This window comes from Pecten maximus, chromosome 19 (assembly GCF_902652985.1).
Source record: "Pecten maximus chromosome 19, xPecMax1.1, whole genome shotgun sequence".
Lineage (NCBI taxonomy): Eukaryota > Metazoa > Mollusca > Bivalvia > Pectinida > Pectinidae > Pecten > Pecten maximus.
In genome coordinates this window covers 17,319,332-17,607,689 of record NC_047033.1, presented here as the reverse complement: position 1 = coordinate 17,607,689, position 288,358 = coordinate 17,319,332, and the positions used below count along the sequence as shown (strand labels likewise).

The 288,358-nt window shown below is 36.7% G+C and overlaps 7 protein-coding genes and 2 long non-coding RNA genes across 10 annotated transcripts in view; 4 read left to right on the top strand and 5 right to left on the bottom strand.

Moving 5' to 3' along the window:
* The first annotated feature begins 30,477 nt into the window (after positions 1-30,477).
* On the top strand, positions 30,478-34,827 carry LOC117317442 (neuronal acetylcholine receptor subunit alpha-2-like). The gene is made up of 6 exons (XM_033872252.1): positions 30,478-30,570; positions 30,866-30,931; positions 31,795-31,904; positions 32,370-32,523; positions 32,845-33,211; positions 34,211-34,827. Exons 1-6 carry the CDS (start codon positions 30,478-30,480, stop codon positions 34,636-34,638), a joined length of 1,218 nt encoding a protein of 405 aa, XP_033728143.1. The 3' UTR covers positions 34,639-34,827.
* Positions 34,828-65,069: 30,242 nt separating this feature from the next.
* LOC117317440 (flavin-containing monooxygenase FMO GS-OX-like 2) lies at positions 65,070-65,618 on the top strand. The gene has a single exon (XM_033872251.1). It carries the CDS (start codon positions 65,070-65,072, stop codon positions 65,616-65,618), a length of 549 nt encoding a protein of 182 aa, XP_033728142.1.
* A 12,464-nt stretch (positions 65,619-78,082) lies between these two features.
* On the top strand, positions 78,083-90,810 carry LOC117318042 (flavin-containing monooxygenase FMO GS-OX-like 2). Its single transcript, XM_033873044.1, has 6 exons — positions 78,083-78,269; positions 86,966-87,182; positions 87,464-87,599; positions 88,186-88,319; positions 88,812-88,989; positions 89,291-90,810. Exons 2-6 carry the CDS (start codon positions 86,974-86,976, stop codon positions 89,915-89,917), a joined length of 1,284 nt encoding a protein of 427 aa, XP_033728935.1. The 5' UTR covers positions 78,083-78,269; positions 86,966-86,973; the 3' UTR covers positions 89,918-90,810.
* An 844-nt stretch (positions 90,811-91,654) lies between these two features.
* Positions 91,655-93,791, bottom strand: LOC117318095. The gene is made up of 2 exons (XR_004530298.1): positions 93,370-93,791; positions 91,655-93,325 (listed from the first exon to the last, which is right to left on the bottom strand). It is a non-coding gene; the product is annotated as an uncharacterized LOC117318095 (long non-coding RNA).
* Positions 93,792-97,476: 3,685 nt separating this feature from the next.
* On the top strand, positions 97,477-104,943 carry LOC117317640. Its single transcript, XR_004530215.1, has 2 exons — positions 97,477-99,226; positions 102,892-104,943. It is a non-coding gene; the product is annotated as an uncharacterized LOC117317640 (long non-coding RNA).
* On the bottom strand, positions 104,548-129,089 carry LOC117317639 (solute carrier organic anion transporter family member 4A1-like). 2 transcript variants are annotated; one of them, XM_033872496.1, is made up of 13 exons: positions 128,967-129,089; positions 124,677-124,794; positions 121,295-121,620; positions 120,746-120,955; positions 120,059-120,161; positions 119,517-119,638; positions 119,249-119,370; positions 115,725-115,863; positions 114,924-115,122; positions 114,291-114,462; positions 113,734-114,005; positions 110,375-110,439; positions 104,548-106,790 (listed from the first exon to the last, which is right to left on the bottom strand). In XM_033872496.1, exons 2-13 carry the CDS (start codon positions 124,784-124,786, stop codon positions 106,507-106,509), a joined length of 2,124 nt encoding a protein of 707 aa, XP_033728387.1. In that variant the 5' UTR covers positions 124,787-124,794; positions 128,967-129,089; the 3' UTR covers positions 104,548-106,506. The 2 variants fall into 2 exon arrangements, with proteins under 2 accessions (XP_033728387.1, XP_033728386.1); XM_033872495.1 differs by having other exon boundaries at positions 124,677-124,799; positions 128,967-129,066.
* A 4,699-nt stretch (positions 129,090-133,788) lies between these two features.
* On the bottom strand, positions 133,789-134,538 carry LOC117317439 (translation initiation factor IF-2-like). Its single transcript, XM_033872250.1, has one exon. The coding sequence runs from the start codon at positions 134,536-134,538 to the stop codon at positions 133,789-133,791; it is 750 nt and encodes a 249-aa protein (XP_033728141.1).
* Positions 134,539-141,423: 6,885 nt separating this feature from the next.
* LOC117317814 (cardioacceleratory peptide receptor-like) lies at positions 141,424-260,239 on the bottom strand. Its single transcript, XM_033872757.1, has 7 exons — positions 259,708-260,239; positions 193,870-194,006; positions 152,095-152,292; positions 150,647-150,792; positions 144,490-144,643; positions 143,055-143,183; positions 141,424-141,960 (listed from the first exon to the last, which is right to left on the bottom strand). Exons 1-7 carry the CDS (start codon positions 259,734-259,736, stop codon positions 141,722-141,724), a joined length of 1,032 nt encoding a protein of 343 aa, XP_033728648.1. The 5' UTR covers positions 259,737-260,239; the 3' UTR covers positions 141,424-141,721.
* Positions 260,240-281,075: 20,836 nt separating this feature from the next.
* Positions 281,076-288,358, bottom strand: part of LOC117317540 (E3 ubiquitin-protein ligase NRDP1-like) — a 16,989-nt gene continuing 9,706 nt past the window's right edge. The window contains exon 8 of the mRNA XM_033872355.1: positions 281,076-287,152. The gene's annotated coding sequence lies outside the window, so the exon portion shown is untranslated. The remainder of the gene's footprint in view (positions 287,153-288,358) is intronic.

Here is a 288,358-nt window from a genome sequence, read left to right as displayed (position 1 = left end):
AAGTAATTGGGATTTGTAAGGTTTCCGTTACAAATCCTCCTCGCTTGGCAAAAGTTATTTCGGGAAAGGGGTTTAAACGGGAAAAATTTAATTTTGGGCCCAAAAAAAGGGGATTTAAAAACTCCCCTTCCCCCAAAGGGGGAATCATTTATGAAAATTAAAAAAAAAAAAATGCTCTGCAGATTTCCATTTACAGAGAGACAGCATACTGAATGCAGATGTCGTTATTGTTGACGAGATTTCTATGTTAAGTGCAAATCCACAATTTATTTTGTGCTGTGGAAGAATCCAGCAAACCTTTCAGAGGTGCATAGTTTATCCTTTCTGGGGACTTTCACCAACTACCACCAGTGCCAAATTATGATTTTAAAGATGATGGGTCCTTCATATTTACACTGAGTTAGTTAACAAATTCCATGTCATCAATCCCAGTACAATTCATCGCCAGGATGAAAGAGACTTGATTAAGTCATTCAAGAATTAGCAAGGTATTGCTTTTTTTTTCTAAAAATTACAAGCGTGTATAAGGGAGATTAAATTTAAGCTGCATCCTACTTGCAAAATTCCACATTTGGTTGTTATATGCTATACACAAATCCTTGCACAATTCCTAATTTGGTTGTTATATGCTATACAAAAATCCTTGCACAATTTCAAACTTGGTTTCTACAGAATATACGCATCCTTGCACTTATCATTCTCTGTATATATCTTCCATATTTGTCGCTTTTTATCAGAGAAAGATAAGTGCTGTAATTTAATGCTCATTAATTGATGCATACATGTACATGTAAGATGTTTCCTTTTTTAGCAGAAAAAAAATCATGATGATTGCTAACTTAGACACAAATACAACCCCATCAGTATTTTGTGTCAGTCATCCGTCTTCCATCCATCTCCATTCATCCATCAATCACTACTACCACAATCATCATCAGACTTGTTCATGGTTATAAATATTATATAGAAATAGAAATTAGAATTCCCATGTTATATATTCCAATGAACAGAGAGTGGGTCCATCCTCAGAAATACATACCGGTTTGGTTTGGTTTATTTTGTTTAACGTCCTATTAACAGCTAAGGTCATTTAAGAACGGCCTCCTGTGCGTGCGACATGTATGAGTGTGGTGAGTGCGTATGTGTGTTTTGGGAAGCTGCGGTATGTTTGTGTGAAGTCTCCTTGTGGTAGGCCGGAACTTTTGCCGATTTATAGTGCTATCACACTGGAGCATACTGCCGAAGACACTCAGCAGCACACCCCACCCGGTCACATTATACTGACAACGGGCCAACCAGTCGTCCCACTCTTAATATGCTGAGCGCTAAGCAGGAGTAGCAACTACCATTTTTAAAGACTCTGGTATGTCTCGGCTAGGGGACAGAACCCAAAACCTTCCTCTCAGCGGCGAACGTTCAACTAAAGGCCAAAAGTGAGGCATTGTCAAGGGAGACATTAGGAAGAAGAAAGTTATCAAGAAAGAAGAGAAAAGACAAGATCCCAAGTTTAGTCGCCTCTTACGATCATGCAATGGGGGCAGCAGGTACAATTCTTACGCCCTACCTGCAGGGCAGGACTTCTGGTAATTGAGCATAAGATGAAACATGTCGTCATTGAGCATCTCCACGGCTAGATTATTGCGCATCTTTTCAGATGAATCAGAATAGAGATGTGATGAGGAAATTTTGTGGTGTATCCTCCTGGAATTGGTATGCTCATCCCACTTGACAGCATTGATCCCTTGGTTTGGTTTATTTAGTTTAACGTCCTACTCACAGCTAAGGTCATTTAAGGACGGCCTCTCGTGCGTGCGACATGCATGCGTGTGGTGAGTGCGTATGTGTTTTGGGAAGCTGCGGTATGTTTGTGTGAAGTCTCCTTGTGGTAGGCCGGGACTTTTGCCGATTTATAGTGCTATCTCACTGGAGCATACTGCCGAAGACACCCAGCAGCACACCCCACCCGGTCACATTGTACTGACAACGGGTGAACCAGTCGTCCCACTCTTAATATGCTGAGCGCTAAGCAGGAGTAGTAACTACCATTTTTAAAGACTCTGGTATGTCTCGGCCAGGGGACAGACCCAAAGCCTTCCTCACAGGGGCGAACGCTCAACTAATGGCTCAACTAATGGCCAAAAGTGAGGCATTGTCAAGGGAGACATTAGGAAGAAGAAAGTTTGTAAGAAAGAAGAGAAAAGATAAGATCCCAAATTCAGTCGCCTCTTACGATCATGCAATGGGGGCAGCAGGTACAATTCTTACGCCCTACCTGCATTTTAAAAAATGAAATAAAAAAGGCAGTTATGGAAAAAAGACTTTATAACTATATATAGCTGTCTTTTTTTGGTATTGATATAATTCTGAAGAAGGAAAAATACACTCAGGTGAAATAATATCTCAAGTTAAGAGGTAATTTCCTAAAATTCACATAAATGGACAAAGCCAAGAACCAGGTAGGACTATAGTTTTGCATTGTATACTTCATTCCTTGTTCAGGCTTTACCCCCTACCCTACTGACCTGAACACACGACAAACAACCATGTTGGATTCCCGCTCAAAGACTGCTTTTAATCAAGGGTCCCATGTACAATGATTCATATGTTTACAAACATACTGGTGACTTGGTTTATACAGCTAAATGCCACCAGGGACATTATAGGATACATTACACTGTACACTGCCACTTCATTCATGGGTCATGGATTCATATAGTGTGGCGTTTCTCAAAGAGTAGGTTGCACTGACCTATATTTTGACATGTATCAACATCAAACTGTCAGGGATTTCTCCTATACTACTTGACACTAGAACTCCTCACTGGTGTCATATATCCACCATATGTGTCATGTGTCAAAAGTAAGTCATTCAATCTGTTCACAATTCACGATGACCTATATTTTGTTCATTTACCTAAATCGAACAAAAGAGGACTGTATCTCACTGAACAAGCTTGTTTGTTATAAAATACATTATCAGGATATTAACATAGCAAGTTATATTTTGTGATGCGTTATCCGTCGTTAGTTTTTTTTAGCTCACCGGTGACGAGTAACCGAGAGCTAATGCTGTCACCCCGGCGTCGGCGTCCCACCAAGAAACTTTTTGGGGTAATTTTTTTGAAAGCTTGTAAGTCCCAAAGTCTACACCTCATGCCCTTCTCATTTTATGTATACATTCACTAGAGGTCTAGGAGTGATGTTATGGCAAAATCATGCAGAAAAAAATGAGATTTTTTCGCATTTTACCATTTTGTGGACTTAACCTTTTTGGCACCAAAACTCACTTTAAAATTTTGGGAGTAAGTCCAAAAGTATACACCTATCACCCTTCTAATTTGGTTTATACATTCATTAGAGATCCGGGAGTGGTGCTGTGGCAAAATCATGCAGAAAAAAATGTGATTCTTTTTTGGCATTTAACCATTTAGTGGACTTACTTTTTTGGACACAAAAACCCACTTCAAAGAGTTTGGGGGTTAGTTTCGGAAAGCTTGTAAGTCCACACCCTTCTTATTTGGTTTATACATCCATTAGAGGTCTAGGAGCGATATTATGTGACATACCATTTCAAAATGACATGCTTATACATACATAAAAAATGAATGCATAGTGTGATTGCTGCCGCCGGTGAGCTTTCGCAATCATTGATTGCACTTGTTTCATTAGAAAAACTTCTTCGTAATGACAATGATCACAGAGACATAATATTTGGCCTGTAGCATGCCGGGGTGGAGGGCTAAATAAGGTCACAGGGGTCAAATAAGCCAGGTAAGCATATGTATAATTTCATGTTCTGTGAGAGGAATGTAATTTGCCAAATATGGTCTTTTTACACCAGAACATTATCAAGTGACAGTGAAAACTTATTGATGAAGGAATCTACCTCAAGGGAAAGATCCCATAAAGCTCTTTGCGCACAACATAGATGTTGACCTTTGCAATGCACAGTCCTTGGTACAAATGCCAGGTAATATACCATATGTATATTTGGTTTGGTTTGGTTTATTTTGTTTAACGTCCTATTAACAGCTAAGGTCATTTAAGGACGGCCTCCCGTGCGTGCGACATGCATGCGTGTGGTGAGTGCGTATGTGTGTTTTGGGAGGCCGCGGTATGTTCGTGTTAAGTCTCCTTATATATAATTATACATGTGAACTTATCGTTACTGTGAATTTGTAATATCACTTCGAGATTTCCTCTTTTTCGGAGGGTTACAAGCAGCAGTCTGAAACCTATACGATCGGCAGTTGGTAATCCCGCATTGGACTTTCGTCCCCTGGAAATGGAAGTTTGGCCTAAAATTACAATATTCATCGATTTTCTATACTGGAAGTAATTGGGATTTGTAAGGTTTCCGTTACAAATCCTCCTCGCTTGGCAAAAGTTATTTTCGATGATATCGGAATTGAATCTGCAAGGATAAACTCCTTCCCCAGGGAATTCATGATTATGAATTAACAAACATGGATGAATGTTGTGAGCATGCTTAGAACATCATGCGGACATTTTTTGCTTGGGACTTCCTTTTCTTTCTCAATGAGGGGTATATCACGTTCTTCCACCTGATCAATCCAACATTAAAACCATGCAATGATTTCATTGAGTGTAGTCAGCCTCTCATCACAAAGGCTGATGAGAGCTCGCTTGTTTCTGAAGACTGAAATGAGTTTCCTGGTATTTTCATGGAATTTTATAGCACCATCTAGCACACTGCCATCTATGAGGAGACTTCTGGTAATTGAGCATAAGATGAAACATGTCGTCATTGAATATCTCCACGGCTAGATTATTGCGCATCTTTTCAGATGAATCAGAATAGAGATGTGATGAGGAAATCTTGTGGTGTATCCTCCTGGAATTGGTATGATCATCCCACTTGACAGCATTGCTTCCTTGGTTCGGTTTATTTAGTTTAACGTCCTATTAACAGCTAAGGTCCTTTAAGGAGGCCTCTCGTGCGTGCGACATGCATGTGTGTGGTGAGTGCGTATGTGTGTTTTGGGAGGCTGCGGGACAGAACCCAAAGCCTTCCTCACAGGGGCGAACGCTCAACTAAAGGCCAAAAGTGAGGCATTGTCAAGGGAGACATTAGGAAGAAGGAAGAATTAAGTTGTTAAGAAAGAGAAAAGATAAGATCCCAAATTTAGTCGCCTCTTACGATCATGCAATGGGGGCAGCAGGTACAATTCTTTAATACGCCCTATTGATCCCAGAAGATAGGCTTTCCATTATATTTGATTTGTCTTGTGTTGCCTTTATGAATGCCACTACTTAGAATAGCGGTGAGTAATTTCTTCACATTATGTGAGAAATCCTGATCATGGCAAATTTTTCTTCTTGGATTACCAGATTTTCACACACGGAACCTCTCTCCACAGCATCCATGTCTGTTTCAAAGTGCATTTTGACAAACTCCCTATTTTGGTTCCCACCGTTCTGTAAATATGTAATCAACTGTAAACCCCAATGACTGGAGCTGGGAAACAATAACCCAGATGATGATATACAATTCGAATGCAGTTACTCCACCTGTTGGGTAGTGTGCAAAAGGAAATCTGAACCATGTATATCCAAGAAATGAGACTTGTAACACTGAAGTTGCAAGTGTTTCAGCCTTCTCTTTCAAAACGCGTACAGATGCAGCCTCCTCACAAGTGTCTATCCAGTCAACTAGTTTGTTTTCTTTGCCTTTTACATCTAGTACTAGATCCTCTTGGATTTTTGCATCATCATGAACGAGTCCTCCACAGTAACCAGATGATGGGAATCCAAGCTTCTCAGTTGTATTTCTCATCCATTTTAGAATTTGCACTTACATGAAATTAAACTTTGATGCTATGCTTCATCTTTTCGATACATATGTTGGAAGTATTTTAAGCTATTGCTGCAAGATATGGGCAAAATCATAATATAATATACAAAGGCAAATGAAATTGAAAAAGTTCATACTCAACTTTAATACGAATACTTTATGTAAAATACTATAGTATATTGTGAACTAGGTCGTTTTCCCACTGCAATATTACAGAAAAGTATGAATGATTATGTTTTAAGTGTTTGGTTTGGTTTGGTTTATTTTGTTTAACGTCCTATTAACAGCTAAGGTCATTCAAGGACGGCACTCCTGTGCGTGCGACATGCATGCGTGTTGCGAGTGCGTATGTGTGTTTTGGGAGGCTGCGGTATGTTCGTGTTAAGTCTCCTTGTGATAGGCCGGATTTTTTGCCAATTTAGAGTGCTACCTCAATGAAGCATACTGCCGAAGACACCCAGCAGCACACCCCACCCGTTAACAAAAGAACAAGAAGTCATACTAGTCTACCAATAGAGAAAGGAACATATAAATTAAACGTAAGGAAATATGCATTTAAAGAAAGAGTGGTCAACCATTGGAACTATCTGCCAAATGATGTCGGCACATCACTGACACTGAAAACATTTGAAGCGCGGCTGGATGAGTACAGGGGACAACCAGAATGCTTTTTCAACCATGGAATAGACAATGATGAACTTATCCACAGTTGAGAGAACATTTGATCTGGATATATAGGAATTTTGCCTGCGTCCAGTATTATATTATATTCTATAAAGTTTGAGGAGAAAGTACATCGAACGTTATTACTGGAACAATACATCTGTATTAGAATATAATTCGGCTACTCGGAGTACAAAATGTAAAGGTATACATAAGGCTTTTAAAGTAAGAAATAATTACTAAACCAATCATTGATTTTATGGTGTCTATATATATGTTATGTGCTGTTTATACACCTTACTGTACTTTATGTACAATATTTTCTCTTCTGATAGGCCGTACCGTCGAACGTAATAAAAAAAAACGTGTAATAAATAGCGTTAAGACTTTACATGGTCTGAAATTACGTCATCTACCGATTATAATTGAGTTAATGTGATACAGATTAATCCTCTACTCACAGGCTAATTACTAGCTGTGCAGATACCATCAAAGAAATTTGCTCATCTGCCGTTTACACCCCTGCGCTGCAGGTATGGCGTAAGAATTGTACCTGCTGCTCCCATTGCATGATCGTAAGAGGCGTCTAAATTTGGGATCTTCTCTTTTTCTCTTCTTTCTTAACATCTTTCTTCTTCCTAATGTCTCCCTTGACAATGCCTCACTTTTGGCCTTTAGTTGAGCGTTCACCCCTGTGAGGAAGGCTTTGGGTTCTGTCCCCTAGCCGAGACATACCAGAGTCTTTAAAAATGGTAGTTGCTGCTCCTGCTTAGCGCTCAGCATATTAAGAGTGGGACAACTGGTTGGCCCGTTGTCAGTATAATGTGACCGGGTGGAGTGTGCTGATCGGTGTCTTCGGCAGTATGCTTCAGTGAGGCAGCACTATAAATCGACAAAAGTTCCGGCCTATCACAAGGAGACTTAACACGAACATACCGCAGCCTCCCAACACACACATACACACTCACCACACGCATGCATGTCGCACGCACAGGAGGCCGTCCTTAAATGACCTTAGCTGTTAATAGGACGTTAAACAAAATAAACCAAACCAAATCACAGATCTCAATAACATTTGAGAGTATACCTGTCTCGCCGTGAGACAGTTGTTCCAGAAGGATTTTAGCCTGTGGTCGCTGTTTACTAGTCTACCTATATTTATCATCTTATATGCTGTAGGTCTTTTAGAATAAGGCACAAGCTGTTTTCCTGTAAATTCTGTTTGCGATGTAACGGATTTTATTAACAATTCTTAAATAATGTATATATTTCAGATTTTGATACGTAATTTGTATTGTGAATCCACACATGCATAATATTTAGGTACAGGTTTGATATTTGTAAATTGCCCTGTCATCCCATAACAAAAAATACACTAGATAACAACTAGAATAAAAAAAACCATTCTTTACAATATTCGACATAGAAATGCTTGATGTGTAAACTTAATATTCTAAAATGACAACCTAAAGTTTTGGGCAATGTTTTTACACGTCCTAGCGTAAGATTGTTGTACAACCAACTTATTGATACAGGTTTATTGGAGGCCTCACCTAAATGTGTTTAATATCAGCACTTGGTAAAACAACATACCTTACTATGACAAAGTTTGTTCCTTTGAAATACCGAATCTGTTTATCAATGCTTCGTCTTTCTGCAAACAATTTAGCTATTGAAACTGGTAGATACAGTAATACAACGACAGAACAAGACTGTATGAGCTGCAATTTAGATGTGGAAGACGAATATCTGTTTATTTTGAGATGCTGGAATTATCATAATCTGAGATTAAAATACATAAAACCATATCACTGGCGAAATCCACCCGTGTACAAACTTAAAGAGTTAAAGTGTTGAAAACATTTGTGATCTTCGTAAACTCGCTAGATATATATTTGAGGCTAATAATAGTGATGTGAAATATTTGCATTGTATAACGACATAATATATGTAAATTATTGATGATGATGATTATTGTTTCTTCCCATGCAATATTTTGTGACAAAATCACGTTTAAAAACATATCCGATCTTTGTTGATCATTGTTTGTGAAGGATAAGGAGTAATTTCTCTAATTAACATTTTTGTTTATACAGATAGTTGTTGGTTTGTTGTGCATACTTATTCATATTATAACATTTAAAATGAATAATGTCCCGGTAATTCATTTTATTATTTCTAATATCACCTGATAACAAAAAGACATTAATTACTTCAAGGTGTGATTAACGCACAACATACAAAATTTATAACTGAAAAAAATATATACATGTATAATGACATATACAACTGTACAGATGATAACAGTTTTTTACCATTTGACTATACGAGTTGTTTCCCTTTATAGGTATTGTCGCTTATTTGAAGTTATCATATGGCGTCAATGAAATTCGGTTTCTGATTGGATGAGGTAGTCATCCCTTAGTTTGAGGAATTGTTGCACAGGCACCATGTTGGCTATAAAAAATCAGCAACATTTACTCAAAATTAAAAGAAATTTTCAAAAATCAACCATTTAAATTTACTTCTTCCTAATGTCTTCCTTGACAATGCCTCACTTTTGGCCTTTAGTTGAGCGTTCGCCCCTGTGAGGAAGGCTTTGGGTTCTGTCCCCTGGCCGAGACATACCAGAGTCTTTAAAAATGGTAGTTGCTGCTCCTGCTTAGCGCTCAGCAAATTAGGAGTGGGACGACTGGTTCGCCCGTTGTCAGTATAATGTGACCGGGTGGGGTGTGCTGCTGGGTGTCTCCGGCAGTATGCTTCAGTGAGGTAGCACTCTAAATCGGCAAAAGATCCGGCCTATCACAAGGAGACTTAACACAAACATACCGCAGCCTCCCAAAACACACATACACACTCATCACACGCATACATGTCGCACGGACGGGAGGCCGTCCTTAAATGACCTAAGCTGTTAATAGGACGTTAAATAAAATAAGCCAAACCAAATACTCTGAGTAGCCGAATTATATTCTGATACAGATGTATTGTTCCAGTAATAACGTTCGATGTACTTTCTCCTTAGATTTCTTCATCTATTACATTCAAGAATAAAATGTATTCATCTTCTATTAGTTGTCTGGTATTGCACATATTACAAAAGCATCTTAATCTTGGAGTATTATCATATATGCCAGCTAAACAATGCGCAGATAAAGATATAGTATCTTACTAAGACAAATTCTAGTTCTTTCCGGAATAAATATAGCAAGATAAAAAGGTAGTGTAACATTGTCCACAAGATGTTTATATGTATGACATTTTGAGGATAACTCTGATTAATGATGTAGGTGTTGTTGGGCCTGGTAAAAAAATCACTGCTTTATAACTGGCAAAAAATTGTTGATATATCTTTCATACATTTACTGGTTTTCCCACAAATCAAGCGAAAAAATATCATTTTTAACTAAGGTTCCCCAGACGAAACAATTCCTTGTGTTGCAATTTCTTGAAAATCCATATTCATGATTTAAAATACAACTTCGTGTAGTTATTCACTTAAAACTTCATCATTCCTACTTTTCTGTAATAATGAAGAGGAAAACGACCAAACAAGATCAACAATGGGCCTGTACCACTCACCTGGTGCTACAGCAACATTGAAGTTGATCTAGGTCATTTCAGCAGAAACTATGCTGATGACCATTTTATTCAAATATCAGAGTAGACAAGGTATATTTATGTCAATAAGTTTTAGTCTTTCATCCCAGCATGCTTAAGACCTACAACCAGGCCTCGTGGCTATGGGGAATCATTCTTTAAGATTTAAGTATATTTGACCCCTTTGACATTGACTATAGGTCCAGGTCTTTCATTTGATAAAAACACTTGTACATTTGTATGTACATGTATAGCCATTCAAACCATTATGCTACAAGCCCAATATCAAGTTCATGGGCCTCCTGGTTATTGAGAAGTCATTTAAATTTGTAGCCTATTTGACCACTGTCAAATTGAATGTAGGTCAGGGTCTTTCCTTTGAACAAATTTGGTAGCCCTTCAGCCAAGCATGCTACAGGATCAACATCAGGTCAGATATTGAGAGGAAATTGTTTAAATGGAAAAATTGACGCCAGACTGACGCGGAACGCCGCATTAAGGCAAACGCTCATTTGCCCTTGCAGGTGAGATAAAAACATAATATTCATCGAATTAAATGTTTAGAAACTGAAACATTTTCTCAAACAGACATGTTGCTAATTAATATTGTGTAACTTAACCCACATATTTGAGCTAGACCAATTAATCGATCACTTAATTGATATTCACAGGAATATTCAACCGTGTGTTCTTTGTTAGTTCAACTAATTATAGGTCTATATGTTAGGACACTTATTTCCTTCAATTTTTTATGGATCGATATTTGTCTGCTCCTTCTGCCTAGCCTGCCCTAATATCACCCTGTCTTCCTTATTTCCACCGTTTCTATTTTGTCAATTGCTCTCGAGTTTTACGTCTTTTTGTATAACTCTGCAGTTCCCTTTGGTGGCTGTTACCTTACACGCCGAGATGAAATTGGGACTAGCAGCACCGGTTAACATTATACACACGTATCCCATTAATCATGTATGGGCGTTTACCCGTTCAAAATACACATACGTATCTCATTAATCAGGTTTGGGCTTTTCATTGTTATGTTGATAACAACTAGTGTGAACGATCGTCTCTAATGATGGCATGTCATCTTGACTTTTGTTGAATATTTACATCACAATTTCATAACGAGGTGCTAGAGAGGGTCTGATTGATGGGCCCACGTTTATATGTCCAAGATACACACACGTATCTTATTAATCATGTATGGGCGTTTATCCGTTCAAAATACAAAAGTTCCGGCCTATTACAAGGAGACGTAACACTAACATGCCGCAGCTCCCAAAACACAGATACGCACTCACCACACGCATGCATTTCGCACGCACGGGATGCCGTCCTTAAATGACCTTAGCTGTTAATAGGACGTTAAACAAAATAAACCAAACCAAACCAAATACACACACGTATCTTATAAATCATGTATGGGCGTTTATCCGTTCAAATACAATCATCTCGGCACCGGTTCACAATACGCACACGTTTTTCCTTCATTTATGTATGTACCCTACATCATCATAACATATCCCTAGAATCTATCTGCTGCCCCCATTGCATGATCATAAGAGGCGACTAAATTTGAGATCTTTTCTTTTCTCTTCCTTCTTTACATATATATTTCCTTCTTAATATCTCCCTTGACAATGCCTCACGTTTGGCCTTCAGTTGAGTGTTTTAAAAAATGGTAGTCGCTACACCTGCTTAGCGCTCAGCATTTTGGAAGTGGGTCGACTGGTTCGCCCCTTGTCAGAATAATGTGACAGTGAAGGCTGTTATGTTGGGTATGTTCACCAGTATGCTTCAATGAATAAGCATTATAATCGGCAAAAGTTCCGGACTATCACAAGGAGACTACACACGAACATTCCGCAGCCTCCCAAAACACACACGCACTCACCACACCCATGCAAGTCGCATACACTGTCCTTAAATGGCCGTAGTTGTTGGTATGACATTAATAAACAAAACAGTCATGTACGTTGATACAATTAAACTGAATATGATTCGTCTATAGGGGGTTATCTACCGTGTGTGTTTTAAAGCCATCGCTTTATTGAATTGATATCGATTGTAATTGATTGCTGTAGACTATACCTTTTGCTGTTGTTTCGTACTATTTATAGGACCCGCGGGTAGGTCAGGTTCTAATGAAATATATTCAGATGCTCGATGCAAGATAATACTAAGCCTCAATAACTTTCAAATGATCTATATTACCATGACGGCTTTGCTTTATTAAGCCCTAGCGGGGTTCGTATCCATGATGGCAATCATTAATTTTAATGACATATACCATTCTCAACCTAAAATGAACACATTGATTTCCACCCTTCAGTGTATAAGGGTGGATGCCATCGTAATACTTGTACATGGCGTTATTGACATAGATAATGAGAGTAATGTGTTTATATTGAATCTCCAACATCAATCAGGATCCACGTCACGCGACCAAAAACATTGGTATTGTTTATTCTGTATAATTGAAAGGCACATTGATCGGGAGTTATTACTTTTCAATACGTCATTGTCTAGCTATTTAACGGCGCCATCATTACGGCGTAGACAAAATGAGTTGATATTGGACTACATTCTGCTTTCAATAGGATAGGGAATCGTCTGGCTTTATTTCAGCAATTCTTTCCAGGATTCAACCTTATTAATTCGATTATACCAGCGAAAGTTTGAATGACAAGGATCTTGTTTCATCTTTATCTTTGTACGATTGTACCATTACATTACATTCTCCGGAGGAGTATTCCAACGTTTGGCAAGACTAAGTCATCTTGTATTTTGAGTTGAACGGATACTTGTACAATGGATACACTAAAATATGCTTATAAATCTTTAATTATGATGCTATGGAATTTACAAATGACTACTTTTTATGGTAAGTGTGCATTTTCATATTTCCTTATTATTTATTTGGCCACCAAATCACCAATGGTGTATCGAAAACATTGTCTTACTGACATTTTTTTTTTATTTATCTCTTCATTTTTTTTCTGACGTAATATTAATGTCCAATATTTCTTTAGTTAAACGGAAAATTCCGCCGAAGCAACCCCTCTTACATTATTTTTGATCTATATCAAGTTAAATATTTGGATTAAAACTGAGCTGTTAACGATTTTCATTTTCTATATAGCATTGCTTCCATATTTAACGTGCATATTACGATATCGTGTTACTTACTGGTTTGTTGTGTCGTTGTTAAAGACAAGGAACTGTTGATTGTGAAATAACCTTCGCCAGAGAGAATATTAGTGTCATGAGAACATAGATAAGAGCCTGCCGGTTAACTTGCGTTTCCTTATTTCGATCAACATCGTGTAACAATATTTCTAAATGCACACATGTTGCAATATTGTATAAACGGAGAATTGTATTCATGCTAAAAGCATCTTACGCAAAGTACGTAACTTATGTTGTTTTTTTTAATATATTTTTTAAGACATGCCTATGAACGTGTTTTACCGAGTCAAACAGATAACAATAATAATGCTTACACGGAGGAATTGGAGTCTCCAATCACACCTTGTTGACAATGTTGGCTTTTGTTTGGGGGGGGGGGGGGGGGGTCTTGTTTTTTCGATTTTGATGACATGGTCGTGATATACATGTGAGGTAAATCATGTGACAGGTGCGCTTTGGCCGTCACATCGCATGTACTTTCAGCACCAGACGTTATGTTCCCAAACCCTAAAGGTATCTTAAAACACATGCACACAATTTCGAAACGTGATTAAAATTCTATTTTTGTATGCAGGACAACGTCTTGTCTTGTACCGTGTTATTTCACATCAGTTACATCATTAAATAAATCTTTTTTTGTTATTATAGCAATAAATCATATTCATATGTGATTTCTTTCAAACATCTCAAAAGGCAACATATAAAAAAAAGAAGACTGGAAAAGTCGCAGTGGAATGATAAAAGTAAATATTTGTCTTGAACTAATGCGGTTTGCGAATGTTATTAAAATACATCGTGTATCAGGGCGAAAGTATTTATTTGTTTCTTCATTACCAGTTTGACAGGCAAAATCGCCAAAAATCTCCCCTTCAAAAGCCAGCAATGTCGCGGTCCCTAAGGTTTGCGTGTACCAGGTGAAACAGACAGCTACTCTTACAGAAAAAAGAGCAGTTATCGTGATACCCTCTGTAAGCTAAGTTGTGATTTATATTTCAGCTTGTCCCGTTTCCTGTTTCAACGTGTCGGACGGTAGTGCATTACACACATACGTACTGAATGGCTATAATAGATATGTCCGACCGTCAACTACTGTAGATATACGAGTGGATTTTCATCTCCTAACAATCAATCAACTGGTATGTATAGATCTGTAGATATAATGTCCTAACCAAATAGACATTTTAAATCATAAACAAGACAACCAATTACGCTTGGAGTCAGATGTTGTGGCGGTGAATATATAATGAGTGTTGGTTATATAAAACGTCCTTTATTTGTGATCCGTCCTCCGTATCAAAAAAGTTCGTGTCCTCCCTATTTTGTGTGTAGTATACAAAATTCGCACATTGAAGTTGGTGGGGTTAGGTTCTTTTGCTTCCAGTTATGAAAACAATGGATGTCAGATTCTATGACATTTATTATCGCAAAATCTGGGATTTGAAACCCATGCAATAAGAATGATATTAACACAAACTTCACAAACGAACTCGACTGTCCTCTAGGCAATGTGTATACATAGATACACACAAGACACTTTCACACGGACTTCCAACATGACTAGAACATTAACACGAATACGCCAGACGTCTATATAAGGTTGGGTTTCCAGGGATACAAATTTCCCATAGGGGTCGACCTAACGCATGTTTTACCCGTAGAGACCACCCATCGATACTTTGGTTTTTGCCATCAAAGTTATTTCCCCTGGCTATACATTCAATTAAGGGGTATCTAATAAGCAATCCAAGTGATATCTGTGATATTATTTAGTAGACCTCACATCCCTAATAATGTGTGATTTAACATAAATAACTTTATCAATTTTGATTAGGTATCATGGACCTTAGGCGACTAAATTTGGGGTCTTATCTTTTCTCTTCTTTCTGAACAACTTTCTTCTTCCTTATGTCTCCCTATGAGGAAGGTTTTAGCGCTCAGCATATTAGTAATGGGACGACTGGTTCACCCGTTGTTAGTATAATGTGACCGGGTTGGGTGTCCTGCAAGATGTCTTCGGCAGTATGTCTCAGCAAACGTTCCGGCCTATAATAAGGAGACTTCACACAAACATACTTCAGCCACCCAAAACACACATTGCACGCACAGGAGGGCGCCCCTAAATGACCTTAGCTGTTGATAGGACGTTAAACAGTGCAAACCAAACCAAACAAAGGTCATGTCATTTTGTTAAACAAGTGTCAATATCACACAATTTTAGCATGGGTTTGGCCAGATTTGACTTTATAATATGTATAAATACTGATCCCATTTTGACCTTGGAATTCAAAAGTCGGTTGTGAATAATATCACACAAATATGGCATATAGGAGGCATTTGAAACATAAAAAGTGCGCTTATTAGACAATATCAATTAAACATATGTTCTACCGCTGAGTTTGGGATAAAAGATACATATTCAAGAAAAGGCCCCAAACACTCTAGGTTAACAATTTGTCTTTAGAACGTTCTACTTAGTATGACCGCCTAAAGGTATGATATAGGAACGATTTTAATGAGTATAATGCCCCTTAAATGCCATATTTATGTAATATTATTCATAGCCACCATTTGCATCTCAAAGTTAAAACAAAATGAGTGTTTATACGTATATCAGATTAAATCCTATCTTCAGACATAGAGACTTGTAAGCATAAAAGCATGGCTGTTTTCAGGTTTGCTTAATCGGCAAAAGTTCCGGCCTATCACAAGGAGACTTAACACGAACATACCGCAGCCTCCCAAAACAAACATACGCACTCAACACACGCATGTATGTCGCACGCACGGGAGGCCGTCCTTAGATGTTAATAGGACGTTAAACAAACTAAACCAAACCAAACCGTTATTCGTGTGACTTAGACTTGTTCCCTTTTATACATCCGCGTCCACAAAGTAACTCTTTAGAAGAAACTGTTTGCATCTACAGCAAATTGGTGATGATCTTAAAGAAAATGCATACCAAAATCGTGTATATAATTCAACCGTATTGTATCTAGATGACCCTTAATCAATGATGCACTTGCCTATTTAACTACAGTAATTACGTAATTAAATTTCTTAACTAAGAACGTAGATTGCACAAAACCGCTTCAAGCATAATTTCTTTTCATTTAAACGAAAAAACGAATCAGATCATATTCTCTTTTAAGCATTTTGTTAAAAAGAGAAAAAAAAATTTCTGAGCAAATGATCTATCGTTGTCCCTTTATCCGGGGTGACCCGTTATTTTGTAACATGCAGAAAACACTTTATCTCGCGTCAGTAAGTTTTTATTCTTCTCTTCCGGAAGTCAGAGTCCCGATCTCAATTACAAAATCGACTGCTGTCCGGAATTTATAAACAAAGTACATAATTGAAGTTTAAACGGATTGGATAACTTTCCGGAATGAATAATTAATTATTTCGGTATTCCCAACCAGTGATATCATTTTATATAACACTATCAAATGTTCATATCCCACCTAATCAAAATTATTGAGCGTATAGAGAGCTTTATCACACATCCATAACCCTTCCCAAAGATCAAAACTTTACCATTTGCGCAAAAAGTGTTGTTTTTTGACTTTGATTTGTTTCGCTCCAATGACTTGTTGAACAGTATTGGCATAACACACCGTCCTGTTACACTCCAAATATAAATGTACACATGTATCTGGTGAGTCAACATAACGACTTACAGGCTAACCTTGATAGATCCGTACTTAAATCCAGATCGGTAGTGGAGTCATATCACGGACGATTCAAGTAATGGTTATTTTTCAAAATACAGGTTTCCTCGAACTGTTTCATTGATGTGATCAAGGTACTTGTTAAAATAGTATCATCCTGTCTTAAAGGAATCGGAGAACCCATATATATTAGAACAACAGAAAGCCGCAAATGATAGGGCTTTGGCCGACAAAATGAAGGCACGCTGAAGTGTTCACAACATCTTACCTCAGGGTGTGAAAGATGAGGCCGGTCATACCAGAAGGGCCAAGTCACTACTTAAGGCATTTTGAACCTATATCTAGAGTCGGCCCAGACAAAATTAACTGTTAAGACTATTTAGAAAACCTACAGTAATAATAAACAATTTAGCCGTATTTCATATAAGATACATACATGTGTGTATTCAGTATAGAATCTGATAAATGAAGAATAGCTAACATTACTCAGGAGTGCTTAACCTGTATGTGATGCCGGTGACCCGGTTCAAAATTGCAATACGAATCGGATGTTAGCAATGATGCGAACAGCTCTACGACAAGCTTTGAAGGGAGAGAGAATAAAGAAAGAAAGAACGTGGGAAAAGAAAGCCGCTTAAAGCATGTCGCACGAAGTGTCTGTGGTTAGTTAGTCCATTCAGCAAAGGAACGTGATTGACAGATATGCAAAACACATTACATCACACATATTCACAAGTAAAACGAAACAGACACACGTTTTCATAGGAAAGGGGCACCTTTCTAAAATTTGGGATTCATCCAGCGCCAATGTCAACTGTGCGACGTTTATTGGAGGGTTCGCCTTACGTCTTATCCTTCTGTCCAACTCAACCTATGAATGTTATAACGGATGGGGTCAGATAAACCAGAAATTTGACGAGGATTGAAGGCACTAAATTTGGATGAATTTTCACAGAAGACATATCTTTCCATTAAAACATTATTACAGTGTATAACATTTTTGATTTCCTGTAAATCGGGAAATTTCTAACTTTTTCATTTCAGTATATTTTCCTAAAATTCATATAGATATGTAGGTTCCCTTAGTTCCTGCTTAGCGCTGAGAATGTTTTAGCAGGGACCACTGGTTATCATGTGACCAGGTGAGGTGTCGGCCACAGCTATACAGTGGTTCGTCCTACTTCCAAAATGCTGGTATTTAAGCAAGAGAAGCAACAATCATTTGAGATATTTTTATGTCTCATGAGGAAGGTTATTAGCTCCGTCACATGGATGAAAATGTCTTCAAATTGGCCGTGTTAATGCAAATATTCTATTTTCTTATATATGAAGTCAGGTGTATCCGATATTCATTGATATGCCGGAAAATTCCATTGGAACAATCAAACTTATCTTTTTGAGAATTTGACTTGACCAGTATTGGAATAAGAGATAACATGTTCTGGTTAATTGCCGGTTGTCCGTCAGTAGCCCTATCATCAAAAGATACCATCCTTACCTAATTGTGTTGGCAATCAATACCAAACCCTATCGTATTGTTTTCTATTAAACACTTTTTTCAAAGTAATTTAAATCTATATCATATTCAAGATTTCTTTATCGCCTTTTATCAAGTTCTATGATGTAATTGAATTAATGTCATTGGTCCGAATTATAACATTTTTTTACCCGCACACATATTTTGAGCCCTTGGATCAGCCCTAAGCTCAAAGGCGTCCTCACACAGAAAGATTATCTTTTGAATTAGAACATATGTGATCATTATCACTAATTTACCGGCAAAACCAAAATAATCAATGGAAAAATTCAGACGCCATTACGATCTCCTTGTGTTCATTAATAACCGGAATGTAAATATTAATCCAGACCGATGTGTATATTATGTTTACCAGTTCTTCACTTTCCGACTTTATATAAATGGATAAGTGATGCCTGTCTGGTTTAATTAGATGACGAATATTTACCTATACTCTCGTGGTTATATTTGTGATGCATCATCCATGAAATGGAAATCATTCAGTCCCATTTCTCTGTGTGCTGTCTGTACAGTAATTAAATACCATCAAGCAGATTTTAACGCGCACCTGTGTAAAAAACGATTATGACAAAAAAGCGATATTAATTAATCATGAAGTATAAACAGATACATAGTTTGTTGCTAGCACTGTATCTATGTAATGAAATTGATAATGAGAGTAGGGAAGGGCACATTATCAAATAATTCATTACTACTTTGGTAAGAGGAGCCTATTAGTTCTGGCGTGTATTGGGAGATCGACTATATTAAACGATTATATATATAGACTGCTCCTGTAAATCTACAAAATATGATAAGCAAATATGTGATATTCATAGTAATCAACGAAAATGGACAAATTGGACTTTGAAAAATCACTAATATTCCTGTTTAAAGCAGACACTAGGGACAGTGTGATTCCCAATGCCTTAAAATGTGTAAAGCTTTATACAGAAAGCTGTAACGTGACAATATAGATTTGATAAGACACATCAAATTGCTGAAACGAAAAGAATTCGGTATAATTAATGTTTATTAACGCAAATACTTCATTCAGTTAAAACGTCAACATTCAGGCCAGAAACCTCCGATTTAAAGACCGAAATCCCATTAAATTAATCGCAAAGCTCCCTTACTGGACCCCGATAAATGAAGTATTTATATGTTAACGTGTTCCCGTCAGAGTTGTCGTAGGTACGGTGTTACATTTGGTTTTCCTTGTTTTTTTAGCATTGTTATATTACGATGATTAACTGTGTATGACATACGTTTTTAATGGTCTTTCCTTTACAGGATGTCCGCTCACAAAAGCTGTCCACATCAGGTTGGTTTACATTGGTAAGTTATTGTGTTGTTCTATTTTGTCACGCCTTTAGGTTAACCCTTTACTGCCATGTTAGTTAGTTAGTTAAAATGCTTAACGGCCCATCAGCACTATAAAGGTCATAGGGCCAAAACCTTGATTAAAAATACGAGCAAAAAGGGGAAGAGACAAAATGACAAAACAACGAAACATGTAAAAATGTAGATATATATTGGTACATTCACGATAAGTTTAAAATGTTTGATGATACAGGTCTATCTAATGGTTATTTGTTGTTTTGTTTACTCGTGACCGTTCTTGATGTAACAACATGTTTTAAACGAACTTTTTCAAGTACATAGATGGCTTAACACTGTAGCCTGATAAAACACAATGTACATCACCCAGAAGTTTATAGCCGGTTGTAAGGGAGAATACTTTGTAACCATTTTGGTTCGAAAGTGGACCAAACTCGACAGGCTATTTAAAAACATTTAAAACTAACAGAAATTCAAATTTAAAAAAGTCTTTCGTCATTTACATTTACTAAATACTAGTAGCATCATTCTGTTGAATGTTAAATTTAATTATAATATACTGAAACGAAAAAGAAACGCAACATGGAAAATTGTGATTAATTTTGTATTAAATATACATATCTGTATAAAAATCGCGGAAATAAACATGCACCCTGCCTAACACCCATACCAATCTTCAAAATCACCCAACTGTGACTAGAGACCTATGCACTTCCGGCGCGGTAAAAACATCAAAAACCGTGCCTGTACAAACATATGCGTTCTTTTTTCATTCAAACCAGTATCAATTCATCACTAACATTGAGCCACATCATCGCCAATACTTTTGCAAACAATAATTCCTTTTACAATTATGCCACGGTTATCAAAGGTTGATAGAGGACGTGCTATAGCGATGCTTCTGGCAGGGAACACGCAACTTCACGTCGCTCGACAATTCAGAGTTCACAAATCGACTATTAGTCGATTAGTTTCACGTCTTAACGCAACAGGAAGAGTCGATGACCAGCCGAGATCAGGACGTCCACGCGTAACGTCGCGACGTCAAGACCGGGTTCTTAGGTTGGCACACCTGCGTAACAGGAGATTAACGGCCGCTGAAACGGCAAGGAATACGATTGGTAATCATAACCGTCGAATTCATCCCCAAACAGTGATCAACAGACTGCGTGAGGCTAATTTGCGTGCAAGGCGACAGTACGTTGGTTTACCACTAACACCGCAACGTCGAGCACGTCGTATGCAATGGGCAACGGCACATATGCCCAGACGTTTTCCTATGAGACGTTGGAGGTCTATGCTCTTCACCGATGAATCTCGATTCACGTTATTTCGAGCAGATGGCCGTCAACGTGTGTACCGGCGTCGAGGCGAACGTTTTGCTGACGCCTGTGCTTTGGAACACGACCGATTTGGGGGTGGATCAGTTATGGTTTGGGCGGGAATCTCCCATGGTTTGAAGACGCCTTTGGTGATAGTCAATGGGAATTTAACGGCCGTACGCTATCGGGATGAGATCCTTAGGCCCCACGTTGTGCCGTTTGTTAGGCAGCATCATCTAACCTTTCAGCAAGATAACGCGAGACCACACGTTGCAAGAGTCTGTAGAGACTTTCTTGCGACACAGAATATTGTTCCTATAGATTGGCCTCCATATAGCCCCGACCTGTCCCCAATCGAGCATTTGTGGGATGAATTAGACAGAAGAATTCGAAATCGCCGTAACCCCCCAAATACCCTCCCTCAGTTAGCAAATGCACTCGTCCAAGAATGGAATAACATTCCAATACGGAAAGTCAATGAGCAAATATGAAAGCAAACAATCCACCCATTTGCGTTGGTATAACCACTTGTTATCCGTATCGATATGATTTGTATTCTATGAAAAGAATAACGGATGTGTGGTATGTTTGTGTCCGTATCCTGATTGATGTCTGCTGTTTATATACACTGTTTACGTTAAAAATCTGAAAAATAAAAGATAAAAATGAATCAGTATCTAACATTTCATACCATATTTTATAATCGATTTTGGGGAACTCCGAAGAACTAACTTGATAATATTGCAATGAGGTACATGTATATGCATTATATAGCATGAACGTAACTTAATTTATAATTTGTTAAAGTAAATTCACCAGAGTCTCCCTTGACAATGCCTCACTTTTGGCCTTTAGTTGAGCGTTCGCCCCTGTGAGGAAGGCTTTGGGTTCTGCCCCCTGGCCGAGACATACCAGAGTCTTTAAAAATGGTAGTTGCTACTCCTGCTTAGCGCTCAGCATATTGGGAGTGGGACGACTGGTTGGCCCGTTGTCAGTATAATGTGACCGGGTGAGGTGTGCTACTAGGTGTCTTCGGCAGTATGCTTCAGTGAGGTAGCACTATAAATCGGCAAAAGTTCCGGCCTATCACAAGGAGACTTAACACGAACATACCGCAGCCTCCCAAAACACACATACGCACTCACCACACGCATGCATGTCGCACGCACGGGAGGCCGTCCTTAAATGACCTTAGCTGTTAATAGGACGTCAAACAAAATAAACCAAACCAAACCGAGATGATAAAAAAATTAAACAGCAATGGCGATATTAAAGCGCTATGAAGCTTTAAACTTTATGCGATTATACAATTTTACATGTAAATGTAGTCTGGCGTAACAATGAAAGCACTCCTCAAGAGCACACTTTTGTGTTTGATGTCAGATCAGTCGACGAATCGTTGTGACCTATGTCAATGGCCTTTTGTTCGCCGTCGTGCGTTTTGCGTCGAGCGCTTACTTTCAATTTTGAACAAGATAACGTATGTACAACTGAACGGATTCTCTGGAAACTTGGTATGCAGCCTTATATTGAAAAGATCTCCGAGGAGTTCCAACAAATGTTACATACAGTTTCGTTTGGTTTATTTTGTTTAACGTCCTATTCACAGCTAATGTCATTTAAGGACGGCCTACCGTGCGTGCGACATGCATGCGTGTGGTGAGTGCGTATGTGTGTTTTGGGTCTCCTTGTGTCTCATTTTGATTGGCCGGAACTTTTGCCGATTTATAGTGCTACATCACTGAAGCATACTGCCGAAGACACCCAGCAGGACACCCCACCCGGTCACATTATACTGACAACGGTCCAACCAGTCGTCCCACTCCTAATATGCTGAGCGCTAAGGAGGAGTAGCAGCTACCATTTTTAAAGACTCTGGTATATCTCCGCCAGGGGACAGAACCCAAAGCCTTCCTCACAGCGGCGAACTAAAGGCCAAAAGTGAGGCATTGTCAAGGGAGACATTAGGAAGAAGAAAGTTGTTCTGAAAGAATAGAAAAGATAAGATTCCAAATTTAGTCGCCTCTTACGATCATGCAATGGGGACAGCAGGTACAATTAAAACGCCTTACCTGCAGGGCAGGTCACATACAGGTATACGGCCCTTTACTAGCATTGATCATTGTGAACAAGATCACTTGAGTAAATATGAAAATATCTGTTATGTAGCCGTGTGCTTAAAAAAAAGTTTCGGATCGTGACTGACAGTAAAATGGTAATTTTCAGTTTTATTACCATAGGGCTTTGTGAGCATAGCTTGCAATTTTGAATGCTGTGAGCTTCATGTCAATAAGAACGTTACAGTTAAGCCTTTTCCAGTTTGGGTCAAGGGTCATGATATTGAACCAATTTTATAAGATATTGGGATGAATTTACCTCCCCGTCTATATGTTGAATTTGTTAACGTTCTTTTTATCACTCCCTTCCTTCTGGACACGTGTCAACCCTAAAACGACTATGACAGCTTTATACTCAGCACTTGGCATTGCTATTATTCAATCATCACCTCAAGGCCTTTTGTATGTTTTAAAGTAGGTGAGTATATATGACCATTAAGAATATTGCATAAATCTAAATCAAATAAAATATTATGGTGTACATTATCATTCAGTTACATCAAATTTGAAGTTTATGATGCGTCAGCAGGTACGGTATTGCAAAAACAAGTAATTTGATATTAATTTTACCTAGTTTGAACGCAAACAAAAAACTGTTCTGAGCGTACAAACAGGTCCGTCAACAATTGTGAATACAAAAGAAAACGACGCACGCGCCATGAATATTGCTATAAGAATGTCGTACAACAAAAGCAACGCTACTGAGTGGTAACGTAACTTATGATACCTAGAGGCATAACATGTCCTGTGATACCTTTTTTATACCAGGTATTTCGGGATTTTTTTTTGGCAGGTATGTATTTCTTTTTACGTCTGTCTGAGTTTGATTTGACCTCCATTACTAACTGCCTGTTGGCAGTATTGTTCAGGGTTTTTGTTTTTGTTATTTTTATTATTTGCAAATTGGAATGAACTAAGAACAAATAGTCAGAATTGGATGATTAGAGAACTATTTTTTATTGTTACCATAGGACCATTGTTTCTCAACAAAGCTATTTATATTTCGTATCGAGGCCAAGGCTATGTAATATGAGTATAATCTGCCGACAAAAGCATGTGGAGTCTACGATCACGCTAGTGAAGTTACATAAAGGTGCAAACTATGCCGATTGTGGTCACGCACGACCGAACATCACGGTACAAGCTAACACAAACACCTCGCTTAGAGAAGTTACCTCGCCACGTCCATTAACAAACAATATGCGTTTAAATTGTATTCATTTAAGAATACCTTACAATCATATATCCACGATATAAAGTCATATTCCATTAGCCACTGCATCACTTCTCATAGGAAAAACTCAACTCTTGTATAAATAAATTTGCTTATATTTATTGGTAACTAGTGATAGGTATACGCCGACATATTTTACGAATACTCGAACTCAAACTCTCATTCACACATTACAACATCATGTATTTACTATAGACCTTAAATTCACCCACTATGAAAATCATAAAAATTATGAAATGCAATACATATATTTTACCAATTAATCCTGTATACATGTATACCATCTTATAAAAAAAATATAAAAATAAGCAATTACTTCGATCTCGGGATATTATGTACGTATACACGTGTGTCGCCTCTGATCTACCCTCGCTGAATGACACACGTTATACCTAACACTGTCAACTGCACGTGCAAATACCATGGCGCCACCTATGAGAAAACTCGCAAACTAAGGGAAACTAATTTCCGTCTAATTCGCTCCGCTCAAACCACGGAAATTGTATTTCCCTTAGCAACTGCATCACTTCTCATAGGAAAAACTCAACTCTTGTATAAATAAATTTGCTTATATTTATTGGTAACTAGCGATAGGTATACGCCGATGAATCCAAAAGAACGGGAAACGCGAAAAATATGTATAACATTATCAACCTTAACTTTTAGAAACAAGCAGTTCTCTCACAAAAGGAATCTTTAACATAACCAGTTTTAGCGTTTTCACTTGTGTCGTTTAAAAAGTATATCTCCTATTCCTCGATTGGCAGCTGCAGTAGCTCCCCCAGAACGCAAAGAATGTAGACAATATTTGGATATATCGTTTACGTGGGGCCTGAAAGCTTCTATGAACAATTCACGTAAAAGTAGTATAAGACATCACTTTTTTTTATCATTCCTTAACTTATAACCATCTTTCAAAGCACTCAAATTACACAAATGCACATCATCACTCTCATCCACACCAAGCCATTCAAAATAACGTTCAATATTTACAACTGGACACAACTTGGTCCCTGTCCGTGAAATCACAATCCAAGCACCATCTCGGTACTTATCAGTCTTACTAGATTCTATAAACACGCGCATATGGGTGGAATCCGTTACAATGTCAGACCGTTTAATTTTCAATAACTCTTCACTTCGTAGGAATCCCGCGTATCACAATAAACAAGCACATATGATACGTTGATTTTTAATGTTGCCCTCCATGTAGAGAAAATCAAACATATCACTCAACATACGAATGGTTACAGGTTCCATGTTAATCACAGGACGAGCCAATTTCCGTTTGCCAGCCTCCAAAATATTTAGTTTAAACAATATTTTATTCAATATCTACATGTCATATATATGATACATAATAATAAAAGGATTCAGAAAAAAGTATGAAAATACTTATTTAAATCTGTCTCCTTAAATAACAGATTGGCGGGTGACAACACTGTATAGCCATTTATCAGTCAAATAGTATAACTTAAAAACAAAACTATTTTTGAGAGAGGGAGAGAGAGAGAGAGAGATGTAATGGGACCTAGTGATACTATAGGTACTACAATAATCATAATGACATAATAAAACATAGTAATATAATGTAAATATACAGCACTAGTGACCTCTTGGGACTCGTTAAATGGCACTATTAATTTAAAAAACGTTTGGTTTTTAAAATATAAAGTTGGATGCAATGGAAAATATTTTCATTCTCTGTAATCGATAGATTTGGATCTCCGTATAGGAGCATATCAAAAGTGTAGTCTATTGGTAGATCTACAAAACATTCGTTTCTTACAATGGTATAGTTTGGACAAGACAATATAAAGTGTTCAGTGGTTTCATACGCTTGTCTACATGAACATACAGGGCTATCAATAAGATTACGACTAAATAGATGGGCATTTAGAGAGCTGCAATTCATCCTCAATCTAGCATGATGAACCTGATCAGAACGTTTCCCATAACTATAATAAGGTAGCACACCACAGTAAGACAGCCTGGCCATGGGCAATTTTTTTGTTAAGCAAATAACTCCTGTATTATGATATGTATAAAAAATGAAAAAATAAATGTACACTATAATTGGTATATCCAGTATGAAGTAGTACATACAGGCTTCACATTTATTAAAACAAAAATCAATAAATTGGTTCCGGATTTTAAATATCCGGATTTTCCGAACGTGTGTTTACACAGGAAATTTAGTTTCGCCTACAGCGCAAAATGGAAGCCCACAGAAAAGGTAAGATAGCGGAAAAACTTAATTTACAACATATGTCCAAACAAGATTAATTCTGTCTTTGGGATAGAGATATTTAACTTTAAATAGGTTTCAGAAAAAAAATTGTGTAGAGAATTGTGCCATTTTGGGTCAAATATCATAATATTTTGCAATTTTTGAGAATTTTTTAAGCTGTTACCATGGTATTCACAGCTCTAAAAATCACAGAAAATATCAGTTTACTTATCCTTCAGAGCTCTATTAAAATTGCAAATGTTGTACAGATTTCAAATATATATACTTTATTAGAGGTTATATGTAAGGTTAACTGGCAATGTTTACATATCTAAAGCATGTGCCATATTTTTCAGAATTTGGCATTTTTACTGTACACTGCTACCTTATAAGGGCTGAAAAATGTTATTTTTTGGAAATTGTGCTTAATTATGCTTGATTAAGCTTCATTTTAGTTCATTATTGCTCAAAAATGCATAAAAACAATTTAAAACTTGTTTATTATCTGGCTTGTCATATTAGAGGAATCAAGGGAGGTAACTCGCATATTTACCCATTTTAAGGGTGGGTTAATTAAGCATAATGTTAATGAGTCAGTGTAAATTGAAAAGATATTCTATGTTTTATAACAAACCCAAAATAACTTATTGGGTATCTAACAAACCATATAGACTGAATTCTGGTTTGTTTTACCTGATTTATTACCCCGTATCCATGGAAACTATTACAGTAAGTGTTATTTTTTGAAATATTTGGTGAAACCATTATTTTCAATTTATTTATACATTGGTAAGCATGTAATTTCAATTGATGGAGTGTACGGTTGATACAATATTGTCAATTATTGTCACTTCCTTCGGTAAAGCAGAAAAAAATAGCATTTTCCGCATAAAATGGGATCAGCGGACACTTTCATATGATCATTGGTACATATCTGAATTACCGGGGTAGAAACAGATGACTGTGATGTCATAGGCATGACATTTTGAAATCTTGGATGTCATGTCATGATTTATCAGTTAGAATATTGCATGTGTTGCTAAGCTGAGGTTTGGAAAGGAATTTGGTTATTTATTATGACACCATTGAGTATTTATGACGTCATAGATACCATCTGATGACATCATAGTTACTGATGACGTCATGGTAACTATGACGTCATATTACAAGGCAAAATTTGATAGTTGTATAGTATTTTTTGCTTGATTACATGCACAGAGACTCAAAGTACCACATTCAACTCAAAACACAACTTTATTCAAGAGATATACAGAATTATGGGAGTTTTCATCTTTAAAATTACCTCCCCTTATTACTGGATTGGGAGAAAAAGTTGTCAAAATACACCTCTCAGGGAAATCAGCAATACTCGGTGATGATTAAAGATACACAGAAACCCGATATGTCATTTTGTTCGTCGGAACATATTCTAGACATTCATGGGGTTTTTAGTAAAATTAGAATTAACAAAAGTGATGTATAAGGTAGCACACCACAGTAAGACAGCCTGGCCATGGGCAATTTTTTTGTTAAGCAAATAACTCCTGTATTATGATATGTATAAAAAATGAAAAAATAAATGTACACTATAATTGGTATATCCAGTATGAAGTAGTACATACAGGCTTCACATTTATTAAAACAAAAATCAATAAATTGGTTCCGGATTTTAAATATCCGGATTTTCCGAACGTGTGTTTACACAGGAAATTTAGTTTCGCCTACAGCGCAAAATGGAAGCCCACAGAAAAGGTAAGATAGCGGAAAAACTTAATTTACAACATATGTCCAAACAAGATTAATTCTGTCTTTGGGATAGAGATATTTAACTTTAAATAGGTTTCAGAAAAAAAATTGTGTAGAGAATTGTGCCATTTTGGGTCAAATATCATAATATTTTGCAATTTTTGAGAATTTTTTAAGCTGTTACCATGGTATTCACAGCTCTAAAAATCACAGAAAATATCAGTTTACTTATCCTTCAGAGCTCTATTAAAATTGCAAATGTTGTACAGATTTCAAATATATATACTTTATTAGAGGTTATATGTAAGGTTAACTGGCAATGTTTACATATCTAAAGCATGTGCCATATTTTTCAGAATTTGGCATTTTTACTGTACACTGCTACCTAAGGAGGGACTGTCGGTGAGTGTCTGTGTAGGTATATTTTCAGGCTACTAAGGGAGGGGCTATTTTTAATATCTGGGGGTAGTGAGTTCCACAGGTCAATAGAAGAAGGGAGAAAAGAGTTTTTATAGAAGTTCGTTTTACAGAATGCATTATTTTAAGTTATCAGCATCGCGCGTGTTATATTGATCAACGTCCATTCTGCGTTGAGGGAGTAAATTAGAAAGGTATGGGGGAGTGAGGTAAAAAATCATTTTGTGTACCTGAACAATTTTCTTCACTTTACGGCGATATTGTAGAGTGTCTACAGTTCTTCAAATAATTTAGCATGGCTTGTAAGTTTCGTCCCACCCGTTATAATTCTTGCAGCTTCCAGTTGAATATTTTCTAGAGATTGAGACTGTTGAATAGTAATATTATCCCAGACGATATCCCCATATTCTAGTATGGGCCTGATAAAGGAGAAGTATAAGGTTTGAAGTGAATTCCTATCTATTTTAAATCTGAAACGTCTCAATATGGCTAGTTTATTTGATGCTTTTTTAATCATATAATTTATATGTTCAGACCAAGTACCGTCATGGGAGAGGAATAGCCCTATATGTTTATGATGTTTGACCTCACTAACAGGAACGTTATTCATGAATAATGTGGGGTGACGGGGTTTATTAATTTTCCTTCTCACTAAAAGAGATTCGGTTTTTTCTGGGTTAAACTTAACCAACCACTGTTCAGACCATTCATGTATTTTCCTTAAACAGTCATTCAACATATCAGCACAGTGAGTGGGAGTATCTACTATAGCATACAGAGAAGTGTCGTCTGCAAATAATTTTATTGTGGTGTTGATGCCTTCAACGATATCATTAATACAAATCAAAAACAATAGAGGGCCTAATATTGACCCCTGGGGAACCCCAGCACTAATTTCCATCCATTCGGAAGTCTTACTATTAACAACAACTCTTTGCTTCCTATTATTTAAATAACTTTGAAACCATGATAAAAATCTTCCACCGATGCCTATTTTGCGTAATTTGGAAAGTAAACCCGTATGCCAAACTCGATCCAATGCCTTACTAATATCACAAAAGATCATTCGAATTTCTTTACCTTTGTCTAGTGCTGAATAAATGTCATTAGTAATTGCAATTAACTGATTTACTGTAGAGTCCCCAGCTCTGAATCCAGACTGAGACGGTGATAATAGAGAATTTTCAGTAATAAACTTATAAAGGTACTTAAAAACACATCTCTCCATTACTTTACCTACTATTGAAATTAAAGATATTGGTCGATAGTTTTGAGAAGAGAAGGATCGTCTTTTTTAAACGCAGGGGTAACATTTGCTTATTTCCATGTACTAGGAAAAGATGAAGTGCATATCTGTCAGCCTGATCGAAAGACACATATACATGAACAGGATATTTATTAACCATATCCATCAGAAGATTTTCTCGTAAGTTTGATAAGACAGACTCCCTACAGTCTAGTAGGCAATGGGCGACTGCATCTTCATACGTGCCATTGCACCGAGCACACACTAGCTCACATAAAGGCGGGGTTATCCACATTTTACCCACGGTTTTGCAAATACTATTGAATTTTTGGTGATGTTTTGGAAATGACCAGATGGCAGATGGTACTAAGTCATGATGAAGTTTCCTAAATCTATCAAACTCCGAGGAACCAACAAGCCGAGATTGCCAAGCATGCAATTCCTGACACAGCAGAGTATATTTAACAATGTATTTCCACCGGAACTTAGAAGGAAATTTACCAGAATACAGGAAATTAAATAAAAACTCTTGAATGTCATACTTGTGTAGAATATCCCAAGCATCATTAATAAAACCATAATCGGCTTTGTATACACCGAGGCGTTTTTGATGTAGTCGCAAAAAAAAACCCCAGTTGCTTAGAAGCAAAGTTTCCCTTGGTTCTACACAATGCCCCCAAAAAACGAAGCTTACTTTGATCTACATACAAACGGAGAGACGTCAAGCCTAGCATACCTAGAGCCATATCTGATCTGGTCCTCAGGGGAAAATTCTGAATGAGTTTAGCACAAAGGTGATGAACTGCTTCCAAGCGTCGCTTGCCCTGCAGGTAGGGCGTAAGAATTGTACCTGCTGCCCCCATTGCATGATCGTAAGAGGCGACTAAATTTGGGATCTTATCTTTTCTCTTCTTTCTTAACAACTTTCTTCTTCCTAATGTCTCCCTTGACAATGCCTCACTTTTGGCCTTTAGTTGAGCGTTCGCCCCTGTGAAGAAGGCTTTGGGCCCTGTCCCCTAGCCGAGACATACCAGAGTCTTTAAAAATGGTAGTTGCTGCTCCTTGCTTAGCGCTCAGCATATTAGGAGTGGGAGGACTGGTTGGCCCGTTGTCAGTATAATATGACCGGGTGAGGTGTGCTGCTGGGTGTCTCCGGCAGTATGCTTCAGTGAGGTAGCACTATAAATCGGCAAAAGTTCCGGCCTATCAAAAGGAGACTTAACACTAACATACTGCAGCCTTCCAAAACATACATACGCACTCACCACACGCATGCATGTCGCACGCACGGGAGGCCGTCATTAAATGACATGAGCTATTAATATGATGTTAAACAAAATAAACCTAAGCAAGCCTCTAGGGGCCCGACTCAGCGTTTATACAAAATTAATCTCCCTTCAGCCAAGGGCAACATAGCCAAATTACTCCCTTTTGACCTCGCCACTCGGCGGGTTTTGGTCAGTCCCTTCATTTGAACCATTTAGAATCATCACCAACTAAGGAGACCTTCATTCTGAATTATATCAACAGTGATAAAAAGAATCAATTGTTGACGTACTGCGGACGCCGCGGTAAAATAACCTTGAAAACATTTAGTTAATTATTGGTATATACTAAAACAAATGAGTTGTACTATTTCAATCTATATCTCCTACTTGTGAATATGAAAACACCGTTTGATAATTGTTTTCAGACCTGGACTGACCAACGTTTCAACTGGTCAAACACGACGTATGCCAACATTTCAGACATGTACGTCCACGAAGATAATATATGGCTTCCACAGATTGTCGTTGACAACACGTACGTATTTCTCAATGACCCAGATTTGTTCGGCGGATGTCGACGACAACGCAGAACACGTTTACTCTGCCAGAGAACATGGTCTTATTTTCCTTGTACCCTTTCAATGGTATGCTTTGTTAAAGAACGTAAATTCGTATAAAAGAATTATCTCTATCGGCAAAATCTTCGTTCATTCACTGTTGTCATCTGTTGAAAATAATTTGATTTGGCTTTATTTTGTGTAACACCTAATCAACATTAACTGCCATTTATGTTTAGGTTTGACATTTCAGTATGTTGACACTATAAATGCGTACTACATCAAAAAGTAAAATGATCTGATAGTGTTAACATCATGTTAAAGTAAAAGTCCTAACAATTGTTTGTGTGAATTGATGTATTGAACCACAGGTTACCGTTGATAGTAAGGCAAATGCTCAGCCTCTATGATAAAATGTCCATATGATAAATACTACATTTCAGATTTGACCGAATAATCTCAATGTCTGGATCAAATCTTTTGCTGCATGTGACGTCAGAAGGACTTGTGACATGGCAGCCTCCCGGTCTGTATAATACTCACTGTGCCGTCGACACAACGTGGTTCCCCTTCGATGTTCAGACATGTTCAATATCGGTATGTCATTTACTAATCTTAGCAAATCAGATATATAGGAAACGTGCCATATGACCGCTGTGGATATTTCTGATGGGATGGATCTACATACAGTTATGTCTTCATAAAAAAATATCCGAGACGTGGATTGATCAATATACTTGTATATATTTATTCGAGATATCCGAGGTATATAATTAAATAAAACATTGTTGAAAATGATTTTGGTCTGTGTACAACAAGTAATAGAATCGTTACAAAATGGATTTAGATTACCAAAATATATTACACAGGATTTTCAAAACGATGTAAATAATCCATTGAATGTTGTTTGTAACACAGGTGTCCGGCTGGCCGTACGATGTGGAGGATATTACGATAACAAACAATGTGTCAAAGTTTTTAACCAGTGACTATCGTTTGAACGGAGAATGGCAGCTTTATTGGACGTTTGTATCACCCATGGCAACTGGCGATCGCACACGTCTCAACTTTGTCCTGAAGCTGGAAAGACGATATGCATTCTACGTCATGAATGTTATCGTTCCGGTTCTGCTGACGTCACTCTTGACACCTATGGTTTTCAAGCTGCCTTCGGAGTCTGGAGAACGTGTATCCTTCATTCTGACGGTTGTTCTTGCTCTGGAGGTCCTGCTGACTGTTGTGTCTGCCCACATGCCAGCAACATCGCTCCATACGTCAGTCATGGGTAGGTTATCAGACCCTTAAGGAGGTAAAGCATACCGCTATTGTCCATATCTTCACAAAGATGCGATGAACATATATAATATAAACAAAGAGGAAAAAGCGATTTTACTAAATCATGTATTCTCTACAGTTCTGTTTGGTAGTAATTGGGAAGCTTTATAAGTCTCATTGCAAAACACACGTCTTTGTGTAATATGAAGTTATCCAACGCTGATTGATATGTCTAACTGCTCCGTTTTCACTTATCCCTATTCTGAATTTGTGAACGTGATACCGCTACGTTAGTCGTTATTATTCTTGTACTTTTTCAGGGGTATTCGTATCAATATACTCTGCCCTCATTTCGAGTACTAATTACATCTTAGTTGACACATTATTAACAAAACCTCTGTTTTTTTTATATGCTTGTTATATTTATGCATGTTGTCTATCAATTAGATTTGTTTTCCCGTCACTAGAGGTATCCCATAACTAATCAGGCAAATAGATTCTGTTTCTCTCCTGAACAAAGTTCCCGGAGAAAATGTGTTTCTTAGGTTTGTAGCTGTTTTTCTGAGAAAAGAGAATATGAATTGGAACTTTCGATATACGAGAATAAAGAATAGGATCTTGAGAGTTAAAATATAAATCCTACTAAAAATAAGATGACGTAGGATTCCAGGTGTAAAAAGGTAGAAATTCCCCAGATGTTTTTTTCCCACTCCACTTTTATTATTAGGGTTACTGTCTTTCAAGTACTTGTGTGCTCTTTATATGCTATTAAACACACCCGATAACATCAGGTTTCAGCTAGTGAAATCGTAAAACTTTTAAATTTGATACATATTTCGCATCATTTGAACTTCAAATGAGCGTTTGAGGGATGGAGTCGCTGGTAAAAACATAATTTTGCAAAATAATTAGTTGTGTGAGACCTACAGTTCTTCCAGATGCCATCTTTTCTTTATTCATAACCGATATGCACAGCTTTTAATATTCAAATCTTATCTATCTATTGTAGAAGTGTACTTAGTGATGGTACTAAGTATATCTGGATTAGCTGTAATACTGACAGCACTACTGCTCAAACTTTACCACAAAGGGGACGACGCAGCACTACCAAAAGGCACCCGGTTGGTGCTAGAATTTCACAAACTCATAACTAGACGAACAGCGACTAAAACAACTAAGAGAAAGCCTAGTCTGGCTATAGACAACGCTGACTCCAAACCGTGCAATGAAACCACAGAAGAATCCTTGCCAGGAAAACTAACGAATAATTATGTAATGGAAGAATTTGATAAGGTCGACGCCGTTAAGACTCATGAAAGGATTACATGTCGAGAATTTAGCAATATTCTTGACGATATCTTGTTCTGGGCTTTTTTCTGCCTAACGTTGTTATGTACCTTCGTTTTTATGCTGGCAATGGGGTTTGGAGGATCTTAATTGCGGTTGACAACTTCCTTTTTGTAAAATGTAATAGCAAGATAATTCTTTTGATAAATCATCAAAGACGAAAACAACAATATGAAGTAATTTGATATAACAGTTTCTGTTCCGGAATGTTTTGTAGGATATTTAAAGGATTTTTCGTATTTAAAAAGAATCACATCGGTGTTACTTGCGTCAGAAATACAAATATTACATATGAATGATATAAGATAAAAGTCAGAAATGATATTAATTTACATATATAATAATAGTATTTCTTGTATCAAGACTGTCTACCGGCTGCATGGTTATTTGCACAAAACACCAGTTATTGTGACATGTATACTCTAGATACAACACCAGTTACTGTGGCCCTATATGTACACAGTAGACACAACACGATCTACTGTAGCTTATATATGTACACAGTTGACGAAACACCAGATACCGTGGCCCTGTATGTACACAGTAGACACAACACGATCTACTGTAGCTTATATATGTACACAGTTGACGAAACACCAGATACCGTGGCCCTGTATGTACACAGTAGACACAACACGATCTACTGTAGCTTATATATGTACACAGTTGACGAAACACCAGATACCGTGGCCCTATATGTACGCAGTTGACGCTGTACACAGTAGACACATCACGATCTACTGTAGGCCTATATGTACACAGTAGACACATCACGATCTACTGTAGGCCTATATGTACACAGTAGACACATCACGATCTACTGTAGCTTATATATGTACACAGTGGACACAACACCAGTTACTGTGACCCTATATGTACACAGTAGACAGACACAAAACGATCTACTGTAGCCTATATACTGTGGCCCTATATATGTACTTAAGGATTAACATCAATTATTTTTTCTGTTATACAGTCATAACAGAACAAACTGGAGTGTACTCTAAATAAACCGCGAAGCGGTTTATTAAGAGAGTACACTCCAGTTTTTTATGTTATGACTGTATAACAGAAAAAATAATTAATGTTAATTCTTATAATTTAATTTCGTCTTATACACACCAAGATATTTCACTTTCTTTGGCGAATTCTTTTCTGTGATAAATTATTACGCAACGTCATCAGCCAATCAAAAATGACGTTACATTTCGCAACGTCAAAAATTTTGTTATGGAGGTATAACAAAATTATTTCAGCCAATGAAAATGCGTGTTTCATACAAAATTAAATTATACAGCAGACAGACACAACACGATCTACTGTAGCTTATATATGTACACAGTTGACACAACACCAGATACCGTGGCCCTATATGTACACAGTTGACGCTGTACACAGTAGACACATCACGATCTACTGTAGGCCTATATGTACACAGTAGACACATCACGATCTACTGTAGGCCTATATATGTACACAGTAGACAGACACAACACGATCTACTGTAGGCCTATATGTACACAGTAGACACATCACGATCTACTGTAGGCCTATATGTACACAGTAGACACATCACGATCTACTGTAGGCCTATATGTACACAGTAGACACATCACGATCTACTGTAGGCCTATATGTACACAGTGGACACATCACGATCTACTGTAGGCCTATATGTACACAGTAGACACATCACGATCTACTGTAGGCCTATATGTACACAGTGGACACAACACCAGTTACTGCGGCCCTACATATGTACACAGTAGACAGACACAACACGATCTACTGTAGCTTATATATGTACACTGTAGACATCACCAGCTACTGTGGCCCGATATATATATATATATAATAGACATAATACTAGCTCCTGCTAGCCTATATGTGCATAATAGACACCATGCTGTCCGAGGGCACTCTGCACTATGGGGTACCAGGCCAGCTAGCTGCCAACAAATCAAACAAGCACCGGGGCATAACGGCACGGTCACCTATATCAGAGCTGAACACATTCGAAGATGATTAAATTCGGTGCAAAATTCGCATCGACCCAGTAACAAAAGCTAGCATATGGTATACATATACAATTCAATGTGAGAATTGAAAAGTGTACATTAACATCAATGCGATAATCAAGGCACTTGCATATCAATATCATTACAATAACTGTCCATGTCTGACCAGACATTTAGCTACTTTCAAAAGAAATCAACAGAGTGCAGTTTTCAATATTTGATTGAGTTGAGTACGGTAGGATATTTATTTTTAAGTTTTAAAAACATTAGCAGTAAGACACCATCGACGTACACAATGTCGACAAACAGAAATATACATGTATATCGGAGAGGTCACACCACTCGTCGTACAAATGTATAATAATTTGACACCATCCCTATTTACATTGCCGCCCATATACATATCAGGATATTTTAGTAGTGCTGTAACGATACATCGATACGTATCGATATATGTTCGTTTTGTGCCGCGATACGATACATCGATACAATCATCCCTGTATCGTAATATCGCCGGCATGGGTGCGGGTTCATGTAACACATTTGATACAGTGAATCGAGCGCGCCAAAGCGCACCGTCAGTAAAACGCTTGTAACCGGATTGTATGAAGTCGCCAATGCAGAGCGCCTTGATGATTGCGAACAAATGTGGACAATGGCTAACGCTGACAGCCATGTGTAATTTCGTTTAACTTTATCTCTTTATCTATATCTATATATTAGTACTAAACCTCCTCCGACTTGTAAATCAAAGATATTCGTTGACTTGAAACAGGTCAAGGGTCCACGGCACATATGGAACTTACCTATCGAAGTAGAGTATTCAGTATTGCCGTATACACAGAATGGGAGGCGGAGTTAACGTATTCCGGGAACACAATAACTTGAATTCGCATTTAATCGGCATCACCCTCATTTGACAATTTTACACCACCAGCAAGACAAATATTGAAGACCGTGGACAGGTTTAACACAAATAAAGCCGAAAACCACTATGTTTAAAAGCTGATAGCAAACATGCTACATGAATCATGATGTATCGATAACTAGTTTATAATAAATGATCTGCGCCCTTTTCGGTAGTGGAAATGAATGTTTCCGTGAGTTGTAACTTGTTGCACGTTGTTGACCCAAGGTATAACATTCAGAGTCGACTCAAGAGTCCTGTTTATATTTTACATTTATTTAGATCTGTTTAATTCTACTGTTTTTGTTAAAAATGTGTTCAATGAGTGTCATTAAAACTTCAGATTGAACGTTAAATATTGTTTGATTTGTTTCAATTTATGACAATTTCACGTATACGCGATACGTATCGTATCGTGATGTCTGTATCGCAATACGTATCGTATCGTGACATTGTTGCCGATACACAGCACTAATTTTTAGCTCTCTGGACGGAGTCCAGGAGAGCTTACGCAGTCATTCTCATGTTTTTGCCGGAAGTAGAATTATTAAAATTTTGTGGACAGAGGATATCAGAAACAGTGGGACTGTCAGAATGGATTTCAAGACACATGATTGGGATCGACACGAACTAGATTTGACATGAAATTTGAGTTGTTAAATGTTTTCATTTTCGAGTAATCGTCAATTTACGGTGTCATTTTGGACATACTCGGTGTCACAGGGACATGCCGAACGTTATTCTGAGGAGTTCCTATATCAACCCACTGTAATGTGTATATAGTAATGTGCTGCAACACACGTATCCCTATGCCGCTGCAAAAAATTGCTGCTATGCGTGTTACTTTATACACATTATGTCGTCTGCTACAGTGTACAGAGTGTCTCGTGAGGTATACGTATACGTCCCTGGCAAACACTGATATGAAACATTACTATGTGAACGGATTTTGACAATATTTCGTCATGTTATGAAGAAATGTCCATAGTTTCTTCTCATAATATTTATTTATTTTTCCGTTGAGTATTTATGGAGCAATACAGAATTGTCTACACTGATAATTTCCGTGTGACGCCATTTCTCTATATGACGTTACTAAAATAACGTCAAAATGGCGTTCAAAAAATTAGGTATTGTAAAAAAAAAAAAGATTTCTCTAGTCATATACATCGAAAAACAGTGAAAATATTATGAGATGAAACAGGAAACAATTCTCTATAAGAGTACATTTCATTTAAAACGATCAATACACAATTCAGGAAAATTTATTGAAAAAGTTGAAAATACAAAGAATATATAGCAAAATTTAAAAAAAAATTGAAAGACTAAAATTGGCACGTAACTGTATCAACGTCCAGAGAGCTACGAGGCCGTTGGCCTCGAGTTTCTCTAGTATTTGATGTAGTGTGATAAATGGGGCTGTCTTGCACTGTTACGCCTGATTACAATTTTTAAACGTAATTCGATATCAAATTCTAAATCATATATGCATTGCATGTATTTCAGTGTTCTTCCCGTTTTTCTCCGCTGCGTTTTGCTCCATCATAATGATGACTCATGGATCCCGATGCCATTTGTGTTTGTCTGATATATATCAGTATTGACATATACTATCATCAACCGATAACTTCAGACCCTATTATGTGCGTTAGGACAAAGTAGATTTGTGGAATATGCATTGTTTATCTGTATAGGTATATGCACATAAATAAAAACCATTTTTTATCATTTAATACGACACGGACTTAGATTTAATTCACAATTAAGTTTAAATATGTATATATACGTCCTTGATACGACACGTATCTGCGATAAGTCCTACATCGCATGTCTGCACGATGCATGCACGATGTCTTTGGTGAGTTGTACGATTCCACAACTGTATGTATATGTATCTGCTTATAGTGTGGGTATATGTGTTGGTGTGCATGTGGTGGCGGGTGTGTATTGCAATTAATGAAATCAATGCTATATCTGTATTCCCGTAAGCTTAGTTATTTGTTATAATGAGAAAGTACAGTTAAGGCACTCTGACCCAATACCGTCGATGTGCATTGACTAGGAAAATCAACTTGACCGCTTGTTTTTAGGTACAGTCAATGTGGACGGCCATACCGCAAAGTCATATTATATATGTATCCCATTTAATTGCCAGTTGGTTAGAACTTAGAATTTAATACCTGGAATAAAGTTTATATTTAAAATATATTTGGACGAAATATTGAAGAATTAAGGTTTTTGTAGCCCCTATCAGCGGGCTCATATTCGTAGCTTTATGGACCATCAATGGTAAGTATAATATTGAGATTTCAGTTCCCGGCTCATATACACTCGGACCATCGCTCGGGGAAAAACATCCCGGTTAAGTTATACTGCTACAGAAATATCATTTATAATAATAAAAAAATAGAGGATATTGAATGGTTTAACATATATTTCACTCGTATGACAAAATATCGAAATATTCGAAAAACTTATAGTGTTAAAAGTGCGAGAATTTAATACGTCATCTCTTTGTGATGTAACTCCATTTCAACTTGACGGCGCCATTTTTAAAAGACTAATCAACGCAATGTTAGCGTTTTCTGTTGCTATCGAAGAATCTGTGCATGGATAGCTGACGTCAAGCTTGTATTTTGTCAACGACAAGCCTGAATAGTTCAGAAATACAGCAAAATAACCAATTTATCTATCTTCTCTTCGATTGGAAAAATCGGCAAGTCTCGAAAGTTCGCCCTGATTTGTCAAAAACGACTACAAAAAGTATATTTTTACTGGAAAATCTTATATTTTCACTGCAAAATCTGCGGTGAAAATATAACTTTTATTAGTTTGTTAAATTTCAATATTTCACTTCCAAAAATGTAATAAAGGTTAATGGTGGTACCAACAGCATATGACGCTACTCACATTTATATCACCATTATCCCTTACGTTATCATTTAGTTACCGATTTGCACTCAAATTGGCAGTGGATTATCCAAGTAATTAAATGTTCAATGTTAATAATAATTCAATGCGAAAAGTGTAGAGTAATTATTAACAACGAAGCAATTACAAATATATATATATAAATAACTGTCGATGGTCGAACATACATTTACCTACTTTCCTATAATACATGCATTGTACAGATTGACAGGTGTCTAGACTGAAAATTGATCGATATTGATTCAGTTCAGGAAGGTAGGTTCAAACAATAGGACAGTATCGACGTACGCAATGTTGACAGATAATCATGTGTATAAAAGAGTTCCCACCGCTCTACTTATAACAATCCTATACCTGTCCTATTTACATTGCCGCACCATATACATCCCAGGATATTCCTTTCGTACTCTCGTAATAAGAGCAGGATGATGAATGGTCATGCGCCTTTTTACCATTTTTAAACGTAATTATATATCAATTTCTTCATTATGCTTGCATTATATACGTCTAAGTATCCTTTCATTCCTATCCGCTTCGTTTCATTTCCAAAATCATTACGTGAGCCTCTGGATCGAGATGACATTTATTTTTGTTTGATATATAACAACAACAAAAAATGTCGTAAGTTGATAACTCAAGGCCAAATGATAGTGCGACATCGCAGAAAAAAAAACATTATTACACACCGACATTTAACAAGAACTAATTGAAACACTAAATGACTGTTTATAACCTGAAATGACATGTTCATACCAAAACGTATCACTAACCCTAGAACGTAAACCAAACACTGGCAGTTGTGGCCCTATATGTAATAAGTAGACATACCAACAACTACTTTGGCCCTTTAGGTAGACAGTAGACATATCATAGTTTGTTTTTGTTTAACATCCTATTAACAGCCAGGGTCATTTAAGGACGTGGCAGGTTAAGGAGGCTGAGGAAAGCCGGAGTACCCGAAGAAAACCCACCGGCCTACGGTCAGTACAAGTTACTGTGGCCCTTTATGTACAAAGTAGACACAACATCGGTTACTGTGGCCCTTTATGTACACAGTGGACACAACATCGGTTACTGTGGCCCTTTATCTACACAGTGGACAAAACACCAGCTACTGTGGCCCTTTATGTACACAGTGGACACAACATCGGTTACTGTGGCCCTTTATCTACACAGTGGACAAAACACCAGCTACTGCGGCCCTTTATGTACACAGTGGACACAACATCGGTTACTGTGGCCCTATATGTAAACATTTGACACAACTCCAGCTACTGCGGCCCTTTATGTACACAGTAGACACAACATCGGTTACTGTGGCCCTTTATGTACACAGTGGACACAACATCGGTTACTGTGGTCATATAGGTAAACATTTGACACAACTCCAGCTACTGCGGCCCTTTATGTACACAGTGGACACAACATCGGTTACTGTGGCCCTATATGTAAACATTTGACACAACATCGGTTATTGTGGCCCTAAATGTAAACATTTGACACAACTCCAGCTACTGCGGCCCTTTATGTACACAGTGGAAAAAACATCGGTTACTGTGGCCCTATATGTAAACATTTGACACAACATCGGTTACTGTGGCCCTATATGTACACAGGGGACACAACACCAGCTACTGCGGCCCTTTATGTACACAGTGGACACAACATCGGTTACTGTGGCCCTATATGTAAACATTTGACACAACATCGGTTACTGTGGCCCTATATGTAAACATTTGACACAACTCCAGCTACTGCGGCCCTTTATGTACACAGTGGACACAACATCGGTTACTGTGGCCCTATATGTAAACATTTGACACAACATCGGTTACTGTGGCCCTATATGTAAACATTTGACACAACACCAGCTACTGCGGCCCTTTATGTACACAGTGGACACAACATCGGTTACTGTGGCCCTATATGTAAACATTTGACACAACATCGGTTATTGTGGCCCTATATGTAAACATTTGACACAACTCCAGCTACTGCGGCCCTTTATGTACACAGTGGACACAACATCGGTTACTGTGGTCCTTTATGTACACAGACACAACATCGGCTACTGTGGCCCTATTGTATCTACAGTGTCCATATAGGGCCAATGTTGTGTCAAATGTTTACATATATGACCACAGTAACCGATGTTGTGTCCACTGTGTACATAAAGGGCCGCAGTAGCTGGAGTTGTGTCAAATGTTTACATATAGGGCCACAGTAACCGATGTTGTGTCCACTGTGTACATAAAGGGCCGCAGTAGCTGGAGTTGTGTCAAATGTTTACATATAGGGCCACAGTAACCGATGTTGTGTCAATAGACACATCACCTGCTACTGTGGCCCGATATATATACAATAGACACATCACCAGCTACTGTGGACCGATATATATACAATAGACACATCACCAGCTACTGTGGCCCGATATATATACAATAGACACATCACCAGTTACTGTGGCCCGATATATATACAAAAGACACATCACCAGCTACTGTGGCCCGATATATATACAATAGACACATCACCAGCTACTGTGGCCCGATGTATATACAATAGACACATCACCAGCTACTGTGGTCCGATATATATACAATAGACACATCACCAGCTACTGTGGTCCGATATATATACAATAGACACATCACCAGCTACTGTGGCCCGATATATATACAATAGACACATCACCAGCTACTGTGGCCCGATATATATACAATAGACACATCACCAGCTACTGTGGCCCGATATATATACAATAGACACATCACCAGCTACTGCTAGCCTCTATGTACATTATAGACAACATGGTTTCCGAGGGCAATCTAATTAAAATCTAGATGGTCATTCACACGACGTTATATGAAACGTAGTGAGAATGGCCATCTATGTTTTAATACGATTGGTCCGAGGGCACCCCGCGCTGTGGTACCAGGCCAGTTAACTGCCACCAAATCAAAAGAGCACAACGGCTATGGCTCTATACCGTATAGCGGGAAAGTTTAGCGGGGCTTTAATTTGGCGATTTGACGGGTCCATATATAGATCGCCAAGAGAGTAACTGCTGGTGCGTAACGTTGGTTGTTGCCTAGCAACTGTCGGCCAAAATGCCGATAGGTACGAATAGCTAGTGAACAACAACGATACATGTAAAGCAATACAAGTAAGACATATACCGCATTTTGTGAAAACAATGCCATCTACTCATACCATTTAATGATCTGATGGTAACACTTTACTTTATTAACCGATTTTGGTAATATTTTCCGGTTTCGAGACAGAGGATCGATCATACATAACACACTTAATCAACATGGATATGATGTATGGACATAACATACTTATCTATATATACCGGTATGTAATACATATGCTCAACACAGTATCTAAACAGTATCTAAACAGTAGACATAACCTAATTTACTGCGGCCCTTTATGGACACAGTAGACACAACACCAGCTACTGCGGCCCTTTATGTACACAGACACAACATCGGTTACTGTGGCCCTTTATGTACACAGTGGACACAACATCGGTTACTGTGGCCCTATATGTAAACATTTGACACAACTCCAGCTACTGCGGGCCTTTATGTACACAGTGGACAAAACATCGGTTACTGTGGCCCTATATGTACACAGGGGACACAACACCAGCTACTGCGGCCCTTTATGTACACAGTGGACACAATATCGGTTACTGTGGCCCTATATGTAAACATTTGACACAACATCGGTTACTGTGGCCCTATATGTAAACATTTGACACAACACCAGCTACTGCGGCCCTTTATGTAAACATTTGACACAACATCGGTTACTGTGGCCCTATATGTAAACATTTGACACAACATCGGTTAATGTGGCCCTATATGTAAACATTTGACACAACTCCAGCTACTGCGGCCCTTTATGTACACAGTGGACACAACATCGGTTACTGCGGCCCTTTATGTACACAGACACAACATCGGTTACTGTGGTCATATAGGTAAACATTTGACACAACATCGGTTAATGTGGCCCTATATGTAAACATTTGACACAACTCCAGCTACTGCGGCCCTTTATGTACACAGTGGACACAACATCGGTTACTGTGGCCCTATATGTAAACATTTGACACAACATCGGTTACTGTGGCCCTATATGTACACAGGGGACACAACACCAGCTACTGCGGCCCTTTATGTACACAGTGGACACAACATCGGTTACTCTGGCCCTATTTGTAAACATTTGACACAACATCGGTTACTGTGGCCCTATATGTAAACATTTGACACAACTCCAGCTACTGCGGCCCTTTATGTACACAGACACAACATCGGCTACTGTGGCCCTATTGTATCTACAGTGTCCATATAGGGCCAATGTTGTGTCAAATGTTTACATAAAGGGCCACAGTAACCGATGTTGTGTCCACTGTGTACATAAAGGGCCGCAGTAGCTGGGGTTGTGTCAAATATTTACATATAGGGCCACAGTAACCGATGTTGTGTCAAATGTTTACCTATATGATCACAGTAACCGATGTTGTGTCCACTGTGTACATAAAGGGCCGCAGTAGCTGGAGTTGTGTCAAATGTTTACATATAGGGCCACAGTAACCGATGTTGTGTCCACTGTGTACATAAAGGGCCGCAGTAGCTGGAGTTGTGTCAAATGTTTACATATAGGGCCACAGTAACCGATGTTGTGTCAAATGTTTACATATAGAGCCGCAGTAACCGATGTTGTGTCCACTGTGTACATATAGGGCCACAGTAACCGATGTTGTTTCCACTGTGTACATATAGGGCCACAGTAACCGATGTTGTTTCCACTGTGTACATAAAGCGCCACAGTAACCGATGTTGTGTCCACTGTGTACATAAAGGGCCACAGTAACCGATGTTGTGTCTACTGTGTACATAAAGGGCCACAGTAACCGATGTTGTGTCAATAGACACATCACCAGCTACTGTGGCCCGATATATATACAATAGACACATCACCAGCTACTGTGGCCCGATATATATACAATAGACACATCACCAGCTACTGTGGCCCGATATATATACAATAGACACATCACCAGCTACTGTGGCCGGATATATATACAATAGACACATCACCAGCTACTGTGGCCCGATATATATACAATAGACACCTCACCAGCTACTGTGGCCCGATATATATACAATAGACACATCACCAGCTACTGTGGCCCGATATATATACAATAGACACATCACCAGCTACTGTGGCCCGATATATATACAATAGACACATCACCAGCTACTGTGGCCGGATATATATACAATAGACACATCACCAGCAACTGTGGCCCGATATATATATACAATAGACACATCACCAGCTTCTGTGGCCCGATATATATACAATAGACACATCACCAGTTACTGTGGCCCGATATATATACAATAGACACATCACCAGCTACTGTGGCCCGATATATATACAATAGACACATCACCAGCTACTGTGGCCCGATATATATACAATAGACACATCACCAGCTACTGTGGCCGGATATATATACAATAGACACATCACCAGCTACTGTGGCCCGATATATATACAATAGACACATCACCAGCTTCTGTGGCCCGATATATATACAATAGACACATCACCAGTTACTGTGGCCCGATATATATACAATAGACACATCACCAGCTACTGTGGCCCGATATATATACAATAGACACATCACCAGCTACTGTGGCCCGATATATATACAATAGACACATCACCAGCTACTGTGGCCCGATATATATACAATAGACACATCACCAGCTACTGTGGCCCGATATATATACAATAGACACATCACCAGCTACTGTGGCCCGATATATATACAATAGACACATCACCAGCTACTGTGGCCCGATATATATACAATAGACACATCACCAGCTACTGTGGCCCGATATATATACAATAGACACATCACCAGCTACTGTGGCCCGATATATATATACAATAGACACATCACCAGCTACTGTGGCCCGATATATATACAATAGACACATCACCAGCTACTGCTAGCCTCTATGTACATTATAGACAACATGGTTTCCGAGGGCAATCTAATTAAAATCTAGATGGTCATTCACACGACGTTATATGAAACGTAGTGAGAATGGCCATCTATGTTTTAATACGATTGGTCCGAGGGCACCCCACGCTGTGGTACCAGGCCAGTTAACTGCCACCAAATCAAAAGAGCACAACGGCACAGTCAGGACTGACGAAATTCGATGTTACTTAAATTTGGTGCAAGATTCTCAACTACACAGCAACAAGAGCTAGTTGTTAGACTATGTAGCGCTAGCATACATTGAGATTAACACCAATGCGATAATCAAGACACTTGAATATCAAAATTGATACAATAACTGTCAATGGCTGAACAGACATTTAACATTTAGTGCAGTTTTCAATATCTGATTGAGTTTAGGACGGTAGGATAAATATGTTTTAAAGTTCCTAAAAAACAAGCAGTAAGAAAACATCGACGTACCCAATGTCGACAAACAGTAATATCCATGTATATCGGAGAGGTCACACCACTCGTCGTATAATAATTTGACACCTTCCCTATTCCCTGCCGCCCATATACATATCAGGATATTTTTTCTCTAGTATTTGATGTAGTGTGATAAATGGGACTGTCTTGCACTGTTACGACTGATTCCCATTTTAAACGTAATTCGATATAAAAAATCCATAATCATGAATGCTTTGCATATGTCTAAGTGTTCTTTCCGTTTTCGTCCGCCGTGTTTAGTCCACATCATTATGCTAGCTCACGGATCCCGATGCCATTTATTGTTGTTTGGTATGTGTCAATATGGAAACAATCATCATAAACCGATAACATCGGACCCAAATATGTATGTTAAGATAAATTGAATTCGTGGAATATGCATTGTTAATCTAGAGGTAATAATAGAGGTATATGCAGATAAATAAAACCATTTTTTTATTATTTAATACGAACATGGACTTAGATTTAATCCATAATTTAGTTAAAATATGTAGATATACGTTCTTGATACGATATATTTCGTATTTTAGGATTTTTTGGTCGTCCACTCTTTGGAAACGACAGAGCTGTGCAATAAATCCCACATCGCATATCTTTAGATGAATGGAAGATGTTTTTAGTGCATTGTGCAAGTCCACACCCGTATGTATAGGTGTTTACTTATACTAGTGAGGATATGTGTGTGGGTCTGCATGTGGTGGAGGGTGTGTATTCCAATTAATGAAATCAATGTTATTACTGTATATGATATATCTGTATTCCCGTAAACTTAATTATTTGTAATGATGAGAGGGTACAGTAAAAGCACCCTGACCAAATACCGTCGATGTGTATTGACTCGGTAAGCTTACATTACCACTTGTTTTTAAATACAGTAAATGTGGACGGCAACCTTAAAGTCATATTATATATGTGTCCTATTTAATTGCCATCAGAATTTAGTACCTGGAATTTCGGACCTTGTAAGATGTATGACGCAGGACAGGTCAGATGTCCAAATAAGTTGTCATTTTACCTGATACGTCAATGATTGTGTAAATTAGATGTTAACGGGCCACGTTGGGCGAGTGGTTAAGGTGTCCCGACACTTCATCAGTAGCCCTCCACCATTGCGTTCCGAGTTTGAAACCCACGTTTTGAAGTTGTCTGGTACTGGTCCTAGGTCGGTAGTCTTAGCCTTGTAAAACACGTGTAATATATCTTTGAAGGAATACCTTGTGTAAAGTAAATGTTGGGAGCTCAATATATGTCTTCAAAGGAGTATACAATAAAACTATTAGCGAAACCCTAGCAGCGGATTCATTCAGAAGGTCATTAAATTCTTTGGGAGGGAAGTGGTTGGGAAATTAGTCGCCTCTAAAAATGACGACAGGCAGTGGAATTGGCCTTACGTTTAGCGTTCGCCCCCGCGAAAAAAGCGATGGTTTCTGACCCTGTCCTAGACAAACCTTAAATGACCTTAGCGGCGACCTAAAATAACATTGCTTTTTATAGGACGTTAAGAAACACTAAACCAAACCAAAAATCACATAAATGGCTAAGTGACGTTTATAAATCGGTCAGGCACTTATTCTTTCAGATCCTGGTTTTTTTACCCACCTATAGATGCAAATAACTACACAGAAGTCTTCTTTGAGGTAGCCTTTAACCACAAGGGGAACATACAGAACTGGCAATTGTCTGGGCATTCATCCGAATTCTTGTTTTCTTTCATGTATTGCATATACGTGTCGAGAAAGGAGTTGGAAAAGGGAAAATAACTAGTACAAGTCGCATAGCCATTATGGTGATATCATGTTACAAAATTGATGCCGTGACTACAAATGTAAAAGATTTTACGAGTCCGAAAAATATAAACACTTTATCTATCCTTGCTTAGTATCCGTATCAATTTTCAACCCAATAGCGACACTGGAACTGGAGAAGAGTTTAAATAGGTTCTTGGATTTCTGACCGACCTTAAAAAAACAAGACTTTGTCAGGAATGTACCAGGATTATTTCAGTCAAGACTCGCCGGTGGAGGTTTAAGAAGTTTAAAATATGTTTTTCAAGATGGCGACCATCTTTGATGTTTGGCCGACCCGAAAATAACAGCACTTGGTAAGGACTTTCGCAGGATCATTTCAGGCAAGTCTGAGCTAAATTGTACTGGTGGTACTCGAGAAGCAGACAAAGAATATGCCTGCTGTACATGTACGACACAGTAAGAGGCTACTAATTGTTGGGCCTTCTGACGAATCGGGGATTTGATTACATGATCTTTTACATAGAATAGTCCAGAATGAATTCTCTGAATATTTCTGTTAGGCTTTCATTTCATTATTTTTGCGTGATAGAAATAAACAACAAAATGAAATGTTCTTTCTTTCTTTATTTTTGCAACCATTTGATACGTTTATTGTTGAGATTATTTTTAATTATTCACATTCTTTGTTAGAGTAAGATATGTTTCCTTTATGTGGATGTCCTTTTAATCTGGTGTTGTTTTGCAATAAATGACCCAAATGTTCAATGAACCGTAAAACAACAATGTAATTTGGAACATATCCATCAAGCAAGTGATAGATACAAAGAACATTACCTGAAGCTTATATTCCCACAGACGCTAGCGGCACCTGTGTAGATCCTACCTAACCGTGTGAGGGTCAAGGCCGGCTTCTGTATTGTCACATCAGTTATCGGATACACAGACCAGATGGTCTGAGATAGAGTTAGATCCATTTGCTATGCATTGTGCATTACAGAAGTCATTATTATAACAAACTCAGCATTACAAATTGCTGAATCTGCAATAATCTGCAATAATCTGCAATAAAACATATGTATTATGTTACGTCCTATCAACATGTTACTTCTAAGGTCATTAAAGGAGGGCTTCCCCTTTAGGGAGATGCAGGCATGTATTGAATGTTTGTCCCCTTGTGATAGCTCGAAGTTGATAACAACTCTTTAGTGTTAAGCAGCTACATCACTTAAACACACTGCCGAAGACATCCAGCAAATTACATTATACTGATAACGGTTGAGCCAGTCCTACTTCCGCAATGCTGAGTTTGGTTTGGTTTGTTTTTGTTTAACGTCCTATTAACAGCCAGGGTCATTTAAGGACGTGCCAGGTTTTGGCGGTGGAGGAAAGCCGGAGTACCCGGAGAAAAACAACCGGCCTACGGTCAGTACCTGGCAACTGTCCCACGTAGGTTTCGAACTCGCAACCCAGAGGTGGAGGGCTAGTGTTAAAGTGTCGGGACAACTTAACCGCTCGGCCACCGCGGCCCATGCAATGCTGAGCATTAGGCAGTAGATATCCCGGTATGATTAATAAGGAAGGTCTTTGGTTACGTCGCATGGATGAAAATGAAGTCTATATATATTTAAGCTTGAAATGGCGTTTAGAGGTATCTTATATAGAGACAAATATAATTTACCAGGGTCTTTTCCAAGGACAAGGATATCCCAACCTCTTACATGAGGGATCAGATTTCCTTGTTCGATATTTGTTCAGATACTTGCAAGCTGATGTAAGTTTTCATCAAAGTTTTTCATCTTGCAATCTACAATGCTCCTTGAATAGGCGTCAAAAGTGAACTGTTTTACGTTTTCAAGGAAGGGGGTAACAAATCATTCAGAAATACATTCCTATCACTTCCTCAGTCAAATAAGAAATTTAAACAGTCATGTACATGAACTGACAAACAAAACGTGAATCTGAAACTTCAAAGTCGCTACACTCTCCATCATTAATATGATTATTACTTTAGCTAGTACACTCAATGTTAGTGATAACTGGACGTTCCGGAGACGGACTGCGATGACTGCATCTGGACACTATTTTACTAGTTTACTATTTGCCTATCAAGCGACCTTGATTGCCTCTCTTGGTATACACGTTTCCCGACTGTGTCGAATGACTATCCATATACACATTAGGGGTTAGGATATAGGAGTCTGGTACCGAGGGTTGGTAGAAAGTCCATCAGCGGAAGACTGCCACTCAGTGTACTGCTTACATGTGGTAACATCGCCATCGGAGAACTATGGCCGTAATGATCACATACTTGACATTTTCCTGTTGTAGCGCGTTTGAAGTGGGCGTTTGAATTACAATTCATCCTTCTGCTAAATCTTCTAGGCCATCCTTTCTCTGAACTGCTGATGTGCTGGTTCCTTTTCTCTCCTCCCGGATGTTTCGACCAGCTGTGCTTGTGTTAGAGCTACCATAACGTCTTTTGGTTCACTAGTCCCAAGAAATACGCTTAGTTTAGTTGGTATTATGAATTTTCCCGGGTTTTCGGGATATCGTGAATGCCGCCCCTTTAAAATACAGTAGAGTGAAAATCTTCGATTGGCTGGTCTTTCAATATTGATTTCTTGTTTAAAATGGAGATTTTTTTCGTCGCAAGTATATAATCCCAATACTTTTCCAAAAGGGTACGGAACCAAGAATACCCTAAATGCTGATGTCACTTTTGGCATCGATTGTTTTCCTGCCCTGTAGGTAGGACGTAAGAATTGTACCTGCTGCCCCCATTGCATGATCGTAAAAGGCAACTAAATTTGGGATCTTATCTTTTCTCTTCTTTCTTAACAACGTTATTCTTCCTAACGTCTCCCTTGGCAATGCCTCACTTTTGGCCTTTAGTTGAGCGTTCGCTCCTGTGAGGAAGGCTTCGGGTTCTGTCCCCTAGCCGAGACATACCAGAGTCTTTAAAAATGGTAGTTGCTACTCCTGCTTACCGCTCAGCATATTTGGAGTGGGACGACTGGTTCGCCCCTTGTCAGTATAATGTGACCGGGTGGGGTGTCCTGCTGGGTGTCTTCGGCAGTATGCTTCAGTGAGGTAGCACAAAAGTTCCGGCCTATCACATGGAGACTGAACACAAACATACCGCAGCCTCCCAAAACACACATACGCACTCACCACACGCATGTATGTCGCACGCACGGGAGGCCGTCCTTAAATGACATTAGCTGTTAATAGGACGTTAAACAAAATAAACCAAACCAAACCAATCGATCGTTTTCAAGCTGCCATCTGAATCTGGAGGAGTATCCTACATTCTGACGGATGTCCCTGCTCTGGGCGTCATGTTGACTGCTGTGTCTGCACACATGCCAGCAACATTGCTTCATACGTACCCAATAGGTACAATATAGGTTATCCAAACTTTCAGGAAGCAAATGCTGTGTTAATGTAGTTTGTTTAGATACAAAGATGAAATGGTAACTTTTTGCCAAATAGCTGTTTGGCTGTAATTGGAAAGTTAAGTTATAATTGAGTATTTTTGCATTTTTATCCTATCAAAAAAATTAAAAAAAAACAAACAAACAAACAAAAAACACCATAAAAGTCAGCTTAATATGTTAAGAAAGGGGAAACATTTATACACTTTTGGCCTTTTTATGAAATTCAGCGTAGTTAGTGCTGTAATGCTTACTTCGTAAACCTGTAAATGACCCAACGTTAATTGTAACTAAGTTGCTTATTTTGGTAGGCTTTACATTTCTGTAAGTGGATCATTTTATAATTAAAGAAAACAATATCATTGAGTCGGCTTTGTGTTCTCATGATCAAGCACCTGTCTAGAGAGGTATTTGGTTATATTGGTTTGAGAACTTCTTCACTTTGATACTACTCTAGGTCGTGTGCATTCAAAATTGTACATATGATGGGTCGGGCGCATGTAGTCACCTATGGTGTATTTCAACAATCACAGACGTCATACCAAAACCATATAAGAATGCAGGTAATATTAAACCATCAAATACTAACAATGCTAAAAAATATCCACTGATATAATCTTCAAATGCACTACACTATATATGGACCTGGATGACTTTTCTCTGCCTGGTGAAAAGTATTTGAATCGCTAAATATCGAAGTGAGCGGTACAGAGGGCCCGAGCCTTTTCTTTTCTCTTACCTTTTATTCCTAGTCTGACAGATGTTGCAATTTAATCGTCGTTTTCCATAATTTTACTTGATGCGGTGAACAAGCGCCAGGATATAAGGTTAGTTTGTCAAAGAAGGCATTGTCGAATTTGACTGGATAGTTTGATCACGTGGTGATCAACTGCTGACCGGGTCTTTAATCCGTGGTGTCTATTTTTGTTAAATCATCCCAGATGTTCGCTGGGGAAGGGCTCTGAAGAAATCTTAACAGAAATCCTTTTATTTTTAAAGGTAGGTGATTTTTGTATTGCTTATAAGTGTCAACAATCTCCCACAAGTATACGTATTTCAATATCGTTGATTTAGCAGTAGTACTACCTTTGTTAGGTCACCGATTAATAACATACACAGACATCGCCTTGTAACTGGTATATGTGTGGTTTGTTATGTAATGTTATAAACACATGAAACATAGTCTACATATAACACTTGTATTCACTTAAAGTGTACATTCAAACTAACAATTTTACCCATTAATCACGGTAAATCTAAATTAAAAGTTGCATACCTCTAATGTTTCTTTCTGAATCTGTTTACTGTAAACATTCAAATACAGTATTTTACGGAGGTATAACAAAATAATCAATTTTCATTTCAGAGCCCATACTTTTTCACTTGTCTTGCTTTACCTTTCACGTCTTTGTGTTGAAACTACATTTAATCACTTTATTGCTGGAAATAAAAAAAACAATTGGTCATTGTTTATCACACCTTGTTATACTAAACGCATTTTTGTTATAATGTAATCTTATTTCTAACTTATACTGTATTTCGCTGTCAATGATGAATATGATCGAATGAATTGCATGTACCGTATTTACTTGAAATGGCAGTGAACATATTTTTATTGAGTGTGCACCAAGGCCCATCAATTTTATCTAATTGTATGCCCGTTAGCCTGGCGATATTCGAAGGTTTTTTGTATGTTTTCTTTTTGGTCTATTTTAAGTGAACTGGTCCTCACTGTCTAGATCCAATCATTGTTACCTTTAGGGGTTATTCCCAGCCGCGTCGGGTGAGCTAAGCGAGTTCGCCGGCATTCGAATTTATTTGGTTACATGTTGAGTTTCTTTTCCCATCCAACATTCCCGGTCAAAAATAGTGCACTTATTGTATTGTGTACATGTACGTAAGTGTCTCACTTTGTAGTTGTTGTTTTTTTGCTATCGCCCATTGTAGAACCTTAATTGTGTAGCAGTGGAGTAGCGACTGACGCGTTGAAATTCGTCGGAGTATGTAATACTTAAGGTATTATTCTCATCGACAAAGTAGGTTGGGCATAGTGTTATTTGATTTTGTACTAAAGTGTAGGTTGGTTGCTATATAGAGCTATCATATTGCACCGTAATGTGGTGCATTTACTATTTTTGTGTAGTAAATAGACTATGTCGGGCAATTTACTCAGATATTTTAGACAGTTTGAAATGTTATTCTAATTTGAATTCAGCTTCATTCTGGTCCAGGTGCAGCTCGGGTTTTACCAACGCCCAGCGGCAGGATAGAGGTACAGGTAGATTATCAATTGACCCTGCATTGTCGGCCAAAAACCTTCACTCATTTCACGTATAAGTTCACTTTCAATAGCTATTATTTTACATGTTTCTTTGATGATATGTTCGTGGTGTGGGTTCTCGATGATCTCATCATTACTGAATACATTTTCAGGATTTCTCCTATCACAGACGGTGTTTGTATGAATACCGAGACAAGATAATCATACGCCGTTTTCTGACCCATATTAGTAGCATGTGTCCCACTCCTTGCATCGATCGCTGCTCTTTCTCTCCGTAACATTAATCCAACCAAAGTGTTAATGCCCGTTTAGTATTCAAGTACTGAATATGGGCCTGCATGAGTCGAGCGACTTTATAAAGGACGTTGACGCGCTTCCTTACCCCCTGTCTAACTCGTCCCACAAATGCTCGATTTGAGACATATCTCGACTGTTTAGTGTCCAATAAAGAGCTTGAACGTTCTTTTGAGCCAGAAAGCCCAAAAAAACCTAGCTACAAAGGACCTCGCGTTATCCTGCTCAGGCAGGCCCATATTCAGGAGTGGAATAATACATTGATAGATAAGATGAAGACCATCACATGATCCCGATATCTTACTACTATAAGATTACCATGGATAACCGCGAAAGGTATTTTCACGTCTTGAGATATCCTTCCTTGAGCGGTCACCCAATCTCCATATAACTCTTACACGCACAACTAAAAGGGATATTGTTGTCTCATGTACACAATATTGCTTGGCTACATGACGTTGCTGATGCCCCTGCATTATCAAAGCAATAGCCCTACCAATCCAGACTTCACTCAATCACTGCATTTCGTGTACAATCGCTTTGCGAAGAAATGTGTACTGTTCCAATGTTCGATCTGTAATGATTGTCTAGCACATATAGTGCAAGAGTACCCTGAATCAAGCTTTCATGAAAAATCTGCTGAAATCATGCATCGTCGAGCAGAGTCACGGTCGACTTAATGTCATATGTGCACGGAGGTAGCTCAGTGTGATTTTTTTTAAATTTGAATTTGAATTGAGACCACCTATCTGAAAGTTTAGACCACCTATCTGAAAGTTATGTTAGAAAAACAGAATTAGGGTTCTTTTTCTGCTAGTATATAATTATGTATTAATGCGGCCTTGTTAAAATATATACGTAATTGTCATTACAAACTGCCAAAATATCTAAGCAAGACTTCCTCTTGAGGGCCCAACGATTGTAGAGTACCCGGATGAGGAAAAAGAAGATCATGATATCTAGCCAAAGGTATCAATAACTCCACTGCTACCGATATAGAAGATAAACTTAAAATTGGTATTACTTTCGAATGGGAAATAAAACTTCTTGACAATAGCCGATCAGTTTATCATCGAAACGGAAAATGAAACTGGGATGAGCTGGATTAAAGAAAAATGTTATCTACCTCATTTGTGTGAATTGAAAAAGGATGACAAAGGACGAAGGCCATTGAGATGAAGACGAACTCTGTTCAAAAGAAAAACCTTTTCAAACTGTCGGAATTGTCCAATATAATTATCTGTGACGAATGTTATAGCCATGTTAAAATTAGAATTCATGTACCCATTTTCCATTATAAAATAAAAATTGTTTCACAGATACAACTTCATTGTACCTGCAATGATATAAAAGCAGACTCTCTACAATCCGAAAACTCTCTACAAACCTGCGAAATTATATAGCCCCCATGGCGTCCGGTTTAGACAAAGTCCACTGTATATTCTAGGGTGCTTCGATTACTATAGATACTTGAATTCAGGCTATGCATATATATATACTGAGTTAGCTCTCAGTACCATAGAATTTTGTTTAAATATTGATATCGATAGACTATTATATGAATAGAATAATCGAACGGGGTTGGCTATTTTGAGCAGATTTACCATTCTAGATTTTGTTTTATGTTGATATTTGGATGTTTTCAATTGGATTTTATAACAATTGTTATTGTTACTCGTGGATTGTATTTGCCATATCTATGTGTAAACGCCTTGATATAAACCATGTACGAAAAGAGTGGAGAGGGTCAGGAAGCGTGACCAAAAAAGGGTCCGGAAAGGAGTAACAAAAGTCGGTTGCTTGAGTTCTTACATGTTTGAAACTCCAAATACAGGCAGATATTGAAACAGCTAGACAAAAGGCAGAGCAGAGAGAAGATGAATGGCAAGGCGTTACTCAGAGGAGTCAAGGTCAAAGTTATTATATAGTTTGATGACAACCGGATGACATGGGCGCTTTTAGAGCGATTTGAAAAGTCTGTTATCGCGCAAAATTGGAGTACGAACCTATAGGCTGTAAGGGACTAGAAGTTTATTCAAACATGCCATCAACACAGATTAGTGATTATGCTGAGTTGCAGAAGGCACCCATAAGAAGATTTGGGCAATACATGGAAGCTCGTGGAGGAAGTATCGCAAAGTCTGGCAAGGTCGTCGGTTATACAGTACCTCAAATAAAGCATACTAGTCATCAGTCATTACCGCAAAAGGCGAATGATAAGACAGTAGAAAAACTATTATAAGAAGACATAACTTGTTTATTTTGTGGAGGTGAAGGTCATCTATCCTGGTAGCATGCAGATGGAGGCGGGTTTTGTTCAACAACACACAAGGAAAATAAGAAGGTGACCGGCAGCACTTTGTTAGTTTCTGCAGAAGAAGAAAATGGAGGTAATGGGGGAGTGTTTTATGGGTAAGTCGAGCAGTAAAAAGGATTCAAGTACAGCGATAATGGATGTATACGGATGAAAGTTGGATACCTAATCAGCTTTGATAATTGAAATATCACCCGGTTCATGTTTTGAGCGACACAGGATGTAGCTGTTAGAGAAGCGCTTGTAAATCCTGACCAGATCATCGACATGGAACTCTCATGCACACACTGATTGATGTAGAAACACTGGAAGAAGGAATAGTTAAGAAGGAGTGTGGGGAGAATTAGGGATACACGACAGCTGAAGACGAAAAACTAAGTGTGAGCTTTTCTCGGTGTTGCCGTTTACTACCAGATGTTTGTGCAAAATTCGGCGAGATATCGCTAACCACTCACAGACTCAAAAACATGACAACCAGATCATGTAGGCTGGGGACTGATTGATGTGAATTCAGAACAGTAGAGTAGAATATGTAGAAATATGTGATTGGCTCTGTTTCTGTAAAACCACAAGTTCTGCATCAAAGCGCGGACATGATGTTGAACGACCTTTTGTAATAAGTACGGGCGCAGTTGTCGCTTTCATTTCAGCTTCTAGATAGATAACAGACAAAAGATTGCAGGCAGATTAGGGGCGTTGTTAACAGACGGTCGGAATGTCGACAATGAAAATGTGAATGTTATGAAACAAAGACATTTCAGGGACTTTAAAGCTTTCTGTCTACTAAGAATTTTAGTACTATTGCCGCTTAGCTCCTAACTGCATATGTTATAAAGAAAAAATAACGTACTATTGCCGCTTAGCTTTTAACTTCATATGTGATAGTGCTAAAATCTGTCGTGTTCGTTTTTGTCATATGAATAGAGAACTTTGACAAATATATTTCACCTATCTTTGTTGATTTATCATTATATTTACCGACCATTTTTTTGCCCTAACGACCTTTCGTTGGGTAAATGGATCGTGAATAAGATACTAGGAAAATAATGGGGCTACACGAGAATCACAAGGACGAACGGAAGATACACTGTTGTTTTTTTAGCTCACCTGGACCGAAGGTCCGGTGAGCTTATGTCATAGCGCAGCGTCCGTCGTCCGTCCGTCCGTCCGTCAACATTTGCTTCAAATCGCTACTAGTCAAAAAGTTCTTATTGGATTTGAACCAAATTTGACCAGAAACATCCTTGGCAGAAGAGGATCAGATTTTGCATAAATGGTGACTCTGCCCCCAAGGGGCCAAAGAGGCAGGGCCCAATAGGGGAAATAGAGGTAATTCGTTTAAATCGCTACTAGTCTTAAGTTATGAATGGATTTGAACCCAATTTTGTCAGGAACATCATGTGGGGAAGGGAACAGATTTTGCATAAATGGTGACTCTGACCCCCAAGGGGCCAATGGGGCGGGGCCCAATAGGGGAAATAAAGGTAATTCCTTTAAATCGCTACTAGTCATAAAGTTATGAATGGATTTGAACCCAATTTAGTCAGGAACATCCTTGGAGGAAGGGAAACAGATTTTGCATAAATGGTGACTCTGACCCCGAGGGGCCAATGGGGCGGGGCCCAATAGGAGAAATATAGGTTATGCCTTTAAATCGCTACTAGTCATAAAGTTATGAATGGATTTGATCCCAATTTGGTCAGAACCATCCTTGGGGGAAGGGGAACAGATTTTGCATCAATGGTGACTCTGACCCCAAGGGGCCAAAGAGGCGGGGCCAAATAGGGGAAATAGAGGTTATGCCTTTAAATCGCTACTAGTCATAAAGTTATGAATGGATTTGATCCCAATTTGGTCAGAACCATCCTTGGGGGAAGGGGAACAGATTTTGCATCAATGGTGACTCTGACCCCCAAGGGGCCAAAGAGGCGGGGCCAAATAGGGGAAATAGAGGTAATTCCTTTCAAATCGCTACTAGTCCTGAAGTTATGAATGAATTTCAACCCAATTTTGTCAGAAAAATCATTGGGGGAAGGGAAACTTATTTTGCATAAATGGTGACTCTGACCCTCGATGGGCCAATGGGGCTGGGCCCAATAGGGGAAATAGTGGTTATGCCTTTAAATCGCTACTAGTCATAGAGTTATGAATGGATTTGATCCCAATTTGGTCAGAAACATCCTTGGGGGAAGGGGAACAGATTTTGCATCAATGGTGACTCTGACCCCCAAGGGACTATTTGGTTTATTTTTTGTTTAACGTCCTATTAACATCTAAGGTCATTTAAGGACGGCCTCCCGTGCGTGCGACATGCATGTGTGTGGTGAGTGCGCATGTGTGTTTTGGGAGGCTGCGGTATGTTCGTGTAAAGTCTCCTTGTGATAGGCCGGAACTTTTGCCGATTTAAAGTGCTACCTCACTGAAGCATACTTCCGAAGACACCCAGCAGCACATCCCACCCGGTCACATTATACTGACAACGGGCAAACCAGTCGTCCCACTCCAAATATGCCGAGCGCTAAGCAGGAGTAGCAACTACCATTTTTAAAGACTCTGGTATGTCCCGGCTAGGGGACAGAACCCAAAACCTTCCTCACAGCGGCGAACGCTCAACTAAAGGCCAAAAGTGAGGCATTGTCAAGGGAGACATTAGGAAAAAGAAAGTTGTTAGGAAAGAAGAGAAAAGATAAGATTCCAAGTTTAGTCGCCTCTTACGATCATGCAATGGGGGCAGCAGGTACAATTCTTACGCCCTACCTGCAGGGCAACCCAAGGGACCAAACGGGCGGGGCCCAATAGGGGAAATAGAGGTAATTCCTTTCAAATTTCTACCAGTCATAAAGTTATGAATGGATTTGAACTTAATTTAGTCAGGAACATCCTTGGGGAAGAGGAACAGATATTGCATAAATGGTGACTCTGACCCAGGAGGGGCCAAAGGGGCGGGGCCAAATAGGGGAAATAGAGGTAATTGGTTTAAATCGCTACTAGTCATAAAGTTATGAATGGATTTGAACCGAATTAGGTCAGGAACATCATTGGGGGAAGGGGAACAGATTGTGCATAAATGGTGAATCTGACCCTAGGGGCCAAAGGGGCGGGGCCCAATAGGGGAAATAGAGGTAATGCCTTTAAATCACTGCAAATCATAAAGTTATGAATGGATTTGAACTTAATGTAGTCAGGAACATCCTTGGGGGAAGGGAAACAGATTTTGCATAAATGGCGACTCTGACCCCGAGGGGCCAAATGGGAAAGGCCAATAGGAGAAATAGAGGTTATTACTTTAAATTGCTACTAGTCATTAAGTTATGATTGGATTTGAACCCAATTTGGTCAGAAACAACCTTGTGGAAAGCGAAACAGGTTTTGCATTTAATGATGACTTTGAGTTGTAGGGCCCCATAGGGGAAATAAAGGTAATTCCTTTAAATCGATACTAGTCATAGAGTTAAGAATGCATGTTGTAAACGTAGGGAGTCTGGACTTTGTTATTTCTTCAAAGCAGTTGGGATCACCATACTTTAAGCATATAAAGCATTGTTTGAGGTTGAGAAATAAAACGAATTGAAAATGAATACTATTTTGACATTTGGTCAAATCCAACCAGGTAAGCGATACAGGCTCCATGGGCCTCTTGTTTTATCCACAACGACGTTTCGTATTTTGGACCAAAGTTACAGATGCCACAAAATCTTTTTTATAAGAAAATTTGACAAACAATATTGCTTGTGATCACCAGTTTACAATTACACATTTTCTGATAAAATTTATGGATTTTAAACAAATAGATATATGCGTATTACAATCCAACTAGAGATTGCTGGATTACAAGCTCATAAGAAAGACCTCAATGTTTGTCGCTACCAGAAATATACCTTATTACAATATATATACGCGCATCATTTCAACGCAAAAGCGGGTTTCAACCAAAATTGGTCTGAAATATACTTTGGGAACGTAATCATAACTTACATAAACGACGCTGGTCCAACCCCTTTCAACAGTGGTGCGAGTCCCAAGATGGTCGGGCCGCGGTGGCCGAGTGGTTAAGGTGTCCCGACACTTTAACACTAGCCCTCTACCTCTGGGTTGCGAGTTCGAAACCTACGTGGGGCAGTTGCCAGGTACTGACCGTAGGCCGGTGGTTTTTCTCCGGGTACTCCGGCTTTCCTCCACCTCCAAAACCTGGCACGTCCTTAAATGACCCTGGCTGTTAATAGGACGTTAAACAAAAAACAAACAAACCCAAGATGGTCTAATTGGCTGGAATTTTGCTTTAAAATGCAATGCTAATATTCTTTAATGTCTTCATGGATTACATCCAAATTTGGTCTACACCATCATTGCGGAAGGGCAGTCTTTTTTAATCAATGAGACTTATTCGACCGCTGGGGACAGGGGAACCCGAGCCCCGAAATCAATCCACATGATAATTAGAATATTCTATTTTTTAAAGTGAATTATGTCGGAACATCCAAAGCGTATAGCGGTTATTGGAGCAGGAGTTGCTGGACTTAGCGCACTCAGAAATCTACTCAATTCAAAGAAGGACTATGTCCCGACATGCTTTGAAAGAGGAAGTGACGTTGGTGGACTTTGGTTGTATGACAAGAACACGCATATCGATGACAACGGAATGCCTGTCTTCACAAGTATCTACCGGGATTTAATGTAATTATGTACACACAAAAAAATGAAAAATAATGTTAAGTATTAATATTTAAACATTAAACATTAGCTCAATATCGACACAACGACATTGGGTCATTTTAGACTGTATCTGATAAAGATGCAAAAGATGTAGCTGTGCTCCATCCTTTTAACTGAAACATCAAACTAACTGCGACTTAAGCTATGGTGTCGTACTTAGATCGTCATGCGTAATGTGTTTTCTAAAATAATAATGATTTTCATATTAATTTGATGTTCATATAATAATTTATCCTGATCGAGTGTTAATCAAACGTTTTATTTTCAGTGCCAATATTCCAAAACATCTGATGGCATTTCCTGATTTTCCGCATAAACCTGGACCGTCATACCTTTCTAGACCCGAAGTCTGCGACTATTTGCAAAGATATGCCGATTTATATGACCTCAGAAAATACATCAAGGTACAATTTAAATCATGCGGGTCAGTCTCATTGCGTTGCGTGTAATGATGCATATACTGGTACACACATGTTATTGATTTGTAATAATCTACAACCTGTTAGGGTATATATAACAGTATAAACCCTAAAACCTCTTTTCGAAATAGTTAACACATACATAATTTTGAAATGTTAAAAGTTCTCGGTCTGAACCACACGGTACTGTTTGGTCGTTTTATCTATTATCATTCGTCTACCAATATATTTCACAGAATATGTTTTAAATGTTTCGTCTCATTCCCTATTTTACTCAGCATTTTGTTACCAGAATTGCCTTTTCAGTTTTGGTGGGCCGTTTAAATGTGATTACTAACTAACTAGCAGGTAATATTATATATGCTATTATTAATAACATAGGGATATTGCCCTGAGAATATGGATTATATTGCAATTTACCACAGAAAAACAAATTACAAAATATATAAAAAAAAAAATCTGATGAAAAAGGGACTGTAAAATGTTTCCATTTCTTTAATTTTGCATAGATGAACACGTTTGTTAAGGATGTTCGCCAAAATAGCAAAGACTGTCATACTAAATGGACATTGAGCTATGTCGATGTGAGGAACAAAGACGACGTCCTCACTGAAGTATTTGATGCCGTGATCGTATGTAATGGGTAGGTAGTTGACTTATATTCTATTAATTTGAAGGATTTGGTTTGTTTTTGTTTAACGTCCTATTAACAGCCAGGGTCATTTAAGGACGTGCCAGGTTTTGGAGGTGGAGGAAAGCCGGAATACCCGGAGAAAAACCACCGGCCTACGGTCAGTACCTAGCAACTGCCCCACGTGATAAAGTGTCGGTACACCTTAACCACCGCGGCCCTATAATTTGAAGGAAAGACGAACATATCTCCGTACAGGTTCATGGAATATATTAAAAATTACCTACCCTATGCCATCAAGTATTAACAATAGTTACTGGGAAACTACTTGTATTACTTTAGTAGGTTACTGTTTTCATTACCGAAACGCCAATGACACTGGAAAAACGAGAAATATCTTAACACTTATTACTTATAAAAAAAAATCTAGTTTCGTAACAGTTCACTTCTAATCAGAAATAATGATATAATGTTTAAGCACATACTTTAGAAAAGGCCGGTCAGTTAAAGTCCGTGAGAATGCGTGAATGCCGATTGATAATCACACAATAACCCGACAAAACAAGTGTTTCCAGCATGAAAAATGGTTAAAGATGGATTTGAGCATGTGCATAAAATAATTTGTACGTATGGCTGAAGCATTTTCAAGAAAGGGTTAACGTTTGATAATATATTTTGAATTATTTTTACTAACATTTCCAAGGTTTAATTTTCACGCGACTGCAAATGTATTACAATGTAACATTAATAACGACCAATTTGATTTGTTTAGGTACCGTTAAATGTCATATTTACAAAAAAAGTTCATGAAAGAATTGAATCTTGTAGAACTTGAAATCAAGGGACACTGCAGACTCTTCAACATCCGTGGATTACCCCGATATAAACGTACATGTAACCAGCAGGATTAAATTTTTATTTGCCCAATCAAAAAGAATCCATTTGCAGATAACATTACCATTTTTCAACTACGATTGTTTCGAAAGAGAAAGATGCAGGTTGGTGAAAACCATGGACAAGTTTTATGGTCCATATCGTTATCGCATTTAGAAATAATCACTTCCCTCATGCGATATGTATTTAGATGTGTTCGATGCTTGTTGGAATGTCCAGTGGTTGAATAGTCACCACTGTAGTTATCATATGTAGAATGTGGCTTCACCTAGATTTGACCTTGACTTGTATTACGGATGTCGTCGACAAGCAAAATACGTTTACCCTTCCGGAACACTTGGTCTGATTCTCCTTGTAACTTCTGCAATGGTCTCAATGCAAATCTAGATTTTTTTTCATATTTTGCCCTTGAATATTTTAAAACTGAAAAAAAATGTGAAGAGGTCTACTAATGATCGGGTAAATGGCGGCCGCTTTTAATGTAATATACATAGACATAGACATATTATTGACAATGGTTGACCAAGTTCTTAAAATATTACAATAGAAAATTTAAAAGAAAATAAAATCAAACTTGAAATTAAATAGGAATAATTGATCAGTATTTTAAGGATTAGCATGATGTGTATCAACATTTTATTCGAAATTTCTTATTTATATACTATCAATTATTATAAAATATCTTACACGCTCAGGGTTATATATCAATGATAAGGTTTTGTTTTGATCTATTTACTTTGCATTTGTAACACACATTAAATGCATTTATATTTATCACAAGTCATCACGAGAAGATGAATTCTCCAGAAATCGAAGGCATTGAGGAATTCCAAGGTGAAGTATTCCATAGTCACCATTACAGGACTCCGGAGAACTTCAAGGGCAAGAATGTTGTTGTCCTAGGGGCGTCCTTTTCTGGACAGGATATAGCTGTCGGGATGTCCGCGTATGCAAAACAGGTATAAACATTTGGAAAACTCCATGAATGTTCTCGTTCATAAATGAAGTTAAATAAATACAATCAACTTGTTTCTGTAGTGCATTGTCTGTATACTAGGGAAGAGTATAAAATAAAGATTCTACTCTTAAAAAAAAGCATTATTTATGATTTTTTCGGGATTAATATGATGATAAAGTATTCATAATGAAGGTAAACGATCTATCGATTTATTTTGTAATCAGAATTGCCGCCTTTATCTACTGAAAGTAAAAGTATATATGTGTATCATATATGTTTCAGCAAAAATCTATATTTCTGGTCAATTCCCGTAATAGAATAATATATAATCGTTTTATTAAGGTTTTCCTAAGCCATCTGAAGGATACACTAAACACTGCGTTGCCAGCAAATGTCGTACAAAAAACCGGTATCAAAAGGATGACGAAAAGCAGAGTCGTGTTTCTCGATGACACGGAGGCAGAGGTCGACGTTCTTGTGTTCTGCACTGGTTTTCTAACCCACTTCCCATTTCTATCCGAGGACATCGTCAAGGTAAAGTCTGAACGTATCACCCCACTGTACAAGCACATCGTACACATTAAATTCAGCACTCTGCTCTTTGTGGGTATTCCTCGACTACTATCCTATTTTCCACAAAATTTCGAGATAGCAAAAGTAGTAGTTGCCATTTTGGACGGTACTGTCGCGTTACCTCCAGAGGATAAGATGATAGAAGATGCTGAAAATGATTTCGCTGACAGAAAACGAGAGGGACTTGATGACACCAAAGCTCATTTTATGGGAGATGGGGATCGCCAATGGCGTTTCAATAAGGATATAGCTAAAATGGCTGGACTTGATCCACTCCCTACTGCCTTTCAACGTATCTGGGACTATGTTACGATTCAAAGACAGACAAAGTTCCTCACTTTCCGTAAACAAAACTTTGAAATTACTGATACCGAGACATTTGTAACAATAAACTGATGCGGACACTGACTTCAGAGAAATGGTTGAGCTAAACTCTTGTTCCATTTAAATCGGATCTTGTTATATTCCCAAATCATATTATATAAGCTAAAGCATAGACAGAGACATAAAGGATATACTTCTATTAATGTTGCGTAATCTGGAAGTAATTGTAAATGTAATAGGTATACACTATATAGGAGCAGCAGTAGTTAATATGTCTACACTCTAGTTTCTATGTCTGTATTGTGCATATTTTGTGAAACAAGAAAAAAGTTGATGCAATGTAGCTCTTCCAGCATCCGAATGGGACTTTTAGTCTCTTTTTGCTTCGGGTTCCGGCTAAAACAAATAAATTTGAAAATATGCAATGGGACATTTATACACTATCCATACCTCTTTACTGAAAGGGATTCAGTGTATATAGAGTGTGAAGAGTCATATAATTGTTAAAACTGTTATTTCATTGAATAGAGAATTAGTCAGAAATTTGATTTAACAAGAGATATATTTCAGATATCTGATATAACTCGTTTAAACCGTTGATACATTTTAAAGCATGAAAGCTGTAAGTGTGTGTGTGTGTGTGTGTTGTGTGATCAACAAGGCACGGTAAGCCATTGCCTATTAATTGTCGGAATACCTTGACATAATTTGCCTTTTATCTTTTAATTGCTATGATGTCATTGCCTGAACAATATTGTTCCAATTGTTCACAGATCTTAATTACCTCTTTGTATGTTGGTAGGTCGTTATATATGGAAAACAAAACTGTACACGATAAAAGGTGATGCAGATATAGTTCTAACAAGACGGTATATAGCGCAATACAGAGTAACTCATATGCTGAATATACCATACGATATTTTTGAAGTATCTTTATTTTGTTGGTAAGCTCAACAGGACAAATTGTACAATGTTTCAGCAAGATATACCTTTTTTGTATGGACGAAATAAAGGGTATGAGCTTGGAGGTAGTTCTTACTTGGACATGACAGAATATTTAATTATGCACTATTTTTTGTAATAAAATTTAACACTTCAAATATGATTATTTTGTCATTAATTGAATATTGAATAACTTGATTGAAGTGATTATACAACAAACAATTACCTTTCTGGTCTACAAATTAAAAACAAATGTTCAAATGATCTGTACACGCACAAGGCATGTACGTTCCATGTTTTCTACTGGCAACATTGAACTCCGTTGCTATGGAGTTCGAATTTCCATATTAACTGTTAACAAGCTCGCTCGAGTGCAAAAGTTGTGGTCTTTGCTACTGGTAGGATATCAGTTTAATATTTTCTCTGCTTCATTTTATTGTAAAATGTTTCAATTAAATGAAAAGTGCTTTTCAACCTTGCATATAACGAGGATTTTCGCCTTAAACTATACAGAAATACACATATTTACTTGTCCACAAGAAAGCAGATATTTTCGCGTACACATACATAGACTTTCATATCATCTGATGAGGAATTCGATGTTTTATGATTGGATCGATTAAGTCCAGTAGTGTCGGTCGTATTATATGTCAGTGAGGATAGAGCTTTTGTTTCGCTTTTGGTATTATTTAACGCCCTATCAACAGCTATGATAATTGAAGGGCGGCCTCCACTACGTGCGGAACTATCTACTCTGTCAAACAGATATGTAAGATCATGTTATCATCTACATGTGAATGACTCAAAAAATATTTAATCCTTGCTTTTCTTTTTTCCCTTTGCTATACGACTTTGCCTGCATCCTATATATGTTAGCGAAAAGCATGATGCAGTGGAGATCCAAATTTTCCCATAACAAGACCCGGTGCAACTCTTGACTTTTTCTTACGAATATTAATAAAAGTAAAGATCCTAGGAATGGAAAAATAATATTTTTAGACTGTTTTCGAGTTCTTAATGCATTTATCAACCTGCCAAATCGAATTGTACACAGTCAATTATTACCAGACTAAATGGTTCATCAAACGCAGATATGAGGTATAATAGGGCACGAGGTATCTTTTGAATAGTCTTCCGCACTATTTGAGAACTATGACATGACCTCAGTATTTGCCACATCATTCCTTAGGTTTTGCCAATAAAAATGAGCTAGTATCCTGTAAAAGGTTTTGTTTATCCCTATATGGCCAGCTATTGGAGTGTCAAGTCCAAGAGACAATAACTTCCCCTGTATCCTTTTGGAACTAATATCTGATTCACAACCTTCCACTCCTCAACACGGACATACCGCAGTCTCCCAAAACACACATACGAACTCACCATACGCATGCATGTCGCACGCACGGGAGGCCGTCCTTAAATGACATTAGCTGTTAATAGGACGTTAAACAAAATAAAGCAAACCAAACCAAATCACTCCTCTGTCACACTAGCATCTAGGGTATCCACGTTCTCATTTATACTCCATTTCTATCAAAATAATATATTGGCACACAACAGTCCTACATGATACGAACCCATTTATGACATTACCTACACGATGGTGAGTATTTTTGTGCATTAACACTTTGCTTTCTAATTTGGAGTGTGCCTAATGATAATATTTTGTATTATTGACACTAAGTGTGTGTGTCAATGCAAAGTCATCAGCCATAGGAGCAGTTTGCTGTAGCGTGTCAAGCTCGTGCTCATCTTAATGTGTTTAATTACCGGGTGAATACATCTCTTAATCTCTCCAAGTTACACAATTTCCTGGAGTTTATCAAAACTAACCTTTGTCCCCTTAGACTACAGTCATATATCAAACAGTATTTCCTTCTCGAAGGCGAACTCAACATGGGTCTATTCACGTTTTTTTCTTATATTATCTGAGCCTTTGCATATAGGCCTCGGGTCCCAATTTGTAACTTTTCAATATTTTCCCTTTAACGTAGCGATATTCATTACTTTGATCTAATGACATTAGTGATAACGTTTTCGAGCAATTACTACAAGAACACTCTTCAATAACATTGTAAAGACGTAGGCCAAAATTCAAGAGTGTGGCTATTTTCACAAAGTGCATAAAGTACCTATTCACATCTCTCTCTCTCTCTCTCTCTCTCTCTCTCTCTCTCTCTCTCTCTCTCTCTATAAGGAATAGATAATCCTTTTTAAGACTATCTGATTCCTCTAGGGTGGTGTCTTTGAGGAATTCATCCGACTCAAATGCCATATTGAACGTCTTGCTTATTTACAGACTTGGCACAATAGCTTCTGAAATATGTATATAAACGAAATAAATAATTCCTACCCCCCACCCAAGTTAGACCAACAGTACAGTCAGCAAACTTAATTTACTATGAAACATCAGTTATACACTATGCAATATATATGCAATAATAAACATCACTATATACACAGAAAAATTAACGTACCCTACGGATATATATGGTGTAAACACAATACTCACAGGTTTCCCAACAGCTTGAAACAAGGGCAAATAACGATTATTCTCAAGAAAGGAGACAAGAAAACACCTGTAAACTTTAGACCAGTTGGTCTCATCAGTGTCAAATTCAATAACTAAGGGGAAAATATACGAAAACGAATAATGAATCACCTGGAGAGAAACAACTTGTTGTTAAGTAAACACCAATTCGGGTTCATCAAAGGGCGATCGAAAAAATATAACTTCTTTAGGTCATTGACAACTTGACAGAAATTCTTGACGAAAGAGAATCAATTCGAACTGTGCTAAACGTCTTGGAAATAACTTGCGGTGTGAAAAGCATGTACATTTTAGAAATAGCTTGTATTATAAAATTTGAGCAACTAAAATGCAATTTCACACATTCATTTTATTTTCTTGTATTTTAAAAATGAATAAAAGAAGTCCAGAAGAGGAACTATACGTTTGATGATCGAAAATATAGTAGTTTGAACTGCTTTGCTCCAAGATATCATGATAGTGATGTACCGTTAGTTCTTAATCTTGCCATTTGATCCAACAACTACTAAATATAGGTAAGCTTTCTTATACAGTGATAATCTATTATAACATCGTATTTTGTATGTTGTAACAAATACTTAAACCACACAAGTACAACCCGCCTACCGCCATCATATTACCAGAACGAATGGTTAGAATAACATCATCTTGACCTCATTAATATCAAAGAATTCAGTCCAGAAGGACGTGTGTTTAGAGGCTATTTCACCTTTTTGATTACCGACTGACAGGTTCATATCATGAGTGCGTATACACACATAAAATTAATGAACCATGGCTAATTGAGGGCTTAGTTTGATAAATGACGTTATGGCAATTTATAGATTTTAACAAAGATTTAGCAACAAGTAAAGTTGATTTGATGACAATAGGTAAAGCAAAGATGGCAAATGACATCGTTGTCGGATTTCTAGAACAGGAGCATTCCACAACTGAATCAGGCATTTAGAAATGTTTATCTCTTCAATAGTTTGTTTTGTCAGTTGGTCAGTCAAGGGCAAAACTAATAACAATTAAAACATTTTTTCGGGGTACTATAGAACGTGCAAACAGTTAAACGGTCAATTGGTCAGTCAAGGGCAAAACTAATAACAATTTAAAACATTTTTTTGCGCACTATAGAACGTGCAAACAGTTAAACGAGGTCACATTGAAAATCGTGTTACGATTTATGTACATCAATGTAATGAAATAACGAGGATATTCTAGGGAAATAACTTAATTTAATTTAATATCATTTGTTATCAAAGGATAACTATTTAAAATTCGATTCAATATTCTAAAATGGGTAAAAATCTTTTATATTCGATTTTCAAAACAGCAGCTATAGTCTTTGGACAGCAAACTCAGGAAAAGACAAAAACTGTGACTTATTTGTATTGTATATTAATGCCGCATTATGCAATTTGACAGTGTTTTATATGTACATGATACATAGCATTGTTGTTATAGTAATCTTCACACATTACATATTAACTGAACCAACGGTAAATATTAAAATACCTCTTACAGGTCTGAATGATATATTTTACTGTTTTATTCCTATTTAAAAATATCTGGTTTATTATGAATATTTCTTCTTTCCAATAACAATCGTACCCTATATTTCGTGTATAAAAAAAAATATATAGGATTTTGAAAATGTGTGTAATGTGCAAAGTCGATGAAACTATTATATTACTGGCGAAAATTGAAGAAAATATTCGATAAAGGAAAACATATGTAATACCCTTGTATTGGTGTCAACCTTTTCTAGATATTCGAAACCTTCTTTATTCAATTCATATATTTACATAACCTTGATTTAAAAAATTTATATCGAGAAAACGAGAAATTTCATTAAAAAGAAAAAATTGTCATGTATACGACGAAACGCCAAATTATTAGAACAGCCGGGAGATCCCGTCGTTCCGCATTTTCCGGTCTTTTTTGTTTAATTTTGTATCAAACAAAAAGAAAGAAGTATTAAAGTAAAGATAATATTAAATACAATCATTCGATTCAAATCATATTTATTTTCGTACCAACGTTATCGATCCAAGGGAAGCTACTCTTCCTGTCTTACTGTTGATGGCGTATTAATATGACCCGATTAATCAGGTGATTTGCACGATAGACAATGTTTTCATACGGTTTTCATAGTGTATTCATGGTCATATGTTTGTTGTTTTCACTTGGTATGTTCATATCAGCAAACCACATTAGGAATGTAAATATACACGTATATCAATGTCATCTTTGTCATGATACTGAATGCATACCAACCATTGCACACCCCTAGTGAAGTTTCTAAAACTAAGTGAAAACAGTATAAAATATATGTATTTAAAATTTATAGATTCAAGCTTTTATGATATATATATTTTAGAAAAAATCAGATATGACACATTAATTTTCAATTAATATGGTCATCCATCATCCTTGTAGGGAAAGTAATTCTGAATTGGAAAACCGCTCTCGGTATCCTGTTTTTTTCATAGTACACTTTTATGTTCCTTCAGATAAAAATATTATGATGCTTATTTCTAAAACATTTTAAAATGCCCATTTTTATGTTTGCATTATTATGTATTAAATTAAGTGGAATACAATATATTTGGTTAACTTAGTCAGCAAAAGGTAACTGCGTCATTTGTTTGGTTTAAATTCATTATCATTATTTTAAAAGTTTCAACACTGCACTTTAATTCTATTTGAAAATAATGATTTAGCTAGGCCTGTTTCAACAAATACCATATTGTTGGGAAGCCGTATTTACTGTAATATAGTTTAATTTTGGTTCAAATATTAATATATTATATTTTGTTCTGGGTGTTGGATTAACTAAGCATGAATAAAGACAAATGAATTTAACAATAACTGCCATTGCATTGTTTATTTTGTTGTTAATATTGCGCTAAGGACATTCCTTTCCTAAGAATCCTACGAATAAGAGAAAATAATCCCCGACATATTTTTCTTTATTATTTCAATAATATTATTGAATAATTGAATTTCCTGTGAATAAAAATGACCACGCATTTTAAAGATGACCTACGAAAAACAAGCGCACGAAAATATAGATTTTATTTCATTTTTCTGTTTGTCATAAATGCTTCTTTCAGAAAAATCATAAGAGACAAGAAAATGTTGACCGCTCACTAGAAAACATCCTTAACCCAATTAAAAATGTACAACGCATATCAACAAAACAGATACATTGATGGAATTAAGTAAGGAGAACAGATTAAGGAAACATAAGTTACCCACCCTGAAGCACATAAGGTTATGTAGGGACATGATACAGATATATATACAATGACACTCTAATATTGACGGATTCCTCAGTATCAATCAAACGTAAGGATAAACGTATTTAAAGGGAGTTGTCAACCATTGAAACTTTCTGTCAAACGATGTCATCACACCAACGAAAGCATTTAAAGCCCGGCTTGATTTAGACATTGATGAACGTGTCCCTTGTCGGAGAACAATTGACCTGAATATATAGGCTTTTGCCTTTGTACAGTATTATTATGATAATTATGATATATTTGAGATCGCACTCTTCAATCACTATAACTGACAACGCGATATTAATGAAATTTCCCGTACCGCTACACATTATGGGGCTATTTATAGAGGTTATCTTACAGGTGTTTTATATCTTGATAACCGCAAGGATTTTGACCTGGTCATCCACATTTTATAAAGAAAAGGACAGCAATATGGGTGCTATGAAAATCCATTTACTTTTTTTTCAAATCTTTCCATCTTGATCGTTTTCAGACTGTTAGTATTAATATAAGTTTGAAAGACATTCAGCAGCTGTTGATGTGCCCTGGGGATCATACTTGGCTCTCTAATTTTGTAAATTTTGTATTTTTTTTATGAAAATTTACATTTTCTTTAAAAAAAAAAAACTAACTCCAACATGTACGCTGGTGATATCACAGTTGTGTATTATGTCAAATATATTGTAAACAATTGATAAACCGGTAACTTCCGAATGGTGTAGGTCGAGCAAAATGTCTATAATTGCAATTAAAAACAAAATCGCTGTTGATTGGTATTATGACCAATTTATTAAAGATTTTTAATGGCTGTGATAATGATGGAAATGATGTAATGCATCTGATGTGACACGTCTGTGTTAAAACTCGTGGTGAATAACAGGATGTGATAATCCGGATATGGATATGGCTTCACCGGATGTTGACGATCGGAACGTGATGTAGCGGATGTGACGTCCCTAGATGGGTCAGTTTGTTTTTTATGAGGGCATAGGAGCACAACTGTGAATTGTGTGGATTCAAAATTATACAGATGTGCCTGCCACATGGTATCACTCATGATTCATTACAGATGCCATACCAAAATCCTATCAGAATACAGACACTGATAAATATTTTAACACTTAATAAGATTCACTGATGGCATATAAAATACACTACACTATACATTTGAACCCGAGTGACGTTCCTCTAGCTTAAAACAAGAGGCCCAATGGGTCTGTATCGCTCACCTGGCTCTACAGCAAATTTGCAGTTGATTGAGGTCATTTCTACAGATACTATGCTGATAACCAATTTATTCAAATATCAGAGTAAGCTTGGTTTATTCATGTCAATAAATATTCTAGTCCTTCATTCCAGCATACTATTGGCCTAATATCAGGTCTTGGTGACTCTTGGCTATGGCAAGATTTAAAAATATTTCACCCCTGTGACCTTGAATGAAGGTCAAGGTCATTTATTTGAACAAACTTTATAGCCCTTCTCCCCAGCATGCTACAGGCCCAATATCAAGTTCCTTGGCCTCTTGGTTATTGAGAAGAAGTCGTTTGAAGATTATAGCCTATTTGACCCATGTGACCTTGAATGAAGGTCAAGGTCATTTATTTGAACAAACTTTGTAGCCCTTCACCCCAGCATGCTACAGGCCCAATATCAAGTCCCTGGGCCTCTTGGTTCGTGAGAAGAAGTTGTTTGAAGATTATAGCCTATTTGACCCATGTGACCTTGAATGAATGTCAAGGTCATTTATTTGAACAAACTTTGTAGCCCTTCACCCCAGCATGCTGCAGGCCCAATATCAAGTCCCTGGGCCTCTAGGTTATTGAGAAGAAGTCGTTTGAAGATTATAGCCTATTTGACCCATGCGACCTTGAATGAAGGTCAAGGTCATTTATTTGAACAAACTTTGTAGCCCTTCTCCCCAGCATGCTACAGGCCCAATATCAAGTCCCTGGACCTCTTGATTAGTGAAAAGAAGTCGTTTGAAGATTATATCCTATTTGACCCATGTGACCTTGAATGAAGGTCAATGTCATTTATTTGAACAAACTCTGTAGCGCTTCACCCCAGCATGCTACAGGCCCAATATCAAGTCCCTGGGCCTCTTGGTTATTGAGAAGAAGTCGTTTGAAGATTATAGCCTATTTGACCTATGTGACCTTGAATGAAGGTCAAGGTCATTTATTTGAACAAACTTTGTAGCCCTTCACCCCAGCATGCTACAGGCCTAATATCAAGTCCCTGGGCCTCTTGGTTCGTGAGAAGAAGTTGTTTGAAGATTATAGCCTATTTGACCCATGTGACCTTGAATGAAGGTCAAGGTCATTTATTTGAACAAACTTTGTAGCCCTTCACCCCAGCATGCTACAGGCCCAATATCAAGTCCCTGGGCCTCTTGGTTCGTGAGAAGAAGTTGTTTGAAGATTATAGCCTATTTGACCCATGTGACCTTGAATGAAGGTCAAGGTCATTTATTTGAACAAACTTTGTAGCCCTTCACCCCAGCATGCTACAGGCCCAATATCAAGTCCCTGGGCCTCTTGGTTAGTGAGAAGAAGTCGTTTGAAGATTATAGCCTATTTGACCCATGTGACCTTGAATGAAGGTCAAGGTCATTTATTTGAACAAACTTTGTAGCCCTTCACCCCAGCATGCTACAGGCCCAATATCAAGTCCCTGGGCCTCTTGGTTAGTGAGAAGAAGTTCGTTTGAAGATTATAGCCTATTTGACCCATGTGACCTTGAATGAAGGTCAAGGTCATTTATTTGAACAAACTTTGTAGCCCTTCTACCCCAGCATGCTACAGGCCCAATATCAAGTCCCTGGGCCTCTTGGTTATTGAGAAGAAGTCGTTTGAAGATTATAGCCTATTTGACCCATGTGACCTTGAATGAAGGTCAAGGTCATTTATTTGAACAAACTTTGTAGCCCTTCTCCCCAGCATGCTACAGGCCCAATATCAAGTCCCTGGACCTCTTGATTAGTGAGAAGAAGTCGTTTGAAGATTATAGCCTATTTGACCCATGTGACCTTGAATGAAGGTCAATGTCATTTATTTGAACAAACTTTGTAGCCCTTCACCCCAGCATGCTACAGGCCCAATATCAAGTCCCTGGGCCTCTTGGTTAGTGAGAAGAAGTCGTTTGAAGATTATAGCCTATTTGACCCATGTGACCTTGAATGAAGGTCAAGGTCATTTATTTGAACAAACTTTGTAGCCCTTCACCCCAGCATGCTACAGGCCCAATATCAAGTCCCTGGGCCTCTTGGTTCGTGAGAAGAAGTTGTTTGAAGATTATAGCCTATTTGACCCATGTGACCTTGAATGAATGTCAAGGTCATTTATTTGAACAAACTTTGTAGCCCTTCACCCCAGCATGCTGCAGGCCCAATATCAAGTCCCTGGGCCTCTTGGTTATTGAGAAGAAGTCGTTTGAAGATTATAGCCTATTTGACCCATGCGACCTTGAATGAAGGTCAAGGTCATTTATTTGAACAAACTTTGTAGCCCTTCTCCCCAGCATGCTACAGGCCCAATATCAAGTCCCTGGACCTCTTGATTAGTGAAAAGAAGTCGTTTGAAGATTATAGCCTATTTGACCCATGTGACCTTGAATGAAGGTCAAGGTCATTTATTTGAACAAACTTTGTAGCCCTTCACCCCAGCATGCTACAGGCCCAATATCAAGTCCCTGGGCCTCTTGGTTCGTGAGAAGAAGTTGTTTGAAGATTATAGCCTATTTGACCCATGTGACCTTGAATGAAGGTCAAGGTCATTTATTTGAACAAACTTTGTAGCCCTTCACCCCAGCATGCTACAGGCCCAATATCAAGTCCCTGGGCCTCTTGGTTATTGAGAAGAAGTCGTTTGAAGATTATAGCCTATTTGACCCATGTGACCATCATTGAAGGTCAAGGTCATTTATTTGAGCATACTTTGTAGCCCTTCACCGCAGCATGCTACAGGCCCAATATCAAGTCCCTTGGCCTCTTGGTTCGTGAGAAGAAGTTGTTTGAAGATTATAGCCTATTTGACCCATGTGACCTTGAATGAAGGTCAAGGTCATTTATTTGAACAAACTTTGTAGCCCTTCACCCCAGCATGCTACAGGCCCAATATCAAGTCCCTGGGCCTCTTGGTTATTGAGAAGAAGTCGTTTGAAGATTATAGCCTATTTGACCCATGTGACCTTGAATGAAGGTCAAGGTCATTTATTTGAACAAACTTTGTAGCCCTTCTCCCCAGCATGCTACAGGCCCAATATCAAGTCCCTGGACCTCTTGATTAGTGAAAAGAAGTTGTTTGAAGATTATATCCTATTTGACCCATGTGACCTTGAATGAAGGTCAATGTCATTTATTTGAACAAACTCTGTAGCCCTTCACCCCAGCATGCTACAGGCCTAATATCAAGTCCCTGGGCCTCTTGGTTATTGAGAAGAAGTCGTTTGAAGATTATAGCCTATTTGACCCTATGTGACCTTGAATGAAGGTCAAGGTCATTTATTTGAACAAACTTTGTAGCCCTTCACCCCAGCATGCTACAGGCCCAATATCAAGTCCCTGGGCCTCTTGGTTCGTGAGAAGAAGTTGTTTGAAGATTATAGCCTATTTGACCCATGTGACCTTGAATGAATGTCAAGGTCATTTATTTGAACAAACTTTGTAGCCCTTCACCCCAGCATGCTACAGGCCCAATATCAAGTCCCTGGGCCTCTTGGTTATTGAGAAGAAGTCGTTTGAAGATTATAGCCTATTTGACCCATGCGACCTTGAATGAAGGTCAAGGTCATTTATTTGAACAAACTTTGTAGCCCTTCTCCCCAGCATGCTACAGGCCCAATATCAAGTCCCTGGACCTCTTGATTAGTGAAAAGAAGTTGTTTGAAGATTATATCCTATTTGACCCATGTGACCTCGAATGAAGGTCAATGTCATTTATTTCAACAAACTCTGTAGCCCTTCACCCCAGCATGCTACAGGCCCAATATCAAGTCCCTGGGCCTCTTGGTTATTGAGAAGAAGTCGTTTGAAGATTTGCCCTGCAGGTAGGGCGTAAGAATTGTACCTGCTGCCCCCATTGCATGATCGTAAGAGGCGACTAAATTTGGGATCTTATCTTTTCTCTTCTTTCTTAACAACTTTTTTCTTCCTAATGTCTCCCTTGACAATGCCTCACTTTTGGCCTTTAGTTGAACGTTCGCCCAAGTGAGGAAGGCTTTGGGTTCTGTCCCCTAGCCGAGACATACCAGAGTCTTTAAAAATGGTAGTTGCTACTCCTGCTTAGCGCTCAGCATATCTGGAGTGGGACGACTGGTTCGCCCGTTGTCAGTATAATGTGACCGGGTGGGGTGTGCTGCTGGGTGTCTTCGGCAGTATGCTTCAGTGAGGTAGCACTATAAATCGGCAAAAGTTCCGGCCTATCACAAGGAGACTTAACACGAACATACCGCAGCCTCCCAAAACACACATACGCACTCACCACACGCATACATGTCGCACGCACGGGAGGCCGTCCTTAAATGACCTTAGCTGTTAATAGGACGTTAAACAAAATAAACCAAACCAAACCAAACGTTTGAAGATTATAGCCTATTTGACCTTTAAAGAGGTGTTTTTAAATCACTAAATACCAAAGTGAGCGGCGCAGACACTCTTAGCCTTTTCTTTTTTTGAAGTGTTAGTCCAAATTTTAGTCCTAGTCCAAATGATGATGAGATTTAATCGGTGTTTCCTATGTTCTACTTCAATATTAGATGCACGACGGGGAAGCGCGACGCTTTCAGTTTTATTTGTCGGTGAACAAATTGTCGAATTTGATATTTGCGTCACGTGGTGAATAATTACTGGCCCGGTCGGTAAACTAAGGTATTTAGAGTTAGTGTATAATCCTAGGTGTTCACCAGGGAAGTGCTCTATAAGGAAACTTAACTGAAATCTTACATTTGTAATAGGTAAGTGATTTTCTTTGCTAATACCTGTAAACAATCTCCAACGATTGCACGTATTTATCGTAATATCGTTAATTTAGCAGTAGTACTACCTTTTGTTGGTAACCGTTTGATAACACACACAGACATCGCCTTGTAACTGGTATATGTTTGTTATTTCATGCTATAAACACATTAAATACTTCACAAATGCCAAATGTTTTCACATAAAATTTGTATTTAAAATTACCTTTTTTTAAGTAAATCACGTTTAATCTCGATAAATAAGTTGAAAGTAGCATATCTCTAATGTTAATTTCTAAATAATTTTACTGTAACCATACATATATAGTATTTACACGCTAGATAGTCGCATGTTCTATGTGTTCAAATATGATTTTTTTGTTTTGTTTGTTTGTGTTTTGTGTATATGTTAGATGTATTTAATGATTTGATCAGTGTGGGGCGTGGTCAATCGTGTCAATGACTCAGTTGACGTGGCTAGAGTTGATATGACCAACACAGAAACTGAGCCCTTGACAGGATTGATCGGGCTACCAGGGAACTGAATATTTGTGTGTGTGGGGGTTTGGTTTGGGTGGATGGGGGTGTCTATGTGTGTGTGTGAAGATAAATGTTTTAAAGGAATATACACATATAAGAGTAGATATAATATGTTTTGATGATAATGATGTGTCTGTAGAACAAGAGCGAAATGAGATACCAGTAGTAAGACGATGTTTCTGTTTCTTTCTGGGTATATGGTAGTTGATGTATGTTTATATGTCTATTTTTTAAATATAATATAGATATCTTCAAAAATAGAAAAACAAATTAAATATAAAAATAAATTACACGCTAACATCGGAAATCATCGTAGCCAATACCCGATATATACATTACAAACATACATCTAAATAACATATAAATAAGGATTGTTGGAATTATACATGTATATATTTATTTTTAAAACTTTATGTGGTCTAGCAGGCCATGCTGAACGACACGTAGAACGAATATTCATACCCTGCCTACACTGCTCTCCGGCAGGGTATGAAGTCCCTCCCATTACCGATAGTGTAGCAAGCCCCGGGCAGTATTAGCAGTGGTAAAAATTTTCTCGGATAAAAAAAACACATGTAAATTGATGATTCTGGTATCTATTATGAATATTCAAGCAACAAACCTGCACATTACTTCAAATGTTTGACAATAAATAGTAAAATCCAAAACGAGCAAGACACACGGAGATATCAGTTCAAACATACCGCCCTCTTTGATACAAGTGTAAAGGTCAATTTCCTTATAAGGAAATCAAAATAAATTGATGCTAATGAGGTTTCCCGCGAGATTTCAACAGAAAAACTTATTCGGAGTAATATATCTCGGTAAGGAAAGTCAATTCATTCTGAAATTATTTAATTACGCAAAGTAAGATTCGCTTTCTTCACAAGAGTTACAAAAGAGTGGTTTAATATCTCTGATTATGTATTTATTTATCGTAGTAGCGTCATCCATATATGGATCACGGGTTCCATATTTGGGTTAGAATCCTCGCGAGAGTTCTTCGAGAAGTATCATGGCGGATCACGGAGACAACTACGAGCAGTATGATATCAGAATATGCGAATTAAAGATTTCTAGATTAGACGGTAGGCTAATACATTGCAAAATTGTATTAGAAATGTTTAATTATACGAACTATTACTCCAAAGTTAAACGATATCCGCTATTTGTAGCATTTTCGAGCTTCACTGTTTTGCTAAACGACATGTGGCGCACATTTCTTTTTAGAATTTATAGTTACTAATTTGGTATTAGGTTGTATATGTTTTTAATAGACAGCATACATATGCAAAATATAACAACACTTACCTACATATATACGACAAAAATATCTTTTAACTCCATAATCGCAGAAAACACGATCGCGAGCAAAACACATTGCCATCACACTGCAGCGGAAACACATGGCCGGTGATAAACAATGAACCGACCGGACTCACCCAAGACGGATATTTGTAGTTTAAATAATAATAAAAATAGTACATGTAAAAAAAAAATTCTAAATATATATTTATATATTTCCATTTTTTCCAAATCAATATCAGTGAACAAATTGTGTTGTGCTCCATGCAATTGAATTTCTCAAATGGACTTTAGGAATAGATCTATATGTTCTTCATCAAAATGCAAAACAAAATGTACATTAAAAAGTCTCGAACACAATATCAAGTTAAATAAGAAATTAATATCAGCTATGTCAGATTGTTTTTTCTTCTTATTGCAATGTTAACAAAAAATACTGCAGCTAGCAAAACTCTAGTAAAGAAACAGTATTATGAAAAATCCATATCTAACAAAACTCAAACTATCTCATTCTTTAATTTCATGTCAAATTAGTGAATTTTATACAAACTCATTCGAAAAATGGAATCAAAAGTTGTATTTCATGGAAATATGTCGTAAGTATGCCTTAATTACTATAATAGATTTTACTCAAATTTAGGTAAAATATTTGATAATTGTTTAATAAGTTGCTATTGTATGTTCAATAACAATTAAAGTTGATTGTATTAAAAAAGGTATATTTTTTTAGAAAAACTTTGGCTAGTTATCATTTATTTGAATAGTTTGTGTTTTTGTCATGTGGTAATTTGAGTGTGAGAAAATGAGATGTGTATCATATGTCAGTTGCGTGGCGAGTGAGAGCCCCCCTGTGCGGGGACTTGTTTATATTTTGAAGGCTGACCTCAAGGCCCCAACCTTGGCAGCCTTCCAATTTTTACATGTTCTGGGAGATTAAATGTTTGTGTGAAAAAAAAACACACACACAATATATTCATTTCAGAGCCCATACTTTTCGTCACTTGTCATGTTTTACCTTTCACGTCTTTGTGTTGAATCTACGCTTGATCACTTTATTACTGGAAATGATAAAAACAATATAAATGACAAATAAATCCGCCGAGTGTCTTGTTTTAGCCAATGTTAATATGTTATATACATCAGAATGGACAGTCAATAGTTAACCATGAATGTCCTATATTTATTTTACAGGTATTCATTGATACAACATTGATTGTTCATGTTGTACTTTAATCACACCTGGTTATACAAAATGTATTTTTGTTATCATGTATTCTTATTTCTTACCAACACTGTACAATGTATTTTGCTATCAATGATAAATATGATTAAAATCATTTCATGAACAGTTTTCATTTCATATATCTTTAATATGAGGGCACTCACGCCGATCAAACCTGACGTCGGTCTATGTATAAGCTGGTAAATTATACGATTTAATAATAAAAAAAAACATTTGTAGACAAGAAAAGCTCCTTGTCATCTTCGTGACAGTCGAGACAGGTAACTCTTGAAAAGATGATTTTTTACAACACTTATTATACAATTGATACTGGTAAAATATTTATTGTACAAGAAAATCTTATTTAATGTCCGTTAGTCTGCCGCTATTTAAATGTTAGTCAAGCTCGCAGGCATTCCAATAGGTTTTTGTCACCTGTTAATTTCTTTCCGACGCACCATTCCCGGTCAAAATATAGGGCTCTTCTTGGGGTTGTTTGTATTCATGTCTTGGTGTTTAATTTGGAGTTAGTTTTGCTAACTTGCTATTTTTGTCTTGTTGATATTTGGGATATTTTAAACTTGTAATCGTCAATAAGTATAGTTGTGATATGTGTTAAGAAGCGAACATCAATATCCATAATCAAGATATCCAAATAATTAAGACCTGATTCTGTCTATTATGTTATCCGGCAATAATTTCAAGTCCCGTTCCTTTACACAAGTAAATCTACTCTGTGTAAACTGGCATCGGCTTCGTTCTGGTTCAGTGTGCTTCTGTGGTTTTGTAGACGCCCGGTTGGTGTTTACATATTGTCGATACATTGACTACATGTCTGCATTGTCAGCCAAACACCTGAACTCCTTTCATGTGCACCAACGGAAAAAGGAAACACAAGGTCATTTTCGATTTGGGTTGTTATTTTACATGATGTTTTGATGATATGGTCATTGTGGCGGTTTCTCAATTATTTCATCGTTCCTGAATACATGTTTAGGAATTTTGTTGTCTGGTCATAGACGGTGTTTGCGTGAATAGCGTTAAATCAGGGGTACACTACGCCGTTTCCTGATCCAAATCAGTAGCGTGTGTGCCCTGCTCTTGCATTGCATCAGTCGCTGATCTTACTCTCCTTAACATTAAACCCACGTAGGTTTTTATTGCCATTATTGCCATGGATACCATTACACTCCAGAATAAACTCCAGAATGGCGCGCTTCCAAACTGTATTGTCTAGCCTGTCCCACAAATGGGGACATATCTGGACAGTAAAGAGGCCAATTAAAGACATGGAATGTCGTTTTGAGCAAGAAAGTCAGAAAAAAACCCTGGAAACCTACGGCCTCGTGTTGTCCTGCAGCAACGTAATGATGGGTTGATGGGTAAAAGGAAGAATGTATGGTCTCAAGACCTGATCCTGATATCTTACTGCTGTAATATTAAAACGGATACCGACGAGAGGTGTTTTCTCGCCTTGAGATATCCCTGCCCATACCATTTTCGTTACACAAGCCGTCCGAAATCGGTTACGGATGTGCGAGAGACGTATGCCACTATATTTACGTCGCTACGTAATACTTATAAAATTGGGAGTATTTCTTTGAATGGGAATTTACACTTCTTGACAATGTGCGACCAGTTTATCATAGCACGGACACAGCTTGACTACAGCGACGTATATGCGACATTACAAAAATCACTGCTACCTACCTCATTTGGATACATTGAAAAAGGATGACAGATGACTCGTGCATTAATTCTTTCAGTACCGTTGTCGACTATAGTCGACATAAAAATGTGCTCCCTTCCCCGTTGTCGACTATAGTCGACATAAAAATGTGCTCCGTCCTCCCCGCTGTCGACTTTAGTCGACAGACTAAGTTGACGTTTTTAAAGTGTTGATTTGTTGACAGCATCAACCGATAAATACAATTACCAAATGCAATGATTTATAAAATGTGTTCAAAGCTTTTGAAACAAACACTTTGGTTGTTAAATAATTTTTATTTCGATTGTTTTACGTGTTTTTTCGGTAGAGTAATAGTTGATTTTTTCTCAATATGTTCTTAATGTAAACAATATGGCGGCTTGCTACATTTGCATTTTAGATATCAGTCTAGGACGTTTCAGAGTGATAAATCTGATCTAGATATTATTTTGTTAAATATTTCTTAATCATGTACAAAGATAACACTAACCTTTCTGTTTCTATATGAAAATAACAACACACCAAAAATGCACATGTAGTCTGTCATTTTGTTTAAACTTCCGGGGGCGAGCCTAATAACTACTTCCGGTACGAAATCCGGAAAGAACACAAAGTACGGAAAGAGTTAAGACGGAGGCGAGTTTTGTTAAAAAGAGAGACCTTTCAAACAAATGTCGTAATAAAAATGGTTAATTGTCGATATTGTCACAGTTGATAATAGAATGATGTGTGCGAAAGTTATAGCCATGTTAACATTAACATTTTGAACCTATCTTTTCCATTATAAAATTAACATTGCTGCACAGTACGAATGGATAAAACAAAGATAAAATGTGGTTTTGTGTTTTGTTTGTATACATTGATTACATGTAAACAACACAACTATATTATAATTTCATTCTACCTTCAATGATAAAGCAGACCCTCTACACTCCGAAACTCCCTACGAACCGGCGAAATTGTAATCTCCATGGTGTCCGGTTTGGACAAAGTCCACTGTATATTATAAGGTGCTTCGATTACAGTATTTACTTGAATTCAGGCTATACACACATATATATACTGAGTTATCTCAGTACCATAGAGTTTTGTTATATTTTTATATAGACTATTATGTAAATAGAATAAACACACGAGGCTGGCTATTTTTATACCATTATTATACCATTCCAGTATGTGTTTATGTTCAGATTTGAATATATTATTGTAATTCATGGATTATATCGGCCATATCGGTAAGTAACTGGATATAAACCATGTACAAAAATTGATCTCGGGTAGAGACTGGGTATTACGGATAATAAGTTACAAATGTACGTGGCAGCAAATGAATGGAAGTACTTGGACAGAGTGGAGAGGGCAAGGACATGTGACCAAGAGAAGGAGGATAGAGAGGAGGCGTAACGATAGCGTGACATAGAGGACTCTAGTCATCTGTTAGACTTAAGGTGTAGCAGGAAAAAAGACAATGTCAAGATCAAACTCCGAGGAGTCAAGGTCAACGTTACTTCGACCCAAACTACCCAAGATTGATGATCCAATGGATGACATGTGCGCTTTTAGAGCGATTTGAAAAGTTTGCTATCGCGTTCAGACATACGAGCCGTGCGCCTCAGTTCACTGGTAAAGAATTACACGTCTATTCAAACATGCCATCAACACAGAATAATGATAATGATTTATTGCAGAAAAACTACTCGTAGACATGAACAATATATGGAAGCTTGTGGAGGAAGTATCACAAAATCTGGCAAGGTCATCGGTTATACCTCAATAAGGCATATCAGTCATCATCTCTTCATATCCGCAGCAGCAACATGAGCGAATGATAAGACAACAAAATATGTGAAAGATATATCGCCTTATATTATGTAGATGGAGACTGGATCGGATCGGAAACACAGAATGGAAGGTAAAAGGAGACCGGCAGCACTTTGTTAGTCTCTGTAGAAGAAGAAAAGGGCGGTAATAGTGGAGTGTTTATGGAAAAGGCAAGCAGTAAGAAGGAATCAGATACAGCGGTAAAGGAATTATAACGAGTAGAAGACAATTGAATGCCTGCTCAGCTTGGATATATGGTATATATCCCGGTGCGTGTTTTGAAGGACACCGGATGTAGCTGTCAGGGAAGCGCTTGTAAATCCTGACCAACTTACCGACAGGGAATTTTCATGCATATATTGGTGTATTTATGTGGAAATGTTATGGTTGAAGGAATCATCACCATGATGGATGACAATTTGTGGAGAATAAGGCATGCACAACAACTAAAGAGGAAAAGCAAGTGTGGGGTTTTTTTCTGCGTTGTCGGTTATTACTGTACCGAAAGTTTGTGCAAAATTTCGCGGATGTCGATAGACTTCAAAAAACAGTACAACCAAATCAAGTAGACTGGGAACCAGTAGAGGCAGAAGCGTTTAGTGGTCTGAAGGACCTCTAGTATATATGGATCATAGTCTATTGATGTAAATTCAGAAAAGTCAATAAGAAAACAGTAGAATTAATTGATTGACTTTGTTTCTGTAGAACTACAAATTCTGCATCAAAACCAATAAATGATAAGAAAATCTACCTGCCGATTATTCCAGTAGGCTGATTCATATTTTAGAATCTGTGCCAGCAACAGGATTAATTCAATAGTTTAGAAAACGTGTTATTTGTGTATTTTCTTAAGTGGAGGATAGGCAGCATAAAAAGCAATAGGTTGTATGTAGTGCATGTAGTATATGTTGTGTATCTTATGTAAAATCCTTTTTTGAAATATATGGACATGGTGTTTAAAGACGATTTGAATAAGTACGGGCGCATTTGTCGCCCTTATTTAGGCTTCTAGATAGATAACGGACGAAAGATTCCATGAAGATTGGAGCGTAGTTAACAGACGGCGGGAATATCGACATTTAAAATGTGAATGTTATGGAAAAAAGGAACTTTTCACGGACTATGAAGACAGAATTACGTTCTAATGCCGTTTTGCTTTTAACTTCTTGTGATAGTTCTGAATCCTGTAGTAACCGGGTTTTTTTTATTTTGATAGCGTACTTTAACAGATACAGTTCACTTGTCTTTGTTGATTTTATGTTATTGATTTTAACTTTTAAAATCTTTACCTTTGTTTCCCCTTACGACCATACAATTTATATGCTGCAACACATGATCACAACGACGAACAGAAATTGTCCCTGTTGCATTTCGGTCCACACCTTTGTGTGTGGAAGATATCCTGTCGTATTTTGGACCCACGTTACAGATCCTGTACAAGCTTGTTTTTATAAAACAAATTAGGACAAACTACATATGTATATAACAAATACACATTATGTGATAGAATATACGAATTATAAATAAATAGATGACATGCGTATCACAATCCCACTAGAGATTCCTTGATTATAAGCCTTGTAGACAGACTGTTAGACCTCATTGTTTGCCGTTACCAGGCATGCCACTTTGATATCCCTGTGAATATTGGAACCCTTCTAGATTATACACACGTATATCATTAACGCAAAAGAGAATTTCAACCAAATCTGGTCGGATATATACGTGGGGGAGCGCAATCATAATTTATATAAATGAGGCTGGTCAAACCTTTCAGGACAGAGTGGCGCAGCCCCAGATCGGGAACTTTACTAGAATTTTGCTTTTAAATGCTTATCTCCTTTAATGTCTTAATGGATTACAACCAAATTTGGTCTGAATCGTCAGTGCGGGAGAACAGTCATAACTTCCATAAATTAGGCTGGTTCGACCGGAGGGGACTGAAATTTTCACTTATATGCCACTGTTTGAGATATAAAACCTGCGTCATCTTCATGTAATTCTTTTAGATAAATAGTTGTACAAATATTTATTGGTTTGTTTAAACAGCAGCTGTTCAAGAATGTACCAAAATGATGATAATAGACAATATTTATTTAGAGTAAATTATGGCGGAACCTCCAAAGCGTGTAGCGGTTATTGGAGCAGGAGTTGCAGGACTTAGCGCACTCAAAAATCTACTCAATTCAAAGAAGGATTATGTCCCGACATGCTTTGAAAGAGGAAGTGACGTTGGTGGACTTTGGTTGTATGACAAGAACACACATATCGATGACAACGGAATGCCTGTCTTCACAAGTATCTACCGGGATTTAATGTAATTATGAACAAAACAATAAAATGTAAAGTCAATGATTAATCAATAACACAACAAATTTTCACAAAATATCGAACCAACGACTTTGACGATTTTATACTGTATGTGATGAAGATGTTTAAGTTGTGCAAATCTTCAAAACTAAATGAGGATATATGATGTCGTATTCAGATCGTCATACGTATTGTATTTCCTAAAATGACATTGTTTTCCTTATCAGTTTTATGTCCATATAATAAGTAATCCTGATCAAGTGTGAATCACAAATGTTTTATTTTCAGTACCAATATTCCAAAACATTTGATGGCATTTCCTGATTTCCCCCATAAACCTGGACCGTCATTCCTTTCTAGGCCTGAAGTTTGCGATTATCTGCAAAGATATGCCGATTTATATGACCTCAGAAAGTACATCAAGGTACAGTTTAGAGTATGTGGAGCCAGTCTCATTGCATTGCATGTAATGATGCATTTACTGTTTAACACATTTTGTTGAATATATTTAATATTCTGCCTAACGAAAATCTATACTAGACTATCAACACATAAACTTATTTTCAAAATAGTTAACACGTACACAATTTTGAAATTTTTAAAGCTGTAGGTATGTCCCACATGATATGATAACCAAAAACGCATTAATCTGTTTAATGTTTGGTCTGATTCTCATTTGTCAGGCTTTTGTTACCCGAATGACCTTTCAGTGTTTGTGGGCCGTTAAGAATGCTATTACTAACTACCTAGCATGCAATATTACATAATCAACCAGTAATAACAAAAGTTGTATTGCCTTAAGTATTGCAATTTTTTACCATTTTTAAATAAAAATAGTTAAGGATTCAAATAGGGGTTGCTGCAGGTCTGTAAGTTTATCGAATATGAATAATATAGATTTATAAATCAAATAATAAACAAAGAAAGTCGGTTTATCATTATTATTATTTCCTTTTTACCGTACAAATTGAGAATGTGTAAAATGCTACTATTTCTTTAATTTTGCATAGATGAACACGTTTGTTCAGGATGTTCGCCCAAATAGCAAAGATTGTCATACTAAATGGACATTGAGCTATGTCGATGTGAGGAACAAAGACGACGTCCTCACTGAAGTATTTGATGCCGTGATCGTATGTAATGGGTAGGTTGTGAACTTGACATGAGATAAAGATAACCTTTTTTCCGTACAGGGCACAAAGAACATGACAAATTTAATCAAATTCGATTTTTTGATGCATGATCAAGTATGGGTTTATTTATGTAAGATATTAATAGTTACCAACTAAATCGATATATTTGAGGCTATTATAGATATATATGTTGGCTACATTATGTAAATGTAACATATCTATCATTTTGCAGATGAATAGTTACTTGGAATAACTTTATTTATCATTTTAGTAAATTACAGTTCTCATTACGAAAATGCCAAGCACGCCCAAAAAATGAGATATTTTAACTCTGCATATCTAAGGAAAAATAACAAAAACAAAAAAACATTTTTTTCTTGTAATAAAGCATAGGGATGTAATTCACATATATATGTTATCATGTCACAAATACTCGATACTTATGTAAATCAGTGTTATATGTCAAAGGTAATTTTTTGTTATCTATTTACTTGTGTCGCAAGTCATCACGAGAAGATGAATTCTCCAGAAATCGAAGGCATTGAGGAATTCCAAGGTGAAGTATTCCATAGTCACCATTACAGGACTCCGGAGAACTTCAAGGGCAAGAATGTTGTTGTCCTAGGGGCGTCCTTTTCTGGACAGGATATAGCTGTCGGGATGTCCGCGTATGCAAAACAGGTATAAACATTTGGAAAACTACATGGATATTCAAATAAATACAATCATTTTGCTTTTGTAATGCATTGTCTGTATACTGAGAAGAGAATATAATCAATAAACTGCTCTTAAAACATTTTTTTAGGAATTGTTTTGGATTAAAATGGTGATTAAATATTCATAATGAAGGAAAATGATCTATCGATTGATTGTATCGTCATAAATTGTCTCCTATGCCCAAAAAGTATATATGTATATCATGTATGTTTATTTTTTTTTAGTTAATTCTTGTAACAGTATCATATTTAATCGTTTTATTCAGGTTTTCCTCAGCCATCTGAAAGATACTCTCCAAACGTCGTTGCCAGCAAATGTCGTTCAAAAAACCGGTATAAAAAGGATGAAGAAAAGCAGAGTTGTGTTTCTCGATGACACAGAGGCAGAGGTCGACGTTCTTGTGTTCTGCACTGGTTTTCTAACCAACTTCCCATTTCTATCCGAGGACATCGTCCAGGTAAATTCTGAACGTGTCACCCCAGTGTACAAGCACATCGTACACATTAAATTCAACACTCTGCTGTTCGTGGGTATCCCTCGACTACTGTCCTATTTTCCACAAAATTTCGAGATAGCGAAAGTAGTAGTTGCCATTTTGGACGGTACCGTCGCGTTACCTCCAGAGGATCAGATGATAGAGGATGCTGAAAATGATTTCGCTGACAGAAAACGAGAGGGACTTGATGACACCAAAGCTCATTTTATGGGAGATGGGGATCGCCAATGGCGCTTCAACAAGGATATAGCTAAAATGGCTGGACTTGATCCACTCCCTACGGCCTTTCAACGTCTCTGGGACTATGTTACGATTCAAAGAGATACAAAGTTCCTCACTTTCCGCAAACAAAATTTTGAAATAACTGATACTGAGACATTTGTAGAAATAAACTGACACTGACCCCGGAGACATGGTTATGAGTTTAACTATTGTTCCATGTAAATAGGATCGTGTTATAATCCGAAATTATATCATATAACCTAAAGCATAGACAGAGGCATATAGGATATACTTATATTTATGTTGCTTAATCTAGAAGTAATTGTAACTGTTATAGGTAAACACCCTATGTGTACACTTTTGTTTCTGTATATGTATTGTACATATTTTGTGAAACAAAAAAGAAGGCCAGGCAAGTTAGCTCTTACAGCGTCCGAATTGGTCTGTTGATTTGATTTTGTTTCGGATTCGGGCTTAAACAAACAAAATAGAAAAAACTACAATGTGTCATTTCCCTTTTTACAATATTGTAAGTTCTCAATAAGCATTTAAAATGAACGTATGCATTGTATAACGACTGCCCTTCAGGTCTGCACATGTTGATAGGTGATTATCAAAAAAATAATTTAAATGATATACAAGGATATTTCTTATCAGATGACATAGCGTGATGCAGAGAAACTCGTATGCTTAATATATCATATCATGTTTTTGATTTTTTTGAAGTACGTACATTTTGTTGGAAAGGTCAACAGGAAACATTGTGCAAATTTTGAACAATTATCTTTGATGTGGGAACGAAATGTAAAGTATGAACTTGCAGGTAAATCTAAATTGAACAGCACAGATTATTTAACCATGTCTAATTTTTGCAATAAAATGTAACATTTCAAATATAATTAATTTTGTCATTTATTGAATAACTCGATTGTAATGATTTTACAACAAACAATGACTTTTCCGGGCTACATTGGGTTTGGTTTGGTTTATTTTGTTTAACGTCCTATTAACAGCTAAGGTCATTTAAGGACGGCCTCCCGTGCGTGCGACATGCATGCGAGTGCGGATGTATGTTTTGGGAGGCTGCAGTATGTTCGTGGTAAGTCTCCCTGTGATAGGCCGGAACTTTTGCCGATTTATAGTGCTACCTCACTGAAGCATACTGCCGAAGACACCCAGCAGGACACCCCATCCGGTCACATTATACTGACAACGGGCGAACCAGTCGTCCCACTCCTAATATGCTGAGCGCTAAGCAGGAGCAGCAACTACCATTTTTAAAGACTCTGGTATGTCTCGGCTAGGGGACAGAACCCAAAGCCTTCCTCACAGCGGCGAACGCTCAACTAAAGGCCAAAAGTGAGGCATCGTCAAGGGAGACATTAGGAAGAAGAAAGTTGTTAAGAAAGAAGAGAAAAGATAAGATCCCAAATTAAGTCGCCTCTTACGATCATGCAATGGGGGCAGCAGGTACAATTCTTACGCCCTACCTGCAGGGCAGTTCTGGGCTACAACTTGAAAACAAATATTAAAACGATCTGTACACGCATAAAGCACGTATGTTTGTAATAAAATTTAACATTTCAAATCTAATTAATTTTGTCATCTATTGAATAACTCGATGGAAACATTACATGCCTGCTTGCTTTTTTCAATTTTTTTTTCAAGTTTCATTTTATTTCAGTATCAAAGGCCTCCAGCCCACTTTACATGTAAATGCAAATATAAGTATAAGTAGTTCCAACTGTAAAGCAGTTATCATTATTTAACTAATTATAAATACACTAATTAATAAGCATAAGAGAAAGTAACATGATTTGAGTCATTTAATTCATATACATTGCACCTTACAGCATAATTTACACAATACATCAAATAATTAATCATACAAAGAAGTAAACTCACAAATAGTGCCTTTAGATATATTTAATGAGATTAGATGGATCTCTCGTAATATAATTAGAGAGTAAGTAGCATAAATATCATAAATGCATACAACACAATTGTATATAATAAATGTATTGGATTTGGGACATAGTCTTCACGAGCTTTAAATGCTCGTATCAAAAAAGTACAAAAAGATCTACAACACCGTACATCACTCACTAAGATAGCAAACTTCTCAAGTACATCCAAGTGACTCATACTTACAGGTAATTTAAAAAACAACTCATTTCTGAGCTCATCATACCAAGAACAAAAGCACACAAAATGTATATCATCTTCAAGTACCAATCTCCTGCAAACATTGAGACAGTATATACAAAGTCTGTCATATCTGGGAGTACCATTCCATCTACCTGTTTCAACCGCAAGATGATGATTACCACTTCTGAAACGCGCTAATACAGTACGTATATACCTGTTCATGTTTTGAATAAGATAATCTTCTTGACAAAACATACTTTTTAACTGCCTATATGTACATAATTTGACCATTGTTGTTCAATATATCATACTATGATTGCAAAAAGGTATCTACCAACCTCGTTTAAACAGTTTGGAGAAAAACAGAAATGTCTCCAACACCCTGATTTAGCCAAGCTTCATTAAAGCCCAGACTTTATTATACTATAGTATTTGTCTCACATAAGTGGCCCAAGTTATTCTACCTGCAAGATCTAATCTATACAACATTTCATAGCAGGCTTTTGGATACCTTATAGCTGGCATAGACATTACTTTCAGCCAGTATCTTACTAGTCTCAATGTATATATACCATGTAGGGGGTATCTCCCAAGCTCACCGTACAAAACATTTCTGCTGGTACTTGAATTGACGCCTAAAACTCGTCTACAAAACTTCAAATGTACAGATTATATTGCATCACTCCGGGCAAAACCCCATACTTCAGTACTTTGGTTTGGTTTCGTTTTTTTTTTTTTTTTAACGTCCTATTAGCAGCCAGGGTTATTTAAGGACGTGTCAGGTTTTGGAGGTGAAGGATAGCCGGGATACCCGGAGAAAAACCACCGGCCTATGGTCTGGACATTAACAAAGTATAGGAGTTATCATATGATCAAAAAGGTAAAATGCTGTATAAACTTCTGAATAACAAATGAAGCTTTTTCAGCTTGCTGTGCAAGAGTTTTACAACACAGACCCCATGACATTTTTGGAGTAAGTTCACAATTTCAATCTGTTCTCCTTTGTAAAACCATTTTTCATTACCTTTTACAATTTCACCTCTTCTAAATACAACAATCGTGGTCTTATCCAGGTTTACTTTCATACCATATTCGTCACAAAAAGTAGATACACAATCAATTTGTTTCTGTAACTATCGCACTGTATCTGCTAAACTTGCGATATCATCAGCATACAAGGATGTAATGTTGTGAACATTTTCATTAATAAACACACCTCTGCATCCATGGCTGTCCATTAATTCAAGCAGTTCATTTGGAAACAAAACAAAATGCAGTGGACTGCCCGTACAACCCGGCATTGTGCCCACTGAGCAATTGACAAATTCAGATAAAACAAGTTTGTCTACCTTCACACAGGATTTTAAGAGAGTACATAGATGATATGATACAAGAAAAAATCTACCTTTGACATTATTTTTCAAAAGAACATATCTAAGTAATGTATGCTGAATACTGTCAAAAGCTTTTGAAAATACAATATAAACTACCCTTGTGTTTAGTGATGTACATTTGTACAATAGCAATTGCTTTTATATAGATCAATTCTTTCTGAATTCCACTTAAGGTAGACCGACCCTTCGGGTTTCCTCTGATAGATCTCCTTAATTTTATTTTCATTTCAATGTTAATTATGCTCTTATCACAAAAAGCACATAAAAAACATATCTCACCACGTTCGTTTTACTACCAGGGCCACATAAAGATACGTATTAATTAATAGCTGAACCATATTTTTAAGGACTTTGATAGATTTTATCTTTCCCCGATAATATTCACCTCAAGCATAAAAAGAAGTTTATATCTTATTTATATCATCAGTATGAGCAATATCATTCATAATTATTAAAAAAAGAGAAGATTCTTTGGGTGGTTAACAAAATATGGCTATTTTTATACGAAAAACATGTTATTTTTAGTGAAAAATTGATTTGAAAAAATACACGTTTATTTTTTTCCTGAAAAAATGAACAGAAAAATGACCCCCTTTTTTTTGCTTAATTAAAAATTTCAGATGTATGCTTTAAGAAAATAAAATAAAAATAACACCTCACCATATTACTTTTCACACTATGGCCGTTTACTTTGCTGGTACCCCAAAACTTTTGCTTCAAGTATTGCTCAAATTACCAAATTAGAGCAGTTATTTTGGAATCTGAGATTGATGATTTTTTTTTGTTAAATCTTTACCATTTTCTTTCATAAATTATATTGTAATCTATGTTACTGGTGCTTTTTTTTTTGCTTTTTTTTTTAAAGAATTTTATTTGTTTGATTTCCCAAACGCAATTAACATTTTCCGGATATTTTCCTCTTTTCTTGATGAAAATTAGAACATTACACTAACGGTCCTTCAGACGCTTGCTTCTAATACGCCATGTCAAACGAAGCGTATCGGTGATACAGAATGCCAGAACATGCACAATATATGAGCTTCATTTGCAGCGCTAAACAATGTTACTCGAGTGTCGAGTGTCGAGCGTTCCAACCTATGCGATAATGCAATTTGAATGAAGGCAAAGCCTTAGAAGAGCGCAGCTATGACAGTAATCACTCACCGTAACATGTATATACTACCACATTTTCAGATTTTAGAATTTAGGGGGGGGGGGGGGGGGGGGGGGGTTAATTTAATTTAATTTAATTTAAAAGAATTTAAAAGAATGACACACAAAAAATAGGCCAAAATATAATAGGTGATTATACCACTTTTTAAAAAAAATCTAAATCTAAACATGTAAACACATTGTAACATAAACTATGTATTACATCTAAACATCTATACATGAAAGTATATATGAAAATTCCTTAGCCAGTATGTAAATCCCATAGCCCAAGTCATTTTTCCATAGACCCATTTTGTAAACATATTGTTGAAATGTAGCATTACTGTCACGCAAACGCTTGCATCATCCAGTAATAACACGCTATTATGGGTTAAAAAACCTCTATTTTAAGCTCTGATTACATATCATCATTTGTCAGAAAAAATGGAATGTTGTTTACATGGATTGTAATGTATGTCAGGACTCAAACTTTTCATAGCCATTGGGGCCAACACTAAGAAATTTTACATAGACCGACCAGGTTTTCTATAGCCTCTGGCCATCGGACCACCTTTACTTTCGAACACTGCTGTAACAGAATTGTTTATTGTTTGTCCTGATGTGAATTTCATTGTCTTTACTTTGCATTGTTGGATTCCAAATGATCGTGCACTTAATAATGGCATCAGTATTCTACTGCCATATTTCTTTGCTTCTAACAACGTAAAAGGGCAGACGATACAACAATATTTTCATGATATATATAACATGAAAGCGAATTTAGTGCCTCCGCAAGGGGTTGAACCCGCGACCCTCTGCTTACTGCTCCGTCGCTCTACCGACTGACTTAATGGAAATTCCCCCACCTGAAATCACTATGTACCCTATTTTCAATTAAAACCTGCCTCACTATTCCTCACTTTTCAAACGAGTTCGCCCCGAACACACATTAACCCAGGTTTTATCCCCAACGAAGCCTCTCATTTTCATATAGCTTGCACTTGGAATGGTCAACCGATGTAACAGAAAAGCAAGTAGTGTGCCTCCACCGTCATCGAACCGCGACCCCAGGCTTTACTCACCGGGTTCAATCGTACTGACCGGGCGCCGGTGCTTACACCTGGGCATCGATGAATTTTACACCCTTTTGAAGTTCAAAAATAGCAGGTAAATGCAAAATCCTGCATTCTAGTGTATTTCACGATAGATTCATACCTGGTGTGTTTTATAAAAACGAGATGTTTTTTAATGATTTTATATTATTATTTCGCTGATTGATACGGGAATTCGTTTTTTAAGATACCCTTACTTTGACAGTTTTAGGGGGGGGGGGGGGGGGTAATACTCATTATCCATTTAATCATTTATTCCACTTTACATCGCTCGCATATATAAAATTTAAGTTATTGATGAATTACCTGATTAATTGAGTGTGTAAGCATCAAACGCTACTCTAATAATAATCAAGCTGGCTGAAGTGCTTACAGAATTATGAAACTGAGTTAAAATGAGAACGAAAAGAGAATACTTGAGGGGGAAGTAGTGGTTATTTTGTGTCAACGCCAGACTTTTATAGTATTTTAGGGCTAACGCCAGAATACCCAGAACAACCTCATATTCTTATCGGTATTGTGTGTGGTATATACATTTTTAACTAGTCATGTAGGGGTCCATTTTTAAAAAATTGAAGATTGGCATAGCCCTAAATAGATGGCAAGTACAATAAAAAATCAAAATATCAAACAACTATCAGCTATTACCCCATCAAAATTTTAACTTCGAAAACTTCCAACTGATACTGCTTGTTCATGGTATACGTATAATGTCCCGGCCCTGTCTTGAACAAGTTATTGAGCACCATTATATGCAATCTTTTTGATTGAAAACGAAGTTCAACAACTACCGAAATGTTGCAGTTGAAGAAAAGGAAAGGACGATCTCATCACTGCATGGCATTAAAACATGCTATCTTATTAGTCCGTGATATCGCAAACGACGTCCTGTGCATGCACCTGTTAAATAAAGTATGCCGAGATGACCCCAAAAAGTGCACCTGGTGACAGTCGATTATATAATCGCATGACCTTTGAACCCCGTATGTAAATTAAGAATCTGGACAGGCTCAGGGAGCCGTTTGAGAAATGGCGTTCTGAGCGAGGAATTCGGCGATGTTTTTACGGATTATTGTGTTTTGGATGTAACAATTCGTATTGAGTGGCACGGTAGGTTAAAGATGCATGTTTTCTGATGACGGTCGCATATAGTGTGCGCCGTGTTAGTTTGAATAAATGTGTTATTTAGTCGGTTGAAGTGAGATGGGGTGCCGTTTCGCTCGTGGCGTTGTTGCCAACCTTCAGCTTAACAGATTACACAAACCACTGTTAAAAAAAAAAAATTAAAATAACATTTACTATGCAAGCGCCTGTGGCCTAGACCGATCACAAGAAATGTGTTTTATAGGCCTACAGTTAATTAAATACAATATTTATAATATATCCAGAATATGAGTGAAAAAGGCACTTAACATCTACATCAATTTCACGGGTTTAAGGTTTTTGAAAAATTGTCGAATGTCAACGTAAATTTCGTGAGAATTTATATAGATCTTTTATTGTGTTTACTACCCATGCGTTTCCTCCTTTTTCTGATCTGTATCTACCCGCGGTTGGAATATGGTTGACTACCTCGCATTCTGAATAACAATATATCAAATGTAAAGTGCGCAAGGCCGAACTACGTTCCCCTAACAATATACAATCTGACAGATGGAGTACATACTGAAGTAATTGTTGGTTGCCGCAAAGTGCACATGCTTTTAGAGCATCGGTCAAAGTCCCCAACTCCACTATGCGTCGGCCCGTGCGCCATGAAGTGTCCTCTTGTTCTACATTGCCATAAATTGGAGATGTGCTAACCTCTTCCTGACTTGATATAAATTGTCTCCGCCGAGACTGTAACTAACGTTATATGGTCGTCACACATTGGCACATTACATGTATGTGATACATCGGCGCTGTCCTTGTTTTCAATGAACCATCTTTAATTTATGTTCTCACTTCATTGAAAGCATAAGCCTTACCTAGTCTTTTAGTTTTACAAAACTGACCCCTTTACCTCTTGACCGCATCGTGCTGTAGGCCTAAACATTTATCTCCCAGCTGACTTGAAAATTAAACCAGATGTAACTACATTTTTTGTATTCGTGAATATAATCAAGGGCCCGGATCGCCGGACTCACGTCTGTGACGTCACAGAAGGGTCGGTCTACCTTAAGTCAAACCATGTTGTAGTGTGTGACTGGTCCTCATTAATGACTGTCTGCACAACACCACACGGTATATAAATAGAACACTCTAATGGAAAGTGTTCAGAACTGTCTTCACGTAATATATTAAATTGTGAAACATTGTAAAAATAAACTAGATGAGACAAGTAAATAGTCATTACCACTGCTGCCAAGATGAATGCTTGCTTTTAATTCGTTGCTATGCAGTTCGAATTGTCATATTAACAAGCTGGTTTTATTGCCGATGTTGTGCCTTTGGCTACTGCTCATATACCAGTTTCACTCTTTTCTCTGTACCTTGTCAACCGTAAAACTGTAACAACTGTATTAAGTTTTAATTGGATGAGAAACGCGTTTCGACCTTGCATACAGTAATATGCACACACGATGATTTTTGCCTTAAAATATACAAATATCACATACAAATGAAAAGTCTTTTGCATCCATTAGGTCAACCAAATAACAAAAAAAAAAACTTTTTCGCAGGTCTTGTCAAAAGTTGCAAACAGCTTAACTACATATCAACAGCACAAGACCCATGTTTATCCATCATATATTACAATAATTGAAGTGATTTTCGCAATTAAATTGTACATATTTACAGGTTTGTAAAATATAACTTACAAAAATGTTTATCACTGGGTTTGCCCTGTATATGACCCTTAATGATGGACTCCCCAGTGTGCGAGATGCCTGAGTGTGTATATGTTTCAGGACTTACATTTACATTTGACTGAAGTACTGATGCGTGTACGCTTTTGAATATGAAGACGATTTAATCATTTGCTGTACAATAAATGTTCAGTTAATGTCAAGTGTTAAATCATATACTTCAGATGAGTATGAAAAATATTTTATCGAATCATGTTCAGGTACTGTGAGAACAGCAGGCAGGGGGGCAGTCAAGACTTAATGGCAGGGAAAATACCATACACCAATACTATAAAACTCTTTCATATGTAGGTATACATAATATATATGGAGATTCAGTCCAAAAAGCCGTTAAACCTGATGCATCCAAAGAGAGCCATTTTGTTGACGTCATGGCGTCACGTTGTCATTATTCTTCATTTTGACGCCATAGTCAAATCAAGAGGTTTTATTAGATAGATTGTCAAGGACGTAATTGATACAGTCAGTCAGCCACTCTTCATCTCTACGTCAGCAATTTATTCAACCAATGATTAGAATTTAAATGGATTTGTCTTAGAGCATCCCTGTACTATACGGGTCTTATATTGTGCTAATGATAGAGCTTAACCCTTCGGTGCTCAGGGCTGATAAACCGTCTAATACTAACAAGTCTTAACATAATTCACTGTATAACAAAATATCGATCGCCATTCGTTCCAACTTTTTATAGAGCGTATACAGTGTATTGTTGAAGACGTTACGTTCTTTTGCGATGACATTTTACTTCTTTTTGTGTCGTATCTGACCAGAGATATTGATGGAATATTTAATCAAGCAATCAATCAAGCCAGCAATTTATCGCTATTCGAGGTACTGATAGGCATATCGCACGCACGAGAGGACGTCCTTTAATGACCTTAGCTTTTGATAAAACATTCAAAAAACAAAACCAAACCAAACCAACTTTTTAAAGTACACATACAAAGACAAGGTTTATGGAATGTTAATTAGGGCCCGTATCGAGGATACAGTGCCCAATGGTATTACATTTGTCTGTCTCTCTGTCCGTTCCCTATTTTAACTAATAACTGTAACTTTGACATGTATTGACTGATTCACATGAAACTTGGTCCAGATGTGAAATCATGAAAATACACATACAGCAAAACAGTCATGTTCAGTGGTCAAAACAAACCTCAGTGGTCAAAGTCATCACGTTCATAGTTCTGGTCCAATCTTTTTACTGATAAACTGATAAATTTCTCATATCTTTACTAAGAAATATTTTATTATAACATAATAAAGGTTCGGGTCAAAGATCAAGGTGACATTTTGCATGTTTTCAATGATAACATTTTTGTTAAGATATGATGAAAAAGAGTCTACTGATCAAAAGCAAAGGTCATCGGGTTCAAGGTCAAGGTAAAGAGGAAATTTTCTAGAATTTCAATGATGATGTTTTTTTGTTATGACACTTTGAAGAAATGTTTTAAACCAGGAGTCTAATGACCAAAGTTCACGGTCAAAATTCAGTGTCAAATTTTGCATCTCTCAACTGATAAACATTTTATCATGATATTAAGAATCAATGTTTGTTAGAATTAAACAAAGAGTCAAAGGACAAGGTAATAGGTTCAAAGGTGTTCGAGTCAAAGGTCAAGGTGAAATTTTGCATGTTTTCACAGATGAACATTTTCTTGTGACACTATGAAGCCATGTTGGTTGGGTTGTAAGAAGAAGTCAACTGACTTAAGATCAAGGCCAATGGTTTTAAAAAAGTACAATTTGTGATGATATTATGAAGTAAGATTAGTCGGGCTTTTAAAAATATGAAATCAACTGATTTAAAGTCGAGGTATCTGGATGAATGTCATGGATTTTTTTTTATCCTTTTAGTTATAAGAAATTTGTTTTGACAGTATGAAGCAAAACTGGTCTGAATTAAGAATAAGTGAACTGATAAAAGATAAAAAAAATCACTGAATCATAGCTTGTTAGTTAGGCTTACCACCTCGTGAACTTCTTGTGTAATGATGCGGCAAGGACTCCTTGTAGTGGGTAATGGCCAACTCCTTTCGTCGTCGTTGTATTGAGTTTCATTTTTACGGCATTGATAATCTGTTGTTTACATAAGAACCCACAGTCATGGGTGAACCATGAACTCCCTGCGTTTATCTTACGGACATGCATTGATGCAACAATTGTCCAGGGGTCCGATTTTGTAAGGTAGGCCTTTGACATCAGTAGATAACCACAAAACTAATATCCCGTTTGCATGCACAACCGGAAATAATGTCGATGCTCTCGATTTTGTACAATATTTTTTTTTATTAATACTGGACTTTTAATGTTCAATGTTGTCGTGTATTGTATTTCTGAAAAATCAGAAACGAGCCCCTGTGAGTGTGACGACATTGACAATTTCGTAAAGATCAAGAATGGCGCTTATAATAATTTAGTGTTGACTGCATTTTTTATCATAAAATATATACATGAAATATAAATCTCATAACTTGTGAAGTTGCTTTCCTGCAACGCCTGAGACTGTATTCCTACACTGACCGAATCACTGTAAATTGTAGTATACAGTCGCATGAATACATTTTGGTTTATTAATGACATATAGGCAAATGCAACACAGAATGTAAATATAATATATATCAATATATATATGAACCTTGGGTTGGGAATTTGAATCTAGCCCCTGTGGCTACAACATAACAATAAGAAATGTCCTCTGACTTATCTCTATTATTCATTTTCGGGCATGAGATACTGTCGGATAAATAAGAAATATCTTCGTAACTGATAACCGGCAAAGTTGATATTATTGTACATTTTGAAAATATAAAATCGTATCCCTTTGAAAAAATTCAAAGGTTCATATTCATGTAGATATATATAAGTATCACTTTTTAACTCACAAGAAGAAAAAGCCGAAAAAGCGTTTTAAAAATTTACTTTTACTGGTTGATAAAAGCGTATATATAACCACGGATAATAAATTGTGAACCTCTTTGAGACGACTATGTTGCTGTGATAAAGCGATATTTAAAACACCAATTAATACGATACCGTGTCAATAAAACAGAGATTGTCCCTGACCGTGAACGTTAAAGGTTTCCGTCTCCCTCAGTCTATTACCATTGACCAAACAGCGTATAGAGGATCAAACTTAACAAACTATATTATATCGTTGAATATTTCTCGTGATTGTGAGCTGTATAAGTATATACAACAAAAGCAAAACAAAACAAACAAACAAAAAATGGATGTTATTACATGGTACATTGTGTCATATATTTCATATATTTGTTTCTATTTGTTGAATGCGGACATGTAAAAAAAGCTGAAAAAAATACAATTCTGATATATGCCTAGTGAAACACAGGTAAATATCATGTGACTGTACAGGTAAAAAAGGACATCTTATGTGAAAGAGTATATAATAGCATCCCCATTGTTTCCTGAAACAACACCTATCTATTGTTAAAAAAATGTTGGCGTTCAGAGAACACCCCCTTTACACTAGGACTACCTCATAATGGGGAACGTCAAATAGTACGTGACGGGGTTTAATTGCGATAATTGAAGTGATTATCGCAATTAAATTGTACATATTTACAGGTTTGTAAAATATAACTTACAAAAATGTATATCACTGGGTTTGCCCTGTATATGACCCTTAATGATGGACTCCCCAGTGTGCGAGATGCCTGCGTGTGTATATGTTTCAGGACTTACATTTACATTTGACTGAAGTACTGATGCGTGTACGCTTTTGAATATGAAGACGATTTTAATCATTTGCTGTACAATAAATGTTCAGTTAATGTCAAGTGTTAAATCGTAAACTTCAGATGAGTACGAAAAATATTTTATCGAATCATGTTCAGGTTCTGTGAGAACAGCAGGCAGGGGGGCAGTCAAGACTTAATGGCAGGGAAAATACCATACACCAATACTATAAAACTCTTTCATATGTAGGTATACATAATATATATGGAGATTCAGTCCAAAAAGCCGTTAAACCTGATGCATCCAAAGAGAGCCATTTTGTTGACGTCATGGCGTCACGTTGTCATTATTCTTCATTTTGACGCCATAGTCAAATCAAGAGGTTTTATTAGATAGATTGTCAAGGACGTAATTGATACAGTCAGTCTGCCACTCTTCATCTCTACGTCAGCAATTTATTCAACCAATGATTGGAATTTAAATGGATTTGTCTTAGAGCATCCCTGTACTATACGGGTCTTATATTGTGCTAATGATAGAGCTTAACCCTTCGGTCCTCAGGGCTGATAAACCGTCTAATACTAACAAGTCTTAACATAATTCACTGTATAAAAAAATATCGATCGCCATTCGTTCCAACTTTTTATAGAGCGTATACAGTGTATTGTTGAAGACGTTACGTTCTTTTGCGATGACATTTTACTTCTTTTTGTGCCGTATCTGACCAGAGATATTGATGGAATATTTAATCAAGCAATCAATCAAGCCAGCAATTTATCGCTACAGTTTTATTCGAGGTACTGATAGGCATATCGCACGCACGAGAGGACGTCCTTAAATGACCTTAGCTTTTGATAAAACATTCAAAAAATAAAACCAAACCAAACCAACTTTTTAAAGTACACATACAAAGACAAGGTTTATGGAACGTTTATTAGGGCCCGTATCGAGGATACAGTGCCCAATGGTATTACATTTGTCTGTCTCTCTGTCCGTTCCCTATTTTAACTAATAACTGTAACTTTGACATGTATTGACTGATTCACATGAAACTTGGTCCAGATGTGAAATCATGAAAATACACATACAGCAAAACAGTCATGTTCAGTGGTCAAAACAAACCTCAGTGGTCAAAGTCATCACGTTCATAGTTCTGGTCCAATCTTTTTACTGATAAACTGATAAATTTCTCATATCTTTACTAAGAAATATTTTATTATAACATGATAAAGCTTCGGGTCAAAGATCAAGGTGACATTTTGCATGTTTTCAATGATAAAATTTTTGTTAAGATATGATGAAAAAGAGTCTACTGATCAAAAGCAAAGGTCATCGGGTTCAAGGTCAAGGTAAAGAGGAAATTTTCTAGAATTTCAATGATGATGTTTTTTTGTTATGACACTTTGAAGAAATGTTTTAAACCAGGAGTCTAATGACCAAAGTTCACGGTCAAAATTCAGTGTCAAATTTTGCATCTCTCAACTGATAAACATTTTATCATGATATTAAGAATCAATGTTTGTTAGAATTAAACAAGGAGTCAAAGGACAAGGTAATAGGTTCAAAGGTGTTCGGGTCAAAGGTCAAGGTGAAATTTTGCATGTTTTCACAGATGAACATTTTCTTGTGACACTATGAAGCCATGTTGGTTGGGTTGTAAGAAGAAGTCAACTGACTTAAGATCAAGGCCAATGGTTTTAAAAAAAGTACAATTTTGTGATGATATTATGAAATAAGATTAGTCGGGCTTTTTAAAAATATGAAATCAACTGATTTAAAGTCAAGGTATCTGGGTGAATGTCATGGATTTTTTTTTATCCTTTTAGTTATAAGAAATTTGTTTTGACAGTATGAAGCAAAACTGGTCTGAATTAAGAATAAGTGAACTGATAAAAGATAAAAAAAAAAATCACTGAATCATAGCTTGTTAGTTAGGCTTACCACCTCGTGAACTTCTTGTGTAATGATGCGGGAAGGACTCCTTGTAGTGGGTAATGGCCAACTCCTTTCGTCGTCGTTGTATTGAGTTTCATTTTTACGGCATTGATAATCTGTTGTTTACATAATAACCCACAGTCATGGGTGAACCATGAACTCCCTGTGTTTATCTTACGGACATGCATTGATGCAACAATTGTCCAGGGGTCCGATTTTGTAAGGTAGGCCTTTGACATCAGTAGATAACCACAAAACTAATATCCCGTTTGCATGCACAACCGGAAATAATGTCGATGCTCTCGATTTTGTACAATATCTATTTTTATTAATACTGGACTTTTAATGTTCAATGTTGTCGTGTATTGTATTTCTGAAAAATCAGAAACGAGCCCCTCTGAGTGTGACGACATTGACAATTTGATAATTTCGTAAAGATCAAGAATGGCGCTTATAATAATTTAGTGTTGACTGCATTTTTTTATCATAAAATATATACATGAAATATAAATCTCATAACTTGTGAAGTTGCTTTATTTTTAGGTGGTTAAGTAAACAAATGCTAGCATTCGAAATCTCTCCAGGCCGAAAGTAACTAGCGGCCAATGTTTTAACCTGCAACGCCTGAGACTGTATTCCTACACTGACCGAATCACTTTAAATTGTAGTATACAGTCGCATGAATACATTTTGGTTTATTAATGACATATAGGCAAATGCAACACAGAATGTAAATATATTATATATCAATATATATATGAACCTTGGGTTGGGAATTTGAATCAAGCCCCTGTGGCTACAACATAACAATAAGAAATGTCCTCTGACTTATCTCTATTATCCATTTTCGGACATAAGATACTGTCGGATAAATAAGAAATATCTTCGTAACTGATAACCGGCAAAGTTGATATTATTGTACATTTTGAAAATATAAAATCGTATCCCTTTGAAAAAATTCAAAGGTTCATATGCATGTAGATATATATAAGTATCACTTTTTAACTCACAAGAAGAAAAAGCCGAAAAAGCGTTTTAAAAATTTACTTTTACTGGTTGATAAAAGCGTATATATAACCACGGATAATAAATTGTGAACCTCTTTGAGACGACTATGTTGCTGTGATAAAGCGATATTTAAAACACCACTTCATACGATACCGTGTCAATAAAACAGAGATTGTCCCTGACCGTGAACGTTAAAGGTTTCCGTCTCCCTCAGTCTATTACCATTGACCAAACAGCGTATAGAGGATCAAACTTAACAAACTATATTATATCGTTGAATATTTCTCGTGATTGTGAGCTGTATAAGTATATACAACAAAAGCAAAACAAAACAAACAAACAAAAAATGGATGTTATTACATGGTACATTGTGTCATATATTTCATATATTTGTTTCTATTTGTTGAATGCGGACATGTAAAAAAATTCAGTGTCAAATTTTGCATCTCTCAACCGATAAACATTTTATCATGACATTAAGAATCAATGTTTGTTAGAATTAAACAAGGAGTCAAAGGACAAGGTAATAGGTTCAAAGGTGTTCGGGTCAAAGGTCAAGGTGAAATTTTGCATGTTTTCACAGATGAACATTTTCTTGTGACACTATGAAGCCATGTTGGTTGGGTTGTAAGAAGAAGTCAACTGACTTAAGATCAAGGCCAATAGTTTAAAAAAAAGTACAATTTTTTGATGATATTATGAAGTAAGATTAGTCGGGCTTTTTAAATATATGAAATCAACTGATTTAAAGTCGAGGTATCTGGGTGAATGTCATGGATTTTTTTTATCCTTTTAGTTATAAGAAATTTGTTTTGACAGTATGAAGCAAAACTGGTCTGAATTAAGAATAAGTGAACTGATGAAAGATAAAAAATCACTCAATCATAGCTTGTTAGTTAGGCTTATCACCCCGTGAACAGCTTGTGTAATGATGCGGCAAGGACTCCTTGTAGAACACCCCATTTACACAAGGAATACCTCATAACGAGGAACGTCAAATAGAACGTGACGGGGTTTCTGTCCGGTCAATCGATAGCCTGATTTCAACAGAATCACTCCACCGCTGCGCAACAGAGGAAATCTATCTTGCGAAAGGATTTAAATAAAAACAAATCTACTTTACATAACTAGAATTTCTTACAAGTGCAGATTGTATCTTTAAAGGTGTTTTTCCCATCATCAGTACAATTCAAATCAGTTTTGTTTTAGTATCATGTAATTATGTCTCATTTATCGGCTGTACTTGAGAACATATAAACCTTTTAAGTAGTGTACATTCATATCGCATGGGAAGAAGCAACTTTTAATCTTAGTATACTGATACGGCTAAATATCTTTGTATAAAACTTAATAAAGAGACATCATGGTTGAGTAAGTCAATGGATTTCGATATTTTACAATGAATGATCAGCAAAATATAAGATATAACATAAAAGACACATATGAAATTAATCACATCATGTTACATATCAAATAATACTTTCTCTTGTATCAAGGCATTCTATTGGCTGCATGACTTGTTCCTCCTCTGCCAACTCGTCTGTTTTATCTGTTGGCGGTCTGTAGAAATACTGGGCCAGAAAATAACATATGATACTACATGACTTCACTAAACACCACCAAATGAAAATCCGGATACCCATATTCGACTTTTCGTATATCCAACAACTTCCGGTTTCGCCGCATATATCTTGCCAAACTTTGCATGCGCTGTCAATTATAGATCCGAGCATAAGCGGACCTGGAGTTGTCCCTGAAAAAAAAGACAATACACAGTATACCATATGAAAGCCTAGTAGTGCCAATACGATAAGAAATACTTAATTGATACCGCGAACAACACGTTGCTACCCAATTTAAGCCATGTATTTGCATAAAAAACACAGAAAAAACACGTAATAACGTTAATCGAAACGCGTTATAAAGCCAACTAAAACACGTGATAAGGCAACTCATAATACATTCAAACGAAATTAAACATGATTTATCGCAAATCTTAAAACATTCTTACGCAAATTAAAACACGCTTTAACACAAAACGAAACACTTTATAACGCAAATCGAAACACGTTTTAACGGAAATCGAAACACGTTTTAACGCAAATCGAAACACGTTTTAACGCAAATCGAAACACTTTATAACGCAAATTAAAACAAGTAATAACGCACATTGAAACGCGTTTTAACGCAAATTGAACAAGTTTTAATGGCGTTTGATTTTGATAATCGTCAGAATTCATGGCATAAGCTAGATGAGGGAACTGACGGGAACATGCTAAAAATTATACGATTTTTTTACATTAAATAGTGTGTTAAACAAAAACGTAACAAGTTAAACTTGTTTAAATGTGGCAATGGATTATTTCAAGGGAAAGTTTGCCCTCCCCTCATTCTTTTTTGTATGCAAATGATTGTGATATGCAATTTCAAACAGATGATGTATCTCAATATGGATTCAATTTATTAATTTATTTTATAAGTTTATGCGGACGATTTAGTCATTCTAGCAAAAACACCCGAAGGGCTACAAAAATGCTCGATTCTCTGGAAAATACAAAAATAATTGGGTCTTTTCTGTTAACACCTATAAAACAAATAAGTTAATGTAAGACTGATAACTGTACCTATTTCATTTACAGGTGTGTAGAATGATAACTGTACCTATTTCATTTACAGGTGTGTATAATGATAACTGTACCTATTTCATTTACAGGTGTTTAGAATGATAATTGTACCTATTTCATTTACAGGTGTTTAGAATGATAACTGTACCTATTTAATTTACAGGTGTTTAGAATGATAACTGTACCTATTTCATTTACATGTGTGTAGAATGATAACTGTACCTATTTCATTTACAAGTGTGTAGAATGATACTTGTTCTGATTTAAAGGTATCAAGACTGGTATCTGTACGTATTTACAGGTATCTAGACTGATAAATGTACAGATTTACAGGTGTGTAGACTGAACATTGTACGGATTTACAGGTGTGTAGACTGAACATTGTACGGATTTACAGGTGTGTAGACTGAACATTGTACGGATTTACAGGTGTGTAGACTGAACATTGTACGGATTTACAGGTGTGTAGACTGAACATTATACGGATTTACTGGTGTGTAGACAGAACATTGTACGGATTTCCTGGTGTGTAGACTGAACATTGTACGGATTTACAGGTGTGTATATTGAACATTGTACAAATTTACAGGTGTGTAGATTGCACATTGTACGGATTTACAGTTGAGTAGACTGAACATTGTACGGATTTACAGGTGTGTATATTGAACATTGTACGGATTTACAGGTGTGTAGACTGAACATTGTACGGATTTACAGGTGTGTAGACTGAACATTATACGGATTTACAGGTGTGTATTGAACATTGTACGGATTTATAGGTGTGTAGACTGGACATTGTACGGATTTACAGGTGTGTATATTGAACATTGTACGGATTTACAGGTGTGTAGACTGAACATTGTACGGATTTACAGGTGTGTAGACTGAACATTATACGGATTTACAGGTGTGTATATTGAACATTGTACGGATTTACAGGTGTGTAGACTGAACATTGTACGGATTTACAAGGGTGTAGACTGAACATTGTACGGATTTACAGGTGTGTAAATTGAACAGTTTACGGATTCACAGGAATACTGAAAATTGTTTTTATTTACATTTATTTGGACTGGTAATCTGTACAGTTCATAATCTCGTCGTCACCTGTTGTACGGATTTACAGGTGACGAGATTATGAACTGTACATATTTACAAGTTATAGACTGATTATTTTACATGTTTCTAGGCCAATAATTACAGATTTACAGCTGTCTATACTGATAACTGTTGATTTTTTTTGTTTCAGTTGAATACTGCAGGATCGAATGGTTTTAAAATATGTAACATACAAATCATCGGACAATATCGATGTACATTGTACAACTAAACGAATACCTCAAACATATAAACATGTACTTGTGTGTTGATACGAAGACCGTAATGATGTAGCACATTCCGCGCATATTTTTCTCGCGTATTCTAAACAACATGATCAACTTGAATGTCGAGCACTGTAAGGGGTTAATAGTGTTAGGTGTAATTCGATATTAACGTTCAAGTCAGATATCAATGACATACGGATATTTGTTCGTTCTTTCCTCTCCACTGTGTTGTCTTCCTCACACCATAATGTTAACTCTAGGACCCTGATGTCATTTATCTTTGTTTCATATATACCACTAATGAAAACTGAGCTGATAGCAAGCTCTCATTATGACGAAAGTGTGACATCGCAATCAAAGTGACACATTTCCAATAAAACTTATCCGTGTATGGTAAACTAATTGAAGAGTTAGGTTGCTGTTTTTATCATGAAACGACGAGCCGGTAGCAAAAATATCACTTCTGTCATAAACATTCTCAGCGGACACAACACTACCAACTGTGGCCCTATATGGACAGAGTAGATATATGCTGTGCAATACCTGTTAGCGGTACCCCATATGTACACAGTAGATACAATACCGGTTACTGGTACCCTTTATGTACACAGTAGATACAATACCGGTTACTGGCACCCTATATGTACACAGTAGATACAATATCGGTTACTGGTATCCTATATGTACACAGTAGATACAATACCGGTTACTGGTACCCTATATATACACAGTAGATACAATACCGGTTACTGGTACCCTATATATACACAGTAGATACAATACCGGTTACTGGTACCCTATATATACACAGTAGATACAATACCGGTTACTGGTATCCTATATATACATAGTAGATACAATACCGGTTACTGGTACCCTATATGTACACAGTATATACAATACCGGTTACTGGTACCCTATATATACACAGTAGATACAATACCGCTTACTGGTACCCTATATATACACAGTAGATACAATACCGGTTACTTGTACGCTATATATACACAGTAGATACAATACCGGTTACTGGTACCCTATATATACACAGTAGATACAATACCGGTTACTGGTACCCTATATATACACAGTAGATACAATACCTGTTACCGGTACCCTATATATACACAGTAGATACAATACCGGTTACTGGTACCCTATATATACACAGTAGATACAATACCGGTTACTGGTACACTATATATACACAGTAGATACAATACCGGTTACTGGTACCCTTTATATACACAATAGATACAATACCGGTTACTGGTACCCTATATATACACAGCCAGTTACTGGTATCCTATATGTTCACAGTATACGTAATATAAGATAGTTTGGTCATATTCAACAGACAAAACACATACATGTATCTATATACATACCCAACAGTCTCAACAGTAGCCACTGTGTTCCAATGGCTAGCGCCTTTTGTGATTCGGAAACGCATCTAAAATAGAAGAATGTAATATAGAGCTTACGTACATTTTTAAACTCAGGCTTGAATTAAGTTCATGCAATGTGAGTGCTTGAATAACATTTGATTTAAAAACTGACAAATTAATTGTCTGGTTTGTAAAATAAGGGTTAAGCAACAGGAAGTGGTGTACAATACGAAATCAGGATATCGAAGGAAAGTCAGCTTGATCATTTACTTGATTTTTTTTTTCGTATAGAAAAATGGGTCTTATAAATATTTGTCTTGTTATACATATAGTAAGAAAGGAAGAGTTATCGCCCCTGAAATAACCAATATATAAATATTTGTAACGGCACAATATTCCGTTCTGTAATCCTTAATTGTATCAATACCATCAATAGATACATAAAAAAATGCCTCATTTTCAAACGAATCAGTGTCCTTCTGACAACGTAAATTAGTTTAATACATCGCCCCGTTGTCGAAGAGAAACATTTTCACATCAACATGCTACAACTGTAGCTATATATTGTTTTGACCTTATCAACTGAATTATGTCAGCATCGGCGATCGTTTGCTGCAAGAGACGGCCATATTCCTGATACTTAAATAAAAAGTTTTTCTTCCAAAATCACATTCCATTTAGAAACACGGGTTTCATGAGACCAACATCAACACTCGTTCCCGCCCCGTCATATTGTTGTAAAACGAGTGGTATGATATGACCAAAATGAGTTATCATATCTGTATAACGATACAGAAACGACAGGAATATACATCTGTATTACGATAATATCAGACAGAACAGCAACGACAGGAATATACATATGTTTTGCTCTGAGAATAACTAACCGGAATCTTCGGAACAATACTATGCTGTTTCATAACAACATTGGTGAATGGAAATTAAGTTTTACCTTAACGTGTCTGTCCTACCTTAACGTGTCTGTCCTACCTTAACGTGTCTGTCCTACCTTAATGTGTCTGTCCTACCTTAATGTGTCTGTGTTACCTTAATGTGTCTGTGTTACCTTAATAAAATCTATTACCTGTAAGTGATCGAGATCGGGTTATCTCAGTCGAGGGCTAAGATTCTGTAACATAATCCCAACCGAGGCGTTAGCCGAGGTTGTGATGTTACAGAATCTTAGCCCGAGACTGAGATAACCCGATCTCGATCACTTACAGGTAATAGATTTTTTTTTCTCGCACCTCTTACATACATCTAGTTGTGTATTTATATATGCGTTTAGAGTGTAAGAGTATCCCGCCTGCGGCCTCCCGGTTCAAAGCCGATTAACCACTTCATCTGCGCTTCGAATTCAGTCCTTTCGCGTAAAAATATAGTTCGGTTATATCAAAGAAGAAAAACAGTGATCAATCGGTACATATTATTTTAATAATAAACAACAACCAACCAAACAATGCATAGTAATTAAATACATGACAAAAACAGTTTGAATGCACATATCGAGAGTATTACGTCACTTGCGCGGATGAATACATGAATTGGTTAAAATTCCGCCAAAACTCACGTAAAGGTACCAGACAGATCGGACGAGATAGAGAAATCTAGCACTGGGTATCACGTGAGATTTCCCTGTCCGAGGTGCGAGAATAACGTGTCTGTGCTACCTTAACGTGTCTGTGCTACCTTAACGTGTCTGTGCTACCTTAACGTGTCTGTGTTACCTTAACGTGTCTGTGTTACCTTAACGTGTCTGTCCTACCTTAACGTGTCTGTCCTACCTTAACGTGTCTGTGTTACCTTAACGTGTCTGTGTTACCTTAACGTGTCTGTGTTACCTTAACGTGTCTGTGTTACCTTAACGTGTCTGTGTTACCTTAACGTGTCTGTGTTACCTTAACGTGTCTGTGTTACCTTAACGTGTCTGTGTTACCTTAACGTGTCTGTGTTACCTTAACGTGTCTGCCCTACCTTAACGTGTCTGTCCTACCTTAACGTGTCTGTGTTACCTTAACGTGTTTGTGTTACCGTAACGTATCTGTGTTACATTAACGTGTCTATGTTATCTTAACGTGTCTGTGTTACCTTAACGTGGTTTTCTTACCTTAACGTGTCAGTGTTACCTTAACGTGTCTGTTACCTTAACGTATCTGTGTTACCTTAACGTATCTGTGTTACCTTAACGTGTCTGTGTTACCTTAACGTGGTTTTCTTACCTTAACGTGTCTGTGTTACCTTAACGTGTCTGTGTTACCTTAACGTATCTGTGTTACCTTAATGTGTCTGTGTTACCTTAACGTGGTTTTCTTACCTTAACGTGTCTGTGTTACCTTAACGTGTCTGTGTTACCTTAACGTGTCTGTGTTACCTTAACGTGTTTGTGTTACCTTAACGTGTCTGTCCTACCTTAACGTGTCTGTGTTACCTTAACGTGTCTGTCCTACCTTAACGTGTCTGTGTTACCTTAACGTGTCTGTCCTACCTTAACGTGTCTGTGTTACCTTAACGTGCATGTGTTACCTTAACGTGTCTGTCCTACCTTAACGTGTCTGTGTTACCTTAACGTGTCTGTCCTACCTTAACGTGTCTGTGTTACCTTAACGTGTCTGTCCTACCTTAACGTGTCTGTGTTACCTTAACGTGTCTGTCCTACCTTAACGTGTCTGTGTTACCTTAACGTGTCTGTGTTACCTTAACGTGTCTGTCCTACCTTAACGTGTCTGTGTTACCTTAACGTGTCTGTCCTACCTTAACGTGTCTGTGTTACCTTAACGTGTCTGTCCTACCTTAACGTGTCTGTCCTACCTTAACGTGTCTGTCCTACCTTAACGTGTCTGTCCTACCTTAACGTGTCTGTCCTACCTTAACGTGTCTGTCCTACCTTAACGTGTCTGTGTTACCTTAACGTGTCTGTCCTACGTTAACGTGTCTGTGTTACCTTAACGTGTCTGTCCTACCTTAACGTGTCTGTCCTACCTTAACGTGTCTGTCCTACCTTAACGTGTCTGTCCTACCTTAACGTGTCTGTGTTACCTTAACGTGTCTGTGTTACCTTAACATGTCTGTGTTACCTTAACGTGTCTGTCCTACCTTAACGTGTCTGTGTTACCTTAATGTGTCTGTCTTACCTTAACGTGTCTGTCCTACCTTAACGTGTCTGTGTTACCTTAATGTGTCTGTCCTATCTTAACATGTCTGTCCTACCTTAACGTGTCTGTGTTACCTTAACGTGTCTGTGTTACCTTAACGTGTCTGTGTTACCTTAATGTGTCTGTGTTACCTTAACGTGTCTGTGTTACCTTAATGTGTCTGTCCTACCTTAGCGTGTCTGTGTTACCTTAACGTGTCTGTCCTACCTTAACGTGGCTGTCTGGTTTGGTGACACAGTCATAAACGTTAACAGCATGCCCAGGAAAAGCAAGGGAGCAACCAAGTAGAACAGTTTACAGTCAGACATGCAAATTCCCTGGAACGCACCAATGGGAGGACTCGTTACATTCATGAAATTCGCTGGAGTTGTGTTTTCAGGTGTTGTCTGCATTTGTGACGTTACCTCCGTTTGTGATAATAATGTGACGTTCATTGATGCCTGCATGGACGCAGTCACGCAAGAACAGTTACTGTAAAACTGTAAAATGTAAAATAAGATCCATATACAATTTATAAATAGAGGCGGCCCGGAATGAAGTGATAGCTTACAATTATGTTTACTGATTGGTCTAACACATGCTCATCAATACAAGTCTTGAAAATGCAGAGTGTTTGAGATATACGCATTATGGAAGGAGAAGTGGTAATAAGTGAAAAAGAAATTCGAACATGCATTTTCTATAAGTATTGTGAAGTTAACACAGATTTGCTTACCTGAATTCCTATTCTAACAATCCTGGATATCCAAATTAACTTCACTAACCTTAAACGGACCCATGGGTCCTTCTAGCCATTCAAAATCAAGGTTACATCCAGCATGGCAAGGTGTGAAATAAATCGACCCATCCGTCCCACAAACAGGTTCGTACAACATGGCGGAACATCCACATCCGGTATTACACTGGCTTCGTAGTCTTGGATGACCCGAAAGCTGCCTTCGTGTTATATGAATTATGTCAATAGCATCAATATCGACGTGTAGCAGACGAGAACATATCGGTAAATAATACAAAGTCTATCTTTTTAATGTTTCATTGAAAGATGTTTTCTAATAAATATGTAGATAATATATCTATATAGGTTAACTTTAATTACACTCTACTTCCTATGTTGAATTCATAGTCGAGCAGATGATCCCCTTCTTTTTCACGTCCGATCGACGTAATAAACCAAGCTTTTAATATCGCTAAATTGAAATAGAAAAAAACCGCTTGACAAAAAATTATGAAATTCTGTAATTATTAATTCTCTTCCAACTGGCATAATTTAAAGATGATATACTCAAGGGTTTCGCAACAAATTAGAAATACAATTTTCACTAATCAAGTGATAAAGCTAATCACTATTTGAACAACTGGGCCCTAGTAATTTTGTTACACAAACTATCTTGGCTTACCCACGAGTGGTGTACTCTGTCGTAACGCCCGCAATCTCCTGGGTAGGACACCCGATCAGAAACAGACAGCCCATAACAGCGGCGGATAGCGCAGATATCAGATTCAGCCTAATAATTCCTTTACACTTGAGTTTTAACTTTTTGACGAGGTAGCCTCCGAGAAACATTCCCCCTCCTGCGCCCGGCACCGTGATTATACCTGTATGGAGTTGACAAAATTGTTTATTGCATTTTTATTTCCAATTGGCCAATGATGACGAAATACTCCAAAAACTGCCATTGTCTCATAGCATGACATAGTTACTCTGTTTTACAGATACGAATTGTTCTATCTTGGTTAAAAAGCATTGTAAATGGAAAAAAAAGGATCAGACACGAGTTATAACATCTCACGATGCCATCACCATAAAGAATGCATAGTGTTATAAATGACAATTTCTCACGTGATAACAACATTATGACAATGATTAATGTAACAAATTGAATACAGGAAGTTCAATGTAAGATAAGTTTTGCGTTGTTGTGGCTCATGTGTAGCGAAACGTGAAGGTTAACGAGATAGACAGCTGCCGATGCCCTGGACATGTTTTATGAGGGAGGGAAACGCTGTCAAGGTATCCAGCTCCTTTCTACTTCCCTTGTCCAATAAAGAATAGACACATATATATATAAGTGTTTCGGAAAGGTTGATTTTAGAATGAAAATGGCACGGGAATGACCTTTTGAACTATTGGCTTTTGGTTTGGTTCTGTATCTATTGTATCTATGGTAATTTAAGGACGACATCATATTATCACTTACCCATGATGAAACTAGCTAAAGCTGTCGGTAGATTAAATTTTTCCTGCATAAATTTTGGACCAAATGCAGCCACACCACTAACTATGAGTCCCTCTGTGCACGTGCCAATCGAGAGGAAGAAAAATGTCGGATTCGTGATCTGTAATGTAGACATATAAAATACTTTCTTTTTAATACGGTCAGTTATTGGCTCTGTAATTTATTATTGATTACTACTTTACCTTTTTATGTCCACAGTGTTTCCCTGACTTTTTGAAACTGATTTTGTGTTTTCTATCTAATCATGATACACACTAATTGGTAATCTCCGGGAACCGGAAGGAGGCGTGTAGGATTGGGTTACCAATCGATAGGTGTGATAACTATGATGATACCATCATACAGACACCTGTAACTGTCACTATGGTGATTCCAGTCTACTAGAACCTCAGTGATACCATCATACAGACACCTGTAACGGTCACTATGGTGATTCAACTCTTCTAGAACCTCAGTGATACCATCATACAGACACCTGTAACGGTCACTATGGTGATTCATGTCTACTAGAACCTCAGTGATACCATCATACAGACACCGGTAACGGTCACTATGGTGATTCCGGTCTACTAGAACCTCAGTGATACTATCATACAGACACCTGTAACGGTCACTATGGTGATTCCGGTCTACTAGAACCTCAGTGATACCATCATACAGCCACCTGTAACGGTCACTATGGTGATTCCAGTCTACTAGAACCTCAGTGATACCATCATACAGACACCTGTAACGGTCACTATGGTGATTCCGGTCTACTAGAACCTCAGTGATACCATCATACAGACACCGGTAACGGTCACTATGGTGATTCCGGTCTACTAGAACCTCAGTGATACCATCATACAGACACCTGTAACGGTCACTATGGTGATTCCAGTCTACTAGAACCTCAGTGATACCATCATACAGACACCGGAACGGTCACTATGGTGATTCCAGTCTACTAGAACCTCAGTGATACCATCATACAGACACCGGAACGGTCACTATGGTGATTCCAGTCTACTAGAACCTCAGTGATACCATCATACAGACACCTGTAACGGTCACTATGGTGATTCTACTCTACTAGAACCTCAGTGATACCATCATACAGACACCGGAACGGTCACTATGGTGATTCCAGTCTACTAGAAACTCAGTGATACCATCATACAGACACCGGAACGGTCACTATGGTGGTTCCGGTCTACTAGAACCTCAGTGATACCATCCAAGACGCATGCTTTTACTAAGGTGAGACGATATGTCGTGTACGAAAAGTAAATCACTTTGGCCTACATCAAAGAAAACGTTTTCTTTGCACTTTCTCTGACATCACTTGTCTCTAGAACTTCACATTGGGCGTACGGTTTGACCTATGTGAGGTTCAGTGTCATGTGCCCATTGCCCTTCGACCTACGTAAAGAAATTATTTTCCCTGGCTAATTTTCCCTGTATTGCAACACTAGTCAACCTCGGTTGGATGGGTATGACATGCATCAAAAGTTGATCTCACTTACTAAAAAAAAAGATGGCCATGCTGTATCGCCTTCATTACTTATCATAGAAATTACATACTTGGAACATCGGTTCACATTGGTGAGGCAGTGTTTGATGTACTAAACGGGTAGAAATTGCATGTAAGATGAAAAGAATGATTGTCTGGACGGAATACAGCTATACAATGACATGGTGTTCGTCTGAATGATCAGCTCAAATTAATTAACTATTCCTTTCTAAATAAATAAATACCTTCTTGAAATTTGATTTCGTTTGAATTACTTTTTTTGGCGTATTCGAATTAGAATAGAAGAACATAACTATACCAAAGCTAAATGAATAAAATATTCTGAACTTCTGAAACTTGTTTCGCATACCTGGTACCTCTTCAAAAAATTGAAAAAATAAATTGATATAATATGCATAACAGTCTTCTTAATAAAAAAATAATGCTTTAAAAATTGTAATTACCCGTAAGTTCTAATTGTAAATTATAGAATGTGCCTTAGTGTGTTACATTGATTATGGTTTCGTATAATCATCTTTTGAAAAGTATATGTTCATCATATCTTTAAGTGTTGGCGCTAAAAGAATTGACATGAATGTATAGTTGCTGCACTGGTCTTGTGACGTTTTCAGGTCATATTTACATTTTGTGTTTCAATTGTCTATATGTCGTTAGTAAACCAAAATGTATTCATGAGCCTGTATACTACAATTTACAGTCCCGGGTGTTGTAGGTTAAACAATGGCCACCAGTTACTTTCGGCCGGGAGAGATTTCGAATGCTAGCATGTGTGTGTTTACTTAACCAACACAAATAATAAAGCAACTTCACAAGTTATGATAGGTAATATTTGATAATTGAAAAAAAAATGTAGTCAACACAAAATTACTAAAAGCGCCATTCTTGATCTATACGAAATTATAAAATTGTCAATGTCGTCACACTCACAGGGGCTCGTGTCCGAATTTTCAGAAATGCAAGACACGACAACAACCCGAGATAATCTTGAACAAAATCGGGATTATCGACATGGTTTCCGGTTGTGTATGTATACTGGATTTCCATCTGGTGGTTATCCACTGATGTCAAAGGCCTACATTACAAAATTGAGCCCCTGTGGAGTTAAATATCGTCTGCTAAGTTAGCGACACTGATGTGACCGGGTAGCCTGCAATCTGTTTCGAACGAAATATCCCTGGAATCGACTTTCATTTAGAATTTAAGAGCTGGTATTCTTCTGAAAATCCAGTCGATAGAAACAAAAGTGTTTCCGAGGAATCGAATCTGTCCTGTGCAATACTGTCAAGCAATACTTGTATTACAGTGTATCGTAGAGGAACAGGGATTACAAGTCTAATTTTGATTAGATTGTATTGTACATGTGGTGTATCGTAGAGGAACGGAAATTATAAGTCTAATTTTAATTAGATTGTATCGACTTAATACTACTATTTGGTAACAGTTCAATGCTTAAATAAACATCAATATGACTTCTATCGACGTTTCTGAACTGACTATCTGTTTTTAGTAGACTTGATTGCAAGTTGTCATAGTTGGAAGTTATTCATTTGCTGATATGACAATGTGATATAGCTTATTATAATCATTAAAATGTTATTGCTGTTGCCGTTTTAACCTTGTCCAACACCAAACATGGGTTTCACAGGCTCTATCTGTATTGTTTGTCACTAACACAGAAACTTCTTACCTGGGGCATGGGTTTACTCTCATTGAAATTCAGAGGTCACCAACTAAAATTAGTGATCCGTTCACGTTATGCAAACAAATGCAATTAAATAATTATTCAATACGCTGGCTCTGCCAAACATGCTTTGCAAAAAATTAATTCAAACACGAAATAATCCTCTGTGTATTCTTGGCATATAAGTTCGTATCCGGTGGGGACTGTAATTAGGACTGTCATACTAGGAAGAAATCAAAGAATATCAAATCAGTAATATCACTCTTACGCTATGAAATATAATTAACTAACCAGATTTTTCATTGCCATCGGGAAAGACTTCCAGTCTCTTCCAAATTTGTCGTCAACCGTCTTGTCATTGTTTCCTCTCTTATAGGCTTCTGACTTACGCTCAGCTTGGATCTTTGCACTGCCTGAAAAAGACAGGATAAGTAATACGACAGATACAGGCTAACCGTTTTTATGGGGGGTGGGGGTAGATGATGACTTGTATTGTCACCAAGTATTTGTATACTCAACACATTTGCGGAGGATTACACGCCTTGTGATAATATTATACCTGGTAACCGTTTTGGGTAAGCACATATCGGCAGGACAACGATACACATGACTGCGCCACTGACGAGGAAACTCAACCACCACGCACCGACCCACCGGGGGTCTACAGGGGAGAGGCCAATACTAGGAACACGAAAAGTACAGCTTTTAACATAGGCATCATACAGTAAACAGTTTCTAAAATTAATTGCGTGAATTCAAACCGGTAGGAAAATCCAAAGTGTAATTAGAAAACGTCATTAGCAGGGATATGTCTCAACAGACAAACACCTGCACTTTATTTATATAAGGCACCTTCTGACATCTTGAAGTTCTAGAATTATGTCAATTTATCTGTAATCATTCAAAACCATTAATGATGTTATTGTTAAAGTATTTATAAAGCGAAGTTAAGTCAAACCACTATTATTTCAGCTCAGTCAAAAATACAGAACAACTGACATTTCCATTGAGTTGAGTTAAACACAATGCTTTACCATAAATTCATAAAGTATGCTAAAAGTCTTGAATAGAACGAGTTGAAAAAGGATATGTTTGGCTTACTTTTTCGGATCAACAATATGGAAATCCGTAAATAGATTTAACGTCTGACCCCCAAGCATGTACCCTGCCGCTACTCCTATAGAGGCCGAGGCGTATACGATTCCTGGAAAATTTCGTCCAAATGTCCTCCAATGCCACCATGAAGATTTAATCAGATAGATGTTGAAATAGACAAAATGGTATCACCATTTATTCAATATTAAAAGACACATTATGAACACAAACAAACGAATCTAGTATATATGCATTGTATATCTAGTATTGCACTTTCATCTTATTCAGTCATGTACAAAATAGCTCTTATTTAATTTTGTTTCATACATTTATGTAAAATATTTCAATATTTAGATTATTTGAATTCAGTTTTGCTAGAAAAACAAGAATATCGAGTATTGTGTATTGATGAAGCAATACTATAAAACTATCCTCTACAGGTCACCGCCACCTATTACACTGTAATGATTTTATTTTATAGAAACTAGGATTTTCTAAAAATAGTAACGGTGACTTTGACTTGACCTGAAAGTCGAATTTGTTTAAGATATCATGGCCCTTTTTACCGTATTAAGTTTGATAATCAAACTTTAGGTAACGTGCATACATACGTTTACATATAAAACACCCGGTTTCTCCGAAATGAGACTAATAAACCCGTATTACTGTCTTAAAGACTTGTACAGAACTTACCCAAATATAATGACGTCATCTTCGCCTTAGCGTTTTCGTCAATGAACGTCGTTCCTAGGGTGAACATCGGCGTTGAGCCAGCTCCGTGAAGAGCATTCCCGAGCATAAACAACCATAAATAATTTTGAAGGTGTGAAGACTTTTCTATATTACAAGTACTGGAAGAAGTGCCATTTTGATACCGACAAACATTTTCGAAACTGTCTATATCTGAAAAAAAGATAGGTCATTATTCTTATATATATGAACAATAATACATACTAGAATTAAAATTAAAAGTATACACACTGTCATATCATGATAGTTTATAAAAGTGGTCCTACTACAATAGTAGGGTGTTCAATACAACTGATGAATAACATTAGGTTTATACCACACGTGGAATAATTTGACAACGTAAGTCACAGGAAAATAGAAGGAAACGATCTCTCAGGCAAATTGTATCGGGGATGGTTGCTGAGAATAGGCTGTATGGTTACACTGAGGTCACTGATCTCGGTACTGGTGTATTTATATATTTATAAACAGCAGTAATTATTTCACACATACCTTGTGTACCGACGTTGTACATTTCAGTCATGAAATGGGGCAACGAGAACACGAATGACCCCACTCCTAGGGTCAATATTCCAACTCCAATAATTCGTGGTTTGTGACGTTGACTACCATAATAACTTATGGCAAGCACCAAAAAGCAGGCAAAAAAGTCATTCGAGCTGACAATAAGCCCTGATTTGGAGCTTGGGAGCTCAAAACGTTTCTCCAAAGTGCTTACAATGGCATTAATCACTCCGTTCACGATAAACCCTTGGAAAAAGCTGAATACGCATACCCAGAACACAAACCAACGGATCGTGTTAAACCCCTGCAACCATCTATGGACAAGAAAAAAAAACAACAAAATAGTGATCATTATTTTTGAGTGGATAGATCTTCTTCTTTTAGATACTCACTGTCTCATCTCTTTTCTATTATACTATACTGCCAACCTATAGATCATATACTGCCAACCTATATATACTATACTGCCAACCTATTAGAACTATACTACATACCTATATATACTATACTACGACTTACATATACTATACTACATACCTATATATACTATACTACATACCTATATATACTATACTACCGACCTATATATACTATACTACATACCTATATATACTATACTACCAACCTATATCTACTATACTACATACCTATATATACTATACTACCAACCTATATATACTATACTACATACCTATATATACTATACTACCAACCTATATATACTATACTACATACCTATATATACTATACTACATACCTATATATACTATACTACCAACCTATATATACTATACTACCGACCTATATATACTATACTACATACCTATATATACTATACTACATACCTATATATACTATACTACATACCTATATATACTATACTACATACCTATATATACTATACTACCGACCTATATATACTATACTACATACCTATATATACTATACTACCGACCTATATATACTATACTACCGACCTATATATACTATACTACATACCTATATATACTATACTACATACCTATATATACTATACTACATACCTATATATACTATACTACCGACCTATATATACTATACTACATACCTATATATACTATACTACATACCTATATATACTATACTACCGACCTATATATACTATACTACCGACCTATATACTATACTACCGACCTATATATACTATACTACAGACCTATATATACTATACTACATACCTATATATACTATACTACATACCTATATATACTATACTACATACCTATATATACTATACTACATACCTATATATACTATACTAACACTCACCTATATATAACTATCTACCGACCTATATAACTATACTACATACCTATATATACTATACTAACTACCATATATATACTATACTACATACCTATATATACTATAACTACCAGTACCTATATATACTATACTACATACCTATATATACTATACTACTACCTATATATACTATACTACCGACCTATATAATCTATAACTACCGACCTATATACTATACTACCGACCTATATATACTATACTACATACCTATATATACTATACTACATACCTATATACTATCATAATACTACCTACTATATACTATACCTACCAATAACTACCCTATATATACCTATACTAATACCACTATATATACTATACTACTAACCTAATATACATACTACACCTATATACATAACAACATATCTACTATAACCTAGACCTACTACTATAACTATACTACAACTATATATAATATACTACACAACCTATATATAACTATACTACACCTATATATACTATACTACCAATATACCTACACCTATATAACTATACTACATACCTATATATATACCTATAAACTACAACGACCATATATACTATACTACTACCTATTATACTATAACACATATATATATACTATACTACTGACCTATATATACTATAACTACATACCTATATATACTAAACTATACATACTACGACCTATATATACTATAACTACATACTATATATACTATACTACCGACCTATATTACTACTACTAATACAACTACCTATATATACTATACTACCGATACCTATATATACTATACTACAACTACACCTACATATATATAACTATACTACCGACCTATATATACTATACTACATACCTATATATACTAGATACTAATCAACTACACAATATATATACAGATAACCACAACCTTATATACATAACTACATACCTATATAAAACTAATACTACCGAACCTATATCTACTATACTACATACCTATATATACTATACTACCAACCTATATCTACTATACTACATACCTATATATACTATACTACCAACCTATATATACTATACTACATACCTATATATACTATACTACCAACCTATATATACTATACTACATACCTATACATACTATACTACATACCTATATATACTATACTACCAACCTATATATACTATACTACCGACCTATATATACTATACTACATACCTATATATACTATACTACATACCTATATATACTATACTACATACCTATATATACTATACTACCGACCTATATATACTATACTACATACCTATATATACTATACTACCGACCTATATATACTATACTACCGACCTATATATACTATACTACATACCTATATATACTATACTACATACCTATATATACTATACTACATACCTATATATACTATACTACCGACCTATATATACTATACTACATACCTATATATACTATACTACATACCTATATATACAATACTACCGACCTATATATACTATACTGCCGACCTATACATACTAAACAATCCCATCTCTTTTCTATATATACTATACTACCATCATATATAAACTATACAACTACATATCTTACCTATAGATACTACACAATCATCAAACTAATCCCTTTCCACTAGATATCATACGACCACATCTCTTTCATCTAGAGACTAAACAAACTAATCTCTTTCCTGTAGAGACTTTATAACCACAACACTTTCATCTAGAGACTAAACAATAATAAAATCTTTTGCTCCATTTCCCTATTCTGCTTCCCTTCCTTCCCTAAAGCTTGACAGCCAACGGTGACCAGTAATGCATCTTCGCAATTGTCTACTAGTCGCGATGTCATGTTATCTAGATGTTGATTATTTGAAAACTGCAGACAATACATATATTTATTTGTTTATTTGCCAGGTGACACGCAAGTGTTGTTATAGTACACATTATTTCTACTTTTCCAACTTTCGAAATTCTTGCAGAAGCTTGAAAACAATGTGTCTGATGTATCTAACTGCATGTTGTAAGAGACGACATATTGTAGGATTTTATCTCCGTCGGGTATTAACTTACCTGGGTGTCCAGTTTCCAAAGCCAAATCGAAGATGTTCTCTTTCCCACTTTTCATCGGTGATATCATCGCCATCATCCTTCTCCTGTTTATAACTCGTGTCTTCTGCCATACTCGCAACTGTTCTAATTAATAAATTGTATTTACCCGAGATTTTTTTGTCATGACCAATTTGTGTCTTTTTGCTAGTTTACTAAATTGGTGAATAATGCTAGCTATTTCTGTTTAGCTAAGTATATGATGCCCATTTGGAGAGCGAAAGTCGCTTGTTCGAACCCTACTCCATCACTGTTGGGGGATCGCATGACGTGAAACGTAGGACAAGCTCTGTATACCCCTATCTTTTCAAAGACGATTTATACCACGCAGACTGTCCTTTTCCCCCAACTTGGATTTTTCATGTTATTAAATATTGTAATGATACTTCAATGTTGAACATTTTACTGCCTTCAGTTTCATAAATCCATTATTTAATTCACAGTAAGTGATAAAGGCACAGAATAAGGTTATTTACTTCTCGATGCATAAATCAGAATAGCCACCCTGTGTATACAAAAACAGACGGAATGATATTTACAATTATATATGATTGACTTTTCCCTCTCAAACCTCACATCAGAACGGGGCTAAGTGTCATATAGGAACCAAATGTAAATGGTCGGTTCCCATCATTGCGTAAACGTAGTGCAAGCCAAAGTGTGGGTTTCTTGATAACTCCTTTCCATTACAGACATGAATTATAATGTATTTTATCAAAGGGATCCGATACTCTGAGCCAGGGTCATTTAAGGACGTGCCAGGTTTTGGAGGTGGAGGAAAGCCGGAGTACCCGGAGAAAAACCACCGGCCTACGGTCAGTACCTGGCAACTGCCCCACGTAAGTTTCGAACTCTCAACCTAGAGGTGGAAGGCTAGTGTTAAAGTGTCGGGACACCTTAACCACTCGGCCACCGCGGCCCCCTACTGGGCGGGGGGGGGGGGGGGGGGGGGGGGGGGGGGGGGGGGGGGTCACTTCATGTCAAACAAGACCCCACCGTTAACCACAGGCGTCTGCTTCTGGTTAATATTTACAGGGAAAACATACTTAGACGATCTCCCTCACAATTTCCATCTGTTAACAGTGGGGTCTTGGTTGACTTTAGATGATTTCCTGGGTAGGGAGATCACATAAAGTCAACCATTACTCCCTCTGTTCACAGACGGTACTTGACGTGATCTCCCTACCCAGTACCGTCTGTTAACACTGGGAGTATTGGTTGACTTAAATTATCTCATTTCCCAGTACATATACAGTTATATACCCCCACCCATATTAACAAGATGGGGAGATCATCTAAAGTCAACCAAAACTGTGCTTGGGAGTGAGATAAATTAAAGTTAACCAATATTCCCACTGTTAAAAACGGTACTGGAGAAGGGAAATCACCTTAAGTCAACTTATACCCCAATGCTAACAGACAGAATTGGTGAGGGAAATCAATCTACGTTAACTGATACCCCTAATGTTAGCAGACGGTACTTGGGAGGGAGATCACCAAAGCCAGTCAATACTCCTCCCACCATGAGCAGCCGGTACTGCCTCAACCAATACCTCACAGTTAACAGACAGTACTGGGGAGGCAGAATACCTAAAGCCAGCCAAAATTCCCACCAGTGTTAACAGATGGTTATTGGAATGGAGAACACATAAAGTCAACCAATACCCCCACTGTTAACAGACGGTACTGGGGAGGCAGAATACCTAAAGCCAGCCAAAATTCCCACCAGTGTTAACAGATGGTTATTGGAATGGAGAACACATAAAGTCAACCAATACCCCCACTGTTAACAGACGGTACTGGGGAGGCAGAATACCTAAAGCCAGCCAAAATTCCCACCAGTGTTAACAGATGGTTATTGGAATGGAGAACACATAAAGTCAACCAATACCCCCACTGTTAACAGACGGTACTGGGGAGGCAGAATACCTAAAGCCAGCCAAAATTCCCACCAGTGTTAACAGATGGTTATTGGAATGGAGAACACATAAAGTCAACCAATACCCCCACTGTTAACAGACAGTACTGGGGAGGCAGAATACCTAAAGCCAGCCAAAATTCCCACCAGTGTTAACAGATGGTTATTGGAATGGAGAACACATAAAGTCAACCAATACCCCCACTGTTAACAGACGGTACTGGGGAGGCAGAATACCTAAAGTCAACCAATACCCCCACTGTTAACAGACGGTACTGGGGAGGCAGAATAATTAAAGTCAACCAATACCCCACTGCTAACAGACGGTACTGGGGAGGCAGAATACCTAAAGTCAACCAATACCCCCACTGTTAACAGACGGTACTGGGGAGGCAGAATACCTAAAGTCAACCAATACCCCCACTGTTAACAGACGGTACTGGGGAGGCAGAATACCTAAAGTCAACCAATACCCCCACTGTTAACAGACGGAACTGGGGAGAGTGAACACCTAAAGTCAACCAATACCCCCACTGTTAACAGACGGTACTGGGGAGGCAGAATACCTAAAGTCAACCAATACCCCACTGTTAACAGACGGAACTGGGGAGAGAGAACACCTTAAGTCAACCAATACCCCCACTGTTAACAGACGGTACTGGGGACAGAGAACACCTAAAGTCAACCAATACCCCCACTGTTAACAGACGGTACTGGGGAGGCAGAATACCTAAAGTCAACCAATACCCCCACTGTTAACAGACGGTACTGAGGAGGCAGAATACCTAAAGCCAGCCAAAATTCCCACCACTGTTAACAGACGGTAATCGGGAGGGAGATCACACGAAGCCAACCAATACCCCATTGTTTACAGACGGTACTGAGGAGGTATATCACCTAAAGGCAGCGTTAACAGACAATTCATGGGATAGATATCACATCAAGTCAACCAAGACCCCACTTTTAACAGACGGTTCTGGAAAAGGAGATCATTTAAAGTCAACAACACTCTTACTGTTACAGAAATAAACACAACACTGATTGACCTATATCTTTAGAGATAGCACATGTCAAAGAGGCCACGTAATTCATATAAGTGATAAGACAGTTTACTACACATAGACACTGTAAGTGAATGAAATTGTCAGGTAAATATTAACAAGATGTCTTAAGGAACAGTCGTAATTATTAGTATACCCTTTATAGTACACATGCACCCTCTACAATACCCACACGCACACACTCATATTAAGATATATAAGATAAGCAGTATCATGATCTCTATATACGTAAAATAACTACTATTTTGTTTAAAAACATCAACAGAAAGCACAGAAACTTAATTTTGTTGAGATGATAGGGTAACACCAAAGGTATGAAGTGGTAATCATTTGTTTGTTTTGAAGAATAAATACCGTGTATTATTATGAAAGCGAATAATATAAACTGATTACAGGTGCTTTTCGGAAAGGTTATACAAGCTTTTTTTTTTTTTTTTTATTTGAACTAAAAATGAACGCCCAGTTAAAAATTATACTTTAATACGTATTTAAACTGTTTCAAACGTATGTGTCTATTGACTCCGGCAATTAAAACCATCCCAATTTAAACGTTTACCTCAATCCCAACTTCTTATTCGAGTACTTCCGAATTGTTGCTGTGAGGAATCGAGACAATGTAGGAAAATTCTAAACAAATATGTTGTATCAAATAATAATTCGTGTTTCTCAACTGTTTAAATCGCGTGTGTCGAGGACGTGTTGGCATGATATCATCAATGAACGGTTGGTCTCCAAATACACACGTTTCGATTATTTCGAAAACGAATCATAACATACGTGATATGTTATATGCTACAACTTAAAGGATTGCTGTTTACGGCTTCTGTAATTCAAAAACTACCTATCTGCAATCCTCCAACCATAATTACGCATAAAGCTATCAAACATTGAACCACAAATATATTATCATATACACATTGTATCAAATTCACTTACGGCCTTCCACAATTAAACAGCTTGTTTATATATTCTAACACCAATCCTGTTAGAAACCAATACTCATCGTGGTTTACTTAGGAAGCTTTACGTTTACGATTCCATTAACGTTGATATTTACCAGTTAATTAAAAAGTATATAAATGTTACATATTCAGCAGTGATCATATTATAGTTATTTTAGTTAATGAAACCAATTTAAGTAAATGTGCTGAATGATACTTAATGCGCAGAATAATCAAATGACGTAACAAAATAAAATAAATGCACCGAATCATGATATGACTTAATTAAAACAGAAGCAATTTTGTATACCTTGTTGGGAAACAATGTGCTTACCTTACAGGTGACAAACCGGACACTGACACATTGCGGTCATCACGGTCAAGCCGGGGCTGACAGATAGGTGATATGGGCATGCTTCGGGTTTAGCAGGATAACTGAAGGTATAACTGACCAGTTTTATCAGACAGGTGTAGGAAAGGTTACATAATCATACACATCACGCCAGGCTGTAGCTTAACGTGAAGCTCCAGCGTATCACCATGTTCAATTGGGAACAAATAAAGTGTCGGTTTTCAGCACTATCTAAAGGGAACAACCAACCAATTGTTTACCCATGGACTTTAATATTAACCTTCTTGAGTATATCATTAAAATTCTTGAATTCAATATGGCAATTATGGTTTATAAGAAAAGTTTAGGGTCTCATATAACACTTAACCAAAAAAAAGTTTTGTCCTACAGCTCAAATTTTTCCAGAGTAGCCATTTAAAAAAAAAATCGCAGTAAAAATTCTCAAAAATCTTAAATGTTTACCTGTTAATCATTATGACCAGAACTTTTGAAAAAAAAATCAACCGTACTTTATATCAATATTTCTTATATTACGACAATATTTCAGTGGCTGCCAGATATTTTATTCCTGTCTTAACTTTCTATACACAGGTTATGTTTCAAAAGTCTATTTTTTCAATCGGTTGGTTGTTCCCTAAAAGCGTTTTCGGTGAAAATTTGGTATTTTCTTTATAATCTCGGTTTATTTCATAGATTGCATCTTCTTTTAAGTGTTTACAAGTTTATTGTAAGAATAATTTTGACAGATATCCGATTAAAATCAAAGTCCAATCAAAGGTAGAATAACGCATAGTAGTAGTATTTAGGGTATCCGACGGTCCATCTAGGTCACACTATCATGAAAGGTCCCTCTAGGTCCATATAGATCCCCCTAACATGCATGGTCCCTCTAGGTTCCACTATCATGAACGGTCCCTATATGCTCCCCCCCCCCCCCCCCCCCCCATGATAATATTATGGGAGGTTCTTATAGGTCCCTCTATCATGGAAGGTCCTTCTATATTGAAAGGTCCCTACTATGTATGTGAAGTCCGTAACAGTCCTTGCGTATTAAAAGGTCCCTAGGGATCCCCGTTTTAGATGGATATATCTAGATGGACTGAGGTTTATGTTCGTCGCATTCGATTGCTAAGTTCTCATCCTACCAGATCAAGAAAGAAGACATAAGTGTAATAGACATTTCAATAGACAGTCTTAAGACAGGAAGTCAGTTAAAGGGGAACTTAAGATCTATTTGATTAAAGAGGGAAATAAAACGAAAGACGTCTTCCATCATAATTCATATTTTGTGATCGTTTATATGTTGGTCTAAACACTATCATCATTCCCTACTTTAAGTTGCAAATAAGGTTTATTTTTCTATACTTACTTTGAGGATCGTGTAACTTGTTTCTTGTGTTGTGTGTTACCTTAAAGAGTTGAAACCATTTTGACGATATCAAAACGGATCACGCAAGGTGGTCAAAGGATTGTCTGTTTCACTTGATGTTTGTAATGTAAAAATGGGGATATTTACGTTTTAGTTTCCCGACAGCTATAGAAGTTGCAGTTGTAAGGAGTGTGAAGTGTGGGTACTCCCAAGCAGTATTGAATCATTCATAGAGAAAGCTTGGTCGTACGATAATGGAAAATAAAAGAGGATTACATAATAGAGTTATTTAAGTTATTATTAAAACTAGTGGAAGAAAACGGATATATCAACGACGAATACATTGGATTTATTTTTGTATTCAATGAACACAAGTGCTGAAGTAATGGATACGGACTTGTTCGATAAAAGACTACATGTCTATATGTTAGAAAAAAACTGAAGTGAAGGCCTATCAGAGAATATTGAAAAATCCATTGTATTTATTATATTTTGAAGAAGCACAGGTCTGTGGTATTCATTTAGAAATGAAAACGGCCAGAATACACTCGTGTTTTCGTCCTAGATTGCTACATAATGTCATATAGAATGAAATTTTACGAGACGAGGATCACGTAAAACAACATTATTGTGATAAAATAAAGAAGTATGGGAGGAAAATCGATGACACTGAAACACATCTATATATTTGACTGTTAACAGTTGTAGATAGTAGACGTATGCTGCATTATAGGCGGAGATCAGTATGTAGACAATGACATTGTTGGTGATCAGATTACCGCTATAGGGAACAACCAACCAATTGAAAAAATATATTTTTGAAACAGCCCCTGTGTATAGAACGTTGAGCCAATTGTAGAATATCAGAGATGTCGCAGGTACAGTTGTTTCAAACAATTTAAACAGAATGACGGTATCAGGTTCCCACTCGTGGTCATATATAAATTCATTCACTTCCTGTTGGTGGAACCTTCGAAAACGATAAACGACAAAACACATATTAGATGCTTTTAGAAAGATCATAGATAGGAGTAAAAAGCCAAAACGATTATTTACAGAAAAAGGTCAGGAATGTCTGTTAAATTATTGCGACGGTTCTGTAAAGACAATGACATTAAATACTTCACATGTCAAAATGATACAATGTATAGATATTTCACGAAATTAAGGAGTTATTTCAATTGTAATTTCTTAAAACATAAAGCAACGATTAAACTTTAAAAAAATATCCTTATCTATAATGAATACTTAAAAGGATTTACGTACCCTGTGTTTGGAAATAGACGAAATGTTACCAGGAGGAGGTACGTGGAAATGAAAACGCTCATGTCAACAATACCAAACGAAACGTGAAGCAATCTGGCGGAGGATTGTCACACAATTCGAACAAATTCATGATTCCCATAGAAAAAAAAACGACAGAGAAAGAGGAGATTCCTTACAATCGACGGGGAAATGGCTCAACGATGCCGGTTCTGACATAGAGAGGGACGACAATGCAAAAGGATATGCACTATATACCCTTGAATAGTAACCTGCCTTCTAAATCAATCAATATCTTACCTTAATAAAAAGAAATGACATCGTCTGATAGGAGGTCATCTTTGTGACGTCACTGACTGCAGTGGTATTCTTCATTATTTATTGTGAAGTTCCAGGTTATTTCGAAATCAACACTGCCAGATACATAGTACTACCACGAACACCTCACATTTTTTATTTGTCGTCGAGTGGACTCTGTAATGAGAAAAAAATGTCATAGGGGATTACGCTAGGGACGACGTCCTGGGTAGTCCTGGGAATTAGTGGTTATCTTTTTTCTGTGAATCTAAGCATCATAATAAAATCCTTTGAGAGTTATGGAAATTCACACTGACACTTACAACAAAAGACGATTCCATGGTACAACCCCGGGAGTGTGTGGACAATATTGGTTGCACTAATTATTGAATAGTTGTAGAGGTGGTCGAAGGAATCCACCATAAGGCCATTTGGTAACGGTTTTTAAAGAAATGATAATTATGTAAAATAATTCACCCATAACTCAATTCCTTTCTGCTATAAGAGATCCTAAACTTCAGGTGTTTGACGACTGTATTGCAGAAGGAGCAGACATTCCATACTTTGTGGAAACATATCAACAGCTCAAGTTAATGATAGGACTTATTCATAGCGTTGGACCAGATAACATTTCAATATCTGACGAGGATAAAAATATGCTACCACTTAGCACAAAGTGGCCATACATAAGGTATTAACAGAAGGGGTCAGTAGTCGTCAGAGAGGACAGAAACTACTTGCACTGAGTAAAATATTTCCCGTATTCTGTAGATATTACCTGACATGGTAGAGCAATGATTTTAGTGCCAAAGGCAAAATGTGAGGATATCATTAGACACAAGACGTTTGAGGATCCACCGACAACCCCACCCGAAAAGAAGCTCTTATAATAAGTCGAAGGATGACATTATCCACTTCAGTAAAATTAATGCAGATAAGTCTACTCTTACAAACCAAGCATTATCAATTTATACTGAAAAGCCGCTCAGAAGAAAGACGGTCCGGAGTACGGTCATCGCTGTGAATAAGGCTTTGGGTTCTGTGTCCCCTAGCCTAGAGTCTTTAAAAATTGTAGTTGCTACTCCAATCTAATTAAAATCTAGATGGTCATTATCACTACGTTACAGGAACATCTAACAACATCCCATAAGGGGTCAGCCAATCAAATGAGTACTTCCAGAATCTTGGAAGTGAATTTTATGTGTCCGAATTAGCATGACTAGAGTGCAAAGCTTGTATAATCTGTCAATTTGTTTCAAGTCATTTCGTCCTATATAGCATATAGCTATACACTGTGCCGAAATGGTTTGCTTCAGATGCATGCAGTGACGAAATGTTTTGCTTCGATGATATCGACAAAATGCCAATTCGCCCTGAAACAGAAATATACACATCTCAGAGGTCATCAGAACGTGACCCCTTATGGGATGTTGTTACGATGTTCATGTAACGTAGTGAGAATTACCATCTAGATATTAATTAGATTGTTGCTACTCCTGCTTAGCGCTCAGCATATTAGGAGTGGGACGACTGGTTCGCCCGTTGTCAGTATAATGTGACCGTGTGGGGTGTGCTGCTGGGTGTCTGCGGCCGTATACTTCAGTGAGGTAGCACTATAAATCGGCAAAAGTTCCGACCTATCACAAGGAGACTTAACACGAACATACCGCAGCCTCCCAAAACACACATACGCACTCGCCACACACATGCATGTCACACGCACGGGAGGCCGTCCTTAAATGACCTTAGCTGTTAATAGGACGTTAAACAAAATAAACCAATCCAAACCAATCTGCCCGGACCGTCCGGAGTACAGTCACCGCCACCCGTGCCGTCAAGGGTACAATCACCGCAACTGGGGTCGTCCGGTGCACATCAACATCTTCCCCATCCATCCAGAGTACAGTCTGCCTGGACCGTCCGGAGTAGGGTCACCGCTGCCCGACCGTCCGGAGTAAGGTCACCGCTGCCTGGACCGTCCGGAGTAGAGTCACCGCTGCCTGGACCGTCCGGAGTAGGGTCACCGCTGCCTGGACCGTCCGGAGTAGGGTCACCGCTGCCTGGACCGTCCGGAGTAGGGTCACCGCTGCCCGGACCGTCCGGCGTAGGGTCACTGCTGCCTGGACCGTCCGGAGTAGGGTCACCGCTGCCTGGACCGTCCGGAGTAGGGTCACCGCTGTGGAGAGCGTCCGGAGTAGGGTCACCGCTGCCTGGACCGCCCGGAGTAGGGTCACCGCTGCCTGGACCGTCCGGAGTAGGGTCACCGCTGTGGAGAGCGTCCGGAGTAGGGTCACCGCTGCCTGGACCGTCCGGAGTAGGGTCACCGCTGCCTTGACCGTCCGGAGTAGGGTCACCGCTGCCCGGACCGTCCGGCGTAGGGTCACCGCTGCCTGGACCGTCCGGAGTAGGGTCACCGCTGCCTGGACCGTCCGGAGTAGGGTCACCGCTGTGGAGAGCGTCCGGAGTAGGGTCACCGCTGCCTGGACCGTCCGGAGTAGGGTCACCGCTGCCTTGACCGTCCGGAGTAGGGTCACCGCTGCCTGGACCGTCCGGAGTAGAGTCACCGCTGTGGAGAGCGTCCGGAGTAGAATCATCGCTGATACAGATAGAAAATTTCACCGTCATTTGGAACTAAAAAATTGTATTTGAGAGAAAAACAAATAGTAAAGGGCAGAAAACGACCATCAGACGCAATCTTAAGCAAAACGTGTTATAGAGAGTGTTTATTCGAAAACAAAATAAAAACGTGTAAAATGAACTCGATTAGAAGTGACAAACATCAACTCTACGTTTACACCGTTAACAAGTCGGGTCTGCGAGCTTTCGATGACAAGCGTTAGATCTTACTCGTTTACGGTCACTACATAAGTTCCACCATGGATTGGTTTTTAAAAACTGAAGCAGAAATGTAATGTTACAAATATTCATTTTGAATATCGGACAGAAGTTGTCATGGAAAATATTGCAAAAGGATGTACTTTGGATATGCTGTATAAAGATTTACATGTTGTAAATATGTTGTATTTTTTTGTTTAAGAAAAAGTTGAATATATACATTCATTTTTATGTTTGCATTTTAATTCTAAGCAAAGTAATATAAGAAATATTTTGATGGTATCAAAACTAAAGCAAGAATAAGCTGAAGAACTAAACAAATACATATTTTCAGGTAAAACTAGAAAAGTTGAAGAACAAATCTAAAAAAAAAAAGAAATGGAATAAAAACAAAAATATACAGTGTAATGTAAATCTAGAATTCAATTCAAGTAGTACACAAAGGCTAGAAAGTTGTAAAATGAAACTCAGCTGTAATATAAATCTTTAAAAAAAATAAAAGTAGAAAATAATGTTGAATAGTAGAACCGACCTAGAAAAAATAAGATGTAAAAAATAAAAATAGAAAAAGAAGTGTTAATACAAAGCCAGAAAAAAAAATTAAGATTGAGTTGCAAAACAAATCTTTCAAGTATGAGAGACATCATTTGAAGGTTACATAGTTGATATATAGATAACATTGTATGTTTGACGTATAAGAGACTTCAATAAAATGTTACAACGTGTATTAGTTTTACTATTGTATCAATGAAACCGTTTCAGATTGTTCTTCAACAAGATGTCTTATCCGTTTTGAATTCAATAATCTATATAATAGTGTTTTATGAGATTTAAACATAATCATGTTTTATAAGAATGTATAATGTATTCACTTGTCTATAGAAATGATAATATTATTATTATGTAGCAAATAAGTCGCTTGTTCTTATTCAATTCTCTCTACATTCCATTCCAATACAATCCACCATTGACTCTTCATACGTATAAGAATTAATTCTTCTTTACAATAGTATCTTAAATTTCTTAATATCGATTTTAAATTTGCCTCTCGGGCTTTTGTCAATCAGTTGACGGAAAAAACATCCCCCCCCCCCCCCCCCCCCCCCCCCAGTATAGTACATTTATTACTATCAATTCTTCAACATATAAAACAATGGACTCAGCATTATTAGTTAAATTTCTTTTACATCAACGATTACATTGCAATAATAATTTCGGTAAGCACAAAATATGTCCATCAAAGTGAACACTTTCTGCATCAATCCCATTTAAATAACACTTCAAATCCTGATATTTCAATTCCTTTGTAGGGTTTTTTCGGTATGATCCTAATTACGCGTAAATCAAATGTATTTATTGGTGAGATGTTTTCAGACATACCTAGCTAACATATCGCTAAATACAATTTTGTGGTTACGTTCGGGATATGGTGAATACCAGTGTTCATGTGATTTAATACCCGTTGTCGGTTCGGTTCGTGCCGAGTGGATCAATTAATACCGTGATACGACCTAGTGTTGGCCTCATCGTTGCGAGTCAGCTGGTACGTGGTACCAGCTGACCGTCCAGTTAGGCAGTCTTTTCATTCGGTGACAGTTGGGTCCTGCTTAAAGGGTTTAAGACACAAAAAGGTTAAAGTTGTCTATAGGTTGGTTTTCTGAAAAGCCAGTCAAATTACCCTAACACTCCTGGGGTTGTGTATATACATTTTGTACACGCTGAGATACAGGGCACTGCATGGGCCCATCTATATGCAAAATTTCATTCTGATAACAAAGGTCGGTCAGCCTCCTACGTCACAGGTTCACTGCTGCCGAGATGATAGTATAACTAACACCCAAATGTGTGTCGCATTAAATCACTATTTACACACTACTGTATCTACCAAAGGTTTTTTGATGTGGGAATACTTTACATTAATATATTGGGTTACAACAGTGAATTGGTTACATGTACTCCAGTGATGATCCCGTTATTCATTAAACAACTGTATTAAATTCAACTTTATTCCATAAGTTTTACAGCTTATTGGATAAAATAGTATATAACATTAATGGACAAAGGCATCCACTCTTATATGATTTATAATTCAATAAGCTAATTTGTCAGATTTGTTATAGGGAAACAGAGAAATAATCAGTAAAAATGAATATATTCTAATTCAAATCTTATGAAAAATCTTTCCTTTAGTTTATTTGCTAGTGATAAATATTTTCCTGAATTGTTAAGCTCTTTTATATTTTCTACTTTGAGTAACTGAATACGTTTAAATATACTAGAGTATTTAAAATGATATGTTTTAATCAAATCAATTACGAATGTCTGCGTAACATTTTCACCATATCAAATACATTTCCTTCATAACCTTCATAAAACATTCTTTAAGGAAATTGTCAATAAAGGACGTTGTTTGAATACATTACTGTAAAATTGATCAGAACAGTAACTGATTTCTTCAAACATTTACCCAAGACTGACAGTTCAAAGTTCCTGATTTAAATAAAGAATGCAAGGATCTTTATTTTCCAACATGTCATCATAACATGCTTTGAGTACAAAATATCTGGACGCTTTAATTTCAACCAATATTTAAAAATTCTTGATTTAATATGTACAAAGGAAATCCTCAAAGTTCAATGTACAAAAAAACACATGTATCGTCTTAGATAAAAAAATCAGTTCTGTGATTACGTACTGTCTAATTAAATTACATCAGGATGAGACAACTGTATTTCAAACTACTGCATTTTTATCAAATCTTTATCTTGCAAAATTATGAAATGGATATTTTTATGTTAATATTAGGTCAGGAAAGGTAAAACATGTTCTTAAAAGTGTACAAAATCTTATCAAATTATGCAAAAAAATAAAATGGTTAACAAGGCTAGGAAAATTAATCACCGTAAAAAGACTGCACAAGTGAGATCATTTTGTCACCTCACTGTATAGTAGACCAGAGATGTATATATCACATACATTGTATGTGATATTTACATCTCTGAGTAGACCTATAGTGTATATGCCATTGTTTGAGTGTTTAAAATGGAAAAAAAGGTGACATGTGATATTAGTAAATTACCAAGGTAATGATATTGTCCGCTGGTCTACTATTTTGATTATAAATTTACAGACATGAGGTGTGGAAAGAAAATCTAGACATGTAAGATGATAAAATCAGGTCATTCACTGTCATTGCTTTCAATGTTTACAAAATAATATGGGGCTTTTTGAAGTTTCCCTCTATAAATGCATATAACAAGGCAGATTCTAGCCTAGTGATACTGGTGAGGTGAACCAAATGACGCGTTGGACCATCTGACCACCTAGCTCATTAAATTTTTTCAGCAAGCAGCAATATCCCCCTACTAAAATAAATAAACAGCTTTGTAAGGCGAGGTGAAACCTGTGTCAGCCAACATTTATGGGGTCAGGCTAACAGAAAATGGAAAAATATCCTATTTGTCCAAAACCCTTTAATGTCACGACTGGTAATTGTATACCGATGCCCGTACTACTAAACACTACTCTATTACATTTATTTTCCAGTTTCATTATGAAGATAATGATTGGTGTCGGATCGTACCATCGTGCTGTTAAGGTGGAATTACTATACCGTGGCTTCGTCTTTCCACTTCATGCCACCTTTTCCGACAACATTTAAAAAATACTGATATCGTCTTTCTTGATATTGTCGGTGTGTAGGAATCTCCCATGATAGGGGGTGGGGTGTGGGGTGGGTGTGGGGGGTGGGTGGGGCTGGTGGGTGTGTGTGGGGGGGGGGGGGGGGGGGGGAGGGGTATGTGTGTGCTAGAGAGACCTAAAGGGACCTGGAGGGATCTTCGGATACCCGAACATACTACTACTCATACTATCACAGATCATTTTGGTTTCCGTCCCGCGACAGAGACAAAAAAAGTCTATGAAATGGGTTTTGACATTTGGAACATGACAATTTACTTGTAAATATTTCATCAAAATTGATTTATATAATGTGATCGAAATTAGCGATGAAAGAATATTTAGTATTAATTAGCAATAGCTTCTGTATTCAAACTTGATGATTCGTACTATATGATTAGACATGTGATAGTCATTTTTTATATCTCACAAAGTACATAGAGGATTCCTAACATTGTCTTCAGTAATGCTAAATATATTTCACGAGTGAGGCTGTAAAAATATTAAAATATTAACAACACGTGTGAAATATATTTGATATTATAGAATATATTGTTAGATATTCTGTTGAATCGCACCCTAAATTGATTGGGGTCCCCGTCAACGACTCAGAAATTTACGTGATATTTTGTATTATTACTTGCGTTATGACGTCCTATAAAAGTGTTCGGACTGGACAAATCAGAAAAAGTGAGATTTTACGCTGGTGAATAATATCAGAAAAGGTAATATTTTTCATTAGTAAAAAAATATCACTTTTATAGAATGAATAATTTCCGATATTCACTGGAACAAATGTAATAAATATATGTTTAGAATTGAACGCCTTGTATGTCTTATGGTGATTCAAATCGTAAAGAACTTTACTAATCGAACAAAATAAACGATATTTGACTTAATTTGATAAAATTTATTATTCCCAGTTTTCAAAGTATATCAAATATTACGAAAAAAGGAGTCGTTAGTATACTTTATATTCCAGTGTCATTTTGTGTAAAGCTTTGTGTACTTGTGATTTTGTGTGAATTTGTATACACATGTACATTGTAAATTATTTTGATTTTGATTTTGAGTGCTGTTTATACTTTTACACTACAGTGCTAGTATGTGTGCAGTTTTTCATACTGTTATGCTTAGTGTTGTTTTGAGTGAAGATTTGTATAATTTCATATCAGTGTTATTTTCGTGTGAAATTTTGTATTATTTTATATTACAATATTATTTTGTATGAAGTATAATTTTATATTACAGTGCCATTTTATGTGAAGTTTTGTATAATTTTGTGTTAAAATATTAGTTTTTGTAAAGTATAATTTTATAATACATTTCTATTTCGTTTGAGGTTTAATATAATTTTGAAGTACATCATTTTTTATATGTGATGTTTTGCATAATTTTAAATTACAATATTATTTTTTTGTGAAATACAACTTTATATTACAATGTCATTTTGTTCGAGATTTTGTATAATTTTGTAATACAATGGTACTTTTCTGTGAGGTTTGTATACCTCCTCGCATTGTCATCCTTATCATTTTGTCCCATATAGTAGGTCATTCATACTTCTATCAATATAAAGTAAATATCACTCTTATCATAGCAGAGGGCGCGATACAGACGTAAAATTTATTTACTTATAACAGATAAACGATTACACCACTCTCATGTTATCATCTCTCTGAATACACTTTGACGTCTTATGTCAGGTGAACTGGACAACAATATCTCGGTCATACACACCTGTTATTTGTCATATATCAAAGGTATCGATTGATTGTAATAAGAAAATATTTATTTGAACAAAGTGGCCCAGAGATCCTGCATCACCGGATATATTACAAATAATTCCATATAATTTGATGCCACTTCTCTACACCTTAAATTTAGTCACCATTTTCTTTCAAATTATATTTATCTTTCTAGTTAAAAACAATATTAAATGCATATTCAGTAGGTGAAACATAACCATAATAACCAGCTATGACTTCCTCTTTTGAAAATTACCAAAGGAATTAAATGATGCAATAAAGCCTGTGATGCACAGTTTGTAACTTTTCACATGTTTAACGTTATGATAACAAATAAATTGAGTTCGACATGGCCGGACTTTATAGTAAACATGGAAACAACGCCTTACACTAAACACAAGCACATCGCTGGCGGCGACCGTTGGTTAGATAATTGTCAAAATTTCTATATCCGATTCCAAATCATTTTTTGAATTTCGATTAAAAGTGGTTTTATTCTCACATTTTGCCTTAGAAAGGAGACAACATTTCTTTATTCACATGACAATATAAATTATTATAAGAATTTGTGGTTTAAGTCCAAGGTCATATCAGAACGGGTATCGAGAAGACAGTAAGAAGACAAAGAACAGAAGATAGAACGGAAAGATTTAAGATCGTAGTGTGGCAATAGTGCGGTACGTGTTGCAATTTCACATATATTACTTAAATTATATTAACACATCATATCGCCAAGGTTAGTCATATAATATAAGACTTCGAAGATTCATATCGTAATTGTTTTACGTTTATTATCGGATATTCACATTTTTATTATTTTTCGAACCTCGAAGTCTTATCGATAGTTGCAAAAAAACGCGGAGCAAACCTCAATATTACTAACCGGTATCATACGATGGTTCATTCTGTTTATTTAACGTAAAAAAATTGCGTTTCGTATAAAAAATATCTTCGGATTTTAAACTGTTCCTTTTGGAACACTATGCTCTCTCGGGAATGACCTAGTAATAGACTTGTGAAGTAAGGTACATTTGAAAAATAAACAACACTCAAAATGATGTATACTTTACACTATACTCCAATTGTTGAATATTCCCTGGCGGATTTGCTCCGCGTTTTTTTACAAATATCGATCGATCGAGAGTGATGACTATGATGTCGGACATTTTTGACCCTAAATTATCATGATGATGAAACAAAATACACTCGTTATCTCCCTTCTCGATAAATGATCACTATACAAATTTATGTTTCGTTCGTGTTTAATATCCACCAATAATTTTAATGATATCACATGTACATAGTTCTTTAAAAATAACTATGATCTATGATCTACCGTCACATGACGACTGCGCATGCTTAACCTATCATATGTAATGCACTTAATGTAAAGTTCTCCATATGCATTGTATAACATAGTTCGTGTAAAGTTGTCCCTCAATATATGCTGATACAGAGCTGCTGATAGTTTCAGCAATTAAGCTGAACACAAATAGCAAACGAAAATGGAAAAGTTCACCGCAACAGATAGCTCATGATTTATGACCTCATAACTGGCTCCGTGTCGCGCTCGTAATTGGGGAACTGTTATGTTTTTTGTTTTTAAAGAACTTTTTGTACATCTTGCTGTTGAACAACATATATATGATTGGATTGGCAGCACTGTTGAGAGGGGCAAGACTTTGAATGAATGTGCTGACTGCAATCATCGTATTTGTCCTCGGTATATGGCCGTACACATCAAGTAGATCATATACAAAGTACGGACTCCAACACAACACGAACGCTGAAAGGAAAAAAGGTGTACATTCAGACAAAATATGACTAATAAACTTTTTAACTGATGGAAATCATGAAATCGCAACAAGAAATTTGGTCGGCGTTTGTATCATACTATTAAAAACAAAATAACCTCCATACAAACAGAATATTTGTGATAATTTCGCTGAACACGGGTATATACATATATATTAAAACAACACTTGTCGTATTACACTTTCGTTTTAAAATATCAAGAGCAACAACGAAAATGACAAGATAGTTGATTGCTTTGTAGGCTTGGGTCATTGATATTTAGAAATGGGACAGGTTGCGAAAAAGATGTGACAACGGAAAACGCCCTGGTCTCTGTTATGAAATAAAACATATCCATTTTAACGGCACGTGCACATCATATTTATTATAAATCACTCAGATTTGTGAATTTACCACTTCTGACATATTCGCGAAAACATGATTTCGCGAACTCTTATTTACATATGATTTCAATTTGCAAATTATGAGCTATTAGAGACTTCAATAGGATAGACTTGTGTTTGATGATTGTTATGCTTAGCAAAAAGTGTTATGCTATCAAGCCCCGCTTAAAATAGTAACGATTAACATGACCTAAAACCCTGATACTAAAACAACTGAGTGGATGAATTGACAGACGGACAGACATACCGACGGATGGAGATGAAACATATAGTCCCCCTTTTTCTCCGATAGGGGACTAATAACTTCATGTGCACAGTAGCCGTCTCTGCGGAAACGAAGGGTTTCTTACAGCTTAATTATAATTCAAATTATTATACAACGTGCTAAATATTATCCAAACACATATCATTATCAGGTTTTCCCAACGCTTTTGTGGCACAGGTGGTTGTCTAGACCTTATATGCGTTCTTTGTAAAGACGTTTCCATATTGCTGATGGTAGAGATAAAAGGTAATGTGTTGTATGTAGCATGTCCCTGTATTATTTTCGTACAAATCACCGTGAGGGATAAAAAGCAGGATAGACTCTTCTTCCGTTTTAACGCAAAAAATGAAACCCAAATACGTGATTCACAGTAGTGTTTAACACACAGATATGCTGTATATTCTAAATTGGACTCACCTAAGACAATAACAAAGGTCATTTTGATAGTTTTGATTTTAGCTTTCGGAATAAGACCCCGAGAGCTGACGTTACACTCCGTCCAATGTACTCGCTTCCTCTGGTCAGACGGTGAGCTTGAAGCAGCATCTATAATTGAATATGATTTATAATGAACATGAACCACGGCGGTAAAATACTGATGCTTTAAAACATATTAATCCATAACTCAAAATTCAATTAACATCTGAATGGATTTTTCCAGAAATGGAAGGAATTATTTTGAACAAGCACAATATATTAACATTTATATATAGAGATTAGGAATTATATCAGAGCCAAACTTAATTAAGCTTCACCATACAGCTGTTGTGTGCTTCTGGGAATCGGTAGTAATACTAAGGGTTTAATAGACTTCTAGCAATATACAGCGATTAAATTTATTCGATATATAATCATACTATGGCAAGAGATTAGAAATAATGCCTGCAACATATCTATATTTTACATGAATATGTGTAATTCACTAAAAGATGGTCCTTTTTATGTAAACTAATATGCATCATTAATCTAACATTGTAGCAAGTTTAAACTGCTTCAACCAATTTGGATTGTTTTGGCTTAACAACCTATTAACAGCCAGGGTCATTTAAGGACGTGCCTGGTTTTGAGCATTCTGTGATCAATTATAACCTATATATAGGCTGTATAAGCTATAACAGCGGTGGAGTGGGATATATGGCTATATCGCAGTTACAACTAATTGATGTTGTCTATAGATAGTCATGCTGTACAAATGTATTGTACAGTACGAAGGGAGACAACTGCTGTTTATTACGCGGAGAAGCCGCAAAGGGAACATCATTTTGGTTATATCCGATCAGCTTTTGCAAATGTAGCTAATGCACTTTACATGTTCATATCCTTGGTTTATTTTTTCGTTAATTTTATCTTAACATTATCCAATACCCTAGTTAACCAAGTTGACAAATTAAGGGTACATATTTTCCTCTATATTTTAACATTTGTTTTAGTCTTTGACAATTTTTCAAACCTCTTTAATGTATTTCATTTATCTCCCGTAACTTTTTCCCCATCGAATATTTGTACTTCACCTTATCATGTGATATTGTCCAAAGTGAATCATTTATACACCAATCCTAACTTACTCTGTAATTAATCTAATAACGATAACATACCCTATTGACGGTATACAATGTACCTGATTAACCAAAGTATAGAATCAGTAAAAATTATAACAGGTTGTTATCACATTATAAGCATGTTATTGTATTTAATATATTTTACCGTATATAGCCCACGTGATAACTGCAAAATAGAATCATGTAAAGAAAATAGTAAATTTTATAAATTTTTTAGGAAATGTAGAATTGATTTCCTTGTGAATTTGAGTACAGTGATCATTATAATATCACAGTCGTGTACATGTGCTTACCTTTTGACACAATACGCGTGTGTTCTCCGCCATTGACGGCGTTTAGTGAGAGACTTGACCTCCTCCAGATGACGATGACGATGAAGATGTAGCAGAAGGCGATGATAAGAGCAGGTATAATGAGGAGGAGAATTGCAATCAGCGTAATATATACCTGGTAATAGAAAGCAAAGTGTCTAATAATAATATATAACCTTTAGAATAAAAAGGAATTAGAACTTGTCAGCGTGACTAATTTATATGAAATGTTGAAAATTAAAAATGAATTCATAAAATTATGATTATACAAACACCTGGCACTATCCATTAACAAATGTCTTCAAGAAAACGAATGTGATGAATCAGTTTGAGTGGAGTGCATTAGTATACAGTTTAAAATTTCAAAACCAACGCTTTGTATGAATTCCACGTTTAGCATATAGAATATTGATTATTGATATGTTCGTCACCTTGAACTTATTTAAATGACAAAGAAAACTATTAGGGTTTGATAAGATTATGAAACATGATTTAAATCTAGCCGATTAATCTAAGGAGTTCCCTGTGAGGTCTGTCAATTTTAAGTTTACCCCACGCCCCCTTAAAAGGAGAAAAAGGGCGTTAAAACATATTCGGTATTGTGATTTAAACGGAAACCTATACTTTTTTGTCCCCTCTGTTATTCTACTTCTATCTTTTTCGCACACCAGGACAAATCTTAAGTGTGGGGTTGCTTTAAGATACAACCATACGAATAATCACGATGTTTCTGTGATTGTTTTTACATCGGATTGTTTGAGAGCGATAGTCCAAATGGAATCAAACCACTCATGTATCTAATACAGCGCGTTTAGTTCTGACGACTCTTTCTAGTACATATCCATCAGGAAGCCATTCGTTTCCCCAGGTACACACAACATTAGACTGCGGGGGTCTTGATGTTGTGGCCGAGTGCAATAGAACATCGGTCGATCACCAATACCGATGATCACATATTCTGGACTATTGCACAGACACCCATGATACATTTGTTTTATTATACAATCACTAAAACACACCTATAATCACTGAAATCTGGACTTTCATGTAGGACTAGAAGTCCTGACTTTCGTCTGCCAGTGTTGACATCTGAGTGACTAAGACGCTTGAAAGGGTATAACTAAATTCCGAAAGGTTCAGGTGTTCAATAGTTCGCACGTGACCGTGCAATAGTGATTTTTTCCATGCAATAGTTCAAGCTATAGCTTATGCATATAGTTAAGGCAAATCACACGTATTGTGTAATAATGACACTTGCATGTCGTTACAGGAGTATGACGAAAGAAAATGATTGTAAGATCAGTTGGTACATTGTTTGCATCCTTATACGAAACGTTCGTTCGAGGTTGTGAGGAGTAAATACACTACAGCTAATAATGCCATTAACCAAGCGTACCACAAAAAGTAAACGTCATATACAGACATAAAACCGCCAATTGAATCAGCCATACAGGATTATGTGAAACAATAGTCTCTTGAAACAAACAATAAACTATTCCAAATCAAGTCAGATATTGGGGTACGCCCTCCAAAGCGAAAACATCAGAGGAAGGAGGTTGTCTTTACTCATTTATACCCTTTAAAGCGGGAAGACCCACCTGTACGCTAAGCATGCGTCACCCAATTCACTGTTGAACATTTAATGATAAAATGCTCAGATTTCAAATATATTCGTGACAAATACTTCCTGGATACAAATATAAGAAGTTTGTTATCTAATTTTTTTGATCGATCTTGTTATGGAAACATAACTCCGTGTCTTATTTTTCGCACACCATTGTCATCATTCGACAATTTTCAATTAACAATTGTTCTTTTTGTAACGGTATTTGATCTGCAATATTTAAACCTCCTTTGTATATGCTCATAGTGGGCTTGACCACGTGGTTTTAAATGTTTTAAAACTCCATATAGACCAGCTTAATAATTTTGACCCAACATGACCATAACTGCCGACCGACCGTTAGACATAATCAATCAATCTGTAAGGAGCAAAAGATGGAGAAACAAGATAAATTTAAAAACAATAACAGATAAAAGAATGAATATTGAAGAATCCGAACGGCTAATGCATGTTTAATATACCAAGGCCCATTTGTGGAAATGGTGATTAGTTAACTCACAAGATTACATAAAATCTCATTTCTACTTTACATCAATGTGTATATAACAGACATGTATTAATAGATAAAGAGTTTCATAATGTCGTGTCAGGTTAGTTTTTCGAGATGTTTTTAAGATTTTAAAACTATTGCTAAATTTTGATGAGGTAAATCATTGCTTGAACACCTCAACTCGGGTTTCTGATAGAGATACAACATTTAGATATAATATATTGCTTTGCGTAGGTGAACATTGTTAACCCTACTGGGAGACAATTTGAGCTTTAACCTCACAAACAATTGTTATAAACACAAATGTCAACGTAGGTTAATTGATTACCGTAATTCATTTGGGGAAAAAAAACAAAATAAGCTAAAATCAATACGCTCGACACTTCTGAGTTAGTCATTTATATTTTTTCTGCTATTGTCAAAAATCTAAGTAATTAATGAATTGTACCAACGTGTCTCAAACATGTTGCATCCTTTATGTCTTTAAATTAAGTTTTTGCCGTAAATAGCAATTACAGTAATTGCAATCGTATATTTCGAGTGATGACATTTAAAAACCCTGTCTCATATTGCTTGATTACTATATAAACAATTTGCATTAGTCATCCTCAAACATTAAACTAATTAGGCACATGTATGCCGTTATAGCATTTCCGGACTGTGAAAGGCATGTTATTGCTATATATTTTTCTCAATGCACGTCATTCTACGCCATCAACGAACACTCCATTTCAAATAACATTGCCATGAACCGAAATGCGTTTGGTTTTGATTAGTATTGTCAAACGTCTCGTCGACAGCTAAGGTCATTGAAGAATAGCCTCCTCTGATTGCGTGTAGTGAATATTTGTGTGTTTTCGGAGACTACGGTATATTCGTGTTTGTCTCCCTGTGATTGCTCGGAACTGATGCCGCCTTTATAGTTTGACCTCACTGAAATACAGCAGGACACCCCATCCGGTCAAATTATTTAAACAACGGGCAAACCAGTCGTCTCAAATTGCTGAGCGCTAAGTAGGAGCAGCATCTACCATATTATAAAAATACGGTTTTTGCTCGGCCAGGGGACAGAACTAAGAGCCTTCTTGGCAGGGATGAACGTTTACCTAAAGTCCAGAAGTGAGTCAGAGTCAAGGGAGACATTAGGAAAAAGAAAATTATGCAGGAAAAAGATAGGTTCCCAAATTTTACTCGCAATTTACAATCATGCATAGGGGGCAGCAGGTGCAATTATTGCACCCTAGGTGCAGGACAGATTATTAAAAGATTATTAGTTGAACAAAACTGTACCTCTTGTTCGGACAGGAAGCTTTAAAGATGACGATACTGCAGTCATAAACGAGTATCAACATTTTCAAAATTAAATTGAATGATTAAAAGCTATATGATGACTTATCATGCTTTTCGTGATAACAGGTTTTCTCAAATGGAATTTTAAAGTCTCATTTCCAGTAGAAAGCGTGTTAATGTTTTCGTCACTAAAAGAGCGCACTATTGGCTATCAACCCATATCAGCATTTCTGAAGCTCTTGTCGATTTAATTAATATTCTTTATTAGAGTTGATTGGTTCGTAACGGTTATGGTTAATTGTCAATGTTAGTATTGAACTGTTTGATGCAATCTATTGGCAAAATGAACGTAAACTGCGTTACAATTGTATTCCCCTGTTATATTGTTTACGTCATTAATTTGAAGAATGACAATTTTTATTTTAACAATAGGAAGCCCATCACGGATGATATTTTATTATATCATTGTTTATTCTTACAAATGCAATCGGTGTAAAATCTTTCAAATACGATTCGATAGTTAAATATTCAGGCAAGCGATTTTTACCATTTTAATCATTTACAAGTTATCACGCTTTGGTTCAAATTTATGGTCTAAAATAGAAATTTGTAAAAACAACACCCCTTGAGTGCTATACGAGAATACAATCTGAAGAAAACATTTTTGACAAACATCATTATTAAGAGTCAGTGCATAGCTTAATTCATTAACTTTGATACTGATTGATAGAGTATGATACTTTTGATTTTTGTTTGTTAAATACCGACACGGGAAAGTAATATTAACACCGCGCGGTAAATCATGGTCTCTTCGTTTTATCGCAAAGCGTTTCAGGTGAATGGGTTCCTCGCTAGTGTGTCGTTCACTTTATTAACTGTTCCTGTGAATCCAAGTTTAACGATCGCGCCCCAACAACATCATTCCTCACTCACGTAGTTGTCAATAATGTTGATAAAAACACCGACCAAAATAAAGCTTCAGTGCGAGAAAGATAACAATGTTGAAATGAACAAATCCAAATTGGATGCTCCCTAATAGCCAGTGCCTTCTAATGACAGACGTCGTAGAGATCAAATATTTTGATGGCTTGTCATGCACTGCCAAGACGCTTCGGGGAAATGCCAAAGCTCTTATGTCTCTTCATAAAAAACTTTCAATTACCTAGAATATTGTACAGCCGAAATCGGGCCAGGATGTCAACACGGCCGTAGCATATTGCGATTGTCCACATTTAATTGAATTTAGAACTTCTTTTGGCTAATGTACTGCTAGAACAATCGTACTGTTCAATAAAACATTTTCACAAAAAAATGCTTTTAGTGTTATTTTATGCTTCAATGAGTATACACTGTAACAAAGATAAATGCTCACCACTCGCAATAAACAGCTTGCGACCCTATTCTAAGACATTATAACATAATTAAAGCAAACGCACAAATTTACCAGTATGATTATATATCTTAAAATACCTGTACATATAACATACATACAATGCTGTCTTGATGAATAATTAAATAAACATCGGACGTGTATGTATGCAACATTGTTACGTATTGTTATTTAGCTAGAGTGGTCGAATAATCAATTTCACGCGATTAAATTTTGTCGTAGTAAGCGTAAAATGCAAGAATTGCACCTGCTGCCCCTTTTGCATGTCTTTCTCCGTCTTCATGTCGCCATAGATTCTGCATTAGACTTGGCCGCTTTGAAGAAAACCGCAGATAAGGCCAAGCCGTACCATAATCTAGTTGATTTCTAATACTGCTAAAAGCCCAATATTGTTTTTATATTGAGAAGAATGGTTTGGCCCTTAAATACATTCCGTGTGTGTCCAGCAGGGTTGTCCTGCTGGGTGTCTCCAGTACTTTCTTTCACAGAGCGAACATGCCGCAGCCTTCCAAAAATGCAAATATGTATCTTTCACTCACTGGACGACATCATCAAAGGAATACAGCTATTGATAAGACTTAAGAACAAACACTATTGTTCTTTCCGCATTGACCAATAATGTAAGTGAGTGTATATCCCGGTAATGTCAGATATCAAGTTATCACAGGGAAGCCATTACCAACATCTATCATATCTAAAATCTACATCTGTTATATGCTGATAACTGTGGTATTCTAAAACATGCGACTCGAGCATCAGCTTGATATTTCTAAGCATACCTTTCTATAGGATTGACAGTTAAACACTGGTTGGATATATGTAATAAGTCAATGTGAGACACAGTTGTTAATCAGTTTAGAGCATTGAAGACTTAAAACAAGGTTTTAAACAAAATTAAACTTTGTCATGTCATTTTAACCGCATGTTCTTACAGAATAGCGTGTTGAACTTAATTAATTTTGTCACGTGAATATCCGATAGAAGGAACGGGATGTATATACTTACTACCGATGACGGTACAATGAGAAAGAGGGGGTATCAGCTGTGTTGATTAAGGTAGAATTATTTATTTAATTGTATTTATGCTTACCCAAAAGCTCCCTAAATACTTCCTAACATAACCTTTTCCTGTCCTCGGGGCCGTCGGGCCTGTTTTTGAACGAATAACCACAAGGGGATATATTTTTGCTGGGTTGACATTTCTCAACGCCACACTGTGTCAAGCTTCGTACAACGTCCATTCAACACCTCAACACCTTTGTGTTAGCTAATTCATAAAGAACGACGGCAAAATGAGGATATGTAAACAAACAAAAGATATATTTCTACTTTGAAACGTGTTTACCTTCCACATCCACGGCTCAGGAAGTTGCATCCAGCACTGAGGCATATGTCCATCCACGAGTTGGAGGTTGTAAGACAGTAACATCGGAATGGAGAAAATTATCGCACAGGACCAATTCAACCCGATCAGTATACGACATCGCCGGGCTATAGTGAATAAAATGATAAAAGAATATTTCAATTGTACAAAGATGCTACCTTTCAACTTTCGCAGGTAACCTGAATGATACGCTCTCTACGATACGAAAACAGGAACATTGTTAAATAATAAAAACAAAGGGCAGATTACCGTGTGAAAATCAATATACATATATTGTTTAATATTATTTCATGGATGTTTGGTTAAGTCTTGGTTAAATCATCGGTTTTGCCACACATGAGACCAATCAGTATTCAATGTTCGCTACTACAAGCATCCTGACTTAATACTAGCGGTCCCTGATTATCTGCATATAGATTCGACATCTGTGTTTGAAACAAAAAAATAGACAATCTGAAAGCTGTCGATCTCTTCAATTAGCAAGTTTTACAATAGCCACTCAAGATTTAAATCTGCATACCATCCATTTGGGTGGGCTTGTTTATTATCATTCATACTAATTTTTAATGTACATACATGTATAACTATGTTTAAACTTAATGAATAGTACCAGGGCCCATAAAATATCGCACGTTTGGAACAAATTGATTGAATAATCATGAGAATACAAACGGCACGTGTTCCTTAACGGTTATCGGACTCCAACAACCTCAGTTCTATTGCGTTACACTCATTAGCCAGAATAGTGGTACTGTTGACCATGACGGCCATCTTGGATTTCCGATTAACCCGGAAAGTAACAACATTTGATCTATATCATCAATGGAACATTTATAAAAAATTTGACCTGAATCCCACAAGTTGAACTAGAAAAGTTCAAAATGTGAAAAGTTTACGCACGAAAGACGACGGCAGATGACGGACGAAGCATGATGGTTATATGTCATCCCGACCCTTCGGTTCTGATGACCTAATAGCTATGTTAGATATGTTGTTTTTATTATATAATTGTGTCACCCAGACATTGACCTACACACTTGATATAATAATTGTGTCACCCTGACATTGACCTACATACTTGATATAATAATTGTGTCACCCAGACATTGACCTACACACTTGATATAATAATTGTGTCACCCAGACATTGACCTACATACTTGATATCTAATTGTGTCACTTATACATTGACCTATACACTTCACATAATAATTGTGTCACCCAGACATTGGCCTACACACTTGATATAATATTTGTGTCATCCAGACATTGACCTACATACTTGATGTCTAATTGTGTCACCCAGACATTGACCTACATTTGTACATACTTGATATAATAATTGTCAACCGGATATTGACCTACACACTTGATATATAATTGTGTCACCCAGACATTGACCTACATACTTTTGCCTCTCATGCTCATTGGTCTTGCTATTGCATCTAGACGGTCAATACTGAGGGCGACCAGCGCATATGTAGAACCGTAGGTACCAACTGCCTGGATAAACTTGATAAGTTTACATCCAATGTTCCCAGCATACCACTGAATAGTTAACTTCCAGATAATGTCAGTCAGCACAAAGAAGAACGCCACCAGTAAATCTGCAAAAGAATGAAAACACTCTGATTATGCGCGTTTTTATAGTTCAATAAAATAAAGAATATAAACAAGATAATCATCCAGTTTAATTAACCATACACAATCCCTGACGAAATCAAGTTGTATTTGACGAACTCTTCTCTAGGTTTGGTTTGGTTTGGTTTATTTTGTTTAACGTCCTATTAACAGCTAAGGTCATTTAAGGACGGCCTCCCGTGCGTGCGACATGCATGCGTGTGGTGAGTGCGTATGTGTGTTTTGGGAGGCTGCGGTATGTTCGTGTTAAGTCTCCTTGTGATAGGCCGGAACTTGCTTCTCTAGGAAATCATTTCGCCTCAGTATTAGACAATCAGAAGCTTATACAATATTTTAAAGGCAATGGAAATGTTTGTTAGAACCAATATAATTTGGAAGGGTAGTCGGCCTTTGCTTCATCGACGACACCACCAAAGTAACTCTGTGATTTCTCACTTATGATTGAGGTTTAATTTGCCTTAAAAAATGTTGGATAATATAACAACATCGGCGAGATAAATAAGGACGAAACAGCTGTATACTCTGATTTGATATCATATCCACATGTCATCTTTACGTCATTCGAATACATTAATACATGCTCCACTGGAAATGACATCGTTATGCCCACATACCATCCCTGAGGTATTAATTGCACCAGCAGCAAGCGTGTGCAATATCTGAATAGAACAACACACAGATAAATAGTTAATTCATATGTTTATTGGAAGTTTATGCTCACTTGCAATTTTGACTTTATCATTTCATAGTAATAAAAGTGACGAATTGATTATAAAATGTTAAAACATTAATTCAGTTTGAAAGATCGAGAAGTGGCGTCTCAAGAGGAAGAATGTAGGCGACTATCTAAGCTGATTTGTTGAAATGGATTTATATTTGTCAAAAGTCGCACTGAGGAAATGTTAGTTTTTACGTGGGATTTCGAGTGATTGGAGTGTTGGCGACAATCATATATTGGAAGGCATATAGCAAATGCGTGGAGTTGATGTAAATGTTCTGCCCGCTGATTGATCAAATTTTAGTTTCCGGTAGAGGACGACTAGGCTACATCCAGATGTGAGGCGTAGTCTTGTGGGAGATCAAACGTAGGATGTATAAAACAGCGAGATGATAATTAGACAAGTCGTTCGTGGTAAGAATTCGAAGACGAAAAGCAAACATTCTTAGATATTAATCATTTCTTTATCAAAATAATCGTGAATAGGCAAAACATACAATTAAATTGAATCGCTTATCTAATTATAAGCAAACCACTTATCTTACTATGACCATAGTTAGAATGCAATATGAATCATCACTACAGCATGGCCATGACAGGTCACTTGTTTCCTGCTGGTCACGTTTCAATCAATTTGAATAACGTCAGGTTTCAGAACATACACATGTAGGTACAGAAATTCTCATTTTGAATGCAATATTTAAAATAATGAAATTCATTGAAAGTATTATATTTGATTAATTGTATTTTGCCATTTCTTTGATATATACTTTGTTTCAAGTTTCGGTTTTGGTCGTCTCATATCATCACTTCAGGCCTTGGACCCTTTGCATCGACTACTAGAATACCGTGTAGGTATGGCGTAAGAACTTTACCTGCTGCCCCTATTGCATGATCATAAGGGGTGACTTTTGGATCTTATTTTGTCGCTTCTTCCTACACCATTTTCTTCTTCCCAATGACATTGCATCATTTTTTGCCTTTAGTTGAGCGTTTGCACCAGTGAGGAAGGCGTTGTGTTCTGTTCCCTAACCGAGACATACCAAATTCTATAAGAATGGTAGTCACTACTAATACTCAGCTCCTAGGCTTATCGTAGACGGACGACTGGATTGCCGTTGTCGGTATGATGTGACAGGGTCCTACTTGGTGTCTTCAGCAGTACGTTTCAGTGAGGTAGTACCATAAAGTCGGCATCAGTTCTCAAACATGCAGCAGCCTCAAAAAATACACCTCACGCATGAATCTTGCACAAAGGGGATACTGTCCTCCGGTGACCTTAGCTGTTGATAGGACGTTAAATAATACTAAAATAAGCCAAACCAAACGTCCAAGAATGACGCAATAGTTGTATAGTACAGTATGATTTATTTTGCTACATTTTTTCTTAACTGTCAATTTGTTTATAAAGGTGATCATATTCTGTGTGTCTTCTGAACAATCGAGTACGTCAGCATCGCAGATACTTTTCTTGTGTTTTTCCGTTTGCAAAACTTCATAAATTCGTCTGTAAAAGTAATGTGTATACAGGAGATGCGGTACCATTTGAAACCATGTTGTTGGAAGCAGTCGTCATGCCAACAAATACACATCATAGAATGAGGAAAATGTGCCCATATTGATTTCGTGGCCATAAATGCTGAGGGGAGTCTTGACTTTGTTGAGCTTCCACTCCCCCTTAAGTGTATTAAAGGTAAATAGAGAGGTTTAGTTAAAAATGAAGTAAGTATTAATTAATCACACGTCCCAATCTGGAGATACTATACCAAAAATGACACATAGTCCTATTAGTTTCCACAACAATGCACATATCAAAATAATGAGATTGCGTTGGGATGCGGTAGGGAACCGGTGATTCCTTGCCTATTGATGTTTAATACATAGATTAATTTATTATATAACTTGAGTATAGCGTAATTCAGCAAACATAAAGTCAATCATTCAAAGCTTTTTACAAGGTACTTAAAGTAACGTGCATTACGAAGACAAAGTAGCACAAAGTTTACTTTTAGGCAACAGCAAAGGTTATATGAGAACAGATGAAAGGGAGACACATAAAGAGGAAAACCAATCATAGAAGGAAAGAGCAGTAAAGAAAGAAAGAACATATCTCTTATCAAAAGTATGGAGAAGATCAGTTTGGTCTGGTTAAGGTTCCCTAAATAAAAGCCACGGGAAAACAATTCAATTATTCAGTGGGCACACTTTAAGTAACTTGCTATGGTAAGCATGCGGTGGGATACAGCAGGCCTTATTCTATGGCTCTTCCCTATACAGAAGACAATGGCGGATTGGCTGTTTACCAAATGTAGTCTTGAAACTTTAGATCGTCAAACGATCAAGTAAATATACAATGTCTGGTTGACCTGCGGAAGTCCGACGTCTTCAATCGTTTACTACAAAGAATATCCGGGCTCAGTATTCAGAAAGCTTAGACTTATTTTAGGTAAACGAAATTGACGTGAAACCATGTGTAACATCCCAAAATAGTGGTAACTAGTGGCGATAACTCTACCAATATTGATAGCAACGAGACGGCTGGAATCTATTATTGATCAAGTCATTCCTTACTGAGGAGTTAATGGTTACAAATTGTTTCCTGGTAGCTCCCCAGTGACCCTCTGGCGACACTAGATCTGTTATCATGCCTTTAAATGCTGACTATTGTGAAATAAATAAAGATTAATTTTATAATCTTTTTTTTTTCAAATGCGTACAGCGATTTAATACTCTCTTATCATGATGTGGGTAGCGGTTAACAGAAGATGTTCTCACTTACTGTGATATATAATTGTGTTTCGTGTTTGGTTAAGGAAATAATGTTATTTTTTTATACTGGGGTGTAAACGGCATTTTACAAGTATGTTAACCTGACACGAGTTAAAAACCAGAAACCAACAAAAAGTACATCTTTTTTTCTTTCTTTTTATGCTACTTTACAAAACCAGTAATCTTCACTCATTAGACGCTATACAAATTGACGAAACAGTCCACAACTAAAATGATTTCATTTCGGCGGGAATGTTGTCATTAAGGGCCTAAAAGAAGTAAACAGAAAATTTTTCCACAAAACATCATCTTTTATTCCATGTTCTTGACACGTTTTCAAGATTTGCATCTTCAAAACACCCATTGCTTTGACTGATATCATGGTTTAGAAAAACCACACAGAATATAAAAAATAGAACAACACGCAATCACGTCTGTGCCGAACATTGTGCATTGCAGATTTACGTAACAGACCGACGCTTACCGAGATTTAAATGTCAATTTCGTTGGCAAGCTAAATAGAGAATACATAACGGAGATATCAATATATATAATCGACAGACAATATAACTCATGAAATTAAATTATTACCTAACATGTTGATTCAAACTATTCAGCCTTGTATCTAAATGAATAAGAAACAACATATCTGCTTTTAGGCTATATAAATATAATATCGATGCATTTACATATCAAAACAATCTAATTAAAATCTAGATGGTCATTATCACTACGTTACAGGAACATCTAACAACATCCCATAAGGGGTCACATCAGGGTGACCTTTTGGATTAGCCAATCAAATGACTACTTCCAGAATCTTGGAAGTGAATTTTATATGTCCGAAGTAGCATGACTAGAATGCATAGCTTGTATAATCTGTCAATTTGTTTTGAGTCATTTCGTCCCATAAAGCATATAACTATATACTGTGTCGAAATGGTTTGCTTCAGATGCATGCTGTGACAAAATATTTTGCTTCGATAATATCGACAAAATGCCAATTCGCCCTGAAAAAGAAATCTCGGAGGTCATCAGAACGTGACCCCTTGTGGGATGTTGTTAGATGTTCATGTAACGTAGTGAGAATTACCATCTAGATTTTAATTAGATTGATATCAAAATAAAGATGTGTTCATTTGTGTCTACTTTGTATATTGAATAAACCATAAGCTATGTCAACACTCACTTTGTATTGTCTAGTGTCAAACGTTATGTCAGTTTCAATCTAAGACCATTTAAATTGGACAGTATATTATCTTAATGATTAGGGTATTATTCGGTGCTCTCAATATTTTACTATATTTTTCATTATTTTGTTTAACCCTATTTATAAGAAAAATATAAGCCTTTTACTGGTCTGAACGCGCAATCTTGGTCCTCCCTATGACGGGTTTATCTTACATGGTCATAAGAAATTGTATCTTACCTCGGTCTTTGAAAAACATAAACTTACAGTTCGTTTCATATAAAAAAAGGAACAGAAAAACATCGACACGAGAAAATCTTCAAAAGGTATATTAAAACTTTAATAATCATATAGTATAATGACGTTTTCCTACAAGTTTATGAATCCGAAAAGACAATCGTATTCTTTTCTTTTTATTGACATCCCTTTATTCAGCATTCTGTAAAACTGATAAATCCCTGCTCACTTGTTTTATTTATGAATATCGTGCGATCTTTGACTATTCCATTATCCCCGTGATGATGACGTTTGAACTATTCCGCTCGGAAACGACTGATTTATGATAGAATGTAAACATTAATCGTTATTTCTGTTGTTTATCGGGCGTTATTAAAACCTGTGTGAGTTACGTGGAATGATTTGCCTGCCTTTTGCAGTGCTCTAGGAAATCAAAATGTATTCATCCGAGAGAAATATGGCGCAGCCAGTGACGTTGATCTAAAACCTTTTGATTTTTGCTATTGAATTCTATACAATCATTAACACCAAAAATGTCTAAGGGAGATTGTTCATTACAATTTAAACCCAAGTGTTTATTCAAAATAAACAGGAAAGTATGGCCTTTCATCGAAGGCTAAGATTTATAACAATACGTGCAATTTAAAGATGTCCTTATGCAGAAAGTAATGCTCTCTATGTAATTGAGTATGGATACGAGTAGTCTATAAAATGAAGCGTTCGTTTGGTGGTTGCAAATAAACCACGAATAGAAAAAATAAACAAAAGAATATTTGTATATGTGTTACATATTGTTGCATGGGCTAACAAGGATGGTTTGTATCCATCGACGGTGTAAACATGTATGATTTATACAGTCTGAACATTGTGTTAATCAGACGTTTCTTTTCTGAAATTAAATTACATTTTTTACTTTTGAGAAAGTCAATATTTTATGTTGTCGTCTGCAGAACGAATTTTTTAACGCCGACGGTTGAGTTTCAGAGTCGGATTTATTTCAAAATTCTACAATATTCATCCTTTGACCAAGCAAGACGTGTTAAAAGCCAATACTCTGTAGTGCCAGTTTAATCTCCGATGATCATTAAGAACCATGAGTCTCTTGTGTAATGGTGATTACAGTCCTGAAAGGCCTGATATGCCGAACATGTTTATGGTAAAATCCTTACAATTTTATTTTATTATTATTTTTTAAGATAATTTTTGTTCGACCGTGACTGAATTTCCCTAACATAATTTGATTGGTTTGGTTAACTACATATTGACAAGGGGCAACTTAATCTTTACCGGTAACTTAAACACTGAACGTCAAGCAGAGAGATGATATCTCGGTGAGGGTACAGACAACAGAAGCTTCCTCAAAAAGGGCAAATGTTCCACTTAACATCATTAGTAAGGCATTGCCAGGGGGAGGGAAATGACAACATCTACAATTCAGTAAAATACTTTTATTAACCCCCTTAAGGAATGGTTTAAACTCGCCCGTAAGTGAAATATGTATAAGACATTGCATTAAACAAAAAAGACCATCGCATATCTAGATGAGCGACATATTTTTGTCAGAGAGCCTGAGAAAATACGGTTGCCATATATAAAAATATCGCATCCTATTAGAGCTATTGTTTAAAGCGAATTATCAAATCAGAAAATTCGAGAACGTTTATGGTTCGGGTTGTGGTTTGGTGATTGGAACAAAATACTCCTTTCCCTAATCTATCGCAGCCTCAAAAAAAAGACACATTCACCACGAACACGAATATCGCACACCACGGAGGTCGCCCTTAAACGTAATTTATTTATGTTCGATTATGTCATTTCAGAGATTATCAGAGTAGATGATACAAAAGTCAATGATCATTCATCGATAACTGGGCTCACGAAAACTACAAAGGATTCAATCAAGACTGCGATCAGACACAGAATCCTGCTCTTCACTCTTAATTAAACGCTTAATGACAGTTCATGTCGGTAGTTGTCTAAGAAGCGTCCGGATGACTCGGAATTGGGATGGAGGTCGTCAGACGCGAAGTACTGTGTAGACAACGAGGAAACTTGTTATGAAGTGATTATGATAGGAGATCGAACTTAAGGTTCAATGACCGACATTTCTCTTAACAAGGATTATATTTAAACAATAACTCGCATATGCATATAACGGAGGTGTTGGTATGTATATCTTGCTAGGTGATTAGGTGCCGTATATTGTGAGTTTGAGGCCCAGTCTGGGCACGAGTCATACAATTATCTTTCTTCTCCATGTGTTACTATGTTATATAATAACAAGAACTGTCGCCAGGATGGCTGACTAACACCCCCGCAATCCGCACGAGTCAATGGTGAATTAGAACTGTTAATTAGAGGCTAACTAAGATAACCCAGTAATATAGTGACCAGTTGCCATAACGACCATAATTTTGAGAAATCGGCCCTTCGGTTTAGGAGGAGTTGTCCGGACAAACTTAAAGTTATGGTTCTTATCGAAAAACCTGTTTATAGCGACCAGTTGTCATAGCAACCATAATTTTGAAAAAAAGTGGCATGCACATCTACACATGGTCCTCTATATTTGTGTTAAGTTTCATTGAAATCGGCCCTTCGGTTTCAGAGGAGTTGTCCGGACAAACTTAAATGTATGTTTTTGATCAAAAAACCTGTTTATAGTAACCAGTTGCCATAGCAACCATAATTTTGAGAAAAAAAGCGGCATGCACATCTACACATGATCATTAATATGTGTGTGAAGTTTCATTGGAATTGGCCCATCGGTTTAGGAGGAGTTGTCCGGAACAAATGCGTCTACAGACAGACGGACGGCCGGACGGACAGACAACCTGATTCCAGTATACCCCCCTAACTTCGTTGCGGGGGATATAATTATTTATACACTGCATCGTCTATGACATGCTGATCTGAAGGTTAAATGTTTTACTTACCTGTACTGTGCTTAATAAATATGTATATATAATATACAAGTATGTGCAATTCGCATCGACGTGTGTATATACATTGCGATCCCGGTATAAATTAATACAATAGTCGATAAGGAACTCTGATGATATCAGGGTATCAGTCCGAACCCCACCCCCCTCTGTGCCAATAATAGAACATGCGATACATTCATATAATTGATGACATATTATGTTGATAAATAAACAAATTAATTGATAAATGATAATGCTATAAACAGTAATAAAATGGCAGTCTATTTCAAATGAATTTACCTGTATGTAAGGAATTGACTATAACTATTTTGTCATGTATATCAAACGCAATTCTTTGTGTTCCGGAAACGGGGAAGCACAACCCCGCCGCTATCCGTATTGTATACAGTATGTGTAAGACCATACAGACATTAAATGAAGACTGATTATAACTGTTTTATTATGTACTTTAAAAAGTAGATTTGTGGATGAAGGTATTATCTATTTGTATAAGGGTCTATTCAGATAATTAAATTATCTTTTTCATTTGAGCACGGGTTTAAACTAGTTATATTGTGATTGTGATCTATAGGAACGTCCTTGATTAACACATTTCATATTTTTGTTATTTTGAAATATGTATTGCCCAATCATACTATATCGCGAATTTGTGTGCACGATGTTTTTATTTTTATTTATTTATTTTATTTTTTACATTGTACGATAAAACAACTGTAATTCAGAACAATACAAATCGAAGATTTATGGTTATCAAGAATCGCTGTCATTTTCTGTTCTTCCATATAAATATCTAAATCCTATTTTGTTGATATCGAAAATTGTGCGTGAACTGTAAAAAGCATGTCATGTACCACATGCCGCGCTCCAATTTCCGGTATGAAAGCCTGTTGTACTTTGTATTTTATATAGTGTCAAATAGAAACACATTCTAGCCAACATAAATATATCGTGGGGTGTTAGATAGCAGTGGTGTGTATAATTAAATCTTGTCAGTAATACAACTGTGTTCAGGAATCGTAACGATAATGGGACGCCAGCAAGAGACGTTTTCAAGAACGGTTCACAACATGTTTGTCCAGCTATACCGGAAGTTTAATTAACTAGGCATTGAACTTTAGATTATCATTGAATCATACATAGTACATCTTAAAGACTTTTGTTTAAGGTTTCGAGCCACGACTGTTGTATAAATCTGAATATTTACATTTGTCTGGCATTGTCACTATATAGTCTGTTTGAGAGCTCTGGCACGCGGTGCACTTATCAGGTATTAATACAACACAAACCGGAACTATAATATCAAGGATAATTAAGTTTAACAACTAATTATTTTGTCTACATTATTTGTTATAAAAATATGCCATAAAAATATGTCATTTCCGCATTTCGTTGATAATAAAATGATTAACAAAATTGAGTTTAAAAAAAAAAAAATTGTCCATGTACTATTTTGTTTGGCAAAAAGCACGCGACCATGATCTGGCTGTTCCAATGACGGACAAAAATCTGCTGACTGTCGGTAAGGCGGGAATTATGAAGTTAACATAACATTTAAAAAATAAAAAAAAGTAAAAGGAATGTAAATATAAGCGTTTTACTGTTTTTGTATGGTATTTATGATCTATTTGAATGCCAGAGCTTTGCAAGCAAACAAATCATAATGTGCGTCAATAATGTGCTAACTGTGTTGTTTGCTTTCAAAGCTCTGGCATTCAAATATATCATAAATACCATACAAAAACAGTTCAATGCTTAATTAAAGAATTGTTTAAAATAAAAACGGGTACAGCATAATTGTGTAAAAAAAACCCATTTAAAACACCCAACTAAACGTAACAGTGGAAATAATAGTCAATAATTTGATATAATACAGTGAGGACGGTCACACTTTTTACTCTTTATTGTATGATAATTAATTTCAAATAGAAGAAAAGAAATCAACAAGTCCCATTTTAGACATGTTTGTTTCTGTATCATTTCAATAGTGATTTGCCTCGAATAATCCCTATTCTATCGGCACAATACTTTATCTTCTAGTGCAGTCTCACTGAAATGCAATAATTTTTTTATATCGACATATGCAGGAGCTGATTTCTATAGACGTCAGTGTGTATCCTGTCAGAGAACAGAGCCAATGGCATCCTTCACACTGTTGCTGTCATATCTAAAGAGTAAGACCGTTCAGCGCAGTTAATTTTACTTCCTTTGGTTGTATGAATGGCGGTATATTCGAGTAACTACATGGAAAGTAACATTTTCTCTATCAAGCAGGTTATATTCTATTTGGGATGTGATCAAGCCAGTATCAAATTCATTTTGATCGTGCTATCGATCTATTTATCATTACACAATAACAGCCTTTCATTTATTTAGATAAAATGATTTGTTGTATCTAGTCACTTTTAGATGGAAGCCATATTTTTGTTATGTAATCCAAACATTGTTCTGAAAGATTTTTAAAACGTATGAACCTGCGGGATATTCAGTTGGACTATTCATTCTATAGTTTACACTATCTCGACGTGGCCTTCACAAAAATGTAATTCGGAAAACAAAACTGATATAAGTTAATTTGCCAAATGAAAAACATGGACTTTGCACATTGCTGAGGTCTCCTTTGGAAAGGGCTTTCGTCAAAACGTGTAATTTGGTTTGGTTTATTTTGTTTAACGTCCTATTAACAGCTAAGGTCATTTAAGGACGGCCTCCCGTGCGTGCGACATGCATGCACGTGGTGAGTGCGTATGTGTGTTTTCGGAGGCTGCGGTATGTTCGTGGTAAGTCTCCTTGTGATAGGCCGGAACTTTTGCCGATTTATAGTGCTACCTCACTGAAGCATACTGCCGAAGACACCCAGCAGTACAACCCACCCGGTCACATTATACTGACAACGGGCGAACCAGTCGTCCCACTCCAAATATGCTGAGCGCTAAGCAGGAGTAGCAACTACCATTTTTAAAGACTATGGTATGTCTCGGCTAGGGGACAGAACCCCAAGCCTTCCTCACAGGGGCGAACGCTCAACTAAAGGCCAAAAGTGAGGCATTGTCAAGGGAGACATTAGGAAGAAGAAAGTTGTTCAGAAAGAAGAGAAAAGATAAGATCCCAAATTTAGTCGCCTCTTACGATCATGCAATGGGGGCAGCAGGTACAATTCTTACGCCCTACCTGCAGGGCAGTCAAAACGTGTAAATACGGCACAATGATTGGTCGGCATGACATACAGGTATTCGAGGTAATTTGCCAAAATTCATTTCGAACTTCGTTTTAGATAGAACATTTCAACGGAACGGAACGAAACTTTCCGGTGTCTATGAACAGGAAATGGTTATACTTGCGGAAAATATTCTCTCTGCTACACTTTTTGGGCTGAAATAAAACTTCAAAAAGGGGGGAAACATGAATGTTATTGAAAACAAAAATTACAGAAATGTTTGAATAGACACTTTAGGCAGGTGAAAACGGCTTCAAGTTTTCAAAATCTAAATCAATGTGTACTCATTTTTGTCAGCTATGCAATACAAACGACGATCAAATTTTCTTTCTCGATAGCAAAAACATTCTTGTAGCTGAAAAAAAAACTGAGCGTGATATTTGACAGAAAAATCCCACTTCTTCCGCATGTAAGACACCCTAAAGCTAAATGCCTTAAAGCAATTAATATTCTAAAGGTATGGTGCTGATAGGAAAAGTATGCTTGCTAAGGCTTAGCAGAGCACTTATTAGATCAAAATTGGACTACGGGTCCATTGTCTCTTGTTGCCCCTAAAACACATATCTAAAATATTAGATACTGTAATGATTAGGCTCCGAGTCTCGCTTTCCCAGCCCCTAAACCCACACCACCTGCGATTCTCTACGCAGAAGCAAACTAACCATCGCTATATAATCGTCGCAACAAACTGTCATTGCAATAGGCACATCAAATAAAATCGAATTATTTAAACCTTGCCTATTCACTTGTATTCGATCCAAATCAAATATTTTTCTTCAAAATAGACCAAAATGTATTCCAATCTCTTGAATACTCGAATGTCTTCACTTTTTAGAACTGCCCAAATTAATATCGACACAATCACATTCTTAGGACCATTGTTTTTTTTTTTAAATAATCAAAACTACATGGATTTTTCTCTTCATCACACAGTTAAATCTGCCATTGCCCTTATATCTTTAGTTCATCTTTCTTCGACCTACAATCAAAATACAGTGGTTTTCAATTATTCTAAACTACTGGTTCTTAGAAGGTTATTAGGAAGCGGCATCTATGGTTACGACAAATAGCCTTGGATGTCAGCCTCCAAATGAGGTGTTAATATATTATGCAGAAATCCATGCTATCTACCTCACCCTTGACCACAGCAAACCTAACAACGTAAAGAGAGCCAGAATCTATCTGTCCTACAGAGTTTTAGCAAAGAAAATCTGAATACTATCTTAACTTTTCAGTTTCCTGGTCATATCAGAGTACCAGGCAATGCAAAAACAGATCGCCCTGCAAAAGCGGCATTATCACTTCCACTACCTGATTTTAAACCTCATTTTACCTATTGTAAACCATTTGTAACTATTTTTTATCATCATGCTTGAAAAATAAACGAATTCAATATGTAGACAATAAATTGCCCTCGATTAAAGAAAATATCCATACATTGCATTTATATCAAACTTACAAGAGATAGCTTTTACGACGGCATAGCAAGTCTTGTGGTTCTTTTTCAAAACTTATTATGTATACTCAATTGAAATATCTGAGTCATTTGTCTGTATGACAAGATTTGAGTAAACATAGCCAATTTTTCCATTTTAAAATAAAAGGGAGTGTACCGATATATATTAACATGTTCGATGTCGTTTTGTATTTTACCCATTTTACTCATGACTTTTACTCACCACTTCTGACCATAATAGTGTTGATTGGCAGTAAATAATATGAAGTTAATCATTACTGAAAACACCACCAGTTACTCGTAGAAAATCAACATTAAAATACGGAGTGTACTATTACACATTTTAACAATAATGTTTCATCCAAACAGAGTAAAGGGTAACACTATTAACTACATACATAAACTGTCGGCCTGTCTCCCTGTAGGTGTGTACGGATTAAGGTTACTATAAACCTTCAGTTAGAGCAATGGAAAAACCTGTCGGGATTGGTAGATCTTACCCAGTAATCTGGATGTCTGTGACAATGACAGACCTATTTACTTTGCAGTCTGATGAATTACTCCGCGTAAACTACACAATCCTTTGATGCCAGTTTATGTGTGCTTGCTAATAATAGGGTATCGAAAGGCTGAGCGTTAAAATATAGCAATGATTCATCCGGTGCCTTTTAAATGCTCTCCTTAGATTTAAAAATAACTAACCGCATGATTGCCATGTAGAATGTTATTCTAAATTAAAGTGTAGAGTAAATCAATAACAATAGGTTATATTATTATACTTATCTGACTGAATGAGATAGAACACATTTTTTGTCAGGAGAAATTGGGAATCATTTGACGTACAAGCATGCATGATGTCTACGCCAGGTACGTCCTTATCAAGAAAAGATATTGACCAGGGTTCTCCCTCAAGGACCTTTTTAAAATACATATTAAATTACAAGTGTCCTGGATTTTGTCTAGAATAAATGTAACGGGTCCTGAATATGAGCAAGAATTATGTAAGTATCGCAACATTAGTTTCTTATCACAAAACATGGGAATACGATTTGTCTGCTGAATGTATTCTCTTGTCCCACGAGACGTCTGGCCCATATATCATTGGTCATCTGTCAATGTTTCAAGGTCATGCTTTTTTCGGGAAATAGTGTCAGGTTCACCGATTAGGGGATATTTATAAGCTTATCTTACTGAAATGTCACAATCAATCTATCCAATCCGTGCTTGGACCTTCAGCAACAGTTATTATCTTCTTACAACACTATTTTTGTTTATTATTGTTTTGTTATGTTTAATATTCGATTCGATTCGATTCGAGCTTTTAGATCTTAACATGCAAATGCAAAAGCTGATGTTAATACTGATGAGAGTCAATTACAAGTAGAATTCAACTGATATGTATGTTTTATTTAAAAAAAACAATATTTGGTTGCCCATTAAGATTCTCTGTTACAATTATACTGTAACAAAATTTATTCAAAATCCGTTGACGGTATACAATAATATGAACTTGTATTATTATATATCTGATGCCTAAAATGACGTGATTTAATGTGTAATTTCACATAACATCGTCAACGACTGGGTATTTATTATTTTCATTTGATGTTGCGTTACCTAAAACCGTATGGACAATAATATCATGTTTAGCAAAACATAAGCAGAAGCATTAAACATATCTAAATTACAAGAATAAAATTGTTAATTCTCACAAACCTCACAGGGTGATCCCGTGGTTACTAGGGATGGGATAATCGATCCGACACGGGGTAGGGAAATACATCTGTAGCATATACGTATTCCGTGAATCCGCGATCCGATCCGTAAACCAATCCGTGATCCGTTTCGGTGTATTTATGATCACCTGATGTACCTTCGTTTTTACCTTTGTATACGTGTGTGTGACGTGGTGTATTGTGTTTGTCCATCATGTGTTGACTGTACTTGACTTATCATGACTGACCACGGACAGCTCGTGGGACTCGCTTTGTTTTCCCGCGCTCTTTCCTTCTTTCTTTCCTTTCTGCTCTCTCCCGGCACTTCCCAGCTGGCCGTGGAGCGAACCACATCTGACGGGTCCATGATACATAATTACTATATATTTTATACTGGGTCCCCCAGCACCACATGCAGGGTGAGTAAATAGTTTTAGCTTTATGATTATTGCTTATATCCTATAAATTATTGGAGTATCATGTCTAATTTATATTATCCAGTCTAATCATCTTTATTTCCGTCCGGGTCAGAACGTTTTGTTGTTAGTTCTTGCTGCTAAGATGTGTGGTGCATTCGTTTGTATAATGTTTTATTAGTTTTATCCATGTCTTATTACAGGGGATTTATTCTACCCCAGAAACTTCGCAATACCAAATAAAGTATTGAAACTCTGACAATGTGTTGGGTCTTGGCAATTTGGATGACGGAAGGAACCCGATAAAACCCTCATACCTTCACATTGGCGCCCATGTTTGCTTCTGTCATCGAACGCACCCGTTGTGATATTCACCCGGAAAGTCTTGGGAATCTTCCTAATGTATGATGGTACAGACGGGATTGTGTGTACGTAAACAAGAAACACGTGTGATTTATATCTTTTCATGGACCGGATTATTCCCAGGACTGTGCCCCCAGGACTGGCATGGATTCTCGTAATGGTGAGCGATACTAGTACTAGAGACATTGACAATTTATTTGCGTGTTGCCGTTCCCAGGCGAAGATCTATGTGCTGTGATAATTGACATTTTATATTTGTTTATTGTGTGGAATTGATATAACTTTACTACCTTAGTCTACCTTGTGATTGGTTATACCATTTTTGCTGAATTTTTAGGTTTTTGTTTGCATGATTGACCTTGACCTTGCTCGTTTTTTTCGATTTCCGGTTTTGTACTTCCGGGAAATATTTCAATTTTTTTGATTGATCAATTTTTTTTTGCGTAAACGTTGTTGTATTTTGATATTTTCAACCCTAGGATTATTTTTTTGTATTATTTATTAGTGTTAAATACGTTTGTCTAGGCCCGATTAAGTTGTGGTACTATTTACATGGTATTTTTGTTTATTTATTTATTATTATTATTTTTTTTTTGCTGTTTCGCTGTAATTCTTATTAGGTTTTGGGCAGGGAATATTACTTAGTTGTTTTTCCCCACACAAAGGCCACCTTGTTTCTTTTTCATTGCTCATCTGTTTTCTCTAGTAGTAATCATCAGTACCTATCATTTCAATTCTATTTTCTTAGACATTGATATACTGACATTTGACTTGTGACTTTATTACTTTATTATTTGTTTGGATTGACTAAATGTTCTTGTGTGATTTGTGTTCACCGTTTTTTTACTTGATTCGTGATTGATTATAGTTTGCGCAAATTGATTCGTGTGCGTTTATCAACATATATTGGCCAATCTCGCGTTATTTTGGGTTGCTGAGACTACACATACCGCTACTCCGTTCATAAGAATATGATATAACAAATTGTGTTGTCTTGTTTCTTAAAACTTGTACTTATTTATAATCTTCAACCTAGCATATTTCAGGGTTTTTGTTTTTTGTTTTTTTCATATTTCAGGATTGTACAGTGTCATTATAGAGGTACGGTACAATACATGGTGGTGGTAAGTAACCTGTGTGTACTCTTTGTTTATTTTTATTACTTCACCTTGAACATTATGGAACTCAGCCCCGAGGAAACTGCAGAGGCTACTGCTTTGTTTAGGGCATTTCAGAACCTAGCTGCTAGGCCTAGTGATCCAGACTCTATTAGGGATTGGATACTTGAGTACGCCTCCCAGCAGAAGGAACCTGAGACAGAGGAAAAGGTTGACACTAAGGCCTTAGATATGGCGGTGATGGCCGCATCATTATCCTCGTCCAGGCCTAGGCTCTCTACATTTTCTGGCGACCCACCACTGTCCAAAAGTGATGTTACCTATGAACAGTGGAGATACGAAGTTAAATGCCACATGACAGAGTCACGTCATTCCATGCAGAGCATTTGTGAAGCAATGCAGATTTCCCTTAAAGGTGAGCCTAAAAATATTTTGATGAGACTGAAGCCAGATGCCAGTTTGTATACTATTCTGGAGAAGATGGAGTCAGTGTATGACAGGAATGAGACGACAGAGACGCTACTCGGAACCTTTTACAGCTCTAAGCAGAAGGAAGGCGAGTCTGTCAGCGCTTGGGGACTCCGGTTGGAAGACATGTTATGCAAGGCTGCAGAGAAAACTGGGTATACAGACGCGAAGATAAACTCTATGCTCCGTTCTGTATTTTACGAGGGATTATTACCTTCCCTGAAGGATGTCAGTGGTCATAAGTTTGATTCTATTTCCGATTTTGATCAACTCCGACAAGCCATTAGACGGATTGAATTCAGTAGAGGTTTTGAAGCTAAGGAACAGGTTGACAAGCCGAAAGACCCTAAGCAGGCCCAGGTTAGGATGATGTCAGGGAACTCTGATATTGAAGAGTTGAAGGAGATGGTAGCACAACTCACCACAAGGTTTGAGAAGTCGGAGCAGGACCGTAAGGGTAAAAATGGAAATGGTAAACATGGACGTGGACGAGGACGAGGGAGGGGCAATGGCAAGACTCACTTCTACGGTAATGGACCACCTAACGGAAATGGGAGACCAGCTCATAGTGATGGACAGCAACGACCATTTGTACCTGAACCACCTGTCCAGTATCAGGAATACCAACAGCGGGATGAGCCCCAGTGTTTTAGATGTGGGCAGTATGGCCATCTACAGCTTGGATGCCGTGTTCGTGTGGATCATCAGCGTGGACATTTAAACTAGACAGGACCTGTAGGAGGAGGTTGTCTGCAGGTCTGGATATACAACCTCAAAATATGGAATCCAGGGGGATTCCAGATGAGGGACCACCTGGTCTTACAGGGAGGTGCAACATAGCAGATCTTTTTATTGAAGGAAAACCTGCCAAGGCACTCTTGGACACAGGGGTTACGGTATCGAGTGTCGCTGAGGAATTCTACAAAACCCATCTTGGTCATCTACCTCTTCATGAACTGAAGGATGACGCACTCAAGATTGAGGTGGCTGGGGGAGAACTTTTACCATATCTAGGCTATATAGAGGTAGACATCCAGGTCGATCGGTTGAAGAGAGAGGATGGGACCAAATGCTTGCTGTTGGTTATACCTGATTACGACTTCAATCGTAAAGTACCTGTATTACTTGGAACCAACATACTCACGCATTTTATGGAGCGGTGTGAAGAATGGATCGGACCAAGGTATCTGCAGGAGGCACCTCTCACCACGCCTTGGTACCTGTCATTTAGATGCATATCATTGCAGGAGAAGCAACTTAGGCATAACAGCTACTGCTTAGCTGTTTTGAAAAGCTCGGAGAGGGGGAACGTAGTGATACCACCAAACCGACAGGTTGATATTAGCTGCCGTGTTGATAAGGAGATGCCTTATCCAGAGGTGTGTGCAGTGATACACGCCGCACCCAACTCAGTCCTTACAGATGATTTGGATATCTCTCCAGGAGTATTCACATACAAGTACAGGAGAAATGGAGTCGTTAACGTCAACATATCCAATATCACGACCCGGACAGTTGTTGTGCCACCACGCGCATTAGTTTGCCAGCTGCAACCCGTTACCGTGTGCAGTTTGTTGACCCCAAAGGACGCGGATAGAGAAGGGAGCCAAACACCAGATGTACTGGAGCAAGTTACTTTCTCTCCGATCCTGGATGACGCTTACCTACGCCAAGGCAAGGAGGTAATCGGGGAATACCTAGATGTTTTCTCTCAAGGAGAATTGGACTTGGGGCACACCAAGGCGTTTAAACACCGTATAGAGTTAGACGATGACCGCCCTTTCAAACAGCGCCATCGAAGGATACCACCTGGGATGGTACAGGAGGTTAGGGACCACCTCCAACAGCTTTTAGCTTGCGGGGTTATCAGAAAGTCGTACTCCCCTTGGGCGTCCGGAGTGGTGTTGGCACGCAAGAAGGATGGGAAGCTGCGGATGTGCATTGATTACCGGCAATTGAACAATAGGACTATTAAGGACTCGTACGCCCTACCAAGGATTGAGGAAATCCTGGACTCCTTGTCCGGTGCCAAGTACTTCTCCGTGCTAGATATGAAGAGCGGGTACCATCAAGTTGAAGTCGAGGAAGAACACAAAGAGAGAACCGCCTTTACCGTTGGACCCCTAGGGTTCTACGAGTACAATAGGTTGCCGTTTGGATTAGCCAACGCACCCGCAACGTACCAACGGTTGATGGAACAGTGTCTGGGGGAACTTCATATGGTTGACTGCTTCATATATTTAGATGACGTAATAATTTTCGCAAAGACTTTTGAAGAACACTTGGAGAAGCTGACCAGAGTGTTGGATAGGCTACGTCTTCACGGGATTAAGCTATCACCGAAGAAATGCAACTTCTTTCAGCAGCGGGTGAAATATCTCGGTTTTATTGTGAGCGAGAAGGGGATAGAGGCTGACCCCGAGAAAATTTCTAGGGTGATGTCGTGGAAAACACCAACCTGCCCGGAGGATGTACGCCGCTTTTTAGGGTTCGCAGGGTATTATCGAAAATTCATCAAGGATTTCGCGAAGATCGCCAGACCTCTTACTGACCTTATGCCCGCCCCAAAGAAAGCTAAAAAGGGGGCCGATAAGAAGACTTGGGACTGGGGAGAGAAACAGGAGATTGCTTTTACCCTGCTTAAAGACGCCCTTTCTTCACCACCAGTACTGGCTTATCCTGATTATAGGAAACCTTTTGAGCTTCATACCGACGCAAGTCAACAGGGGCTTGGTGCCGTTTTGTATCAACAGCATGAAGATGGACACAAGGTCCTTGCCTATGCCAGCAGGGGTTTGTCTCACTCAGAGAGGAATTACCCAGCCCATAAACTGGAGTTCCTGGCGCTGAAGTGGGCGGTAACGGAGAAATTTCGGGATTACTTGTATCAACATAAGTTCACGGTACTTACGGACAACAATCCCTTGACCTACGTGCTAACCAGTGCTAAATTGGATGCCACCGGACATAGGTGGTTGGCAGCCCTGTCGGCGTACGATTTCACTATCAGGTACAGGCCTGGGAAGTCCAACATCGATGCCGATATCCTGTCAAGGCTACCCACAAAGGAGGATTTTGAGCGGTTATCTGTACCGAGGGAGTCCGTTGTAGCTGTATGCCAGATGACGCAGGCACAGCCCCACGCCAACAGTTTGCAGCTGAACGCTACTCCGGCGCCCGTCACGCCCGATCTGGATGACATAATTCAACAAGATCTGAAGACTGCCCAGGAAAGGGATCCAGTATTGGGACCATGTCTGGAGGCCATATCCAGTGGCCGTAAGCCCACGAAGGAGACCATGCCTTTTGCAGCTTGGGACCCGCAACTATACCGTCAGTATAGTTCGTTGAAAGTCGAGCAGGGAATCTTGTACAGAGAGGTTAAAAGTGACGAGGGACAGAAGAAACAACTGGTTCTACCACGTGAGTTAGTCAACTTCGTCCTCCACAGCTTGCACAACCAGATGGGACATCTTGGGATTAGCCGTACCACCTCGCTATGCAGAGATAGATTCTACTGGCCGTCCATGAGGGCGGATATCGAGCAATGGGTCGCCGGTTGTCCAAGATGTCTTCGAAGGAAAACTCCTACCAACGAGCGAGCCCCTATGGTATCCATATCAACTACCCAACCTTTGGAACTAGTCAGTATGGATTTCCTGACATTGGAACCATCAAAAGGGAATTACCAGCACATCTTAGTGATGACAGACCACTTCACCAGGTATGCTGTAGCGGTGCCGACTAAGAATCAAACATCCAAAACCACAGCCGATGCCTTCTTCAATCACTTTATTGTCCATTATGGGATGCCGCAAAGGATACACTCCGATCAGGGTGCTAACTTCCAAAGTAACCTCATGAAGGACTTGTACAAGCTTGCTGGGATCGACCAATCGAGGACCACCCCGTATCACCCTCAAGGGAATGGCCAATGCGAGCGATTTAATAGAACTCTGTTGAGCATGCTCGGTACCCTGGAGAAGGATCAGAAGAAAGACTGGAAGGCGTACGTCGCATCACTAGTGCATGCCTACAATGCCACCAGGAACGACGTTACAGGGTTTTCACCCTTCTACCTGATGTTCGGGAGGGAGCCCCGCCTACCCATAGATCTGGCCTTTAACATCGGGAGGGATATCGGAGAATCGGTCTCCTCCACCAAGTATGTTGAAGATCTGAGGAAGAGGCTCCATTCATCGTACGATATAGCCATATCCAACATCACTCCAGCGCAACAACGTCAGAAGGGTGGTTATGACCGCCGGGTGCGTGGAGCGTGTCTCAGCATTGGAGATCGCGTCCTCGTGAAAATTGTAGCTTTTGAGGGCAAGCACAAGCTAGCCGATAAATGGGAGGAGGAGGTGTATACTGTGCTCGAACAGCCGAATGCGGATATGCCAGTCTATGTGGTGAGGAAGGAGAATGGGGAATTCAAGGGAATGGCCAATGCGAGCGATTTAATAGAACTCTGTTGAGCATGCTCGGTACCCTGGAGAAGGATCAGAAGAAAGACTGGAAGGCGTACGTCGCATCACTAGTGCATGCCTACAATGCCACCAGGAACGACGTTACAGGGTTTTCACCCTTCTACCTGATGTTCGGGAGGGAGCCCCGCCTACCCATAGATCTGGCCTTTAACATCGGGAGGGATATCGGAGAATCGGTCTCCTCCACCAAGTATGTTGAAGATCTGAGGAAGAGGCTCCATTCATCGTACGATATAGCCATATCCAACATCACTCCAGCGCAACAACGTCAGAAGGGTGGTTATGACCGCCGGGTGCGTGGAGCGTGTCTCAGCATTGGAGATCGCGTCCTCGTGAAAATTGTAGCTTTTGAGGGCAAGCACAAGCTAGCCGATAAATGGGAGGAGGAGGTGTATACTGTGCTCGAACAGCCGAATGCGGATATGCCAGTCTATGTGGTGAGGAAGGAGAATGGGGAAGGCAGGAAAAGGACACTTCACCGGAACCTCCTTTTACCCGTGGGATTCCTTGACAGCTCTTCTAACCCCGACAACGTGACACAACCGAAACCGAAGCCAAGACCGGTACCCAAACCCCGTCTCAGGCGCCAGCTTCCACCGCCACAGAGCCCATCTGTGGATGACCGGACTGAGAGCGAGGCCAGTGATAGCGATGGAGAAGGTGGTTACTGGGTGACGGTACCTCCAATGATACAGGATCCACCCGACACTCCTGAGAGTGTTGATGAAGGGGATGCTGAGGATACCGACCGCGAGTCGACAACGGTCGGAGCCACTGTAGGATCTGAAGCCGACGAAATTGGAGTCGAGGCTGAAGAATCTGAAGCCAGTGGAGGGGAGGTGGACGACCATCGGACCGCAGTTCAAGATGACCAGTCAGCAGACGAGCCCTCTGTTAGAAGGTCAAATCGAGAGCGACGTAAACCAGAGCGGTTCCGGGATTTCGTTATGGCAACGGAGGGAAATTGGAAACTAAAGGCTGACTACCTAAGATCCCTCGCCCCAGAGGGGTTGTTTGTCCCTGGTGCGGAAACGCTCCTGGCTGCCGTTATCAAATTAGTAGTAGAGTAATTTTCTTTTATGTACCCAATAGGTTTGTTAAGTTAGTTTTTTGGGTTCAATCTTCATTTTTAGGTTTACATTTAGCCTGTTATACTTAACATGTTGAGGGCAACATATCTCTCAACAGGGGGGTGTGTGTAGCATATACGTATTCCGTGAATCCGCGATCCGATCCGTAAACCAATCCGTGATCCGTTTCGGTGTATTTATGATCACCTGATGTACCTTCGTTTTTACCTTTGTATACGTGTGTGTGACGTGGTGTATTGTGTTTGTCCATCATGTGTTGACTGTACTTGACTAATCATGACTGACCACGGACAGCTCGTGGGACTCGCTTTGTTTTCCCGCGCTCTTTCCTTCTTTCTTTCCTTTCTGCTCTCTCCCGGCACTTCCCAGCTGGCCGTGGAGCGAACCACATCTGACGGGTCCATGATACATAATTACTATATATTTTATACTGGGTCCCCCAGCACCACATGCAGGGTGAGTAAATAGTTTTAGCTTTATGATTATTGCTTATATCCTATAAATTATTGGAGTATCATGTCTAATTTATATTATCCAGTCTAATTATCTTTATTTCCGTCCGGGTCAGAACGTTTTGTTGTTAGTTCTTGCTGCTAAGATGTGTGGTGCATTCGTTTGTATAATGTTTTATTAGTTTTATCCATGTCTTATTACAGGGGATTTATTCTACCCCAGAAACTTCGCAATACCAAATAAAGTATTGAAACTCTGACAATGTGTTGGGTCTTGGCAATTTGGATGACGGAAGGAACCCGATAAAACCCTCATACCTTCACACATCTGGCAAACGCTAAGATGCTAGTCACAATAGTGTAGCGTCATCTTTAACCACCTTACAAATTGATAACGTCATCAATTTCGACGCACATTTTATGGGACTTTGATGATGGCACATGAACAATTTTCATAAAAAACCTTACCTTTGTTGTTTTGTTTAAGTATGTAATAAATATATTCTCATACGCCAGAAGGGAAAATCCAGGAGGTAGCTGGTGTGAGATCGATTTTTCTCTTACCCTGGAAAAGGATATCATCATTTTTTTTTACCGGGGTGAACTTTTCGTATCTCATTCTAGGGAAAAAAACAAGCTACACCAACTCTTAGAGTGACGTCACGTCAACATTACCTTCCACCAATGTAACGTCAATATTAGATACACGAGAATGTGTTTTGCACTGCTTGCTTCATGCGTTGTACAGCAATAATATTAGCAATCAATCTTCTGTGTATCAACTACATCAAAAGATCTGTATCCGGCAGATCACTCCGACGGCAACTCACATCGTAAAATAAACTTGTGGGAAGGACATGTATGTTGATAATACATCGATTTACTTATATGGCAAGCTACACATAATATGTCCATTAAGGTCTGAATAACTGCCCGTGAAAGATAACCAATCGACTTCTGTAGATCATCTGTAGCCAGATTTCTGTTTCGGATACTTTGGCCGTGTTGATTTGGCGTTGGAGTAAATGGACAGTGCTGTGTTTTTCTGATAATTGGATGGTATCTCCCTAGACGTATACTAATCTATGAAGTGTCATGATTTGTACATAATCAACACGCATAAAAGCTGTTATCCATCTTAAATCGAGATTCTCACGAGCTTAGACCACATGCGCATGCGCAAAACACATTGAATGAATTGGACGTGTTTCTGGTTTATATTTCCTCTGGTTCCACTGGGAGTTTATATCATTTATACGGAATCTTACTGATTCTGAAATGGCTTTCGGATTGTCTCGATGAATTACTATCTGAGTCAGAAGAATGCTTGAGAAATCACTATAGCTATTAAAAGTCAAGAATAACAAAATAGTCAATAATCGGCCATATCCGTCATTGGAAAGAATAACGAGAAATTGAGCGTCTTTCAATAGACACATTGCATGCTGTACACAACGGAGTAGATCATGAGTCCACTCCGTATTCCACTTCCTTCCTACACTCTCATTACCATGAGTTTTATTTGCATATTCAACAATCCAAGTGAACATTCCTATTCTTTCTGACGGTTAGGCGATTTGTAAACCGCTGACGGAAGGAAGTAATATCCAATAAAAAGTGTCACGAACTGTATTATTTACGTCTGGTGTAGCCTAGATGTGTCGACCTTGAGTAAACTCTTATATCATTTTTGCAAACTATATATTCAATATCTTCTGTTGTCCTGATTTCACAACTGTACGTCAACTCATATTATTTCAAATGAACTGTCACATCTATATCTTATATTGTCCTCATTAGTCGACCAATATTTTTTTTTTCATTTTCTTCTGTCTTGATTTAACAACTGTATATAAACTCTAATATCATTTCCAGTAACTGTATCATTGATATCTCATGTTTTATTGACATATCGAACCTGGTTGGAAATAACGAATATCGCCAATTTTCTGTGGGTCATCTAATCACAGTAAATAAATATTGAGGAGACCACATTAATAGCAATTCAATGGTATTAAATAAAACAAATCGTCATATCTACGTATTCCCCTAGACTGTCGGGACGAGAAATCCTTTGTCATGTATGTCTTAGTAAAGTCGAAACACTATAACACAGACAAGAAATATCTAAATCGACCACTTCCATTCCCTTGTTTGTCTTTATACCGGCAAAGCAATTTAGACGCAATATAGATAACAGAGAGTTATTTAGTTTTGCAGACAATCAATGTCAGTCACCCCTTGTTAACGTTTTGGTATTGCCGTATTTCTTTCGAACTGGATAGATTATTAATGATTATATTTCCAAAATCACGGAGCTTGAAAATTTCCACTCTCTTCTCATTTTTGTTCGTTGAAACAAGCAAAGCAGTAGCTATATGTGTCTATTGTTTTGACGGATAAAAGCTACAAACAATCTTATTTTCATATTATTTTGCACTATATAACATAAATCGGACACAGAATTAATCTTTATTAACTGTAGCATACTCTTGCCATCATAGTAAATATAGGCAAAAACTATCTCCTCAATATAAGAACTGGAGTAGTAGCATTGACAACATGATGCATTTCATCTTTCCGTCACGGAGAGTCGGTATATAAGGATAATGTGCAATCAACGTTAGTATCTATATATATATCTTGAACTGAAATTGAAAGAACTAATCATACCTAATTTGTTGGTTGCCGTTCTGCTGTCATCACCGTATAGTTCTACCTTTGCGTATGTGACGTTTGACCTAGATTTGTATAGCGGGTGTCGTCGATGAAGTCGGAGACGCCTACTAAAGGGTCTTATGGCAAATGTAGATTTTTTGCTATCATTTTGCCCTTTTTGCTATCATGTCGGTATTCTCTGTTGTTGTCGTCGTCGTGTATTGAGATATCCCAACAAATTCAACAATCACTTGTATCAGTCCTTTAAAACCCGAATACGTAAATATTAAAGTATTCTTTCTCGGTATAATGTGTTTTTGGCAGGGTACCCGTGAAAAGTGAGCATTAGTTACGCATTAACGCGATGACAAGATGACAACATGATCCCAACATATCCTCCCATAGATCACACGCAGGGAAGACGGTCTTGTGAGTGACTCGTTACAACGCAGTTTCCCGGCTGACTACTTAACATCTATATTCGTATCTGTAGGAACGTAATATGCAGAAGTTCTTCATTCATTAAGTTCTATCATGCAACGGTATCGAAGAAATAAATATATTTGCCGTTTCGTTCTTGTGATATAGTTGAGCTATCGTTTTACCGACTTGGCGTAACTATCGGAAGATTATTAGAATATGTCAACCCCGTGTCAATGAGTCAGAAGATTACCAAATGGGGGGTAGGCGTCTTAAGCTGACATAAACACAAATATCATCGTGATGTATAACTCACAAGAAAAAGTGTTTTAAACAGCAAAGCAAGTCTAAAGATTCTTTTGAAAACCGTAAGCATTTAAAAAATTGTTAACTGGTCTAAACACTGTTGGTCTGTATCACAAGCTTTGAGTAACCATGGACACTTTTCAGTTTAAACTGTAAATGAGTGAACCAATACCTATATTATTATTATTTTTTTTTTTACATATTTCGTTTGTTTGATGCACATTTTATTCGCCATTCTCTTTGGCCTTGATGGATATTACACTGTTGACGGGCCGCTAAGAATATATAAATAACTAACTATCTAACAAAGATTTTTCCCTTCTTTGGCCATTTCAGAAATCTTAACCCGATGGTTGAGGTTCCTCCGATTCACTCCCGGCAGGGGGAATGATCATTGTTCTCTCACCTTGTTTACCTTCTTATGCATGTATAGGCCAATTACATCAATACAAGACGTTGATGTGATGTGATTCAATTTTCGACGTGACACTATTGTGTTGTTACCGTGACATTCAGGTTTTGTTTCCATGACGTTGTACAATTGTTGAGAACTTATAGCTTGTCTCAACCCTAGGGTTATGCTAATCTTTAATCCTCTTGGGAGTGAGACAGGGATATCTCAATCCGAGGTTTGCCGAGTGTTTGGCAGCTTATTCCGATGGGCGAGACCCCCTGTCCCACTCTCGATTTGGTTGATGATAACCCTGTTAACCGTCCTATGTGTCTAATATCGACGCAACATCAATGCAAGACAATGTTGACGTGAAGTGATTTACTTCTCGACTTGGTACCATTGTGTGGTTGACGTGGTGTCCTTGACGTGACATTGTTCTATTGGTGAGAATGCGCAAAGAGCTTGTGTATTTTGGTTCAACACTGAGATTAATTGAGAAATCAAAACGTTTGCGGAAATCTCACACCGGTTACGTCAAAAAAGGAAGGGAAAAAACTCGTATAATTCCGGTTTTTTCACCATCCAATTCATATTTAAAACCAGACCAGCAACCGTTCCGTAAACAGGGGAGATACTGATCGAACTATTCCTCATCCAATGCAAATTTAAACAAAGCATAGCCATGGAGTTCATAGATTCAATGATTGATCATGCAAGCAGTTTAAAACCCAATAGCATTGTAAATAACCAGTGATAACCAGTTGGTAATTTTGTTTTTTACTCGCGTCAACCTTCGTGATTCTTTAAATGTTAAATTGAAATTTGTTGCTGGAAGTTTATCGACACAGACACTGCCAATTTTATGATTCAGGTTTACGGAATAAGACAGCCACAAAGTGGTCGATTATCTGGTCAGTTTCTTCGTTCCTTTTTAAGCAGTAAATAGTTTTCAGTCGCATATTTAGTTTCCATTGTATTGGAAACGTGCCAAGGTTTAATCCTGCTTCAGCAGTTTTGTACACAATGTATAATGTATATACACACACAGCAGTTTCTATTTCTTGTTGGTTCTTTCAGCGTCTCAATTAATGTATTCATACATTTTGCAAAATATGATGTTTTAAAGTATAGATCAAACGTTACTCAAGAGGATTAGTTATGCAACACAGATAATAAATCAAATACAATATTAATTCCCTCGCCCAATTACAACACCTTTGAATAATGAATGGGCTGTCACCTGACTACTTACAGAATGTCCTAATTCCTTTTATTAACAATCAAAATAACAATCCTCACAATCTCAGACAAACAAGACTCTTTAATCCACCAATCTGCAGGACTAACAACTATTTTGACAGTTTCTTTCCTCTAATGTGTCGCACTGCAAACACTGAAAATGATCTATTTAACTCCCCCTCTATTACAACCTTCAAACACAAACTAAACAACAATACTGTTACTGATAGTGAATCAGCTTTAATTTTTAAGTCTGATGGTGATAGAAGAGCAAATATTATCTTATGCCAACTTAGAAATTTTTGCAGTTATTTAAATTTTGATCTGTTTAAAGACCACTTAACTAACAACCCTTATTGTACTTGTTCCTTTGAATATGAATCAGTTCATCATTATTTTCTTGAGTGTCCAAAATATATCGATCTTAGACGTACACTTTTAAATTCTGTCAATACTTATGGAAATCATAATCATACTGATGTAAATATCTTTCTCAGAGGTTGTCCTGGTTGTGATGGAGTTACAAACAAGCAGATACTAAAGGATGTATATTTATTTATTGGTAAATCCAGGCGTTTTAATCTTTACATAATCTAACTACATAAATATAGTCTTGACTTATATTGCATTTTGCATTTTGCACCTGTTCTCCCTGTTTCTTATATGACTAAGACATTGCATGTCTCTGGCTGAGCATGTTTGGTTTTGTCTAGATGTCTTTTGTCTGTCTTTGTTTTCTGTGTTTGTTTTGTTTACCAGTCTGTCTTGTCTTGTTCTCACAGTGTAAATACATATATGCAAACTATCATATTTATATATTGGTACCAGCTATTGGTAACACTACCCTGTGCATAAAAGCACATGGACTTTTGGGTCAGTGTTTACTTTATGGCTTATAGTACATAATAAACTTCCTTGTATATTTATGTATATATGAAATATGAATATCATTATCTTAATGTGTCCTGAATGTGTGTGAAGTGTGGATGAATATTTATGTTATTCCTTTTAATTAAACACTGAGTTGCCTCCCTTTATTCATATAATAATGTATATATGTTATGTTCTTTCTTTTTCTTTCCTTGTAATTTTTCATTTCAAATATACCGGTAAATATAAAATAATTAACATATATAATTGATATCTTTAAATTTCACATAATTACATTGTCCATTTATCCTGCCATCTACATTATGGAGAGAATTTACATAGGCATAGCCTGTTATTCAATCCAATTGACTATATTCCATCATTTTTGTCAATAAAATTTGTTGAAATGGAAATTACAACACCTTTGGTATATTCAATTATTCTTGTGTATTAAGAACAAAAACATTTCATTTCGAAAATTATATTCTGAAATAATCAAATTAGACAAATATTTAAATTAACGTACAACAGATAAAAATCTGTATAATGTTATATACAAGAAAGGGACAGAATATGGTTGCTGTATTACATAGCATGTGGTAAAAGAAGACTAATTGTGGGGCCGTATGCAGGATCGCAAACCCCAGAATAAGGCCCGCACTATCTCGCTACATGTAAATCGTAGAAAGCGATATCTAACTAAATATTCTGTCCCCGATCCGAAATATTTTCTTTCTTTTCTCACTATATTGTACTTTGTTTTTCTGTTCTAAGTTGGCTTATGTTATGCCTCTTCTTGAAACCCGCACTGATATGATCCCGGCTGTTACATTCGAAATATGTACACAAACACTGTTTCTAGGTTTTATGCGTCTTTGTCGGTTGTTATTGTTTAACGTCCTATCAAAAGCTATACTCCTTTAAAGTTGTCATCACCTGTGTAAGAGATGCAAGCGTGTAGTGTGCGTGTTATAGGATGCTATGACTTTTTGTGTATGTTTGTCTCCTTGTGATAGCGCTGAACTAATGCCGACTTTATAGTGTTACATCGCTGAAGTATACTTCAACCAAGCAGGATACCACACTCATTCACACTATACTGATAACCGGTGAACCAATCATCCCCCATTCCGAAATAATAAGAGCTATTCGGGGTAGTTACTTCCATTTTATATACTCTGATATGTCTCGGCCGGGCAACGGAAACCAAAGAATTCCTGACGGGTCAACATTAAGTTAAAGTCCAATTGTAAACGGGGATTCTTGTAGGCAAATCATATTGCTATAACATCATTGTAAACAGGGACTCTTGTAGGCAAATCATATTGCTATAACATCATTGTAAACAGGGACTCTTGTAGGCAAATCATATTGCTATAACATCATTGTAAACAGGGATTCTTGTAGGCAAATCATATTGCTATAACATCATTGTAAACAGGGATTCTTGTAGGCAAATCATATTGCTATAACATCATTGTAAACAGGGATTCTTGTAGACAAATCATATTGCTATAACATCATTGTAAACCAAAGATAAATATATAGTTTGCAAACAAATTCAAATCAAAATGGAAATTAAAACGAATAGAAAAATATCACTGCCTTTAATATAGTAACTTAAGATAGATTTTATCTAGAATGACGGGAATCGTCGGGTGGAAATAGTACAAATGAAAACATTGTATATGAAATGAAAATCAATATTAAAATATCGTATGTACAATTTATGAAAATATTCAGCAATCAAAACCGTCATTAAACAACACATTCTTTGCGTGTAGTTCGACATTTTGATTTACCTAAATTATTGTATATGATACTAAGGCCTTATAATGTGATATCAACACACACTACAAGGCTGTAGTAATAAAATGTTGCGACTTTCACATTTTCCTTAAAACGCATATTTTAACATGGTAAGTTGCCTTTTGTACATCTATACATTAATTATCAGCTGTCAGAAGATAACTGCCTACGTATTGAAAAATAGCATTTCATGAAAATGCCTTTCACAGATGATCAATGCATATGTATAATCCACGGAGCCTTCCAATTCTGTATCTCACAAAACCAATATTAGCCCGTTATCAAACAGGCCGTATAAACATATATATCAACAGAATTCAGCGTCAATCGTGTTCTTACTGACATGTTTTCTGTCAAGTGATTGTAAAAGCACTCCAACTCAATTATTGTTTCGATATTGTATTGATCGACGATATGGTGGGCATTCTAATAACTTGCTGTATTATTGTAGCAAACACAATTGTTTACAAATATTAAGCTTTTTGAAGTGTGAAATTTGCATCAGGGGAAATCCAAATAAAAAATATTTTATTGATAAGTGCATAATGACTGTAGCCGACGATTAATGTACGTATACTACGAAAATACGCCATGCTTACAAAATAAGGTTGTAGTTATATATGTTCATATTTCATGATTCTAAAAGTGAATCGTTGTTCTTATTGAATTTTGAAGCGATGGGCAGTGAAAATATAAGATTTTGCAGTGAAAATATAAGTTTTTCGTTTTTGATCAATCAGAGCGGACCTTTGTATTCACCTCGGAGATAGATAAATTGATTATTTTGCTGTATTTCTGAAATGTTCAGACTATTGTTTGACAAAATACTCACTTAAAGTTAGCTATTCATACACAGATTCTCCTATAACAGCAGAAAACGCTTAAATTGCGTTGATCAGTCCTTTATAAATGGCGCCGTCAAGTTGACGTGGACTAACGTCACAAAGAGATGACGTCATTACTGATTCCCACACTTTTTGACGCAATTAATTTTTCGATGTTTTTAATTTTGTTTTTAAGTTGATGAAATGCAATAAAAAGAAGATTAAATGCTTTCCCGTTAAATATAATATATATTTCACTCGTATGACAGAATATATCTATATTCTATCATACTCGTGAAATATATGTTATATTAAACGGGAAACCATTCAATATCCTCTATTTATCATAAAGCTCTACATTTCTATGAATATATACCATAACAAATACACAAAATGGTATATTTAACTCGTCAACGAAACATGGAAAAAGGTCAGAAATACATGTGGCAATTAAAGGGTAAAAAAGAACAAGCTGTCTATAGGTGACACAGGGCGCATGCTTTATAAAACTAAGTAGTTCATGCAGTAAAGCATTTCATTATTTGTTTAACCTACATCTTCCGAGAGCTATGTAGTAGATATTTTTCAACCTTAGCAATAGTCAGATATTACAGAAATAATGATTTTGAATGGGAACAATTCCTTGAATGACATCATGATATTGGAAGGAGACCTTGAATACTTAATCAATTGCGACTAGACAACATAATATTGGACACGATCACTTGAATACCTAATCAATTGCAATATGACATCGTGATATTGGACATGAGGCCTTAAATACCTAGTCAATCGCAATATGCAAACACTTTAGCGGGCAAGCAGGGATGCTGCGAAGCATGTTCTTAAGCCGGTTAAATCTAATTATATTTAGCAATTATTTGGTCTCAAGTCGGTTAAGAAGGACAACATTTTGAAGTTCTCCTTATTCTTGCTGCTGAACAGAATCGGTGTTATAAAAATGGTTCCTGGTACAGAAGCGGGGAAAACTCCGTTGTTATAATCAATCGTTTTGTGAAGTGTCTTAGTCAATGGACTTACATCGTTTTGTGGATTGTGTTAGTCAATGGTCTTGCAACATATTATGAAGAACTAATTCATTCTTGGAAATGAGTAGAAAACTGTACTTGAATTATCATAACTTTAATCATATAAAATGCAAGACTTCCTAAATGGAGAGTAATACGATTTTCGCATGTCAGATGTTCACGCTTTAATTTTTGTCAATGCTCAATGTTTCTGAATTTTCCATTGGTACTGAATCCGACACACAACCTATTACAGTCTATATCGTATTGGCTTTTCGCAGAATATAAAAGATTATTGATCAAAAGACGTAACAGAAAAAAAACATTTGATTAACGTAGGTATTTACTACATTATCTTATTGGAATAAATATTCTTTGGCTTAGTTAAGTATTGTTAAACGTCCAATAAACAGTTAATTTAAGGACGATTACCCTCTGGGTGCAAGATCCATGCGTGTGTATTTTGGGAGACTGTGGTATGTTTGCGTTTATCTCCTTGTGATAGTGCATAACAGATGCCGACTTTGTAGTGTTAGCTCACCGGAACGTTCTGTCGAAGACATCAAGCAGGTCCCTTCATCCAGTCACGTTATACTGACAACGGGCAAACCAGTCTTCCCACTACCATAAGGCTTGGCAGCAACTTCCATTTTTACAGACTCTGGTACGTCTCACAGGGCGATAGATTTCAAAGCGAAAGGCCAAAAAAAATGAGGCGGTGCCAAGAGAGAAATTATGAAGAAAAAAAATTGTTAAGAAAAAAGACAAAACATAACATCCTATATTTGATCGCCTCTCACGATCATATGATTCATAGAGGCAGCAGGTATAATTCTACCGCCCTACCTGCATTGAATATCGGAATAGAGACATCGTTGTAATATCGAATAAATCGATTATACAATGTAAGAACTACGGTACTTTTTATTGTCTAAATGTATATTGAATTTCCTGTCTCAGTCACACATTTGACACTTTTCCTTAGGTATTGGTTCAAAACTTGATGGGATATATATTGTGATCCCACATGTCAGTGTGCTTTCAATATTATGTGGATATGTTATCATACAGCATGTGTCGTCTACTGACTTGAGAAATAGACAACACAAGCTTTTTAGATTTGGTTTGGTTTGGTTTATTTTGTTTAACGTCCTATTAACAGCTAAGGTAATTTCAGGACGGCCTCCCGTGCGCGCGACATGCATGCGTGTAGTGAGTGCGTATGTGTGTTTTGGGAGGCTGCGGTATGTTCGTGTTAAGTCTCCTTGTGATAGGCCGATTCGTAGTGCTAACTCACTGAAGCATACTGCCGAAGACACCCAGCAGCACACCCCACCCGGTCACATTATACTGACAACGGGCGAACCAGTCGTCCCACTCTCAATATGGATCACGTTGATGAAGACTATGAGGAAGATTGTATGGTGGCCATTATGCGATATGAAGTCAGGCGTGTTCGATGCTTGTTGATCAACCTGTTTTGTTGTTGTTTTTTTTATTAACTTTCGTTTATTGTTTAGCGTCCTATCAACAGGCTATTTATAAGGTTTGCCCATGGCCAATCCCCAGCTGTATCATATGCTCTATCTACACGATAGATTATCCCATAACTATATGCTTACTTGATCACGGTTTTAACAGTGACCTGTATGTCGTGTGGAAGGGCATGTGGGAACATTGGGGACTACGTAAATTCATACTTAATCAATTAGAATGTGTTTTGACTTTGTAAGGCACATATTGGTAATATTATGGGCATGTATTATTATAAATTACATGTTCAATCACATTAAAAAAGTCCTACCGTTTATTAATTATTATTAAAGTTATAAGTATGCTATTAATCGTTAGTGATGATATAGAACTAAACCCTTGTCTTCTGCATAACCTAGAAATATCGTATCTTAATATAAGATAATTAAGAATTAAAATAGATAATTAAAAAATAAAATAGAATTGTGGAAACAGAATTAAATGAAAGTGACATTATTTGTCTAACTGAAACACACCTCACATACCTGATTCGGAACTGATAAATCCATGCTACTCTGAAACTGATCATATGCTTGATAGGAAAACTGGACCTAGTGGTGGTGCTTTGATATATCACAAAGAAAATATTTTTTACGAAAAGACGACAATATCTGAAACATAATGATGATGTGATGGTATGGGTGGAAGTTCAAATTGAGTCCCATAAGTTTCTATAAGCTTGTTTATATAGACCAGAATCACCAGTTAGATACTGGGAAACATAAGATTCGATTATTGAAAGAGCCATTAACACTCATTTGGATGTAGCGATTACTGGTGATATTAATTTCAACATGCTTAATCTTCAACCTCTCTCTCATCTTGATAGACTGATGACAAAATTCATCACTGACCCTACTCGCATTACTCTAACCACAACAACTTCCATTGATATTGTCTTCTCAAATAAAAGAAATCTAATTAAAAATGCCTCTGTGCTTCCTCCTATATGCAGTGACCATTCCTTAATCCAGTTCAGTTTATTATACTCAGTATTTAAAAAAACAAAACTATCGTAAAAAAAACTTTAGTTATCAAGATGCGGCTTATGATAAGATGATCAGATGTATAGCAGTAAAATATTCTGTTAATCTTAGCAATACTCATGATACTAATGAGTTCAGCAGTATTTTATGTGATACAATAAATAACTTAATAAATGCATGTATACCAAGTAGATATGTTACAATTAGACCAAATGATAAGAAATGGATGACTAACAATATCAGACTGTATATAAGACAAAGGAATAGAGCAGATAAAAATATGCACTGAATGTCCTAAATATAAATATTAAATCTATCCCCCAATAGCACACAGTAAAAGTCTTGCCCAACATCCATTTGACAAAGCTGAGTGTCTCAATAAATATTTTGTTTCCATATCAACTACATCACCTGACACTGAACAAGTACCTGGAGTTTTTAACAATTTCCCTCATTCCATTAACAATACCATAATAACACAACAAGATGTAAAAGATCAACTATTCCTCTTGAATGGAAACAAACCTGCTGGATCAGATATGATCCCTAAAATAATAATAAAAAAAAACTTCATCTCTGTATATTCTTCCCTCTCACTCTTTTATCTAATAAAACACTGGAAACTGGTACAATTCCACATAACTGGAAAACGGCTAACATCAATGTCATATATAAAGGAAAAGATTACATTAATGAGGTCGCAAGTTACAGACCCATCTCGGTCACATCATGTTTTAGTAAAATTTTAGAAAAAATCATATTCAAATACCTATTTAATTACCTCACAACTTATAGAATTACTACTGAACACCAATCTGGATTCACACCCAAAGACTCTACTGTTAACCAATTATTGTTTATCTATCATATCATTGGTAACTGCTTGGATCAAAATAAAGAAATTAGATTCTTTTTCTGCAACATTAGTTAGGCTTTTGACAGTGTTTGGCATGACGGCCTGCTTTACAAATTAGAAACATATGGTGTTAAAGGAAATCTTCTAAACTGGTTTAAAAACGTTCTATGAGACAGAAATCAGAGGGTACTAACAGAAGCTTATGCTTCTACATTTGATCCTGTTAAAGCAGGAGTCCACAAGGTGCAGGCCTCAGATCATTAATGTTTTTAATATATATGTTAATGATATTGTTGATTGTGTCACTAACAAAATTAAGCTATTTGCAGATGATACTTCTCTTTATGGTATAAGTGATAATAACCCCATTGAACTAGCTCCAAATTTATCTGACGATTTCAATAATATCAAAACTATTTATACTGCCTATATAATACCAATCATTGAGTACGCAGATGTTGTTTGGGATAATTGTCTAAAAGACCAAAAACCTTTATCAGAATCAATTCAAATAGAGACAGCTCGACTAATTACAGGATAACGTAAAGCTACATCCCATGCTAAACTTCAGGAAGAATTAGGACGGGAAACATTGAGTGATAGAAGATATAAACATAAACTTACTCTAATGTACAAGATAGTGAATAGTGAAACCCTAGATTACCTAAGAGAAGTTATTGAACCATATATTCACGATGAAACTCTTGATCGTTATCCTCTTCGTACAAACAGATTATTTGACACCCCCCCCCCCCCCCCCCCCCCCCCCCTTATGCCGTACATTAAGCTATTTCGATCAATCTATGATAAATGAAATGAATAAACTTGCCCCTCAACCATAAATATTAACTCTTACAGCACAGTTCAAAAAAATATAAAACACAAACCAGCATAATAAAGCTGAAACAACTTATGTATTTAAATATTTTGGTACTCGTTATATAAACATTATTCTTTGTCAATTACGAAATAAGGCATGCAATCTTAATTATGATCGTTATAAGGATCATCTTATTGAATCCCCAAACGGCTTTGGATCTTAAACAATACGAAAATCTGCAATTTTGAATAATTTGTCGATATCTTCTAACGTATATGAAAGAGAAAATAAAGCCAAATTTTTGCAAAACCATTTTTTGTGTTTGCTATTAATAACGACACGAGGGACTATATTATTCCTTCTGGAAATGTCGGCTGTTCCGGTATTTGAACTTGATGACGTCAGTGGTAGTGTCAGCGGCAAATTTAAACGCGTCATAACATACAGTAAATAAAAAAAATCTTTATGAATGTAAATATAAGCATTGAACTGTTACCAAATGGTAGTATACAGTTGATATGAATACAATTCGGGTGACAGATAAATATTTCATGTTGCCTATTTGGTAACAGTTCAATGCTTAAATGAATAAAATGTATATGCATAAAATTCTTGTTGTGTGTTCAATGTATTGTTTGATTTCTGATGAAAAAAATGAACATTTTATAGCAAAAAATATTTCTGATAAAGGATCATGAACATTTTCCATTAATCATATATACAAAATGTATATAAATCGTATTTTGAGTATAAGATAATTGCCCGAATTTGTGCTTGTCAATATAATCCGTCGTCCGTTTTTGTTCGAACCTGGTAGAGAGCTCCCCATGGAGTGAGATCTCCAGCCTAGATTTAGTTAACCGATCACATGAAACTTGTTTTATAGGCCTACAGTTAAATACAATATTTATAATGTATCCAGAATATGAATAAATAGGCATTTAACATCTACATCAATTTCACGGGTTTTAGTTTTTGAAAAATTGTCGAATGTCAACGTAAATTTCGTGAGAGTTTATATCTATTATACCATCCATGCATGTTGCAAGTTTTGTGTTTACATCCCATGCGTTTCCTCGTTTTTCTGATCTGTGTCTACCCGCGGTTGGTATGTGGTTGACTACCTCGCATTCTGAATAACAACATCTCACATGTAAAGTGCGCAAGGCCGAACTTACGTTCCTCTATACAATCTGACAGATGGAGTACATACTTGTTAGTTGCCGCAAAGTGCACATGCTTTTCCAAAGCATCGGCCAAAGTCCCCAACTCCACTCCATGAAGTGTCGTCTTGTTCTACATTGCCATAAATTGAAGATGTACTAACCTCTTCCTCACTTGATATAAATTGTCTCCGCCGAGGCTGTAACTATATGCTCGTCACACATTGGCACATTATGTGATACATCGGCGCTGTCCTTGTTTTCAATGGACCATTTTTTATGTTCTCACTTAATTGAAAGCATAAGCCTTACCTAGTCTTTTAGTTTTACAAAACTGACCCCTTTACCTCTTGACCGCATCCTGTTGTAGGCCTAAACATTTATCTCCCAGCTGACTTGAAAATTAAACCAGATGTAACTATTCGTGAATATAATCAAGGGCCCGGATCGCCGGACGCCGGATCGCCGGACTCCTGTCTGTGACGTCACAGAAGGGTCGGTCTACTTTAAGACCTGAATCTGTTGGGGGAATAAACTCAATTTGACCAAATAGATACACAATTCAAAAAATCAAAACCAAATTTAAGAGAGTTACTTTATCTTTGAATAATGAAACAATTTCTTCCTATTGAGGAGTTATCCCCCTTTTTTGTTGCATCATCTTCACCTTCATGTATGTATATATGTTCATGTTTGTTTACCATCTGTTATATAAGGAGTGGACTAATATAGGCAATGCTGAAAAATCAACAGGCTACGGTTATTTAAAAATGGCATTCCCTCTGTGCGAGGTCATGCGTATGGTGAATATGTGTGTGTGTTTGGATGCTGCAGCATATTGATGTTTGTCTCCTTCTGAGAGTGCTACCTCACTGAAGTATAGAGATCAATCAGGATCTACTATTAAAAAAATCCCTCCTCACAAAGGCTTGGTTGAGCTAAATCCCCCATAAAAGAGGCAGTGTAAGGGAGACATCAGACCTAAAAGATCCTGAATTTAGTCGCCTCTTATATTATAAATGATACAAAAAGTGTTTACATTATATTGGTTATTCTGGCTAAATAACACCGCTCTGTGGACTATGTTTTCGATCGAATGTTAAAATAATAACAGAGGGGGAAATTATGGTATGTGTGATTTAAAGGTCATAATCATACTCGCAATTTATGTATGTAACTTCAATTATGTAAAAATGTCTTTAAATAGGAACATAAATTATATATTACTACAATGTGGATTAAATGGGTTTTTTTTACATCACATTCGTGAATGGGTCGTTAAATAAGACATTCCCAAGGGCAAATGCGTTCCTTAACAAATATGTATGGCCAGAACATGTCTATTATTTCAGCACATTAAAGACATCCAAATGGTCTTTAGTAGAACAAATGACCTTTTTAATGAGGACTTAAAATCAGCTTTTCATGATAAAATTGTACTACGCTACTTCACAAGACATCGCAATTACGACAAAAGCGTCCAATGAAGTCGCACAACAGCGAAGCATTGCCTTCAAAGCACGTACCAATTTGGGAATTACTGAAAGACACGCCGTGTTTCTCTGATAGTTATGGAAACTGAGCGAAAAGGCTGAAGTTCAGTTCAAATCCCAACTGTCCTTTTACTTGCTTGTAGAAAAGAAAGTGAGATGAATTAATTTAGCTGTAGGAGATGATACTGGGTAACGATTCGACAAAATGTGTTAAATTATACTTTCTTTATATCATCTGTAATTACAGGGTAAAATTCATAAACACATGTCCTCGAGTCTCGAACGTGTTGAAACGTCAGAGTGAATACGTGTACCCATCTCGACAATAAGACAGTTTGGAAATAGTTTGAGTGAAATTCGGCAAAGACAATTACAGAATGGATTTTCTCAATTATCTCAAAACGTGGAATGTATATTAAATTTTAGGGACAGATAAATATTTCGCAGCTGAATTGTAGGCTATATATACACACATGATAGGTGTCAGCACAGAGGTTTTAAAAAAAAATGGAGTTGATTACAGTAGAGCCAGAAAAAATAAATATGCAGTATTCGGTAAGTTTGTGCTTTTAAGACTCGTCAATGGTGTAATATGGCCTTAAGTGATCACAGGAAGCAAGCAAAATTGAAAATAGATCAGAATATTGATAAGAATGTGCAAAAGATTAAAAAATAAGTAAATTTGAATTATTATCATAATTTTCGAAATTGAATTTCTTAAGAACGTTAAGTGCATATGTATATCATAAACCGTTTGTGTATATTCTGAATCGTTTCACTAAGAGTGTGGTAATCTGTATAAACCTTGAGGACTAACAAAATCTAACAACAATGGCTACCACCTGCAATCTTTATAATTGTACAACGGACAAACAAGTTATTAGCGATATTCAAATCAAATCAAAGGTAAGCCATTTTAGAGATACGTTCAGTAGTGTTAATGTTAATGTCAGTATAAAGATATAACGGATTTGAAATAAAAATGTTTCTTACTTCAACAATTTATCTATGGATAACACTGTATATCAGGTCATAGTATCCCTTACTGATGGTGAGAGAATGCTTACTAAATAAAAGTAATGATATATTTACGTCAAGACAATACACGGGAACATATGACACTGGCCTAATGAAAGTGAACGTAAAAAGAGGAATACAGGTAAGTCTCTAATACTAACGTTAGAAAGTATAGTTGCAGCATAACCTTGAGACTGCAAGTGGACAAGTACCATAAATATGTTACTGATAGTCTAGACCTACTGCGGAGGAGTAAAATATAGCACGCCGAGGAGTGTCAATAAATCCGTGGGGTGTAATATATATCTCCAGAGTGTGATACAGACTCCAATTAGAGGTGAATGGTAACCAAGGGCAAATGAGAATGGAGAGGATGCCCACGGATTCTGCCCAGGTCGTTAAGACCTAGACACACAAAGCCATGGTAGGACAGGGATATTAATCATCACCATTTATTAGCGATCGCTGTCTATAAAATAAAGGCATCATTTACATAACGGATATCGGAACTGATATCAATTAAAAGATCAATCGAGAAGCTTCTCCCTAAAGTAGTAGTTATAAAAAATTATTACCGAACTAATTATGTCGTCACTTATGATCGTTATATACGTTATCACGATGTTACGTTATTCATTTCCATTAGTAATTGTCTTGTGTCATACTGTGCTTTCTAGCCGTATTATCAATCGAGGATTTACATTGGTTAGGACACTATTATCCGCTCCTTATATATATCACATATATCCTAGATTAATGGGCACTTTTCCATTTAACTGTCGGGCTCCATCATTTCATTCGCCCACCAAATTCCATTGATTCTAGTTATGTTATTTTCCAATAGGGTCTCAATACATGTTTTTTAAAGACAGGTGGTCGACTCATTGCTTGGATTATTTCAGTTTTCTTCGAGAGTACATTTGACCAAAATAAATTATGCGTGTTTGTGACAGTCTGAATGTCTGAACGCCATTGCAACACCTGCTTTTGAGAGCAGTAGACTGATGAAGAATCAAGGAAATGGTGTTGAGGCCCTCAAATCTTATTTGATATTATTTCGTTAAATCGTTTGTGTTTCCTCAAAAAAAAAAAAAAATATCAACGTCATTGAGAAGTTCAAATGACATTAAGACAGGCTGCTAAATTTAATGACCAAAACAGTTCTGAGTTGAGATATAAGCAAGGGTGTCTGTTCATGTCCGTATTAAGGCATTGATGCTTTTCAAATGGAACATTTGTACTAGTTTAACTTTTCATATAGACTATTAAAGACAGAACTATAGTTACCACTCTTCTCTTTAATCACGCAATATACTTATCCTACTTGTAGAAAAAGTAAGAGTGTAAACTATGTACCTTATGACAAGAATCCACCCGAGCGTAATCGAATGTATACAAAGATCGACATGATATAACTTGGTGTGCTATCTATGTGATGGGATTCCAGTAATGGCCAATGATATGACTCCTGCGTGGCCACAATACGTACCTGCACATGCAAGATTTGCGATGAACATATTCATACGCGACTTCAACTTCCTGGAGAGATATATTAGAGTAAGGACGATGCAGTTAGCGGTCACTGTCAGTGTGAATAGAACGCACAGGAAACGCCACCTGTTGAGTCTGAAACAAAGCCATATCAGTATTATAGAAGTATCATAGACAAGATAAAAAAAGTCATAGACAAATAAAACAATACTATAGACAAGATCAAACAAAGTGTCATAGACAAATAAAACAATACTATAGACAAAATAAAACAAAGTGTCATAGACAAATAAAACAATACTATAGGCAATATAAAACAATACTATAGCCAAGATAAAACAATACTATAGACAAGATAAAACAAAGTGTCATAGACAAATAAAACAATACTATAGACAAGATAAAACAAAGCTATAGACAAGATAAAACAATACTATAGACAAGATAAAAAAATACTATAGCCAAGATAAAACAATACTATTGACTAGATAAAACAATACTATAGACTAGATAAAACAATACTAGACAAGATAAAACAATATTATAGACAAGATAAAACAATACTATAGACAAGATAAAACAAAGTGTCATATACAAATAAAACAATACTATAGACAAGATAAAACAATACTATAGACTAGATAAAACAATGCTATAGCCAATATAAAACAATACTATAGACTAGATAAAACAATACTATAGACAAGATAAAACAAAGTGTCATATACAAATAAAACAATACTATAGACAAGATAAAACAATACTATAGACTAGATAAAACAATGCTATAGCCAATATAAAACAATACTATAGACTAGATAAAACAATACAATAGCCAAGATAAAACAATACTATAGACAAGATACAACAATACTTTAGACAAGATAAAACAATACTATAGACAAGATAAAACAATACTATAGCCAAGATAAAACAATACTATAGACAAGATAAAACAATACTATAGCCAAGATAAAACAATACTACAGACAAGATAAAACAATACTATAGACAAGATAAAACAATACTATAGACAAGATAAAACAATACTATAGACAATATAAAACAATACTATAGACAATATTAAACAATACTAGACAAGATAAAACATACTATAGACAAGATAAAACAATACTATAGCCAAGATAAAACAATACTATAGACAAGATAAAACAATACTATAGACAAGATAAAACAATAATATAGACCAGATAAAACAATACTATAGACAAGATAAAACAATACTATAGACAAGATACAACAATACTTTAGACAAGATAAAACAATACTATAGACAAGATAAAACAATACTATAGCCAAGATAAAACAATACTACAGACAAGATAAAACAATGCTATAGACAAGATAAAACAATGCATTATATACAAGATAAAACAATGTATTATAGATAATTTAGAACAATACAGGGACAATTTATATCAATATCGATATTACAGGCGAGATAAAACAATTAAAAGAAACATTTAATACCAACGCTGATATTTTGGCAATTGTGTCATTATGTGTGTGAGCGTGCGTGTGTGTAATCTAATCATTTAAGGATTTATGAAATGTATTTGAAGAAACTGATTATTAATTTTGAGTGATAATACAGAAACATTGGATTGAAAAACGCTCAAAAATTTTAACATATTGCTTTCTGAATCTGAACGTCTTTGTAATTAAACGAAATGAATATTTCCGAAAATAATTCACTTTGACAAAACGTAAATACCGTCAAATACACGCCCTACAGGGAGACTTCGTTACGCTCATTGGAAAGGCATTTATCATTGTTACAAGTAAAATACTCTCAACTAGTCAGAAGAACTGATGGTACTTCAAGAACAGCGGTAAAAATAGACAAGGAAGACACTTCTAAACATTGCTGATGTCTCACTGTTAAATTACAATTTTTGCCCGAATACAAAGTAGATTTTTCGTGAACGTGAGTGAAATTTTAGTGAAAGGATGTTCTTTTAATGTTATGTCAACGAATAGAGCAATTCCAACGAATGACACGTTGAAATATTTCTGTCATTTATGTTATCGTATAAGATAACTCGCCACTTTGCAACAGCTGAAACGCCTGACCATCCATCGATCCCAATGTTTAACTTTATGTAAATCGGCCAAACCAGACAGGACGTGTGGCATTTAAGTACGATTTGACATGATTTACGTGACGGGCGGTTATTCATAGGGTGACAGACACTCTCTTCGTGATTCCTATACGTAACCATACTACTATGCGAGGACTTATGGTTTAATAAAGTTACCCTAGGCTAGACCCTGTGTCAGAGAAACCTAGAAAAGAGACGTATAAACCTTACAAAAGCCTGTCGAGATAATCAGGCGAGACTATCGGTGCGTCTGTCTGTGATATTGGCAGGGTTCTTGCAAAGCTCACAAGCATGTACCTGCAAAATTCCTGTCAGATGGATAAAAACGCAGAAAATTCGTTAAACTAAAAAAACATATTAAAAATCCTGATATAGATAATTGGATTATATGTTAATGATAAATAGAAATACCATTTTTTCTTAACATATGTTCCCTGTGTATATACGTTATACGTTGACAGTCTAGCAGTAATTAATGTTTTTGTTCGGTCTAGAACTCAACAAAGTCACTTATTAGTGCTTAGAGAATAAAGATTTCATGTCAAAACATTAAAGATTCTTCCATGAAGAGATTCGGATTGGAGGTGGTCAAGTAAAGTAGTAGCTAGGAGATAATCCATCTGTTGTACTTTTTACCGCAGAATTGTTTGTTTTCTATTGATAATATACCATGACGGAAAGACGAAAGAACGCATACCTAAATACAACGTTTTAGATATAGCTTTTAGATACTAAGTATGCCGGGTAATGAATTTGTAGCTGCATCACACATCTGTATACTATATTAAGATTAAAATTTGCTTCCATAATTGAATGTGTAATTTGAGCATTTTGTAATAAATGTGTTAAATGATTTATTGCGAAATATTTTATTGTATTGTGTTGCATTGTTTTACGAGCCACAGAAAGAAAACACATCAAACTCTTACTAACATGTTAAAAGGTAAACTTCATGAACAAAAAATACTCGAAATCAATTGGTTGCAAAATTCGTTTTAATTTATGGTATACATAAATGGTATCAAATAAACATTTCATGGTCGTAACGATAAAAAAGTCTTTTTGAAATCGGAGTTTCCGATTAGAAAATGCTTTATAGTGAACCGTCGATCGCAGGCAAGAATATTCAGTTTTTCAGCAAGGTTCTTAACACGTTTTATGATTAATTACACATGCACGTTTGTTTGCTTATTATGTTTTTGTTACACAAAATATCTATCGTATAGCGGAATAACAAGACAACCTAGCCGTCTGTAAACTGTAGGAAATGGTTTGGTTTGGTTTAGTTTAACGTCCTATTAACAGCTAAGGTCATTTAAGGACGGCCTCCCATGCTTGCGACATGCATGCGTAGGAAATGCCAAATACCGTATGAATCTGCTAAAATTCTAAGTAACAAATCGAATATGCAATCGAAGAAACAAGAGATTCTTCTATGGGTAATATCCTGTAGGCTACCCATAAGATTAAGTGAAATTGGTAACAAGTTGACTGATGACCACGAAGAATTACCATGAAATGAATTGATATCAGCGGCGCGGAAAAATGTCTCGTCCCGTTATTGAAAAGTACACAGCTCATTTGCAACCACACTAGTATTTTAAGGATTTAGTCTTTGAAGCTAACGTACATCAAGTGAAAAATATATGGCGTCCCGTTATATATATCTGTCAAATTAGATCAGAAGGGGTGGGATAAATATCGGTGTGTAATGAGGAGGATGATTACATGACAAGACGATGAATATGAGACGAGTCTAGCAAATTAGACCGGGTTTGTTACAATGTACGGAACACCGTTATAGAAGTCATTTTGTCAATAGTTATTTTCCATTGGAGAAATGTGTTCGGTAACGATTATTTGCCCATTTTAACCCAGAGTTCCGGCGAGGATTCAATTAAGAGTACCGTATCAGTTAAATCTGATGGTTTTGGAGGTATATCATCATAAAACATGCTTTTACGACTTTCTTATTTAATTATAACATTGGCTTGAAAAAGAATATTACACACGATATATTGGTTTGATATTGGTACACAACTGTTCGTGAATATTCGCGATTTTATGAAGCGACAAACAATTTTAACAAAAATATTTTCACATATTTGCAGTGTTGAATGTATTTAAACTCTGTTAAATGATTTGATATATTACTCGCCTAAATGCTTGTGACAATTTGAATTATTAAACTCGTTAAAGCGCATTTGACGCTGGCACTTTTTTTTGCACCACACATATTAGGTATTAACTTTTGTTTCATCTCGGTGATTCATTATCAATATCAGCATGTCCATTTTGCCAAAATATGTTTGAATCTAAAGGAATGACTTTTGCCATAAAACAAGGCAGATTGATATTTACATCTGTATTGAATGATTAAAGATGTATTCCAGAAAACTAATAAATGCTTCATTTCTAAACTTTCACATAACTAGCCAAAATAAATTGAACGCTCGTGGAGGAAAAATGGATTCGTGTGGGAATTACAGTCGGGTTGTCGGTGGGCCAAGGTGTTATGTAAACGGACTGGCGCCCTTCACAACAAGAACGTTATTTAAGCGTGTTTGACCATCTTTAGGAGTGTGAAATATGTAGATACGTATATCGATGTCTGTTGTTATGTTTGGCTTTATCATTCCGACTTATCAGTGGCAGAACCGGCTTATCATTAGGGTCAGTCCAGAATTCTTATCATGCTGCATTTTGTGAACATTCCTCTGTCGTTAATGAGGAATATCAGACGCCATGAAGACTTGTGTTTGACCTATTTTCTATAATGATTTCAAGGAGTGACCTATGATAATATATTTGTATTACTGTCCTGCAATCGATTGCTCACGCATGTGGGTTTATGTTGCATTTATAATTAGAACAAACATAGCTATGTTTAAAATAAAATCATTATTTGATAATTTCCCCGTCAGTTCTGTTTGTTTTCTCGACCGGATTTTAATGTTAGGTGTCCAACGTCCTTATCGGGATGTTTTCGTCGGTCCTCGTGTTTTCGTGTGGTCACGTGACTTGCACGAAGGACTATATAAACACTTGGTCAATAAATATGGCCAGAGCACCCGACTTTTGCAGTACAAATAAATGAGATACACGTGGTCATCGTCCTTAGAAACCGAGGAAAAGTGTTGTACATTATTCTATTTATTCACGCACAGTTACATAACGGCGTTATAAACTGGTATTAATTGACGAAGGGTCGATTAATTGATTACTTTTTTCAATAATTTTGACGTTGTTTTCGTTTTCGTAAAAATGTACAGCACTTTTCGTTGTTTTCTTACAATTACCTTCACGCACTCTGTTTCATTAGTATTAATTTTGGGTAGTCGGGTGCTCTATGACGATTTATAGAGCAAGTGTTAATGTTCATGCTTCATTTTTGAAACTCTTCAGTGTTTTAAGTATCGAAATCGGCATATAGAAACGAACAAACGTTGATAGATGAATGCAAAGGATCGTAATTGATTAAATTAATTATTTACAGATTATTTCGAAAGACATAATTTAATGTATAGTTAGACATTTCCGGTTGTACATACAAGTTTGTAGATTCAACACTGTGGTAAAACCACCGTCTTCGTCGTTTCCACGACAGCCGATCCAAACTGCGATCACGAATGCAATGACAAAGTGAAAGTTGAAGTATTTGGCGCAACATGCCTTTTTTTCTCAAAACTACATTCACACCTCATATTGATTGAGGTTGTTTTACCATACCTGATTAATTGAAAGATAAGAAAACTAACAAAAACACTAAAAACACAGAATGAAGCCTTCGAGTCAGGCAGTGCAGACAACGCGGGATCTGTAAACAATGTGACGCCATCGAAATGTACAAGTTGCAACAATGTACAACAATGTATATTTCACATGAATACAATAATTAACAACAAAATAGGACGCAGCATCAACCCTCATGCGCATTGCGTGATTAGTAAATGCGACTAGATCTAATTTTGACACTCATTTCTGACTTTTTTTCCCTTCATCTTGATTATGTCTCCTTTGACACTACCTCATTTTGTCTGCTTAAGTTAAGAAGGCTGTGGGTCTGTCCCCTTGGGTAGCAGTGTACAGTAAAAATGCCAAATTCTGAAAAATATGGCACATGCTTTAGATATGTAAACATTGCCAGTTAACCTTACATATAACCTCTAATAAAGTATATATATTTGAAATCTGTACAACATTTGCAATTTTAATAGAGCTCTGAAGGATAAGTAAACTGATATTTTCTGTGATTTTTAGAGCTGTGAATACCATGGAAACAGCTTAAAAAATTCTCAAAAATTGCAAAATATTATGATATTTGACCCAAAATGGCACAATTCTCTACACAATTTTTTTTCTGAAACCTATTTAAAATTAAATATCTCTATCCCAAAGACAGAATTAATCTTGTTTGGACATATGTTGTAAATTAAGTTTTTCCGCTATCTTACCTTTTCTGTGGGCTTCCATTTTGCGCTGTAGGCGAAACTAAATTTCCTGTGTAAACACACGTTCGGAAAATCCGGATATTTAAAATCCGGAACCAATTTATTGATTTTTGTTTTAATAAATGTGAAGCCTGTATGTACTACTTCATACTGGATATACCAATTATAGTGTACATTTATTTTTTCATTTTTTATACATATCATAATACAGGAGTTATTTGCTTAACAAAAAAATTGCCCATGGCCAGGCTGTCTTACTGCGGTGTGCTACCTTATACATCACTTTCGTTAATTCTAATTTTACTAAAAACCCCATGAATGTCTAGAATATGTTCCGACGAACAAAATGACATATCGGGTTACTGTGTATCTTTAATAGTCACCGAGTATTGCTGATTTCCCTGAGAGGTGTATTTTGACAACTTTTTCTCCCAATCCAGTAATAAGGGGAGGTAATTTTAAAGATGAAAACTCCCATAATTCTGTATATCTCTCGAATAAAGTTGTGTTTTGAGTTGAATGTGGTACTTTGAGTCTCTGTGCATGTAATCAAGCAAAAAATACTATACAACTATCAAATTTAGCCTTGTAATATGACGTCATAGTTACCATGACGTCATCATTAACTATGACGTCATCAGATGGTATCTATGACGTCATAAATACTCAATGGTGTCATAATAAATAACAAAATTCCTTTCCAAACCTCAGCTTAGCAACACATGCAATATTCTAACTGATAAATCATGACATGACATCCAAGATTTCAAAATGTCATGCCTATGACATCACAGTCATCTGTTTCCACCCCGGTAATTCAGATATGTACCAATGATCATATGAAAGTGTCCGCTGATCCCATTTTATGCGGAAAATGCTATTTTTTCTGCTTTACCGAAGGAAGTGACAATAATTGACAATATTGTATCAACCGTACACTCCATCAATTGAAATTACATGCTTACCAATGTATAAATAAATTGAAAATAATGGTTTCACCAAATATTTCAAAAAATAACACTTACTGTAATAGTTTCCATGGATACGGGGTAATAAATCAGGTAAAACAAACCAGAATTCGGTCTATATGGTTTGTTAGATACCCAATAAGTTATTTTGGGTTTGTTATAAAACATAGAATATCTTTTCAATTTACACTGACTCATTAACATTATGCTTAATTAACCCACCCTTAAAATGGGTAAATATGCGAGTTACCTCCCTTGATTCCTCTAATATGACAAGCCTGATAATAAACAAGTTTTAAATTGTTTTTATGCATTTTTGAGCAATAATGAACTAAAATGAAGCTTAATCAAGCATAATTAAGCACAATTTCCAAAAAATAACATTTTTCAGCCCTTATAAGGTAGCAGTGTACAGTAAAAATGCCAAATTCTGAAAAATATGGCACATGCTTTAGATATGTAAACATTGCCAGTTAACCTTACATATAACCTCTAATAAAGTATATATATTTGAAATCTGTACAACATTTGCAATTTTAATAGAGCTCTGAAGGATAAGTAAACTGATATTTTCTGTGATTTTTAGAGCTGTGAATACCATGGAAACAGCTTAAAAAATTCTCAAAAATTGCAAAATATTATGATATTTGACCCAAAATGGCACAATTCTCTACACAATTTTTTTTCTGAAACCTATTTAAAATTAAATATCTCTATCCCAAAGACAGAATTAATCTTGTTTGGACATATGTTGTAAATTAAGTTTTTCCGCTATCTTACCTTTTCTGTGGGCTTCCATTTTGCGCTGTAGGCGAAACTAAATTTCCTGTGTAAACACACGTTCGGAAAATCCGGATATTTAAAATCCGGAACCAATTTATTGATTTTTGTTTTAATAAATGTGAAGCCTGTATGTACTACTTCATACTGGATATACCAATTATAGTGTACATTTATTTTTTCATTTTTTATACATATCATAATACAGGAGTTATTTGCTTAACAAAAAAATTGCCCATGGCCAGGCTGTCTTACTGTGGTGTGCTACCTTGGTCGGAATTTATAAGAGTCTGTAAAAATGTTTTTTCATGAGGAAAACGACTGGTTAGCCAGTTTTCTGCATTATGAGACCTGGTGTTGTGTTCTGTTGGGTGTCAAATGCAGTATTGTTTTTTATTCAGGTTGCTCTATACACTCGTTATAATCGGTTCCGCGCTAACACAAGAGACAAGCAAAAACATATCGCCGTCACCCAAAATATACACACTAAACACATGAATGCATATCCCACACTATGGAGACAATCCTAAAATGAACATAGTTGCTGATATTACGTTAAACAATGCAAACATGGAAATAATAAACATTACTTAGGCCTTTAACTTAATGAATGTTCGCCACCTGTGAAAAACATGCTTTGGGCTCTATCCCCTTGGCTACGACATAACAAAGCTTCGATGTAAAAGTGATATATTCTCCTTGAAAAATGTCTGAAAAATAACCTTTTACATTCAACATTCAAAATTGCCACTTTCGGGTCATATTGTTTTCTTGAAATTTCCATATTCACATTCAAAATTCAAAATTGCTACGTTTCGGTCATGTGCACATCGGTCATTTTGTATGCTTGTATGAAGTTTGCTAATTATGATTCTAGTATATGTCACTGTAACAACGATAACAGTCTTCAACTGTTAAGGATGACCACCAGTCGGTCATGTTGTTTTCTAGATCAGACTCAAAATGTAATGGCACAACTAGGGGTAAAGGGGAACATATATCTGGTGATGTTTGGGGTAAAAATGGTAGTTTTTACTCAAATATAATACTCGTCATTTCAGAAGCGGAGCGACTGGTTCGTTCATCGGTAGCATCGCGTCAGTGTGAGGTGTCCTGCTGGACTGCCCTGCAGGTAGGGCGCAAGAAATCCTAAGAGGCGACTGAATTTGGGATCTTATTTTTTCTTTCTTACCATCTTTCTTCTTCCTAATGTCTCCCTTGACAATGTCTCACTTTTTGCCTTTAAGTGAGCGTTCGCCCCTGTGAGGAAGGCTTTGGGTTCTGTCCCTTGGCCGAGACATACCAGAGTCTTTAAAAATGGTAGTTGCTACTCGAGCTTAGCGCTCAGCATATTTGGAGTGGGACCACTCGTTCGCCCGTTGTCAGTATAATGTGACCGGGTGGGGTGTCCTGCTGGGTGTCTTCGGCAGTATGTTTCAGTGAGGTAGCACTATAAATCGGCAAAAGTTCCGGCCTATCACAAGGAGACTTAACAAGAACATATGTATTCTTCAGTGAGATAGCACTATAAAATTGCCATCGGTTTCGCTATATCACAAGGAGACAAAAAATTACCACAGCCTCCGAAAGCATACTCTTCAAACGTTTATGCTGATTTTCAATTAAATGTAAAAACTTTGATGTGTTGTTCATTTTATTTATGTAGCTTCTCACTTAGATTGCTGCAACTTCTGTCCCTTTCATCGAGGAAGGCGGAAACAACTGTAGGGAACAGTTTTATATTAATTATTCGACATTTACATTTTAAATAAATGTGCTCTTTTTCTGAACATTCCTTAACCTAAACATTTGATGACAGGCGCGAAGACCATTTTTATGCAATAGAAAAAAGTTAAAATTGTAAAATATATATCTGTTTCAAAAAGACGTATATATAGTCCTGGCCGTATCATGACGGGGGGGGTGGGGGGGGGGGGGGAAGAAATACGGTGTAACTAAAGCTGTCGGGAATAATAATATCAGTAAAACACAGAAAGGGTCACATATACTCACCATTATAAGCTGACAATATATACTCACGGCATGAATTTCTTAATGGAAAAAGGACACTTTTACAGATATCGAATATGAAATAATTATATTCAAATATATCCTCCTGCTATCATGTGTTTTCATGTATCAATTGCTTTACGGATGTAGTGCATATTTTCATTAAATGTTCCATATTTTGCTTGCATATATGACTTATTTCGTCAGTTTTTTTGCAAAGAAAACAAGGATGATTACATTTGTATACCACAATATCGGGAAATATAACAGATATGTGATCGATATATAATTAGTATTATTATTGGATCCGAAACGGTCCCTAAACACTGAACAGGTCATAAGGGCCAACAAATGGCGAGCAAAAAGTATTAAACTAAAAAAAAGGAAATAAATTCAAATAAAAGAAATATACATACTTTAAAAAGATAAATGTGGCTTTTGAACCGGTATATTAATATCTTGTGGAATAGACCACAGCTTTCAGATAGTTCATATTTTGTTCATGTTAACAGTTTTGAACCGCTGTTTTAGACATGTTATACTGTTGTATCATCGTAGTTTATATGGCGATACAAATACATAACCCACACAAAAACTCTGCTTTGTGCTTTGGTAATAGAACAACCAACAGATTGTTTGTCTAAAAATGAGCATTTATTAGTTCACACTACAAAAAAGATAGGGTTTGCTTACTAACAAAACGCCGCCATTTTTTATTCGCAAAACTATTGATTTTCAGTAACCTTGCGAAAACCCGGGCTTTATATATGATATCTACAGGAATATCAATTCCACGTCAAAAATCTAATTGCATGCAGTATATATGGTAATCACTTATCAATGGATTCTTCCCAGTAGCTGGATGATAAAAGTACTGTCAGTTGAATGACTTGATGTCTGTAATTAAAGAAAGTAAACGTTCTTCTTAAATGCGTTTTTACAGAAGATATTACGAATAGATGGACATTTTGGTTTTTATATAAATGATATAGTGTACCCTCCACTAATAAAAACAAAACTCGTCAACATGTTTGTTTTGTGAAGTTGACTAGGCATTTAATAACCTGAAACATTGAACAATTTCCGATTGAGTTTATATTATCACTATTCCGTATATCGCTACTCACACAGCATGATACACAAAGGATTATCTGTCTAATAAATTCATCACCACTTCCTGCGTAGAAAGGTGATCCATTGCATACGCAGATATAATTTAGTTAAAGAAGATAGAGAACCTTTGATAAACAACATATCGTAATTTGTTCCTTCAGACTTCTGCGTCCTTATGAAACATTGTGCTGGAAATACTTCCAGTTTCCACATATGCCAACATTTCCCAAAAAATAACACAAAAGGTTTCCTTGTGCCTAGCTAGATTCTTAAACTCGGTTGACATATTCCGGTCCAGGAATCCCTGCAGGTAGAGCGTAAGGACTGTACCTGCTGTCCCCATTACGTGATCGTAAGATGCGACTAAATTTGGGATATTATCTTTTCTCTTCTCTCTTAACAAATTCCTTCTTCCTAATGTCTCCCTTAACATTGCCTCACTTTTGGCCTTTGGTTGAGCGTTCTCCCGTGTGAGGAAGGCTCTGGGTTCTGTTCCCATGCCGGGACATACCAGAGTCTTTGAAAATTATAGTCGCTACTCCTGCTTAGCGCTCCGCATTTTGGGAGTGGTACGACTGGTTTGCCCGATGTCAGTATAACGTGACCGGGTGGAGTGTCCCTCTGGTTTTTTTTGGCAGTATTCTTCTGTGATGTAGCACTATACATCGGCAAAAATTCCAAAATATAACAAGGAGACATAACACTGCAGCTGCCCAAAACACACATACGCACTCACCACACGCATGCATGTCGCACACACAGGAGACCGTCCTTAAATGACCTTAGCTGTTGATAGGACGTTAAACAAATAAAACAAAACCTGTTCAGAAACGGGTGTGTTCGATTATCTTTCTCACATACTTGGAAAAACAGTTACGCATTGAAAGTTTTTGTCCAATGATTTTTTGTGTCAAAATTAATGACGCTATTAATTTGTGCCAGGAAATGATGTCATGTGGGATAGAATTAGCTGTGAGCCACATATTGGTAAACGTGTGGGAGAAAGTTATGTCTTCTAGAACAAGTTGAAGACCTCAGATACCCACGAACTATGCATATGTTTATGATTTTAAAATAATAGAGGTTAAGATTGGCAATGCTATCATATGTTTTACTGAAGAGGATAAGACTTGTTAGGGTATATATGATCCGTGGAATATAGCTTGAGGCTAGCTCCTTTGCTTTTCTTGTACCAAGATTGTGCTGAACTATATACAATAAAATGCCGGCAATTTCAACAGTAAGCAATGGTAAACTGTTAAGCAAACCTAGGTACACTTGCAAATACATATAAGCAACGAGCACGTCTGGCTTTATCCCCGAGAGAGAACTCGTTTTCTCTTATAGCTATTCGTCAACTATCGTCAGATACCCACGGTTGATTGATCATACTTAGACGTTTATAACATATGAAAGTTCATATTCTATAAACTTTGTAAAACACATACAAATACAACTCTATCGGAAATGCATTCTCAAATAATATCTATCAATATCAATCTATCTTGACCTTTTTAGATTTTGTTACTTTTTGTCTCTTTTGAGATATTGCATTCATCGCGATCTATCAAGCCTATATTCAATTTGCTTAAGGTTGTTTTACACAAACACTTATGTAATAATGATGGATTATAAAACAACATTAGCAGTTGCAGTTACTGGCCATACATGCATTTCTGATTTGACGTTTTCAAAATGGGTTTGATTGTTGATCAGTTTAACATCCCAACTGTCATTCTTATTAGATCTAACTAATCTAATCCTGAATATAACCTTATGTTGCATTGCGTTAGTCTATTCCCAGGCGTGTACAGTTTATGTTTGATAAGCCGCTGGTTTCTTGCTTTCTCACTGATGCAGCTAGAACTCTTCATGTTGTAAGTTCTACAAATGCTACATTTTCTGTTTGAAGAAGGGGAATAGTATCAATCACCTACAGAAAGATACCCGTCCAGAGTGTCAGATTCGTCAACAGAATCATCATTGTCTACGTAAACTTTTTTCCGTTCCGGTTCTTGGCATTCTCCGATGCAGGACGTTTCTTGAGGTATCTGAGAAAGCATTTTGGACACATCTTTGCTTCTGTTGATTCAGAAAGTATGACCCCTCAGAAAGGAGAACATCTTTCATCCAGTCCTGAATTTTTCGCGGATTTTTACCATCGCCAACCTGGTTGTACTTGAACTTAACTTTACATCCCAACCCAACGCAGCGCTCCATTTTCCTATTTGTGACAAAGACATATTTACTACAGAATAACTGAACTAAATAGAATTGTAAAACGTAACAGCAATTATAACCACACGCCGAGCACCATTCGCGGTGAGTAGTCAAAAGACCACGTGGCAAAGGGAACTTTTGTGTGGCACACCCCAACGGAGGAGAAGCTATGAAGAAGTACTGAAGACGAAGATGGTCAAGTGAGAAAAATGATGAATCATACGTAATACGGAACTACCGTAAGTATGTTAAACATAGTAGAACATAATACATTGCCATGGACATTGTATCAAATCATTTTCATAATAAATCAATACGTTGTATTATTGTGTACGACAAGGACCACTTGTATCGCCCGTGCATTTTTTCCCACATACATTTTTCAACATTGAATTACTGCCCTTATCCAGTGATTCGGCACGACTTTCTTTTGCTGGTATACAGAGGGATAGTCAAATATGTTTTTAAAACACTAACATCGATAGTACTCGCATATTATCGTGCCGAATTTGCCGCTTGATTTTAAAAATGGTATTTTGAATTTGATGAAAATTTTCGAATTTTGGTTTTCTACGTCATCTTGTACTAAACTCGTTTGTTTTTTCATGGTCAACTGTTTAGCATTTTAAACTACAATGTATGTACAATACCTAGTCGTGAGAAAACCTCTCAGTGACAAACAGAAATACCACTTATGGGTCTGTGAAAAACACAGGTATGCTTGTAAACGAAAAAGTGAAGTAGATGGCGCTATGGGCGCGCTTATGGGTCAAGTGGAAAATAACATCTTGTTCCATATGTATTTTTCATAGCTTTACTGGAAAATATAGTCGATTTCAAGAAATCGCTGTGTGCAGGGCAACAGCACCTAAGCGGTACAAAACTATGTATACATATTAAATAGCGCCCTAGTATGTCTCAGTTAAAGCATTGGCAGTCAATCCAATGAATTTCTCGGTTACAACATTTGTAGTCAGGAATACAAAAATTCTTTTTGCAAGCAGTTTTGTATCCCTCCCTTCCAATGGTGTAACCGAGACATTCACTAATTTAAATACTGAATTTCTCTTTGGAAACCGTTCATATCAGACTATTGGTCAGTATTATATGTTTAAGGTCATTATAGTGATAGAGATACTCAGTTTCTCGAAAGTTACATCTTATTTTGACCGCTTTATGATGGCGTTATACTAGTGCATCATCAAAATATGGATGGAAAACAATTCAAATTCAAATGTAAATAACTCCTCATAGAGTAATGAATCAGATGTTGTGATATATATCTTTGCAGTACAGTTTACAAGTTATCTTTTTTTTTACGAAATTTCTTACGACATTCATTTTTTGTTTATTTCAGATGTTTAGGGGTTGCTTTTTTTTTTAAGAATATCACACCAAAATGGTATCGGATTAATGATGGCGCCACTTTATAGCATCATTTTAACGAGATGCCAAATCAAAGACATCCTAATCCGAAAGTTTAAGTTTTTGGTGATACATTGTAGGTAGGTTTATCCAGATTTTAACTGCGAGTCTTCCTCTCAGAACTCACATCCGAACTTGAATAAAAAAACAAAAGCCTTTAAGCTCCCTACTGGAACGAAGATAAACACAATTAGCTATATCCCAGTTTTGATAGTATGAATTAATATCGTTATTAGATACGTAGATAGTACTTACATTTTTTCTCATTAAGGACATGCTATACATTTCGGTCGTTAATATTCTGAATGGGTTATTCTGGTCTCGGAAAAACATCATCAGACCAGTATACATCAATGATTTGTGTTGAGAATTATCAGGATACATGATACGGTATTGTGATACGGTCTTGTAAGCGTTCGTTGAAATGAATATCTCATTCTGATCGGAGCGGATCCAATTTGGAGTATAATGTACTACAGAGTGCGTTTGTCTCTTTGAAACAAATCCTATATCGGGCGAAGTAATCACTACGTATAGTAACTTCATTGAGAAGAAGAATAATAGTTCCTCTAAATCGAAGCGTAAGTCCACAGGAAATCTAAAACCGTCGCTATCTTAGTTAATGAACTTCTTTTGAAACTAGAAAACACAACGGGTAATAATTATCAATAATTATCAACAGTATCTCTTTTCTCCTTTCTACGGTGGCTGGGAACGGATATCATATAAAAAATATTATTGCGTGGGAACGAAATAGCATTGCGATCGAAAGAAATATTGTTAGTTCGAACTAGATATTATTGAATATCGTTTTGTTTCATGGTTGTAATAACTTTCAAATCTAATATATATATATATTTAAGTTTTAGGTATGAACACTGTTACCGTACTGTGTCTTTCTGACATCATAAATCCCATACCCTTTAATAACAACACCAATTCCCTTTGTTTGAAGTCCATTTCAAATTATAGCAAAAGTTGTATTACCAAAATAATATGGATCAGCTTTGCGGTACCATGTATAAAAGCAGCGTTTGTCGTTACCCAACACTTTGCTTTCTGCTTCCATAGTCGATTGAAATAAAATGAAATTGATTAGCACTCAAATTTTGACTTCTTATACTATACAACGACCATCTACATGTACTTCATGTTTGGCTAGGCCATATTCATTTTCTTTGCCTTTAAATATTGCAGACCAATATTTATCGAAATATATTCAGCCGTTTATTAGAGGTGACGATTTAAGCCGACGGATGCTGCCGCATGGACCAGATAAGATTATCATATGGCGGTCATCTTATATCATTATATCTCCTTTATCTTAATGAATTATTGATCTTTCGAAAATCATTACCTAACTACATGGGAGTGTTAAATGCACTATCTCGGGAATTATAAGTACTTATCGGTTATAAATCTAAAACATCTTTTTTAAGTTTTAATTAAAGTATCATTGTAAAATTTTGCATTAATGGCAACAAGGATATTTATAAATATTATGAAAATTACCATTATATTGTCTGACATTTTATATTCAATTTAATTTAAATTTTATTCAGATTTTGTCTAATATATTATTCAATATTGGGTATACGTATACAGGTATGTTTAAAATATCAATACGCCACTATTAACATACAGTACGCGTCAGGTGGTATGGTCCCCAATCACCGCCACAGTGGCGAGGTCTAATCCCTTCCACTCACTCGGTCGGTTGCATGTCGGTTGAAACACCGGTTGACACAGGCTCAAAACCTGAGTGGTCACCTGTTTACTGACACCGCGCGACACGGTGTGGAAGAGTGTTGGGGATTAGTGGAACAAAGGTCCTGATTCATGATTGACAGGTACACTGCCTGATACCGTGATGTGTTTGTTGGAACATACCTTGTCGTACAGTACAGGTACTCTGTAGCTGGACTCACATTTTGTACTTACAGTATCCAGAAACGTGATATATCTGATATAAGTTTTACAAGTTTTTATTTCATCCAAATGCAAAACAAGCATATAGGGAACAGTACAAACATTTTCATAATTATCATGACATAGACAAGCATAAGATGGCGGAGGACCATATTACCATCAATACTACTGTAATGAGATGTACAAGACATGTTGTAACTACATTGTGTTATCAATATACACTGTAAACTCACCAGTTTCAACTTATTGAATTAATATGACAAAACCGTGACGTCATACATAGTAACGACACGTCATAACGGATGACGTCATACTATATAAAAAGCTACAGAAGCAACAGTGACACTGATGAAAAATGATGAATCAATAATAGCAACAAACTAAGATCAATTTAATTACTTGCAAGCAGGGCTTTTCTTTTCGCTGTAGCACGAAACAAATACTTACCCAACATATTCAAAATTTTAACACTTTTACTCGATAATAATTCAATATACACGTCTCTGCAGTATCCCAGCCCGGTGTTGAGAAAACGGAGATATTTTTTTATGTAATGAAATCACGATCGATACTAGCGATACTACAGATGTTTGTGTTGTAAATGTACGGTACATATACACTCCAAATTATGTACGTTTTTAGTTTTTAAATCCTAGCTAGATGAGTACCACAAATGTTTACCGGGAAATCGAGAAAACAAAACACTGTAACATTTAACGATATTTTGCCGCCTTGGTGTTTGTGTTATTTATAGCAATATTGTGATTGGAGCGCGAGCTCGGCTTTCGATTGACTTTGAAGTAAGTCTTGAATGATTAATATAATAATAACTTAACTAAAAAAAAAAAAAAAAAGCATCTGACACTTCTGTCTGTTTATGTCCCCATTGAACACTATACACCTGGCCTATCGTAACACTACCATCACAAAGAATCCTGGATCTCGTAACAACTAAACTAGTATCATGAAATCTGATACGTATATATCCTGATATACACAAGTCTCTGATGAAATGCAACTAAACAGTTTGAACATCCTTTCGTAATATTCCGAGGTGGCATATTGAACAGAAAATATGTTATCGGTACTAGTGTATCGAGTGTGCTGACTTCACGTACATGTACACTTATAATATGTATAAGAGCCACGATATAATTATTACAATTTGACAGTTTGAGTATGAGTAGAGTTTTAAAGTAATATTTTTCCGAATGTTAAATAAACAAAGAGTTGTCATGGTATCATTATGAAAACTTGATGAAGCCATATATGCTCATGACCGCATTTTTACTACCGGACGCTAATTATATAATTAGTATATTAACCCATGAATCCAGACACGACCGCGGCTCTATCACACGCCTCGGTTACTTCAATGTACAGGCAGATACAATGTACGTATATTGTATATTTACATAGATTCATATTAATTTCTGGTAAACTAAAAAAAAATATTTGGACGCATTACCAGAAACGCGTATTAGGGATAAATAAAATCGCTATTTACCCGTACAACTGGTGCATGGCTACTTTTATTCGTGACCAGTCAAGCATATCCCTTATCGAGAAGGCCTTGTCCCCTATCACACACGCGAGCACAGGTAAATCGGTCTTTGCTCATGAGGGTATCACTTCGGGGCAAATAGAGAGCTACTTATCTCTGTTATATATGTTTCTGGTATTACAAATTGTAGCACCTTTTCATTAAAATTTTTGATTTGTTCACAAGTTAAGGGAAATGTGTGCAATTAAAAAAAATTAAGAACACAAACGATACATTTTTGTTAGCGCGGCATGCATCAATAACTAGTTAAATATCGTCAGCGATCAAATGTTTAAAACATAATTATGGTTACACAATTCAAATCAATACCATTTGCTCATCCTTGAATCGATATACAAATTCTTTATTACATTTACATGTACATGTGTATAAAGGATTAGAGTTTGTACTGCAAGACGAGGTTCGGGCGCTTTGTGTGGCGTGATGCGATGGAGACGGGTACGAAAACTCTATGAGTTAGTGCTTGTTTGGAAAACACAAGAAATATTTTGTCTAAATTGATAATCATCCCACGTACTGATGCCTTACCAGGTATACTTGTGATAATTGACGTCCGTGAGAGTAATAGCAGCTAGGACACGAGTTCGTTGCCAATTAAGAAAAATTACGTATGACTTCATGATCATTCAGCCAATCTACGGCTATACTGTATTTTACGTTTTCTCAAAATCCGAAGGAGCATGTAAATGAATTGTTACATGGTAAAACAATCAGTACAGGTAAAGGTGAAAGGTCGCAAAACTCTGACCACGACCACGTCTCCAGCTGTGAGTCTTCACACCTTTCCTACGATCTTAATCCCCAACACTCGCCAGGCCCCGGCCGGTGGTGGCCGGTGGAAACACCCGAGTTGAAACACGGGGCGTACTTAATCCCCTACACTCGAGTGACACTCGTAACCCTGAGGGTGGAAGAGAACCATAACACCTGACGCGTACTGTACATGCTCTGTTTTATATCTAGCTGTGTTTTGATGTGGGTTCGAATGTGTATGTAAATGAAGGGTGACTGGGGGGGGGGTGTTCATACCAAACCATGTAAACTCATTGCACCTTTTGGTTTGGTTTATTTTGTTTAACGTCCTATTAACAGCTAACGCCATTTAAGGACGGCCTCCCGTGCGTGCAACATGCATGTATGTGGTGAGTGCGTAAGTGTTTTGGGAGGCTGCGGTATGTTCGTGTTGAATCATCTTGTGATAGGCAGTTAGCCTAGTAAACGCATCTATACTCACACTAGGCCTATATTCTTAACTTACAGCCACGTGGAATCTGCCATTCAGGGCGATACTCAACCATTTTCCAAACCTGGTCAATGCTAGTCCTCTCGTTACAATAAGCTAGCTCAGTTTGAAATTGCCTTCATCTACAGCTTTGATGCTTTTATAATATTTATGTATGCAGTCAATTATACCACCAAAGGGAGGGGGCTTACATAGGCTTTTGCCTGTTGCCCAATACCCATTCAATTTAATTCAAAAATCTCTGTGAAAATCTCGAGAAACCTTGAAAAACTTTGAGAATACTTGTAAATTAGACTGTTAAACTGAAATTAACAAAGAGGTTAAAATTTTCAACTCATGCTTACCCATCTTTGGTTATAAAATCAACGTACCATGCAAACAAATACTATGCTTAGCTGTTTCAGCTAAATGATCTTTACATAACTGAGCAATTGAATATTACAGTATTGCTTACTTGCGAACGGCTAGTGATTCATTTGGATATCACTGTCGCTCCCGGGAGAACGTTTTTGAAAAAAAAAATCCGTAAGTTACAGAGAGTGCTACTAATGGGGCCGCGGTGGCCGAGTGTTTAAGGTGTCCCGACACTTTACCACTAGCCCTCCACCTCTGGGTTGCGAGTTCGAAACTTACGTGGGACAGGTGGCAGGTACTGACCGTAGGCCGGTGGCTTTTCTACGGGTACTCCGGCTTTCCTCCACCTCCAAAACCTGGCACGTCCTTAAATGACCCTGGATGTTAATAAGACGTTAAACAAAAACAAACCAAAGTGCTACTGATGGTGATTGATTCAATCATCGACACATATATTCTGGTCTTCATCAGTGTCTAAGTCACCGCCACATGTCTTGTATACTTATTATGTGTCGTTATAAACGACCTCAACTCAGTAGACTTCGTAAGTGTATCAGTCGCCGACACCTGTTTTATATACTTGCTAAGTGTCATTATAAACGATCTCATTGTAGTTGACTTCGTAAGTGTCATTATAAACGATCCCAATGCAGTTGACCTCGTAAGTGTATCAGTCGCCGACACCTGTTTTAAATACTTTCTAAGTGTCATTATAAACGATCTCATTGTAGTTGACTCCGTCAGTGTCTCAGTCGACGACACCTGCCCTTAATACTTCTAATGTGTCGTTATAAACGATCCCACTTTAGTAGACTTTGTGTCTCGACCATCGACACCTGCCCTTTATACGTCTAAAGTGTCGTTCTAAACGTTTGGTTTGGTTTATTTTGTTTAACGTCCTATTAACAGCTAAGGTCATTTAAGGACGGCCTCCCGTGCGTGCGACATGGTTGCGTGTGGTGAGTGCGTATGAGTGTTTTGGGAGGCTGCGGTATGTTCGTGTTAAGTCTCCTTGTGATAGGCCGGAACTTTTGCCGATTTATAGTGCTACCTCACTGAAGCATACTGCCGAAGACACCCAGCAGCACACCCCACCCGGTCACATTATACTGACAACGGGCGAACCAGTCGTCCCACTCCAAATATGCTGAGCGCTAAGCAGGAGTAGCAACTACCATTTTTAAAGACTCTGGTATGTCTCGGCTAGGGGACAGAACCCAAAGCCTTCCTCCCAGGGGCGAACGCTCAACTAAAGGCCAAAAGTGAGGCATTATCAAGGGAGACATTAGGAAGAAGAAAGTTGTTCAGAAAGAAGAGAAAAGATAAGATCCCAAATTAAGTCGCCTCTTACGATCATGCAATTGGGGCAGCAGGTACAATTCTTACGCCCTACCTGCAGGGCAGGCGTTCTAAACGATACCAATCTAATAGGCTTCGTAAATATCTCACTAACCCACACCTGTCTATTAGACTTTATAAAGGTCACATTCACCGACACCTGTCTAATAAACTGCATAGTGTCTCAATCATTGACAGTAGGCTACATGTGCGTCATATTCATCGAGTGTAGGACAAAAGCCCCCCCGGACATTAGCCCCCCCGGACATTAGCCCCTAGGACAAAAGCCCCTCCGGACGAAAGCCCCCCCGGACATTAGCCCCCCCGGACAAAAGCCCCTTCTTTATAAATTTAGCTGGTATACTTTATATAAATCTGTACTTTTGAAAAACAGAAACTATATATATATATATTGTTGTTTTTATCTCTGAAATTTGGAGAATAATTGTGTGGAAAATGAAGGTCCTTGGTTCAATGTCAGTGTAGCATTATATGTCTGTGGTTAAACATCATAATTTATTTTTTCAAACTTTATATTATTAAGTAAGCTAAAAATTTCAGGAGAGTTCTCCATGATGAACAAATTGTTACTGATTACATATAATTTTTGACGTCCTAATATACTGCAAATATTGATAATCAAAGAAATGTCTACAAAAGCAATAAACATTTGATCCCTATTTGCAGTGTCTCAAATTATAATATAATAAGTACATAATGTACCTAACCAAACATGTTGCTCTGTGTTGTAATAGTCTACGTTTAATTTTAGGAATACAATGTAATTAAAATCAAAGAAACAATGAAGCCATTAATGGTATATTTCTTTCCAGGAGAATACAATATCGATGAAAAACCTACCAAACACCTGTGAAACAGCTTATTGTTTATGTAACAGTTCAAGTAGTTGTTTTTCGAACTGGTTGTTTACATTGCAGAAGCCACTGGTGACTGAAGTCACTTACATATATATGTAGCACTTAATATAACCACCGCTAAAACATATATTGTAATTTAAAAAAAAAATGAATAAATAAAAACATAAAAAATAAAAAAAATAAAATATAATTTTTTTTTATGAAGGGGCTTTTGTCCACTTTTTGATTAGTGTGAAGGGGCTAATGTCCGGGGGGGCTTTTGTCCTAGGGGCTAATGTCCGGGGGGGGGGGGCTAATGTCCGAGGGGGCTTTTGTCCGTACCTCTAGTCATCGCCAACTGTGTAATATAATTCGTCAGTGTCTTACCGACACCTGGCTATTAGAATCCAGAAGTGTCTTAGTCGGATCAGTTTCGCAATATCTACAATGATATGTTATCAGAGGAAATCCTGAAATGTGACATAAAATGCATGTTAATGCTATTTTAACAATAAATAAAATATCGAGGTAAAACACGTCATTAGTTATACTAACCCAATCTTCAATAACACCAATAAATAATTAAAAGACTGTAACAAACCAACCGAGTAAAATCATTGTCTCACGCTAACATTGTCACACAGATACCAGTAACAATAAATAATTAAAAGACTGGAACAAACCAACCGAGTAAAATCATTGCCTCACGCTAACATTGTCAAACAGATACCAGTTACAATAAACAAGATAGAATCACTTAGAATACAATTTAATTCCCTAGAATATTTTTAACATAAATATAAACGTTAGCTTTGATTGCAATTTTAAATATCGTATTATATTCCAGTTAGATGTTGTAACCACGCCGTTATATTGACCACATGCGACGTTTAGCACAATGATGACCTTAGCTGTTAATAGGACGTTAAACAAAATAAACCAAACATAGAGTATTATTTATACTGATTATATATTAAATATTAAATTACATTCCAGCTATATTTTGTAACGAAACTGTATATCGACCACGTGCGAAGGCGAAATAAGGTCACAAGGAGACTTAACACGAACATACCGTAGCCTCCCAAAACACACATACGCACTCACCTCACGCATGCATGTCGCACGCACGGGAAGCCGTCCTTAAATGACCTTAGCTGTTAATAGGACGTTAAACATAATAAACCAATCCAAACTTAAAAAACATCGGACACGGGCTTCATTTACGAGCATGCAAAAACAACCCCCTTTTGGCCTAATTAAAATTCGATGCAAACTCTTGCTTCTAGCTCTACTTGCATTGAGAAGATAAACAACGCCGTGATTCAATGAAGTGTGGCATTGTTTCATAATTGTCGTGTTGATTATACACTAAGCCTACCGTCATAATGTCCCCTTGGGGTATTTATTGGATACCTGTACAAATCACCTACATGTATATGTAGGTCCCGAGACAATTAGGCTTCACACAATACCCGTCACAGGTGTTGTTTCACGGTTGACTGGCCTGACCTCGTGTCATGATCGCTCAGGTAAGACCGGTTTTAAGAAGTAATTTTTGGTATATTTTAACAGGAACCGACACAAAATCCGTCCGGTGTTCGGAATTCAGAGGGATCGGTATTTGTTATAATGTGTTATAATAAAGAAGGACCAATTCCCTACAATGACAATTCGATCGGTGTTCAGAGATGTTCGGTTTTTAGAAGGTTCCGTTTTCAGAAGTTGTACTTTCGGTACGGAATCCGAAAATAACGCAAAGTACGGAGAGTTAAAAATGTACTTATATCAAAGTTCATGTTTCGGTTTGTATACATGTTGTAAAAAATTAATGTTAAGGTCTAAAGTACAAGAGTTAACATTGTTGATTGTTCAAAACATTTCTTGCCAAACATCAAGACATAATTCGCAACAGATCCCTCCAGACAGATTTCTCCGTAGATGGGGTCTGCGTTGTATCAGATAGATCCGGACTCAATTTAAACAAACAATTCTCACAGATTAATGCCCGATCGAATAACCCCCTAAAATTTAAGATACAATCCCAATAGATAAATTGAGCCTCTCTCTGGAGTCTGACTTCCGGTTGCAGTCCAATTGAAATTTCATTGGCAATATACGTTACAAGTTATCTGGCTGGTTTCAGGAAATTACAAGTCAGATTCGATTGAAATAAGAAAATTAGTTTTCGTTTGTTATTCAGGTGTCGTTTATCGACGCCATTCAGATGATTTGTAGTAACACCCGTCCAGAAAACACATGGGATCCGTCTATTATTGATCTGTCTACAAAAGAAGACTATCTAATGCAAACAAATCAAATAAACATATCGTTGAACATTGATAACTCATTGGAATTATCTATGACTTCATCTTATTGCCCGTTTAAGCATCCAATAAACGCTATCACTATTAAACAAATAACAGTCAAGAATCTCGGATGTAAAATTTTGCCTTTTGTCTCCTAGAAAATATAAGAAATTACAGGAATTTGAAATAATAAATGAATGTTTGGATTATTCGAGATGCATGCTGTTTTGTTATCTATGTTCATATATAATAACTAATAGTTAAACAAGAAGGTTACTTACGATTTTGAGGTAATAAATATTGAGAAGTGTTATAATTGTATCAAAAACATATATTGACATTCATTGCAACCAAGCAAGTGGAGAGCCCGCATCATTACGATTTTCAATCTCCTCCCAAATTATTCCTCTGCTCAATTCGAATATAATCAAACGTTGTTATGGTGATCAATAATTCACGTTTCGTTACACCAGTGTATGGTGATAATATCATTCTCTCCTCCACTTTAAGATGCTAAAATTGATATAAAGGTGTAATACGTTATGAAGTGCTTGATTAATTCTGATTGATAACACTCCACTAAATCAAGGTCTCCATTTACACAAAAGCGCACTGTATTCTACGTTAAGACGGCCAATTGTTCCAAGATGAAAATAAACTTCAATCAAAATACGTGATTAAGAAAATAATGTGAATTTATAAGAAAATAATGTGAATTTAAAGGTCTTGAAATTAAGAGCATTCGACTCTTATACGTCCGCAGATTATCTCTATCTCTGTTTTTTAAATTGGCAACATACATGGACAGTCTTACCACCAAGCCGTGTGATAATGATAAGCCTATGATGCACCTATCGTGTGTATCTACATAGCAGTATCATCTAACCAACGTTTATTACCCCCCCCCCTCCCCCCTGAGGATGACAAAGACGTAAGTCCACAAACAGTATTATGAAAAAACCGACCGATATAGTCCAACATTTCTCATAAGTAATGTTTTTGATAGAACGTTTATCAGTAAATATTCACTGAACAGTACATTGACGCTCAATATAACACCAAAGATACTAACATTTGTATATAGCTGCACACAAAGCAACATTATGTAGATACATGGAGATAAAATGAGTGATTTCACTCAATGAGTGTTTTTCTCTTTGCATGGCCTATAGAACAATAATATTATCCGTTATTTCTTGTTTATGTATTCTGTGCTTAATTTCTATAACCCTGAATACGCGTATTTATATCTAGATAATCTAAAATATTGCTGCAAAAATAGCAGTTCATGAACACATATATATTTACAAAATGTAGTTTATTTCCTAAACGCGATTAAATATGTAAACATTCTTTCAATCAGTAAACGTTTCCATTTTGAAGATTTTACGATACACATCTACCAGAAGATACAAAATGGCCTGAAGCCAGTTTTATATGATTATCTTCATTGAATTACATGGTAAAGAAAGTATTCGTTCGTGTTAAATGTCTGTTTAAAATGTCTATAACATTGCTTTTAGAAACATAATTTATATTATGAATTAAACTTAACTAGCATTGATTTCAAAGAAAGCAGTGTTCTGATAATTCAACTTACTCTTTCAAATTGTCTGAAATACCAAACCATTCTTTCTTATATATATATATATAATATATAACAGATGCAGAAAGCGATCAACCTTCTCGTAGGATTTGAAAATCATGGCAATGTTTGTATGTTTTTGTTTGTACAAAGCACGCGTGGCACATGACACAAGATCTAGAGAATAAAATGAAGGGACATAATCACGATACCGAAAGTTGTCACTTATCTTTGTTCTTGCTTATCATTCTATAATTATAGTAGCAGAAAAAATATCTTTGTTCTTGCTTATCATTCTATAATTATAGTAGCAGATAAAGGATCAATACACAGTCAAAATTCGCTTAGCTGACATCTTACACATTTAAACAACAGCGAGTATCGGCATAATAAAAAAACGTCATTCTAACACAAATCGAAAGCAAAGAGCGAAAAAAAAATAAAGAACAAAACTATAAAACTTCATTGTGTCCTTGATAAAGATCAAGGATAACAAGACCAGGTGTCACGAAGGTAGTACGTGTGTTCGGTTCAATCGATTATTGGTTAGGCCATATTCTTAAAATAAGAACTAGGGTGGAAAATCCATATCAACAAGCGCGTTAGAAATGTAACACGGATAAGTTATTACGAATATTTTAAAATGTGCTCTGCATGTAGGGCGTTGGAATTGTAACTGCTGCCCCCATTGCATGATCGTAAGAGGCGACTAAATTTGGGATATTATCTTTTCTCTTCTTTCTGAACAACTTTCTTCTTCCTAATGTCTCCCTTGACAATGCCTCACTTTTGGCCTTTAGCTGAGCGTTCGCCGCTTTGAGGAAGGCCTTGGGTTCTGTCCCCTAGCCGAGACATACCAGAGTCTTTAAAAATGGTAGTTTCTGCTCCTGCTTAGCGCTCAGCATATTAGGAGTGGGACGACTGGTTCGCCCGTTGTCAGTATAATGTGACCGGGTGGGGTGCGCTGCTGGGTGTCTTCGGCAGTATGCTTCAGTGAGGTAGCACTATAAATCGGCAAAAGTTCCGGCCTATCACAAGGAGACTTAACACGAACATACCGCAGCTTCCCAAAACACGCATACGCACTCACCACACGCCTGCATGTCGCAATCACGGGAGGCCGTCCTTAAATGACCTTAGCTGTTAATAGGACGTTAAACAAAATAAACCAAACCAAAGTGTCAATTAAGTTTTCGTCCTAATGAACATAATATACGTAAATGAATATGTTGTAATCAATGTTATTGTTCCAATCGGAATAAAATTCATTATTCATGCAATAATTAAATAAGTATTTAAATTATAATCCGAATTTTTATGTTAATAATCCTAGCGACTGAATAACAACTGTTCTGAATACGTATTGAAAAAACTAGATGATCTGACCATACGGGAACATTGTACGATGCTTACTTGCCGAAATATACGCAATTTAATTCCAATCCAAACCGCCTGACAGCTTCAGGTCGCCATCTTTGTTCAAATCAAAGCATCTGTGCGTTTGAAACAGTTAGTACTGCAAAGCTTCTAAATGATATTGTGATCATAAATTTTGGGATTATCAAAGAAACGAAAAGTAAATTTTAAATCATTTTAATTTTGATTGGTTAAGATTTAGGTGAGCAAATTGAAATAATTATTTACAAAGGGAATTTGATTTTCTACTCAAAACTGATAACTTTTCTTTTATTTAGATAATCTTCATTTCTTTCATTTCATTTCATTGTAAAAGGAAAATTAGATTCCCAGATATATTCACGGGAAATGAATTTGATGACGTAACCGGAAGCGTATGCTTTCAGAACATGACCCGGAAGATATGTTCACCTGTAAACGACAGAAACTTGACGATAATAAAAATAGAAGATTATCGAATATGACTGGATTTTTTCCGTATTTGTTGAGACACCAATGTGCTAGAATACAACGAAAGCTAACACTTATTTAATTCATAGCTATCGTATCAAATAAAACGAACAGTCAATAGCAGTGTCCGCTTGCTGAGCTAGGCCTACTTTCGTTTTACAGTTTACGCACATGGTCATTTAAATACTTCATCTTCATAACCATTGTCTATATAAATGCTTGTCCGGGACATTGTTCTATGTAGGAATATTTGTAGTTCTGTACAGTACAGTGTAATTACTTTTTTTAATTGGCCGGTCTGGTAATTACCCCTACCCCGACCACAGGGCCACGTAACTACATAATGTAGTTACGTACATTCACGTTTTGAACACTTGTCTATTTAGTGTTTACCATACGACTCATAATCTGGCTGCCGCAGGTTATGAGTTATTATAGGTTAAAGAGACATATCAAGTGTGTCTCAGGCTAATCATGATTGATAGGGTAATATATCAAAATGCTTCAAGTGTTTACAAAACGAAAATATTGTGACGAGGCCCTGTGCCCCGACAGACATTTCTTAATGCACTAAGCACAGGGGTTGGTGTTGATAACGCATAGCTCTATTGGGAAAAGTTATTTTGTATTAAAAGATCAATTAAATTTATTTCAATGCCTCCACTGTAAGTACGGATTGAAGTTGGGACCTCAGGAAAATTACTGTTACAGGCTAGGAGAAGGAGAAAATGTAGCAGCCAGATTAGGGTTCGAACCCGGGACCCTTCGAACTTAAGACGGACACTCTACCACTGAGTCAAAATAAATGTCTGGTTATTAATACATGTTTTTGGGAGTCTGCAGTGTTCATGTTTGTCTCTTTTTGGTAGTGTGGAACTGTGGATCTGATGCCAACTTTAAGGTTAACTCACTAAAGCGAACCTAAATTGCTGAAGACACCAAGCAAAAGAAAAGAAAAGACACAGTTTATTATCGAACCTCTGTATCTAACCGTCTTTTCTAACCAAAGGTTGATTATTTTGTATTCAACCTTGGCAGATTTAGCCTTGCATTTAATTCCTCTCATACGCCACATAATAGTGTATTTTTTTACTATAAAAAACTTTGAAACTTATGATTGTTTCAGCACTGGCCACCTACTCTTTTCCTTTGTCGCCATTTACATTAAGAATATAGTCAATTTAATCTTTCCCAATTGATATAAATACAGAAAATTTTCCCCGAATAATTTCAGCAAAAAATCTGACATGTTGTACAAATTACCTCAGTACTGTGTGCTGTCATTACTATTTACACTTCCAGGGACTTGCCATGAATTTGAACCCATGGTCTACCCATATGTAATACACAATTTCATTAGATACACACTAATTGGAAAGCTTGTTTGTTTCTATGAACAGGTAAATGGAAAAGAGTGTACCTAGTTAATGGTGGGTAGAATTTTTTTTTTTTTTAAATCTCGCAAAAACAATTCAGCACAGGAAAATTTGAAATAGTGAAACAATTCAACACAGGAAAATCTGAAATAGAACAATGTAACAGTTCATTGAACTGTTTAAGCAACAGATATAAACAATGGATGGAAAACCTGGAGATATCTATATTTTAAGTGTAATTGATCTACATATACATTGTAAATTTGTATTACTGACAGTTAAACAGGAATCAACTACACAAATGTAACAAATATTTGCAATTTAGGAAAAAAAACTGATTTGGGGGAATTTTTTTAAGGTTATGATGGGTTAGTAGAAACAAAGCTTTTATTATATTTGGCCTATCAAGTCTAAGTCATGAAAATATGGTTTTAGAAATAAAACTTTGGTTATTAAAGATGAGGTGTTACATACTGCCTACTGGACACAACAGGGAATGACAACAGTAAAAGCAGAAGAAAGCATATGTATGTATGGAATGTTTTCTCTGTCAATTCTGACAGACTGTAAATTTAACACATTATGAAGATGTAAAATTAAGATCATTTTACACAAATCACTAGATTGTATTGTCTACATTTTTTAATTTAGTTCATCTTTATTTCCACACTATTCTCTGTGGATTTTTTTTTCTTTGTTATAAATCCTCACTACAACTATTAAAGTCAAATATGTATATATATATACATTGTATGTAAAAGGATATGATTCTTGACAACTTGACTACAGAGCAGGAATTAAGCTTTCAACATCCAATGCACTCCACATCATATTGTGTGTTGACATTTTTCTGTGACAATTATGATTCATACACCTATTTTTTAGAATACTGTGTTATATCTCTTGGATCAACTCAAACATAAGCATTTCCTTCAATTCTGAAATCTGTAATGAATATAATTACAGAAAATATATAAGTTTGCTTTAATAATACGAAAACAATTTTGTTAAACATTGGTGGATCCATCCAAAAACACTGCAATACTTTTTTATCAGATTTTCTTATTCGATCTGGCAATCTCACCTTCTAACACGTCAAAGACCAGTTGATGAGAATGAGTAGTCAGAGTTTCCTCTGGCCCAAACACCGGAAGTTAGACACATACAAGCTCTCTTGACTTTGGTTTAGGAACACATTCTCAAAAGACAATCATCACATATTAAATTCAGGGCTGGATTTCCACTAACTTGAAGAGTTGTGTCCCTTTATTTTCTTTCCTATAGGGTTCTAGCTATTCTAGCAGTTTATAGTTCATTTTTTCCCCATTGTTTTGCACTACATAATTAATATACATCTGATGATACATATGCATCTGGAAGTGTTTATTTTGTTTAGTGTCATTGACTTCATTTCTCAAATTTATCAAGTTCAAGAAGTCTTAAAGTTACAGAAGATTCAAAACTTTACAAAGTCATTTCTGTTTCCATGATTTAATTATGGTTGTTTTACTTTCCATTGTGGGGATAGGGGACTTATTCATATCAATCAGATATAACTTTTATAAAGTAAGGTTCCCACTTTCTTATTTGTATATTTCTGATTATTTTTTTTTTCATAATATCTCTTTAGTTAAAGTCCCTCAAAAGGTTCTTTATATTTCTTTCTGTTAAATATTTTCTTCTCATTTCTACATCTTACCAGTTTCCTTTGGGTAAAATATGGTCATATTTAGGTGAATTTTGAGAATTGGTTGTTTTGCAGAATTCCTTTTTGTTTTGCAATACATCAATATTTTGCATGGCTATAATAAATATAGACATGCTCTGTCACTTCCTTTTATGTTGAATGTTTGAGTTTCTTTAAAAATTCCCATACTGATGGTGTTGGACATCTTGAATTTGCTGATTTGTCAGATCACAATTTTTCAAACTTGTTCTGGAGCATTACTTATTATAGGGCACAGGGGCCAAACATGCAAACATTTGAAAATCTTCTACTCAATAACCCAGAGGCCAAGTGACCTGATATGGGGCCTGTAGTATGCTGTGGTAAAGTGATGAATGACCTTGACATACATTCACTGTCACAGGAGTCAAACATGCTAAAATATTGCAACACTTTTTTCTCAAATAGGCAAGAGGTCCAGAGAAGCAGGTCATTGATACAGGTCCATAGGGCATCTTGTTTGGTTGCTGCACAATAACTTAATTACTCTTTCAGGTCTGCAGGTCAATGGTCAATGTCACTATTTCTATAAATTGAAAATCAGTTGAAGTACAATATATTATGAATTCAGCTGAGCTGATTATGCTTATTAGAAGTTAAAATTATCAAGTTCTACCTTGTGCCTGCTTTCAAGGATAACTTATAAGGGCCCGATGGTCAAGATCACTGCTACTAAAGAAAGTATTTGCTTAGAATACTACATGTAGCTTCAGGCTTGAAAGTCAAAGGTCAAGGATAATGTTACTATAAATAGAAAAAAAATCATTTACATCACTTTTTTGTTGGATTCTATGCACGCAGACTTTGTCGAGTGCTTCATCGCAGAAATACTTTATTTTCCCCGATTACACAGATTGTTTTATTCTTCAATGACAGGCGATATATACAGTAGTTTTTTTTAAAATATATAAATACTTATTACCGGTTAGCTTGTAACGATAATAGTAATAATATAGCAACTATGACTAATGGAACGATTATTGACATTTATCGCAGCCCACTCGCAACATGTAATGATATGCTGACGGTGGCAACAGAGCGACAAATTATTTTTGTGTGAGCATTCAAGTCAAAGATAAGTCCTGGAGACGTCCCATGTAAAGCATGAGGATATAATGCATGGATAATTACAGTATATCACTTCGTAATGTCCACATGAAAAGGTGTTGATACATAAAAAATGCATTCTGTACCAAACTCAACAATAAAACCTACTGTTCGCTGCAGTTTACGATGGAAACTGCCTGTATGAGTCCCCATGGAGAATCGGAAATATCCTCTTTTGTAGCAACTTATAGGGGCAAGGACGAGACAAATATCAATGTCCCCTTTGCAATACTTTAGAGGTTACCCCTTCTCTGTCTTTGTGTCCCCTATCCTCCTTTCCTGTGCTGTTGTCTCACGACATTTCTCGCAAATTGACTCTGGTTATTGAGAGAACATTAACATCCGTAAAACATTGACAAATTTATTTTTAGGTGATAATTTATTATGCTTATTCTTGCGTGTCAAATATTGATGACTTAGACTTGATAAACATTCTTTTTACTTGGACTGGGAATAATAATTTTTGACTCTGAATGTTGACAGAACAGTAACACCCATTAAATCATAGACAAACTATGAGGGCTGATTGATAAGTTGTGAGGCTCATATTGAAGGATTTGAATTTTGCCGGACATATTGTATTATTTTTCAACATCACCCCGTCAGTATATACAGTGTATATACTTTTGCATGCGGTTTTTAACGGCCTCAATGCCTTTTTTATATATATAGAAAAAATGTTCATGCAAAATAAAACTTGTCTTGGTTACTTTAGAGCGCTTCCTCGTCGATATAAACTAACCAAATGAGACCAGTCTTAGGGTACACGGCCCTATAGAGCCAGAGAATAGTAGGACTTAAAAAGAACATCCCTGAGTACCTCCTTCAAACGAGGCTCATAACATATTAATCATCCCTCGTTATATTATTTGCGAGGTAATATATGCTATGTTTCTCTCTTGTGTATCAAATGTTGATAATCGACGACTTCAGGAACGATGACGATTCTGTGGACTTGGACTGGAAATAATATTCAGGAAGTTATCCGTACCAAGAACATTACCAGTGAGATGACAGTGATTAAACCAAAATCAATGAACTGAAATAATTCTACTCCCTACGCCTTCTTATTTACTAATATTTTGGTAGACTATTAAATTCAAGTGTGTATGGTATAGGTTAACCGGTTCTTCTGTGCCGGAATCACTACAGTAAATGACGTGGGTATTTTATGGTTTTCGACCCTTACGCGCTATGCCTGTACTCTTATCTTCAGCTATATATTTCATTCATGGTTGATCTTTTAAATTAGAAATATAACACTGATGTATTATAATGAAGAACGCATGTGGAGTAGCATTATGTTGCTTATTAGTATACCCATGTAAAATATACACTTGTACTTTGTTGCAACATTCTGATCACGTCAAATTGTTTACAGGTTCCGCATTGTGTCTGCACTTCTTGACACGAAGGTTGTGAGAAGTATTTTTCAGCATTTTTTGTTAGTTTTCCATAATTAAACAATAAAAATACCAACTATGACTAAACTGTAACGAAAACGGCAGGTTATGCGTATTTATTCCTCTTTCACCTTGTCACCGCTTTCCTTATCGCAACCGGGATCGACTGTCATAGTATCATTTTTCTAACACAATACGGAATCTATAACTAGAAATTTATCAAGACTGCAACCTTTTATCCAAATTTAGAAAATATGAAATGAACCTTTTTTGATGTTTTTTTATGTGTGAATGATTTCCACAATAAATAGGGGAACAGTGCAATTACAAAGTGAAAATTGTCATATTTTGGCCTTTTCTCGATTATTTTCTCTTTCTTTTTAGGGAAACGTTAAAATCAATTAGATGCACATGACATTGTAGGTGAATATTGATATACTCTTTCGACTAATCACAGATACCCCGTTGAAAGAAATGAGTTAGTAGGTGCCTTTTTTGCGAAAACCTCTAACGGTGTTTATGTTGTTATATTTACGTAAGTCACGTTACGTCACTTAATGTGTATGTGACCTAAAATGGCCGTCGTAATATAGAAGGCGATTGGTACTGTCCCTACATTTTAAAAAGATGCTAAAGGTAATGACCGGTAAGAGACGTGAAATCGACTGTTACCGTCATCTTAATGACAAAAAATATGCCAAATGATGACGGTTTTATGTCGGGGAAACGTTAAAGGAGCAAACAAATACAAAATAGAAATTTCAAAGGCAAAATCAGTTTTGTTTTACCATTGGCTGACATATCATACTGTGCAACTCTTTGAAACGTGTAGCAACACGGATGCGAGGTTAACAATTTCGTTGCATAGCAATGGATGCTATTTGTATAAATCGAAAACGAAAATATTGTATTCATGGCCGTGATATAAGGCGTTTTAAATAGTGAATTTGAGGCCCACTCAGGACACAAGTCATGAAATTGTCTTCTTTTGTCATTTTTGTTGCTTATTTTTATACATGTAATCATCAACGTATAGTCATAATGTGTCATATATGAACTATGTGTTAGTGATCCGAAGTTAGTGACGACTTCCTGTCGTAGTTGTACTGTGTTGATATAATGCTATGATACTGGAGTGTTTGTGTATGACATAATTACAAGATACACTTGAAGATTTTATCTATTTATCTTATTATTTATTTAAATGTTGCTTTCCTTTTGGGTACATCAACCTTTGCGACTTATGATCGCTGTTATATACATATATGACACATTTCTGATACACCATGGGACTGATTATAACATACTGCAAAATAAAAAGTAACAATCAGTAACGTACCAGGTTATCTAAAATATTATAATTGACTTCTATCAATTTCTTCAAGAAAACGAAAATAATGGGTTTATTAAACAACACACATCTGTTACCAATATCCGTGCTTTCTAAATTCTTAATATTGACAGTAAGATAGCAGCTGTAGGGAGCACTGACATTTTTTTATACTCATAAATCTTGATTTATCGTCTTTTGGTTTATTTCTAAAGCCATTCTCCTACTGCCCATGGAGCTAACACACATTCGCTGAACGTGAATTCGAAGGGCTATTGCTTTTGCATATATCACATATTGAATGTCCTTGTACGAACTTCGTTAAATTTATCAGCATCAGAAGGTCTTTTTAAATATGTTTACTGGCTTCTTAGATGAAAAGCTTGATGTCTAATTAAGTTTTAATTCCCATTTGTTTATATTTTTTCCTGAATTAAGCATTTTAAATGAGAGCAGTTCCCGAAAGTAGCTTTATTTTCAAATTTAAATTAAGATTGATTAGTTCTTTGTAACGTGTTGTGCAAGTGATTTTTTATTGTTTGGTTCCTGCTAAATAACGCAAACACTTCATCAAGAATTACTTTTCCAGTATTCCCTTGTTCTTGTACCTATACCTCATGTGGCTGTTGATATCTCTCAGAGTGCATTGCGGTTGCGGTTACCCTCAATATTCTCTCCAAGGACACTGCAATGTACTCAGTGAGATATTGCTGTAATTGTCCTTAATGTTGATATACTACCCCAAGAACATAAATCAATATGTTCCATTGATCAAATGACGAGATATATTCAAAACAAGAGACCGTTTCGTGTATTAACAGCCAGTGCAGTTGACGGAGACAGTTAATGCAGTCGTGACCTACAATTGAACCTCTGTCTGTATCTTCTATATCACTATATTATTGAAATGATTGAGGACATGCTGATAAACAGAAAACCGACACAACTCAATATACTTGTACTTTATCAGTGGTCTCAATTTAAATGTAGTATTTGGTCATCTATTTATCTGTGTATTGATTGTAAATAAAGATATAAAGAAACAAAAACATAACATTTAAAAGTTTAGTCAAGGATTAATGCGCGGGCTCATTTTTGCAATACTAGAAATACAAGCAGATATTCCGATAGGCGGTACAGTTACCAGCCGACAAGCCCTTGTGATAAATGCTATTTAATACTTAGAATGGCCGAACAGTCTTACAACAGAAATTTAAACTATGGAAACTAAGTATATCGTTGATCTGACGACAGATGCAGGTCTGGTTTAATTTGAATGCGAAGGGCATCGTGTTTGAATTAAGATTATATAATGTTACCAGAAATATTTTTTCTGTTTTTTTTTTTTTTTTACAATTTTAAATAACGGTTTACATTTCCGTGCTGCAAAAATATAGCCGAGGTGTCCGAGTGGTTAAAGTGTCTAGACACTTTATCACTTCTGGGTTGCAAGTTCGAAACCCACGTGGGGCTGTTGCCTTAGACTGACCATAGACCGGTGTTTTTTCTCATGGTACGTCTTTAAATGACCCTGGTTATGACGCTAAACAAAATAAACCAAACTAAACAAAATGCGTCAATAATATGACATGCTTTATAGTTCTAACTCGGTCCACACGACCTTACCGCAGCATGCTAATGACTATACAACACCACTTACACAAATACACTTTATTGCCATGAATGTAATGTCTTCTGTAATTTACTTATCTTGACATATTTGTATATAATTATCAACCGAATTGGGTAGATCAAAACCGCTAATTTCGCATATATAGTTGGTAATTATGTTATTACAATAAGTCTGTATGTTATAACGTTAATAATCCCGTAGTTGCAGAACTGCGAAGGAACTACAATAACCATCTGGGATATTAACTTAGAAACTCTAAATGACCACTGTGCCTCCTGTAGGGGATCTATAGCAATCGTAAATAGACGCTTTATAATTGGCACCGATGATATCTGTTGATCGACGTTATTATGTAGGCGTTTGCGGTAACACATATTATATATACGTTAATCATTTGACCATTCAGTGTCAATTCAGTATTCATTTCTGAATAATTCAATTGCAATCGCTTATAATCACTGGGCAGTAAGCTCATGTCGGGCGGAATTACAGTGGATTACTGCTAACTTGTACATGTATATATTTCTTTGAAAATTAAACCGCTTGGGAATGCACACATTCATTTAACATTTCTTGTCAACTAATATCCAAAAATTAGGAAACGGATTAAATTATGGTGATGAATATCCTTACATTTATTTACGAAGTACTGCCTGTCATAACATTTTTCATGTTATTCCTTTTTTCATTGCCTGGTGTCATCTGTCCTTCTGTGAATCGTGTAACACGACGTTAAGCACCATGAAACAAAAGAATGTTTCACAGGTTATGGATATTTAGCTTTCCAAACTGACAAAGGAACTTGCAAAAAGCAATAAAAGCAGAATAAACCGCCGTTTAGATCTCAATAGTAGACGTTATTACGACTGTCGGTGTTCTCAAAACAGCCTCCCGACGTGTCATTATGGGAATTCAAATGACCACAGGTATCCAAAAGGCTAATTTCTTCGGATATGCAAGTGAGTTGAAGTACACTGTATCATATGGAGCCGTATTTGGATGTGATTTCGTGTCGAGAAAGTATCGCACGCCCCTCCCTATATATGAAGAAGGAGGATAACATCCGAAATCAACAGGAATAGAGGGTATTGTTGGTGATAAGTTTCACTTTAACAGAAACTCATGAAGCCCATTACGTGAAAAGTCGCAGTAAACTCTCTAGTTAAACGTATAGCGGTAGGGTAAGAACCACACTGATATCTTTCGTTAAATAATGAAATAACAGATATATGATCTAGCTTTTTCAAGCAAAATTACATCATCCGGGCTGAGGCACATAGCCAACAGTGACTACTTAGACAAATATACACCACATACAACCGGTGAGGCAAAGTCTACGGATGAATGGAATCATGTAGTCGGTAACTAATTATCATACACCCGGAGACCCGGCGTAGACTGCAGCTTTCTATGTAGGTCAACCATGGTTTCTTATTTGAAAACAAAATTCACTTATTTGTCGCAAATTATTTCATTTTGAATATAAATTTTTCAAATAAATAGCAATACATACATATGATTTAATCAGGACATACACAAAAAAAAACTATTCCAAACCGATGGTAACATTAGTAAAATCAACATTGCAAATATCGAGGTATATCTATTGATTTTTGATATTCAAAATGAATAAAAGTGTGTACAGCGTGTGTGCCTACATCTATAAGAGTAGAAAATTAATGTTAATTTTGGTATTATAATATTAAATTTTGATTAGCCTGTGACGTCACATGATATACAACCACATTGTAAAGACCAAGAATGATGATAACTAAGAAAAACGTAATCATTGACTGGCTTATGTTTGACGTTAAGCATTACGAGATACTCTTGGTACTGGCTTTTTACGAGGTCGTGGACGACGTCGAAGCATATGCTTTTGAGCTGCAATTTACTGAACTTTAGTATCTCTTATTTTCTTATCTTCCTTTTTACAAAACTACACTGAAGCCTTTAACTTGATTACCTGTGTACAGTTACCTACATACATTCATGTCATTGTGAAGAATGCTCTTCAACTTCGTTCATATTTGAAACCAAGCCTTTTTTTTAAATGTCCTTTCATTTTTGGCTCGAGGAATGGTTCAACTTAGCTTTTGTTTGAACTTCTCACTAGTTTCCTTAGCAAATTTGTGTCAGGGCTACAATCTTATTGGAAAACATTGTATTCCAGATATGTAGCAATACATGATGGATTTTGAAAGACTTCGAAATTATTCCGATTAATCCTGAACGTAAACAAATATTCTAAAAATGTTTTTACTATTAAATCGTTTGCTTTCTACATTCTTTACACTTCTTTCCTCATTCCAAACTTAAGGAACGCATTCGTAGTATTTCTTCAGAAGTGCTTTCGTTAACAAGAAAGGCGAACGGTGTCAAAAGTTCTATCAGTGCATGTGAAATATACGACTAGGGCCCATAGAAAATACATCGAAGATGAAATCTTAAGAATGAGTGAATATATGATTGACATCTTTGGTGACGTAATGTTCCATCATATTATGACAATGCCTATGTCAAGAAAAATCTTGGCACCTTACCAAGTTCTTCAATTTGGAAGGACTTGGTTTGGTTTATGTTGTTTAACGTCCTATTAACAGCTAAGGTCATTTAAGGACGGCCTCTTGTGCGTGCGACATGCATGCGAGTGCGTATGTGTGTTTTGGGAGGCTGCGGTATGTTCGTGTTAAGTCTCCTTCTGATAGGCCGGAACTTTTGCCGATTTATAGTGCTACCTCACTGAAACATACTGCCGAAGACTACCAGCAGCACACCCCACCCGGTCACATTATACTGACAACGAGCGAACCAGTCGTTCCACTCCAAACACGCTGAGCGCTAAGCAGGAGTAGCAACTACCATTTTTAACGACTTTGGTATGTCTCGGCTAGGGGACAGAACCCAAAGCCTTCCTCACAGCGGCGAACGCTCAACAAAAGTGAGACATTGTCAAGGGTGAGATTAGGAAGAAGAAAGTTGTTTAGAAAGAAGAGAAAAGATAAGATCCCAAATTTAGTCGCCTCTTACGATCATGCAATGGTGGCAGCAGGCACAATTCTTGGAAGGACATGGTCAATAAAGTACATGTTTTCTGGTGAGGTATAACCGAGACATTCAAGACATAAAAATGTACATCGCCGATGTTGCAGAAGGAGCACCATGTCAAAGACAGGCCTATACTCCCTCAATCTAATTAAAATCTAGATGGTCATTATCACTACGTTACAATTCATGTAACGTAGTGAGAATTACCATCTAGATCTTAATTAGATTGATCCTCCCTAATCATGAAAAAAAACCTGATCATTTCTACAAAGCAATATCGCTGACATTGAACAGGTCAATACATTCTGGTGTAAGAAAGAGTCAGCGAAGGACAGCACAGCGATTCCTAAATCAGATCTAGACCGTTCTTTAAATAATTACAATATCATGTGTACATCATTGACCTTCCCTTGAACCTGGAACATTAACCGATTGTAGACATTGCCTCGCTAAACTATTAGGGCAGATTTTCATTTATTCCCTCGGTATGTAATTACTACTTATCTCCATAAAAATCTGATAACGTTACTAAGGCAAAACAAATCGTAATTAATCAGCAAACATCAATATGTTTACTTATCGAAATTCATAGCAGATTGTAACTGAATTTTTGAGTAATATTCTGGAGGAAAGAGGGAAATGGTAAAAAAAAAATCTGCAGCTCTGTACTTTATATTCCATGTTCTGGACCATTACTAGTGACCTTATCTGGCAGCATCGACAGAAACATTATTCAGTAGACTAGCAGTCATTATGTCGAAGGAAATTGTGGTTTCACCATATCAATTGGTAAGTAGGGGCGTAAAGATAGGTTAGTACATGATATAAAACAATTTAGTTCTGTTTGATACCGTTTAATGCCATGTCAAAACCACGTCTTAAAATTATTGTGTCAACTTAAATGACGTTAAGGGCAAGATTAAAGTGTGTCAATAGAATGTCATGGCATATTCAGCATGAAATCGCCCGGACCATTTTATGGAGTTTGCGAGGTATACACAGTCCTTGTGTATGCACTCTATTGCTTAGCGTCAAGCGCCCTGGGGACAGGATCTATAACCTTCCAAACAAGCGAGAACGCTAAACTGATGTTCAAGGTAACGAAACTGAAGGAAAATAGGTTTCAAAAATGTTACGAAATGAAATACTCTAATTTAGTCGCCTCTTTTGAATCATACTATCAGGCTAGGTAGGCAAGGGAATTGGGTCAACAAAGTCGTCCTTTAATTATTATAGCTGTTGTTAGGACCTTAAACACCATAGAACAATACATATCTTCCCTTCCTCGTTTTTACAAATTGGTAAATAAATAAATTTATTTTCTGAAAATATTGATAAATCAATAAATACAGTTACTGTACATATTGACATACTTTCAAGCTGTTAATAGGGCGTTAAACAAAATAAACCAAACCAAACTGTACATATTGATACATTGACATACATTTGCTGTACACAACGATAAATCAATAAAAACATTTACTGTACAAATTGATTGATAAATAAATACATTAACTGTACACAACGATAAATCAATAAATACGTTTGCTCAATCTAATTAAAATCTAGATGGTCATTATCACTACGTTACAGGAACATCTAACAACATCCCATAAGGGGTCACGTCAGGGTGACCTTTTGGATTAGCCAATCAAATGACAACTTCCAGAATCTTGGAAGTGAATTTTATATGTCCGAATTAGCATGACTAGAATGCATAGCTTGTATAATCTGTCAATTTGTTTTAAGTCATTTCGTACCGTAAAGCATATAACTATATATTGTGCCGAAATGGTTTGCTTCACATGCATGCTGTGACGAAATGTTTTGCTTCGATAATATCGACAAAATGCCAATTCGCTCTGAAAAAGAAATCTCGGAGGTCATCAGAACGTGACCCCTTATGGGATGTTGTTAGAACGTAGTGAGAATTACCATCTAGATTTTAATTAGATTGACGTTTGCTGTACATATTGTTAAATCAATAAAAAAAATTAATGTACATATTGATAAATCAATTGTTACAATTACTGTACATATTGATACATGGATATACATTTACTGTGCAAATTGATTGATAAATAAATACATTTACTGTACATTTTGATTGATTATTAAATACATTTGCTGTACACAACGATAAATCAATAGATACATTTACTGTACATATTGATACATTGATATACATTTACTGTACACATTGATAAATAAATAGATACATTTGCTGTACACAATGTTAAATCAATAAATATATTTGCTGTAAACAATGTTCAATCAATAAATACATTTGCTGTACATATTGGTACATTGATATACATTTACTGTACACATTGATAAATCAACGAGTGTTATTCCTATTCAGTTGTATGTCATTTGTTCTGTCGTTTGCTATCGATGTTGAGTATGAGAATTACAGTCGCGTTTTACAGGTCTTTACTCTTTTGCTGTTTATATTTGTCAGAGATGTCCTCTATAGAATATAAACACCAAACTGAGATATAATTAATTACAAATCGGTATTCATCATTTCAGCAGTGCATAGACTTTTCTCGTTGCCATTCATCAGAGGTTTAGCCACGAAGAGTACATTGATTTGATTATAAGGTGGATAATGATTATCGTATAACGCAGTCTTATTCAGATTCCACACTGTGTAAGGTTAGCAATACTTTTAAGAGCATAATGTTTACATCTAGTAATTGTGGATTGCTTCCGACGAAACCTCGTAATAGATTCGGTTGCTTATAAAACGGCAAATGCTTGTGACTCCTGGAACATTTGATCAGTGGTTAGTGAATAAGCGTTTCCTTTCGTCGATTGAGTGATATTATATAAGAGCATATTTATTTTATTTTTCATTTTTTTTTTTTTGTAATATTATTGTTTTAAGTAAACAATATTTTCATTTTAATAGCATAATGTATATTTATCTTGAAAGCATTTTGTAAAAAAAAAATTTGAACAAATGATATTTTGAATGTCTTTCATATTCAGTCCATTCAAAATAATTTAGATAGTTTTATCAATCATCCCAATGTTGCCTAAGAATAAAACAGACATTTTCCTCCAGTAAAATAGTTTCCATGTTCATGATTTGAAATATTTTATTAAAGTGCCTCTATCCAATTTATAATATCAAATCTGACAGAGCCTTTAAACACATGATACAGTACCGTTCTGACAATGAGGGATAGGTGTGTATGTGCGGTTTGTGAAGGTGTCCCCAGGAGAGACATTACCACCAAGAAATCTCCTAGAAACCTAAGACTTCCCCAGCACAATAGGTTGCTTGGTGTTTTATAGGTAGATGGCAATAACTTTACTGATAACCAAGAGATTGACATGTGTGCGAAGTGTTCAAGAATTATCAGATGATGAATGGCGGAAATTACCCATAGAAGATATATGTTGTGGCCAGTCTTCCCACGCAAAATAAACACTATGTACATTATATTAGGTATGAAGACGTTCAATCATAACTCGACCATTTTGCCCAAGCGCGCAAAACACCAACTAATATATCGTACTTAACATCCTAATTATAATAATCTTCGATGTGTATTTATGGACGAGGCCTGCAGTCGTCGATATTTCTGTTTTGCTTGATTAGGGTTATAAAAATCAGGAAAAAACACATGTGTGCATTAAGGTTTGGAGTTTTACAGAAATGTCTGTTATGTCCACTATCCTTCTTACTGAATATATCAGACATTCCAAATTTGAATCGGTCACCAAAAAAATGACCCTTTTTTTCACGAAATACTCACAAGGAGACTTAACACGAACATACCGCAGCCTCCAAAAACACACATACGCAATCACCACACGCATGCATGTCGCACGCACGGGATGCCGTCCTTAAACAACCTTAGCTGTTAATAGGACGTTAAACAAAATAAACCAAACCAAACCAATGTCTTTCTTAACTTTCTTCTTCCTAATGTCTCTCTTGACAATGCCTCACTTTTACCCTTTAGTTGAGCGTTCGCCCCTGTGAGGAAGGCTGTGGGTTCTGTCCCCAAGCCGAGACATACCAGAGTCTTTAAAAATGGTAGTTTCTAATCCTGCTTAGCGCTCAGCACATTAGGAGTGGGACGACTGGTTCGTCCGTTGTCAGTATAATGTGACCGGGTGGGGTGCGCTGCTGGGTGTCTTCGGCAGTATGCTTCAGTGAGATAGCACTATACATCGCCAAAAGTTCCGGCCTATCACAAGGCGGCTTAACAAGTACATACCGCAGCCTCCCAAAACACACATACGCACTCACCACACGCATGTATGTCGCACGCACGGGAGATCGTCCTTAAATGACCTTAGCTGTTAATAGGACGTTAAACAAAATAAACCAAATCGAACCAACATCGGCGTTGATATATATATACATGTATTTCCCAAGTATTGCAGTGTTATAATACTGTCTGTATCCCTACGGCATACCGTACTACTTTGAAGCAGTGGTACAATATTGAATCTTAATGACCTATAAATTATATCAGAACAAAGTGACAATGTTTGATTTAACGTATTAATTCGAAAGTATTGTGGAGCGTTTCAGCGTAGCACTCTTCGATACCCGTACATGAGTGGACGCTATATATTTTGTTTTTGTCATTGTATCTATTTCCATATTTAACTATAGGTAATACATTTACCTTACAGACCAGAACAAGGGATATGGACAAACGTCCAATCACGGAGCGAGAGTTTACAATCACTATGATAACTACCAAACAACACAAAGAATGGTTTGATATTTTACACTACACCATCTTTTTATGGGTTTATCGCTCAATGAACAGCTACGATGATTTTGACTCGCGGTCTTCTCGTAATAGTACCTCACTTAACAACAAACGGAAGACCCGTCGTGCGTATACTATCCAGAACAATTAGGGTAAAGTGTCTTGCCCATGGACGCAACCACAACACATTTCTATATCTCCTAGGAAACACAAACCGACACGAGAAAGGTTAACCTCACGTTACATGGCCGGCGCTCTAGACGATTGAGGTATCGCGGTCCGTTAAACTAGATTTAACTTGACAAGGGGACATGTGCATTGAATATAGTTGACCGACGAAAGGAAGTGGTCCTTTACGTGCGCATATACGATGCATGTTACTCATGTTTATGCTTTCCCCTTCGTTAAGATTTTATTATCTACATGTAATTGTTCTTTACTAAAAATATGATTGCTGATAATAATTTGATTACGATGATTGGGCCGCGTTGGCCGAGTGGTTAAGGTGTACCGACACTTTATCACTAGCCCTCCACCTCTGGGTTGCGAGTTCGAAACCTACGTGGGGCAGTTGCCAGGTACTGACTGTAGGCCGGTAGTTTTTTCTCCGGGTACTCCGGCTTTCCTCCACCTCCAAAACCTGTCACGTCCTTAAATGACCCTGTATGTTAATAGGACGTTAAACAAAAATAAACCAAACAAACCAAAGATTACAATGAATAGGGTATATGCTTTCAAGCTACGAGTGTGCATTTTATGTACTAGTCACATGTTTAATCTTTATGAGTTTTGTTATTATTTGTTCAATGTTTTATGTTAGTGTCTGGCTCTAAATGACTCCAATTATAGATGGACAGTAAAACAAAACAAAATATGATTACAAATAAGACCATGAGGGAACTATATACTAATACACAGAAACACTTATGTTGATTTAAACCATGTTGATATAGATGATATATATCAGATGCTTACTGAATCATATTCTTCATTACCGATTTACAGGGATCCTTTAAGGCTTCTTTATCTTTCTTTTTAACTTTATCATTAAAAAGCAAGAAATACCTACATTTTTTTTTAAACTATACCAAGAACATTCTGAGAAAATATATCTAGCAACTATAAACTTTTAGACGACTGGAATGACAGGAACCTATATATGGTTTTAGAAATAGCTTTGAAGTACTCAAGAATTACCCGCAACAAATTTCAACGGATAAATAATCCAAGACGACCGCCTGTTGGCTATTTTATTTTGTTTTGTTTTTATCCAGATCAGACTCAGAAGTAAATGGGCACAACTAAAACTTAGCGGTGCCTACACATCGAAAATAGGAAATTTACTTACAATATGTCGGAAAAATGGTGATATTTAAGGATTAACATCAATTTTTTTTTTATGTTATGACTGTATAACAGAAAAAATAATTAATGTTAATTCTTATAATTTAATTTCGTCTTATACACACCAAGATATTTCACTTTCTTTGGCGAACTCTTTTCTGTGATAAATTATTACGCAACGTCATCAGTCAATCAAAATGACGTTACATTTCGTTTGTATTATGGAAGTATAACAAAATTATTTCAGCCAATGAAAATGCGTGTTTCATACAAAATTAAATTATTAAACTTAAATTGTCAAAATCCAAATAAGCCGTCTGTTCAAACAAATGTTATGTCCTGGCGTTTTCCTTACCATTCCTTTTGGATTTCCAAACGGTTTGTCCCAATCATTAAAATAACGATACCTAGGAGGAAACTATTGTTTTTTTATATATATATTATTATTCAGCATGCGTTTCATTTATTTCAAACATCCTGTTGAATATGCTTTTCGTAGATGTAGCCTATAGTACTCAGCAGTATAACAGTTATTCCTTCAATCACGTTACGCTATTTTATATCTGCCCTGTCAAACGTTGATTTTAAGTAGAATTAACTGATATCGCTAACCAATACAAATTTATAATTGTTACAACCAGGAAGTTGTCGATTTCCGATTCAACGTTAAATAAACAACATGTGTTTGTTAGGTATCGCTGCACAGCCCTTGTTGAATATTGATATGTTTTGGCTATTAGCTACATTAACTGATCACGCGATATACACGTGTGACAAATGATGCCTATTTTGTTTAACGTATACCTGACGTTAAACAATAATAAACCAAGCCGCCTGTTTAACGTATATCGTACACTGTATTTTGTGTCCTAAACACGTGTTATTCCCATTTCAATTGCAAAATTGTTGTTCGTTGGCAATACATTTCTATAAAGTGTTTGCGACAGAATATAGGAGGAATATAGAAACGTAGTTAGGTTACACGGAAATATGCAATATGCTTTATAGACGATGGCAGTTATTTATCACAAGCTCGATCAATAATTATCACCATTGCGTTCTGAAAGACCCATTAACAAAGTGATTGTAATTCGGGCCAACGAATGGTGGGAGAAATGAAACAAACACAAGAAATTGTCATGGACAACTTGACAGGCTTGTCCACACCTGTGACAAGTTTAAGGCAGTTATTACCTTTATGGCTTTGAATGTAGGTCAAGGTCGTTCATTAAAACAAATTTATGCAAACCTCCATCCAAGTATGCTACATACTTAATAGCATGTCCCTCGATCTCTTGGCTATTAAGAAGTCGTTTCAAGATTTGAGCCAATATGACTCCTGTAACCTTAATTGTATAGAAAACAAATACCAAGTCCTTGGCCTCTTGGTTATTCAGGGGAAACAATATTTTAGCCTATTTGATCCTTGTGACCTTGAATGTAGGTCAAGGTTATTCATTTAAACAAACGTGGTAGACTTTTACCCAAATATACTATATGCCAAATATCAAGTACTTATTCAGAAGTTGTTTAAAGATTTAGCAATTACTGCGCTATCATCAAAATAAAAAAAAAATGAAATTGAGGTGACCTTTGACCCGTAGTGAACTTTTTTTTAATTCTACCTCCGACTTTAAAAATTGCAGTGATAACAAGTTATCGTTAGACATTATCTACGAATAATATAATTATAATATAACTACATGACCTGGATAGAGGATTTTTGTCTTTACACGGCATTGCAAACAGTAGCCCCGACGATATTCTACGAATAATATAATTGCAAGAACCCTGTCAATTTAACGGTTTTCGAGTTATAACCATTTCTAACTTTTTAGGTATGAAATCATGGCCGCCATGTTGGATTTTTGACCTTTTTAATGATAGATGAACAGACCCCTTTGACATATGCTATACAATGTAAGGGGAATATTGACATAACTCTAACCATATTTTGGGCCAGTTGTTGCCACAAAAAAGAGAGTGCAGCAGCAGAAAAAGAAGAAACAAAACAGAAACAATATGTCTGATAAAGAAAAGTTGTAACTACTTACATATGTATCGTTTAACAACAAAACGGTGGCCATGGTTTCAGAATTTTCAGATAACCTGTTCACCGGTTAATATACCCGATAAACTGTGTTTAACGATCATGTTCATCATAGCGCTACAATAAATAAGAATGTGTGATTATAATTCACCCTCCGAAGACGGGCAAGGGCAATCACCTCTCGGTGTCCTAATCTACACAGCTAGACTATTAATATCAACGATAACTGATGAAATGGAGTGTAATTTGTTGTCTGTACACAGGTTCCTTGCATGACAGGATATTAACAGGGTAAATACCTACATGGATATCATTGAGGAGGAATAAAATACACCCAGAATTTGGAGGTGATGATAACGCTTTCATTTTGTAAAAAGAAAACTAACATTGCGTTTTTAAGTAAAGGTTAATACTGACTCTGTATCTTTTCTCACCTATGTAAATATTAACGTGTCTTAAAGTTCATTATTACCACTCTTAACACTGTATATTTCAAGTAAATCGTTTTCCAGCGAGCACAATATTTAATTTCCATCATATATTGATACTTCTTTGTTCTAATTGGTACAGGAGCAAGAAGACGTATTGCGAAGGATATTGTTTCTTTCCTTTAGGCTACAACCTACGATAACCGACCCCTTTATATATGACGTACCCAAACACTATAAATCAGGCATAGTATAGAATAGCAGTCCAGTTTATATTAACCACTGTACAATTACAGTGGAACTTCGTTAACTCGAAGTCGACGGGACCACGAAAAAAACTTCGAGTTATCCGAGTGTTCGAATTAAGCGAGTTATCATTTATATGACTGTAAAACTGACAGATTACAGACACGTATTAGTTTCACTGCATTTGTATTATGATGTATATGTGTGTTTTGTCTACACAAGCAATGTACACCTGCAACAATGTAATTTGTTTCTTGTACTCCAGAAAGGTATACATGGAGTACAATCAAATAAATAGGTTATACAATGTAGTTGTGATTTTGGATGTCTCCCTCTTAGAAAATTAAGTAACCCTATTCATTATCATTGTGAGTAACGTTTGAGTTTATAGAATATAGCATTGGTCCATTCCGTGGACAAGGATATCCCAACCAGAGTGTAAGAGTTTGGCAAGTCAGCACTGACCAGCCGAATTCTTACACGAGGGTTGATATATCCATGTCTTGGAATAGTCCTATATTTTGTTATTTTTTCTCACATATTTGCAAGCAAATGTTATTTCTTATGAACGTTTTTCATCGTCATCTACAGTGATTCTTGGAATGTGCGTCAAAATTGATGACGCTTTTATTTACGACATGATTGCGCAACATATTATGATGACATTTCATTATTGTTAACAGCTGTATATAGTGTGCGCCTCTCTCTCTCTCTCTCTCTCTCTCTCTCTCTCTCTCTCTCTCTCTCTCTCTCTCTCTCTCTCTCTCTCTCTCTGTGTGTGTGGTGAGATCCTACTTTCCGTATGTAAATCAATCTTACGCTCGTGTTTTCTACTCGTTATACGTCCTATCGATTTTTAAAAAAAGGGTGGGGGGGGGGGGGGGGGGGGGGGGGAGTCTTAAGGTTTCTTTTTCACGTCGGAAGTTTCTTATTTATGTGTTAACTATGTCTGAAACATGATGATGCAATGCACGGTTTCTTCTTTATACGGAATACAAAATAGTTCCGAACACACAGATAGTTAATTCCTGTTCAGGGGTTAAGTTTTTAAGGTACATCAATGAAAGCCTACATTTATTTTCATTACCAATGAAGTGCATTCCTTTCTCGGTGTTAAAAGAACCTTTGAATGAAAGTGCAAATAAATTAGATGGCCATGTACATCCTCGTCAATTAACTTCATGTAACTTCCCGTGTGATTTTGTTGTCTTTCCTTTCGTTTGCATTGAATTACAAATATGAGTCGTTTTCCTTTGTTTCGAAAATAATACCGTTCCAACCCTAACGTTGTGTGAGGGCCGGAGGACCTGAACTACCTATGCCAATACAGATGTTACGTTTATTTAAAGAATGAAATTAATTTTTTTTAACATTCATGAGGTCATTACAACATTTGCTTCTTGACACATACGTAAATATTTACATTCAGTATGCTTAAAAGCATTAGAGGAAATTGCTTATTTTTTATAACATTCCTCACCAAGTTCCAACGTCAGCTGAACGACGTTGAATGGAGGGCTCGGCCTATGTCTTATCCTTCTGTCCACCTCGTACCATGATGTTCTATCTGGAAGAGTCAGCAATGTATAGTGGCTAGTATGGGGAAATTGTTTGCTGTGTGAAATGCATAACAAAATCTTGCTGTATGTGGTCTGGCGTTGCCCTACAACCGAACGTCAGTCGACGTTACTGAACTAGGGGGAACAACACGCGACACTAAAACTTGATCTCTATGATGAGATGCTGTGGGATTTCATTACAAATTGACTAAGAGACTGTTGATGCAATGTACAATCCCTCCCAATACCCTGATAGATCCTCCGCCGAAACGATAATTCCCGATCACGCAAGAATCCGCATCGTGTTGGTGGGCACGTCCGACGTATAAAGCGATAACTATTAATTGACTCACCGAAAAGACCTACACATGTATTAATGGAATGTGCGTTCAGCAACTGCATTCGTAAAAGATATGAGCGTTGCTCACAATATATACTTTATACCAATACGTCAGGCATGGCTCGGAATATCGTATTTTATTTTATTTTATTTTTTTCTATTTTTTCTATGAACAGTCTGCATGGGCAGTGTGTGAATTTGAATAGTGAACCCTAGACAGGAATCCTAAATGTACAAAACTTTGTGAAGTTTCAAGGCTGTACCTCGAGTTGTTAGTCCACAATGTCTATTTTCGACGATTGTGTTTATTTATCATTTCAGTGTGTTGATGTAATACGCATTAACGCATCAGTAAAAATCAGTGGGGTGTATCAAAATTGTCGACGAAGATTACCTATGTACATAGACGTATAACAGCTATTATTATGTTTGCTGTTACAATACCCATCTGGTACATATGTTGTATTTTCTAGCATTGCAAAGTTTGTACAACGTACATTTTGTATATATATATATAATATAAAAGTTATTACATTAAGATGTAGCCTCGTACAAATACTAAACACCTTACAATCATAATGGTTCTTTGGCGACTTTAAGAAAATAACATCCTTTCAGTGAAAATGTTCTTTTCCCTCTCCTGTTTTAGTCCATCCAACTAACTCATTCATTCTCTCTTTTTTGTTTTTTCTTGTCATTTTCCTTTTTCTTTTTCTCTTTCCTTTTTTTTACAAAAACAAAACAACAATTTTACAGATTTTGAATGAAAGTGAATTTGGTTGCAGATGGATGACATTTCTTAGAAATTAATTTGTATGTTCGCATAATTATATTGTTTTGTCATTGTTTTAAACTTGTTGGAAAAAAATATTTAAAAATACCACATGAAAAAATAAACAAAAATTATACCTTAAATTATAAAATTAATCCTAAATGGTGAACAAATCCCGCAAATAGTTTTACAGTAAACGTCATCACATGTATGTCACAAAATGAATATCAATATTTACATAGCATGTCAGGCGGATTAATGTCGACCGGAATCACGATACCTTCATAGTTCTCAAGAGAATCGATAATCCAATTAATACAACAGTGTGTATACTTAATTTATGGTGTTTTATAGCGTCCCTTGAAGTCTGGAAACAGACCAGAGCAATAATAGTTATACATTCATGATGTAGAGATAGATTACCAAGTCTACATACAGCAAATATAGGGTCATATGTAAAGTAATGATGTCCGACCGGGAAGTTCCTGAACTCTAAAACTCTTGTTTAATCTAACACGACAAAACTGTGGTGTGAAAGAAACGGTACTTTCTACTCGAATTTGATGTTTACATGGATGGAGTAATTTGAAAAAGAGGAAACTAAAATATTGTAGATCATTTCACTTTTTTCTAAGGTTCAATAATTTTGATCCTTAAGTTTGGTACTTAACTTTGAAATTGTAGGTAATTAACATTATTTGGTTAACGTTAGTTACAATCTAATTAAAATCTAGATGGTCATTATCACTACGTTACAGGAACATCTAACAACATCCCATAAGGGGTCACGTCAGGGTGACCCTTTGGATTAGCCAATCAAATGACTACTTCCAGAATCTTGGAAGTGAATTTTATATGTCCGAATTAGCAAGACTAGAATGCATAGCTTGTATAATCTGTCAATTGGTTTCAAGTCATTTCGTCCCATAAAGCATATAACTATATACTGTGCCGAAATGGTTTGCTTCAGATGCATGCTGTGACGAAATGTTTTGCTTCGATAATATCGACAAAATGCCAATTCGCCCTGAAAAAGAAATCTCAGAGGTCATCAGAACGTGACCCCTTACGGGATGTTGTTAGATGTTCATGTAACGTAGTGAGAATTACCATCTAGATCTTAATTAGATTGCGTTAGTTACCAACATTTAATTATCAGTAACGTTAGTTACCAACATTTAATTATCAGTAACGATGGTTACCAACATTTAATTATCGGTAACATAAGTTACCTACATTTAATTATCGGTAATATTACTAGTAGTTAATTAATACGTATTTGGGAAATATTCCAGGCCGAATGGCTTCGCATATTTAGCATACGTTTTCTCTTTACTTTAATTTCCACGTTTACTGTTTTTTTCAACATAACCTTACCTCTCTTGATGCCTTGGGTGTAGGCACACGATTGCTTAAGGGTCATCTATATAGCAGAATAATGTTGAATTTCAAACACGAATCAATACCTAAAGATTTGCACAAAAAATGTCATGTAATATACCAAAATGTTTGTTTGAACATGTAGCTTCTTACAATCACCAATAAATTGCTATATATGCTACCAGGTTCTTCTATAGAGTAACTTTGTGGTAAGATGTAGCATGGGATAATTCTAAGTCACGCAAATGACCAAACCTGAAAAATAGCCAAGCTGTTATCTTCACAAGTGTCTATAGCACAGGGTAGGAGCATTTGTTTGACCGGATTTTACTGTATGTACGTATAAACACTTATTTTGTTTTGACCTTGAAATGCAAATGGCGGATGTGAATAATATTTCACAAATATGGCTTAAAGGGAGGCATTTCAGTCAATAACAATACTCGTATATCATACTTTTAAGACATCTCATCATAGTAAGAACAACATTTTAAAGTCAATTTGTTAAACTGGTGAGTTTGCAGCCTTTTTTCAGAAATAGGCATATTTTACCCCAAATTCAACGGTTGAACATTTTTTTCATAAAAGCAGTCTTCCTGCCACTTCAAGAATACTTTATATTGTCTAATAAGAGCATTGTTGATGTTGTAAATACCTCCTTACATGCCGTATTTGTGTAATATCATTTACGACCGCCATTTGCAATTCAAGGTCAAAATAAAAACAGCGTTTATATATATAATAACGTCTAAGCTGGTCAAACCAATGCTCCTATATTGTGCTTAAGACACTTGTGAGCAAACCGACATGGCAAGTTTGTGTAATATATGGGCTACAAATGAGTTAATTATGTCCCCCTGAAACATGCATTTTTCTTACGTTTTGTTGAAATTTACAAACAGCTTAACAAATTACATGTCAACAGCAAGTCCCAAGGTTTGCCATGATACATACTAAAAGTTCATCACGTTACTGTGACATTGCACCACTATAGGGATTTATAGGCCTGTAAAATATCAATGTTTTGACTGGATTTGCTGTTTAGATGCCCCTTAACGTGGGCGAAAACTGACGATATATTGAGATATTTCAAACTATTAAGTACATAGCTGGTAACGTATTGGGGTTTAGATACTGTAGAGCCCAAATGAAGTAAACTCTATCCATACAGTAGTCATTTCGACGGTTTCAAGTGTGTTTTGTATCTGAGATATATTTTAACAATTAGTTACTGCTTCTGAAATCCAGGGAAAATCACATGGGGAGCATTCATTGGCTTACATGACGGTCATGCAATTTCCTTCTCATTAATATGTGATTATCTATATCCACGTGCCCTTTACTATCAAATATGATTTTTGGAGAACCAATTCAGTTACATTAACTCTTTAAATGTTCAATGTTATGAATATGAAGTTTATGTAAGTCTTTTTGAGCACGTGAGTTTTCAGTTATTTGTGCGTTTTATTTTTTGTGAATTCCTTTTTCTGTTGTTGATCGGTTCTAAATGACTCCAACTTTCGATGGGTGGTTAAACCATACAAAATCAAACTCGTGAAAGAAGATAAGTTGAAAACTCTGTTCGCCTTCAACATGCTAATACATATATGCTATGAACGCAGATTGATTAAACCTTCAAGTGATGTATCTTCGAGACAACATTTTGGTAAAGACTTAATGTTAGAGGGACAATACCGCAAACGTGGTCATTCATCAGTCAAAAATTATAAAGTCTCCACGTTATTCATCAAAGTAAGATGTTAGACGCCTTCTGTCCTAAACTCTGTCAGACAGTGGATAAAATTTCTATCAATTCTGTCTTTCATCTACAATTAATTATTAATGTCTTTCCAGTCACGAAATACTAGACTTCTGATCAGTTTTGTTACATGTATACTAATAAATCTACACTACAAAGTATATATGATTCAATCTAATGTCTGTCTCAGCTTCTCGAATAATGCACTGGTTGATATTGATGATGTGTATAATCAGTATACTTGCGTGCTTTTGAACTTGTAGAGTATCATAGTTTCTGAAAACTGTTAAACAGACTAAGTGACGGGAGGTTCAACATAATGTTGGTACAGGTGCTTTTAGTAGAGCAAGTCACCGAAAGAACTTGTCCTCTCGAGTTTGCGCATTGGCTAGACACAAATTTCATTAAAGGGACATTCCTTTATTTGAATAAAGTTAAGGTTGTTAAAATTAAACTTACTGGAAAAAAACGTGTTTTACTTAAGTAGTCAAAGTTACAATCTTTACACTAATACGGCCGTTTTACTCTCAAGATAAACCAAAGTTCTTCGAGTACTAAGTCCTGAAAGTTCACAAACACTCATATATTTATCGTTCGGCCATAGATTTCATCATTAAAAATTGTGCATGTTTCTGATGATAACAAGTATATCTACAAATGTCAATCATTATTTCTAGTATGACAAGATGAACTCGGATAAATCATTGACAATAATTTTACAATGTTTCATTAGAAATGCTTTCAGTTTGAACGTCTCTAAAGGAATCCATGTATAATTTAGAAAATAATGCGCATTTTACAACCTAAATTCTACATAAACCATCATCTCAGGCAGACACACTTCTCTTGCTGTCTAGGAGGATCGCCAGAGACAGGCCTGCTGAGATGTCCCACCGGGATTGATATTCCACAACCTAGAGATACAGGGATTTTGTTCTGTACCCGACAGAGAATCCCAATTTAGTCATATGACATCTTTAAGGAATCTTGTTTTCTTTCTTACTTTTGTTGATTTGGGCAAATTCGCGTAATCTCTGGAAACAATTTAGATTACAAGTGACCGGGTGAAGGGTCAATCTTCAATCTTCAATAATGGTCGGACAAAGGAATACCCCATTTAACGAAACAGTGACTCTCATTTTGTCATGCGTGTGACAAACATTTTACCATCAAACACTTAATGATTGAAAACTCTCACTTCAAACAGACTCATCATGTTAGCAAATGTGGCAGGTGTCGTTGATGAAGCGGAGACATATTTTCTTCCGTAACATATGGTGTAATTATCAGGAGCCTCAAAGGAAATCTACATTTTTGACTCGTTTAATCGATTTTGAGTTTGAATTGTAGTTTTGTTATGTGAATGTGTCTGTATTCATTATTGTTTTCAGCAACAATATTTATCATTACATCCATCCATCCATCCATTCATACATACATATTGGGGCTCCTTTTTAACGTCGTTTGTCTCCAAATCACCAAAATTCCCGATTGGTATGGAATATAATAATTTCATATCCTACGAGCCCTATATTTGCATCTTTGTGTAATTAATGGTGAATTTATATATAAGACGGACAGCGATATTTGTTTCTCTGTAGATACGATCGTGTCATATAGATCGTGACGTCATGAATTATTTATGAAATCATTGAAGTGTTTTTGAACATGTGTATTTATGATATTAATTAGGGTTAAGGTAATATCTGAAAATAGTGCCAATCAGTTACGTTACTTAAGAAATAATTAACGATGATTCGTGTATTATTGCAGGATATACAACGAGGACGAGGATATTTTGCGATTGAATTAATAACGAAGGCCGCAGGCCTTCGTTATTAATTAAAATTGCAAAATATCCGAGTCCGAGTTGTATATCCTGCAACAATACACGAGTCAAACTTGATTATTTCTATTCTACCATGTACTGTTTAGTTCTGAGATCGACCTCTTTTTAATAGAGAAACAGCAAAGAAACCCCGAGAAAACCTTGTAATTTATTTCTTGAGTATTGTATTATTTGTTGATGAAATATACAGGCAATACAGTACTACGATCAAGAGCATCTATCATATGGCATTGATTTTGATAAAAAAAAAAGGGGGGGGGGGGGGGGGGGGGGAGGAAAAAAAGGGGGGCTTCCGTAGGATTCGAACTCGCGTCGTGATAAAAAAAATTACTGAAAGACTAACCCATTAGCCCACTCGGCTATGGTAACCTTTTATATAATGGGTGAATATTAGATATACAAAATTGTTACAGCCGTGACTCCCGACCGTGTATTATTGGCACGAGCGTGGGTTATTGGAAAATAATACATGGTTTTAAACCAATCAAAACTCGCGTTGCATAGCAAACATGGTAGAATATGAAATAATGTGTTTTGTTTGTTTGAATGCAGATGTCCGGCTAGCAGATCATCCCCAGAAGCAAACCGAGATGCGTACAACAGTGTATATGGTAGATCAGTTCATAGCGGTCAAACATTACAACACGGTAGTCATGATACTCCAACACCGCAGAGGTCAACTTAGAGGTCACATGATAGTCTTAACAGTATGTGTATCAGCAGTCATAACAGTCAGCACACACAAGTCGCACTAGTCTTTATATCGCCAAGACGTATAGCGGGTCAAATGAAACATGTAAATGCAGTGCACATGGCTGGATTAGCAATGGACGCGGAAAGTAGGAAATTGGAATGAAACACAATGAAAATAGCCAAGGTATTGGAATAAAGGAAGCAATTTTGGGATACACTACACGAAAACATATGGCAATACTGCGCTAAATATCACACCCCAAACCAACCTTCCAGAACTAATGAAAACCCATATAACACAACAACTTGTCAGAACATTTGGAACATACTAAAGTGAGATACATCAGCACGCTAATGATACTGCTCTCTAGCTGAAACCCATGTTACCCTGATAAATACAATTCTACAAAGCCGCAATATACCGTTCGGCTAGAGATACATATTGTATTCTCTCTTCAACTCCATCGGCCGAGCGTTTGCTGAGTATTCCTTATAGTATTCCTAATTAAGTCTTGACGGGGTAAGATTATTCCAATTTTTGTAATTTCTTTCTTTCTTGGTGTATTTTTTTTTTTTTTTTTTTTTTTACTAAAGAATGAAGAGACATTAAGCTCAATATGATATCAGTGTCTAAAGTTTGTTCAGGGTGAATATAAATTTGGTTAAGTGGGAAACTAAACACCAGAGGAATAGTATCTACACACATAGCGAAATGTGTTTTCTGTGTTAGCCACAGAAATTTATTCTATTGGAAATATTTGTGTGTAATTCCTCATTCAGTTCAATGAACTGACATACCGATATGGATGTGATAAACATAAATAGAAACAGGAAATCCACAATCGATATATTCCAAACCTTCAGAGACACAGCAAACACGGACATCTGATTGGTCAATATTTGATGGGTTTCAGAGGTCGCCATGACATGACATAAATCGTGTCACATTTAGATCAACAGATATCATTAGTAGTAAATAAAGCCCTGTAAAATATAGTTCTGAAGTCAGTGAGAGTAATGTTATTATGTTATTAAATGTTTAATCATCTTAAATCATCACATCACACCTTCCGGAGATATATAATAATTAACGTTTTTCGACAATTTGCTTTATTTTTGTTATCGTAAATGTTAATGATACTTAAATCTATTAAGGATACCACAATACTGACAGTGTATACACTGCTTCTTAGAAAAAATATCATAAACTGCCACCCATGGTTTATAAACATTTAACTCAAACGGATTTTGTCGAGATGGAAATGATTATCTGTCAACTTTGATTTTAAAGATGAAAGTAAAAGAGCTCACAATGTTGGGGATGGTAAGAGTGTAAAATAGTGTAAAATATAAAACTGTATAAAATAAAGTATGTAACCTTTTGGTGGGGGGGGGGGGGGGGGGGGGGGGGGGGGGGCTGGTAATAAAGTGAATTATGTTACATGTTTTATTTTTTTTTTGTTGGGGGGGGGGAGGGGTAATATAAAGTAAAGTATATAATAGTTTGGTTTTTTGAACAAAAATATACAACAACTTGTTCCTGGTTTTTTTCAATCGGTGATAATTATTTGTCGGTGGTTTAGTATCTTTAGGAAACATAAGTGAAAATTGTTTTATTAATGAAACCAGACCAGACTCATAAATTAACAGTCCAAGTCCCTGAATAAAAAGAAGATTTTACGGGTTAACGAGAATCGCTGTGAATACCATGTTGATAATATCTAATATGAATTAATCGGAGGTCGATGACTTTTGGGATATTATTCAGATGAATACGTCACATTGTAAGGACGGATAAATCATCCTGTCTGTGTTCTCTACCGATAAATAGCGCTCAGATGATTGTATAACATAGATTATGTCAAAAACAGATTAAACGTGAACCAGTCTGGAAGGAAATTTCTATGTTTCACTTGATGTCAATTATCGGTCGCGGAATAACAAGTAGATCTACTGATGTCAATCATTATTTCTAGTATGACAAGATGAACTCGGATAAATCATTGACACTAATTTTAGAATGTTTCATTAGAAGTGCTTTCAGTTTGAACGTCTCTATTAGAATCCATGTATAATTTAGAAAACAATGCGCATTTTATAACCTAAATTATACGTAAACCATCATCTCAGGCAGACACACTTCTCTTGCTGTCTAGGAGGATCGCAAGAAACAGGCCTGTAGAGATGTCCCACCGGGATTGATATTCGACAACCTGGAGATACAGGGATTTTGTTCTGTACCCGACAGAGAATCCCAATTTAGTCATATCACCTCTTTAAGGAATCTTGTTTTCTTTCTTACTTTAATTGATTTGGGCAAATTCGCGTAATCTCTGGAAACAATTTAGATTACAAGTGACCGGATGGAGGGTCCATCGTCAATCTTCAATACAGAAGCACCATGAAGTCGACATCAGTTCCTCATTACCAAGGACCGGAAACCATGAATATACCGTAGCCTCGCAAACACATACACTCACCGTACACATGCAGTCTGTACACAGTGGAGGCAGTCCTTAAATGGACATAGCAGGTGAAAGGATGACATAAAACCAAACCCCGTCAAACAATTAGAATTTAGTATAGTAGTAAACCCTGTTAGGATGGAAGACAACCCAATACTGCAGAGTGGCGATTCGCGTTTGTCTGGGGAAAGCATCAACACTGTTCTTCTTGACAGAGAGTTTATCTGCAAAGCAAGATATCTGCAACCCATCAATATCCGCCCAAACACGGAGCTCCGGTAACCACATGGCACAAGCTAATGAGAGGAAGTAGTAAATAATAAAATACGGACCTGGTACGGACAACAATTCTAGATTCACACCAACGTATAACCTTATGTATTAATATGATACAGCTGCAACAGCTAATTCTTTGTTGTTATGACATGATGTCATTCCCTTTTAACCTTTCTAGTTGACACAGAAATAGCAATACTCATAATTGCATCTCTCCAGCTATCGCCGTAACCAACCATGCATATTCATGATGTAGAGTACTACAATATCCCAGTACATGTATATTTCATTTTTAATTTTACAATCAATGAAATATTCATATGAATGCAAGGCCCAGGACAATGTCTCGAACTTACCCTAGGAATAGGAAATATAAGTGTTCATCCTAGTGAAGAAGCTACATCTGTGTATTCCGTCCACTGACTGCCACTTAGCATTCGCCACTGTTAAGGTTCTGGGTTATGTCCCCTGTCCGTCAGTTGAGAGTTCGCCCCTGAGACAAAGGTTCTGGGTTCTATCTCCTGACAAAGTCTGAAATCGGCACTGGCTTGCTTTCGTTCGACGTTCAGCTTTAAATGTATTGGTCATGATTATGTAACCGGCGGTACCGTGTCTGAGGTTCAGTCTGATTGCACTCAAACAATCTCCTTCAGTGGTCACATCATTCGGTGACACGTAATGACGTCATCAATCTAATTAAAATCTAGATGGTAATTCTCACTACGTTACAAGAACATCTAACAACATCCCATTAGGGGTCACGTTCTGATGACCTCCGAGATTTCTATTTCAGGGCGAATTGGCATTTTGTCGATATTATCGAAGCAAAACATTTCGTCACAGCATGCATCTGAAGCAAATCATTTCGGCACAGTATATAGTTATATGCTTCATGGGACAAAATGACTTAAAACAAATTGACAGATTATACAAGCTATGCATTCTAGTCATGCTAATTCGGACATATAAAATTCACTTCCAAGATTCTGGAAGTAGTCATTTGATTGGCTAATCCAAAAGGTCACCCTGACGTGACCCCTGATGGGATGTTGTTAGATGTTCCTGTAACGTAGTGATAATGACCATCTAGATTTTAATTAGATTGTGACGTCATATGGATAGGATGTAGTTTTAGATATCTAAGTGCTGAAGTACTTCAGTATAAATCGCTTAAGTTACGTAGTACCACGTGAGGGAAAGGGGAGGAACATTTGCTTAAACAATATATGCGAGAGTTTTTGTGTCCTTACGAATAAGATACCCTAAATTAACACCATGCATTATTATCATTTCATGACTTGTCACGCGAGAGACCTTTATTAAAGACTTGTCACGCGAGAGATTTGTATTAAAGACTTGTCACGCGAGAGATTTGAATTAAAGACTTGCCACGCGAGAGATTTGTATTAAAGACTTGTCATGCGACAGATTTGTATTAAAGACTTGTCACGCGAGAGATTTGTATTAAAGACTTGCCACGCGAGAGATTTGTATTAAAGACTTGTCACGCGAGAGATTTGTATTAAAGACTTGTCACGCGAGAGATTTGTATTAAAGACTTGCCACGCGAAAGATCTTTACCTAAGACTTGCCACGCGAGAAATCTTTATTACAGATTTGCCATGCGAAAGATCTTTATATCAGACTTATCACGCGAGAAACCTTTATTAAAGATTTGTCACGCGAGAGATTTGTATTAAAGGCTTGTCACGCGAGAGACCTTTATTAAAGATTTGTCACGCTAGAGATTTGTATTAAAGAGTTGCCACGCGATAAATCTTTATTAAAGACTTGCCACGCGAGAGCTTTGTATTAAAGACTTGTCACGCGAGAGATTTGTATTAAAGACTTGTCACGCGAGAGATTTGTATTAAAGACTTGTCACGCGAGAGATTTGTATTAAAGACTTGCCACGCGAGAGATTTGTATTAAAGACTTGCCACGCGATAAATCTTTTTATGCATGCTTCACATAAAACTAAAACCAATGATTGAATTGAAAAGGCCATCTTTAAGAAACATGAAAAATATTATCATCAGAAATATTTTGAAAAGCTCATCATAAGATGGCTAATTCGCATCAGTATTAGAAAAAAATACAAATTGTATGACAATTTACATCCTTAGGTGGGTATTCGACAGAATTACGCCAAAAGTATTGATAGAATTACACCGAAATAGAACAAAATACAAATTGAATGACAATTTACATCATGAGTGGATATTTGGCAGAATTACCCAAAACCGTATTACATGTAAAAGGGTGGAATGAGGGTGGGCTTCGAAATAGCTTAATTTTAGATTTAGTTTTATATGCGTAAAAACAAAATGGCGATGATGAAAAAAAAAAAAAAAAAAAATTCAAGTGAAGAAAGTAAACAGCCAATCATCGACCAGCAAGTGCTGTATGCTCTGGGGCCCCCAACGGGATAAAAAGGGCCCCATAAAGGGACATAACCCAAACAGAATAAAATTACAAGAAAATGTATGTGTTACAGCATAAAATCAGCTATTTGCATAGCTTACATTTATGCATGCTCCACATAAAACTAAAACCAATGAGAGATTTGTATTAAAGACTTGTCACGCGAGACCTGTATTAAAGATTTGTCACGCGAGAGATGTGTATTAAAGACTTGTCACGCGAGAGACCTTTATTAAAGATTTGCCATGCGAAAGATCTTTAAATAAGACTTATCACGCGAGAAACCTTTATTAAAGATTTGTCATGCGAAAGATCTTTATATAAGACTTATCACGCGAGAAACCTTTATTAAAGATTTGCCATGCGAAAGATCTTTATTTAAGACTTGCCACGCGAGAAACCTTTATAAAAGATTTGCCATGCGAAAGATCTTTATTTAAGACTTGCCACGCGAGAAACCTTTATTAAAGAGTTGCCATGCGAAAGATCTTTATTTAAGACTTGCCACGCGAGAAATCTTAATTAAGGACTTGCCGCGCGAGATATAATTATCAAAGACTTGCTAAGAGAGAGATATTTATTTAAGACTTCCCACGAAAGAGATCTTTATATTCTAGTCACATAAGATATAGTTTTATTAACTGCATGTTATGCGAGAGATCTGTAGAGTCTACAGCAAATGCTACGTTCTATATCAATGATTTATCTATCGTGTGATTTGTCCTCCTAGTTCTGACCTATCACAAGGAGACTTAACGCGAACATACCGCAGCCTCCCAAAACACACAAACGCACTCACCACCCGCATGCATGTCGCACGCACGGGAGGCCGTCCTTAAATGACCTTAGCTGTTAAAATAAACCAAACCAAACCAATTATCTTGTGATTTGTCTTCCAACGTTGGTAGGGCTGTTTTGTTTAGAATATATTTCATTCATTTAATGTGCTGATTCACGTGACGATTTTGAAATATTTACATAGAAACATAGAACCAGTGTTTATATGCAGGTTTCTTCCAATTAAACAGTGACATTTATAAAGTACAGTACATAATGTGAGACTTAACATGCAAAGTGTCTTATAACTCTCCCCTTTGAATGTCGGGAAAATTACAGGTGACATGGAAAAAGTGAATGGAATCTGATAGCTAGAGCGTCATTCTAATGGGAGACATCACGTGTGGATTGCGTACGCGAAGGAACAGAACATTTCAAGGGCAATTATTTCATACGAGATCTCATATTTTTCTGTGTTGTTGTCTCCTTAGTTCCTAAGGTTCCTTTTTATGGACTAATTATGAAAATGTGGTCAATTAATATTATTCTATATTTCAGACTAGTCCATACATTGAGAAATTAAGGCGCCGATATCGAAAGATTACCAATGTATAGGGAACAACCAACCAATTGAGAAATTAGATTTTTGAAACAGCCCCTGTGTATAGAAAGTTGAGCCAAGCATAAAATGTCTGGCAGCCACTGATTGGCCAGTATGTTATGAAGTGAGAAAATAGATATGTAGCCTGATAGGTAACTGTCAATAAGAAATGTTGATATAAATTTCGTATGTCCGATTGGTTTTCCCCCCAAAAGTATACGTAATAATAGTAAACAGGTAAACATTTAAGATTTTTGAGAATTTTTACTGCAAAATTCACCTATTTTCAAAATGGCTACCCTGGAGAAAATTTGAGCTGAAGGACCCAACTTTTTTTTTATTAGGTGTTATATCAGACCCTAAACTTTTGTTATAAACCATAATCGTCATATTCAATTCAAGAATTTGAATGAAATAATCCAAAACGTTAACACTAAAGTCTATGGGAAAACAATTGGTTGGTTGGTCTCTAGAATCGTTGTTACCGCCGTGTGATTTTCAGAGATGATAAAGAGTCTTGGGGATAAGGTATCGTTGTAGTTAATGATACCGAGCGAAATTCGACAAGTCAATAATACGATTGTAATTAGGTAGGCAAATACCGGGACATGGTTGTCACGTTTTCAGCATGTGAGTCACTCTCATCTATAAACTGATTCGTCCTTTTGATTTCTAAAGAAAATTAAATGAGATATATCGTACCGTTATGGAAAAATACACAATGACATCTTCTTACAAACGCATAACTTTGCTAAAGGTGATTTTATACAGTTGAACAAAACTGAATTAGCGTTTTATTTATTCAATCGCAACATCCTCACGACTGCCAAAAAAATTAATAACATGTCCATTTAGGATGACAATTAATGTATGATAGAAAAATACTCTGAACCCAGAAAGTAAAACCATGTGTTTTTCGTAATTTTACCGGCCATGAAAATTCGTTGTGATGTCATACATTCATAATGCTCCATTTATACAGCTCGGACACACATCAAACACGAACGAAATTATATGTAAAACCTTAATCAACCCTGTTAATTAGTTTAGCACTAACGTTGAATGTGTGCACTTCAGGAAACGGTCAAAAGAACTGACCGATTAGCTCTACGGCCCTTGTATACTGCCGTGTCTGTGAAGTATCTTCCAAATCCTGTCTGACATTAATGGTAGATTTACATCGACCATAGTTGTTTTCCTTTAGATGGCATGTTGTTTTTTCTCATGTGCTTTTATCCAGCAGGAAACAATTACTTCACCTCCGCTTAACAGTGCCTCAGTAGTACGGTGAAAAAATAACAACTTTGTTTGTTTTCAGTACACACCACAACCTGCCTAGTACTTGATACTTGCATCCTTATATATTCGAATTTTATTCTTTATCTTACCATTGTCACTTATACTATAACTGTATGTGAAACCGTACTGTAGTCTGCTGTCTTCATTTGCGCGGCATTCTTGAGTCGCTCTTGTGTTTGCCTTGTACACATTTTGCTGTCGATGTTCTTTTCTTCTACGTTTTAATACATCATGTATCTAATTTTTTACCACCCATTTATTGGCCGAAATGATATCTTTCTGTGTTGATGGGTTATCCAAGCGTTTTTGTTTGCTAAAATACAGTTTGCCAACATGATTGGTACATCCATCAACGTCCATCAACGATAAAAGAGTAAATTCATATGCTCCGGAGACGATATTTCAGAATGATAGCACTTTAAAATTTGTCCAAATATGATTATTCTCTCTTAAGTCATTGGCCAAATTATACCATCAATATATTGACATTCGTATGTCTTTATAGAACTGCTGTTTATAAAAATGCATGATATGACCTATGAGTTTGATAACACAATCAAGTTTATAGTTTTATTTTGACATAGGAAATTATTATTTGCATCCAAAGCAGTATTTCAACGTGTTGTGCGTCAAGAAAATTGAAGTTAAACACCAAAAATGTTAAATCACGTTCCTTTTAATTGTAGAACAGGTCAGTTCCATTGGTCAATTTATTTGAAAGATTTAAATGAAGGAAGTGTTTGTCAGTGCCAGTTGCCAACTTACATGCACGTTGCAAAAGAAGAATATTTCAGAAATGTTCGTAAATTTGTTGTCTTTGAAGAATTATTTGTAAACTGCTTTGAAACGGCTATGTTGTTGTGATTTAGTGTATAAAAAACTCCAAAATATTAACAATTATTTATTCGTAAGAGAAGAACATGTCAGAACAAGTTGTGTTATTTGTCGATTAACCCTTAAAAAGAGAAATGTATTGAAATATTCTATAAATGTCAGAATGTTTCGTTAATTTGTTGGAAAGTATTATGTCCACCCTGTAAGAGAAGAATAGGTGAGTAGCTTTTGCTGACTTACCTTGTAGAAGAAGAAAGTGTCGGTGCCATTAATAGCTCCAGTAGTGTTTAAATCACTGCTCTCAGTTGTAAAATCCATTTTCGCTACGTCTATTAGATTATTGTCCAAAGCGTATGATATCGTTCCGAAATTTCCCCTCTGTCGATTTATATTTTAAAAACAGGTACTTCCGTCCATCAACGATGTACCTCTCATCCAATGTACAGGTATTATGAAAACTCGTTTTACTTATGCTATGGTGCCCATAACTCCTGTGAATAATTCCTTTAAAAAACTACGACATCAAACCAACATTAGCGTTAATAAAAGTCTACTGATGAGCACAGCTGTTGTATTTTCACAGATGATCCAAGCTTTTATGTTTGAATTGAAAGATGTTATTGTCAACCGACACTAACTGAATATTTCCACTTTCTGTATGTGAAGAGAGAATCTCTAAACATCAAACAGTTTACATGATAAAAATTTCGACAGGTAATTAGCACTTCAGTTCCATACTCTGCACTGTAATATGCTCAGGACTAGGATGACCTCCCGGTACTACTAACCAGCTATAGCCACACTGGAGTACACGCGCGTCTATATAATCGACCAGGCAGTATATACATGTTAACGGCATGGAATTTACTCTGGCATGACAAGATGGAAACATGTCAAATCCCAAACCGACATAACAAGTTAGAGGTAGTATGCATCATCTTTACCTATCTAGTGCATTACAATTCTGCTTAAAATCGCGAGGAACGAGATTTTAATTCTAACGGAAGTATATCAAAAGATTATGAAAAAGTTTAATTCACCAGAAATATCGATTATACGAAAACTTGAGCAAAGTTACTCATTCATATAAAATTAAAATATATAAATAATTACTTATCTAAAATACCGGAACTTAATCTTAAGATAGCTATCGATATCAAATATACTTGCACTTATGAAATACCGAGATTTCTGGAGACAATTTCGAAATTACGATTTTTTGTGTGTATATATTTAAACAGTTATCATGCGAATGATATAATTTAAAACTAGTAAATTGAAACAGAGAAGATGAGCGTATCCCTTGCTTTCCAAAATGCAGCGATTCAATAAACTGTGTATCGAGTTTCAGGAATATATAAGTGAACGACTGGTATGATAGAGAGCATCGCGTTTACTGCCACTGTATTCAGCCTCTGTATCAATGGGCTAGTTCAGCGGGAGCCTATTCTGTCTATATGAGAGTGTACACTGTTTGAATGACAGAGAGCATCGATCGAACGTAAACCTAGAAGTTTAACATGTTTATGTCACGGAACAGGTTAAGATCTTAGGCCATATGTGTAGCACTTTTTTAATCTAATGTGTCGCTATCACTGTTGCTACGGTTTCTGCTATGTAAATTTCGTGTGTTATCTTTAAAATATTTATTGTTTGGGAGATTTGCTGTCTGCATTTCCAATTCATTTTTTCCATTTTAGTTTGTTTTCATGATATGAAAAATCACGTTATAGAGTAGACCGAAGACTGCCGTCACTCTCAGTCCGTCTTCTTCAGACATTCGAGTTACATTCATTTGTGTGGTACTCTGTGTTATATGATTTCATTGGGTTATGAACGCAGTTGGATGAATGTCATGTCAAGTTATCATCAGATAGATTTGCATTTCATGCATGAATCAACAAAATGCATGTCTCACAAAATGTATTTTTAGCATGTTCATTGTTGTTTCTGTGTCACTATCAACTTAGATAACACAAATTTCTGCTCAAATTCTGTAAAACTCGATGAGAAATCATAAATGCTGTTTGAAGTGTATTTACGTATTTGTTGCTCCAAATATTAAACGGATGGGTACTGTTGGTCATATTAAATCCTGTGATTTGACTCCTTAATTGGATTTTCATTAGATTGCTTTGTGCAAGGCTTTGGGTTCTGTCCATGAAGACCCATTAGTACTCCTGCTAAACGACCAGCATTTTGGGAGGTGAACCACTGGTTCGCCAGTGACCGGATAGGGAGTTCTGCTGGGTGTGTTCGGTTGTTTACTTCAGTGAGGTTGCACTATGAAGTTGAGACACACTACGAACATACCAGTCAGTCAGTTTCTCCTGTGTTCGAGATGTATGCTTCTAGTGTATGCTTGACCCATAAGATCCTTGTAATATTGTAATATACATACTCAGTACCCAGTGGTATAGCGGTACTGCCGGCAAGGGCGGTCATCTTTGATTGATCATCAACCCAAAAAATAAAGATATTTCATGCAAGTCTGAGCTGAATCACTGATGGAACATAGCAAGAAATTTGAGATGTGTTATTCAAGATTACAACCATGGCGGTCATCTTGGATTTTGGACAAACTTAAAATAACACCATCTAACTTCCATTAGTGATAGTTTAGGAGCTTGAAACGGTTTTCAAAATGGAAGCCATATTTGACTTCAGACCGGCCCAAAAAATAACAACAGTTGGTCAGGATCACCTCAGGATCACTTTATAAAGTTTGAGCTGAATGCCAAAGGTGAAACTAAGAAGTTTAAAACAGGGTGCTGTTCAGGAAAACCGTGACTGTGCAATCATGTTACAAAATGGCCGCCGTGGCTGACGGCGGACGGTTGACGGCGGACGACGACGGACGAAGTACGATGGCTTTAGGTCATCCTGGCCGTTCGAGTTGATGACCATAACACAGAAGGAACAAACATCAAACAAGAGAGCATGCAAACAAGGCCCTTCCGAGTCTATTATGACGTAAATGACATCATCCGTACATGTACTAGGGATCGGGTCATATTGGTGAAAGTATGCAGTAAAAGGCGTGACATGCACTTGGTGTGTCCTCGCGACCTTGACCTTATATCAATTATGCCTGTCATTAATTCTCTTCAACAAAGAATCCATTCTCCTGTAAAAATAAGATAAAAAAAAATCTGCTGCTGTCGCTTGGTTCATGTATGCGAACGGATCAGAAATACCGCGGGTGATTCAGCGAGACGTTAATAATGAAATCTGTTAATGGGAGTTTTGGATAAAGCAACAGCAAAGACAAAAAAAGACCCATCTTTCAGAGTTCCATTTTAAATACCAATTTCTTTTCATTTCGAAAGACTTTTTTTTCTTAACAAGCTTCTATTTCACTTGGTATTCTAATGATGACATCATCCGATTGAGCTTGCAGGTTATTCTCCTGTGAGGCAGTAAAATTGTAAAGGAAAATCGCTACACCTTGGTCGGTCCCGTCAAGGCTCGGAGTGGAATTCCGAACTTTGGCAAATTTTGCCAAATGGCTATTCTCAAACAAAACCAGTTATTCTATTGAACAATAACGCAGTTCTTCCAACTTTTCCTAAAATATATTTTTGAGAGATCAATCTCGTTATAGATCGACAGACATCATATCGTACGTCAACACTATGCTGTGGGTACAAGTTAAAGAAAGAAAAGCATAACATCCATCTTTCTATCAAACGATGCCAAGTGTTTTGGTAAGCGGTCATAGATTCAATGACTTCTCAATTCCTTTGAATCATTTTTTGAATCTTTGTATATATATACCATACGTCTATCTAAGGTTCATGTAAATAGTATATCCAGTTTCACAAACCATTTTTAAAAATGACTTATTTGATGCAATGGAACAGAAACCGCTTTATCAATTATTAGTATGTATCATGGGTCTTGCTGTTGACATATAATTTGTTAATCTTAACTTCGGCAAATCATGCGTGAAAATGCAAGTTTCAGGTGAACACATTCTCCGTCAAAACTCTAGCACTGTATATATACTACATTTCAGGAGCATCACAAATACCATCAAACAACGTTTTCGGATATACTATATGCATTTCCTCAATGATCCATACCGGTGTAATGTTGAAAATGGACCCCCGTGGAAAATGGAACCCGGGTCCATTTTCAACGTTGAAAATGGAACCGGGATGCCGTGGAAAACGGAACCAAATATTAAATTTTCTTTACATACCCGTTGAAAATGGACCCCGTTGAATATTGAACCACATAAAAGTATTGAATATCGGTACCAGTTTACACATGTATATTGTCATAGACGTTGAGATAAGATATGCTTACATGCTACAATGTATAATCGTTATTGAAGGCCAATGGTAAAATAAAATGGCCCGTGACCTTAAGTGACCTTTGATATCACATTAGGCTGTTATGAGAAGTGTATATAAAGTGTATATAATAATTATGTACATTGATTAACACTTTAACTCGTGACATCTGGTGACCCTGATAATGACCATTATCATCACTTTAAATAAGATGTCCCTATACATGTATACCATTTATCGACATTGATTGATAATTTGACCCGTGACCTTAATTAAACCTGATAATGACCTTGTTTATCAACGTTGAATATGGAACCGCGTCATTTAAAAATAAAATATATTGAAATGGGTCAGTATGTCGTGGGGTCCATTTTCAACGTTGAATATGGAACCGGGGTCATTTTCAGTAAATAATATGGAAATGGGTCAGTATGTCGTGCGGTCCATTTTCAACGATGAATATGGGACCGGGGTCATTTTAAACTAATGATATGGAAATGGGTCAGTATATTGTGGGGTCCATTTTCAACGTTGAATATGGAACCGGAGTCATTTTCAGTGAATAATATGGAAGTGGGTCAGTATGTCGTGGGGTCCATTTTCAACGTTGAATATGGAACCGGGGTCATTTTAAACTAATGATATGGAAATGGGTCAGTATATTGAGGGGTCCATATTCAACGTTGAATATGGAACCGGGGTCATTTTCAGTAAATAATATTGAAATGGGTCAGTATGTCGTGGGGTCCATTTTCAACGTTGAATATGGAATCGGGGTCATTTTCAGTAAAATATTTCATAATTATGCTACACTGTTACCGATGTCGATATGTCCCATGTTATATAATGTACATGTATATATATTTACTTATGACGTCTTTTTCCATACTTAATTAATGTGACGATGACTTTATATACAATGTTTACTGTAGTTACCAATGACGCCACTGCTGACGCAAAGTCTCATATTCTAAATTTATGGTATTGCGAAGGCAAATTGAGCTTATGTCATGGTGCAGCGTCCGTCTACGTCATCCATTATCCGTTGTCCGTCCGTTAGCTTAACTTTTCTTTTAAATCACTACTAATCATGAACCACAGAGCCGGTTTTGACCAAAATTGGTCTGAAACATCCCTGGGCAGAGTTGAACCATTGTTTTATAAACAGTATGTTTGACTCCCAAGGAGCATGATAGACGGGACCAAATATGACAAATAGGACATATTACAATTTCTCATAAGAATGAAAAGTTCTTCCATATTTGGTAAAAAAAAAATCTTTGGGTAAAGGGGAATCAGTTTGTATAAACAGGCCAGATGGGTGAGGTCCAATGGGGAAAATAAAGCAACCTCGTTAAAATTCTACTTAGTCCATAGTAATGAAAGCATTTGTCCAATATATTTGGTCTGAAATATACCTGGATGAAGGGAAATTAACTTTGTATAAATGATAGGTCTGTCTCCTCAGGGGCCTGAGGGACGGGCCCAATGTAGCGATTTCCTTAAAATCCTACTTCTTCTGTTGGAATGAAATGTTTTGTTCCATATTTGGTCATAACCATTCTTGGATGAAAGGAAAGGAAACCAATTTGTAAAACAGTGAGTCAGGCCTCCCAGGGATTGGAGGAGCGGCGTCCAATAGGATTAATATAGCAAATTCTTTAAAAATGCTTCTTCTTCTGTAAGAATTACACGATATTGTCCAAATGTAGTCTGAAGCATCATTGGGTAAAGATACTTTACTTTTATAGAAAATATTAGACTGACCCGAGGGTCAGAGGACTAAGACCAAATAGGGGAAGTGTAGTAAATTCTTTAAATCCGTCTTCTTCTTAAGGAGGAACAGGATATTGGTTTGAAGTTCTCTTGGGTGAAGGGAAATTCATTTGTATACGCAGTTGATCTGACCCACCTGGGGTCTGAGGGGCGGTTCCCATGGGGAATTTAGTAAATGCTTTAAAAATGTATCTTACTCTATATGAATGTCAGGATTATTTAAAATTGGGTGAACATGGTTCAATTTTGTATAAATGGCGGGACTGATTGATATTGTTGATTTTATGTGATTTTCATTATGTATATGGATATGATTGGTTAAGTTGTGTTTAAAAGGACAAATAACTTACTTTGATATTAGTTGCAGCATATATCGCAAATAATATAACAAAAACAGTATTATCCTTTCCAACCTAATTTCCTGGTTGTAAAGGGATTAATAAACTGTTAAACACAGATATATGGTCTTCATAGTTTCGTTTTGTTAAATAAAAGTTGTCCGCTTGGGAGCATGCCTGGATACTAAATGTTTGTAACGACAGAAAAAATACATACATACACAACTGTACACCAGCCAAGAATGCAAAAACGTAATCAATTCACTATACAAACTATCAGTGAAACCACATCATATTGATGTTTTCATACCCATACTTAGAATATAATCAGTCAAAGTGTCATTGTATCTAATCCAACAAAAGAAGGATAACGTGGGTCATGTTCATCGTTGAACATTTACATTGGAATATGATATTCAATATCATAATTACTCTTAATGACCGGGTGTAATATTTGAAACGTAGAAAATGGGCCCCCGTAACGTGTCGAACCATTTACGTATCAAATATTAAAAAAAAACAAATGACATTGGTTTCGTATTCAACGTTCAATAGGTTCCCAAGTTAGGATCATCGAAAATAAAATATGATCAACCTTTACCAATTACATAAAAAAATTAACCCGGTTCCATATTCAGCGTTGAAAATGGACCCCACAACATACTGATCCATTGCCATATTATATGTTTAAAATGACACGGTTCCATATTCAACGTTGAAAATGGACCCCACAACATACTGACCCATTTCCATATTATATGTTTAAAATTACACCGGTTCCATATTCAAATGTTACAGCGGATCTCAGTTTATGAATAAATAACCGAACGTTTAATAGGACAAATTGTTTATCCGTGTCGATCATATCATACGTTTTATATGCATATCCTATTACAGTTTGAAGATATACCAAAGGTCATTATATGGGTCACCAAAGGTCACAGGTCTAATTGTCAATCAGTGTCGATCAATATCGTGTACGTGTTAGAAGAATAATTTATCATAGTGATAAGTTATACCATAGGTCATAATATGGGTCACCAAAGGTCAAAGATCAAATTGTTTACCATAGTTGATCAATATCTTATACATTTTATATGCATATTATACTACAGTTTGAACATATATCAAAGGTCATTAAATGGGTCACCAAAGGTCACAGGTCAAATTGTCAATCAGTGTCGAGCAATATCGTGTACGTGTTAGATGAATATCTTATCATAGTGATAAGTTATGCCAAAGGTCATAATATGGGTCACCAAAGGTCAAAGGTCAAATGTTTTACCAATATTGATCAATAGTATATACATTTTATATGCATATTATACTACAGTTTGAAGATATACCAAAGGTCATTATATGAGTCACCAAAGATCGAATTGGTAATCAATATCGATCAAAATTGTATGCTTGTTTAATTGTATACAGACTTGTATAAAACATGTACATGTGGCTCACTTTTCAACCGGTTCCGTTTTCAACAGGCTACACGTGGAAAAGAGAGACCTGATGGGGTCCATTTTCAACAGGAGGGTCAGTTTTCCACGGCATCCCGGTTCCATTTTCAACGTTGAAAATGGAACCGGGTTCCAATTTCCACGGGGGTCCATTTTCAACGTTACACCGGCCACCATACCACTAATTATCTTAAGTTGCAAAATTATGCCGATAAGCTACAAAGAGAATACATTGTTGTGAATAAATTCCAATAAGACCTTGGTCCAAGCCATATCTCAAGTATGATAACATATGCAGACATGGGTTGGCACATACATTTGGAAACACTAGAGATAGTCTTCGTCTTATTGATACGAGTAGTTAATTATGTTGTCGGACGGCTGTTATTGGCGGGGTAATGAGTTTGTACGCCTCTGATCCTCGTTAAGGGGTTTTACAGTATATTGTTTTCAACACGACGGCACAGAAATAATAGTACAACAAAACTATTCGCGTACGTGGTTTCTCTAGATGTTTTTCTGTTTGCTAATCTATCTGGCACCATTCCGCAGCAATTTTAAAAGTGACGTCATAATTAGCATAACGTCATATCGTGCTGCATACACCACCCAGTGTTTTGATTCAGTGAAACTGAACGAATTTGAAATAAAAAAAAAAAATCTCATATTATTAGATGATTCTGTTTTTCCTTTTCATAGTGCCTACTTTAGTAATATAAACATTCTCACTTAGCTCAACTATGACACCGACCCTAAATCAACGCTCCTGCTTGACATAACATTCAATCACAATCCAGCAACATGATTTTTTGTCGAGTTATAGAACAAGGGACTTCCCTGCATACTGTACTCTGACCTCAAAATATGCAAATTAACCAACATTTTCTGACAAGATGGCAGAAGACGAAACACTCTGAACAACTTTAAGGTTATTATAAAAGGGGATATAAAAATCAACACCAAGCGGGTGACGGACATATCAGTAAAACATTTGAAATATAAAGGAAAACGGGATCAAACTAAATTATACATTCTGTCAGACACTGTTTAGATAGATTGTGGTCCAAAATGTATACCGAGGATAGCAATGGTAGGAAAATGTATACCGAGGATAGCAATGGTAGGAAAATGTATACCGAGGATAGCAATAGTAGGAAAATGTATACCGAGGATAGCAATGGTAGGAAAATGTATACCGAGGATAACAATGGTAGGAAAATGTATACCGAGGATATCAATGGTAAGAAAATGTATACCGAGGATAGCAATGGTAGGAAAATGTATACCGAGGATAGCAATGGTAGGAAAATGTATACCGAGGATGGCAATGGTAGGAAAATGTATACCGAGGATATCAATGATAGGAAAATGTGTACCGAGGATGACAATGGTAGGAAAATGTATACCGAGGATAACAATAGTAGGAAAATGTATACCGAGGATAGCAATGGTAGGAAAATGTGTACCGAGGATGACAATAGTAGGAAAATGTGTACCGAGGATGACAATGGTAGGAAAATGTATACCGAGGATAGCAATGGTAGGAAAATGTATACCGAGGATAACAATAGTAGGAAAATGTGTACCGAGGATGACAATGGTAGGAAAATGTATACCGAGGATGACAATGGTAGGAAAATGTATACCGAGGATAGGCAATGGTAGGAAAATGTATACCGAGGATGACAATGGTAGGAAAATGTATACCGAGGATAGCAATGGTAGGAAAATGTATACCGAGGATAGGCAATGGTAGGAAGTGGCTCAGGCCTCTGTATCTGGTTAGGGTTAGTGTTAACTTCTACTACTGTACATCATCAAATCACCAAGGTGGAACATGAAACCGGAACTTGCCGGGGAGGGGGAGGGGGGTTATCGAAAAACTTTGAAGTTCAGTTTAATCTTACAGAGCTTAACAAATATACACGCGATTACGTACTATTTACGGGGCGATAATTTAAACCTAACAAACAAGCAAACAAACGCCCCTTACAATCACGCAACAGGAACAAGAGTAGAATTATAACGTTCTACAGTCGATACATTGTCCGCACTAGCTGCTCAACGTAAGGTTCTTTTCCCATAAAAATAAATTGCGAGTATTTGTTAGTTTTGTAAGATTTAACAATATTTTGTTTTTATTCAGTTTAATCATTTGAAATTATCTTCGCCTGGTGTTAGATTTTGTTACAGAACTATAGTCCTAGGCTACACGATCCATTAATTTCCAACACATACAGTCACATAGTTAGCTGAAAAAAGAAACATATGTTTTCGATAGTTATTTACATGATTAATAATTATTTAATTATAATTTGATGTTTTATAAACCGCCATATCACAACAACATAGCCGTCATGAAGGCGGCTCACAATTTGTTATCCGAAGGTATCGGGCCTTTATCAACCAGCAATCTACCTTTATTAACTCCCTGGTGAGCAACCATTTCAGCGCTAATAACTTACACACGACATATCTTGCACTATTCTACCACACAATCATTTACAACAGAAACACAACGGAGTTCAGTTTCTTGTTAAAGTAAAACTAGCGACATTTCGGTCAAGTAGTCGATTTCGGTACAACTATAGACTACCGTGCCTCCAAAAAGTACCCACATACCTGAGCCAAACTACAGGTACGAGGGATGATTGATAAGTTGTGAGCCACGTATTGAAGGGGATACTCGAGGATATTCGTTTTAAGGCATATTTTTCTCTGAAAATATAGGGGCGTGTACCCGAGGACTAGTCTCATTTGGTTACCTTATATTGACGAGGTGGCACTCTAAAGTAAACAAGACAAGCGGCTTTTGCAAAATGGCCAAAATCGGTGAAGAGCAGTGATCCAATATTTGTATAAAAAAACGGTTAAAGGATATCCATAATGATATGGTAGCAACACTAGGGAAAGACGCCCCTTCATATGTTACAGTGAAAAGGTGGGTAGCGGAATTTAAGCGCGGCCGACAGGGCCTTGAAGATGACCCCCGTCCTGGAAGGCCTGTCAATGTTGCAACCCCTGACATGGCCAATAAAGTTCATGATATTGTTATGACCGACAGACGAGTCACAGAAAGATATATAGCCAGTAGAGTTGGCATTTCACAGGAAAGCGTACATTTCATTCTGACCGAGGATCTTGCAATGAGAAAGCTTTCGGCCCGATGGGTACCAAGACTTCTGACAGTTGATCAGAAGCACACCTCCAGGCCCATATTATCGCGTGCTAATCTTAAAATGTTTGAGTAAGATCCTGCAAACTTTCTTCAGAGGTTTTTCACTATGGATAAAACATGGGTCCATCATTCTAACTCAAAGGCCAAACAACAATCGAAACAATGGAAGCACACTGGCTCTCCCTCGCTAAAGACTGTTCCATCAGCTGGAAAGGTTATAGCTTCGATTGTCTGAGATGCAGATGGTATTCTGCTGATAGATTATCTCCAAAAGGGACAAACAATCAATGGCAAATACTATGCTTCACTTCTGAGGCAGTTACGGGAAAATATTAAACTTAAGTTAAAAACGGAAAGCTCACTAAAGGTGTGTTATTCCGTCAGGACAACGCTCCTGTTCACAAGTCTGACATTGCTATGGCTACCATTCACGATTGTGGCTTTAAATTGATTGAGCATCCGCCTTATTCACCTGATCTCGCTCCATCAGACTTTCATCTATTTCCAAAACTGAAAACCGCCAGTACTACAAATGACTCGATAAACTTTCATTTTCATGGATATGAATTCAAACAGGTTTCATTAAATACATGGTAGCTGATGTGTGTAAAAAAATATATGGCTCGTTGATTTTAACGCGATTTTCTTATCACAGATGGGTCATAGTAATATCTTAGTGCCACAGTACCAAATCTGTATTTTCCTTGGATCATTAGCTATTATTTGGTGACATACCTCACCTACCTATATTTCGAATTCGTTGTCGTAACTCGTACAACACTCGTTGGAAAGATGAAATATTTCTTTCTGCATTGATATGTGATCAAGTGTAATTAGCGATCCATAACATTATACAAATCTATTTAAAAGCGCTTGTTCGGCTTTTGATTATGGGGAGATAAATATATATACATGTTAACCTTAGGTTGGGAATGCACGGCACTAACTAGTCCCTCTGGTTTGATACGACAATTAACGGTTTTCAAATGTACAATGATATCAATTTTGCCGGTTATCAGTTACGAAGATATTTCTTGTTTATCCGACAGCATCTCATATCCGAAAACAGATAATAGAGATAATTCAGAGAAGGGTACTTGTTGTTATATTTTATTACAGGGATTTGATACTAATCCCTAGCTCAACGTCCATATATGCATAATATGATAGACAATCTATACATGTAATAAATATATACATGGACTGTTGGTTGGAAAATCGTGCCAAGTCCCTGTGATTTTAGCACGAAGGTGAGCACGTGCAGGAATGGAAAGTGCCTTTGAGACAACCCCTTGTCTTATTGGTATCGGTGTCGTCTCACGCTCCTTGCTAGGTCTATACCTCAAAATAAGAAACGCCTAAGAATCGCACACGTTTTAGCTACACCAGTGATACCGAAAAACCCCACAAAAAAGCACTGGTATTTAAAACAGGCTTCTGTATTATATACTTAGTAATGCGATATAATATAATATAATATAATATTTTATAATATTACTGGACACAAGCAAATGACTATATATCTAGATGAGAGGTGCCCCGTCGTTGCAAAAAGCATCACTGTCAATTTAATGATCGACAATTTATGTATTCACTTTTCAAGTCACCGACAATGCCTCATACACATATATATCTTCGTAACCAGCAGCAGTTCTCAACTTGTGGGTATCCCGTGATTAAAAAACACAGTATGGTTTTTACATAAACCATCAAGTTATAATCAATAACGTATTTACATAGTTGAATGGACTAGACATTACTATGGGTAACCGGGTGTGATTTCCCAGGAGGATTTTTTTAACGTCGAGTTGTTAATATAATAAATATCAATCAAGACAAACATCGGTTCTGGGCTATCACTTTTGTTATTGGCTATATATTTCTCATGTATACATGTACATGATATTTTTACCATTTTTAAGATAATGTTAGCGTTGCGTCATTTTTCTCCTATTCTCTTTATTGGCCAGAGAAGCCATTAACCTTGAAAACCTATAAACAATTAGATTGGGCGATACACGCGATATCAGAAGCATATTTTTTCTACTTTGTTTTTTCAATTGGACTGGAACAAAATGGGAATTGTCAATTTTGCCTAGCACTTATAAGTAGGCACACAGATAGATCACAGCACATGGACAGGAACACTGTTAATTAATATTCATCATCCAACAAACTCACTGTTGAATGCAAGCCATCTTAATAGTAACTATTTTTTATTCATTATTAGACGTCCCCGTGTCACGATAAACAAGAGGCCCAATGGGCCTGTATCGCTCACCTGGCTCTACAGCAACGTTGGAAGTTGATTGAGGTCATTTCTACAGATACTATGCTGATTACCTCTTTATTCAAATATCATAGTAAGCTAGGTTTATTCCTATTAATAAATTTTCTAGTCCTTCATTCCGGCAATCTATTGCCTAATATCAGGTCTCGGAGGCTCTTGGCTATCGCAAAATTATTGTTTACGGATTTAAGCTGATTTCAAACCTGTGACCTTGAATGTAGGTCAAGGTCATTTATTTAAACAAAATTGGAAGCCCTTCACCCAGCATGCTAAAAGCCTAATATCAAGTCCCTGGTCCGTTTGGTTATTAAGGAGAAGTCAATTGAAGATTATAGCCTATATGACCAATGTGACCTTGAATGAAAGTCAAGGTCATTTATTTGAACAAAATTGGTAGCCCTTCACCCCAGCATGCTACAGGTCCAATATCAAGTCCCTGGGCCTCTTGGTTATTGAGAAGTCGTTTGTAGATTATAGCCTATTTGACCCATGTGACCTTGAATGAAGGTCAAGGTCATTTATTTGAACAAACTTTGTAGCCCTTTACCCCAGCATGCTACGTCCCCAATATCAAGTCCTTGGGCCTCTTGGTTATTGAGAAGAAGTCGTTTGAAGATTATAGCCTAATTGACCAATGTGACCTTGAATGAAGGTCAAGGTGATTTCTTTGAACAAACTTGGTAGTCTTTCATCCCAGCATGCTACAGGCCCAATATCAAGTCTCTGGGCCTCTTGGTTATTGAGAAGAAGTCGTTTGAAGATTATAGCCTATTTGACCAATGTGACCTTGAATGAAGGTCTAGGTCTTTTATTTAAACAAACTTTGTAGCCCTTCACCCCAGCATGCTACAGGCCCAATATCAAGTCCTTTGGCCTCTTGGGTAATGAGAAGAAGTTGTTTGAAGATTATAGCCTATTTGACCAATGTGACCTTGAATGAAGGTCAAGGTCATTTATTTGAACAAACTTTGTAGCCCTTCACCCCAGCATGCTACAGGCCTTATATCAAGTCCCTGGGCCTCTTGATTATAGAGAAGAAGTCGTTTGTAGATTATAGCCTATTTGACCCATGTGACCTTGAATGAAGGTCAAGGTCATTTATTTGAACAAACTTTGTATCCCTTCATCTCAGCATGCTACAGGCCTAATATCAACTCCCTGGGCCTCTTGTTTATTGAGAAGAAGTCGTTTGAAGATTATAGCCTATTTGACCAATGTGACCTAGAATGAAGGTCAAGGTCATTTATTTGAACAAACTTTGTAGCCCTTCACCCAAGCATGCTACAGGCCCAATATCAAGTCCTTCGGCCTCTTGGTTAATGAGAAGAAGTTGTTTGAAGATTATAGCCTATTTGACCAATGTGACCTTGAATGAAGGTCAAGGTCATTTATTTGAACAAACTTGGTAGCCCTTCACCCAAGCATGATACAGGCCCAATATCAAGTCCCTGGGCCTCTTGGTTATTGAGAAGAAGTCGTTTGAAGATTATAGCCTATTTGACCAATGTGACCTTGAATGAAGGTCAAGGTCATTTATTTGAACAAACTTTGTATCCCTTCACCCCAGCATGCTACAGACCCAATATCAAGTCCCTGGGCCTCTTGGTTATTAAGAAGAAGTCGTTTGAAGATTATAGCCTATTTGATCCATGTGACCTTGAATGAAAGTCAAGGTCATTCATTTGAACAAACTTTGTAGTCCTTCACCCCAGCATGCTACAGGCCTAATATCAACTCCCTGGGCCTCTTGTTTATTGAGAAGAAGTCGTTTGAAGATTATAGCCTATTTGACCAATGTGACCTTGAATGAAGGTCAAGGTCATTTATTTGAACAAACTTTGTAGCCCTTCACCCCAGCATGCTACAGGCCCAATATCAAGTCCCTGGGCCTCTTGGTTATAGAGAAGAAGTCGTTTGAAGATTATAGCCTATTTGACCCATGTGACCTTGAATGAAGGTCAAGGTCATTTATTTGAACAAACTTTGTAGCCCTTCACCCCAGCATGCCGCAGGCCCAATATCAACTCCCTGGGCCTCTTGGTTACTAAGAAGAAGTTGTTTGAATGAAAAAGTTGACGCCGGACGGCCGGACGGACGGACGGACGGACGACGGACGCCGCACCACGGCATAAGCTCACTTGCCCTTCGGGCAGGTGAGCTAAAAATGAGGTGATTGCATGCGACAAGAATGTTTAAACAAAGTTCCCAAAGCTGTACATGTACTGAAGAAAACATGTGAAAAATATCCAACCTCTGTATATACCTCTTGACACAATTTAGCTTGTCAGTTACATCCTATACACCAGTAGTGTGCAATACGATATGACACAAGTCGTTAAATCAATTATAACTTAAAGTCCCCGTGTAAGCCAGTATGCATGTTAAAACTGCCTAACTGGTTACTCAACAAAGCCTTTGGTGTTTGCCACCAGTAGATATTTTTTCCCTGATTTTGAATATCAGGTTAGGTATTTCAATATGTCCTTTACAGGTATATTGGGTTTGTTAATACTTACTGTTTACTGGCTGAACAATCAATTTTTAAAAATAGATTTTATAGCCATTCATTTCAGCATATTATTTGGCCTAATATAAGGTATCTGTCACTTAATCTTAGAAAAATCATTATATAATTTTTTTCAACAAATTTGAACCCTGTGGCCTTGAATGTAGATCAAGGTCATACATATGAACCAGCATACTATTGGCCTAATATCAGGTCTCGGAATCTTTAGGCTATTGAGAAATCAATTGAGAGATTTTTGCCTATTTGACCCATGTGACCTTGAATGAAGGTCAAGGTCATTCATTTGAAAAAAAACTTGGTAGCCCTTCACCCCAGCATGCTACAGGCCTTATATCAAGTCCCTGGGCCCCTTGCTTATTGAGAAGAAGTTGTCTGAAGTTTATAGCCTATTGGACCCATGTGACCTTGAATGAAGATCAAGGTCTTTTATTTGAACAAACTTGGTAGCCCTTTGCCCTAGCATTGAACAGGCCCAATATCAAGTCCCTGGGTGTCTCAGTTATTAAGCAGAAGTCGTTTAAAGTTTTTTACCTATTTCACTCATATGACCTTGAATGAAGGTCACAGTCATTTATTTTAACAAACTTGGTAGCCCTTCACCACAGCATGCTACAGGCCCAATATCAAGTCCCTGGGCCAATTGCTTTTCGAGAAGAAGTTGTTTGAAGTTTTTTACCTGGGCCAATTGCTTTTCGAGAAGAAGTTGTTTGAAGTGTTTTACCTATTTCACCCATATGACCTTCAATGAAGGTCAAGGTCATTTATTTGAACAAACTTGGTAGCCCTTCACCCCAGCATGCTACAGGCCCAATATCAGGTCGCTGGGCCCGATGCTTATTGCGAAGTTGTTTGAAGATTATAGCCTATTTGACCCATGTGACCTTGAATGGAGGTCAAGGTCATTTATTAGAACAAACTTGGTAGTCCTTCACCCCAGCAAGCTACAGGCTCAATATCAAGTCCCTTGGCCTCTTGGTTATTGAGAAGAAGTTGTTTGAAGATTATAGCCTATTTGACCCATGTGACCTTGAATGAAGGTCAAGGTCATTTATTTTAACAAACTTGGTAGCCCTTCATCCCAGCATGCTACAGACCCAATATCAAGTCCCTGGGCCTCTTGGTTATTGAGAAGAAGTCGTTTGAAGAGTATAGCCTATTTGACTCATGTGACCTTGAATGAAGGTCAAGGTAATTTATTTGAACAAACTTGGTAGCCCTTCACTCCAGCATGCTACAGGCTCAATATCAAGTCCATTGGCCTCTTGGTTATTGAGAAGAAGTCGTTTGAAGATTATAGCCTATTTGACCCATGTGACCTTGAATGAAGGTCTCGGTCATTTATTTAAACAAACTTAGTAGCCCTTCATCCCAGCATGCTACAGGCCCAATATCAAGTCCCTGGGCCTTTTGGTTATTGCGGAGAAGTCCTTTGAAGATTATAGCCTATTTGATCCATGTGACCTTGAATGAAGGTCACGTCATTTATTTTAACAAACTTAGTAGCCCTTCATCCCAGCATGCTACAGACCCAATATCAAGTCCCTGGGCCTTTTGGTTATTGCGGAGAAGTCGTTTGAAGATTATAGCCTATTTTACCCATGTGACCTTGAATGGAGGTCACGGTCATTTATTAGAACAAACTTGGTAGTCCTTCACCCCAGCAAGCTACAGGCTCAATATCAAGTCCCTTGGCCTCTTTGATTTTGAGAAGAAGTCGTTTGAAGATTATAGCCTATTTGACCCATGTGACCTTGAATGAAGGTCACGTCATTTATTTTAACAAACTTAGTAGCCCTTCATCCCAGCATGCTACAGACCCAATATCAAGTCCCTGGGCCTTTTGGTTATTGCGGAGAAGTCGTTTGAAGATTATAGCCTATTTTACCCATGTGACCTTGAATGGAGGTCACGGTCATTTATTAGAACAAACTTGGTAGTCCTTCACCCCAGCAAGCTACAGGCTCAATATCAAGTCCCTTGGCCTCTTTGATTTTGAGAAGAAGTCGTTTGAAGATTATAGCCTATTTGACCCATGTGACCTTGAATGAAGGTCACGGTCATTTATTTTAACAAACTTAGTAGCCCTTCATCCCAGCATGCTACAGACCCAATATCAAGTCCCTGGGCCTTTTGGTTATTGCGGAGAAGTCGTTTGAAGATTATAGTCTATTTGACCCATGTGACCTTGAATGAAGGTCAAGGTAATTTATTTGAACAAACTTGGTAGCCCTTTACCCCAGTATGCTACAGGCCCAATATCAGGTCGCTGAGCCCGATGCTTATTGAGAAGAAGTTTTCTTAAGATTAAATGCATATTTGAGACATGCGACCTTGAATGAAGGTCAAGGTCATATATTGGAACAAACTTGGTAGTCCTTCACCCCAGCAAGCTACAGGCTCAATATCAAGTCCCTTGGCCTCTTGGTTATTGAGAAGAAGTCGTTTGAAGATTATAGCCTATTTGACCCATGTGACCTTGAATGAAGGTCAAGGTCATTTATTTGAACAAACTTGGTAGCCCTTCATCCCAGCATGCTACAGACCCAATATCAAGTCCCTGGGCCTCTTGGTTATTGAGAAGAAGTCGTTTGAAGATTATAGCCTATTTGACCCATGTGACCTTGAATGAAGGTCTCGGTCATTTATTTAAACAAACTTAGTAGCCCTTCATCCCAGCATGCTACAGGCCCAATATCAAGTCCCTGGGCCTTTTGGTTATTGCGGAGAAGTCGTTTGAAGATTATAGCCTATTTTACCCATGTGACCTTGAATGGAGGTCAAGGTCATTTATTAGAACAAACTTGGTAGCCCTTCACTCCAGCATGCTACAGGCTCAATATTAAGTCCCTTGGCCTCTTGGTTATTGAGAAGAAGTCCTTTGAAGATTATAGCCTATTTGACCCATGTGACCTTGAATGAAGGTCACGTCATTTATTTTAACAAACTTAGTAGCCCTTCATCCCAGCATGCTACAGACCCAATATCAAGTCCCTGGGCCTTTTGGTTATTGCGGAGAAGTCGTTTGAAGATTATAGCCTATTTTACCCATGTGACCTTGAATGGAGGTCACGGTCATTTATTAGAACAAACTTGGTAGTCCTTCACCCCAGCAAGCTACAGGCTCAATATCAAGTCCCTTGGCCTCTTGGATTTTGAGAAGAAGTCGTTTGAAGATTATAGCCTATTTGACCCATGTGACCTTGAATGAAGGTCACGGTCATTTATTTTAACAAACTTAGTAGCCCTTCATCCCAGCATGCTACAGACCCAATATCAAGTCCCTGGGCCTTATGGTTATTGCGGAGAAGTCGTTTGAAGATTATAGTCTATTTGACCCATGTGACCTTGAATGAAGGTCAAGGTAATTTATTTGAACAAACTTGGTAGCCCTTTACCCCAGCATGCTACAGGCCCAATATCAGGTCGCTGAGCCCGATGCTTATTGAGAAGAAGTTTTCTTAAGATTAAATGCATATTTGAGACATGCGACCTTGAATGAAGGTCAAGGTCATATATTGGAACAAACTTGGTAGTCCTTCACCCCAGCAAGCTACAGGCTCAATATCAAGTCCCTTGGCCTCTTGGTTATTGAGAAGAAGTCGTTTGAAGATTATAGCCTATTTGACCCATTTGACCTTGAATGAAGGTCACGGTCATTTATTTGAACAAACTTGGTAGCCCTTCATCCCAGCATGCTACAGACCCAATATCAAGTCCCTGGGCCTCTTTGTTATTGAGAAGAAGTCGTTTGAAGATTATAGCCTATTTGACCCATGTGACCTTGAATGAAGGTCAAGGTCATTTATTTGAACAAACTTGGTAGCCCTTCATCCCAGCATGCTTCAGACCCAATATCAAGTCCCTGGGCCTCTTGGTTATTGAGAAGAAGTCGTTTGAAGATTATAGCCTATTTGACCCATTTGACCTTGAATGAAGGTCACGATCATTTATTTGAACAAACTTGGTAGCCCTTCATCCCAGCATGCTACAGACCCAATATCAAGTCCCTGGGCCTCTTTGTTATTGAGAAGAAGTCGTTTGAAGATTATAGCCTATTTGACCCATGTGACCTTGAATGAAGGTCACGGTCATTTATTTTAACAAACTTAGTAGCCCTTCATCCCAGCATGCTACATGCCCAATATGAAGTTCCTGGGCCTCTTGGTTATTGAGAAGAAGTTGTTTAAATGAAAAAGTTGACGCCGGACGGCCGGACGGCCGGACGGCCGGACAGACGGACGGACGACGGACGCCGCACCATGGCATAAGCTCACTTGCCCTTCGGGCAGGTGAGCTAAAAAGAAGATCCGCCAGACAACGCAGGAAGTTGTCAGACCATGTACACTGGACACAAAGGTAGCATAAAACTAATCCAGTCAATTTAACATGACATGTTAAACACATTGCAGAGGGAGCTATACTGTTGACTAGTGGGCGTTAGGTCACCAAGACTGTGTCGTGTGACCTATAATGTTGACTAGTGGACACTGGGTCACCCAAGACTGTGTCATGTGACCTATAATGTTGACTAGTGGACACTGGGTCACCCAAGACTGTCAGATGACCTTTATTAGTGGGCATTGGGTCACCAAAGACTGTGTCACGTGACCTATACTGTTATATTAACTGAGGGTCACCCAAGACTGCCATGTGACCTATGATGTTGACTAGTTGGTATTACGTCACCCAAAACAGTGAAATGTGCACTGTAATGTTGATTAGTGGGCTTCAGGTCACCAAACACTGTCACGTGACCTATAATGTTGATTAGTGGACACGCGGTTACTCAAGACACTGTCACGTGACCTTTAGTATTTACTAGTGGGCACTACGTCACACAAGACTTCACGTGACCTATAATGTTGATAAGTGGTCGTTAGATCACTCAAGACTTTGGCATGTGACCCGATATATTGATGAGTGGCCATTACGTCACCCAAGACAGGGTAATGTGACCTAAACTGTTGACTTGGGGGCGTAAGGGCAGCCAAGACCCTCATGTGACCTATAATGTTGCATTGACTGGTGAGTATTTCGTCACCCAAGACTGCCATCTGACCTATGATGTTGACTTGTGGGCATAACGTCACCCAAAACTGTGTCATGTTACAAGTAATGTTTACTAGTTGGTACCAGGTCACCAAACACTGTCACGTGACCTATGATGTTGACTAGTGGACTCGCGGTTACTCAAGACTGTCATGTGACCTATAGTATTTACTAGTTGGCAATACGTCACACAAGACTTCACGTGACCTATAATGTTGACTTGTGGGCGTTTGGTCACGAAAGATGTGTCATGTGACCTATAATGTTGACTAGTGGGCATTGAGTTAACCAAGACTACCACATGACCTTTACAAGTGGGCAATGGGTCACCCAAGACAATGTCATATGACCTATAGTATTAACTAGTGGGCATAACGTAACCAAAGACTGTGTCATGTGACCTATAAGTTGACTAGTGGGCATAACGTCACCCAAGACACTGTCACGTGACCTATAATGTTGACTAGTGGGCATTACGTCACCCAAGACTGTGTCATGTGACCTATAATGTTGACTTGTTGGCTTTAGATCACTTATGACTGTGTCATGTGGCCTACAATGTTGACTTGTGGGCTTTAGGTCACTTATGACTGTGTCATGTGGCCTACAATGTTGACTTATGGACAATGCATCATGCATCCCATAATAGAAGTTACAGTCTGAAACTGTCTTAGACAAAAATAAAACACTTTCTCTAAATGATAATTATCGTATCCTTTTTTTAATTTCAGGAAAAAAAGTTTACAAAAATAATCATAATCCATTAATTATCATAGGTTATAATAGTTTTTTTCCATTACAAACACTTTATCACAATGTCTCAACACGTAACCAGGAGCACTTAATATACAAACTTAATACACATCAACATATATATCCAACACAAGACTGAACAGACATACTACAGGCATCATCTACCTTGAAGCTATAAAGTAACCTTACACAATCACACTTTACAAGTATATTTATATTCTTTTTCTATGCAATATGCCCTCAAATATGGCTAATGAAAAAATGAAGCCAAGGGGAAATAACTCTTGTTTTGTCAACAATTCTCATGCAAGCCTTGAACAGACTTAATTTACAGGTAAAATTGTGTCCATTCCAAACCCCCCCCCCCCCCCCAACCTCCCTATATATCTGATACAAATTATTGACTCTAAGTGGTATTTTTTTAATTACATGATCAATACACTGTCTGACCTATCAATTACATACTATACACATTTTCCAGTTGTTGACTAGTGACCATTAAGCCAATTCTCTGTATATTTTCCCTCCTTTACAAAAAAAATATTATTCAACATAAAATAATGTAGGAACCATTTTGTTTAATGGTTACAACATATTTCTTGAAATAAAAAAATGAATTTTTTGCCCAAAACACTATAGAAATATCTAATTAAAATATTATCATTTTTAATACATCCAAAGCAATTCCTTACTAAATATGCATGACAATTTTTTTGAAAAACCGAAATAGAAATCAAAAGAGAAAGTGATTCTATCATGTAAATTAGCATCATTGTTTTGTAACTTATGACCATTTATCTACTGATTTCCACACAACAAGTTCAGATGAACCCAAAAAATATCAAAGATGTCAGGAGTAATCAGCTTCCTTTTGTGTGTGTGTGTTTATTCTTATTTGTTTCAAAATATTACCCAATTTCCAACAGCATTTTAATGTAGCGAAGCACCACAAGCTTGTGTTTGCATTTATATAATGGTAATTTTTACTTCATTAACCCAAGCATTCCCTAGACCATGATTCATAATAAAAGTCATCAGAATGCAATAACAAGTGCAATCAATGATTGCGAAAGCTCACTGGCGGCAGCAATCACACTATGCATTATTTTTTTATGTATGTATAAGCATGTCATTTTGAAATTGTATGTCATATAATATCACTCCTAGACCTCTAATGGATGTATAAACAAAATAAGAAGGGTGTGGACTTACAAGCTTTCCAAAACTTACCCCAAAAATCTTTAAAGAGGGTTTTTGTGCAAAAATAATTAAGTCCACTCATCAAAATACCAAAACAAGTCACAATTTTTTTCTGCATGATTTTGCCATAACATCACTCCAAGACCTCTAATGAATGTATAAAACAAATTAGATGTGTGTGAGGTGTATACTTTTGGACTTAGAAGCTTTCCAAAAACTGATCCCAAAAACTTTAAAGTGGATTTTGGTGCTAAAAAAGTTAAGTCCACAAAATGATAAAATGCCAAAAAATCACGAATTGTTTCTTCATGATTTTGCCATAACATCACTCCTAGACCTCTAATGAATGTATAAACCAAATTAGATGTGTTTGAAGTGTATACTTTTGGACTAAGAAGCTTTCCAAAAATTGATCCAAAAAACTTTAAAGTGGGGGTGGGACGTCGACGCCGGGGTGACAGCATTAGCTCACGGTTACTCGTAACCGGCGAGCTAAAAATGTTCCATAGTTCCAATCAAAGTGTACTTTCTCGTCAATTTCACATATTTTGGGGTATTTTACCCACCAGGTTTTTTAAAAATCTCATGGAAAAAATCAGAATTAGTGTACATATATAATTAATTTTATAAGAATATCCTAACAACAACTTTCAAAACTCTGAAAGTGCCCAATAACATTCATACCCAAGAATTAGCCCCTGGTCAATGCACTTAATACAATATAAAATTACAAAAAAATGTCATGGTTATACACAATACATTTACATGGTACTGAACTCTAGTTGAGGAACCTGGACAGAATATTCATGATTAATTCAAAGCGATTGTAACCCTTTTACACATGAATGTGTTGAACAGTATAACCTACATAATTACCATCGCTACCAAATTAATTTGTTTAAAGCATGATATTCTCCATCCCGATTGTTAAAATGTCAATAAATGATACACAGTGATAATGGAAATCACAGTAATGTTGATACAACATATTTTGACACAGTCAGATCTGGTACAACATGTATTGTTGTAAAAAAAACGTTATGACTCCTTACAGAAAATTTAAATGTGTAGCAATGTAACAGCTACATTGCTGCATTCATATGCCAGAGGTGATTCATTTCTGTAAGGAGTTTGATAATAAAATGCTTTGAAAGAAAGAATTGAGCCATGCTATATATTTATCAGATCTTTCATGCATATGTTTAACAACTATATTACTTGTTTTATCATTAATGTGACAATGAGCTGGTTAGATATTAAGACAAAATAAAATATGTATGAAAAGGATATTCTAATTACACATCAAATATGTTAAATGAGAAAAAATGTATTTATAAATCAAAAGTGTTTAATCTAACTTCGAAAACTGGACACTGTTCAAATTCTGAATTTTTTTCCTTTGAAATGAAGTTAATGTGTCTTGAACAAAAAAAAATCCTTAATTTTTTCTATATCATTATCACAAACAATGTAACACTGTATAATAAACGTCTACTATTATATACATTACCAACACAGGAACATTACATATGGTGGGTACAGATTTACATATATTACTTTTTAAAAGTAGCAATTATTTATATATATATATATCTATATTCTATGTACAAGTAATCACATCTTTTAAAGATCGTCATTCCTTTGGCTAGTAAAAATCACATTATCTTATATTACCTCCCCTTAATATCTGGAACACTTACCTCCCCTTAACGCATACATACCTTTTAAGATACAAGTGCCTGGAACATCACAATACTGACAAGACACTTTTCAACACAGTAGATTGTAAAGAAAGAAAAAATCCCAACTTCACTTGCTTGTCGAATTTCATAGAAAATGAAGATAGTATATCAGAAATATTTGTTTCAGGAAAACTTTAGAAATCTATATCTATTTTTTTGTGGATCAAATGAACTTTTTTTAAACAGAGAGTACTAGAAAGATTCAGCTGCAGTTAACATTTTACATGTCGGACTATCACAAATTTTCAAGCACCATTTCTCTAACTTATCGACAGTGTATTACAAGTAATTCAACTTGGTTTTTTTAAATCATACAGGTCACCTGTCTGACCACACAGGTTTTCTCAGAGTATTTTCCTTTGCAAATGTTCAAATTTGTATCAGGGCTTGGAGCAAAATTTGTATGTCTGAAAGATTTTGAAGGTGTCTATACCATTTGTGCTTTCCGACATAGTAATAACAATCTTATATTATCTGCTACTATATACATACTTAATTTAAAAGGTAAATCTTATTTTAGCACTTTTGCAGGAAAGCTTTCCAACAAATTATGACCACGCTAATCACACTTTGTTCAAGCCATTTCTATAGCAAATAATATGGGTGCTCAATTCATTATTGTGCTAATCTGTTAAAATTGGGCTATGTGCTAAAATTTCGGTGCGCAAAAATTATTATGTATACACAATGTAACCTTGTATTTAAGAAAAAAATATATTTCTGTTAATATCTTAATTCACACTAAAGACAAATAACATATACAGGAATGTTCTTATAGTGTTATTATATACATGTAGTATGTATCATTGTCTCCAGCTGACTGATAAGTCGGACACCTGTGTACCATACAGAGAGAATGCACGGTAAGTGTCTTAAATATAAGCAATACATGTATTTTGGCAAGGGTAAAGAAAGACAAAAATGGTGAGCATTGATTGGCAAGCCAATTTTGTCTTTCTGTCGCAAGCCAAAAATACAGCTTATATTTAAAGACACTGACCATGTATTCTATTTAAGACAATGACCATGCATTCTATTTATCCTGCAACAGTCATCAAAAATAAGCATTTTTTAAGTGAAACAGTATCAACAATGTTTCAATTACATTTGCCTTTTAAACATTGTTTTACTTGGAAGTAGGTCAGTCGAACCGACTATTCTAAAATACAGCTGTTTTCCATCACTGCAGAATACAGCAAAAATGTATGTGGTGGGTGTATGTATTCTGACAATGCCGATGCCAATTGCAGGATAAAACAGTATATGGATGTAAGCATCTGAAATATAATAGATTTATTTCCTTTTAATGCCTTTAAAAATCATGTCATCTATATGAAGGATATACCAACAGTTTAGTATCAATACATGGTAACAGACTCATTTTTACCACTGTTAAATTAATTCTGATATTTGTTCAAATCTCCACATTTTATGGTGCAAGAACAAGAGCAGTTAGGATTTAATGGCAATTCCTCATTTTAAAAACATACCAACGATATGTTAAAGATATGTAATGACAAAAATGTTGCCGTCTTGCAACTGGTCAACTTCAACAACTAAATCATCAATCACAACATTCATTTATATGTTGCAGCACGTTTTTCCTGTTTCTACGGAATGACCCATGTTACCAAGACACATTATTCAATTTTAGAAATTCAACAGCAAGTACAAATAGTTATATGCCACTTATATAGCACTACTACCACCAGTACATCAGTCTTATACAGTTGATTCTACATCATCAAGAACTACAATGATATTATTCTTCAATTATTATACATACACAACATTAATACTTATACAAGTCTATTCTATCAAATAAATATCTTCTTTATAACCAAGAATTCCCTACAGAAAAAAGTCAAGTTTTGTTTTTACTTAATAGTTTTTCTAAGATATCAAACAAATTAAATGGGTGTTCAGAAACTGGCTAAAGCCTATACTAAATTAATCCTCTCTATAAAAATTACAATGAATTTGGACATAACTTCTAGCAGAAATCCTTAAAATAATACAATCCAATAGTGTCTGTTGAGGGATGTAATATCATATGAGCACTTGTTCCCTATGAACAGGTGACCTAGAAAAATATATGTCAATAAATGATGTATGTCAGAATATGATGAAAGTATTTGATGAAATAATTGACCTACTGTGGTATCTAAAATGAGTAAAAAAAAAAAAAGGTTGCCTGCAACGTAAACGGAAAATACCTTCGACTCCACACAGATATAAAGCGATCATCGCTATAAAAGCATTCTATAGTTTAGGGTGAGATTCAGCACCACTTTGTTCCTCGACTCAATGTGTGACATCTGGACTGCATGGTCATTGTGAACAACAGCAAGTCCTCATTAATAATTTTAACAAGCTCAGCTGACCAAACACATAAATTTTGACTCAGGACAATGAAATATTTCAACAATTCTAAAGTAGCTTTACCAAACTGCAATAGATATGGGTGGGCTTATTACCAGAAATTGATTTATTGCTGGACAAATATCATAAATTGTCATAGAAAGGTGTTAAAGGGCAGCTCAAACTCATAAATTAATGAATCCAAATGCATTTATGCACACCAGTCTTTCAAAATACAAATAAATCAACGACTTCTCTGTCGGAAGTGCTACACTATTTTGGACAATAACAACAATCCACTATCTTACCACTCACACCCCATGAAGACATTTTTTATGCATTTATCGCTTCAATAACATCAGAATTACATTTAATACTAATATTTACGATTGAACTGAAATATCGCATCACAATTAAGAACCATGGAATGGCATTGATTATTTCTGGATGGCATTGAGACTTCTGAAAATGTTGATCATATGATTGTGAATGATTTGTCTATGAACAAAACTTTCCAGGATACACTTTACTTCCAGTAGTTCTCAGATATAGAATTCATCCTCCAGTTGGTCAGAATAAATTAAAGTTGAAAGAATCCAAAATTCTGTTGTAGACATCCATCAATTATTATCCAAATTTTTATTTCTGGATAACAACAGCAGCCAAAAGTTCACATGACATTGACTGCTCCACCCCAAAAGGAAAGATTTATTTTTCTGGAAAAAAAACAACAACATATCGTAAGTTCAGCTTGTGGTTTCATTAATATCAAAAAATTTAGTTAAAACCTCAAAACAAATGATTTACAGAAAAGTTTGGTTTGGTTTCATTTGTATAACACCCTATCAACAGCTCAGATCATTTAAGGAAGGCCTCCGGTGCGTGCGATATGCATGCATGTGGTGAGTGCATACAAATATGTGTGTTTTGGGAGGCTATGGTATGTTCGTGTCAAGTCTCCTTGAGAAAGTCCGGAACTTTTGCTGATTTATAGTGCTATCTCACTCAAGCGTACTGTCAAAGACATTCAGCAGAACACCCCAACTGGGGGGACAGAACCCAAAGCCTTTCTCACAAGGGCAAATGCTCACTTATAGGCCAATAGTGTAAGGCGTTGTCAAGGGAGACATTAGACAGGAGAAAATTGTTAAGAAAGAAGAGAAAAGATAAGATCCCAAATGAAGTCGCTTCTTAGCATCATGCAATGGGGGCAGCAGATACAATTTTTATGCCCTACCTACAGGGCAGTTACAGAAAAGAACTCAATTTTGTTTTAGGACTTCAGTCTCAAATTTAAATCTAAAAGAAACATTTATACAACAGGACAACGAACAGAATACTAAATATTTAAATGATTATCTATGCTTAAGTCAAAAGTCAAAAGAATGCTTCATGACTATCATTATGTAATTCAATTACTTACTCTTATATATAAACTGTATGACATTCAGTACCAAACTGATCACTCAGTAAAATTATTACAGTTAATCTCATACCTACTCTGTTATCAGTGTTATAACACCCATCACATAACTACCCTGTTACCAGTGACATAACACCCATCACATAACTACCCTGTTATCAGTGTTATAACACCCATCACATAACTACCCTGTTATCAGTGTTATAACACCCATCACATAACTACCCTGTTATCAGTGTTATAACACCCATTAAATGTAACTACCCTGTTATCAGTGTTATAACACCCATCACATAACTACCCTGTTATCAGTGTTATAACACCCATCACATAACTACCCTGTTATCAGTGTTATAACACCCATCACATAACTACCCTGTTATCAGTGTTATAACACCCATTAAATGTAACTACCCTGTTATCAGTGTTATAACATCCATCACATAACTACTCTGTTATCAGTGTTATAACATCCATCACATAACTACCCTGTTATCAG

Bases quoted from the DNA above. Each gene is read 5' to 3' on its own strand.
- LOC117317639 (XM_033872495.1), bottom strand. From the start codon at position 129,046: ATGCCCATATCACCTATCTGTCAGCCCCGGCTTGACCGTGATGACCGC. The intron at 115,123-115,724 runs GTAAGTGATAAT...AACTCCATACAG, and splicing joins TTTAGCTAGTTTCATCATGG to GTATAATCACGGTGCCGGGC. The intron at 106,791-110,374 runs GTATGTATATAG...CTTTTTTTTCAG, and splicing joins GCTACTGTTGAGACTGTTGG to GGACAACTCCAGGTCCGCTT.
- LOC117317442 (XM_033872252.1), top strand. From the start codon at position 30,478: ATGAAGTTTCCTAAATCTATCAAACTCCGAGGAACCAACAAGCCGAGA. The intron at 32,524-32,844 runs GTATGTCATTTA...TTTGTAACACAG, and splicing joins TTCAGACATGTTCAATATCG to GTGTCCGGCTGGCCGTACGA. The intron at 33,212-34,210 runs GTAGGTTATCAG...TATCTATTGTAG, and splicing joins GCTCCATACGTCAGTCATGG to AAGTGTACTTAGTGATGGTA.
- LOC117317440 (XM_033872251.1), top strand. From the start codon at position 65,070: ATGACGAAAAGCAGAGTCGTGTTTCTCGATGACACGGAGGCAGAGGTC.
- LOC117318042 (XM_033873044.1), top strand. From the start codon at position 86,974: ATGGCGGAACCTCCAAAGCGTGTAGCGGTTATTGGAGCAGGAGTTGCA. The intron at 88,320-88,811 runs GTAGGTTGTGAA...TTGTGTCGCAAG, and splicing joins GCCGTGATCGTATGTAATGG to TCATCACGAGAAGATGAATT. The intron at 88,990-89,290 runs GTATAAACATTT...CGTTTTATTCAG, and splicing joins TGTCCGCGTATGCAAAACAG to GTTTTCCTCAGCCATCTGAA.
- LOC117317439 (XM_033872250.1), bottom strand. From the start codon at position 134,538: ATGACGGTGAAATTTTCTATCTGTATCAGCGATGATTCTACTCCGGAC.
- LOC117317814 (XM_033872757.1), bottom strand. From the start codon at position 259,736: ATGGCACCGACACTTTCTTCTTCTACAAG. The intron at 150,793-152,094 runs GTATGTAGGTCA...TATTCACTATAG, and splicing joins AATGAGCATGAGAGGCAAAA to CCCGGCGATGTCGTATACTG. The intron at 141,961-143,054 runs GTGAGTCCAATT...TTTTCCTTTCAG, and splicing joins GACCTTTGTTATTGTCTTAG to CGTTCGTGTTGTGTTGGAGT.